This window comes from Schistocerca cancellata, chromosome 10 (assembly GCF_023864275.1).
Source record: "Schistocerca cancellata isolate TAMUIC-IGC-003103 chromosome 10, iqSchCanc2.1, whole genome shotgun sequence".
Classification (NCBI taxonomy): Eukaryota; Metazoa; Arthropoda; class Insecta; order Orthoptera; family Acrididae; genus Schistocerca; species Schistocerca cancellata.
The window spans coordinates 3,955,610-4,243,967 of NC_064635.1; the positions used below are offsets into that span (position 1 = coordinate 3,955,610).

The window sequence follows — 288,358 nt, forward strand, 5'->3', positions numbered from 1 at the left end:
GTGGGCTGTTTTTACAAGATACAGAGCAAATCTGCTGGTCCAGCTGAACCGATCATTGACTGAACTGTTATGTTCAGCTACTTGAAGACCATTACCAGCCATTCATTGACTTCATGTCAATTTTTGTGGATGACAATGCACCATGTTACCGGACCACAATTGTTCACAATTGATTTGAAGACCATTCTGGATAAGTCGAGTGAATGATTTGGCCACCTAGATTGTCTGGCACGAATCCCACTGAACATATGTGGGGCATAACTGAGAGGTCAGTCTGTGTAGAAAATCTCGCACCAGCAACACTTTCGCAATTGTGTATTGCTATAGAGGCAGCGTGGCTCAGTACTTCTGCAGAGGACTTCCGACGACTTGTGGAGTCTGTGCCACATCAGGGTGCTGCACTACTCGCATGCTGTGCTAAAGCTGGTCTGACACGATATTAGGAAGAGTCCCACAACTTATATCACCTTAGTGTATATCACTGTACAACAGACAGTTCAGGAGATACAGCATTGTAAACATCGAGGTGTGTGAGAAGTAACTTTTGCATAAAAAAGAGTGCATTTACGCAGACTGTAGTTGCCCAGTGTTTGATTATGAAAGCACTTAGTGACTTCCAAAAACTTTGAAACAATTTCAAACCTATTCTGAACTTTTTCTCATTTACATGCTTAATGTCATATATTTAACACACTAATCCATTTGTAAAATAATCAGAAGTTTGAAGCTGTTTTATATACGGGAGTCCGATTCTTTATAGGATCGGTGTTTTCTGGTACATACCTAAGATGACAAGCACCAAAGTTCTAAACACATATCCTTAGTGTTGTAAAATTCTCCAGTCTGTAACCTAAGCATGATGGTGTGACAAGATATGCTGCATCAGATGTTTGATATGATGATCTGTAGATCGCCAAAGCTAATCATATACGATGTACAAAAATATACAAAAATTAAAATTTTTTGCGACAGACTGAACTCGTTAATAAAAAGCACACCTGCCTTTATGTGATGTGATTTTAGTCTAAAAGTACAGCCACTTTCTTCAGAAAGTGGAACAGAACAACAGAAGCCCAAGAAGTTTACTAATGATTTTAGCTGTCTAGAGAAAGACATGCCACTTCTTTTTTTTAAACAGCTGTGGTTGCTTTATATTGAAAGTGAGTATTTGATACTCAGCACTAGGACTAGGAGAAAGGTGTACGAGAAGACAGGTTAAAATCAAATGGATTCCTAAAAAAACCCAAGTAAACTGCTCATACAACAGGATTAAAGAAAATTGTGTCAGCTTCATATCAGTGAATGTGGTCTTTGATTCTAGAGGAAAATAAAATGAAAAAAAAACAAGCCTTATGAAACTAAAAAAATGTTGCATGAAATAAATGTACTGTGAAATTGAAACCAAAACATTGGTATCTATATGTAATAGGAATGACACCTTCAGGTGCGTGTATAGGTTTTATTTTTTTTGCAGCCAATTTCAGTGTTACATTAGGCCACATTCTGGCCACCATGTGAATAGAATGTAATCACCATTATAGTCCTCGTAGATGGTACAAAAAAAAAAAAAAAGATCTTGAATAGATCATTTGTACCCACGATGAGATGTAGGATAATGATTATTTGACATCAACACGGTCATCTGGTATGGCAGAGGTGCCTGAAGGTAATGTAATGTAATGCCGAAATTGACTGCAATAAAAATGAGAGCTATAAATACACTTTAAGGTGTGATCCCTACAAGGCCACTATATATCGAAAAATGGACATACAGAGAAAATACAGGCAGTCTGTCTGAAAGTGCACACCTGTGAAGTAATAAACTGCAGCTGGGTACTGCTCAGTACTGGGCTCCTCCATCTCGTGCACAACAACACGACGGGCTACGGGCTGTCCACAAGGTGGCAGATATGTCACCGCTCGAACTTGTCACACTCTCCGAAGGTGGCCGTGCTGACGTAATGCAGCGTGCGAGGTGGGTTCGTACTGTGACGCATTGCTAGTTCCGACTGCTCCCGAGTGTCGTCAGCTGGTTTCGTGTGACCAGACACCCCAGTCCATTCTGTCTGGCTGATTCCTGCCTCCCGGAATAAGGAGTCTGCCACGTGCCAATGCATTATCGTCTGGAAAGATGGGCCCGTCAGCAAAATGTCAACTGTAGGGCCAGACAACAGATCGGAGGGTCCTGTCTCGATACTGCAAAGCCCTCGAATAGCGACAAGGGGGTGTACTGTATGTGATACTGGCCCAGACCGTGCATCACCGACCTCTGTACTGTATATGAGGGACTGCAGCATCTGAGATGAGCATTACTACCTTGCCACCTAACATTCTTCTGTGACAGTCGTCAGGTGCCAGGAAAATCCTGCAGTTGTTGGTGAAGGGAACCCAACGCCACTGATCCAGATTATGTTGCAGGTGTTCCCTTGTCCATCTATTCCCTCATCACAGCACTCGATGGCTTTTGCCATCGTTTCTAAAGGATCCCCGTAGAGCAAATTGGTCATGCGGAAACGGTCGCATAATGTCAGAGTTGACACAGCCCTTCCGGTTTCCTCCAAAAAAGAAAGCAGAGTCTAGTTCTGGTGTATTCTCCTGGGTGTACCTATTACAATACAATACAATGATAAGAAACAGAGTGAGTACGAGTCTAATGTTGAGTCTAATGTTAATCAATGCGCCACTGTTACGCTAAAGCTGTACCACCGCCCCCTCCCCCCCCCCCCTTCCTCTGATCCCCCCCCCCCTCCCTCCTTCCTGCTAAAGGTCCACAAATATGACGATCCTGAAAATGGCAATGCTGCAGTCACTTCATGCTCATTGACTCGTTCCCTTTCAAAATGTGCAGGAATAGATTGTCAGTAGAGGGGTTTGAGTTATGTCTACAATTCTGTTGTTGCCATATCGAAGTTTGCATCTTCTGCCAAACCTCAGGAAAATTTTCAAGGATTCCTCAGACTAACATGTAAATGCAGCTGTAATTGTGATTGGATCCTGAACCAGTGATTTATTACACAAACGACAGAAGAAATGATAGGTTAGACTCATTGTAAAGATCATCTCAGTGTAAAAATAAACATCTACTTTCTTCACTTACATTGTTCCTAACCCACAGCAATTACCATTTCAGGAGCTATCGATGACCCTTAAAAATCACATTACTCCACTGGAAAAAATCTGTATTTACAAGGATATTATGTTAGACAGTAGCTTCAAATATTAATTCATGCAGCTAGAAACGTCATTTTAAAGCAACTTCTGTGGTTGCGTATGGTGGAATGCTATGTGCAACATTAAACAAATGACACTGCTAAGGTATATCAATAACTCATGTGTGTCAATTTATGTGTTCTTTTTGTCATGGTAATTTGCATCTGCAGGCTAATAGCTAGTTGTGTAACATATTTATGTAATTTTTTGAAGGCTACTGTAATTTAGCAGCATACGTGAGCGTGTGTGCCCGCACACACGCGCACACACACACACACACACACACACACACACACACACACACTGGATGACTCATATCATGTAGCAATAATAAATGATATACACAAGTCTCCCTCATGAATGAGTGAATATATAAATGAAAACCATATCAAAATACTTCCATTAGTTCTTGAGATTAGCTTCCACGTACAGATAAAAAATTCCGGTAAAGGCTTTAATTTATAATACAGGTGGTACTGATGATCATCATGCCCAACCAATGTGTGTGTAGCTGCAGTTCTGTGAGTTCTCAGTTACAGTTGTGAACCTGTGTACTTGTTCTCTTTTCCATGCTGGTGTGGTACACTTATATCCCGACAACAGATTCAAGTGACGAGTTTTCAGTTAAATGGGCTGGAGAGTTTCAAAGTGAGTTTGCGGAGTTCATTTCTGATCTCAGGTACCTATGAGATATAATTTGTAGGTAATGGTCACGATTTGGTGTTGTTGGCACCATTAGCCGGCAGCTGATGACTACGAGGCTTACGTTCAGTGTTCAGCATCTCACTGTAGCGGTCTACATCTACATCTACATCTACATCCATACTCCGCAAGCCACCTGACGGTGTGTGGCGGAGGGTACCTTCAGTACCTCTATCGGTTCTCCCTTCTATTCCAGTCTCGTATTGTTCGTAGAAAGAAGGATTGTCGGTATGCCTCTGTGTGGGCTCTTATCTCTCTGATTTTATCCTCATGGTCTCTTCGCGAGATATACGTAGGAGGGAGCAATATACTGCTTGACTCTTCGGTGAAGGTATGTTCTCGAAACTTTGACAAAAGCCCGTACCGAGCTACTGAGCGTCTCTCCTGCAGAGTCTTCCACTGGAGTTTATCTATCATCTCCGTAACGCTTTCGCGATTACTAAATGATCCTGTAACGAAGCGCGCTGCTCTCCGTTGGATCTTCTCTATGTCTTGTATCAACCCTATCTGGTACGGATCCCACACTGCTGAGCAGTATTCAAGCAGTGGGCGAACAAGCGTACTGTAACCTACTTCCTTTGTTTTCGGATTGCATTTCCTTAGGATTCTTCCAATGAATCTCAGTCTGGCATCTGCTTTACCGACAATCAACATTATATGATCATTCCATTTTAAATCACTCCTAATGCGTACTCCCAGATAATTTATGGTATTAACTGCTTCCAGTTGCTGACCTGCTATTTTGTAGCTAAATGATAAAGGATCTATCTTTCTGTGTATTCGCAGCACATTATACTTGTCTACATTGAGATTCAGTTGCCATTCCCTGCACCATGCGTCAATTCGCTGCAGATCCTCCTGCATTTCAGTACAATTTTCCATTGTTACAACCTTTCGATACACCACAGCATCATCTGCAAAAAGCCTCAGTGAACCTCCCATGTCATCCACCAGGTCATTTATGTATATTGCGAACAGCAACGGTCCTATGACACTCCCCTGCGGCACACCTGAAATTACTCTTACTTCGGAAGACTTCTCTCCATTGAGAATAACATGCTGCGTCCTGTTACCTAGGAACTCCTCAATCCAATCACACAATTGGTCTGATAGTCCATATGCTCTTACTTTGTTCAATAAACGACTGTGGGGAACTGTATCGAACGCCTTGCGGAAGTCAAGAAACACGGCATCTACCTGTGAACCCGTGTCTATGGCCCTCTGAGTCTCGTGGACGAATAGCGCGAGCTGGGTTTCACATGACCGTCTTTTTCGAAACCCATGCTGATTCCTACAGAGTAGATTTCTAGTCTCCAAAAAAGTCATTATACTCGAACACAATACGTGTTCCAAAATTCTACAACTGATCGACGTTAGAGATATAGGTCTATAGTTCTGCACATCTGTTCGACGTCCCTTCTTGAAAACGGGGATGACCTGTGCCCTTTTCCAATCCTTTGGAACGCAACGCTCTTCTAGAGACCTACGGTACACCGCTGTACTCGAGCGATATTGCTGTGATGTACGCCAATTTATCGGACAACTACTCGTGCTGACAGCCCTTCTCGTCATAAGGTGGTGATGCGCACACGGTCTAGGCTCGAAATGAACTCTTGTTGTTCACTGGCAGATTGAACAGGTACAGAGGCTGCGATGTCATTGTGAGATTTGGAGACAGTGCCCTCTGCTCGATGCCACTGACAAGGAACCACTTACATGAGTGTGAGGGTGCAAGTTCAGTCTTTAGAAAGGCTCACTTGGAAGTGTTGTGTTAACATTTTGGGCAGGAAAAATATTAATTGCTAATTACTCACCATGTGCGTCAGAAGATCAGTGTCCAGAACACTACATGAAAAATGGCACCCCAAAGTGAACACCAAGGTATAATAACCATAAATAACTTTCAAGCTAATTTACCATCCAGATTAATAGTTTGTATATTTGTATACAAATGCGTTAAGGCATTGATGTTAGTTGATATTTAAACAGCTGTCTTGGTAAGTCTAATTTCCAGGGTTCCTTTCATATACATTTCCTCTTCAAATCCCGTTGATTGGAGTTGAAAACAGATTCCTTACTGAATGAAAGGGTAAGTTTGTTTATCTCATCTACAAACTTTCGGGGCGATTCCACAATTTGCTGTGCACCGCCAAGTTGCTGCTTTGTTTGAAATTTCATTGTCTTATGTCTTCCAGTTCAGTAGCACTGCTGGAAGTTATGCAACCATCCACTGCTTTCCTCGAAATCACTGTAATCTACATCACTCACAATTTGTTGTTCGTAATGTAGTTGGTCACTATCGAGCACATCCTGTAACTTGCATCGAGCATCCTCGAAACACGCAAATATCATTTTTTGTAACAAGTGCGCCCAGTCCTCTCTTGAATAGTTTTTCTGATGCACTGCACAGTCATATTGCTGCAGATTTATTCGAAATTTGTTCGTAGATGTTTTTTTACTATGCTGGGAATGATCTTCCATGTACCTCATTATACGTAGTACCTGCTTCTTGGACAACGATTGTCCTTTACCACATTTCACTGGAGATGAGGTTTGTGGCTACCTGCCTGACAAGGATGGTGAACTACATGGCTCAACACTTGTTTCAGTATCAGTCATTTGTTTAGCACATAATACCATCATTGTACAACTCATGTACACTGTCCACACAATCGAATGTATACAACACCACGCATTCCACTGACTCATCGTGCAGAAATGGAAGTATTTCATCTGACACTTCCTTCTCACTCTGTGAAATTCCTCAGGGTCCTTTGTGATGATATGTCAACTTCGGCAACTGTTGTTGTAGGTATAATGCAATGTTTGCTTTCAGAATGAGATTTTCACTCTGCAGCGGAGTGTGTACTGATATGAAACTTCCTGGCAGATTAAAACTGTACTGTCCGCCGCTCCTGGTCTCGCGGTAGCGTTCTCGCTTCCCGAGCACGGGGTCCCGGGTTCGATTCCCGGCGGGGTCAGGGATTTTCTCCTGCCTCGAGATGACTGGGTGTTTGTGTTGTCCTCATCATTTCATCATCATCCAGGAAAGTGGCGAAATTGGACTGAACAAAGGTTGGGAAATTGTACGGGCGCTGATAACCACGCAGTTGAGTGCCCCACAAACCAAACATCATCATCATCAGATTAAAACTGTGTGCCGGACTGAGACTCGAACTCGGGACCTTTGCCTTTTGCGGCAAGATATGAAGCAGTTATGAAGCCAGATTTTTAACGTAGACATTTTTCTCGCTGTATTCCGTCTTGTGTTTGAAATTTTATTGATAGATGAAAGCCACATGAGTTAACAGGAGATTAGTTTTGCGCAAATCTTACGACAAAAAGTGTATAGCTACATAGACCAGTTGCATTCCGAAACATCTTGGTATGTCGAGTTGTGCATTCTTCTGTCACTCGGTATTATACCGTATATCGCTCGATTGCAATGACAACAGAACTATTTATTTATAAATGGAATGTGTTATGTCGTCACAGAAACGTGTTCAGATATTATAACAACAGTGTTATCATTTTAACAGTTTCATAAAACCAGTAAACCCAACACAAGAAGCATTTCTAAAACTTCTGCGGCAAACTGAAGGATATTCAGTGAATTTAGCTGCGGTGGGTTCCCGTGCAAGACGCAAACTTCTATGTAGGATTTGGATAGTCTGTGACAGATATAAAGACTTCTCTTATCATCTCTGGTCAGTGAATGCTACATATTTGCTTCATCTCGGGTTGTCGACTTCAACGTAAATCGGGAACAAATGCGCTAAAGGTAAGGAAGTCTTAAGACATGGAGCGCCCCCCTCCCCCTCCCACAAAAAAAAAACCAGTATCTTCAAGAACGGGGCCTCCCGGCCAACAATGCCATACGTTAATTTCATTTTATCTTGGTAGATACAGCTGAATGTTTCCGTCATTATGTATTTAAAGACACAGATGTCTCCATTCACTATATTCCCACGGTTATTTGGTTACGCCGGGAATATAAAGAGTACCCTGTAATACCATTCTCATAACACACGCTTCACGAAGAGCTTCCCCCTCGTTGAATCTACATAAATAAAAATCATCTGCTGCACGCATGAGAAGATCTTCACTTGAAAATGACTCAACCGATCTGTACGATTCTTTTTTTGTTGTGTTTATAATTGTCAGGACATCTTTTGCATAGCAGATAAATTTTGGAAAATCCACCGAAAAGTCGGTAATTTGGATGGTATTTTTGTACGAAAATCTCAATGAAAGAAAAGTGACAGTCGGTTTGACAGTTCTGCTGTCACATGTTTTCATAACAACAAATTTCGCATTGGATATCGGTATTTTGCGAAAAAGGATACAATTCAAAGTGATATTTCAGTGTGTTATCGGTGGTGATCATATCTTTGGCGTTGCAAAGACTGAATTGATGTCAGTTCGTGGTAATTTGATGTGTTGCAAAAATTCAATTGATTTTAGTTCGTGGTTTATTTCTGTGTAAAAATGCCGCCAATGAGGCGTCGAAATATCGCTCGGCGTACGCGCAACGCAGGCCATCAACGTGATCGTAGAATCAGACTGACGAAGAGCGTAGACAGCGTTTGGAGGCAAATCGAACAAGAATTTCTCGAGCGCGATCCGTTATGACTCCCGAACAACGGACACAGCCGAAGTCTCTCGCTCAGCGTGAAATTACGACAAAACAACTTGGAACGTCGACAAAACAGACAGCCAAATGTGACAGTTCGAACTGAACGTCTGGTGTTCGGACACAGTCCAACAGTCGATTACGATATATTGATAAATTTCGGAACAGTTAAAAATATTTTTCAACATTGCAATGCTTTGAGATTTCGCCACGAACCACCAGCATTATGTAGTGCGAGCGGAAAGGCCAAATTACTACAATTGACACAACAACCAGAGTCCCTGGCACCATTGCTTTCTGGCCAAGAACCTCTATCGAATCGTTTCTTGCTGAATATGTGTCAGCACAACAGTTCCTTCCAAATGACATCATTTTGGGGGCAATGTTATCGAAGAACTAGGTTTTAAGGTAAGTTCTTTGTCGACTGCATCACACATCACATACACAAACACATCACACAAACAATGTGATTGAAGCAAAGATAGTCATAGGGAAGTTCAAAGGTTAGTATGTTCTGATTCCAACTACACCACTGATTGCAACTGACTTGCCTTTTCAATTTAAGCGTGTCCAGTTTCCGGTTCGCCTTGCATTCGTATTGACGGCTGATAAATCGCAAGGCCAGTCGTTGGAAGTGTGTGGAATAAACCCCGAGCTGCCGTGTTTTCACCGTGGGCAGTTGAACGTGGCGTGTCCTTGAGTCGGTAAACCATCACCGCTATTCATTTTATCTCTGGACTGGAAGATAGAAAATATCGTTCATCATCAAGTGTTGCGATGAACGCATTAACACACCGACAAATTATTGTCAAAACAATGAATTCCGATTTATTTCATTTCAATAAATTCATGATCTTACCGAAATTTTTTTTTGTTTTAATTCACACAGATTTAAGGACAGATTCGATTATATAATTCCCTTCTCTACCGACTAACTGACAGAGAAACAACACGCAGCCTAAACCACAGGAGATATAGACATTTTATACAATAAACAGTTTCTGTAAACCTGTCTGCGATAATGAACATGCTAAGCTGTCTCGTGAAATTGTGCGGATTTTTTTCCTTTCCGGAATCAGAAATCTGGAAAGTTGTGTTTATGGCTAACTTTATAGGCCTATCTGCTCATAGATTAAAACCGTGCGACATACTGTCGTTTAAGCTACTATCCTCATAGATCGAGTAGCTGGAACTTTCTCTCTCATACTCCATGTGCTAACGAGTCCAACTGATTTATCCATTTATTTTTTCTATTACCAATCAAGGTTTCGTTTGGTATAACAATAAATAAAGTCACGGAGGGGGAGCAGGAGGAGATGGACAGAGTAGGGTAGGAAATAGATATGACGAAGGGGAAGCAGGATATGGAGAGAGAGATGAGGGGAGGAGGAGATGTGTAGTGTGTGGGATAAGAGATGTACAGGGAGTAGGGGAAACGTTATGGACAGAGACAGGGGGAGAAGGAGGAGGAGGTGGACGGAGAGAGGGAGGAGGGGGAGGGGAATAGGGAGAGGGGGGGGAGAAGGATATTAGGACGTATATCGACTTCGCATCCATATTTTGCAGTTGCGAAGCACTAGTGGGTTCACTGGTTTTCACAGAAAAGGAGTGGTTTGAAAGTTCCGTCAACGATTCGACCCTGTTTCAGTATACGTAAGGTTCACGACTGAGACTTCCTTTAGGCAAAAACATGAGGCGCAATTGTAAGCCACTGTTGAGAAAACCGCATTCGAAGAGTGACAGTGTAGTTCTCGTCCACTTGGCACGTGCTTGTCACTCTGGACCAGTGGAGGCTCAATGGCAAGAGTCCTGTCACCTGCAGGCGAAGTCGAAGTTCTGAGCTCGCATAAACACATCTTTTTCTAGTATGCACGCATTTGAGCTAGTAAATGCATGTGTACGGTTTTACTTGATGTTTATAATTATTTGAACAGTGCAATAGTAAATAATAGCAGGAATCAAATTTTGTTAAGAGCCAACGGAGACGGCTAAGTGGGACACACCTGCCGGCTACACAACCGTCGGTTGGTTGTTTTGGGGGATGGGACCAAACAGCGAGGTCATTGGACCCATCGGATGAAAGAAGGATGGGGAGGGAACTCGGCAGTGACCTTTGAAAGGAACCATCCTGGTATTTACCTGAAGAGGAAAACCTAAATTAGGATGATCGGACGCAGGTTTTGAACCGTCGCCCTTCCGAATGCGAGTCCAGTGTGCTAAGGACTGCGCCACCTCACTCGGTACAAAACCGTGTCACAGCTGAATATCGATATGGGAGGCCCAAAGTACAAACAAACTATGAGCACATTTCTTCAGGCTATGCGAGAGCGAAGCGAAGAACTACAGATTCAGCACTTTGACAACAGTGGGGATACAGACATAACGTGCTACTTTGACGAGGTTAGGTGTAGTGACTTCATGTAGAGGTGCCATAAGAACACCTTATTACATGCAAACCTTACACAAAGGAACCCTGTGAAACCGTAAACACTAGAGCATCCGAGAGCACTGAGAGACTCAGAAAACGAGACGAGATTCGGTCACCAATGTGTGTATGTGTGTGTGTGGGGGATCACCTCATCACCTGCTGTAAAACCTACGCCATCCTCGAGCTCATTCTCAGAGTGAAGCCGTTCCATCTGCAACACGGATACCAATGGAGGACCAGCTCCGTTACGTTGCAGGATACTCTGGTGGATTCGACAAGCGTGTACAAGCTGCCGCCGACTTGTGGAGTCCACTGCTGCAAATGTACAGCCGTCTGGCCCTGGAACGGACTCTCGATCTGCAAACCGCATTCCTGCCGGTTACGACGGTGACTGACTGAGAATGGGGTTGGGGTCGATATTTCGTGGATGAAAAAAGCGATCTGTCCGCCCGCAAGCGGCCGTGCCCCCACTGCTGGGGCAGCGCAGGGACCTGAAAGCCCGTCTCATATAGTGCAAGATTCGCTGTGAGTTTCCCTGCTGGCTCGCGCGGCGGCTGCCTTGCGGGCTCCGTCGTCTGCTAGCGGGCTACCTTGCTGGGAACCTTGCAAGATTTCCAGGATGGGTCCGGTGCTATTTTTTTTGTAAGGTTCCATGCGTGCTACCTGCACTGGCCAATCATGAGACGTTTCGTTTGTGACGTCAGACGCGGAAAGCTTGGGCGGGAAGCCTTTTCCAGCGTTTCTCCTCTTAATTCACTTTTTCGTCCATTCTTTCTTTCTTCTTCTCTCAGTAGCATGCATTTCTGCATCGTTTAGCACCAAAACAGCTAATAACGCCAGTTTGCTCTGAACATCTGTACCTGAAGCAGCCAACTTCGTTCGACACAACATGCAGCCGATCACAACACAACTAGCTGCCCATCTTGCACCGTGGGAGAGCTTCGGCACGGACGATAGCCGGCTCCTTTCCGTGCAAGTCGGCAGGCATGCACGCCATCTCGCAAACTTGCGGCGAACCTTGCTCCGTGTGCTCTCCATGCTTCATAAAGAGTTGAGGCTAGTTCGCATAACACCTACTTTTGTTTGAAAGTATCACCATTTCATTAGTTTGACTTTATAAATATACCAATAATGACTGTTATACACGACTTTATTTTATTTTTGCTATAGCACTCCTTGCTCGTCGTATATGGTCGAACAAGACACACGGCACTTGCAACTCTTTTGAGAGCTTCTGCACGCAAGTGTTTATTATAATAGTTGCGCTTTTCACGACGTACAGACACTGTTCTTCCCTATAAGTACGTATCAGTGCTTCAATCGCTTCCTTGGACCACTGCGGTGCCATTATTTAATAATTATAAGAACTTCCTACCGCACGTCACAACAGCAGAAAAGCGACTATCAACAAAGGCTTCCCGCCCAAGCTTTCCGCGTCTGACGTCACAAACGAAACGTCTCACGATTGGCCAACGCAGGTAGCACGCAGGGAACCTTACAAGAAAAATAGCACCGGACCTACCCTGGAAATCTTGCAAGGTTCCCAGCAAGGTAGCCCGCTAGCAGACGACGGAGCCCGCAAGGTAGCCGCCGCGCGAGCCACCAGGGAAACTTGCAGCGAATCTTGCTCTATATGAGACGGGCTTTACCGGCTGTGTGATGGCACCGCCGACCCACGCATCGCCCTTTGCGCTGCTGCTGGGTTTTCAGCCCGCACACCAGCTGGTGAGACGGCAGCGGGAGCACGCAGCAGGTCTCTGGCGCCGAACCAAAGCGCAGCCTCACTCGTCGAGAGCGCTGGGCCCCTGACGGACGTCCGCAGCCGCGCCAGCTGTGGGGCCGCCCGGCCGCCGCGTCCTCCTGCGGCGGGGCTGCCGCACCGACCGTAGCCGGCGCAGCGCCTGTGCTCGGCAAGTTCATCGCCGGGCACTGGCGCGCCTCCTCGAGCTTTCGAGCAGTGCGGTCTTAGCACGGCCGCTGTCAGGCGACGTCGGGAAGCAGTTGGAGTGATCCGAAAACTCTCCCCAATAAATATTTTTTAATTCAGTGATGTTTCATTAGAGTCCCGACGCTCTCACTCAGCCGTGTTCTCCACTCGACCTCCTGATAACAACGTGACCCTGGCTTGGGTCGTAGCAAAATGTAAAACTTTTCTTTAATGGAATGGTTAATGTGGAAAATTATCTGTCTGTGGAACATATTCGTACAGTGACTCGTAGTACCTCTGTTTCATTTTCTCTGTGCGCGTGATCAGATTTTCTACGGCAGTGGGGACGAAGTCTGAACTCTCCCATCATCTAGGGATTGAAAAGTGAGCCGTGGGAAAAACTGCCGTTTTGAAGAGCGCGCCGCAGCGCGTCGTGTGAAGCAGTCGCTCTCCGTTTCTGGCGGTGGCGCCGCTGTGGCAATTGCAGCTTTGGTGTCTCCCTGTGGTGGGAAAGGGGAAAGGTATTTTTTTTTTCTTTCCTTTATTGAATTTCAATTCCCCCCGAAGGGGGCGGGCTGGCAGCAGCTTAGGACGCCGCTCTGCAGCCTACAGATTTTCTGACAAAGAGCAGGAGAATAAATAACAATAAAAAACAGGCGATAAAATCGGGGACTTAGTGAGTAACAAGGTGAAAAGAAAACGGGGAAATTAAAACAAGCAACAGAGGGATGATGAAGCGAATAAAAATACATACGGAGCAGACAGGGAAAACAATAGACAGTTAAAAAAAACACAGCGACAGTCTGGATTCTGTTCGCAAAGTATATAAAATTCAAACCCAGCGACAGCATGGTTTCTGTTCGCAACATGTGGAAGACAAACAACACTGAATAGTCACTAGAACACAGCACGAAAAAGTCGGCAAAGGTGACACCACAGTCGAGAGCAGGTGGGGGGAAACTGGACAGCAGATGGGAAAACAAAAAAGGGGGGAAAGGAGAGTAAAAGCGAAGGGGGGGGGGGGGAACTGGGAAAGGAGCTGATGGAGGATGAGGACCCATAAGAGGGGTGGGGGGCAGCCGCGACAGGGAGGGGGGGTAGGCAGAGGAGGGGAATACAAAAGGACTGGGGGGGAGAAGGGAGGTAGGGAGAGGTGTAGTGGGGAGGAAACAGGACGGAAGGGGGGGGGAGGAGGGAGCCCAGGGAAAGGACAGAGGAAAGGAGGGGGAGGGAGGATCAGAGTTGATAGGAAGGATAAATGGAGGGAGAGAGGGCATCATCCGGGAGGGGGAGTTGACGGAAGCCACCTTGGGAAAGGAGATGGAGGGTGTAGAGATGGAGGGTAGGGGGGACACAATGGTGAAGACGTGGCAGGGGGCGAGGATGGGAGAGGAGAGGAGCAACCAGGGGGTGAGGGGGTTCAAGACGGCGGGAGGTGTAGAGGATGCGGATATGTTTGAGGAAGAGGAGCAAATGGGGGAAAGGAATGAGATCATAGAGGATCCGCGTGGGGGACGGGAGGCGGATACGGAAGGCGAGGCGGAGTGCATGACGCTCAAGGATCTGGAGGGACTGATAGAATTTGGGGGGGGCAGATATCCAGGCAGGACTGGCATAACAGAGGATGGGACAGATTAAGGATTTGTAGGTGTGGAGGATAGTAGAGGGGTGCAACCCCCATGTCCGGCCAGAGAGGAGTTTGAGGAGGCGGAGGCGGTTGTGGGCTTTGGATTGGATGGATCGGAGATGAGGGATCCAGGTGAGGTGACGGTCAATGGTGAGGCCAAGGTAGGTGAGGGTGGGGGTGAGACGGACAGGACGTGCGCAGACAGTAAGGGAAAAATCCAGGAGCCGGAAGGAGCGAGTGGTACGACCTACGATGATTGCCTGGGTCTTGGAAGGATTGAGTTTCAGGAGCCATTGGTTACACCATGCAGCAAAAAGGTCAAGGTGATTCTGGAGAAGGTGTTGGGACCGTTGGAGGGTAGGAGCGAGGGTGAGGAATGCGGTGTCATCAGCATATTGCAAGAGGTGCACTGGAGGGGGGGGGTTGGAGCATATCTGCCGTGTACAGGAGGTAGAGGAGATGGGAGAGGACAGAGCCCTGGGGCACACCAGCAGAGGGGTAGAAGGTGTGGGAATTGGCATGATGGATGGTAACGTAGGAGGGGCGGCGGAAGGAGGCCACCAGACGGATTTAGTTGATAGGAAGGGCGTAGGTTTGGAGTTTAAACAGGAGACCGGGATGCCAGACACGGTCGTAGGCCTTTTCGAGGTCAAGTGAGACAAAAATGGCGGAGCGACGGGAGTTAAGCTGGAGGGAGAGGAGATGAGTGAGGCGGAGGAGTTGGTCATCAGCAGAGAAGGAAGGTCGAAAGCCACATTGGGTGTTTGGGAGGAGGTGGTTTTGGTGGAGGTGGAGATGGATGCGCCGGGAAAGGATGGATTCCAAGAGCTTGCTGAACACCGACGTGAGACAGATAGGACGATAGGAAGAGGCATCAGATGGAGGCTTATTGGGTTTGGAGAACATCAGGATACGGGAGGTTTTCCACAGGTCGGGATAGAAGCCAGTGGCAAGGATGACATTGTAGAGGGCGGCAAGGAGGGAAAGGAAGGAGGGAGGGCAGTGTTTGAGGTGGCGGTAGGTAACGCAGTCGTGGCCGGGAGCAGTGTTGCGTTTAGTGCGGAGTGTGAGGCTGATGTCCTGTGTAGTGATGGGAGTGTTAAGTGCAGATGGTGGGGTGTGGCCCAAGTACTGGAAGCTAGGAGCAAGGGGAGGAACAGAGGTATTCGTACGGTCCATGACATCAGGGAAGAGGGAATAATCAAAGTGGGGATCATCTGGGATGGAAAAAACATCAGAGAGGTGGGAGGCAAAGTGGTTGGCCTTACTGAGGTTGTCAGGAAAGGGACGGTCATTAAGGAGGAGAGGGTACTGGGGGGTGGGGCGGTTCCCAGTAACGTGGTGGAAAGCAGACCAATACTTGGAAGAGTTGATGGGGAGCGTGGTGTTGAGGTGTGTACATGTCTGGCGCCAGGCTCGGCGTTTCTTCGCAACCAGCAGGTTGCGGATGTGTCGCTGTAATTGCCGGTGGCGGGTAAGTGTATCCTGGTCACGAGTGCGGAGAAAAGAGCGGTAGAGGCGGCGGGACTCCCGAAGGAGAAGGACGGCCTGTGGAGGCAGGGCTGGGTGGTGAGGGTGGATGGCTTTGGTGGGGATATGGGTGGCGACGGCGTCAGACAAGGTCTGGTGCAGGAAGGCAGCAGTGCGAGAGATGTCATCAGGAGACTGGAGGGTAAGGTCGTGGCTGTCAACCTGGGTGTGAATGGAATCCCGGTAGGCATCCCAGTTGGCACGGGAGTAATCATGGACAAGTTTAGGAGGGACGTCAGGGCAAGGAGCGTGGCGGGGATGGCGACCGTTAGAGATAGTGAGGAGGACAGGAGCATGGTCACTGCCAATGAGGTCAAGGACATCCGCGGTGATGCGCCCAAGGAGGTTGGGAGAGGCAAGGACTACATCAGGAGTGGTGTTGGATTCGGGCCGGGTGTGCTGGGGCAGGGGAACCAGGTCTCCCTGGAGAGTGGTGAGAAACTGATGCCACCGCCGGAGGTCGGCAGGATCACGGCTGTGGATATTGAGGTCGGCGGCAATCACGTAGGTGGAGAAGGTGCGGTCAATGTGGGCCAGGAAATCGTACGGGATGGGGGTGCGAGGGCGGACATAAATGGTGGCACAGGTGATGGTAAGGGCGGGGAAGAAGAGGCTGAGGGGGAGATGCTTGGCAGGATTGTTAAGGAGAGGTTGGGGCCGGACAGGGAGGTGCTTGAGGTGGCCTATAGCAACTCCGCCATGTGCCAGAGGGTACGGGTTATCTGTGCGATGTAGGGTGTAAGGGGCAGTGGAGATGGAGATACGGGGCTGAAGGAAGGTTTCATTGAGGATGAAGGCATCCACGCGGTGCTGACGTAGGGTGTGGAGGAAGAGGAGTTTGTGGGTGGGCAGGGAGCGAATGTTGTGGTACAGGATACGGTACGGTTGTTGTACCATGGGAGTGGAGAGTTAGACGAGGGTGGTGAGGGGGGTGAAGGTGAAGTGGGCCTGGTTGTGGGAGTAAGTGGCATAGGTGGTAAGATGGAAGATGGAACGGGCAGTGAGGGCGATTTGGGAAAGAGTGTGGGAGCGCTGGAAGGGGTGGATGTTTTGGAGCACAATGGTGGTGAAACAGATGATGTCCTCAGCAGTAGGGGGAGGGCGGAGCGAGTTGTTGGGGTGGATGGGGTCATCAACAGGACGGACAGGGACGGTGAGCTCAGGGGTTACTGGTGGAGGTTTCGCTTTACACTTCGAGGAGTAGGTAGGATGGGGTTCATTACAAGTGTTGCAGGAGGGGGGAGAGGTGAGGTTGGGGCAATGCTTGAGGAAGTGGGAAGCTTTGCAGTGGGGACAAGTAGGGGGGTTCTTGCAGGCAGAGGTAACGTGGTCGTTGTAGGTGAGACAGCGTTGGCAGCGGTAGGATTGGACTGGGGAACGGGAGGGGTCTACCTTATGGCGCTGATTGTAGATGAGGGCTCCCTCGGTGAGGAGGCGGTCAATGGAGGAGGAGGATTCAGTGAATATCCGCATGAGAAAAGTCGGCCCGGCATCATTGAAGATGCGACGGGCCGAGCGGATTTCGATGTTGGGCCGGGAGTTGAGTTCCGCCAACACCTCAGCCTCCGTGATCACGGGGCTAAGCTTCGTGATCACAGCGGTGAAGGTCGGCGGACGTCGGGGAGGTTGAGGCTGACGGGGAGAGGACGGGGTGTGGTAGGGGGTGAGGGTTGCACGTTGGCCAAATTGGATACGAGGGATGCGGGAGAGGAGGTCGGTGTGGAAGGAAGCATTGGGGGATATTATGAGGACCGAGTCCTTGCGAGGAATCAGTTGGGAGATGGGAGCATTGGGGCAGTATTTCCGGATGGCGAGAGTGAGGGAGCGGGCATCAAGGAATTGAGGGTCAGGATTGGAGAGGACAAAGGTGTGGGTGGCAGGCGTGGCGGGGGCGGGGGTCGGGGCCGCGTCCATGGGAGTGGGTGGGTCACGGGGATTGGGAGTTTTTTTGGAGGAGACTTCGGGGGAAGGGTCAGCATTCGGGCGCTTGGAAGGTTTCGTGGACACCACTGGGTGGGGAGGGGGCAGGGGGACGGGTTGCAGGGGGAGATGGCGGGGGGCAGGACCACCCTGAGCAGCGGAAGACGCAGACGGTGGGGGCGTGGGTGTCACTCAAACTGTGGAACGTCGAGCAGAGATCCGTGCTGGCTTGGAGCCTGTCGGAGGCGGTGCGGGGAGCGGCGGAAAGTCTGTAGCTGTCGATGGGGCGACAGTGATAGGGGAAGAGGAGTCGGGGGTGGTTACAGCCGAAAGTGGCGCAGGGGTGGGGTGGACAGGGAGAGAAGGAAGGACGGGAAGTGGGGTGGAGGATGAGCTCCAGGTGATGGTGGTTGGAGCAGCGGAGGGAGAGGTGAAAATGATAGTGGTAGTGGGTTGGGACATGGTGGCGGCGCGCGAGAAGGGCGGCGGCGGCGGCGGCGACCAGACGGCGGCGGCGGTGACCAGACGGCGGCGGTGGCGGCGGCAGGCGGCGAGCACCGGCAGGCGGCGACCAGGCGGCGGCGACGGCGGCGAGCACCGGCAGGCGGCGAGCACCGGCAGGCGGCAGGCGGCGGCGGCGGCGGCGGCGGCGGCGGCGGCGAGCACCGGCAGGCGGCAGGCGGCAGGCGGCGGCGGCGGCGAGCACCGGCAGGCGGCAACCAAACGACGGCGGCGGCGGCGGCGGCGGCGGCGAGGACCGGCAGGCGGCAACCAAACGGCGGCGGCGGCGGCGAGCACCGGCAGGCGGCGACGGCGAGCAGTATTGACGACGAGCAGACGGCAAGGCAAGGGTGGGGATCTTCCACGTCGAGGGTGCACCCTGAGAGTAGCCCAGGCAGTGAAACTCTTCGACGAAGAAGTGAGGGAATCCAACCCTCGAATGGGGAAAGGTAGAGTGTTCACGTGCATTTAAGGGGCGCTATGAGCTCGCTAGGGGGCGAGTCTGGTCACTTGGTCAGCCGGGTCAGTGTGGGGCAGTCAGTGTCTGTCTGTCGTCCGGAGTGCTTGTACGTGTTAGGCGGCCAGTCCGCTCGAGTTTGTTCAGGCAATGGTCATTGCCGGTTGGATCGATCGGTTGGTCGGTTGCGCACTGGGACACCAGTTGACTTGTCCGTCTTGAACGTCGGCACATGTGAGGTCGCCACGTGAGTCCAGTGGGCCGCGACATATAGCGAGGGGTAGTGGCTTCGCGGCCGACACGAGAGCAACAGGAGCCAACCCACGACATCGGTCTGGCCGGTGTGAGCTGCGACGCCGTGAGACTGGAGAACGGCGAGCCTTCCTGCGTCCGTTGAAGCGGCTGGAAGCGGACGGTTCGGGAGAGCGATTTAGGGGTGCTGCGCCAGGTCCTCGCCAGACATCGCAGTTTATTAGAAGTTAAGTGATTCGTGATGTGTTGTTTCATTTACTTGTTAAATTTGGTTTTCTTGGTCAGTCTCTCGTCCCCAGCTTGCTCGTCTGTCTCCCGTCCGCATTTGTTGGGCAGTTAGTGTCTGTCTGTCTGCCTCTGTCATGTTTGTCGTATTCGGTGTTAACGAATTTATTGCTTGGAGTGTAACGGCCGAATTCCTGAAATATGTTTTTATCTTGCCTATCATCTTGAAAGGCGGTATATGTGTAATGTAGAGCATGTTTGGCCAACCTTGTATATTTTATGTAAGACTGCAAAAAAAAAAAAAAAAAAAAAAAAAAGTGTGTGAAATCTTATGCGACATAACTGCTAAGGTCATCAGTCCCTAAGGTTACACACAACTTAACCTAAATTATCCTAACGACAAACACACACACCCATGCCCAAGGGAGGACTCGAACCTCCGCCGGAATCAGCCGCACAGTCCATGACTGCAGCGCCCTAGACCGCTCGGCTAATCCCGCGCGGCTGTAAGACTGTATTTCATGGGTTTTTATTTAAATGGTTATTTTAGTATATAAAGTTGCCACCCTTCCACCGTAAGAGTTTTTTAAAAAAAATCAAGTTGCACCTTCGATGTTAGTGTTTGTACCATTTCCATCCCTCCTAATCGGTGCATAGTTTATGTGCTTGTGTGAGTTGTTAAAATTTTTAGTTCAAAGTAATCTGGTGTGTTGCAGATTTGCACCAGTGTAGTCTTTCAGAGGTTGTTGTGATCGGTCGTGACTACGACCGTGTCGAAAGGGAGCAGCAAGGTTCTCAGCCCGAAAGCTCGTGCAGTCAAAAATTTGTTCTTTCTGCCTCTGAATGATTCGTAACTTGATATTTAGAGGGTGCTTTCTGATTATAATTTTAAATCTGTTTCTAAAAAAAAAAAGAAGGCTTTTAGGAATAAAATTTCCATTTGTTGAGAGAAATTTGATTTGTTTCCATCAGTTACCCACTGGCAACTACTTCCACGCTCACATAGTGTGATTAAATGTGTTAATGTTCTTGACGAATCGTTAGTAAATAAAGTAAATTCTTAAGAAAAGGTTTTGAAAGTAAATTCACGGTTCAAAAAGTATATTTGAACTGATCGCTGAAAATTTCTCACACTGTCGTCTTGTGGAACTGAGTATACTACACGACATTTCGCCTTTGTAGCTCGGCCTCTTCGTCACTCGTCTCCTGAGACTGGTTGACAAGCTCACCTGGTCCCACACCTGTGCCTGGGCGGTGTCTGGTGTTCACTGTGCCGTTCCCGCCGTTTCTGGCGGCGGTGTTCGTCCCCTGGCGCTCCGTCCGACGTCGGCGCCCGCTGCGGCTGTCTTCCCCCGTGGCGTCCCCTATAAAGATCCGCCAGGCGCGCCCCGTCACTCTCGTAACGCTGAAGACGCTTCTGACGCTGTTCGCGACCGCTGAGGATTTCCGTCGTGGCCTCCTCGAGTTGGGTACGCGCCTGCGAGGTGCTCTTACTGCGTCGTCGGGCTGCTGTAGGAGTTGCATATCAAGTCCTCGCACGCCGCAGCGATCTCTCGTGGCGGTGGCAGCTGTCTGCAATTCTGTCCCACGTCTGCTCCCAGGTCCTCTGGTGCGTGAGGCTGCAGGCGCTCGATGTCGTTCCCTCTCTCCTCTGTGACTGCCGTGGCTGTCTCCCGAGGAGGTAGTTGCCATCTGGTGCTCCGTATGTGGTTTGAACCCGTGAATTACGTCCCTGGTCATCTGCATTTCATTACAGGCGAAAAGAAGTTTTTACCATTGTTTTTGTAGTAGTTCCAAACACGGATCCCTATCATGCTTCCCGGTTGATCAATTTCTCTGACGCCTACATTTCAACAGATTCAGTAATGACACAGTCCCAGAATCTGGGGGTCTGGGCCAGGAGCACGGTTTTGTCAAAATTCGTGGCGTGTTCAAGTTCGAGGCAACGGTCTGCTATTTACGATTTAGTGGCCTCTCGTAGTCTGATATGTGTCTGGTGTTCCTTACATTTCATGTCAATTGTTCTGGTGGTGTGACCGATGTAAGATATACCGCATTCGCATGGTATATGTTAAATACTAGGTTTTCTTAACCCCATACCATCCTTGACTGTTCCGAGGGCCTTGTTCGTCGGGCAGAACAGACTCTATATTTTGTGTTTATTCAGGATTCTGCTAATCGTAGCAGATGTAGGCACTGCAAACAGTAAAAAAAGCTACCTCCTTAAACTCTTCTTCTTACTCCTCTCTCGTTGTATCAGGTAACTGGGGGGATATAGCGATTTTAGAATGTCCGTGGTTGAGTATCCGTTGTCTGCGAACAGTTGCTGTAGATGTTTTAACTCTGCTGCCAAACTGTCTGGGTCGGAGAGTGTTTTGACTCAGTGTACAAGTGTTCTCAGCACCTCGTTCTTCTCTGTTGGATGATGGCAGCTGTCGGCCTTTAGTCTAAGTCACTGTGTGATGGTCTACTATGCAGATTATGGCCTAGGGTGTCGTCTGCCTGCCTTTTCACCAGGACAATCCAAGAATGGGAGTTGACTATCATTCTTCAATTCTTTGGTGAACTAAATGTTCGGTGTCTCGAGTTCAGATGGTCCAGGAACTCGTCGAAGCTTTTCCGGTCATGTGACCAGGTGACAAAGTGTCGTCAACATATCTGAAGAAACACGTCAGATGGTAGGCAGCAGCTGTAAGTGCCTCATCCTCGAATTTCTCCGTAAACAGATTTGCGACTACCGGAAATAATGGGCTACCCATCGCCACTCCTTGAGTCTGCTCACAGAGTTGGCCTCCACATATGAAGTAAGTCTATGTTAAAGATGCAGCAGAGCTTCGTCAAACCTGTCACTGAATAAATCGAGTGTGTCCTGAAGTGGTACCCTGGTGAAAACAGATACAAGATCAAAGCTGACCATAATGTCTGTGTTCAAGATTCGTAGGTTTTTGAGACGTTCCACGAAGTTCGAGGAGTTGCGGATGTGATGGAGGCCATTTTCCGCATATGGTGCTAACATCTTCTTAACGTGGATGCCTGTGGGGTAGGTGGCTGCACCGACATTGCTTACGATCAGACGAAGCGGTGCACCCTGTTTATTAACCTTGGGTAATCCATATAGTCTGGGTGGTATTGTTGCCTTAGCTTTCAGTTGCTTGACAATTTTCTCAGTCATGCCGTTTCCCAAAAATGTTCAATTGTGTATGAAATCTTATGGGACTTAACTGCTAAGGTCATCAGTCCCTAAGCTTACACACTACTTAACCTAAATTATCCTAAGGACAAACACACAGACCCATGCCCGAGGGAGGACTCGAACCTCCGCCGGGACCAGCCGCACAGTCCATGACTGCAGCGCCCTAGACCGCTCGGTTAATCCCGCGCGGCTGCCGTTTCATGGTCATTCTCTAGTGGACTGTAAACAGGATCCTCTAAAAGTTGACAGATCTTATGGTCAATGTCGGTGTCCAGCAGTGTGACAGCAGAGTTCCCCGTGTCCGCCAGTAACACCATTTAGCTTTCATCCACCCGCAAACTCTCGAGGGCCATTGGCTATTTTCTTGAAGTGTTCGTTTTTGGCGGCCTGGCTCTGGTTAGCACCTTGCACGTCTCTCTCAGAATCTCTCCTGTTCCGCAGGGCTCAGGACGCTGGAAACTGGTAGGTCTCTAGGAGTGGCTGCAAAGTTGAGGCCCCTTCCGAGTACTTTCAGTGGAGCACCTAAGTGGTAAATCTAAGGTCACCAGGAAGGTAGCTTTATTGCCGTATGCAGGGCCTATATCTGGTAAGATTACCAGAATCCTAAATAAACACAAAATCAGAAGTATGTTCTGCCCGACAAACGAGATCCTGGGAACAGTCAAGGATGAGATGATCTAGGGTTAAGAAAATGTGATATCTACTATATATCATGTGAATGCGGTGTATCTTACATCGGTCACACCACCGGAGCAATTGACATAATATTTAAAGAACACTAAAGACATACCAGACTCGACAATCTACAAAATCTGTAATAGCAGAACATTCCCTGGAACTATAGTAGAACACACCACGAATTATGACAAAATCAGGACCCTGGCTCAAATCACCATATTCTGGGATTATATCATTACCGAATCTACTGAAATTAAGGTGGCAGAGAATTTGATCAACCGGGAAGCATGATACCAGCTGAGTGCGGCGTGGAACCCGTCTTTGGAACTAGTACAAAACAATGGTAGAAACTTCATTTCGCCTGTAATGAACCTTAGATGACCAGGGGCGTAATTAACGGGGTTGAAAGACGTGAATCTACCTTGCACTTCTTTCATTTATTTACGATTTACGATGTTGTAGTCATATTAGTATCATTACTAATACGGCATCGCATGCCTCCTATTCTGCTGATTTTTCAGTATCGACAATATAATGAAACTGGAGAGAGGATTGGAGCAAGGTACTTTTTATTTTATTTTCCTATTCAGTGGTCTCCATCAGCTAGCCATGTTGGCTTTCCTTTTCCCGCGCAGACCTTTTAGCTTGGAAGCATGGGCCGGTAGTTTGAACGACTTGGAGAAGACAAAGTAGTTCTTCTTCTCATCCTTATAAGTATTAGTAACAACCTAAAAATCAGTTTCTCCTGCACATTCGGCCCTGTAAAGAGGCCTGCCTGACGACTCCCTGACTAAATTCCATCCAATCACTAGCCACTCCTCCAAATCAGGAATGTCTGCTTGAACGGCAGCTAGTTCGGTGGCAGATCCGTGCCCCCTGATTGGCCAGCGAAACATGCGCCAATTCCCACCCCTACAAGGCCCGGCTCCTCTGGGGAGTCGGCGGCGAGATCCAGAAGAAGGTGGCTGCAAGCTGGTAAGCATGCGTGCTCTTACTAGGTTCAGAAGTGGATTGAGTCGCGAATACATATTACAGTGGTAGGTGATCTTTATTTTCGGGAGGATTTGCGCCTCCTTGCATTTATTTCTTCCTCATTTTGCAGTTTTGTTCTTGGACTTGGCGTCAGAGCCTGGTCGGTTGCAGTAAGCAAAATATACGTGGGACTCTCAGTCACCACCTTCGGTATAATTCCACCCCTCTTGTAACCACTTCATCTTCAGCAAATGTCCAATACTCTGTGATATTAGTGAACATTTCATAACGGCCTTTTGCGTGTTAGGTTTCCACTTCTTTGTCGCCCCCGTGTGAACAAGTGGCGAACAGTACTGGACACGATATCTAAACCGAACCAGAAGTAGCATGGCCCGTATTTCTTGTTATCCGTATTCGTAAATCAAGGTGTTGCAGAATGAGTTATGAGTGTTATTAGTTTACAGACGGGAGGCCGCTTTAATAACGTGCATCCACAAATAGTTCGTAGTTTGCATTTTCAATATATTTACGTATTAGCTATTGGATGCCGTCTCTTACCTTTCACTAATTATTATAGTAAATTCTTTTCTGCAGGGTCAGCTCCCACCTTTCCTCGTCCATTTAGAACGGTAGTGTAGTGGGTGACTGCTGAATTTAGGCCATATCTCCCTACACCCTCCAGTCTTGTATTGACATCCACATGTAACAAAATATGCATACTCAATAATTATACTTCGCTTGTACAAGTGTAATTTTGATTTGTAATAAATTATTGTACTTTTAATCCGGCATTCAATGAAAATTGTTAACTCCATTTATAGAGGTATGAATGAAATACTAGCATTGGAAAGCCCACTGTTGAAAATGCTCTCCTTAAATTCAATGAGTAGGTTTTGTTTGATCGTGGTGGATATTTTTTATGCAGTCAGATAGACGATCCTTGCGCCAGGCCCTGATCTTTTCTGATGCGTTGACGACTCATGTATGAGGTTCACTGTACGTAATTCAACCCCAGTCCTACATTATAGCAGTTATGAGCAAAATCCACGTTATGTGGTGAAAGGGGACGTCCTGCCATTCCCGATCCCTTGTTAATAAGCAAGGCACCTCTTTTAGGGTCAAACTTCTTATGGAGAACCAGGCGGCAACTGCCTCCTCGGAAGACAGCCACAGCAGTCACTGAGGAGACGACATCTAGCATCTGCAGCCTCAGGTACGACATAACCTGGCAGCAGACACGGGACAGAACTCGAGATGGTGGCCACCGCCGCGAGAGATGGCTGCGGCGCGCTCGGACGCAGTATGCAACTCCTACAGCGGCTCGGTGTCGCGGGAAGCGCACCTCGCAGGCGCTTACCGCACTCGAAAGCGCAGGAGCTCGATGCGGCCACGAGGGAAAGTCGTAACGATCGCGGGCAGCGTAAGAAACGCCTACAGCATTACGAGAGTGATGGGATCGTGCCTGGCGGGCGCGGACCAAATACGGGAGGGCAGGGGTCGGCCGGCACCGGGGAAAACAGCCCCAATGGACGCCGACGTAAGACGGGACGCACGGAGACGGGTACCGCCGCCAGAAACGGCGAAAAGGGGCTGGGAAGACACAGCGGACACCTGACACCTGACAGGCGTAGATACGGGACGCGGTGAGGTTGTCGACCAGCGCATTGCTGTTACTGAAGGCTGCGCTACCGCCGTGCGCAAGTAGGGAGAGAGAGCGGACAGACGGTGCTGCGCGCCGGATTGCTGAGTTGTCTTGCTGCTATTCTCACGGCCGAGGGCGACTTGTCGCGTCTCCTGGAGCACAGCGTGACCGGGCAGGCGCCGGCTCAGTGCCGGAACACGGAAGCAGGCAGGACGCCGACGGTAACTCGGGCTGCCGAAAGCGTCGACGGGCAAGTGCGAGAACAACATTAGGAAGAAGACCGCGGTACGTCCTTCCCCCTATTATATCTCTTAAAAATGTATAACTATATATTTTTAGAGGAAACACTGTCCTAGTAAATTTGTTTGTCCTTTGATTTATCGTGATCTGTTACTGATTTTTAGTGAGGTTAGTTTTTACGTTTAGCTTTCAAAAAAATGCAAAAGAAATATAATAAGCAAAATAATGAATTTCGAGCGCCAGGCTCCCTACAAATTACTGTAAATGTAATAGCTTAGTATTACTCAGCTCCAGTTCACTGATATGAAATTATTACTATCACAGAAAATAGACAAGTTTTAATAAAATTTCACTGGATTCCTTCAATTAATCTCACTGAATATTTTTACATAATTTCTTTCTCTCCGGCTATCAGATATTGATTGTGCTGTGAAAAAATATTTTTAAATGTACCGCGTAATGGCGGCTAATTGTTAACAGTCAGAGATCACTGTTACTCGCTGCGCAGCAGCTGGAAACATGCTAAATAATTTTCATTAAATATTCTTTTCATAAGATAAATGTGACGTAGGTTCTTGAAATAACACACAGAGATCACTTTATACTAATATATTCCTACTAGGACACAGTTTACACCATTAAATATTTGCAATTACGTTACGACAGAAACAAATGCTAGCGCAGCACAATAGCTTGCGTACCTTCTTCCAGCTAAAACCGGAACGAACAGAACAAAACAGACTAGACAGGAGAATGAGCATTGCATTGTGTTTTATACTCTTACAAGGATAATAATACTTCTTTTAATTAGTTACACATTATAATCTCATACAATAAAAATAATGTCTTTTCTGCATCTATAGATCTATACTGTATATTTTTACAGTTAGTGTTATTACCTTTCGCAGATAAATCGATGTTTGCAGTTCATTTTGAGTCACATACACTAACTTTTATTTATGTTTCACCTCGATAATGATGATTATTGGAAAAGGGGCACTACACCCCCTGTACATCTAGTGCACGGGACATGAATGAGTAGATCTCTACGACCTGACATCAGAGCGCTGCAAGTCAAAAGCCGGTGGACTGCGACACCGTAATCGAGCTGCAAGCGGCTTACGTGGGCGCCCTCACTGCGGACAAGAGGGCGGCACCGCGACCCCGAAGTGTGGAGCCCGGCGATGCTCCCCCGAGGGGACTGCCCCGCGTCGTCAGCGAGTAGGACCGCGCCGAGCAGGACTCCACAGCGCAGCAGTCGAGCTGCACAACCGCACGGACGAGAAGAGGGCGCCGCCCTTCATCGTCGCTGTGCAAACGGCAAGTGGCGCAGACGACATCTTCGCAGTGCGGGAGCCTCTAGCCTTCCCATCCGAGCAATATCCAGCAGCCCAATGCTGCAGATGGCAGGAAGAAGGGCGCGTGGCAAAATGCTGCGAGATGCGTGAAGTGTGCGGCGCAGCAGGGCGGCCGCGCCTGCGCCTGCGCCGCGCCACCAGCAGAGGAAGACGGCCGGCCGGCCTCCGCCCTTGGCAGACTGGCGCGGCCGTCGGAACGTCGCACAGCGCGGCAACAGCGAAAGTCGCGGGCTCTATCTTCTTATCTCGTGTTTTCTACTGAAAATCTCGTGCTTGTACTCTTGTTAGCTTTACTATTACAGAGATCGCCCAAACTCTATTTTATTTTATCGGTCCTGTGCGCAACAAATAACTTACTTGGTCTTTCTGCTGCCACTGCTCGATCTGCTGCATTACATTATTTAACAAAAACACAAAAAAACCTGTTATTCGTGCCGAGTGCAGTGCATGTTCTGTACGGTGGCTCCTGCTGTTGCTGCGGCTGCTGCTGCTTACTACAACTAAATATAATTCAAGAGAAAGGGTTTGGTCAAATCTAAACTCGATAAATGATAACCCAAACACATAACTCTTTTTTTTCCAAAACTGTATTCTGAAAGCGATTCTTTGTCATTCAATTCAAAACGCTAGAAGCTCTTCGAACAATCGCTTCATTTGTAAATGTACCTCCAGTGGCATTAAAGCAATATTACAAATTAATCAAACTCTTGAGACAGACTGAAATACTTCTCAATTGAATATACAGTGAAACAATTCCCTGACAATTACAAAAGAAATCAATGACAAAAATCAATACTTAATCTAACAATGGTTTCCCCTTAAGAATTCAACTCCTATCATTATCAAAATTACCGTCTGCTGCTACGCACATACACAAACCCTTTCCTTTAAATTAATAAGCGCGCTGCAAATTATAAAAAATATCGACTCAATACCAAATCCTGTGTCGCTGCTGGCGGACACGGCAGTACGGCAGCTCGGCGACGACCCCTCGCCCAACACACCGGCGCACCACAGCAGGCGGGCTCCTACACTGGCCTCCAAACTGCCACTAGTTAATCCGTGCGCTGCGAGGCGCGACAACAATATCTTAGATTCCAGAGCTTGTGTATGCGCGCTGTAGCCAACCTTTACACCCTAAGAGAGTATTGCCAACTCTCAACAGAAGTGAGAAGACGAGGAGACCCGCTGGCGCCGCTCAACCGCGAAACGAAGCCGCGCCACGCAACCGACCAGCGTCCCCAGACAAGACGCGGCGACAGGGGGGCAGCGACAAACGCAGGAGTCTGTCAACCGGGAAGACAGAACGGTGGGCAGGAATATAACGGAGCGGACGATTCCAAACTTGGGGGTAGCGGGCCGACCACTAACGCAACTGGCTGGGGATTGGGAAGACGAAAGAGCGTGAGAAAGAAGGAACACACGAAGGAGATGGAAGGAAGCTACCGCAGCAGCGGCAGCCGCCAGGCCAAGTGCCGGCCCCGCCGCTCGGCGCCGTGCGGGTTGCAGACTCGCTACGCGGGACGGGGCCAGCGTAGACGCACCGAGACGTACACACGAAAAGATGGCATCATCAACAGTTCCAGGCAGGGTTTTAGTGGTTTTCCCTCGGCCGTAAGGAGAATGCCGGGACTGTCTCCAACATCCTCCTCTACCCACAGGTGGGAAAATCTAAACTCCTCCCCCCTCCCCTCCCCCCCCCCCGCCCCATGTACGGCCAAGAAGCCAAAAAGGAATTCATCATGTAATCCAAGATATATCAAGAAATATGAAGGAAATGGAACCAAATAGCAATCCCTAGCCCTGAATAGGATAACTGCAAGACATCGAAAACCTCGCTCGCGTCCTTAACAGTCGGGAATGAAACGGCGACAAAAAAGAAAAGAAAAAAAATTAAAAAAACCTTGTCGACTAGCCTCAGGAAACACCTGATGAAGATACCGAATTACGACGTCGAAATAATGTGTTGGGACAGACGTGGAACACCGGCAGCACACCCGATCCTACGAGATGAAAACGAATCTCTGGTATAGTCTAAGAAATTATGCAGCTCTCATAATGATAATGTAATACGTTCTATGAAAGGGTTGCATGGACAACACAAATTTTTACGTAATATTTATTTCTTAAATACTGGTTTCAACGGTAGAATGGCGAGCTCAAATTTTTAGATATGTACGCCATTAAAAACTGATTATTGGACACATAACTTATTTTCTTATACGTGTTGCAATTTTTTGCCCACGCGGATGAGTGCACATTATAAAACCATGCACAGATATGGGCTCGATCCCACGAAATCGTCTTATGAGTCCGCGCGTCTACGCCTGGACCACAAATTCCGTAATACAATCTGAATATATTATGTATTACGAACACCAATGTAAAATTTTTGAAGATGGTTTTCTCGAGATTATCAAGAAATTACATTTTATTCGCCTGCCTATATTATCTCTATGTGACGGACTTGACGTGTGCTTAAAAATGGATAGGTGAGGGAACTTTCATATCCTCTCCTGTAAGAAGAATATCATGTACCTTAGTATTAATGACTTTCAAACTTCTGCAGGAATATTTTATTTACACAATGCGAATTCTGTCCACGACCGCACATCCTGTATGCAGACGAAATATATCCCGCCAGCGGTACCGAGAAGTTCCTGCTGCGGCTTTTTCTCGTTGTTACTTTCAAGAGCAAAGGAAGAACTTTATTTGTATCGCAATTAATTGCAGTTTTTCGCCGAGATTTCAATATACTTCACACAACCTGCACATTCATCTACTATTCGGGGAGCTTATCGTTAAGTGCTTTTCGTAATACATACGTAAATGTTGTTGTTGTGGTCTTCAGTCCTGAGACTGGTTTGATGCAGCTCTCCATGCTACCCTAACCTGTGCAAGCTCCTTCATCTCCCAGTACCTACTGCAATCTACATCCTACTGAATCTGATTACTATATTCATCTCTTGGTCTCCCTCTACGATTTTTACCCTCCACGCTGCCCTCCAATGCTAAATTTGTGACCCCTTGATGCCTCAGAACATGTCCTACTAACCGGTCCCTTCTTTTTGTCAAGTTGTGCCACAAACTCCTCTTCTCCACAATTATATTCAATACTTCATCATTAGTAATGTGATCTACCCATCTAATCTTCAGCATTCTTCTGTAGCACCACATTTCGAAAGCTTCTTTTCTCTTCTTGTCCAAACTATTTATCGTCCATGTTTCACTTCCATACATGGCTATACTCCATACAAGTACTTTCAGAAACGACTTCCTGACACTTAAATCTATGCTCGATGTTAACAAATTTTCCTTCTTCAGAAACGCTTTCCTTGCCATTGCTAGTCTACATTTTATATCCTCTCTACTTCGACCATCATCAGTTATTTTGCTCCCCAAATAGCAAAACTCCTTTACTACCTTAAGCTTCTCATTTCCTAATCTAATACCCTCAGCTTCACCCGATTTAATACTACTACATTCCATTATCCTCGTTTTGCTTTTGTTGATGTTCATCTTATATCCTCCTTTCAACATACTGTCCATTCCGTTCAGCTGCTCTTCCAAGTCCTTTGCTGTCTCTGACAGAATTACAATGTCATCGGCGAACCTCGAAGTTTTTGTTTCTTCTCCATGGATTTTAATACCTACTCCGAATTTTTCTTTTGTTTCCTTTACTGCTTGCTCAATATACAGACGTAAATAAGGAGTATTAAGTTCACAGGCTGGCACTTTCAAACAAAGGAAAGGCAGCAGTAGATTCCGGAGTTGCAATAAATGTTTCAACCGAAGATACACTGCCGCAAGAAAAGTCGCAATATCAAAAAATACTTAATGTACAGTAATGAAATTTCGGGAATACATTTGTGTAGTTAACTTACGTAAGTGATTAACATTGCAAGATCACAGGTTAATGTAGGTGCGGGATAAGCCACCGCAAATGTGAAATGCTGGTACATTAATAACCGGTGTAACAGCCATGATGTTGAATGCAAGCGTTCAAACGTGTATGCACTGTGTTGTACAGGTGCCAGACGTCGGCCTGTTGCGCTTGGTAGGCCAACACAGGGAATAAAGCTGGAGTTGATGTGCTATATGTGCTCGATTGCAGACAGATCTTGTGATCGAGCAGACCAAGGCAACATATCGTCACTCTGTAGAACATGTTGGGTCACAATAGTGGATTGTGGGCGAGCATTATCCTGTTGGAAAAGACCCCATCAAATTGGGAATTCGTGAATGGCAGCACAACAGGTCGAATCGCCTGACAGACGTCGCACGAATTTGCAGTCATGATGCTGTCATACGAAATCGTATTTTACGAAAGGAAATGACGGAATATGCCTACTTTTTACTTGTACTTAAGAGTGATTTGAAAATAACACGAAATGCAGATGTCACAAATGTGCTTGACGTTGACGCTTAATCGAAATTAGCTAATCGCACGGTTAAATAAACATCGCATTGCAGCGTACTGTGGACTATATTTACGTTTATTAAGTGTCTTGGAAGCAAAGCTGGACTTGTTACGAGATAAGGACAAGTTCATCAACATCTGAAAGCAGCTAAGAGACTGCGGAGTGTCTTTAAAGGCCGGCAGTGTGGCCGAGCGGTTCTAGGCGCTTCAGTCTGGAACCGCGCGACCGCTACGGTCGCAGGTTCGAATCCTGCCTCGGGCTGGATGTGTGTGATGTCCTTAGGTTAGTTAGGTTGAAGTAGTTCTAAGGGGACTGATGACCTGAGATAAGTCCCATAGTGCTCAGAGCCATTTGAACCATTTTTTTGTCTTTAAAGGAAGTTGTCGAAACATCCAGGAAACGTGTTTCTTAGTGTCCACTTCTAATTGAGTGTCTTTCTGCGCATTTTTTTCAGGTGGGCATGAATATCTGTTTCTTCGTATATGGCCATAAAGTGTCCTTTTTTCGCTGTGTGAAGAATTACGAGGTTGTTTTCGATGGTCTGCACTGTGTGACTACCTTGAATGAGTTGAGCTCTGCAGGTAAATCTACTTCCTGTGTTTATGCTTTTTAATTGTGATTGTTGCCTGTACTGCGTTTTCAACTTCCTTCCCGTCTGCCCGATATAACCAGCCGTACAGTCTCAGCCGCAGAGTTGTACCTGTCACCATTTTCGGAGTAAGTCTTGCGTTGTGTAAATGTGGAATATTAAAAGGAAGTAGCAGTGAAGGTCGCGATTTATACGCGACGTGTACATTATGTTGTTTTATAAAGACTGCTGAGTTTATGTGTGACCTACCCGTAGAAACGAAGCGATACTGAGCCACGTGTCGGCTCTCAACATACATCGCGCTCTTAAGATTGTTCTGAGTCCTTCCATTCCATCGTTAATTGATTCTTTCATATTTATCGTTATGCTGCGTACAATTCTGTTGAGATTCCCCTCTGGTGGCGTGTCTGGTATTATCGGTCTTCGAGTCGTTGCTTCCTGTTAGCCTTGTGTAAAGGAATAAGATCTTTGGGGGGATGGCCGGTTGGTTGCCTAGCGGTGACGAGTCGGTCGGTCGGTTTTTAAGATCGGGAATTAGAGAATGTCGTACGAGGAGATCGCGTCGTGGTGTGGCGGTGGAGAGTTGTCTGTTGTTCCGACAAGCCGCGTGGTCTATGCTGGCGGTGCGAGACGTGTGGGACTAGTTGACGGGACAACTCTTGCTGTGAACACCCGGGGGCCACGGCTGTGGTTCCGAGTCACTACTCGGTGGGAGCGGCAACGGATGTCTTTAAATTGTCCGTCTGGAGGCGGGAATGATGGACCAGTAACTCACCTAACCTGAGGAGTGGTATTTCGCCGCCGTGGGTGCAGAGAAGACGAGGGCTCCGGCGACAGAGCGCGTGGCTGCGTGACTGTGCCCAGTTGGGTACGCTGGCGACGTGGACACGGTCGGGTGTGAGGAACCTTTGCATCGGAGTTCACCTGCTGTTTCTCTGATAAACTGGTTAAAGCTTTAGATGTTAATTGAAGAATTTTGGTTTGTGCAACCAGCGTCTTTTGTGCCTTGTGGCCTCCTGCGTTCGGGTTTCCTGTCCCTGTCGCCGGTGTATTTATAGACAGTGATCTTTTCCGCTTCTTACTAGTACTGCCCGCTAGGAAGTGTATTTTAGGGCAGGGATTATTGTTTTAGATTACATTTTTTTCTGCCTTGTGGCCTCCTGCGTTCGGGTTTCCTGTCCCTGTCGCCGGTGTAATTATAGACAGTGATCTTTTGACTTCTTATTAGTACTGCCTGGGAGGAAGTGTATATTTGGGCAGGGATTATGGTTCCTGATTTGATTCCTCCTCCTCCCCTGGCCTCGCGTGAGGTCGATGTGATTGCAGGATCTGAGGCGTTGTGGGTCTGTTAGTCTGCTTCTAGCCTGAGCATCCTTCGGGAGACAATTGTGGCCGCCCTTACACCCGGTCGGCTAATTATTTCTATCCCAGGACATTTTGGTGGCAGGACATGGTATTAAAGTTGTTAGTTATTGTAAAATGTTAAATGGTTGTATTTTACTCTGATTGTTTTTGACCACTGTTTAAAAAGGTTAAGTTTGCCTTTCATTAGTGTTTTTTTTTTTAAATTACGTGGCTTTAAAATTGTTAGTGATTGTAAAAGTTGAGTGACTCTATCTTTACTTTGATTGTTTTAATCTACTTGGCATCCTTTGAAAATGCTAGTTCTGCCTCCCTGTTAGCGAGCCCTTGTAATTCAATATATTATTGTGCCAAAATTTAAAAGAAGTGGCTCCCTACATGTTCGGTATCGAAATTGTATGCAAATTGGTGTTTTTGTTTCATTACTTGGAAAGTTTTAATTTTGTTATTAAATGCTTTATCAAAGTCTGTTTAAGGTAAAATGGCTTGGCTATTGACGGTGAAGTAAAGTTTTTAATTTCATTACTTGGAAAATTTTGATTTGTTATCAAACGTTTTATCAAAGCCGCTTTTAAGTAAAGTGACTGGGCCGTTAACTGTAAAATAAGTTGTTTTGAAAAGGCACTCATGCCTGCTAGCTTTTTTTGATCTGTTCCTGATAAAGTGGTAAAGGAATGACTTTTAATGGTTGAAGTAATCAATAAAGAAATTGTAAATTGCAACTCGACAGTAAGCAACTAATTTTGGCCCCGTTTCCCAACTGGGTGTTTTCCTTGATTAATCGTAACACCCGGCTCAGTGATAATGCAAAAAAAAAAAGTCACTAGATCGCATGCCGATCAAAGGATCGAACAGAACCCGAGATTTCGAACAGTTAGAATCGTTCAAACACAACCCGAATATCAACAACAATGTCAGATTTCCTAGACTGCTGTTGTCTTTCAAACAATTACTATGCCCATATTTTAAAATCTAATAAAGTTACGTTTGTTTGCGTGGCCATCTTCTGCAGGATTTCTTGGCATCTGTTACTATAGGTTGTCCGTCTTGAGCTGACTGCAGTTTAATTGAAAAGAATTACACCACATGCGTTTTGCTTTTATTCATGAAGCATCTTCCGTGGTTATTGGTGTTTCGTTACGTATTCTGCTCCCTCCCTCCTTGTTAGCAGCGGTTGGCGTCGAAACGAAGTGAACTTCGTGAAACGAAGTGAATAAAAACGAAAGGCGTCAGGTGTAACTCTTTTCAATTAAATTGCAGTCAGCTCAAGACGGATAACCAACAGTAAGAGATGTAATGAAGTTCTCTGCCATTTACGCAAATAACATTGAAACGGTACAGTAGTTTCCGCTCCATAAGCAGCAGGTTTCGCTGGTCGCTCGCACCGGGAAATACAAACAGAGGCGGCTCCGCCGACAGTTTTATTACACGACGCGGCCGGCCGCGGGTGCAACAGAACCCATGTGGACGGGTGGAAAGAAATGTCAGGCTTCATAATACGTATTTATATGTGTCGTGTATTATGCATTTCTTGTACGTGAATGTGAATCTGCACATGAACTTTCCTAATCCTCCTCACACCTTTCCGTAAAGCGAGGCCAAATCTTTGTTGGGAAGTAGTTCTGTAGTATAGTAATGCCAACCTTACTCCTGGCTAGGGGATCAGAGAGACAGCACAGGCAGGTAAAAGTCAAAGACTTTCCAGAGTCACAAGATTTGGGGTGGAGAGGTTGGCCACGGCCAAGTGGTTCGACCACCCCCTCCACCGGGGCCCAGGAAGACCTCCGGGTGCCCGCCATGTTCTAGGAGTGTTACAGAAGACGAGTAAGTGAGCAGACGTGCCCTCAGTGCGTCTGTCTCAATGTTCACGCATGGAAGAGAGGTATTTGAATATTTGTACTAATTCTTTTATTTCCAGCTTCGGATTGTGTAAGGAAATGAATGTGCTTGTTTAAATCCGGAAATTTGACCCCTGTGTTAATGTGTCTGGTCCCCAGTTTGCCCGTTATCCTCCTCACATAGTGAACATTCCATGTAAAATATTGGGAGACTTTGGTGGTATACATTTGGCCAACGCAATTCCGTCTTACCCGTAGAAATGTGCGTGCAGATTAGTATATAATACACCCGAGCTATAAGTTGTAAAATTGTAATATCTGTAAACTGAAACAATTGCTGCAATCGCTGTAAAGTCGAGTGATAATGTTTAAAATAAATAGGTAATCAATTGTCACCAATCTTTAGCATACTCTAAAAATCACAAAGAAGTCAAGTTAAAGGAATTTATTTAAAATAAAAGCTATAGAATGCAGGGTCCCACACATCAGCGTGTGAGCCCTCCAGCCCCTTGCCTAGTATCGTACAGAAAGGAGACGCTCTCTAGGTAGCGCTCTCAAGCTCCCCTGCCCAGTTATCCGTTGCGCAATTTTCATTCAGGGCTTGACGACATCAACTTTCATCTGGCGTCCCTAGGCAAGGAGGTTTGACGGTAATCTTTCAACATAAATACGGATATTGCGATATTTCATCATATTCACATCAAGAGTTACAGCATACAAAACAAACATCAGTAACGCAATTCAGAAGTATACTTCTGTATTTTACGAATTTACCGTTGTTTCCTGCAGGAAGCAGCACTTATTACACTCTACTTCATTTACTTCTACAAACGTGAAAGAGATTTCGCTGTTAGTGCAGATCTAGAGTAACTGCTTGAAGTCGGTGATTGTACAAAAAACGTATCTGTACGATCGGGAGGCCGTGACGCTACAAGATCGGCTGGGATTGCCCCTGCAGCCAGCGCCGCTCTCGCATGTAATAATGGCGCAGCCGCGGGTGCTATCTGCCGCTGTGTCTGATGTGCTGGTAATTATCGCGCAGCCGTACACACAGCTGCACCGCCTGCCCGCCTGGGAACAATTGGCGAGCAGCGTGGCTCCGCGCCTCATACTCCGTCCCGCCCTGCAGCGTCGGATGCGCTAACCTGGCGTGCCGCGGCGGCCGCGGGGCGAAGTCCCTCCCCTCTCTCCTCGTGTGGGGGCGGGACTGGTTCCCGCCTCTGGGCGGCTCCCTCTCCCACGTACGTACGTATATAAGCGGCCGTACACTGCTCGTCTCGTAAACCGAGCGACGCCGAAGCCCAGCGCTCCGCCTGGCCCGCATTTCAGCCCGAGACGTACTCACTAGCAGTAAAGCGTAAGTATTGGCTCGTTCCAGTCGCGCGGAACCGGTGCCCTGCAAACGGACTGTCGCCGGACACAGGTGCTACGCAGTACATTCAGTTCTGCCGCAGCATCTTCAGAGTGAGGAATACCGTTACAGGTGTCCCACAAGGAATGATGTCCGGCCTACTCTTATTGTTGGTCTTATACCGGGTGGTCCATTGATCGTGACCGGGGCAAATATCTCACGAAATAAGCGTCAAACGAAAAAACTACAAAGAACGAAACCTGTCTAGCTTGAAGGGGGGAACCAGATGGCGCTATGGTTGGGCCGCTAGATGGCGCTGCCATAGGTCAAACGGATAAATTCCGTTATTTTAATAGGAACCCCCATTTTTTACATATTCGTGTCCTACGTAAAGAAATACGAATGTTTTAGTTGGACCACTCTTTTTCGCTTTGTGATAGATGGCGCTGTAATAGTCACAAACATATGGCTCACAATTTTAGACGTACAGTTGGTAACAGGTAGGTTTTCTAAATTAAAATACGGAACGTAGGTACGTTTGAACATTTTATTTCGGTTGTTCCAATGTGATACATGTACCTTTGTGAACTTATCATTTCTGACAACGCATGCTGTTACAGCGTGATTACCTGTAAATACCACATTAATGCAAAAATGCTCAAAATGGTGTCCGTCAACCTCAATGCATTTGGCAATACGTGTAACGACATTCCTCTCAACAGGGAGTAGTTTGCCTTCCGTAATGTTCGAACATGCATTGACAGTGCACAGACACATGTTGTCAGGCGTTGTCGGTGGATCACGATAGCAAATATCCTTCAAATTTCCCCACAGAAATAAATCCGGGGACGTCAGATCCGGTGATCGTGCGGGCCATGGTATGGTGCTTCGACGACCAATCCACCTGTCATGAAATATGCTACTCAATACCGCTTCAACCGCACGCGAGCTATGTGCCGGACATCCATCATGTTGGAAGTGCATCGCCATTCTGTCATGCAGTGAAACATCTTGTAGTAACATCGGTAGAACATTACTTAGGAAATCAGCATACATTGCCCCATTTATGTTGCCATCGATAAAATGGGGGCCAATTATCCTTCCTCCCATAATGCCGCACCATACATTAACCCGCCAAGGTCGCTGATGTTCCACTTGTCGCAACCATCGTGGATTTTCCGTTTCCCAATAGTGCATATTATGCCGTTTTACGTTACCGCTGTTGGTGAATCACGCTTCGTCGCTAAATAGAACGCGTGCAAAGAATTGTCATCGTCCCGTAATTTCTCTTGCGCCCAGTGGCAGAACTGTACACGACGTTCAAAGTCGTCACCATGCAATTGCTGGTGGATAGACATATGGTACGGGTGCAATCGTTGTTGATGTAGCATTCTCAACACCGACGTTTTTGAGATTCCCTATTCGCGAAATTTGTCTGCTACTGATGTGCGGATTAGCCGCGACAGCAGCTAAAACACCTACTTGGGCATCATCATTTGTTGCAGGTCGTGGTTGACGTTTCACACGTGGCTGAACACTTCCTGTTTCCTTAAATAACATAAGTATCCGGCGAACGGTCCGGACACTTGGATGATGTCGTCCAGGATACCGAGCAGCATACGTAAGCACACGCCCGTTGGACATTTTGATCAAAATAGCCATACATCAACACGATACCGACCTTTTCCGCAGTTGGTAAACGGTTCATTTTAACACGGGTAATGTATCGCGAAGCAAATACCGTCCGCACTGGCGGAATGTTACGTGATACCACGTACTTATACGTTTGTGACTATTACAGCGCCATCTATCACAAAGCGAAAAAAGTGGTTCAACTAAAACATTCATATTTGTTTACGTACTACACGAATATGTAATTAAAAATGGGGGTTCCTATTTAAAAAAACGCGCAGTTGATATCCGATTGACCTATGGCAGCGCCATCTAGTCGGCCTACCACAGCGCCATCTGGTTTCCCCTTTCAAGCTGGACAAGTTTCGTTCTTTGTAGTTTTTACGTTGGATGCTTATTTCGTGAGATATTTGGCCCGGTCACTATCAATGGACCACCCTGTATACAGGGCGTCTCCCGTAAGAGTCAACAGACGCATTATCTGTGTTGTCTCGGCGTATGTTTTCAGTTTTGTTTTTACAGCGTGTATCTGCTGTCACATCAAACAAATTCCGCTCATCGAGTCCTCCACGTGGCGCTCAGCGTCTACGGAAAGCGTCAGTTCGTTTCCTGTTAGAAACTAAAAGATTTTTAAATTGGAATTTTACGTGCCCATTCGACAGAGCGGTCCCAGATTACTCTAGCGCGATGTTCATTTTCCAGTATGGGTTAACAGGGACGGTGTTCACTACTCGTCTCAGTACACGTTCGGTAAAACGAAAGTCGCACTAGAGTAACGTGGTAGCGCTCTGTCGAATGGGCACGCAAAATTCCGATTTAAAACTTTTTTGTTTGCGATGGGAAACGAACTGACACGTTCCGCCGACGCTGGGAACCGAATGAAAGACGTGATGAGCAGAACTTGTTTGAGCTGACACCACAAACACGCCGTAAAAGCTAAGTTGCAAATATCTGCTGAAACACCAGACAAAATGCACCTGACGACCCATAGAATAGACATCCTGTATATAAAGCACTAGTCCCCCCCCCCCCCCCCACCCTGAACCCCACAAAAGTTTAGAAAATGTTTGAAATTATGTTTTAAGTATGTTGGAAGTCGCTGAGGGCTCTCATTATCAAACATCAGATGAGTATAATGTGGGTAACTTGCACTCTGTTTTAAGAAAAGTAAACATATCACGCATCCCACTGTTTGTGAGGCGCTCCTCAACTGTGTCTCGCAAACTGATACACTAGTATATGTCGATACCGTCTACAAACTGTTTTGCGAACAGAGTCAGTATCAAAGAAGTGATACATTAAAAGAGCGCCGGCCACGACGTCCCAAACTCCCGCGTGCGTGTCGGCCGAGACCCCCCCCCCCCCCCCCCACTCAGCTCTGCTCTGCTCGCACCTCCTCGGAAGTAGCCGGAACGGCGCGACGCCTCACTTAGCGCTGCGGTGCGGCATTTTCCGGTCGGCACAGCCCTCAGAGTTCGGCAGATTCGTGGTGTCAGCGCTTTTTACCCTTCGCTGTTTGTTCGCGGTATGAAGGACGTTCGCAGAGTAAATTTCCTTTACTTCACGTCTATGGGCACAAATTTTTACGTCATCAGACTACCGGTTTCGCTCTCTATTGACCATCTTCAGATCTGTTTTATAGAAACATGTCCTAATATACTGGAGCCATAGTGGCATTGTAGAATGCTTAACACAAAATCAATGCCAGGTTTTAGCATTTGACGATGCCATTACGGCGCCATTATATTAGGACATGTTTCTATAAAACAGATCTGAAGATGGTCATTATAGGCCGAAACCGGTAGTCTGATGACATTAAAATTCTTGACCGTAGACGTGAAGTAAAGGAAATTTATTCTATTTTCGGGTAGCTGTTCAATTCGCGACCATGTCGCAGCTTGTGAACATTCACAGTGGCTGTTTGCGCAAAAGCAGTTAGTCTAGTTATCTGTCGTCACGATGCTTTAAAATGACAGAAGAGAGGGATCAGAATTCTCAGTTCGTATAAGCGACGGGTTGTCCTTTTTTGTTATGAAACGACATTACAATAACATGCAGAGAGAATTTAAACATTTAGATGACAATCCAGGAGCAAAAAAATTCAACGATCGACAGACGGGATTCATTGTTCTGTACATCGAGAAGCGCTCGTGCTAAATTTGCAGACATCGAGCAATTGGCAGCACGAACAGTAAAATTCCTGAATTCGCACCCATTATTTCATAGTCAGTTGCAACAGTTTTCATTGGAAATGAACGAAGAGTTAGGAGACTTCGTATATTACTGCAAAGTAAGTTGGTTAAGTCGAGGCGCAAGCCTGGAACGATTTTTCGACTTAAAACTCGCTGTTGTTCTATTTATGAAGGAAAAAGGAGTGCAGGAACGAAAATTAGAACATCGGGAATGCATTGCAGACTTCGAATTTTAAGTGGACTCCACCGCAGTGAAACACTCCAAGGTAACCTCTTTCTGATTTGATGAGGATGCATTTAAAAAGAAAATCGCGTTGTAGGAGGGACACATTGTGACAAAGACAGTCCAGCTCCCTAAGCTCACTGGCGTTAAGGGGCTGCTGGTGTGAAGAGTTCACTGTGGTCACGCCAGTCCAACACCCCTTTTCGAGCTGTTTTAGGGACCGTTTGCCATTTCAGTTGAAAGCGGCGTAATTGATTGACCTGGAAGCTAATTCCAGTTTCAGTGACAAATCTTTTTATGTTAAAACTGTCCAGGATGTATATACATTGCCTTCTTCAGGTAGATTTTCCAAGTCTCTATAATGAGCCTGCGAAACTGCTACAATACGAATTTCGATCGAAGTATTCGTATGAAAGACGTACAGAACGCAAGACGATGGCTGGCATCGCGTACACACGATCTCTGTCTAGATTTCTTGAAAATGAGCTTCCAGCAGTATTATAAGAGGTTCTTTTGACTACAAGAACGGCTGGCTTACTTTAGCAGTGAAGGCCCCTGCGTCATCTGAACCTGACATTCCGCGGAAAAAGGGACGGCACGAATGGCCACGTTCCTCGCCCCCCGAACCGCTGCCCCTTCAGTTCTTTTGCCTGTGGGGATGGTTGAAGGGGGAAGTCTATGAAGAAAAAGTAAACTCAGGACACCAATCGATTGTTCACATTGTGAACAGCGCTGGGCCCCCCCAAAGAACGGCAAGACGATCTCAGGAAGACCTTCTCGTGGTGTTGTCAAGAGATTTCTAAAGCGCACTGAACTCTTAGGTGGAATTTATGGCAGTCGACTTTGAGCTTAATCATTTACCTTTGCTTAACACCCTGTGTGTTTATTTCATTGGGTTACGTTGCAATAGCGGTATCCCTGTAAGTAATAAAAATTGAACACATCTTATATGGACTTATTAGTTAGTTCGTCAGAGGTTCCATAGACATTAAAACGAATATTTTATGGAAGTGATGTGGAACGAGTCAGTTTGCAGGATATGTTACACGTGATTAGTGTCGGCAACAGTGAATATATCATTACTTTTAGGGTTCCGGGGCTCAGTAGGTAAAATGGAAGCATTGCTTTGTTGTCCGTCCATTCTTCTGCCTGTCTGTACGACTGTTAAAGGCCCTTTTTCTCAGGAACGGCTATACGTAACAAGTTTATATTTACCTCACACACTGAGGTCTGTGGTCCCTTGGCGGTGTACAAAATTGAAGCTTATAAGTAAATGCAATCAAAAGATATGCCATTTATGTTCTTTTTTTAACACTCGTAAACTCACTGATGGCCGAGCGGTCCTAGGCGCTTCAGTCTGGAACCGCGCGACCGCTGCGGTCGCAGGTTCCAATCCTGCCTCGGGCGTGGATGAGTGTGATGTCCTTAGGTTAGTTAGGTTTAAGTAGTTCTAAGGTCTAGGGACTGATGACCTCAGAAGTTAAGTCCCATAGTGCTCAGAGCCATCTGAACCATTTTTGAATACCTATAAGGTACCTCCCGTTGGCCTCGAATAATGTACACTATTGAGCATTAAAATTGCTACACCAAGAAGAAATGCAGATGACAAATGGGTATTCATCGGACAAATATGTTATACTAGAACTGCCATGTGATTACATTTGCACACAATTTGGGTGCATAGATCCTGAGAAATCAGTACCCAGAACAACCACCTATGGCCGTAATAATGGCCTTGATACGCCTGGGCATTGAGTCAAACAGAGCTTGGTTGGCGTGTACAGGTACAGCTGCCCATGCAGCTTCAACACGATACCACAGTTCATCAAGAGTAGTGACTGGCGTATTGTGACGAGCCAGTTGCTCCGCCACCATTGACCAGACGTTTTCAATTGGTGAGACATCTGGAGAATGTGCTGGCCAGGGCAGCAGTCGAACATTTTCTGTATCCAGAAAGGCTCGTACAGGACCTGCAACATGCGGTCGTGCATTATCCTGCTGAAATGTAGGGTTTCACAGGGATCGAATGAAGGGGAGGGCCACGGGTCGTAACACATCTGAAATGTAACGTCCACTGTTCAAAGTGCCGTCAATGCGAACAAGAGGTGACCGAGACGTGTAACCAATGGCACCCCACACCATCACGCCGGGTGATACGCCAGTGTGCGTTTACCGCGATGTCACCAAACACGGATGCGACCATCATGATGCTGTAAACAGAACCTGGATTCATCAGAAAAAATGACGTTTTGCCATTCGTGCACACATGGTCGTCGTTGGGTACACCATCGCAGGCGCTCCTGTCTGTGATGCAGCGTCAAGGGTAACCGCAGCCATGGTCTCCGAGCTGATAGTCCATGCTGCTGCTAACGTCGTCGAACTGTTCGTGCAGATGGTTGTTGTCTTGCAAACGTCCCCATCTGTTGACTCAGGGATCGAGACGTGGCTGCACGATCCGTTACAGTAATGCGGATAAGATGCCTGTCATCTCGACTGCTAGTGATACGAGGCCGTTGGGATCCAGCACGTCGTTCCGTATTATCCTCCTGAACCCACCGATTCCATATTTTGCAAACAGTCATTGGACCTCGACCAACACGAGCAGCAATGTCGCGATACGATAAACAGCAGTCGCGGTGGGCTACAATCCGACCTTTATCAAAGTCGGAAACGTGATGGTACGCATTTCTCCTCCTTACACGAGGCATCAGAACAACGTTTCAGCAGGCAACGCCGGTCAACTGCTGTTTGTGTATGAGAAATCGGTTGGAAACTTTCCTCATGTCAGCACGTTATAGGTGTCGCCACCGGTGCCGACCTTGTGTGAATGCTGTGAAAAGCTAACCATTTGCGTATCACAGCATTTCTTCCTGTCGGTTAAATTTCGCGTCTGTAGCACATCATCTTTGTGGTGTAGCAAATTTAATGGCCACTAGTGTAATAGGCAAAAATGAAGGTTTCACAATAGAACCAAAGGAAAAATCTAAAAATTGCAAACTTTAATTATAACACACGAAAAACAATTATTTTTTCTTTTGTCATCCGACGTTAAAATTGAAATTGAAGCAGTCAGTAGTTCTGCATTCAGGCTGACTGGTCCGCAGAGGTAAAAGCCAAACATCAGGCAATGAATGATTTTTTATTGCTCATGTGATGAGTTTCGGAATTAATTCATCATCAGATATCCAGGAGCGATGACTGCACGTAGATATGGCAGTTAACAGACAACAGCCATGTCTACGTGCTGTAAGTGTGCGATTGTTTGTTTCACACACAACTTGAAACTCACCATCTACGTACCGTAATCGCTCCTGGATATCTGATGATGCGTAAATTCCGAACGCATCATATGAGCAACAAAGTCATTCCTTTCGTGATGTTTGACTTTTACCACTGCTACTGAGTCAGTCTGTAAGCACAACTGCTGACTCTTTTAATAACGGTCGCCTGCCTCCTCCATGACTGCGTTTCACATTTATATTATTGAAATTAAAACGTTCTCGACAATCGTGGAATCCCCAGGAACAATATCCTGCCAGTATCAACGTCGTTAACACGAAAAAGTCGCACAGATTCCCGATTCCCGGAATGCATGAACTGTCTGTGTGTACGTAGTTCAGTTCGTGTGGAACCCTGAGTGAGCCAGTATCACCAGTTGTTTTGGCCGCACTCGTGCAGCTGCACTCACAACTAGGTTTTTTTTTACAAGCTACAAACGTTTGAATAAAAATTCGTTCATGGAGATGAAGGAATTATCAAGGGGAAATCATTTTGGGTTACTAACTTCCTTACTTATCTGTCTTTATCCCAAAGAAAACAGGTGCTGACAGATGCGAAAATTACTGGACTGTCAGTTTAATAAGTCACAGCTGCAAAATACTAACGCGAATTCTTTACAGACGAATGGAAAAACTGGTAGAAGCCAATCTCGGGGAAGATCAGTTTGGATTCCGTAGAAATACTGAAACACGTGAGGCAATACTGACCGTACGACTTATCTTAGAAGCTATATTAAGGAAAGGCAAACCTGCGTTTCTAGCATTTGTAGACTTAGAGAAAGCTTTTGAAAATGTTGACTGGAATACTCTCTTTCAAATTCTGAAGGTGACAGGGGTAAAATACAGGGAGCGAAAGGCTATTTACAATTTGTACAGAAACCAGATGGCAGTTATAAGAGTCGAGGCGCATGAAAGGGGAGCAGTGGTTGGGAAGAGAGTGAGACAGGGTTGTAGGGTCTCCCCGATGTTATTCAATCTGTATATTGAGCAAGCAGTGAAGGAAACAAAAGAAAAATTCGGAGTAGGTATTAAAATCGATGGAGGTAATAAAAACTTTGAGGTTCGCCGATGACTTTGTAATTCTGTCAGAGACAGCAAAGGACTTGGAAGAGCAGTTGAATGGAATGGACAGTGTCTTGAAAGGAGGGTATAAGATGATCATCAACAAATGCAAAACGAGGATAATGGAATGTAGTCGAATTAAGTCGGGTGATGTTGCAGGAATTAGATTACGAAATGAGACACTTAAAGTAGTAAAGAAGTTTTGCTATTTGGAGAGCAAAGTAATTGATGATAGTCGAAGTAGAGAGAATATAAAATGTAGACTGGCAATGGCAAGGAAAGCGTTTCTGAAGAAGAGAAATTTGTTAACATCGAGTATAGATTTAAGTGTCAGGAAGTCGTTTGTGAAAGTATTTGTATGGAGTGTCGCCATGTATTGAAGTGAAACATGGACGATAAATGTGGTGCTACAGAAGAATGCTGAAGATTAGATGGGTAGATCACGTAACTAACGAGGAGGTATTGAATAGGATTGGGGAGAAGATAAGTTTGTGGCTCAACTTGACTAGAAGAAGGGATCGGTTGGTAAGACATGTTCTGGGGCATCAAGGGATCACAAATTTAGTAATGGGGGGCAGCGTGGAGCGTAAAAATCGTAGAGGGAGACCAAGAAATGAATACACTAAACAGATTCAGACGGATGTAGGTTGTAGTAGGTACTGGGAGATGAAGAAGCTTGCACAGGATAGAGTAGCATGGAGAGCTGCATCAAACCAGTCTCAGGACTGAAGACCACAACAACTGTCAGACATGTTATGTTACTGGGCAAACGATCAATACTTTCTTCTGCTGTGTATTGAATTGTTTTCTGAGCCCCTGACAGCTTTCATAATGGGTGATAAGTCGTTTCTCACTTCTATTGTTGTAGGTATTGTCTTCACTGTTTTCTTCATGTGACGTATTTCGTTAGCGAAAAATAATAAAAAAAAACTCATAAATGTGTAGCACATAGCCATATTCACAAATTAATTTGCAATGGAATGTAAAATGAGTCATTCCACATAGTTGCGGTTTATCGTGCAAAAAGATCCATGGGAAATGAAAATTACTAACTGTAGAGTTTTGTACTGTAGGAAGCAAGGGAGAGGATGTTGCTATGGGTGGCTGGTATACTTTTTCTGCAACACAAATGCACACGTGGATTAACACGGTTCTTTATTTACAAGGACTGGAAATTATACTTAACTGGAACAGAGTCCACCTGTTGCGATATCCTCACTACAAGTCCTGCTATGATCACTACCATAACCTGTGATGAACTACACCCACTCCGCGACTGAACTGAGAGACACCAGACATGCATTGTGAGGCAGAGAGGCCCTCTGGTCAGCGGCGGCGGCCTAGGTAGCTGGTGTCGGGAGGGTGCTGGCGGCGCATTGCTTGTCGGTGTGTCTCTGGCAACAACTGCACACCAACTATACAGCTGTGTTGTGATGGCACAGTTAAAATGTCTAGCGCCTTGAAGATTACACATGTACATGGCTATGGCTGGTGAACAGATATCATTCTTACTTTTCGCTTTTGTTCAATCAACACGTTCTTTCTCAGTGATGAGTTACCCCAGAAAACTATTCCATAACACATTACTGCGTAGAAAGATGCAAAAATACGAAGAGTGATAGTAGCTGAGCTTAACTGTTTGAGCAAGTCATTAATATTCTTCTTCCAGAGTTGCAGTTTTCATTTGCATTCTGTTTGTTATGTATGAGTCGAACCAATGCTGTGCCATAAATTACATAAAACTTAATCAAAAGCCTCGGAAAGGTCACAAAAAATACCGACTGACGATATTTTATAATTTAAGGCCTACAATATTTGTTTAGTGAATGTATACATAGCATTTCCAGTCGAGGAAACGTACTAGAATTCAAACTGCGATGTGCTAAGCAAATTGTTTCTACTTTAATGTGAGACTACTGTTGAACAAAACATCAGTAAGGAATCTAGATGAGAATTATTTAAATTTTACCAAAATTACCCTATCTAGAGAGTTTTGATACACTCTAAGAGAAAAAAGGGTGTACTGCGAAGGAATTATCCCATGTAAATAGAGGCAAATTATTACAATTTCAGAAATATTGTATGATTAATTCAAGAGAAAGAACTTCACAAATTGAACAAGTCAATAATGTGTTGGTCCACCTCTGTTCCTTATGAAAGCTGTTTTTCGATTTGGCATTGACTGGGAGAGTTCTCGCATATCCTCCTGAGGATACTGTGCCAAATTCTGTCCAATTGGCAAATTAAATCGCCAAAATCCCTATCTGGTTGGAGGGCACTGTCCATAATGCTCCAAACGGTCTCAATTGGGGAGAGGTCCGGCGACATTGTTAGCCAAGATAGGATTTGGGAAGCACTATGACAAGAAGTAGATACTTTCGCCGTGTGCGGCTGGGTGTTATCTTGCTGAAATGCAAGCCCAGAGTGGCTCGGCATGGAGAGCGACAAAACGGGGCGTAGGATATCGTCGACGTACCGCTTTGCAGTCAGTGTGACGCAGATAACAACCGAGAGGGACCTGCTGTGGACAGACCATCGCTGGTGGTTGTTGGACCGCATGGCGGGCGACACCCAAGCTGGTAGTCCGCCGCTCGTGGTCTCGCGGTGGCGTTCTCGCTTCCCGAGCACGGGGTCCCGGGTTCGATTCCCGGCGGGGTCAGGGATTTTCACCTGCCTCGAGATGACTGGGTGTTTGTGTTGTCCTCATCATTTCATCATCATCCAGGAAAGTGGCGAAATTGGACTGAGCAAAGATTGGATAATTGTACGGGCGCTGATAACCACGCAGTTGAGCGCCCCACAAACCAAACATCATCATCACCCAAGCTGGTACCCCGCCGCTGTCTGGGTCGTCTTCAGACACGTCTTCACTGTTCATCTGAGGTCGGTTCGAAGCGGGACTCATCACTAAAGACAATAGTACTCTGACCAATGAGAGCGCAGGCCAAAGACAGGTCTGGAGACGCCGCAGACGCTGGTGAGGTGTCAACTGGGCTCCCGCTCGCCCTAAGGCCCGACACCCAGCAGTGATACTGTGGTGGGCCAGTCCTATTGATGGCAGGACCACTTTCGTTGTTATCTGGGGCACCGTTACAGCACAGCTGTACGTCAACCATTTACTACTGCCCGTTTTGTAGCCCTTCATGACAAGCCATCACGTGTTTACATTTCAGCACGATAATGCCCGCTCGCACACGGCGAGAGTCTCTACTGGTTGCCCCGTTGCTTGCCAAACCCTGCCCTGGCCAGCAAGTCGGCCGGATCTCTCTGCAATTGAGAACCTTTGGAGCATTATGGGCAGGGCCCTCCAACCAGCTCGGGATTTTGACGATGTAACGCGCCGATTGGACAGAATTTGGGTACGATTTCCCTCAGATGGGCATCCGACAACTCTGTCAATCACTGTCAAGCCGAAGAAGTGCTTCAGCAAGGGCCAGAGGTGGGCCAACGCTGTTGGCTTTATTAGTTTGTGGTGCTCTTTCTCTCGAATAAATCACCCAGTTTTTCTGGATCTACCGATTTCGGCCCCATTCGTATGATTCCTTCGCGGAGCATCGTTTCTTTTTCGGTCTTATTACAGTGTATGTAGGAAGTGTTGGCGCCTCTACCTAACGCAACGTTGCTCTGCTGCTTGTGTGCAGTGAGAAGGCGCGATGTCGGTGAGTGGGGAGCGGCTGCGGCACCCGCTGGCGGAGCGCCTGAGTGCCGGGTTCGAGCACCGCTACGGGGACGGCTTCGTGGTGACGCGGCCCGGCGGCCTCGTCATGCCCGCCGAGTTCCTGCTGGACGCGCAGCGCGTCCACGACTTCCCCGTCAGGCAGGACGACGTCTGGCTCGTCACCTTCCCCAAGTCAGGTCAGTCTCCGAAACAAAAAGGTCCTCACAGGGCTGACGCGTTAGACTCGCGGGGAACGGGCAGTTCCCCCTCGCACGGCTTTTGTGACGTCACTTCCTACTGTTTCGCGTCGAGGAGACATTTAGAGCCTGAGAATCCTTTATCCTACAAGTTCCAGCTTTCTAAATAGTCCCGTTCTTGACAGGTTCGGCTTTCTGCAGCATACAAGGCTTCAGGGCAGATCGCCGATAATGTTTTCATTTTGTATTCATCCGTAAGTTCTTCTTGTCGCACACCCTCATAATGAGTTTGAGTGCTACATTCACCTTCTTTCTTCTTTGTCCCATAACACTTCTTTTCTGTTACACCAGTTTGTGCCCATTGTCCTAGGTTTTTAAAGCTCTCCACGTTCTACATTTTCCCTCCTTCTAATGTCACAAACGTAGGAGATTCTTGACGTTCGCCATATACTGTGCTTCCTCGATAGAGCGTTGTAAACCTGTTTATTTCTGTGTCGGATGGTTGGATTCCCCGTCTCTTCTAATGATAATGATAATCGCAACATCGTCTGCAAATAACAGTATATCTGTATTCCTCTTCTTGCATCCCAATCGTATTCCATCCACTTGTTTCATTTCTCGTCACCTTTACCTGATCACCTTTACGAGGACACAACGAAAGAGGTGACTCTGGTTTTGGGCTTAAATCACTCTGAAATTGACTTTCGATGTCGTATTACATAAGGACTGCTCAGTCAGTTCACTCGATTTTCTAACCAAAATCACTCGTGTGTATAAGAAGTGTACGAGCACGGACCTGCCAAGTTATAGACCAATATGCGTAACATGAGCTCGCACCCAAATTCTTTAACATATTGTCGGATCGAACGTAACAAATTTCCTTTAGATGGGAAAGCTTCTGTCCAGAAATCTTCACGGTTTTAGAAAGCATCGATCGAGTGAAACACAGCTTCGTCTTTTCTCACACGATAATGTGCTGACCACGGATGAACGGCAACGGAAGATTCTATATGCCTAGATCTACGGAAAGCGTTTGACACCGTGCTCCACTGCAGACTGTTAACGGAGGTAAGAACGTTACGTATGGGAAAGGTTCCCAGATATGCCAGTGGCTCGAAGACTTCTGACGTAACAGAATCCGGTAGATTGTCCTCGACAGCCAGTGTTCATCAGAGGCAAGGGTATCGTCAGGAGTGCCGCAGGGAAGTGTGACGGGAGCGCTGTCGTTGTCTGCATGCGTAAATGATGTGATAGCGCGAGCAGGAATCTGCGGCTGTTTGCTGATGACGCCGTGGTGCACGGGAGGTCATCGTCGTTGAGTGACTGTAGAACGACACAAGGCGAGTTGGGCGAAATTTCTGGCTGCTCTCATGAATGACAGCTGTCTCTAAATGTAGAAAAATGCAAGTTAGTGCGGATGAGTAGGAGAAACAAACGCGTAATTTCCGGATGCAGCATTACTGGTGTCCTGCTTGACACAGTCATGTCGTTTAAATATCTAGATACAACGCTGCAAAACGAAATGGAACGAGCACATAAGAATGGTTGTAGGAAAAGTGGATGGCCGACTTCGGTTTGTTGGCAGAATTTTAGGATGGTGTGGTTGCGATTCGCTTTTGAGTGCTGCTCGAGTGTCTGGGATGCCCTTCCGGTCGGACTGAAGGGAGACATCGAAGCAATTCAGAGGCGGCCTACTCGAACTGTTACCGGCAGGATCGATGAACAAGCAGGTGTTACGGAGACGCTTCAGGAACTCAGATGGGAAGGCGAACACTACTGAGAACATTTAGAGAACCGGCATTTGAAGCTGCCTTCAGGACGACTCTACTGCAACCAAAGTACGTTTCGCGTAAGGACCACGAATGTAGGGTAAGTCTGGGAAGGTCGGGCCAATTTTCTTCTTCAGCATAAACTTTGTGTGTTTCTCAACTTTTAGACTTCAGGCAGCATGTTCGTATACAGTGTCATATAAACTTAAGCACAACGCCTTATTGAGGCACTGCCGCTTAGAATACAAGAGGTATGGCGGAAGGAAAGCATGCGTGAGAGCTGCGTCTCATCCATAGGTGCAGCAGTCAGATGGACGTTCTTCCATTTGTTGGCACAGACATATCTTGCGGCAAATAAGCGTAGTCCGGGACTTCGGCCCTCTTCAGTGGGGTTGTTCCACATCCCTTGTAGCTAAATGTAGCTCTATTCCACCTCTCACACATTAAGGCAAATGGTCCATCTCTCTCAAATATGTACTGGTCTCCGACTGTCTGGGGGAGACAAACCAACCTCACTCATATTTGCAGATAGCGGAATCGTGTTACATGCATTTGTAAAGCTCGCATGTAGGAAAAAAAAACTGCATCAATATTGCGCAAACTAAGCCTTAATACTATACTTACATGGCTACACAATAAAGCTTTTCGGCTCACCAGAACTAAGATGAAAATGTCAGCAACACTTTTGCACCACGTTTGTTCTTGAAAGAGGTCCTCGCAGGTAGCTTGAGCTGCTCTCCAGCGGCGCATTTGTGAACTGCGCCACTGCTACGTCTCATCCTGGACTTACCCTAAGATAAGAGAGATTGGGGCTCGTACGGTGCCATAAGTACAGTTGTTTTTCCCTCGCTCTGTTGGTGAGTGGACCGTGCAAGGAAATCGCTTGTGATGGCTTGCTGAGTATGTACGTACACGTACGTAGGTGTAGCTCAGTGATCGGAGTGTCTGGCTGCCTTGCGGAGGACCCGATACTGGCCGGGTTTTGTCCTCGGCGGGAGGTGCCCTCTGTCTCGTGAGGTCAACTGGGGAAACTACTTGACTGAGAAGCAGAAGGTCTAACGTCACGAAAGCCGACAACGGCCGGGAGAGTGGTGTGCTGACCGCACGGCCCTCCACAGTGCGTCCGATGGACGCCGTTGTCAGAGGATGACACGGTGGTCGGTCGGTCCCCCTTGGTCCTCAGTACGCTGCAGATGTCAGTCGTGGTGAAAACACTACTCAGTGCCTTATGTCGGAGCAAAGTAAATTCCAGCGTGGCCAAATTGTTGGTGCTGGTATGCTGGATGCTTTCGTAATCGAGGTAGCCAAAGTGTTTGCTGTTTTCTCTGCGGCGCGCTGCGGTCATCTAGAACGTGTTTTATCGCCTTTTAATACAAGTGTGATTATTGTGTTCACGTGGTGTTATTGGCCATTTACCGGATCGGATGGTCAGCAACTGCAATGGCGAACGGACTCTACATCTACGTGATTACTCTGCAATTCACAATAAAGTGCCTGGCAGAATTCGTGCTTCTGACACAGCACAACCTGTATTTATTATTTCCGACAGCACTCGAAGTTTATTTGAATACCAACGGGTTTCCTAAACGGAATTAGGAATGGTGATACGTTTTTCGGTTTCCATATTTTTTGTAGTTTTTTATTCTAAGAGTGTGTTACTGCTATGCACTTCTTATGTGATCACCTCGAAACAGTTGCTGGAAAAAGTTTTAGTTTTTAATTCAGTCGTTTCATTCAGCAACTCTCTTTCGTTGTTGATGTTATTAGCGGCTACTTCTAGCTCCTGTATGCTGGGCATGGGCGAACTTTTGGGTAATGTATGAAGCAAATGATTTTTGAATCTGCGGCCTGTTTCTGGGACACGGGCAACTAGAGGATATTTATAAGTCTCACCTGCTCTGAAAGAGTCGAGATGTTCTCGGAATCGGAATTTTTAGTTTATTATATGATTTGCCCAATGCAGCATGTGTAAGTTCTCTTCGGTACGCCACATCTAACTCAAAACGTCTGTTGTCTTATCTATTCATAAATTGAAAATGAGGTGGTGAAAATCCGAATGAGTAACGACTCCGTTTTACTGATTAAGATTCAAAATGTTAAACTTTGAACGTTAACATATCTCGTCCCATCATGAGGCTAAACTCTGACAAAATGATATTGTTTTTTTTCCCTTTAGTAAACAGTTTCTTGTCATTCTCGACAAATTAAAAAAAATCATTACAACTGTAATTATAAGTTTAAACTTGCGCATTCCTCTTTGAACGAATTGTTATGACAGGTGCCAGCTAGAAATAATTTTCTTTTCTCGTCTGTCTACACTATATAAACAAATAGCCGTTTAACTCGCTTAAGAAGTGAATTAGACATTATTACTTCGGTGTTAATCGTATTCCTACAACAAACAACTAAGGTCGAGTTTTGACCATTGGCAATTGGCGCCTAATGTGTACCCGCTGATTACCGTTGGGCCGGAGCTGCATCTAGTATTGGCTGTATTAATTACAGCATCGTTCATTTGCTGTTATAACTTTTCAGACTTCAAAGTATTACCAACAGACAGTTTAAATTAGGCAAACTCAAACTTAAATGCATTGTATAGACACAGAAAAGTATTGTGATTCCAATAGACGTGTTAAAAGACAAATTCACACTTTTGTGTGTTGATACAGTAATGTATCTTCGACAAATGAGTTACACGTATAAGATAAATATGAGATTTTAGCATCGTTTAGGAGGCCCATAAGGGATAACTATTGTAACCTCCAAGTATGAGAAATCCCTTACTGTATGGGACGGTTGGCAACCCTGCCTTCTTTACACCTTAAGACGCCACCTGTCTGCTTTCATCTTGGTCTCATGGTACAAGCTACTGAAAATGCGGTCCAGCTTCCAATTAATTTGTTGTGGTTGTTATGAACGGACGTGAACGACGGTTCTAATTAAAAGTTACTCACATGATTAACGAACTCTAGCATTTATGAATGCAGCAAAACACAGCACAACATATTTACACATTTATACATATAATAAAACTGTAACTGGCCAATGTTTCTACATAGGAGACATTTAACTTATAACTGCAAAACAAGCCTAAACAACTAGTTTTAAAATTTTTGTTTATTTGTCTGTTTGTCTTCTGTCTGTTTTTGACCGTTAGTTTGTAGGAGCATCACGCAGGAACTACCACACGAAACTAGATGCGATTTTGACAGTCGTATTGTTGGAGGTGTAACTTAAAATCTGGTGCATGTTTCAGCTTGACATATTGCCAAGAAGCCGAGTCGTCTACACATACGGAGTGCTTTTTGTTAACTGGGTCTGTGGGGGGAAATCGGATCCATAGGAGATACAGTGAAACTGTCTTAGGAACCATTAGGTGCTTTTTTGTGAAAACAGTTTTTACATAGTAAAATTTTTGGTCACTCTAGAGTTATATATGAAAACGAGTAATACACAATATTTTTTAATGTGGATCGACTCAGTTTCGTGTAAGGACCTTTTCATTATATTGGAATAAAATTGGGGTAGCAGAAGTTTTACAACACTAAACTAAATAAACCAGGACAAAAATGATAGAATCCGTAAAAAGTAATATTTTGGAACGTTTTATCATCATAATAATGATGTTAGCAGTTTAATCCCTTTATGCATAGACATTCTGTATTTCATTCTTGAATCGGTGTATATATTATCGTTGATAAGTTCGTCGAGTTGGCACTACTATTATCATTGACAAGTTTGTCGAGTTGACACTAAAAATCTATTATCGGTCTTAAGTTTGTCGATTTAACACTAAAAATCAATTTCATACGTTTCTTCAGAGGTTTCCATCGTGTCATATCGATATAAATGAGTAATATACTTTTTGCGATTTCGTATTAGTGTCTTCGTTCGTTTAACTTCTTTCATTCGTCAACTCTTTCATCAACTGGTGTAACAATTATCGTTGATAAGATTGTCGAGTAGTAATAATGCCTTGCCAGAGATTTCATCCATGTGGATCTCGACCCCGCATGAATTTTGAAAAACCTTGGAGCTTATTATCGGTGAGAAAAACAGATATAAAAAAACTAAGGTTAAACTGTCGAAATGGCCAATGGTAAAGAATTGCAGTGTGTGTAAGCACAGATCCTATAATTTTCGTAATTTCTTTAAGTACAACACTAGGCTGTTCTGCTATCGAGGTCTACTGGTATTTCATACTTCAAATATCGGTATCTTTGCTTAAAAACACAGCAATTCTTCACCGTTTTGGACTCGAGATCCACACGGACGAAGTCGTGGGCCAAAGTTACTTTCTAGTAACACTTGTCCACTACCTCACTAAGCACCGTTGCTCCAGTCCACACTGACGCCATTAGTCCATTCCACACTGGTACGGAAGTTAACTGCGCAACACGACTTCAGCTGACTGGACACCACTGTTCTGATTCGACTCGACCCGATCTACCAGCCCCGCGCAAACAGTACGTAACGCTAAACTAAACACCACCAGAAGCCCCAACGGGACCGACCGGCCGCCGTGTCATCCTACGCCCACAGGCAGATACGGAGAAGCGTGCGGTCAGCACACCACTCTCCCGCCCTTTTGTCAGCTTATGAGACCGGAGCCGCTGCTTCTGAATCAAGTAGATCCTCAGTTTGCCTCACAAGGGCTCAGAGTACCTAACACTGCTGACCCACAATTCAGCTACGTCATTCGATGATTACTTTTACTCTTAGCTTCAGCCAGCAGATGTGCCGTAGGCTCAGAAACGATTGCATGTTGATAATTCTTCCGGGTTATATGGCCGTGGTCCACGGAATTATTCTATTCCTAACGTTTCGTCGAATACTACGTCGGACATCTTCAGAGGTATGGCTGGTCCTGCCGAGTCCTGCCTAGCGATGGCAGTCTAAAACATAAAGTGTTTCGGAAGAGCACACATACTGATAGATACTTACATAAGAACTCCAATCATCACCCACAACAAAAAAGAGGTGTAGTCAAAAGTTTAGTGGACAAGGCAAAACGGATTTGTACGCCGGGAGATCTGGATACGGAACTGAATCATCTGAAACAGGCCTTCGAATAGAATGGTTACTCAAACAAAGAAATTAATAGAGTTTTAAGACCTAATTACAGCAGGCTAAGGGAAAAGGATGGTACACAGCAATGGAAGAACACGGTGTCTTTACCTTTCATTAGTAAGGTTACAGATCGAATCGGCAAAATTTTGTTGAAACTTAGAGTGAAACCGGTAATCAAACTTACCAGAAAAATAGGACAAGTACTTCGTTCTGTTAAAGATAGAAAGCCACCATTATCATCTAGCGGTGTGTATAAAATTCCGTGTACTTGTGGCAAGGTCTATGTTGGTACTACGAAAAGAAGTGTGAATACGAGGGTAAAGGAGCATAAAAGTCTTTGCCGACTGGGAAAAATAGATAATCGGCCGTTGCGGAAAATGCACTTCAGTCAGGTAACCATGTAGTTAAGTTTTCTGAACCTACAGTTTTAAGTGCTACCACGAACTATTATCAACGACTGTATAGGGAGGCTATTGAAATTTATGAACATAAAGATAATTTCAATAGAAATGAACAGGCGCTCGAAATTAAGCGAGATACGGACAGTGGACCGTGGTCTAGGGGTAGCGTCTTTGATTCATAATCAAAACTTTTTGGTCCCGGGTTCGATTCCCGCCACTGCCTAAATTTTGATAAATAATCAGCATTGGCGGCCGAAGACTTCCGGCATAAGAAGTCAGCCTCATTCTGCCAACGGCCTTGTCAAAGAGCGGAGGAGCGGATAGAGGTTCACGGCACTCTCTTGTCCTAGGGGTGGGAAATTGCCCCTAAAGGCGGAAGAATCAGCAATGATCAACGACGTGAGGATGCAGAAGGCAATGGAAACCACTGCATTAAAGACACGTAACGTGTATCCACAGGACATGTGGCCTGTAATTGAAGAAGTGTCATGATGATCTCTCCATTGGCAAAAGATTCCGGAATAGTCCCCCATTCGGATCTCCAGGAGGGGACTGCCAAGGGGGAGGTTACCATGAGAAAAAGATTGAATAATCAACGAAACGATAACGTTCTACGAGTAGGGCGTGGAATGTCAGAAGCTTGAACGTGTAGGGAAACTAGAAAATCTGAAAAGGGAAATGCAAAGGCTCAATCTAGATATAGTAGGGGTCAGTGAAGTGAAGTGGAAGGAAGACAAGGATTTCTGGTCAGATGAGTATCGGGTAATATCAACAGCAGCAGAAAATGGTATAACAGGTGTAGGATTCCAGAATGAGGTGTAGGATTCGTTATGAATAGGAAGGTAGGGCAGAGGGTGTGTTACTGTGAACAGTTCAGTGACTGGGTTGTTCTAATCAGAATCGACAGCAGACCAACACCGACAACGATAGTTCAGGTATACATGCCGACGTCGCAAGCTGAAGGTGAACAGATAGAGAAAGTGTATGAGGATATTGAAAGGGTAATGCAGTATATAAAGGGGGACGAAAATCTAATAGTCATGGGCGACTGGAATGCAGTTGTAGGGGAAGGAGTAGAAGAAAAGGTTACAGGAGAATATGAGCTTGGGACAAGGAATGAAAGAGGAGAAAGACTAATTGAGTTCTGTAACAAGTTTCAGCTAGTAATAGCGAATACCCTATTCAAGAATCACAAGAAGAGGAGGTATACTTGGAAAAGGCCGGGAGATACGGGAAGATTTCAATTAGATTACATCATGGTCAGACAGAGATTCCGAAATTAGATACTGGATTGTAAGGCGTACCCAGGAGCAGATATAGACTCAGATCACAATATAGTAGTGATGAAGAGTAGGCTGAAGTTCAAGACATTAGTCAGGACGAATCAATACGCAAAGAAGTGGGATACGGAAGTACTAAGGAATGACGAGATACGTTTGAAGTTCTCTAACGCTATAGATACAGCAATAAGGAATAGCGCAGTAGGCAGTACAGTTGAAGAGGAATGGACATTTCTAAAAAGGGCCATCACAGAAGTTGGGAAGGAAAATATAGGTACAAAGAAGGTAACTGCGAAGAAACCATGGGTAACAGAAGAAATACTTCAGTTGACTGATGAAAGGAGGAGGTACAAACATGTTCCGGGAAAATCAGGAATACAGAAATAGAAGTCGCAGAGGAATGAAATAAATAGGAAGTGCAGGGAAGCTAAGACGAAATGGCTGCAGGAAAAATGTGGAGACATCGAAAAAGATATGATTGTCGGAAGGACAGACTCAGCATACAGGAAAGTCAAAACAACCTTTGGTGACATTAAAAGCAACGGTGGTAACATTAAGAGTGCAACGGGAATTCCACTGTTAAATGCAGAGGAGAGAGCAGATAGGTGGAAAGAATACATTGAAAGCCTCTATGAGGGGGAAGATTTGTCTGATGTGATAGAAGAAGAAATAGGAGTCGATTTAGAAGAGATAGGGCATCTAGTATTAGAATCGGAATTTAAGAGCTTTGGAGGACTTACGGTCAAATAAGGCAGAAGGGATAGATAAATTCCATCAGAATTTCTAAAATCATTGGGGGAAGTGGCAACAAAACGACTATTCACGTTGGTGTGTAGAATATATGAGTCTGGCGATATACCATCTGACTTTCGGAAAAGCATCATCCACATAATTCCGAAGACGGCAAGAGCTGACAAGTGCGAAAATTATCGCACAATCAGCTTAACAGCTCATGCATCGAAGCTGCTTACAAGAATAATATACAGAAGAATGGTAAAGAAAATTGAGAATGCGCTAGGTGACGATCAGTTTGGCTTTAGGAAAAGTAAAGGGACGAGAGACGCAATTCTGACGTTACGGCTAATAATGGAAGCAAGGCTAAAGAAAAATCAAGACACTTTCATAGGATTTGTCGACCTGGAAAAAGCGTTCGACAATATAAAATGGTGCAAGCTGTTCGAGATTCTGAAAAAAGTAGGGGTAAGCTATAGGGAGAGACGGGTCATATGCAATATGTACAACAACCAAGAGGGAAGCAAGAGTAATAGAAGGCAGATTTCAGACTACCTAACAGATCAAAACGAAAATTTCTGTTCCGACACTGACAATGTTGAGTGTTTATGGAAAAAGTTCAAGGCAACCGTTAAATGCGTTTTAGACAGGTACGTGCCGAGCAAAACTGTGAGGGACGGGAAAAACCCACCGTGGTACAACAACAAAGTTAGGAAACTACTGCGAAAGCAAAGAGAGCTTCACTCCAAGTTTAAACGCAGCCAAAACCTCTCAGACAAACAGAAGCTAAACGATGTCAAAGTTAGCGTAAGGAGGGCTATGCGTGAAGCGTTCAGTGAATTCGAAAGTAAAATACTAGGTACCGACTTGACAGAAAATCCTAGGAAGTTCTGGTCTTACGTTAAATCAGTAAGTGGCTCGAAACATCATGTCCAGACACTCTGGGATGATGATGGCATTGAAACAGAGGATGACAAGCGTAAAGCTGAAATACTAAACACCTTTTTCCAAAGCTGTTTCACAGAGGAAGACCGCACTGCAGTTCCTTCTCTAAATCCTCGCACCAACGAAAAAATGGCTGACATTGAAATAAGTGTCCAAGGAATAGAAAAGCAACTGGAATCACTCAACAGAGGAAAGTCCACTGGACCTGACGGGATACCAATTCGATTCTACACAGAGTACGCGAAAGAACTTGCCCCCCTTCTAACAGCCGTGTACCGCAAGTCTCTAGAGGAACAGAAGGTTCCAAATGATTGGAAAAGAGCACAGGTAGTCCCAGTCTTCAAGAAGGGTCGTCGAGCAGATGCGCAAAACTATAGACCTATCTCTCTGACGTCGATCTGTTGTAGAATTTTAGAACATGTCTTTTGCTCGAGTATCATGTCGTTTTTGGAAACTCAGAATCTACTATGTAGGAATCAACATGGATTCCGGAAACAGCGATCGTGTGAAACCCAACTCGCATTATTTGTTCATGAAACCCAGAAAATATTAGATACAGGCTCCCAGGTAGATGCCATTTTCCTTGACTTCCGGAAGGCGTTCGATACAGTTCCGCACTGTCGTCTGATAAACAAAGTAAGAGCCTACGGAATATCAGACCAGCTGTGTGGGTGGATTGAAGAGTTTTTAGCAAACAGAACACAGCATGTTGTTCTCAATGGAGAGACATCTACAGACGTTAAAGTAACCTCTGGCGTGCCACAGGGGAGTGTTATGGGACCATTGCTTTTCACAATGTATATAAATGACCTAGTAGATAGTGTCGGAAGTTCCATGCGGCTTTTCGCGGATGATGCTGTAGTATACAGAGAAGTTGCAGCATTAGAAAATTGTAGCGAAATGCAGGAAGATCTGCAGCGGATAGGCACTTGGTGCAGGGAGTGGCAACTGACCCTTAACATAGACAAATGTAATGTATTGCGAATACATAGAAAGAAGGATCCTTTATTGTATGATTATATGATAGCGGAACAAACACTGGTAGCAGTTACTTCTGTAAAATATCTGGGAGTATGCGTGCGGAACGATTTGAAGTGGAATGATCATATAAAATTAATTGTTGGTAAGGCGGGTACCAGGTTGAGATTCATTGGGAGAGTCCTTAGAAAATGTAGTCCATCAACAAAGGAGGTGGCTTACAAAACACTCGTTCGACCTATACTTGAGTATTGCTCATCAGTGTGGGATCCGTACCAGATCGGGTTGACGGAGGAGATAGAGAAGATCCAAAGAAGAGCGGCGCGTTTCGTCACAGGGTTATTTGGTAACCGTGATAGCGTTACGGAGATGTTTAACAAACTCAAGTGGCAGACTCTGCAAGAGAGGCGCTCTGCATCGCGGTGTAGCTTGCTCGCCAGGTTTCGAGAGGGTGCGTTTCTGGATGAGGTATCGAATATATTGCTTCCCCCTACTTATACCTCCCGAGGAGATCACGAATGTAAAATTAGAGAGATTAGAGCGCGCACAGAGGCTTTCAGACAGTCGTTCTTCCCGCGAACCATACGCGACTGGAACAGGAAAGGGAGATAATGACAGTGGCACGTAAAGTGCCCTCCGCCACACACCGTTGGGTGGCTTGCGGAGTATAAATGTAGATGTAGATGTAGAATAATAAGAATGGACGATCAAGAAAGAAGTGCTCGTATTAAGAAGGGTGTAAGACAAGGCTGTAGCCTTTCGCCCCTACTCTTCAATCTGTACATCGAGGAAGCAATGATGGAAATAAAAGAAAGGTTCAGGAGTGGAATTAAAATACAAGGTGAAAGGATATCAATGATACGATTCGTTGATGACATTGCTATCCTGAGTGAAAGTGAAGAAGAATTAAATGATCTGCTGAACGGAATGAACAGTCTAATGAGTACACAGTATGGTTTGAGAGTAAATCGGAGAAAGACGAAGGTAATGAGAAGTAGTAGAAATGAGAACAGCGAGAAACTTAACATCAGGATTGATGGTCACGAAGTCAATGAAGTTAAGGAATTCTGCTACCTCGGCAGTAAAATAACCAATGACGGACGGAGCAAGGAGGATATCAAAAGCAGACTCGCTATGGCAAAAAAGGCATTTCTGGCCAAGAGAAGTCCACTAATATCAAATACCGGCCTTAATTTGAGGAAGAAATTTCTGAGGATGTACGTCTGGAGTACAGCATAGTATGGTAGTGAAACATGTACTGTGGGAAAACCGGAACAGAAGTGAATCGAAGCATTTGAGATGTGGTGCTATAGACGAATGTTGAAAATTAGGTGGACTGATAAGGTAAGGAATGAGGAGGTTCTACGCAGAATCGGAAAGGAATATGTGGAAAACACTGATAAGGAGAAGGGACAGGATGATAGGACATCTGCTAAGACATGACGGAATGACTTCCATTGTACTAGAGGGAGCTGTAGAGAGCAAAAACTGTAGAGGAAGACAGAGACTGGAATACGTCTAGCAAATAATTGAGGACGTATGTTGCAAGTGCTACTCTGAGGTGAAGAGGTTAGCACAGGAAAGGAATTCGTGGCGGGCCGCATCAAACCAGTCAGTAGACAGATGACAAAAAAAAAAAAAAAAAAAAAAAAAGGGACAGTGGCGTTACAAAATCGATAAGTGATTTTATCTATGACGGACTATTATCGATAGTTGCATTTTATCCTTGACTAGTTTTCTCCATGCTACTGTGTGCAAGGTAGACCACGCCCACTTCCCTCGGCATTTAGGCCGCTCTCCGACGCCCGACTCGTCAGTCGGCAGGACTCAGCAGGACCAGCCATACCTCTGAGGATGTCCAACGTAGTAGTGGACGAAACGTTAGGAATAGAAGAATTCCATGGACCACGGCCATATACCCGGAAGAATTATCAACAACAGTACCATCCGGTCGTGAAAGCCTTCATTGTATGATTGCATCGATTACACCGCTCTCTAGATACGTAAATAATATTAAAATTTCCGTGAAACCTTGGCACGTGAGGAATCTTAAACCTCACAGTTTCCTCACCGATGTGGCAAATGGTTACTATTTGAGCACGTTAATTCGACAGGTACGACCTGGACGCAGGAGCTGGTGTGGCTTCTGATGAACGACCTGGACTTCGAGACCGCTAAGGAGACGTGCATCACCAAACGGTTCCCGTACCTCGAGTGAGTACCCGCAGAATGAAGTGTCGGAACGGCGGCTCCTCTGTAAGACTGCTGACCGCAGGCCCCGTGTTTACTGCTGCCGGCAGACACGTGAGCCTGGTGCCCGCGGCGGTCAGGCAGGGGGCGCCCGACTCCATCAGGCAGGCAGCGGACCAGCCGGCGCCCAGACTCGTCAAGAGCCACCTGCCGCCGGCGCTCCTCCCCAGGCAGCTGTGGACCGTCAAGCCCAAGGTAAAGGAGCCTCTGCTGCAGTAGAGTCGTGGTTTCCATCGGCATGTTTCAGGTGCCGAGTACAAAAATGTATAAACCGAGTCCCACCGCCAATTACACTGTAGTTGTTATTGTGGTCTTCAGTCCTGAGACTGGTCTGATGCAGCTCTCCATGCTGCTCTATCCTGTGCAAGCTTCTTCATCTCCCAGTACCTACTGGAGCCTACATCCTTCTAAATATGCTTAGTGTATTCATCTCTTGGTCTCCCTCTAAAACTTTTACCCTCCACGCTGCCCTCCAGTACGAAATTGGTGATACCTTGATGCCTCAGAACACGTCCTACCAACCGATCCCTTCTTCTAGTCAAGTTGTGCCACAAACTCCTCTTCTCCCCAATTCTATTCAATACCTCCTCATTAGTTATGTGATCTACCCATCTAATCTTCAGCATTCTTCTGTAGCACCACATTTCGAAAGCTTCTATTCTCTTCTTGTCCAAACTAGTTATCGTCCATGTTTCACTTCCATACATGGCTACACTCCATACAAACACTTTCAGAAGCGACTTCCTGATACTTAAATCAATACTCGATGTTAACAAATTTCTCTTCTTCAGAAACGCTTTCCTTGCCATTGCCAGTCTACATTTTGTATCCTCTCTACTTCGACCATCATCAGTTATTTTGCTTCCAGAATAGCAAAACTCCTTTACTACTTTAAGTGTCTCATTTCCTAATCTAATTCCCTCAGCATCACCCGACTTAATTCGACTACATTCCATTGTCCTAGTTTTGCTTTTGTTGATGTTCATCTTATATCCTCCTTTCAAGACACTGTCCATTCCGTTCAATTGCTCTTCCAAGTCCTTTGCTGTCTCTGACATAATTACAAATTCATCGGCGAACCTCAAAGTTTTTATTTCTTCTCCATGGATTTTAATACCTACTCCGAACTTTTCTTTTGTTTCCGTTACTGCTTGCTCAATATAGAGATTGAATAACATCGGGGAGAGGCTACAACCTTGTCTCACTCCCTGCCCAACCGCTGCTTCCCTTTCATGTCCCTCGACTCTTATAACTGCCATCTGGTTTCTGTACAAATTGTAAATAGCCTTTCGTTCCCTGTATTTGACCCCTGCCACCATTTGAATTTGAATCAGAGTACTCCAGTCAACACTGTCAAAAGCTTTCTCTAGGTCTACAAATGCTAGAAACGTAGGTTTGTCTTTCCTTAATCTTTCTTCTAAGATAAGTCGTAGGGTCAGTATTGACTCACGTGTTCCAACATTTCTACTGAATCCAAACTGATCTTCCCCGAGGTCGGCTTCTATCAGCTTTTCCATTCATCTGTAAAGAATTCGCGTTAGTATTTTGCAGCTGTGACTTATTAAACAGATAGTTCGGTAATTTTCACATCTATCAACACCTGCTTTGTTTGGCATTGGAATTATTATATTCTTCTTGAAGTCTGGGGGAATTTCGCCTGTCTCATACATCTTGCTCACCAGATTGTAGAGTTTTGTCAGGACTGGCTCTCCCAAGGCTGTCAGTAGTTCTAATGGAATGTTGTCTACTCCCGGGGCCTTGTTTCGACTTAAGTCTTTCAGTGCTCTATCAAACTCTTCACGCAGTATCATATCTCCCATTTCATCTTCATCTGCCTCCTCTACCATTTCCATAATACTGTCCTGCCCCTGTATAGATTCTCTATATACTCCTTCCACCTTTCTGCTTTCCCTTCTTTGGTTACAACTGGGTTTCCATCAAAGCTCTTGATATTCATGCAAGTGGTTCTCCTGTCTCCAAAGGTCTCTTTAATTTCCCTGTAGGCAGTATCTATCTTACCCTTAGTGAGATAAGCCTCTACATCCTTACATTTGTCCTCTAGCCATCCCTGCTTAGCCATTTTGCACTTCCTGTTGATCTCATTTTTGAGACGTTTGTATTGCTTTTTGCCTGCTTCATTTACTGCATTTTTGTATTTTCTCCTTTCATCAATTAAATTCAGTATCTCTTCTGTTACCCAAGGATTTCTACTAGCCCTCGTCTTTTTACCTACTTGATCCTCTGCTGCCTTTACTATTTCATTCCTCAAAGCTACCCATTCTTCTTCTACTGTTATTCTTTCCCCCATTCCTGTCAATTGTTCCCTTATGATCTCCCGCAAACTCTGTACAACCTCTGGTTCAGTCAGTTTATCCAGGTCCCATCTCCTTAAATTACCACCTTTTTGCAGTTTCTTCAGTTTTAATCTACAGTTCATAATCAATAGATTGTGGTCAGAAGCCACATCTGGCCGTGGAAATGTCTTACAATTTAAAACCTGGTTCCTAAATCTCTGTCTTACCATTATACACTCCTGGAAATGGAAAAAAGAACACATTGACACCGGTGTGTCAGACCCACCATACTTGCTCCGGACACTGCGAGAGGGCTGTACAAGCAATGATCACACGCACGGCACAGCGGACACACCAGGAACCGCGGTGTTGGCCGTCGAATGGCGCTAGCTGCGCAGCATTTGTGCACCGCCGCCGTCAGTGTCAGCCAGTTTGCCGTGGCATACGGAGCTCCATCGCAGTCTTTAACACTGGTAGCATGCCGCGACAGCGTGGACGTGAACCGTATGTGCAGTTGACGGACTTTGAGCGAGGGCGTATAGTGGGCATGCGGGAGGCCGGGTGGACGTACCGCCGAATTGCTCAACACGTGGGGCGTGAGGTCTCCACAGTACATCGATGTTGTCGCCAGTGGTCGTCGGAAGGTGCACGTGCCCGTCGACCTGGGACCGGACCGCAGCGACGCACGGATGCACGCCAAGACCGTAGGATCCTACGCAGTGCCGTAGGGGACCGCACCGCCACTTCCCAGCAAATTAGGGACACTGTTGCTCCTGGGGTATCGGCGAGGACCATTCGCAACCGTCTCCATGAAGCTGGGCTACGGTCCCGCACACCGTTAGGCCGTCTTCCGCTCACGCCCCAACATCGTGCAGCCCGCCTCCAGTGGTGTCGCGACAGGCGTGAATGGAGGGACGAATGGAGACGTGTCGTCTTCAGCGATGAGAGTCGCTTCTGCCTTGGTGCCAATGATGGTCGTATGCGTGTTTGGCGCCGTGCAGGTGAGCGCCACAATCAGGACTGCATACGACCGAGGCACACAGGGCCAACACCCGGCATCATGGTGTGGGGAGCGATCTCCTACACTGGCCGTACACCACTGGTGATCGTCGAGGGGACACTGAATAGTGCACGGTACATCCAAACCGTCATCGAACCCATCGTTCTACCATTCCTAGACCGGCAAGGGAACTTGCTGTTCCAACAGGACAATGCACGTCCGCATGTATCCCGTGCCACCCAACGTGCTCTAGAAGGTGTAAGTCAACTACCCTGGCCAGCAAGATCTCCGGATCTGTCCCCCATTGAGCATGTTTGGGACTGGATGAAGCGTCGTCTCACGCGGTCTGCACGTCCAGCACGAACGCTGGTCCAACTGAGGCGCCAGGTGGAAATGGCATGCCAAGCCGTTCCACAGGACTACATCCAGCATCTCTACGATCGTCTCCATGGGAGAATAGCAGCCTGCATTGCTGCGAAAGGTGGATATACACTGTACTAGTGCCGACATTGTGCATGCTCTGTTGCCTGTGTCTGTGCCTGTGGTTCTGTCAGTGTGATCATGTGATGTATCTGACCCCAGGAATGTGTCAATAAAGTTTCCCCTTCCTGGGACAATGAATTCACGGTGTTCTTATTTCAATTTCCAGGAGTGTATAATCTATCTGAAACCTTCTAGTATCTCCAGGGTTCTTCCATGTATACAACCTTCTTTCATGATTCTTGAACCAAGTGTTAGCTATTAGATGCGATATTCCGCTCACAGTGAACAGTACCTAACATGGTATCGTCATCTTTGTAGCTGTATTCATCGTAAACAGTGTTCCTCTACCGGCCAATTTCACTGACATAGGTTTGTTGTAGAATCGTGGAACATACTTTGTGTGCAGACATAAAGACCTTTCTAGACTCTGAGAAGCGCATCTGCAGAAACCAGCACGGTTTTAGGAAACAGCGCCCATGCGAGACACAGCTGGCCCTCTTTGTGCATGATATACAACAGGCTCTAGCTATCGGCTCCCAGGTTGATGCCACATTTCTCGACTTTCGAGAGGCGTTCGACTCACTGTCGCACTCTCGCTCGCTACGAAAAGTGCGCGCTTACGGTCTATGCGATGACATATGCGGTTGGATAGAAAGTTTTCTAACAGACAGGGAGCAGTATGTCGTCCTGAACGGGTTAACTTCAACAGAAACAAGAGTAACTTCAGGTGTGCCCCAGGGCAGTGTAATACACTCCTGGAAATTGAAATAAGAACACCGTGAATTCATTGTCCCAGGAAGGGGAAACTTTATTGACACATTTCTGGGGTCAGATACATCACATGATCACACTGACAGAACCACAGGCACATAGACACAGGCAACAGAGCATGCACAATGTCGGCACTAGTACAGTGTATATCCACCTTTCGCAGCAATGCAGGCTGCTATTCTCCCATGGAGACGATCGTAGAGATGCTGGATGTAGTCCTGTGGAACGGCTTGCCATGCCATTTCCACCTGGCGCCTCAGTTGGACCAGCGTTCGTGCTGGACGTGCAGACCGCGTGAGACGACGCTTCATCCAGTCCCAAACATGCTCAATGGGGGACAGATCCGGAGATCTTGCTGGCCAGGGTAGTTGACTTACACCTTCTAGAGCACGTTGGGTGGCACGGGATACATGCGGACGTGCATTTTCCTGTTGGAACAGCAAGTTCCCTTGCCGGTCTAGGAATGGTAGAACGATGGGTTCGATGATGGTTTGGATGTACCGTGCACTATTCAGTGTCCCCTCGACGATCACCAGTGGTGTACGGCCAGTGTAGGAGATCGCTCCCCACACCATGATGCCGGGTGTTGGCCCTGTGTGCCTCGGTCGTATGCAGTCCTGATTGTGGCGCTCACCTGCACGGCGCCAAACACGCATACGACCATCATTGGCACCAAGGCAGAAGCGACTCTCATCGCTGAAGACGACACGTCTCCATTCGTCCCTCCATTCACGCCTGTCGCGACACCACTGGAGGTGGGCTGCACGATGTTGGGGCGTGAGCGGAAGACGGCCTAACGGTATGCGGGACCGTAGCCCAGCTTCATGGAGACGGTTGCGAATGGTCCTCGCCGATACCCCAGGAGCAACAGTGTCCCTAATTTGCTGGGAAGTGGCGGTGCGGTCCCCTACGGCACTGCGTAGGATCCTACGGTCTTGGCGTGCATCCGTGCGTCGCTGCGGTCCGGTCCCAGGTCGACGGGCACGTGCACCTTCCGACGACCACTGGCGACAACATCGATGTACTGTGGAGACCTCACGCCCCACGTGTTGAGCAATTCGGCGGTACGTCCACCCGGCCTCCCGCATGCCCACTATACGCCCTCGCTCAAAGTCCGTCAACTGCACATACGGTTCACGTCCACGCTGTCGCGGCATGCTACCAGTGTTAAAGACTGCGATGGAGCTCCGTATGCCACGGCAAACTGGCTGACACTGACGGCGGCGGTGCACAAATGCTGCGCAGCTAGCGCCATTCGACGGCCAACACCGCGGTTCCTGGTGTGTCCGCTGTGCCGTGCGTGTGATCATTGCTTGTACAGCCCTCTCGCAGTGTCCGGAGCAAGTATGGTGGGTCTGACACACCGGTGTCAATGTGTTCTTTTTTCCATTTCCAGGAGTGTAGGTCCGCTACTTTTTACGATTTACATAAACGATCTGGTTGACGGTATTGACTGCAGCCTTAGACTGTTTGCCGGTGATGCTGTAGTCTACAGGGAAGTAGTATCACACGAAAGTTGTGAACAAATCAATCAGGATTTGCAGACAATAAATGCGTCGTGTAATGACTGGCAGTTATTTCTCAATATTAGTAAGTGCAACCTACTGCGTATAACAAGGCGAAAATCCCCATTAATGTAAGAGTACAAAATAAATGATCAGTCTTTGGAAGCGGTAACATCAGTTAAGTATCTGGGTGTGACTATTCGAAATGATCTCAAACGGAATGATCAGATTACACAAGCAACAGGTAAGGCCAACTCTAGATTGCGGTTTGAATTCTTGTGATAGTTCATTGAAAATGGATGCAGCTTAAAACTGAGCGCCTTGCGCAGAAGAGTTGTAACAGTTACTACGGCTTCTGACATCAAATGTAACAGCTGTGTTACTAAATGTGACACTTCTGTCACTCAATGTAACTGGGTTTTCTCTTTTGATGCTGTCAATTGTCAGGATGAGCATTCTCAAGCATTCTGTCAGGGTGAAAATATTAAATAAATAAACTTTTCTCTCTTACAAAATGTGGGCAGGGTGGGTTCTTCCTTGGCTCGGGTATGAGGTCGAATGAAACATCATTTTTACAAAAGATAACTTTTATTGAAAGTTTCGTACAGCTGTTATCTTACTGGACGTTCTGGTTCGGAGAGCGGCAGCCGTGTCGTTTGCGTAGCCTTCTGCTGCGGCAGCGGCGGCGGCGGCGGCGGCGGCGGCGTCTGATTACGCGTAGCGGTGTGTATCTCGTGTCGCCGTCTCGCCCAGCTGACCGGAGACGCGCAGCGCGAGGTGGCCTGTTTAATTATTGCGAGCGGCGTCGTGCATCGGATGGTGATACCTTGAATGTGGCGTCCCAGTGTTTCTCTTCTCTAAGCGGCCGCGTGTGTTGTGCGTCGACCAGCGGAGCGGCGCGGCGGGGGAAGGCCAGTGTCCCGGACTCGAACCACGGACTCCCGCTTGCCAGTCTTCGGCTGTCAGGTCTTCATCCCAGATCACAGGTGACTGCTGATGTGAGGCCGTCTCCTTCCCGTCCTCACGAGTCACCCGGGTATGTAAAATCAGACTTCAAAATACCTTTTAACTTCTTCTTCTGGCACTGAGGCTGCTGCTTGCTATTCTATTACAGCGGCGGACTCGGTGCGTCTGTGCATGATGTAATCTCTTCTTGCCTGACGATCTTCAGCACCGAAACTAACTTAAAACAACTGCTACGCTTCTTCTTCGTCTTCTTCGTCGCTCGTCTCCGTCTTCGTCTCCGTCTTCGCCTTCGTCTTCCTCTCGTCTTCATCTACATCTTCATCTACATCTCTCGGGCCCACTGCGTCTCGCGTATTTATTCACTTCAGTTTACTGGAGGTGAACGACTTCACGGCCATTGCCTCTTCTGTCACGTTGAAAAGATTCTCGAAGATTCTTCTTAACGTCGGTCATTGGCTCTTGGAATGTAGGCGAGGGCCTTTGCTCACATACGACAACTGAGAAACACGTGAGCCGGTCATTGCCTCTTCTGTCACGTTGAAAAGCTTCTCGAAGAATCTTCTTAACGTCGGTCATTGGCTCTTGGGATGTAGGTGAGGGCCTTTTGCTCACATGCGACCACTGAGAAACACGTGAGCCGGTCGGGCGATGCCCTGACGGCTGAATCGACAGCGCCCGCTTATGTGGAACTTGCTGACTTCACGGTCATTGTCTCTGCTGTTCGGCCCGCTGTGAGCCAGTATGTAACTCTCCAAACTAAACCAAGTTTTCCATTTATATTCTAATTTCTAGTTCACTTTGATTTCACTAATTTATTTACTTAAGTACCACTCAACAGAGTGAAAGACGTGCGGTAAAAATGCACATTGGATTTCTGCTTAATATTAACTGAGTGAAAGCTTTTAATTCTTAGGAATAAGCTGATACTGTTAACAAGAAACGATATACAGGGTGACTCACTAACTATTGCCACATAGAATAACTCCGAAAGTATGACGGTAGCTGAAAAGTTTGTAGGATAAATGCAGCATGGGACAACTAGGGCCTAATACCGTGTAGGTCCCCCGCGTACAGGCAGAAGTGCCACAACACGACGTGGCGTGCACTCGACTAATGTCTGAAGTACTTCTGGAGGGAACTGACACCATGAATGCTGCAGGCCTGCCCATAAATCCGTAAGAATACGAGGGGGTGCAGATCTCTTTTTGCAAGGCATCCCAAATATACTCAATAATATTCATGTCTGGGAAATTTTGTGGCCAGTGGAAGTGTTTAAAGTCAGAAGAGTGTTCCTCGAGCCACTCTGTAGCAATTCTGTACGTGTGGGGGTGTCCTGCTGGAATTGCCCGTCGGAATGCACAATGGACATGAATGGATGCAGGTGGTCAAACAGTATGCTTACGTACGTGTCACCTGTCAGAGTCGTATCTAGACGTATCAGGGGTCCCATATCACTCCAACTGGATACGCTCAACACCATTAGAGGCCTTTCACCAGCTTGAACAGTCCTCTCCCGACATGCAGGGTCCATAGATTCTTAAAGTTGTCACCATACCCGTACACGTCCATCCGTCCGATGCAAACTGAAACGAGACTCGTCCGACCAGGCAACATGTTTCCAGGCATCAACAGTCCAATGTCGGTGTTAACGGGCCCAGGCAAGGCGTAAGGCTTTGTGTCGTGTAGTCTTGAAGGGTACTCGAGTGGGCCTTCGGCTCCGAAAGCCCATATCGATGGTGTTTCGTTAAATGGTTCGGACGCTGACACTTGTTGATGGCCCAGCACTGAAATCTGCGGTAATTTGTGGAAGCGTTGTCTTGTCAACTTAGTGTCACAATTTCTCCCCATACGATTTCCGTGCTTTTGGAGCCCTGAGAAAAGACAATCGTGGCCGTGTAATTGCTTCGGACGAAGAGGTGTACGCCTCGGTACAATCGTGCTTCCGTAGACAACCGCAAACATTTCTCTAAAAAGCCATTGACCGTCTTGTCTGAGAGTGGGATAGATGTACTAACAGTTATTACGATTACTTTTGAAATAGTAAACAGCCTACTTACTTTTTTCCATGTGTCTCGTTTCGTTTGACTGCCACTTATAGAGAGTCGCAGCACGAGTGCTATATACGCCACTGCCAGGCGCCAGAGTGAAGTTTGTGATGACCTCAACCCACAGGAAAAATAATTATCAAAATCTGAACTGTGAAGTAATCCAAAATTCTAGTTGGAAAACCACACTCTTTGTTACACTTCTCAATTGGTTACGATCACACTTTGTTTATGAACTGAAAATTCTAATATTCACGAGAAATTGCTCTGAAATTAACCTGAACCGACAAAATTGTGTATATATTCTCTGAAACTTCAAAAACATCTAAGACAATATCTGAAAGGATTTAGAAAAAGTGACAAAATTTCGTGAATCACACACAATACTGTTAATAATCGCATGAACACTGGGGGGTTTCACCATACATCTACCCACTTTTGAGTATAACCAGTGTCTCTTAATACTACGACTCGTAGCGATACAACATCAAAAACTTTTATTACTGGGTAAACAGTCCCTACGTGATTTGACAGTTGACATTCATAATTCACGCTCATGTCAGGAAATGCACCAATACCGGAATAGCAGCTTTTACGTTATTGATCAGTACGCGAGCAATTATGGCGGTCGCCGTAATTTTCGCGCGAAGCCATATTTCGCGACAAAATACTCTTATTAGTCACTGTCATATATCTAGTTTCATAACAATACATAAAACTGCATAAAATAACTACAATAATTTTGACATGCAAGGAGAATTAGTTCTAATGAGAGGAAGAAGTTTATATTTACTGGTGTTTCAACAATGACTACCACGCAAATTTTAATTCACTGACTGTAATTTTAGTTTCGTTAGCAGAAAGCAAACATAAACTAAATAAAGAATTTATTTGAATAGAGTCTGTAATTCTTATACTTTTAATAGAGAAAGAAAGTTTCTAGGTCAGGGGATAGCGTTCGGCGAAATCTCTTTAACTTTTTGTTGCATACGAAGCGTTGCGTTGGGCAGCACGAAGTCGGCGGGTTACGATGATGAGAGCAGGATATAGGCAGTTCCGCTGGTTAATCTTCTCCGGCGAAACGCAAATAAAGTTCCGGCACAGCTGTATCATTAACCCCGTGGTGATTAACAGACCACAAGACGCCAGTATACGACCGTTGTTGACATATCCTCTCTTTCAAAGTACATTACGTAGACATCGCTCATTTTTACACTTTATGCACTGTCCGTGACGCTATCGTCCATAATCACACAGTTCGTCACATTCAAATAGTCTTAGCCACAAATACACAGTTCATAGAATTGTTCTTGTGTGTGAAGCACAACGTAAACAATGTCCACTCTGTTCTCGCATTTCAGACTTCGACGACGTGACTGAAAGTCATTTATATTGCACAGTTAATTAAAGTCTTCACTTTCACGGCTTGATAGAATGTGATAGACAACAGTTTCACCACCCAAAACCAATACCGGCAAAGTTCATTCGCATAAAAGCACTGTTCGTGTCGGCCACAACAAAGTATTGTTAGCGCCACTTTCACAGTCCGGTTTATTTGCTCTTAAAGTTCGCTGGCGATGGCATTACATACCGCAGTGGTAAAGAGAATTAACAATCTGATAGTTCGGTATCACTGTCCATACAATTACGTATGCTTTTCATAAAACACAGTACTATTTTTCCGCGCACGCTTCGCAGACACACGATCCACCATCCCATCTACTACACAACAACCTTTCGACTATCGATATCACTATCGCTATCCCCTGTCTATAGATGTTATATCGTTATCGTAAATTACATAAATCTTTATAAATGTTATTGACTGCATTTTTCACATTTAATAATATTCCAAAAGAGAACTTTACAAACTTTACGACAGGTACAAAACAAGAAATATATTTATCCGTTGGCAAACGAAATAATCGCAATTACATCTTTACATTTAAAAACCACAGTAGAATGTTACATAATCACAATTAGAAATGCCCATATGAACAAAAGAAAAAGAATAGAAATCTAAAGAAATTCACAAAAAAATTGTATGCGTAATTAGCAATGCCTTCACAAGTGGCGGTCTCGTCTGTTTTGCAGATCATATACGTCGCCAGAAGTCCGAAAGACGCGGCCACCTCGTTCTACTACCACAACTGCCTCATCCACGGACTCAAACTCTCGCTGGACGAGTTCCTCGAGTGTTTCCTCGCTGACTGTGGTGAGTGAAGTGGAATCCCCGACATGCCCTGTTAAACAGCAGCCATGAAATTAAGTGCTGTGCAGGGTGATTCAAATAGTATGGTTCAAAAAGAGAGTGTTCCTGTGACTGCAGTAATGGCTTTATATCGGGAATACCCAGATACACTGCAAGGTAAGCTCTTACAGCTTAGGTTGGCAACAATGAGGCAATGGAAAGTCGCCGTTGTTGTTCATCGCTGGCGTTGGTATTCAAAATGGTGGCATCCGCCATAGAACAGGAGTACGATGTCATAGAATACGCAAAAAATATCATCAGTAATCCTTGTTGAAATATATTTTCGGGCCGATAAAGTGGCACCACACCGTCAAGATGCGTACGCAAGAAGACTAACCGTAGGATGGCCACCAGTCGAGAATGAAGTGGTGGAAAACATTCGTACGATCTGAGAAAGAAACTCCAGAAAGCTCACGAGTCGTGCCACGGGGGAAGTGGACGTGTCGCAGTCGACATGTGGGGTGTGTTGCGCAAGCTTCTGCAGTTCGAGGCTTAACAGAACTCAAATGGCGCAGCCGCTAAAAGCAGCCGATAAACTGAAACGGAGAAAACTATGCACAGACTTTCAAGCACGTTTGGAGGCGGACGGTTTCGCACACAGACTTGTGTTTCCTGCCGAAGCCACATTTCACTGAAGTGACAAAGTGAGAGAGCATAATTTGTAACGCCGCATCCCTCTCTGGAAGCTGAACGCGAGTCTCCGAAGCTTAATGTTTTCTACGCGCTAACAAACCACAGAGTCTTTGGTTCTTCCTCCTTCGCCGAACCTACCGTTAGAAGCGTAGCCTTTCTCGGTATGCTTTCTGTCTCGTCGATGCTTCAGCTGACAGAAGAGGTACTTAGTTTTGCAGTAGGACGGACCCTCGTCACGTTGGCATAACCTCGTACATTACACCAGCGTTTCTTTTGTTTTGAGAATGTGTCTAGCATATGGTTTCCGTACCCCCATTTCCCCCCGCAGGACTGAACAACAGTTAAAGCACCGTACAGTCGGCGGGGTTTAGTCCGTTGATCGGACTACGTTCAAACGGACCTGGTAGGAAATGCAGCGCCAGACAGACATCTGCCGTGCCACAAATGGAGCACATACCGAGCATCTGTGAATGTCGATAGCAGCAGTCACAGTTAATCTTTCAGTCTGTCTACATGTATATTTCTGAAATAAACTCATTACTTCTGTCACAGGAATTCTTTATTTCTGTCACGTTCATTTTCCATTACTCTGTATCATATTTCAAATCGTTGTTAGTTAGTTACGTGTTCTAGTGATCAACAGCACGGAAAACCGTTATGACGTGGAACGTGTCAAATGCACAAGAAATGCGCACAGGAAACAAGGTATTTTTTTTCCCCTCCAGATTTATTTACTCATATTCAAGAATTCATCTATGGTATAGAAAGAGTTGTCGAGGAGGTATGATTTCAATTTGTTTTTGAAACTATTACTGCCGTCTGTCCGACATTTTATTTCATCTGGTAATTTATCAAAAAGTTTTATAGCATCATATTTTACCCCTTTCTTTGCCAAAGATAGGTTAAGTAAAGGATAGTGTAGGTATTTCTTTTTTCTAGTATTGCAATCATGAATATTGCTGTTGATTTTAAACCGGTCCATGTTGTTGAGAAAAAATTTCATTACTGAGTAAATGTTCTGTGCAGCAGTTGTAAGAATTCCTAACCTTTTAAACAGATGCATACAAGATGAGCGACTATGAACCTCACACATTATTCTAACTACTTTCTTTTTAGCAGTGAACACCTTTTGCCTAAGTGTTGAGTTGCCTCAGAATATTATTCCGTATGACATCAAAGAGTGGAAGCATGCAAAGTATGTTAGCTTAGTAATTTCTACATCCTCAAAATTGGCAATTATTCTGATTGCAAAAGTTGCTGAACCTAGTCGCTTTAGGAGATCCAAAATATGAATTTTCCAATTAAGAATCTCATCTATATGTACACCCAAAACCTTAGTATGCTCTACCCTGGCTACTGACTTCTTTTGATGTGTCATGTTTGTTGAAGGAATTACACTTTTTGCAGCACTTGTTGTGATCTTTAGTCCGAAGACCGGTTTGGTGCTGCTGTCCACACCACTCTATCCTGTGCAAGCCTCTTCACCTCTGAGTAGCTACGCATCCCACATTCACTTGACCCCCCTGCCTATACAGGGTGTTTCCGTGACAGAGTGCAATGTCAGGCAGGCAACGTGCCAGCTTCGAGGGATAATAGGAATAAAATCGCATTACTGTGTGCTTTCTTATTTACATTAGTTACAGTTAACTTCAAATACCATCATTGGCACAATGAATGTACCATTTGTACTGCATCTTACAAAATGTGCCGAAACTGACGACCATCAACCTCAATGCAAGCACGACATCTGCGAATGAGGTTCTGACGCACCCTGACAAATATCCCTGGTCTGTTTGCAATTACATCAGACGCAGCTACAATTCTGGCAACTAATTCCATCTCCGTATCCACAGGGGTCCCATACACGAGTGACTTTAGATATCCCCATAGGAAGTAATGGCGGGGGTTCAGGTCAGGAGTCCTCGCAAGCAGTGGAATAGCACCTCCTTTCCAATCCAGCGACCAGGAAATACAGCAATGAGATGGTTGCGGACATCCGCACTGAAATGAGGCGGTGCTCCGTCATGCTACATCCACATCGTCTCACGAACGGCCAAGGGTTCGCTCTCCAACAATTGAGGTAGAGCTCTTTGCACGAACCTCAAGTACATGCTGCCATTAGGACGGCCAGGCAGAAGATATGGCCCAGTGAGACTGTCACGTACAGTGCCGGCCGAGATATTAACAGCAAAACGTAAAAAAAAATGTTCAGATGTGTGTGAAATCTTATGGGACTTAACTGCTAAGGTCATCAGTCCCTAAGCTTACACACTACTTAGCCTAAATTATCCTAAGCACAAACACACACACCCATGGCCGAGGGAGGACTCGAACCTCCGCCGGGACCGGCCGCACAGTCCGTGGCTGCAGCGCCGAGACCGCTCGGCTAACCCCGCGCGGCGCAAAACGTACCTGATGGCGTGACTCTGCTAGAGCGTGAGGGTTTTCCTCATCCCACGCATTGCTATTCGTGCTGTTCGAAATACCACTACGATCAAATGAGGCCTCGTCAGTAAACAGCACGGTTTGGAGGAAATCTCTTCGGTGAGCCCGTTGTTGCAGTAACCTGACACAACGCCGTCCTTGGTGCAAAGTCAGTCACAGTCACTGCATGGACTCGTTGTGGGTGATACGGGTGTAACTGTTGTTCGTGGAGTACTCGGCATGCCCTAGTACGTGCAGCGCCCATTTTACCTGCAATACGACGAGACCTTGTAGCGGGGTCCGCTACAACATGTTCCGGCACCTCCTCTTCAAGATCGGGTGAGCGAGTGTTGTTCATGTTGCCAGCTACCTCGTTTCTTCTTTCGAATCACCAACTTCCTCCCCCAAATGCGAAAATATTTTGTTGACACCGACTTACATAGGGAAGAACGATCATCACGATAAAATAAGGGAAATTAGTGTGTAACGTCCCCTTACAAAAATTAATGAATTACTGTGCTGATAAACCTCTCACATTATTTGATTCTCAAACAGCTGAGCAGAACTGAACGTACTCAGACATTTCGCTCTTTACCTATTCTGATCAACACTAAACTGACACACAATATTTTTAGCGCAACGAAATCTGACTTTCAGAAATCCCTACGAAAGAATGGCCCTGAGTAACATTAACCTATACGTTTCACAAATCACTTACCTCACAAAAATCTTCGTTACTCGAGCTACTGCAATACAGCGAGCGCCACTACAGCCAGCTAAATAAAAGATTCAAACTACTGAAGGCACTAACTACTGATAGGCATAGTTAGCAAATGAAAGGGTTTCATAGAGAACAAGCAAGTATTTACCTTAATAGTGTTCAAAAGTCATAATATATATATCAATCCATGATATCCAATATTACAAATTTTCTCTTTCTGATGGACACACGTCCAGATCGTCCGCTCATCTTAATATCTCAAAATTCTGCCATCTCTCTCCCCACATCCACCACTGCTGGCGGCTCACCTCCAACTGCCCAACGCTACGCGCTGTTAACATCTAACTGTCAAACACTACAATAGCCAACAAGAATGCAAAGCAGCCACAGACTGCACACAGCACAGCCAGTGATTTTCATATAGAGCGCTACGTGGCGTTACCAATAAAAAACCTATACAGCCTACTTACAAGAGCTCGTAATGAAAGATATAGGTGTTCATTCTTTCCGCGCGCTATACGACATTGGAATAATAGAGAATTGTGAAGGTGGTTAGATGAACCCTCTGTCAGGCACTTAAATGTGATTTGCAGAGTATCGATGTAGATGTAGATGTAGAACCAGTCTGCCGCATTCGTGAATCGAGAGAAATAAACACTCGTCGTGACGGATGATGCCTGCTAGGAAATCGTTCCCTGTACAGCCTTTCAGCAGCGAGGGCATTGCAACGTACCTCCCCACACACAAGGAGCATGTCAGTGAGTGCTGCGAGACAGTACCGGTACTGCTCCATCGTGTTGTGCTGTACGTATCTGAATCCCACAGAGTAATGAAAGGGTCTGTCGTTGATTTGTAGCACGTTCCGACATGTTTGTCGTTGTTTGTAGTGGTCTTCAGTCCAGAGACTGGTTTGATGCAGCTCTCCATGCTACTCTATCCTGTGCAAGCTTCTTCATATCCAAATACCTACTGCAACCTACATCCTTCTGAATCTGCTTAGTGTACTCATCTCTTTGTCTCCCTCTACGATTTTTACCCTCCACACTGCCCTCCAATACTAAATTAGTGATCCTTTGATGTGTCAGAACATGTCCTACCAACCGATCCCTTTTTCTAGTCAAGTTGTGTCACAAATTTCTTTTCTTCCCAATTCTATTCAATACCTCCTCATTAGCTATGTGATGTACCCATCTAATCTTCAGCATTCTTCTGTAGCACCACATTTCTGACATGGAACAATGTAAATACGATTCAACAGAGCCATCCTATGGGGAAGTAAAGTAAACAACACCTGCATCATGACTTCCTAGTAATAGGGCACGTCTCCTTGTTTCGTGGCAGGAGATAAAAAAAAATACATGTAAATAAACAGCGCAGTACATGTAAACCTGTGCGCATGTTAGTTGTAAGTAAGGTGTACAGTACCAACGTTAGACAAAGCGGTAGACAAGTTTACATACGTATCTCCTCTAGCTGGTTTCTCCGACTCCAGGTTGGCTGCCTCAAACTGTCCAGTGGAGAATTCTGTACGTCCTCTTACATTTTTGCACGCTCTGACGAAAACACCCCGCACACCCAACCTTGGACTCTGCCTACACTTTCTAACCGCCTCATTTCCTTCCATTACCAAAATGGTAATGGAAAGGAACAAGACTTCTGGTCAGGTGACTACAGGGTTATAAACACAAAGTCAGATAGGGGTAATGCAGGAGTAGGTTTAATAATGAATAGGAAAATAGGAATGCGGGTAAGCTACTACAAGCAGCATAGGGAACGCATTATTGTGGCCAAGATAGATACGAAGCCCACACCTACTACAGTAGTGCAAGTTTATATGCCAACTAGCTCTGCAGATGACGAAGAAATTGAAGAAATGTATGATGAAATAAAAGAAATTATTGAAATAGTGAAGGGAGACGAAAATTTGATAGTCATGGGTGACTGGAATTCAAGTGTAGGAAAAGGGAGAGAAGTAAACGTAGTAGGTGAATATGGATTTGGGCTAAGAAATGAAAGAGGAAGCCGCCTGGTAGAATTTTGCACAGAGCACAACTTAATCATAGCTAACACTTGGTTTAAGAATCATGATAGAAGGTTGTATACATGGAAGAACCCTGGAGATACTAAAAGGTATCAGATAGATTATATAATGGTAAGACAGAGATTTAGGAACCAGGTTTTAAATTGTAAGACATTTCCAGGGGCAGATGTGGACTCTGACCACAATCTATTGGTTATGACCTGTAGATTAAAACTGAAGAAATTGCAAAAAGGTGGGAATTTAAGGAGATGGGACCTGGATAAACTGAAAGAACCAGAGGTTGTACAGAGTTTCAGGAAGAGCATAAGGGAACAATTGACAGGAATGGGGGAAAGAAATACAGTAGAAGAAGAATGGGTAGCTTTGAGGGATGAAGTAGTGAAGGCAGCAGAGGATCAGGTAGGTAAAAAGACGAGGGCTAGTAGAAATCCTTGGGTAACAGAAGAAATATTGAATTTAATTGATGAAAGGAGAAAATATAAAAATGCAGTAAATGAAGCAGGCAAAAAGGAATACAAACGTCTCAAAAATGAGATTGACAGGAAGTGCAAAATGGCTAAGCAGGGATGGCTAGAGGACAAATGTAAGGATGTAGAGGCTTATCTCACTAGGGGTAAGATAGATACTGCCTACAGGAAAATTAAAGAGACCTTTGGAGATAAGAGAACCACTTGTATGAACATCAAGAGCTCAGATGGAAACCCAGTTCTAAGCAAAGAAGGGAAGGCAGAAAGGTGGAAGGAGTATATAGAGGGTCTATACAAGGGCGATGAACTTGAGGACAATATTATGGAAATGGAAGAGGATGTAGATGAAGATGAAATGGGAGATACGATACTGCGTCAAGAGTTTGACAGAGCACTGAAAGACCTGAGTCGAAACAAGGCCCCCGGAGTAGACAACATTCCATTGGAACTACTGACGGCCATGGGAGAGCCAGTCCTGACAAAACTCTACCATCTGGTGAGCAAGATGTATGAAACAGGCGAAATACCCTCAGACTTCAAGAAGAATATAATAATTCCAATCCCAAAGAAAGCAGGTGTTGACAGATGTGAAAATTACCGAACAATCAGTTTAATAAGCCACAGCTGCAAAATACTAACACGAATTCTTTACAGACGAATGGAAAAACTAGTAGAAGCCGACCTCGGGGAAGATCAGTTTGGATTCCGTAGAAATACTGGAACACGTCAGGCAATACTGACCTTACGACTTATCTTAGAAGAAAGATTAAGGAAAGGCAAACCTACGTTTCTAGCATTTGTAGACTTAGAGAAAGCTTTTGACAATGTTGACTGGAATATTCTCTTTCAAATTCTAAAGGTGGCAGGGGTAAAATACAGGGAGCGAAAGGCTATTTACAATTTGTACAGAAACCAGATGGCAGTTATAAGAGTCGAGGGACATGAAAGGGAAGCAGTGGTTGGGAAGGGAGTAAGACAGGGTTGTAGCCTCTCCCCGATGTTATTCAATCTGTATATTGAGCAAGCAGTAAAGGAAACAAAAGAAAAATTCGGAGTAGGTATTAAAATCCATGGAGAAGAAATAAAAACTTTGAGGTTCGCCGATGACATTGTAATTCTGTCAGAGACAGCAAAGGACTTGGAAGAGCAGTTGAACGGAATGGACAGTGTCTTGAAAGGAGGATATAAGATGAACATCAACAAAAGCAAAACGAGGATAATGGAATGTAGTCGAATTAAGTCGGGTGATGTTGAGGGTATTAGATTAGGAAATGAGACACTTAAAGTAGTAAAGGAGTTTTGCTATTTGGGGAGCAAAATAACTGATGATGGTCGAAGATGAGGGGATATAAAATGTAGACTGGCAATGGCAAGGAAAGCGTTTCTGAAGAAGAGAAATTTGTTAACATCGAGTATAGATTTAAGTGTCAGGAAGTCATTTCTGAAAGTATTTGTATGGAGTGTAGCCATGTATGGAAGCGAAACATGGACGGTAAATAGTTTGGACAAGAAGAGAATAGAAGCTTTCGAAATGTGGTGCTACAGAAGAATGCTGAAGATTAGATGGGTAGATCACGTAACTAATGAGGAAGTATTGAATAGGATTGGGGATAAGAGAAGTTTGTGGCACAACGTGACCAGAAGAAGGGATCGGTTGGTAGGACATGTTCTGAGGCATCAAGGGATCACCAATTTAGTATTGGAGGGCAGCGTGGAGGGTAAAAATCGTAGGGGGAGACCAAGAGATGAATACACTAAGCAGATTCAGAAGGATGTAGGTTGCAGTAAGTACTGGGAGATGAAGAAGCTTGCACAGGATAGAGTAGCACGGAGAGCTGCATCAAACCAGTCTCAGGACTGAAGACCACAACAACAACAACAACAACAACACCAAAATGAAAATTTCTTGCTCTATCTGTTCATTTAGTCGAGTTCTGCCACAAATTTCGTTTCTTCCCGATTCGATCCAATACCTGTTCGTTCGTAATCCGATCCACCCGCTTAACATTCTGCATTCGTCTGTAGCAGCAGATACCAAAAGCTTCTGTCCTCTTCTTGCCTTGTCGTCCACGTGTCAGTTCTGTAAAACGCTACATCTCAGAAAAGAGTTTCTAACACTAAAATTTGTAATAAATCGTGATGTATTTCCTTTTTTCAGAAAAGCTTTTTTCATTGTTGTCAGTCTTCCCAAAACAGAAATTAGTACGTTGTAAGGTCACCCCATATTTGTCATCGAGGCCCAAATGCGGACGGTGCACAAATGCAGTGTTTTACAGATTCACGGCTTTGACGGGTGGTAGAATAAGCACATTCCTGTATTTTAACGTTAGTTTGCTTCAGTTCTAGTTCTACGAGCTGGGCTGCTTCCCGTGTAAGGAGTGCGACAGTGTAGTAGGACTGCATTCTGGCTAAGAAGTAGAGCAGTGTAGTAGGACTGCATGGCTTCTTAGACGTAGGGCACAAATGAGTGATGTCTAAGAAGCAGCACAGTAAAACTGCACGTACTTTTTGGATGACGGACGACACATGTGATTTAAAATGGCGATTTTCTGCGTGAGTAAATTTATGAGATGAGTGATGACGTTTATTATACAATAAAATGTGTCAAAAATTAAAAAAAAGCCTGGTTGCATATTTGTACATAAATAAACTACATGGTATCTAACAAGTAGCCCACTACGGTAGTTCAACATAGTGTCTAGCTGCTGAGCTCCGTAGTGGGACTGGATCGTCCCTAAGAAGTGGCAGTGAATGCCATTGGACAGCAACGCAGCGGTACCACTGTGCAACTCAAGGCAAGTAGCTGATGACGTTTGCTAACAGCGGCGTTTTGCATGTTAAAAGGAGTGACGTCGGATGAGGTATAGAGAGAAAGAGATGGTAATGTCAAATTCAGTTTATTTCATAGCAAATTCGTGGCAGTATTTGAGAGTTCCTTTCCTAAAAAGTTATCCAGAAGTACATCGTGAATAACTAAGGGAACCGAAATCTCATGTAAGAGGAAGAGTGTAATTATAGATGCCAGAATAAATCTAGATCTGACGTTACTTTCATGGTGCAAAAAATAGTGTAGTATTTTAAGGGAAGTCATTAAGATGTCTAGAAGTGTGCACGTCGTGACAGAAATAAATTATGCGGATAGTAAGATTACAGCTATGTGGGATATTGTCAAACAGGAGATAGGACAGCCAGCCAGTGTACAAGATTCCATAACAATTAAACTAAATGACAATGTTCCGACTGATAATCAGCAACTTGCGAATGCCTTTAACAATCACTTTCTAAATGTAGCACCAAAAATACTATTCATTGGTTCAGTTGAAGAAGCAAGAGTATTAAAAATGTCATTCCATCCACATAACTTTAAGCCACTAGAAGCAGCACGAATGCCGTTCACTGAATTTAATGGAGTGGTAAAAGTTTTGAAAAACCAAACCTCATTAGATGTTGGTGGAGCATCAAACAGAATTCTGAAATGTTATCCCAAATTAATAAGTAACGTCCCTTAGCATCACGCATCACCGGCACAGGGAGTTTTTCCAGACAGGTTAAAATATGCAACTGTTAAACCTGTTCACGATAAAGGTGACAAGACAAACATAAACAGTTACCATCATGTTTTCCTACTGACATCTTTCTGCACAATATTCGGAAGAGTTATGTACTCAAGAGTCGCGTAACACTTAAGTAGAAATAGTTTATTTAGCACTTGACAGTTTGAATTCCGGAAGGTTAAATTGACTGAGAATGCTATTTATATTTTCACTCATAAAATACTACAATCCTTAAATAATAAAATATCGTCAGTGGGTATTTTTGTGATCTTTCCAGGGCGTTTGAATATGTAAATCATGTTACTCTCTTAGAAAAATTCAAGTTGTTATGGAACTAATGGCTTTATGCACAGCTGGTTACTTAAGAGACAGAATACAAAAGGCTGTGATGAATAATTCAAACAACGTCGGATAGGTAGAAATTTTACTGACTGGGGAGAAATCACAAATGGAGTCCCGCAGGGTCGAATTTTGGTTACACACTTATTCCTTATACATATCAATGACACTGCTTTTAACATTCAACAAGTATAATTGATACTGATGTTCATTGATGGGTGTCATGTAGGTACCTCTACAAGGAGCTAGGAATTTTAACTGCCCAATCACAGTGCTTATTTTCTCTAATGAAATTCATGATAAACGACCCATCATAGTTTGAGAAGATCAGTGATGTACATACCTACAACACTAGAGGGAAAGATGACTTGTTATCAAAGCTGTCAATGGCTCATAAAGGAGTTCGATATGCAGCAACACAATTTTTTGTCCATTTGCTCGATAATATCTGACAGGTAGCAAAGCAAGTTTTAAATCTAAGTTAAAATAATTTCTCCTGGGTGAAAACTGGTTCAAATGGCTCTGAGCACTATGGGACTTAACATCTGAGGTCATCAGTCGCCTAGAACTTAGAACTAATTAAATCTAACTAACCTAAGGACATCACACACATCCATGCCCGAGGCAGGATTCGAACCTGTGACCGTAGCAATCGCGTGGTTCCGGACTGGAGCGCCTAGAACCGCAAGGCAACCGCGGCCGGCGCCTGGGTAAAAGAAATGTTCAAATAGTTTATGGAACATGTAACAAACTAATTATGTCCTCTGCTTCGGCGTAGGGATGGTGGTTATCCCTGAAGCAACTGCTTTTCGGTTATATTGGTTTTTTTCCCACGCCAATTCAACCTCACTTTCAAAATCGCTCGAAATAAGCTGTTTCTGAAATAAACGATTTGGTTTTTTTATTCCTACTATTTCCTGTAAAAATGTTAGAAATCGAAATAAGACAGAAATAAAGTTGACTCTCACAGTTTAAAGAGACATAAATGAACATATTAAATTAAATAGGCAAATGAAAGAAACATTAATCCACCTACCGTTCACTGCTCTCCTCTAAAAGTGATAAGTGGTTGAACACTACAACAAAATCATCAGTAGCCTCCTATTGATTATAATTTTTGAAAATCTGCTCGAAAATCGTGTTCTAATCGGGTATCATACCACTGTTTGAGCAATACGAATAGTCAGTGCCATGGGAGAGAATCCAGATTAAAGAAGTCTGTGTTTCGTGTTAATTTGTTCGCTTTCAAGGGCTTCATGGAGATAGAGGCATGTTATGCAGACAGTCAGCAAATGAGCTACTGTTTCTTCTAAATATTATAAATGAGTTATTGTTAAATTTTTTATTTATTACTGTTGCCATAGCTTCCTTCCTCTTTTATTATATCATGGAAATGGCTGACAAACCTTTAGTTTTTTAAAGCAAATGAAACTTTGCACCTCACTGCTTCGTCACTTCGGAAAAATATTTCCAGACTAAGGTTGGTGCCACTCAGCAATACAACGGGTATAAGGACGTAGTCTTCCGCGGCCGGTGTCATAGTGATCAAAATTCTTCTGGGTATTGTGCTGCGTCATCGCTAAAACCTAACAACAATAATAAACTAAAACCGACGTTTCGGCCGAATTGCAACGGCCTTCCTCGTGCCCTGAGGAAGGCCGTTGCAATTCGGCCGAAACGTCGGTTTTAGTTTATTATTGTTGTTAGGTTTTAGCGATGACGCAGCACAATACCCAGAAGAATTTTAATCACGAATGCAACGGGTGTCCGACGAACTGCCGTATAGACCGGGTGGGGGGAAAGTCCTGAACACTGCACGCACGCGCTTACCTTAAGCCGCGACGCACGGCAACGGCTACGTTATTGTCTGAGCTATGCAATACCGATCACGTTATGTATTTATTGCTAGTTTCTGTCGCCATTGCTATTCAAATAGCACTGGTCGCTTTTCCCATTTTCCATAAGAACGCAATATATCAAACCAATTCAAATTTGACGAATAAAAATTACTCCTTTTGTCAAAAAGTTTATGAAAAACGAAAACTTTTAGCACTGCTCCTATGGCTAATCCATATTGAGCTGCTTATAACCAACAGGAAACAAGTAGGGAAGAGTGTCGGTTATTGAGAACTGAAACACCGCTGTCGGTTTTAAGCGGTCCGTTTTTCCCCACTTCTACTGCGGCGCCGCGTTACGTGGGAACACGGGAAGTCACCAAGTCGCTTTGCTGGCCGTTAAGCACGTGCCTTGCGATACGGGGAAGCGAGCGGTCATGGTCCACCTTCTCACTAGCGGCGCTGGCCAGGGGACAAACAGTGTGTGACCAGCTGAATGCTGTGTTCAGAACTAAATTGCCTCTGTGGCTTAGGTAGAAAGTCTACAGCCAGTGCATACTGCCAGTACCGACCTACGGATATGAAACACGGAGTTTACATGCAGAAAAAGTCCAAAACCTGAATGTCGCCAACTAAAAATGGAAAGGTGTAGGAAGGGCATCTATGCTAGATAACGGTGCTGGTACAGGGTGAACAGTTGACCCTCGACTAGCAGGGGAGGTGCATCAGTAGAGCTACCTATTTTTTCATTACACTTAACAGGGGGTCATCAATTCTTGGTGCAGTAAACTTTATTACAACAGCAACTGATATGAGATCAGAAAGTATAACTGTAGACCACACACCTCTGTTTGTTTGGCCTGTTGCCATTACAGCCCTTCTCCTTCTTCCTTCACTTGTCGTTTTAGCAGACAAACTAACTGATCAGAGAAGACAGGAGGAGACGTGACGCGACAGTGACTGAAACCGCAGCGGTCTTGTTCACGTCAAGTTGCAGTGGGCACCGCCACGTACCGTGTCACGCTGCTGCCGCTGTTGTAACGTCGTTGTTCGTTAAAACAGGTGGTTCCACATGAGGTAACGGAGCCGAGCGCCACACTCGCTGCCGGTCGTCCACTCAGGCACACACTGGCACGCCGTATGTGGCTTTCGTCATCTGGCACCAGGTTCACTCATCCGTTTAACACACGCCTCTCTCCTCACTGCAGAACTACTGATGGCTTCATTTATGTCTTCCAAATCCTTTCTGTTTGTCGTTTAGACAAACAAAAATCATTAAGTTTATGGTAAAACGTATTGCCTTTCTTGCAGTTCAGTTCACTCCCTACTGGACAAGCGTCCTGGAATTTTGGAAACTGCGAAATGAGCCGAATATCCTGTGGAACACCTATGAAGAAATGAAACAGGTGAGTTCTGTGTAGCAATAATAGTTATATAATATGCATATATATAATGCTACATAATATAGCAATATTTATTAGCCCCATTGAATGAAACTATTAAGCCAGCTCCTTCAACAAGTATTGAAGCAGTAGACATAAAATGTAACTGTGGCCGAGTACCAGACTCTTGCTAAAGTGTAGGAATACGCTGTCTGACGACGAGTATTCGCAGACCCCTGTGTAAAGCGGAGCTGACCACCAGCTGTCAGCAGGGGTGGGCCCGCCAGTATAAAAGGACGCGGGGGACGCCGCAGAGGAGCAGCGGCAGCGGAAGCGGCCAGCGGTCAGCAGGGCCCACTGGCTGGCCACAGGACTAGTCAATGGGTGTCACCTGAGTGACGAACCCACCACTGACACGTCAATCGCTCTGCAGCTGTCCACACCTGCTCTTAGTGATGCGATTCTGGAGTCTCTTCGCGAAGCAACGGCGACAGTTAAACCAAAGCAGGCGGACCTCAGATGCTCGCAGACAACGACGTTGGACCATTGCGGTGGGTGGTTGTAAATAATCGCCTGAAATCACCACAGGGAATAGCTCGTGTGTTCCAGATTTCTACAAGTAGTCTAGCTGGCACAGTCACAATCTGAGCCCAACGGAACACCTTTAGGGGTGAATTAGAAAGTCGGCTTGGTTCCACATCCCAGCATCCAATATCACTTCCTGCTCTGGTTCCGGCTCTTGAGGAAGAATGGCCAGTCAGTGTCCCCAGCAGAGGTGAAGCCGTCGTAGAGCGGAAGGATGGTATACGCTATGTTACAGTCCTCTATCATCTAATTGGTATTCAGAGACTTTTAATCGCATGGTGGATAGTTATTCCTGTCAGTGACGCTGAGCAAAGGCAGAAATCTCTAAACGTGAGCAAGGCTTCCGGCCCGGTGGAATACCTGAGAGGAGGTATTGAACTCCTACAAAAAAGGGAAGCACGAATGGTCACCGGTTTGTCTGACCCCGGAGAGAACTTCAATTGGCAGACGCTTCGAGAAGACGCCAGCTGTCCGCCAAAATCGTATTTACATAGTTTACACATACTAAATCGTACTAAATGCCTTCGCCGAAAATTATTTTGAACAATTAGTTCAGGACCCCATTCGAAGTGTAGATGGTTGTGGAAACATACTTGGCCTCTTGGCAACAAGTAATCCTCAGCAAATAGAGAGCATCACGAGGGATACAAGGATTACTGACCACAAGGTCTTGTAACGAAACTGGTTACCACAACATCTAAATCCACTGACTATAAACGCAAAATTCATCATTCGGCAGAGATGGGACACATCACCATCTATACTAGTTTACAGAGCAGACAAGCCTCCGACCCGACCTTCTGTGCAGAGTCGTGGACGTCCAAACATTCGGCGCCTGGTGGTAGTTTCAATGTCGTCCTACCTCTTTCCTTAGATGCTCACAACAGTAGCACGTGAACATCCGACCAGCTCCGCCATTTTCGAGATACTCGTTTACAGGCTCTGCGTAGCAATAATAAACGCTTCGTGAACATCGCTTATCTGAATGGATTTTACCGTTTGAAGCGCATATCTTGGCTAGGGTGATCCCCCGTCCGTGTCTGCTCCGGTTACGTACTTTTGTTAGCGCCTCACGTGCCGGCAACGCCACCAGGAGATGCTGACGTCACGGTGAGCGGTGGTCGTAATGTTTCGGCTGATGAGTGCACGTAGCCTGTTGCATTGTAGCGGATAGCGTATGTACACGTGTGCAGCAGTGAAAGGGACAACGGCCCTGTGTCTGGTACTCCGACCAGCATGGGTGGAGTTTTTAGGTGGTTTTTCAAATTTGTTGCAAATGCTGGGACAGTCTCTAATTACCATGTCAGAGTAGGCGATACAGAAACATTTCACATACGTCAACACGTGGAACAAAGCTTATACGATCCACAGACAAACGACGCACGCGACTTCTGTCGTACAAGTTCTCTGCCGACTGCGGGCACCGGAAGACCATGCGGGGAAAAAAGAAAAAGAAAAATTGGCCAGGTGCTTGTAGGACTCGCGCATTGGGGGTTCCGAGCAAACTTTATTATCCGTATATACAGACACTTCACTCATTCCGAGAATGGATAGTGATGATTTTTCCCTGTTCACATTGATACTAGCAAGATACGGATTCCAAGACTTTTGACAGCGTTTTAATTTCAAGTTTCAAGCTTGATAAGAAATGACAAAACAAATATAATGGTTTCGAACAGTTTTTGAATGGTTTCGATACTTGTTCACCTAAGTTTCAGAATATATTAAGGACATAATTTCCAACCTTTCATTTCGTGTGAAAAACTTTCTCCCGGAACGCAGATCAGTGACTTTAATTGCAGCCTGGTTCACGTCGAAGTACAGCAGGTTTTGCTCGGCTTCCCTAATGATGATCTGCTGAGACAATGTTCACAGGTAGGTGCAGGTTCGTCGTAAAGCGACGGAAGGAACCGCGCCGCCGCAGTGTCTACACGGAATGGAGTACCACTTGCAGTCACGTAATACGGCGTGAAAACACTGGTCGCAACCGGCACTTTGGTAGGTTAAACGACGCAGAAAGCTGACAGTGGCTGACAGGTGTGGGGGGGGGGGGGGGGGCTGTGTAGTGTGATCCGACCAGTCGAAGGTTCGCCTGTTTTCTTCAAACGATGTGACGTGTCGAGTGCACAGGCGGCTGACTGAGATGCTTAACCCGCAGTGAGGTCGCAAGCGCCAGCCGTGGTGGCCGAGCGGTTCTAGGCGCTTAGCTCAGGAACCGCGCGACCGCTACGGTCGCAGGTTCGAATCCTGCCTCGGGCATGGTTGTGTGTGATGTCCTTAGGTTAGTTAGGTTTTAGTAGTTCTAAATGGCTCTGAGCACTATGCGACTTAACTTCTAAGGTCATCAGTCGCCTAGAACTTAGAACTAAATAAACCTAACCAACCTAAGGACATCACACACATCCATGCCCGAGGCAGGATTCGAACCTGCGACCGTAGCGGTCGCTCGGTTCCAGACTGTAGCGCCCAGAACCGCACGGCAACTCCGGCCGGCTTTAGTAGTTCTAAGTCTAGGGGACTGATGACCTCTGATGTTAAGTCCCATAGTGCTCAGAGCCATTTGAACCATTTTCTTAGGCCGCAATCGCGTATCACACGTTTGGGGGGGCGGGTTGAGGGTCAGTTCCGCACTACGGCTCGGGGTCAGCTCGGCCAGGTTACTGCCTACAGAGACCAGGGTGTTAGTTTCAACGTCCTCGGTGACAAAGTGTTGCCCTTTGTAGGCTCACGGTGTGTGTGTGTGTGTGTGTGTGTGTGTGTGTGTGTGTGTGTGTTACGTTCCTGCCTCGATTAACACACGAGTACGCTGTCGCGACTGCACTGGCCCGCGAAGTTGGCTTCTCTTAACTTCATAGAAAATGTCTGGGACTATAAGGAATGGCGGAAGAGGTGTAGCAGTAATCGTACCCGCAGTTTGGTAGCTCTGCAGGAACCAGCCATCAGTCAGTGGCTCCAGCCGGGTGCGGTGTACCTGAACAGACATTTGGACTCCCTGCCCCGCCGTATACATGCGGTGTTATGCGGTATCCGCGTGTTATTGCACAGCCCACATTACGAAGTGACAGCTTCTGAGGTACCCCTTCTGTTCGAGCCACATTTTATTTCTTTATTTTCCAGTATTACCATTTTGTTTCGCGTCTGCAGGTATCATGCAGCAGTCAGAACGCAGAATGCACACAATCGGGAGTAAGATTTCAGTGTCCACTCCGGCTGAAGGAGCCGGTGGGCCGGATGGCGTTGCCGGTGAACGGCGGTGGTGTGAGGCGCTGTGGCTGGACACGACAACAGCCTTTACGAGAGTAAGGAGAGCACAGTGGTTCTGGAGCGAAGCAAGAAAGGCTTCATAAATATTTGCTAATGTAAATGTCGTGTGACTAGGGCCTCCCGTCAGGTAGACCGTTCGCCAGGTGCAAGTCTTTCGATTTTACGCCACTTCGGCGACTTGCGCGTCGATGGGGATGAAATGATGATGATTAGGACAAGACAACACGACACCCAGTGCCTGAGCGGAGAAAAATCTCCGAACCAGCCGGGAATCGCACCCGGGTCCTTAGGGTTGACACACTGTCGCGCTGACCACTCAGCTACCGGGTGCGGACCATTTGCTAATAAAAGTAGATTCTTCCAAGGTATTGGGAGACGGTTACGGATAGTAAGTATTTTCTTACAACAGTATTACTACGCCAGAGATCGATCATCTTAATAAAGAAATGAATAATGTTGAAGCTAACGAAAATGTACGGACGGCTACGAAATACCACGAGTGTGTGTACGAGGTACAGGCTGCGCTCCACAGCCGCTGCTCCCGATCTACATAGCTCTGTCGTAAGACCGTGCTCTCAGCAAATCATTAATTTTCAGTTAAATCACAATCAGCTGGTGTTTGGTAAATAAGTACATCATAATCGTATCCCTTTTGAACGTTATTCCGATTAATATAGCTGCCCACTTCATCACTTAGATTCACAGGAATTAGAATTGCACTATACTGAGAACCCCACAGCGCTGATACTGCTTTTGCGACCGACATAAACTTTAATAGCTTCTCGGCAAAACAGGCAGAAAGGATCCTACCAGTACAAGACGGCGGTCTGAGATACTCCAAGGACGGATTGCCCCAGTCTCCACAAAACACAGATGGAAAAGTCATACTTTACATCTCTTACACCATCCTCTACGGACTCACTGGCTAAACTCAGACATTTCTGCGGGTTTGTTACAAGTGTATGTCTCATGAACCATGGACCTTGCCGTTGGTGGGGAGGCTTGCGTGCCTCAGCGATACAGATGGCCGTACCGTAGGTGCAACCACAACGGAGGGGTGTCTATTGAGAGGCCAGACAAACGTGTGGGTCCTGAAGAGGGGCAGCAGCCTTTTCAGTAGTTGCAGGGGCAACAATCTGCATGATTGACTGATCTGGCCTTGTAACACTAACCAAAACGGCCTTGCTGTGCTGCTACTGCGAACGGCTGAAAGCAAGGGGAAACTACAGCCGTAACTTTTCCCGAGGGTATGCAGCTTTACTGTATGGTTAAATGATGATGGCGTCCTCTTTTCCGGAGGTAAAATAGTACCCCATTCGGATTTCCGAGCGGGAACTACTCCGGAGGACGTTGTTATCAGGAGAAAGAAAACTGGTGTTCTACGGATCGGAGCGTGAAATGTCAGATCCCTTAATCGGGCAGGTAGGTTAGAAAATTTAAAAAGGGAAATGGATAGGTTAAAGTTAGATATAGTGGGAATTAGTGAAGTTCGGTGGCAGGAGGAACAAGACTTCTGGTCAGGTAAATACAGGGTTATAAATACAAAATCAAATAGGGGTAATGCATGACTAGGTTTATTAATGAATAAAAAATAGGAGTGCGGGTTAGCTACTACAAATAGCATAGTGAACGCATTATTGTGGGCAAGACAGACACGAAGCCCACGTCTACTACAGTAGTGCAAGTTTATATGCCAACTAGCTCTGCAGATGATGAAGAAATTGATGAAACGTGTGATGAGATAAAAGAAATTATTCAGGTAGTGAAGGGAGACGAAAATTTAATAGTCATGGGTGACTGGAATTCGAGAGTAGGAAAAGGGAGAGAAGGAAACATAGTAGGTGAATATGGATTGGGGGTAAGAAATGAAAGGGGAAGCCGTCTGGTAGAATTTTGCACAGGGCATTATTTAATGGTAGCTAACACTTGGTTCAAGAATCATAAAAGAAGATTGTATACATGGAAGAATCCTGGAGATACTAAAAGGTATCAGATAGATTATATAATGGTAAGACAGAGATTTAGGAACCAGGTTTTAAATTGTAAGACACTCCCAGGGGCAGATATGGACTCGTTGTGAACTGTAGATTACAACTGCAGAAACTCCAAAAAGGTGGGAATTTAAGGAGATGGGACCTGGATAAACTGAAAGAACCAGAGGTTGTAAAGAGTTTCAGGGAGAGCATAAGGGTACAATTGACAGGAATGGCGGAAAGAAATACAGTAGAAGAAGAATGGGTAGCTCTGAAGGGTGAAGTAGTGAGGCAGTGGAGGATCAAGTAGGTAACAAGACGAGGGCTAGTAGAAATCCTCGGGTAACAGAAGAAATATTGAATTTAATTGATGAAAGGAGAAAATATAAAAATGCAGTAAATGAAGCAAGCAAAAAGGAATACAAACGTCTCAAAAATGAGATCGACAGGACGTGCAAAATGGCTAAGCAGGGATAAATGTAAGGATGTAGAGGCTTATCTCGCTAGGGGCAAGATAGATACTGCCTACAGGAAAATTAAAGAGACCTTTGGAGATAAGAGAACCACATGTATGAACATCAAGAGCTCAGATGGAAACCCAGTTCTAAGCAAAGAAGGGAAAGCAGAAAGGTGGAAGGAGTATATAGAGGGTCTATACAAGGGCGATGTACTTGAGGACAATATTATGGAAATGGAAGAGGATGTAGATGAAGATGAAATGGGAGATAGGATACTGCGTGAAAGAGTTTGACAGAGCACTAAAAGACTTAAGTCGAAACAAGGCCCCGGGAGTAGACAACATTGTATTAGAACTACTGACAGCCTTGGGAGAGTCAGTCCTGACAAAACTCTACTATCTGGTGACCAGGATGTATGAGATAGGCGAAATACCATCAGACATCAAGAATATAATAATTCCAATCCCAAAGAAAGCAGGTGTTGACAGATGTGAATATTACCGAACTATCAGCTTAACAAATCACGGCTGCAAAATACTAACGCCAATTCCTTACAGACGAATGTAAAAACTGGTAGAAGCCGACCTCGGGGAAGATCAGTTTGGATACCTTAGAAATATTGGAACACGTGAGGCAATACTGACCCTACGACTTATCTTAGAAGAAAGATTAAGGAAAGGCAAACCTACGTTTCTAGCATTTGTAGACTTAGAGAAAGCTTTTGACAATGTTGACTGGAATAGTCTCTTTCTAATTCTGTAGGTGGCAGGGGTAAAATACAGCGAGGGAAAGGTTATTTACAATTTGTACAGAAACCAGATTGCAGTTATATGAGTCGAGGGGCATGAAAGGGAAGCAGTGGTTGGGAAGGGAGTGAGACAGGGTTGTAGCCTCTCCCCGACGTTATTCAATCTGTATATTGAGCAAGCAGTAAAGGGAACAAAAGAAGAATTCGGAGTAGGAATTAAAATCCAGGGAAAAGAAATAAAAACCTTGAGGTTTGCCGATGACATTGTAATCCTGTCAGAAACAGCAAAGGACTTGGAAGAGCAATTGAACGGAATGGACAGTGTCTTGAAAGGAGGATATAAGATGAACATCAACAAAAGCAAAACGAGGATATTGGAATGTAGTCGAATTAAATCGGGTAATGCTGAGGGAATTAGATTAGGAAATGAGACACTTAAAGTAGTAAATGAGTTTTGCTATTTGGGGTTAGAAAAATAACTGATGATGGTCGAAGTAGAGAGGATATAAAATGTAGACTGGCAATGGCAAGGAAAGCGTTTCTGAAAAAGAGAAATTTGTTAACATCGAGTGTCAGGAAGTCGTTTGTGAAAGTATTTGTATGGAGTGTAGCCATGTGTGGAAGTGAAACATGGACGATAAATAGTTTGGACAAGAAGATAATAGAAGCTTTCGAAATGTAGTGCTACAGAAGAATGCTGAAGATTAGATGGGTAGATCATACGAGTAGAACTAATGAGGAGGTATTCAATAGAATTAGGGAGAATAGGAGTTTGTGGCACAACTTGACAAGAAGAAGGCCCCAGTTAATAGGACATGTTCTGAGGCATTGCAGCGTGGAGGGTAAAAATTGTAGAGGGAGACCAAGAGATGAATACACTAAGCAGATTCAGAAGGATGTAGGTTGCAGTAGGTATTGGGATATGAAGAAGCTTGCACAGGATAGAGTAGCATGGAGAGCTGCATCAAACCAGTCTGAGGACTGAAGACCACAACAACAACAATGTCTGTGTATGTCTGTGTGTGTGGGGGGGGGGGGGGGGGTTCTTGCAAGCTTCATAATGACAGCTTCAGCGTTAATGTAAGGACCTTCATTGGGCCACAGGCCGGGCAGCAGCGCGTGTCTGTGAGTTCTGTTGCCTCCTTTTGAACGTGGCGTCACAGTAAACGTCTTTCCCACGTGTTGTTTACACTTCTACATCGATATGCACAGCTTTTGAACACGGACACACCTGAATGACACCGTCCCTGATAAGACCCGCGCTCATTACGCGATATCGCTGTGCAGTGCTGGCCGCCATATTGCTTGTTTATCCGGCTGCAACGGCCATTAGGCAGCCATCGCGGATTAACGTGAGAACTGCTTCGCTATCTCTAAACCTTCCCCACGTAAACTTCCCGATACCAAAGCGTCAGATTTCTTTTCCTGATACGATAAATTACGCAAAAAGAATATTTCGAAGTAATAAAAGTAAATGTGATTAATTTATGACAGTGAAAGCGTATGAGCTGACTGACGATAAAGTATAAATATCTCGTTGGCTGAGGCCGTGGTCTGTCGTCTTGTAAATTGTTCGCGAAGTTAGCACACGGCACCTGCTGTGACGAAACGACTGTATGTTTCTGCGCCGCGCAATAAAGTGAGAACTAAGATTATTATTGTCTTCTTAATTAATCAGTCCCTCCACCAACACATCCTGCAACCAAAGCTAAGTATTTCAGATTTATTTTAAACATTCCCGCCTCGAACACGGCCAGGTGGTAGTAAATGCTGTTCTTTTTCATTGCGAATCTCAGCTTTCTGTTCTCATTTTCATAAACGCATGGTCCCATTATTGGAACTTTTCTTTCTCTCATGACCCATGCGGTATCGTGGCTTCCTGCATCCTTTTCTAGAGAAACAATATTAATAGACCCACTTCTTCTGTGCACCGCCGGAAAGGGACTGTTAGTGAGCTGCTGGCAAAAGGATGCAAAATGTGGTGGCCACGAAGAGACAAAGGAAGAAATGGTGTTGCAGTAATAGTAATCAAAGAACTGGCGAACGAAGTAATGAATGTGGAAAATGTGACAGAATAATTAAACTGAAGATAATAATGGGAGGAAATATTCTTGATGTAGTCCAGGTCTGTGCTCCTCAAATAGAAAGCGAAACATGCGAGAATAAGAGTTTATCACTAAAGTGGAAGATGCTGTGACATCTAACAAGACTGTGTTGTACGTGACTTCAGTGGTAGAGCTGCGAATGATTGAAGAGGATATCAAACGTAGGAAGCCACGGAGAAAATCGCGGAAATGAGGAAGGTGAGGAATTACTATAATGAGGTATAAATGAATAATTAGTAACTGATGGTATAAGAAAAGAGACAGTCACAAGTTAACCAGATACATTTGGAATTTCGAACAGAAATCCACAATAGATATATAATCAGAAATGAAGGAATCAGAAGATGCCTGACAGGAGTGAAACTGATACCAAGCATTAATCTCGATGGAGACCACAGTCTATTTGTTGGGATAATGAAGACATTCAGAAAAGTTACATAGGGACAAAAAGACAGGCAAAAATCAAGTGATGGAAACGTAGAGAAACCCAAGAGTTATATAGGGACAAGATTAAGAGAAGAGAGAGGATTTAGAGGAAGAATGGAAGAAGTAAATCATCAAAATTCAGACACAGAATTACTCCATGGTGGAATGAGAGAATTGCAGAAGCTGTCAAGAAAAAGAATAACACATGCAAAGAATGGTTCAAAATCAGAACGGAGCGTAACAGAGAGAAATGGATACGACTAAGCAGAGCAGCAAGGGATGGCTAAGTAGATGTCTTGCCAAAACTCACAAAAGAAATAGAAGAGAATTTTAAGGATGTCAAGAATCTCTGCCTCGTGATGACTGGGTGTTGTGTGATGTCCTTAGGTTAGTTAGGTTTAAGTAGTTCTAAGTTGCAGGGGACTGATGACCATAGATGTTAAGTCTCATAGTGCTCAGAGCCATTTGAATCATTTTTGATGTCAAGAAGATATTGTACCGCCTTTTAGGTAACAGAAGGGAGCAAAAAGAAAATATTTCACAAGTCATAAACATCGAAGGAAAACCGTGTGGCAGGAGGAAGAATTGTTGGCAGTATGGGAATCGTACCTTCAAAAACTGTATGAAGGACAGGAGAAACAAGTACATATGATGAAATAGAGGGAAACGAAAGAAATAACACCAGCTGCGAATATGAACAGTGATACAATACTGTCAAATGTTTTTTATTCCAGTATTTGATCACAATATCAATTCCTTTGACGGTGACCGGTTTCCGTCAGTAATGACCATCTTCAGATCTACAATATAAAAATATATACACCTAGTGGGCAGTACAGCATTACGTATCACAATATACTATCATACAACCAGGGAGATGTACAGATAAAATACGGTAAAGCGTACGTGTTCTACACCATGTCCTAATGCGATAAAGCCGTAATGGCGTCGTCAAAACATAGAAATATACTCAGCACAGCATTGTCACATAGATCTAAAATAAGGTGTACAATAGGCCACATCGTCCACACTGTCATTTTTCCAATTGGCTACCAGAAATCTGTTTGCCTACATTCTACATAGATGTAGCTACTGTGGGATTAGATGTAGTCATCATTTACGTAAGAAACATAATCTGATAAAAACACATTAGGTAAAATACATGTAGCAGACTTTGAAATAAGAACACCGTGAATTCATTGTCCCAGGAAGGGGAAACTTTATTGACACATTCCTGGGGTGAGATACATCACATGATCACACTGACAGAACCACAGGCACATAGACACAGGCAACAGAGCATGCACAATGTCGGCACTAGTACAGTGTATATCCACCTTTCGCAGCAATGCAGGCTGCTATTCTCCCATGGAGACGATCGTAGAGATGCTGGATGTAGTCCTGTGGAACGGCTTGGCATGCCATTTCCACCTGGCGCCTCAGTTGGACCAGCGTTCGTGCTGGACGTGCAGACCGCGTGAGACGACGCTTCATCCACTCCCAAACATGCTCAATGGGGGACAGATCCGGAGATCTTGCTGGCCAGGGTAGTTGACTTACACCTTCTAGAGCACGTTGGGTGGCACGGGATACATGCGGACGTGCATTGTCCTGTTGGAACAGCAAGTTCCCTTGCCGGTCTAGGAATGGTAGAACGATGGATTCGATGACGGTTTGGATGTACCGTGCACTATTCAGTGTCCCCTCGACGATCACCAGTGGTGTACGGCCAGTGTAGGAGATCGCTCCCAACACCATGATGCCGGGTGTTGGCCCTGTGTGCCTCGGTCGTATGCAGTCCTGATTGTGGCGCTCACCTGCACGGCGCCAAACACGCATACGACCATCATTGGCACCAAGGCAGAAGCGACTCTCATCGCTGAAGACGACACGTCTCCATTCGTCCCTCCATTCACGCCTGTCGCGACACCACTGGAGGCGGGCTGCACGATGTTGGGGCGTGAGCGGAAGACGGCCTAACGGTGTGCGGGACCGTAGCCCAGCTTCTTGGAGACGGTTGCGAATGGTCCTCGCCGATACCCCAGGAGCAACAGTGTCCCTAATTTGCTGGGAAGTGGCGGTGCGGTCCCCTACGGCACTGCGTAGGATCCTACGGTCTTGGCGTGCATCCGTGCGTCGCTGTGGTCCGGTCCCAGGTCGACGGGCACGTGCACCTTCCGACGACCACTGGCGACAACATCGATGTACTGTGGAGACCTCACGCCCCACGTGTTGAGCAATTCGGCGGTACGTCCACCCGGCCTCCCGCATGCCCACTATACGCCCTCGCTCAAAGTCCGTCAACTGCACATACGGTTCACGTCCACGCTGTCGCGACATGCTACCAGTGTTAAAGACTGCGATGGAGCTCCGTATGCCACGGCAAACTGGCTGACACTGACGGCGGCGGTGCACAAATGCTGCGCAGCTAGCGCCATTCGACGGCCAACACCGCGGGTCCTGGTGTGTCCGCTGTGCCGTGCGTGTGATCATTGCTTGTACAGCCCTCTCGCAGTGTCCGGAGCAAGTATGGTGGGTCTGACACACCGGTGTCAATGTGTTCTTTTTTCCATTTCCAGGAGTGTATGAAGATAACAGGTCTAACACTTTTATGGTGAATTTACGGTCAAAAATAAATATTCATAATACATTGTCTGTAGCAACCTATAAATTATCTAAGAAAGATAAAATGACTATATGACAACTGAAGACAAGACAGATCAATTATCAGCGCCCTCTGTTGGGTCGGCCGCCAGGATGTTACGTAGGCGCGCAGCGATCGTAAGAACTTAACCACTAGAGGGCTTTTCATACATCGTGATATGTTTTCCACAGAAACGTTTATACAACATATATAAAAGTGTCAGACTTGTTATCTGCAACTGAGAATCAGAAACATGTACAGAAAATGCCTGAATTGCGTTATAATAGACTGCAGAAAATCCGAATGATCTATGGCGGAGAGAGGGGTTCGGAATGGAAGTGTGCTCTCACCAGCGCATCTTAATATAGTCGTTGACAACTTCATAATGAAAGTTCAGCAAGAGTCAAAAGCAGACGATATGAAAATCATAGCCTGTGCAGATCATGTGATGATCTGGGAAGAAAATGGGCAGAAATTGGAAGAACAACAAATAAATACCTAACAGAGAGTAATTGAAGAAGCAGGCATCGATATAAGCTTAACAAAAAGTGAAATAATGAAAACGAAAAGTAAAAATGAAGGATCAATTTACTATGGAGAAATTATTAAAGAAGTAAATTATCTAAGAAAGGAAACATAGGGGACGAAACTTCTGAGTAAACAGAAAACTCTTCCATATTTTGTTATTGTGTCTCGGACGTAATTAGAAATTGTAAAATACAAGATCACGATTTACAAGTCATATTATTTTTTAATTTTGATCTATGGGTCAGAATGTTGGATTTGGACAAAGAAAGGCCTGAGCGGAATACGCGGAACAGAGATACGCTGTCTGCAAGGCATCCTGGGTAATACGAGAAGGGACGGGATAAGGAACGAAACACCCTGCACTTGGAGATGGAGCCCCATAAAACGAACTGTTGAGAGTAACAGGTTTAAGTGGTTGGCCACACTGAAGTAAGACTTCCGAAGAGAGCCCTAGAATGGATAGAATCTGGCCGAAGACTAATTGGAAGACTGCGAACAAGATGGAGAGGTGGGAACCGAAGAGGACTGTAATGGCGGGAGATGATAAGTGCTAGATCGTGGGAGAAAAGAGGAGCCTGGAAGAGGCCCTGTGAAAGACCTGCACAAGCAGAAACGTCTTGGGGAGAGGAAATTTGTAAATTTATCTTATGTAAACAAATATCTGATACTCTCGTACCATTGTCTATTACTAATAACGCTTGTATCGACGAAAAGTAATTTTAAAGGAAACTGAAATCCTTATAACAGCATCCATGAGGGCAAATATTCACTCATACGCATCCCGCATTCTCTAAAAGACAGCCTTTAGAACGAAAAATGCGCATGTACCAGGAACGTCATCACTAATTCTCTGTCTCACGAAAATGTGAGATTTTGGGTCCGCCTTGATGCAAAACACTTTCTTTTATTTATTTATTCACAAACTTGTTTCAGCGACAATACGCCGTCATCAGTGGATTCTTTAATTTTGAAACAAGCAAAAATAGCACACTTGTAAACACTGTAAAACATTAGTACACGTGTACTGTTTGATTCCAAATTATTGTGTTTCTGTGAGTAGTTTCTAGTCTCTACAAGAGCGTTTGTCTGGCAGGTACATTTCGTGGTAAAAAATACATAAGATTAGAACATACTGATTGAATAGCAGCAGTAGCATTGAAAAGATAGCAAAGAGTGCCCCAACAGTCAAGGAAGAGTATAAATACAAATCCAGGAGATATTATTCAGTAAGTTAAGAACAAGAGGTTCGCAGATAGTAGAAAGTAAGAAATAATGATGTACAAAGCATTCTAGGATTTGTTGCCGCGTGCGTTCAGGATGAATCCTCGAGCTTTCGTCTTTTACCTCCATCGTCAGGAACAACTGACTGTGGTGGCCTTATATGGCCGGTAGACGGGATGTAATTGGTCGGTAACGCCGTCACAGATGTGTCAACTTGTGCGCTGCTGGCTCCACCGCCCCCGTCATAGCGTGAACACTGCGGCGAATATCTTTGCGCCTTCTCTGCATCGAGAGCTCGCTTCCATGTACTGCTGAGATTGTGTCCGCCGTCACAGTTGAAGTTCTTCTCACACATTCTTCTTTCTACAGAGGCTCGAACGGAGACACCTGTGCGTGAAGTCAGCACAGCTGTTGGGAACCTGTGAAGTGTCGACGTCAAAAGTGGGACATGATTAAGAGCTCGGTTATTTATTCACAGTGCCTAGAAGCCTCGGCTGTCGCTAGTCCATGTGCGTGTTGTCGTCTAGCTCAGCGTCTGCACGCCCTGGACGTGGTGACGTCGGCGACCCCGGAGGCGCGGCGGCTGCCCCGACTCAAGTGGTTCTCGCGCCGGCTGTGGAGTGTACTCGCTCACACTCGGGATTCTCCGATGACCCTCGATGACCCATCTGCGATGTACCGGGTGTCGGTAGTCGTGCCGTCGGTTGACCCCCTCCCTGCCACTGGTAGGTCTCAGCACCCGAAGGCGCCTAAGCGTAGAACGGGCATCTGGACCCCAAGAGCCCCCGTCGCTGGCTACTCCGGTACTGGTAGCACCCTGCGGTGTGATGTTGTCGGAAGACAGTTCCTCCATCAGCAGAGGGTAGGCGGCGATGAGCGAAGGGCGTCATTTCGAGTACATAATCGGCCAGTTCGCAGACTGTGCTGGAGCACCTAGGACATAGATTCACTACAGTGTCATAATCGCAGAATTGAGTGCTGTTACTGTCAGTGCCTTCGATACCAGTGATCAACCCACGACGAGAGCTGGGGTATTTAAAGGGAGCCGGCGTGTGGCTCTGACGCAATGTATCCTTACTCTCCTACATTCACTTAACAGGCTGTTAACTGCTGTACCGGTCCCTAGCTGTGTGCTGTTATGAAATAGATACAGTTTCTGCCCTGTTTTCAGCTAAATATTTATTCCTCATTGGGCAGACAGTGTCGTCGACCTGATCCATTTCGCACACAATAGCTCGGTTCCTGCTTCTGCCTCCGCCTCTCGCATGACTCGTATTTGTCTGCTGCAAGATGAGCGAGTTCTAATAAAAAGTTTTCCTAATTTCTAGCCCTTACTATTCTGTGCCGTGACAAGCCTCTTTAATTACAGAATCTCAGTACGTAGGAGGCTGGAACAAAACTTTTATTCCGTCAGACAGTATTTTGTGTTTCTTTGTGATGCTCTGCTAAGAAACTGCAGATTTCTCCAGTTCTCTTTAGTATGCCGCTGATGTTCTGCACAGCGGTCGGCAACGGTGCGGATGGAGTGACCGATGTAACTGCTTCCGCACTCGCAAGGGATGTTGTAAATCCCACGAATCCTGAGGTCGAGACTGTCCTTAATAGGGCGTGGCATCGCCTTTATCTTCTTAGGAGGCCGGAAAGTACGTCTTATACCTCGTGTCTAAGGCGTTCAGCCTGACCGGGTTGCTTCCAAACACGTCTCCGACGATTGTCTGGTTGGAGGCATATGCGACACTCATCGGTGAAGAGAACGTGATGCCAAACCTGAGCGCTCCATTAGACATGTTGTTGGACCCATCTGTACCGCGAATGCATGGTGTCGTCGTTGCGAAGACGGACCTCGCCATGGACGTCTGGAGTGAAGTTGCGCGTCATGCAGCCTACTGCGCACAGTTTAAGTCGTAACACGACGTCCTGCGGCTGCACGAAAAGCGTTATTCAACATGGTGGCGTAGCTGTCAGGGTTCGTCCGAGCCATAATCCGTGGGTAGCGGTCATCCACTGCAGTAGTAGCCCTCGGGCGACCTGAGCGAGGCGTGTCATCGACAGTTCCTCTCTCTGTATCTCCTCCATGTCAAAAAAACATCGCTTTGTTTCACTCCGCGACGCTTGGACACTTCGCTTGTTGAGAGCCCTTCCTGGCGCAAAATGCGGACGCGATCGAACCGCGGTATTGACCGTCTAGCCATGGTTGAACTACAGACAACCCGAGCCGTGTACCTCCTTCCTGGTGAAATGACTGGAACTAATCGGCTGTCGGACCCCTCCGTCTAAAAGGGGGTTCTCTTGTATGGTTATTTACATCTTTGGGCGAGTTTAGTGACATCTCTGAACAATCAAAGGGACTGTGTGTGTGTGATACAATATCCACAGTCAAAGTCTATCTTCAGGAGTTCAAATGCAGTCAGTAGTACAGAATATACGAAGACATCAACGATTCAGGTGGTGGAACTCGGTATAAAGGCTTTCAGTTCTGTGCTACGTTAGTGTGTGCGTATGTGTCTTTACTGCAGTTGGTAAACAGACACCGTTATTGGCAGAGCGAGTTGCATGCACGAGCCATGATTCTGGTACAGGCTCAGGGGAAACAGTTCTCGTGTGATAAAATAGGAAAAATCGGCACATACAAGGAAATGGGCTTCTCTAATTGTCAAATTGCCAAGAAGTTGAACTGTTGAAATACACTGATTGATAATTTCGTTAGATTCGGAGTACAATATGGAGAGAACACAAAATATCGACAAAGTAGAAAGTTATCTGAAGCATACAAAGGGTTACTTTGCGCGGAGGGACGGCCACAAACCATTATTCTTCTCAACTTGTTGCTGGTTTGCAGTTGCCAGTAACTGCCAGACGTCCACTACAAATTTCGTCAAATGACAAACGTCTTACATTCAAGAAGTGACAGCAGAAACTGCTCTAACAACCAGACATAAACAGGCTAGACTGGATTTTGCTGAATCGCATAAAGTGATCTTCAGTAATGAGAAGAAATTTAATGTAGATGTGCAGGATGGATTTCAATATTACTGACATCGACTGAGAACAGAGCAGCAGATAAAAACGAGCACAAATTTTGATGGTGGCGGTGTTACGATTTGGGTAGATTTCTTGCTTTAAAGCTACATCACACACTGCTTGGCTGAACGCTGGAATGAACTCTAACATGTACACCGAGTCCTAGAGACACTACTGATCAGAATATTTGTGGACCTAGGGGACAAAAGGCTAATGTTTCGACAAGATAATGCTTCTGTGTATGTTTCTGCTGCAATCAAAAAGTGGTCTGAAGATATCGAAGTCTTGCCATGGCCTGCACATAGCCCGAATTTGAACCCCATGAGGTCGTTAGTGCGTTGACAAGAGCGAAACGAAAAGAGTGGGAGACAGTTTCGTTGCAAGAAGTACAAAACTTTTACAAAATCAATGCCGAAGATTTCTGAGGTAATTAGGAAGTACTAGCAATGCAATAGCATCTACATCTACATACATACTCCGCAATCCACCATACGGTGCGTGGCGGAGTGTACCTCGTACCACAACTAGCATCTACTCTTCCTGTTCCACTCCCAAACAGAACGAGGGAAAAATGGACTGCCTATATGCTTCTGTACGAGCCCTAATCTCCCTTATCTTATCTCTGTGGTCTTTCCGCAAATATAAATTGGCGGCAGTAAAATTGTACTGCAGTCAGCCTCAAATGCTGGTTCTCTAAATTTACTCAGTAGCGATTCACTAAAAGAACGCCTCCTTTCCTCCAGAGACTCCCACCCGAGTTTCTGAAGCATTTCCGTAACACTTGCGTGATGATCAAACCTACCAGTAAGAAATCTAGCAGCCCGCCTCTGAATTACTTCTATGTCCTCCCTGAATCCGACCTGATAGGGATCCCAAACGCTCGAGCAGTACTCAAGAATAGGTCGTATTATTGTTTTATAAGCGGTCACCTTTACAGATGAACCACGTCTTCCGAAAATTCTACCAATGAACCGAAGACGACTATCCCCCTTCCCTACTAATGCCATTACATACTTGTCCCACTTCATATCGCTCTGCAATGTTACGCCCAAATATTTAATCTACGTCACTGTGTCAAGCGCTACACTACTAATGGAGTATTCAAACATAACGGGATTCTTTTTCCTATTCATCTGCATTAATTTACATTTATCTATATTTAGAGTTAGCTGCCATTCATTACACCAATCACAAATCCTGTCCAAGTCATCTTGTATCCTCTTACAGTCACTCAACGACGACACCTTCCCGTACACCAAAGCATCATTGCTATCCACCCTATCCAAAAGATCATTTATGTAGATAGAAAACAACAGCGGACATACCACACTTCCCTGGGGCACTTCAGACGATAACCTCACCTCCTATGAACACTCACCATCGAGGACAACGTACTGGGCACATCAGAACAGTCAGTTCTCTTATACCAATTTCCATCCAGAAAATGCAAAGGTTTAATTTTGTTACTTGTGCTATGAAAGTAACTATGTAATTCCGTCTCGATTGTTTACGTCTTTTATGTATCTACTAATTTCATAATAAGTTCGATACATCCATGTTTCAGATATTGTACTAATACTTTCGTGGAAGCCTGTCTTTATACTGATTTCCTCTAGTGGAAATGGACCTACAATGGAGCCTTGAGGTACACACGATGAAGCTAGAGTCAGCAGCAGCAGTTGTTGTCTGTCTGCGCAGGACCTGGGCGCCGTGATCCGGAAGACGGCCGCCTTCCTGGACAAGGAGGTGACGGAGGAGCAGGTGCGCCAGCTGGAGCAGCACCTGAGCTTCAGCAGCATGAGGGACAACCCGGCCACCAACTACGGCGGCGTCGTCGAGGCGTCGCGGCAGCGGCTGCGCCTGCCGCCGGCGCCGGGCGGCCTCAGCTTCATGCGCGAGGGGCAGGTGGGCGCCTCCAGGAGGCGCATGTCGCCCGAGATGGACCGCCGCTTCGACCAGTGGATCCGCGACCACGTGCGCGGCACCGACTACTCGGGGCCCCTCTGAGGCCCACCTGGGGGAGGAAAGCTGCCGCCACACTGGTCCTCCAGTGGGGCTCTGAGTCCCACCTGGTGGCACGGCACCGCAGCCAGTGGGGGCAATGCGTGTGAAATATCCTCGGTATTATTGGTGCATCGGATTACGTTAAGAACTCAATCTTTAGCTAGTAACCTACTCAGTCCCAGTATGGAACAAACGACAGTCACCACGCTGACAGATGTGGTGTCGATGTGTGGAATGCTGGTGGTCCCCTGATAGAACGTAAACAACTCGGTCAACTTTCGAATGTCCATTATAATTGTCCGGGCTGTTATGCCGTGGTCGGTTGATGAATTCTGTGTCAATTCCCAACTTTCGAATGTCGAGACACCGCTTGTGTGCACCACCGAGTCTCTGGTCACAGTGGCTTCCACGTGGGGGGCATTTTCAAATAATGACGCCAATACACGTGCAGTCTCGGTGCAACCGATCTCAGTGGCAAAATGTAAAGACTTCGGACGACGATCAGCAGAATTCAGATAAGTTTAGTTTCTTCGGTCGAATCAGGCGACGTTCACGCATGGAAAATATGGATTGTGAGAAATTTATTTAGTACTTGAAAGAAGGAATTTGTGGAGTACGATAAATATAATAACCGGTATATATCCCGGAATTTATTGTCTGAAACCAACAGTTTTGACCAAGTTAAAAATATAATAATAATTACTGGAATGTTACCTTTTATTACATTATACATTTTCTGTGTTTCACAAGGCGTTTCACCCTCATGTCCACATTTTATGCAGCGTGTCATCTGCAACACAGGCAAACTTGTACCAGTAATTTTAGGCCTAGTTTATCACCTCAAATAAATTATGTGGTTAACAAAGGAAGGTGGCATATGCCAATTTTGCCGTTTACAGTTAATGTACCTGATTTTTTTCGGCTGTGGTATGTGGGAATTAGCTTGTAACTTAACCACTTCTTAGCTTCTCTCTATCTGAGTGAATCTTCCTGAATCCGTCAACCAAAGCTTCCCAAAACTGATTACCGGACAAACTAATTCCTAACTTAAACTGTACTGTGCAAACCTCGGACTACACTGAGTCATACTAAGGACCAATGTGATTTGTTCAACACTGTCTACAAACTAAAGCTGGCTGTTTCTATACAAATGCAGTGCTACCTTGAATGTAACCTAATTTCCGAAATAAATGTGCGACTGAAATTACAAAGAAATTCGTGGCCCTAAACTGTATTTTCACGTACCTTGTGTCTTGACAAACATTTTTGCAGATTTCTGAAAGCAGCGCACAGCATGCAGCAGCAAAGCAACATTAAAAAAAACCAACTGAAAATTACGTACTACGAAATGAATTGTGCACACGTACATAATAAACTGAATGAAGGATGGAAATTTTAACTGGTATGAAATGAATTCTGACAAAATTCGTATTCAAAAGTTCATATTAAAAAATCATGCTTCAAAAATCAATTGAATGTTCAGAATAATATTTACATAAAATGACTTTAAGTAAGGGGAATCCCGTCGCCCTATCAGAGCAGTTCTTATAACAATCCTGCTATCTGAGCTTCGTTACTCCAGTCTCAATAACACAAAACAGTGACACACGCTTGCATACTTACATTAATCTCTCAACATTCCAGAAAAACACAAAAATAATCTATGAAAATATTCGTACGCCAATTCCATCAATCTTATATCACACTTATAAAGAAAATTTCCTGGCCATTCTTGAAAACACGTCTGCTGCTCAACACGGCTCAGAGCGCGTGCAGCTTCTCTAGCGCTCTCAGGCGGAGGCGGTGTAGCAACACAGAGATATTGTAGCAATAGTCAAAGATTACTCAGTTACGTGGTTTACCTCTGTGTGATCTATGCACATCGATATCTACGTAAGAAACAGAATTTACCAAAATAACATGCACACCTCACAAGCTGTCTAGGTATTATTATTGCTGTGACTACGTAGGCTTTCCCGGCGTATTAAGTCTTGAAAGTCTCTTCGGGTTTGCTATCGGATCCTAAAATCAGCTTGACTCGATATTTCGGCCAGTTGGATCCCCGAAATATCGAGTCAAGTATTATTATTGCTGCTTAGTGGTGTTCTTAGGCCAGCAGGATGGTGATTCTGCTATAAGAGGTGGTTTGCAAATGTGACGTGTGTGTTGCGACAGTTCAATGGCTTAGGTGTTCAGAGTATATTATTCTACAGACCTTTCTTCCTGTACAGCAACTCCTCGCATAGTTTAAATAAAGGGTTACGAGTTTCTTCATTGGTTGTATGTGTACACTATCTAAAAATACTTGTTTTCTTTTACTTACCTGAATTCTGTGATTTATGCATGTAGTGACTCCGTTCAGCTGAAATGAACATTCTCAGCCTAACGAACTAAATAAATAAATAAATTGTCACTTCCCATAAACGTGTGCATATTCTTATTTATGTCTATGGATGTGTAACCCATGATGTCCTCGTGCAAAACATAAAATATTATGGAATAGAAGACACAGTAGATTCCTGGATTTTATCTTATTTGCAAGGCACGGAGCAGAATCTGTCATTTCCACATCGACCACATAGCAGTAGACACGTAGAACCTGAAACAACCACACGTGGTACTCTAATTTGGGTCCTCTGTTGTATATACACTGAAGCGCTAAAGAAGCTGTTATAGCCATGGGTATTCAAATACAGACATACGTAAACAGGCAGATACAACAAGTGTCAGAGGCAGTTGGTAGATCGGTTACTACTGCTACGATGGAAGGTTATCAAGACTTAAGTGAGTTTGGACGTGGTCTTATAGTCGGCGCATGACCGTTGGGACACAGCGTATCCAAGGCAGTGATGAGGTGGGGATTTTCCCGTACGCCCATTTCTAGTGCACCGACAATATCAGCAATAAAACATCAAATCTCCGACCACACTGGCACCAGAAAAAGATCCTGCAGGAATAGGACCAACGACGACTGAAGAGAATCGTTCAGCGTGACAGAAGTGTAACCATTCCGCAAATTGCTGCAACTTTCAGTGCTGGGCCATCAACGAGTGTCAGCGTGTGAACGATTCAACGGAACATCAACGATATGGGCTTTTGGAGCCGAAGGCCCAGCCGTGAACCCTTGATGACTGGACGACACAAAGCTTTACGCCTCGCTTGGGCCCGTCAACACCGACATTGGGCTGTTGACAGGAAACATGTTGCCTTGTCGGTGAGTCTTGTTTCAAATTGTATCGAGCGGATCGACGAGTGCGGGTATGGAGACAACCTCATAAATCCATGAATCCTGCATGTCAGCAGGGAACTGTTCAAGCTGGTGGAGGCTCTGTAATGGTGTGGGGCGTGTGCAGTCGGAGTGATATGGGACCCCTGATACGTCTAGATAGGACTCTGACAGCTGACACGTACGTAAGCGTCTTGTCCGATCACTTACATCCACTCATTCATGTCGATTGTGCATTCCGACGGACTTGGGCAATCCCAGCCGGACAATGCGACACCCGACGCGCCCAGAATTGCTACACAGTGGCTCCAGGAACACTCTTCTGAGTTTAAAAACTTCCGCTGGCCACCATGAACATTATTGAGCATATCTCGGATGCCTCCCAACGTGCTGTTCAGAATAGATCGCCACCCCCTCGTACTCTTACGGATTTATGGACAGCCCTGCAGGATTCATTGTGTGTATTCCCTCCAGCACTACTTCAGACATTGGTCGAGTCCATGCCACGTCGTGTTGCGGCACTTCTGCTTGCTCGCGGGGAACCTACACGATATTAGGCAGATGTACCAGTTTCTTTGGCTCTTCAGTGTATATATTAGGACAATTGTCAGAAGATAAAAATTGTGTTCTTTTCGCTAATGATGCAAGAACAGGAACAAAATGTAGTGCCAGTCTTTCTTCTGAGAAGACAGCTAATGAAATATATGAAAACGTCATAAGATGCTTCAAGGCAAATGGATTATTGTTGAAGTACTTCTAGTAGGACTCTACGGATCATAAAATTAATATTCTTAAACAATGAAGTAGATAGTTTTACGTTTTTGGTACTACAGATGGATGGCTACCTTAACTTGAAAACGCATACCCGGGGATAAATGGAGTACTTTAGTTCTGCTATATTTATAGTACGCATGATTGCTGCTATGAAGATGGAAAAAGAAACTAGTTTTTTTTTCCTACAAACAAGGTCTGTTCGAAAAATTCCGGAACATTCGTAATTACGAGCCGAAAAGCGGTTGGCACCCCAGTACACGCCAGTGTTTAATGTATAACTGACGGAAGTTCCATTGCTGTATGTCTGTTAGTTACTGTTCTGTGGTGTATTAATTACATAAGTCAGTCATAACAGTGCAACGACACTTCAGGACGAAGTTCAACAAAGATCCACCAACTGTTAACTCCATTCGGCGATGGTATGCGCAGATTAGAGCTTCTGGATGCCTCTGTAAGGGGAAATCAATGGGTCGGCCTGCAGTGAGCGAAGAAACGGTTGAACGCGTGCGGGCATGTTTCACGCGTAGCCCGCGGAAGTCGACGAATAAAGCAAGCAGGGAGCTAAACGTACCGACGGTTTGAAAGATCTTATGGAAAAGGCTAAAGCAGAAGCCTTACCGTTTACAATTGCTACAAGCCCTGACACCCGATGACAAAGTCAAACGCTTTGAATTTTCGGCCCGGGTGCAACATCTCGTGGAAGAGGATGCGTTCAGTGCGAAACTTGTTTTCAGTGATAAAGCAACATTTTTTCTTAATGGTGAAGTGAACAGACACAATGTGCGAATATGGGCGGTAGAGAATCCTCACGCATTCGTGCAGCAAATTCGCAATTCACCAAAAGTTAACGTGTTTTGTGCAATCTCACAGTTTAAAGTTTACGGCCCCTTTTTCTTCTGCGAAAAAAACGTTACAGGACACTTGTATCTGGACATGCTGGAAAATTGGCTCATGCCACAACTGGAGACCGACAGCGCCGACTTCATATTTCAACAGGATGGTGCTCCACCGCACTTCCATCATGATGTTCGGCATTTCTTAAACAGGAGATTGGGAAACCGATGGATCGGTCATGGTGGAGATCACGGTCATCAATTCATGTCATGGCCTCCACGCTCTCCCGACTTAACCCCGTGCGATTTCTTTCTGTGGGGTTATGTGAAAGATTCAGTGTTTAAACCTCCTCTACCAAGGAACGTGCCAGAACTGCAAGCTCGCATCAATGATGCTTTCGAACTCATTGATGGGGACATGCTGCGCCGAATGTGGGAGGAACTTTATTATCGGCTTGATGTCTGCCGAATCACTAAAGGGGCACATATCGAACATTTGTGAATGCCTAAAAAAACAGTTTTTGTATGTGTGTGCAAAGCATTGTGAAAAATCTCAAATAATAAAGTTATTGTAGAGCTGTGAAATAGCTTCAATAATTTGTAATAACCCTGTATTATCCAACACCTGCTTCTTGTCCGCAGTGGATGGGGTTTACCTACCAGATCGACTGTCGCCTTGTGAAGAATCGCGACCAGAACAGGAGTTCACAAAATCGCAACATTGTCTGGAAATAACAGTATTTCTGAATTTTATCCATAGTGGATGCTGTCGAACTCCGTGACTGTTCCTTTATGGGGTTGTAGAAAAATGTCCGCTACCAGTCACAATAAAAGGTTGTTTATTCGTCACACGACCGGTTTCTTTGATCGCAGCCCACATGTTTGTATGTAAACATAGTGTATTTCACGAGTGTACATCACAATAGTGTAATATGGAGCTATACTTGGTAAAACTGATATATGGACGTGAAAATGACCATAAGTGTGTAACTAAGTGGCGAAAATATCACCACAGGATAACTGTAATAATGGTGCTTCATCTTTTTTGATCTCCAACCGTACAAACATGTACATGAATTTATAAACAGCTGAAGATGGGCGCAAGCCCGAAACCGGTCGTGTGACGAATAAACAACCTTTTATTGTGACTGGTAGCGGATATTTTTCTACAACCCCAACAGTATTTCTGTATTCCTCTTCTTGCATCCCAATCGTATTCCGTCCACTTGATTCATTTCTCGTCACCTTTACCTGATCAACTTTACGAGGACACAACGAAAGAGGTGACTCTGGTTTTGGTCTTGAATCACTCTGCAATTGACTTTCGATGTCGTATTACATAAGGGCTGCTCAGTTCACTCGATTTTCTAACCAAAATCACTCGTGTATATAAGAAGTGTACGAGCACGGACCTGCCAAGTTATAGACCAATATCCTTAACATGAGCTCGCACCCAAATTCTTTAACATATTGTCGGATCGAACGTAACAAATTTCCTTTAGATGGGAAAGCTTCTGTCCAGAAATCTTCACGGTTTTAGAAAGCATCGACCGAGTGAAACACTGCTTCGTCTTTTCTCACACGATAATGTGCTGACCACGGATGAACGGCAACGGAAGATTCTATATGCCTAGATCTACGGAAAGCGTTTGACACCGTGCTCCACTGCAGACTGTTAACGGAGGTAAGAACGTTACGTACGGGAAAGGTTCCCAGATATGCCAGTGGCTCGAAGACTTCTGACGTAACAGAATCCGGTAGATTGTCCTCGACAGCCAGTGTTCATCAGAGGCAAGGGTATCGTCAGGAGTGCCGCAGGGAAGTGTGACGGGAGCGCTGTTGTTGTCTGCATGCGTAAATGATGTGATAGCGCGAGCAGGAATCTGCGGCTGTTTGCTGATGACGCCGTGGTGCACGGGAGGTCATCGTCGTTGAGTGACTGTAGAACGACACAAGGCGAGTTGGGCGAAATTTCCGGCTGCTGTCATGAATGACAGCTGTCTCTAACTGTAGAAAAATGTAAGTTAGTGCGGATGAGTAGGAGAAACAAACGCGTAATTTGCGGATACAGCATTACTGGTGTCCTGCTTGACACAGTCATGTCGTTTAAATATCTAGATACAACGTTGCAAAACGAAATGGAACGAGCACATAAGAATGGTTGTAGGAAAAGTGGATGGCCGACTTCGGTTTGTTGGCAGAATTTTAGGATGGTGTGGTTGCGATTCGCTTTTGAGTGCTGCTCGAGTGTCTGGGATGCCCTTCCGGTCGGACTGAAGGGAGACATCGAAGCAATTCAGAGGCGGGCCACTCGAACTGTTACCGGCAGGATCGATGAACAAGCAGGTGTTACGGAGACGCTTCAGGAACTCAGATGGGAAGGCGAACACTACTGAGAACATTTAGAGAACCGGCATTCGAAGCTGCCTTCAGGACGACTCTACTGCAACCAAAGTACGTTTCGCGTAAGGACCACGAATGTAGGGTAAGTCTGGGAAAGTCGGGCCAATTTTCTTCTTCAGCATAAACTTTGTGTGTTTCTCAACTTTTAGACTTCAGGCAGCATGTTCGTATACAGTGTCATATAAACTTAAGCACAACGCCTTATTGAGGCACTGCCGCTTAGAATACAAGAGGTATGGCAGAAGGAAAGCATGCGTGAGAGCTGCGTCTCACCCATAGGTGCAGCAGTCAGATGGACCAGAGTACTCTGGGAGATGGACCGTAAGAAAAGGCTACACATGAAGAAAAGAGTCAACAATATTCATGTGGCCTCCGTAAACAGGAAATGCACTGAATCCAATCGTCAATTTTATTAGTTTCGTAATAGATTTCGCCACACACAACAGATTCATCTTCACCCCATTCATCAAAGTTATTTTCGTAATCTCCTACAATATCTACATCTGGTGAATACGATCAGCTATTAACACTATTTTTCTGTTTTAGCTTCTTCAGTCTGTTTTTCTCTTCACTAGTATTTCTCCTTGGTTAGCTTTTTGTGCCTTTTTTATGTTTCCTTTCTGCTGTTATCCGCCTATTTCTTTACCGTTTCAATATTTTCAGCATAGTTTAGCCCTTTGGGTGCAGTGACTGCCTTCTTCTTAAAATTCATGGTTTTATTAATGCATGGAACAGATGATATTTCTTCCAAAAGTTTTCTCTGTGTTGGTTTAGGAGTAGCCAGTTTTGAGGTGGTAAACTTAGATGTTTTACGTTTAGCAGGAGTGGAGTCCGCAGTTGTGTAAGTGAAAGAAATTGCCTCGTATAGATAACACTTCTGACGAGCTTTGGATCAGCAGGTCTTTTGATGACCTTTGAAGTGGTTCGTTGGCCTGTGTGTGAGATTCTGTTCTTCCATTTGTTGGCACAGACATATCTTGCGGCAAATAAGCGTAGTCCGGGACTTCGGCCCTCTTCAGTGGGGTTGTTCCACATCCCTTGTAGCTAAATGTAGCTGTATTCCACCTCTCACACATTAAGGCAAGTGGTCCATCTCTCTCAAATATGTACTGGTCTCCGACTGTCTGGGGGAGACGAACCACCCTCACTCATATTTGCAGATAGCGGAATCGTGTTACATGCATTTGTAAAGCTCGCATGTAGGAAAAAAAAACTGCATCAATATTGCGCAAACTAAGCCTTAATACTATACTTACATGGCTACACAATAAAGCTTTTAGGCTCACCAGAACTAAGATGAAAATGTCAGCAACACTTTTGCACCACGTTTGTTCTTGAAAGAGGTCCTCGCAGGTAGCTTGAGCTGCTCTCCAGCGACGCATTTGTGAACTACACCACTGCTACGTCTCATCCTGGACTTACCCTAAGATAAGAGAGATTGGGGCTCGTACGGTGCCATAAGTACAGTTGTTTTTCCCTCGCTCTGTTGGTGAGTGGACCGTGCAAGGAAATCGCTAGTGATGGCTTGCTGAGTATGTACGTACACGTACGTAGGTGTAACTCAGTTATCAGAGTGTCTGGCTGCCTTGCGGAGGACCCGACACTGGTCGGGTTTTGTCCTCGGCGGGAGGACTGGAGCAGGGCGCCCTCTGTCTCGTGAGGTCAACTGGGGAAACTACTTGACTGAGAAGCAGAGGGTCTAACGTCACGAAAGCCGACAACGGCCGAGAGAGTGGTGTGCTGACCACACGGCCCTCCACAGTGCGTCCGATGGACGCCGTTGTCAGGGGATGACACGGTGGTCGGTCGGTCCCCCTTGGTCCTCAATACGCTGCAGATGTCAGTCGTGGTGAAAACACTACTCAGTGCCTTATGTCGGAGCAAAGTAAATTCCAGTGACCGAGGTAGCCAAAGTGTTTGCTGTTTTCTCTGCGGGCGCTGCGGTCATCTAGAACATGTTTTATCGCTTTTTAATACAAGTATGATTTTTGTGTTCACCTGGTGTTATTGGCCATTTACCGGATCGGATGGTCAGCAACTGCAATGGCGAACGGACTCTACATCTACGTGATTACTCTGCAATTCACAATAAAGTGACTGGCAGAATTCGTGCTTCTGACACAGCACAACCTGTATTTATTATTTCCGACAGCACTCGAAGTTTGTTTGAATACCAACGGGTTTCCTAAACGGAATTAGGAATGGTGATACGTTTTTCGTGTTTCCATATTTTTGTAGTTTTTTATTCTAAGAGTGTCTTACTGCTATGCACTTATTACGTGAACACCTCGAAACAGTTGCTGGAAAAAGTTTTAGTTTTTAATTCAGTCGTTTCACTCAGCAACTCTCTTTCGTTATTGATGTTATTAGCGGCTACTTCTAGCTCCTGTATGTTGGGCATGGGCGAACTTTTGGGTAATGTATGAAGAAAATGATTTTTGAATCTGCGGCCTGTTTCTGGGACACGGGCAACTAGAGGATATTTATAAGTCTCACCTGCTCTGAAAGAGTCGAGATGTTCTTGGAATCGGAATTTTTAGTTTATTATATGTTTTGTCCAATGCAGCATGTGTAAGTTCTCTTCGGTACGCCACATCTGACTCAAAACGTCTGTTGTCTTATCTGTTCATAAGCTGAAAATGAGGTGGTGAAAATCCGAATGAGTAACGACTCCGTTTTACTGATTAAGATTCAAAATGTTAAACTTTGAACGTTAACATATCTCGTCCCATCATGAGGCTAAACTCTGACAAAATGGTATTAATTGTTTGTTTTTTTCCTTTAGTGAACAGTTTCTTGTCATTCTCGACAAATTAAAAAAATCATTACAACTGTAATTATAAGTTTAAACTTGCGCATTCCTCTTTGAACGAATTGTTATGACAGGTGCCAGCTAGAAATAGTTTTCTTTTCTCGTCTTTCTACACTATATAAACACATAGCCGTTTAACTCGCTTAAGAAGTGAATTAGACATCATTACTTCGGTGTTAACCGTACTCCTACAACAAACAACTAAGGTCGAGTTTTGACCATTGGCAGTTGGCGCCTAATGCGTACCCGCTGATTACCGTTGGGCCGGAGCTGCATCTAGTATTGGCTGTATTAATTACAGCATCGTTCATTTGCTGTTACAACTTTTCAGGCTTCACAGTATTAGCAACAGACAGTTTAAATTAGGCAAACTCAAACTTAAATGCATTGTCTAGTCACAGAAAAGTATTGATTCCAATAGACGTGTTAAAAGACAAACTCACACTTTTGTGTGTTGATTAGCGACGTACAGTAATGTATCTTCGACAAATGAGTTACACGTATAAGATAAATATGAGATTTTAGCATCGTTTAGGAGGCCCATAAGGGATAACTATTGTAACCTCCAAGTACGAGAAATCCCTTACTGTATGGGACGGTTGGCAACCCTGCCTTCTTTACACCTTAAGACGCCACCTGTCTGCTTTCATCTTGGTCTCATGGTACAAGCTACTGAAAATGCGGTCCAGCTTCCAATTGATTTGTTGTGGTTATTATGAACGGACGTGAACGACGGTTCTAATTAAAAGTTACTCACAGGATTAACGAACTCTAGCATTTATGAATACTTGGGTTAGCAGCAAAACACAGCACAACATATTTACACATCTATACATATAATAAAACTGTAACTGGCCAATGTTTCTACATAGGAGACATTCAACTTATAACTGCAAAACAAGCCTAAACAACTAGTTTTAAAATTTTTGTTTATTTGTCTGTTTGTCTTCTGTCTGTTTTTGACCGTTAGTTTGCAGGAGCATCACGCAGAAACTACTACACGAAACTAGATGCGATTTTCACAGTCGTATTGTTGGAGGTGTAACTTAAAATCTGGTGCATGTTTCATCTTGACATATTGCCAAGAAGTCGAGTCGTCTACACATACGGAGTGCTTTTTGTTAACTGGGTCTGTGGGGGGAAATCGGATCCATAGGAGATACAGTGAAACTGTCTTAGGAACCATTAGGCGCTTTTTTGTGAAAACAGTTTTTACATAGTAAAATTTTTGGTCACTCTTGAGTTATATATGAAAACGAGTAATTCACGATATTTTTTAATGTGGATCGACTCAGTTTCGTGTAAGGACCTTTTCATTATATTGGAATAAAATTGGTGTAGCAGAAGTTTTATAGCACTAAACTAAATAAACCAGGACAAAAATGATAGAATCCGTAAAAAGTAATATTTTGGAACGTTTTATCATCATAATAATGATGTTAGCAGTTTAATCGCTTTATACATAGACATTCTGTAATTCATTCTTGAATCGGTGTATATATTATCGTTGATAAGTTCGTCGAGTTGGCGCTACTATTATCATTGACAAGTTTGTCGAGTTGACACTAAAAATCTATTATCGGTCTTAAGTTTGTCGATTTAACACTAAAAATAAATTTCATACGTTTCTTCAGAGGTTTCCATCGTGTCTTATCGATATAAGTGAGTAATACACTTTTTGTGATTTCGTATTAGTGTCTTCGTTCGTTTAACTTCTTTCATTCGTCAACTCTTTCATCAACTGGTGTAACAATTATCGTTGATAAGATTGTCGAGTAGTAATAATGCCTTGCCAGAGATTTCGTCCATGTGGACCTCGACCTCGCATGAATTTTGAAAAACCTTGGAGCTTATTATCGGTGAGAAAAACAGATATAAAAAAAACTAAGGTCAAACTGTCGAAATGGCCAATGGTAAAGAATTGCAGTGTGTGTAAGCACAGATCCTATAATTTTCGTAATTTCTTTAAGTACAACACTAGGCTGTTCTGCTATCGAGGTCTACTGGTATTTCATACCTCAAATATCGGTATCTTTGCTTACAAACACAGCAATTCTTCACCGTTTTGGACTCGAGATGCACACGGACGAAGTCGTGGGCCAAAGTTACTTTCTAGTAACACTCGTCCACTATCTCACTAACCACCGTTGCTCCAGTCCACACTGACGCCATTACTCCATTCCATACTGGTACGGAAGTTAACTGCGCAACACGACTTCAGCTGACTGGACACCACTGTACTGATTCGACTCGACCCGATCTACCAGCCCCGCGCAAACAGTACGTAACACTAAACTAAACACCACCCGAAGCCCCAACGGGACCGACCGGCCGCCGTGTCATCCTACGCCCACAGGCAGATACGGAGGAGCGTGCGGTCAGCACACCGCTCTCCCGCCCTTTTGTCAGCTTACGAGACCGGAGCCGCTGCTTCTGAATCAAGTAGATCCTCAGTTTGCCTCACAAGGGCTCAGAGTACCTAACACTGCTGACCCACAATTCAGCTACGTCATTCGATGATTACTTTTACTCTTAGCTTCAGCCAGCAGATGTGCCGTAGGCTCAGAAACGATTGCATCGATTGTTGTTGATAATTCTTCCGGGTTATATGGCCGTCGTCCACGGAATTCTTCTATTCCTAACGTTTCGTCGAATACTACGTCGGACATCTTCACAGGTATGGCTGGTCCTGCCGAGTCCTGCCTAGCGATGGCAGTCTAAAACATAAAGTGTTTCGGAAGAGCACACATACTGATAGATGCTTACATAAGAACTCCAATCATCACCCACAACAAAAAAGAGGTGTAATCAAAAGTTTAGTGGACAGGGCAAAACGGATTTGTACGCCGGAAGATCTGGATACGGAACTGAATCATCTGAAACAGTCCTTCGAAAAGGATGGTTACTCAAACAAAGAAATTAATAGAGTTTTAAGACCTAATTACAGCAGGCTAAAGGAAAAGGATGGTACACAGCAATGGAAGAACACGGTGTCTTTACCTTTCATTAGTAAGGTTACAGATCGAATCGGCAAAATTTTGTTGAAACTTAGAGTGAAACCGGTAATCAAACTTACCAGAAAAATAGGACAAGTACTTCGTTCTGTTAAAGATAGAAGGCCACCATTATCATCTAGCGGTGTGTATAAAATTCCGTGTACTTGTGGCAAGGTCTATGTTGGTACTAGGAAAAGAAGTGTGAATACGAGGGTAAAGGAGCATAAAAGTCTTTGCCGACTGCGAAAAATAGATAAATCGGCCGTTGCACTTCAGTCCGGTGACCATGTAGTTAAGTTTTCTGAAACTACAGTTTTAAGTGCTATCACGAACCATTATCCACGACTGTATGGGGAGGCTATTGAAATTTATAAACATGATGATAATTTCAATAGAAAAGAACAGGCCTTGAAATTAAGCGAGATATGGACAGTGGACCGTGGTCTCGGGGTAGCGTCTTTGATTCATAATCAAAACGTCTTCGGTCGCGGGTTCGATCCACGCCACTGCCTAAATTTTGATAAATAATAAGCACTGGCAGCCGAAGACTTCCGGCATAAGCCTCATTCTGCCAATGGCCTTGTCAAAGAGGGCGGAGGAGCGGATAGAGGTTCACGGCACTCTCTTGTCCTAGGGGTGGGAAATTGCCCCAAAAGGCGGAAGAATCAGCAATGATCAACGACATGAGGATGCAGAAGGCAAAGGAAACCACTGCATTAAAGACACGTAACGTGTATCCACAGGACATGTGGCCTGTAATTGAAGAAGTGTCATGATGATCTCTCCATTGGCAAAAGATTCCGGAATAGTCCCCCATTCGGATCTCCAGGAGGGGACTGCCAAGGGGGAGGTTACCATGAGAAAAAGATTGAATAATCAACGAAACGATAACGTTCTACGAGTAGGGCGTGGAATGTCAGAAGCTTGAACGTGCAGGGAAACTAGAAAATCTGAAAAGGGAAATGCAAAGGCTCAATCTAGATATAGTACGGGTCAGTGAAGTGAAGTGGAAGGAAGACAAGGATTTCTGGTCAGATGAGTATCGGGTAATATCAACAGCAGCAGAAAATGGTATAACAGGTGTAGGATTCCAGAATGAGGTGTAGGATTCGTTATGAATAGGAAGGTAGGGCAGAGGGTGTGTTACTGTGAACAGTTCAGTGACTGGGTTGTTCTAATCAGAATCGACAGCAGACCAACACCGACAACGATAGTTCAGGTATACATGCCGACGTCGCAAGCTGAAGGTGAACAGATAGAGAAAGTGTATGAGGATATTGAAAGGGTAATGCAGTATATAAAGGGGGACGAAAATCTAATAGTCATGGGCGACTGGAATGCAGTTGTAGGGGAAGGAGTAGAAGAAAACGTTACAGGAGAATATGAGCTTGGGACAAGGAATGAAAGAGGAGAAAGACTAATTGAGTTCTGTAACAAGTTTCAGCTAGTAATAGCGAATACCCTATTCAAGAATCACAAGAAGAGGAGGTATACTTGGAAAAGGCCGGGAGATACGGGAAGATTTCAATTAGATTACATCATGGTCAGACAGAGATTCCGAAATTAGATACTGGATTGTAAGGCGTACCCAGGAGCAGATATAGACTCAGATCACAATATAGTAGTGATGAAGAGTAGGCTGAAGTTCAAGACATTAGTCAGGACGAATCAATACGCAAAGAAGTGGGATACGGAAGTACTAAGGAATGACGAGATACGTTTGAAGTTCTCTAACGCTATAGATACAGCAATAAGGAATAGCGCAGTAGGCAGTACAGTTGAAGAGGAATGGACATTTCTAAAAAGGGCCATCACAGAAGTTGGGAAGGAAAATATAGGTACAAAGAAGGTAACTGCGAAGAAACCATGGGTAACAGAAGAAATACTTCAGTTGACTGATGAAAGGAGGAAGTACAAACATGTTCCGGGAAAATCAGGAATACAGAAATAGAAGTCGCAGAGGAATGAAATAAATAGGAAGTGCAGGGAAGCTAAGACGAAATGGCTGCAGGAAAAATGTGGAGACATCGAAAAAGATATGATTGTCGGAAGGACAGACTCAGCATACAGGAAAGTCAAAACAACCTTTGGTGACATTAAAAGCAACGGTGGTAACATTAAGAGTGCAACGGGAATTCCACTGTTAAATGCAGAGGAGAGAGCAGATAGGTGGAAAGAATACATTGAAAGCCTCTATGAGGGTGAAGATTTGTCTGATGTGATAGAAGAAGAAATAGGAGTCGATTTAGAAGAGATAGGGCATCCAGTATTAGAATCGGAATTTAAGAGCTTTGGAGGACTTACGGTCAAATAAGGCAGAAGGGATAGATAAATTCCATCAGAATTTCTAAAATCATTGGGGGAAGTGGCAACAAAACGACTATTCACGTTGGTGTGTAGAATATATGAGTCTGGTGATATACCATCTGACTTTCGGAAAAGCATCATCCACATAATTCCGAAGACGGCAAGAGCTGACAAGTGCGAAAATTATCGCACAATCAGCTTAACAGCTCATGCATCGAAGCTGCTTACAAGAATAATATACAGAAGAATGGTAAAGAAAATTGAGAATGCGCTAGGTGACGATCAGTTTGGCTTTAGGAAAAGTAAAGGGACGAGAGAGGCAATTCTGACGTTACGGCTAATAATGGAAGCAATGATAAAGAAAAATCAAGACACTTTCATAGGATTTGTCGACCTGGAAAAAGCGTTCGACAATATAAAATGGTGCAAGCTGTTCGAGATTCTGAAAAAAGTAGGGGTAAGCTATAGGGAGAGACGGATCATATGCAATATGTACAACAACCAAGAGGGAATAATAAGAATGGACGATCAAGAACGAAGTGCTCGTATTAAGAAGGGTGTAAGACAAGGCTGTAGCCTTTCGCCCCTACTCTTCAATCTGTACATCGAGGAAGCAATGATGGAAATAAAAGAAAGGTTCAGGAGTGGAATTAAAATACAAGTTGAAAGGATATCAATGATACGATTCGTTGATGACATTGCTATCCTGAGTGAAAGTGAAGAAGAATTAAATGATCTGCTGAACGGAATGAACAGTCTAATGAGTACACAGTATGGTTTGAGAGTAAATCGGAGAAAGACGAAGGTAATGAGAAGTAGTAGAAATGAGAACAGCGAGAAACTTAACATCAGGATTGATGGTCACGAAGTCAATGAAGTTAAGGAATTCTGCTACCTAGGCAGTAAAATAACCAATGACGGACGGAGCAAGGTGGACATCAAAAGCAGACTCACTATGGCAAAAAAGGCATTTCTGGCCAAGAGAAGTCTACTAATATCAAATACCGGCCTTAATTTGAGGAAGAAATTTCTGAGGATGTACGTCTGGAGTACAGCATAGTATGGTAGTGAAACATGTACTGTGGGAAAACCGGAACAGAAGTGAATCGAAGCATTTGAGATGTGGTGCTATAGACGAATGTTGAAAATTAGGTGGACTGATAAGGTAAGGAATGAGGAGGTTCTACGCAGAATCGGAAAGGAATATGTGGAAAACACTGACAAGGAGAAGGGACAGGATGATAGGACATCTGCTAAGACATGACGGAATGACTTCCATTGTACTAGAGGGAGCTGTAGAGGGCAAAAACGGTAGAGGAAGACAGAGACTGGAATACGTCTAGCAAATAATTGAGGACGTATGTTGCAAGTGCTACTCTGAGGTGAAGAGGTTAGCACAGGAAAGGAATTCGTGGCGGGCCGCATCAAACCAGTCAGTAGACAGATGACAAAAAAAAAAAAAAAAAAAAAAAAAAAAAAAAAAAAGGGACAGTGGCGTTACAAAATCGATAAGTGATTTTATCTTTGACGGACTATTATCGATAGTTACATTTTATCCTTGACTAGTTTTCTCTCTGCTAGACCACGCCCACTGTCCTCGGTATTTAGGCCGCTCTCCGACGCCCGACTCGTCAGTCGGCAGGACTCAGCAGGACCAGCCATACCTCTGAAGATGTCCAACGTAGTATTGGACGAAACGTTAGGAATAGAAGAATTCCATGGACCACGGCCATATACCCGGAAGAATTATCAACAACAGTACCATCCGGTCGTGAAAGCCTTCATTGTATGATTGCATCGATTACACCGCTCTGTAGATACGTAAATAATATTAAAATTTCCGTGAAAACTTGGCACGTGAGGAATCTTAAACCTCACAGTTTCCTCACCGATGTGGCAAATGGTTACTATTTGAGCACGTTCATTCGACAGGTACGACCTGGACGCAGGAGCTGGTGTGGCTTCTGATGAACGACCTGGACTTCGAGACCGCTAAGGAGACGTGCATCACCAAACGGTTCCCGTACCTCGAGTGAGTACCCGCAGAATGAAGTGTCGCAACGGCGGCTCCTCTGTAAGACTGCTGACCGCAGGCCCCGTGTTTACTGCTGCCGGCAGACACGTGAGCCTGGTGCCCGCGGCGGTCAGGCAGGGGGCGCCCGACTCCATCAGGCAGGCAGCGGACCAGCCGCCGCCCAGACTCGTCAAGAGCCACCTGCCGCCGGCGCTCCTCCCCAGGCAGCTGTGGACCGTCAAGCCCAAGGTAAAGGAGCCTCTGCTGCAGTAGAGTCGTGGTTTCCATCAGCATGTTTCAGGTGCCGAGTACAAAAATGTATAAACCAAGTCCCACCGCCAATTACACTGTAGTTGTTATTGTGGTCTTCAGTCCTGAGACTGGTTTGATGCAGCTCTCCATGCTACTCTATCCTGTGCAAGCTTCTGCATCTCCCAGTACCTACTGGAGCCTACATCCTTCTAAATATGCTTAGTGTATTCATCTCTTGGTCTCCCTCTAAAACTTTTACCCTCCACGCTGCCCTCCAATACTAAATTGGTGATACCTTGATGCCTCAGAACATGTCCTACCAACCGATCCCTGCTTCTAGTCAAGTTGTGCCACAAACTCCTCTTCTCCCCAATTCTATTCAATACCTCCTTATTAGTTATGTGATCTACCCATCTAATCTTCAGCATTCTTCGGTAGCACCACATTTCGAAAGCTTCTATTCTCTTCTTGTCCAAACTAGTTATCGTCCATGTTTCACTTCCATACATGGCTACACTCCATAGAAACACTTTCAGAAGCGACTTCCTGATACTTAAATCAATACTCGATGTTAACAAATTTCTCTTCTTCAGAAACGCTTTCCTTGCCATTGCCAGTCTACATTTTATATCCTCTCTACTTCGACCATCATCAGTTATTTTGCTCCCCAAATAGCAAAACTCCTTTACTACTTTAAGTGTCTCATTTCCTAATCTAATTCCCTCAGCATCACCCGACTTAATTCGACTACGTTCCATTATCCTCGTTTTGCTTTTGTTGATGTTCATCTTATATCCTCCTTTCAAGATGCTATCCATTCCATTCAACTGCTCTTCCAAGTCCTTTGCTGTCTCTGACATAATTACAAATTCATCGGCGAACCTCAAAGTTTTTATTTCTTCTCCATGGATTTTAATACCTACTCCGAACTTTTCTTTTGTTTCCGTTACTGCTTGCTCAATATACAGATTGAATAACATCGGGGAGAGGCTACAACCTTGTCTCACTCCCTTCCCAACCGCTGCTTCCCTTTCATGTCCCTCGACTCTTATAACTGCCATCTGGTTTCTGTACAAATTGTAAATAGCCTTTCGTTCCCAGTATTTTACCCCTGCCACATTTAGAATTTGAAAGAGAGTACTCCAGTCAACACTGTCAAAAGCTTTCTCTAAGTCTACAAATGCTAGAAACGTAGGTTTGCCTTTCCTTAATCTTTCTTCTAAGATGTCGTAGGGTCAGTATTGCCTCACGTGTTCCAGCATTTCTACGGAATCCAAACTGATCTTCCCCGAGGTCGGCTTCTATCAGCTTTTCCATTCATCTGTAAAGAATTCGCGTTAGTATTTTGCAGCTGTGACTTATAAAACTGATAGTTCGGTAATTTTCACGTCTATCAACACCTGCTTTGTATGGCATTGGAATTATTACATTCTTCTTGAATTTCGCCTGTGTCATACATCTTGCTCACCAAATGGTAGAGTTTTGTCAGGGCTGGCTCTCCCAAGGCCGTCAGTAGTTCTAATGGAATGTTGTCTACTCCCGGGGCCTTGTTTCGACTCAGGTATTTCAGTGCTCTGTCAAACTCTTCACGCAGTATCATATCTCCCATTTCACCTTCATCTGCCTCCTCTTCCATTTCCATAATACTGTCCTCAAGACCATCGCCCCTCTATAGATTCTCTATATACTCCTTCCACCTTTCTGCCTTCCCTTCTTTGCTTAGAACTGGGTTGCCATCTGAGCTCTTGATATTCATACAAGTGGTTCTCTTCTCTCCAAAGGTCTCTTTAATTTTCCTGTAGGCAGTATCTGTCTTACCCCTAGTGAGATAAGCCTCTACATCCTTACATTTGTCCTCTAGCCATCCATGCTTAGCCATTTTGCACTTCCGGTTGATCTCATTTCTGAGACGTTTGTATTGCTTTTTGCCTGCTTCATTTACTGCATTTTTGTATTTTCTCCTTTCATCAATTAAATTCAGTATCTCTTCTGTTACCCAAGGATTTCTACTAGCCCTCGTCTTTTTACCTACTTGATCCTCTGCTGCCTTTACTATTTCATTCCTCAAAGCTACCCATTCTTCTTCTACTGTTATTCTTTCCCCCATTCCTGTCAATTGTTCCCTTATGATCTCCCGGAAACTCTGTACAACCTCTGGTTCAGTCAGTTTATCCAGGTCCCATCTCCTTAAATTCCCACTTTTTTGCAGTTTCTTCAGTTTTAATCTACAGTTCATAATCAATAGATTGTGGTCAGAGGCCACATCTGGCCGTGGAAATGTCTTAAAATTTAAAACCTGGTTCCTAAATCTCTGTCTTACCATTATATAATCTATCTGAAACCTTCTAGTATCTCCAGGGTTCTTCCATGTATACAACCTTCTTTCATGATTCTTGAACCAAGTGTTAGCTATTAGATGCGATATTCCGCTCACAGTGAACAGAACCTAACATGGTATCGTCACCTTTGTAGCTGTATTCATCGTAAACAGTGTTCCTCTACCGGCCAGTTTCACTGACATAGGTTTGTTGTAGAATCGTGGAACATACTTTGTGTACAGACATAAAGACCTTTCTAGACTCTGAGAAGCGCATCTGCAGAAACCAGCACGGTTTTAGGAAACAGCGCCCATGCGAGACACAGCTGGCCCTCTTTGTGCATGATATACAACAGGCTCTAGCTATCGGCTCCCAGGTTGATGCCACATTTCTCGACTTTCGAGAGGCGTTCGACTCACTGCCGCACTGTCGCTCGCTACGAAAAGTGCGCGCTTACGGTCTATGCGATGACATATGCGGTTGGATAGAAAGTTTTCTAACAGACAGGGAGCAGTATGTCGTCCTGAACGGGTTAACTTCAACAGAAACAAGAGTAACTTCAGGTGTGCCCCAGGGCAGTGTAATACACTCCTGGAAATTGAAATAAGAACACCGTGAATTCATTGTCCCAGGAAGGGGAAACTTTATTGACACATTCCTGGGGTCAGATACATCACATGATCACACTGACAGAACCACAGGCACATAGACACAGGCAACAGAGCATGCACAATGTCGGCACTAGTACAGTGTATATCCACCTTTCGCAGCAATGCAGGCTGCTATTCTCCCATGGAGACGATCGTAGAGATGCTGGATGTAGTCCTGTGGAACGGCTTGCCATGCCATTTCCACCTGGCGCCTCAGTTGGACCAGCGTTCGTGCTGGACGTGCAGACCGCGTGAGACGACGCTTCATCCAGTCCCAAACATGCTCAATGGGGGACAGATCCGGAGATCTTGCTGGCCAGGGTAGTTGACTTACACCTTCTAGAGCACGTTGGGTGGCACGGGATACATGCGGACGTGCATTGTCCTGTTGGAACAGCAAGTTCCCTTGCCGGTCTAGGAATGGTAGAACGATGGGTTCGATGACGGTTTGGATGTACCGTGCACTATTCAGTGTCCCCTCGACGATCACCAGTGGTGTACGGCCAGTGTAGGAGATCGCTCCCCACACCATGATGCCGGGTGTTGGCCCTGTGTGCTTCGGTCGTATGCAGTCCTGATTGTGGTGCTCACCTGCACGGCGCCAAACACGCATACGACCATCATTGGCACCAAGGCAGAAGCGACTCTCATCGCTGAAGACGACACGTCTCCATTCGTCCCTCCATTCACGCCTGTCGCGACACCACTGGAGGCGGGCTGCACGATGTTAGGGCGTGAGCGGAAGACGGCCTAACGGTATGCGGGACCGTAGCCCAGCTTCATGGAGACGGTTGCGAATGGTCCTCGCCGATACCCCAGGAGCAACAGTGTCCCTAATTTGCTGGGAAGTGGCGGTGCGGTCCCCTACGGCACTGCGTAGGATCCTACGGTCTTGGCGTGCATCCGTGCGTCGCTGCGGTCCGGTCCCAGGTCGACGGGCACGTGCACCTTCCGCCGACCACTGGCGACAACATCGATGTACTGTGGAGACCTCACGCCCCACGTGTTGAGCAATTCGGCGGTACGTCCACCCGGCCTCCCGCATGCCCACTATACGCCCTCGCTCAAAGTCCGTCAACTGCACATACGGTTCACGTCCACGCTGTCGCGGCATGCTACCTGTGTTAAAGACTGCGATGGAGCTCCGTATGCCACGGCAAACTGGCTGACACTGACGGCGGCGGTGCACAAATGCTGCGCAGCTAGCGCTATTCGACGGCCAACACCGCGGTTCCTGGTGTGTCCGCTGTGCCGTGCGTGTGATCATTGCTTGTACAGCCCTCTCGCAGTGTCCGGAGCAAGTATGGTGGGTCTGACACACCGGTGTCAATGTGTTCTTTTTTCCATTTCCAGGAGTGTAGGTCCGCTACTTTTTACGATTTACATAAACGATCTGGTTGACGGTATTGACTGCAGCCTTAGACTGTTTGCCGATGATGCTGTAGTCCACAGGGAAGTAGTATCACACGAAAGTTGTGAACAAATCAATCAGGATTTGTAGACAATAAATGCGTCGTGTAATGACTGGCAGTTATTTCTCAATATTAGTAAGTGCAACCTACTGCGTATAACAAGGCGAAAATCCCCATTAATGTAAGAGTACAAAATAAATGATCAGTCTTTGGAAGCGGTAACATCAGTTAAGTATCTGGGTGTGACTATTCGAAATGATCTCAAACGGAATGATCAGATTACACAAGCAACAGGTAAGGCGAACTCTAGATTGCGGTTTGAATTCTTGTGATAGTTCATTGAAAATGGATGCAGCTTAAAACTGAGCGCCTTGCGCAGAAGAGTGAAAGACGTGCGGTAAAAATGCACATTGGATTTCTGCTTAATATTAACTGAGTGAAAGCTTTTAATTCTTAGGAATAAGCTGATACTGTTAACAAGAAACGATATACAGGGTGACTCACTAACTATTGCCACATAGAATAACTCCGAAAGTATGACAGTAGCTGAAAGGTTTGTAGGATAAATGCAGCATGGGGGAACTGGGGCCTAATACCGTGTAGGTCCCCCGCGTACAGGCAGAAGTGCCGCAACACGACGTGGCGTGCACTCGACCAATGTCTGAAGTAGTTCTGGAGGGAAATGACACCATGAATGCTGCAGGCCTGCCCATAAATCCGTAAGAATACGAGGGGGTGCAGATCTCTTTTTGCAAGGCATCCCAAATATACTCAATAATATTCATGTCTGGGAAATTTTGTGGCCAGTGGAAGTGTTTAAAGTTAGAAGAGTGTTCCTCGAGCCATTCTGTAGCAATTCTGTACGTGTGGGGGTGTCCCGCTGGAATTGCCCGTCGGAATGCACATGGACATGAATGGATGCAGGTGATCAGACAGAATGCTTACGTACGTGTCACCTGTCAGAGTCGTATCTAGACGTATCAGGGGTCCCATATCACTCCAACTGGATACGCTCAACACCATTAGAGGCCTTTCACCAGCTTGAACAGTCCTCTCCCGACATGCAGGGTCCATAGATTCCTAAAGTTGTCACCATACCCGTACACGTCCATCCGTCCGATGCAAACTGAAACGAGACTCGTCCGACCAGGCAACATGTTTCCAGGCATCAACAGTCCAAAGTCGGTGTTAACGGGCCCAGGCAAGGCGTAAGGCTTTGTGTCGTGTAGTCATGAAGGGTACTCGAGTGGGCCTTCGGCTCCGAAAGCCCATATCGATGGTGTTTCGTTAAATGGTTCGGACGCTGACACTTGTTGATGGCCCAGCACTGAAATCTGCAGTAATTTGTGGAAGCGTTGTCTTGTCAACTTAGTGTCACAATTTCTCCCCATACGATTTCCGTGCTTTTGGAGCCCTGAGAAAAGACATTCGTGGCCGTGTAATTGCTTCGGACGAAGAGGTGTACGCCTCGGTACAATCGTGCTTCCGTAGACAACCGCAAACATTTATCTAAAAAGCCACTGACCGTCTTGTCTGAGAGTGGGATAGATGTACTAACAGTTATTACGATTACTTTTGAAATAGTAAACAGCCTACTTACTTTTTTCCATGTGTCTCGTTTCGTTTGACTGCCACTTATAGAGAGTCGCAGCACGAGTGCTATATACGCCACTACCAGGCGCCAGAGTGAAGTTTGTGATGACCTCAACCCACAGGAAAAATAATTATCAAAATCTGAACTGTGAAGTAATCCAAAATTCTAGTTGGAAAACCACACTCTTTGTTACACTTCTCAATTGGTTACGATCACACTTTGTTTATGAACTGAAAATTCTAATATTCACGAGAAATTGCTCTGAAATTAACCTGAACCGACAAAATTGTGTATATATTCTCTGAAACTTCAAAAACATCTAAGACAATATCTGAAAGAATTTAGAAAAAGTGACAAAATTTCGTGAATCACACACAATACTGTTAATAATCGCATGAACACTGGGGGGTTTCACCATACATCTACCCACTTTTGAGTATAACCAGTGTCTCTTAATACTACGACTCGTAGCGATACAACATCAAAAACTTTTATTACTGGGTAAACAGTCCCTACGTGATTTGACAGTTGACATTCATAATTCACGCTCATGTCAGGAAATGCACCAATACCGGAATAGCAGCTTTTACGTTATTGGTCAGAACGCGAGCAATTATGGCGGTCGCCGTAATTTTCGCGCGAAGCCATATTTCGCGACAAAATACTCTTATTAGTCACTGTCATATATCTAGTTTCATAACAATACATAAAACTGCATAAAATAACTACAATAATTTTGACATGCAAGGAGAATTAGTTCTAATGAGAGGAAGAAATTTATATTTACTGGTGTTTCAACAATGACTACCACGCAAATTTTAATTCACTGACTGTAATTTTAGTTTCGTTAGCAGAAAGCAAACATAAACTAAATAAAGAATTTATTTGTATAGAGTCTGTAATTCTTATACTTTTAATAGAGAAAGAAAGTTTCTAGGTCAGGGGATAGCGTTCGGCGAAATCTCTTTAACTTTTTGTTGCATACGAAGCGTTGCGTTGGGCAGCACGAAGTCGGCGGGTTACGATGATGAGAGCAGGACACAGGCAGTTCCGCTGGCTAATCTTCTCCGGCGAAACGCAAATAAAGTTCCGGCACAGCCGTATCATTAACCCCGTGGTGATTAACAAACCACAAGACGCCAGTATACGACCGTTGTTGACATATCCTCTCTTTCAAAGTACATTACGTAGACATCGCTCATTTTTACACTTTATGCACTGTCCGTGACGCTATCGTCCATAATCACACAGTTCGTCACATTCAAATAGTCTTAGCCACAAATACACAGTTCATAGAATTGTTCTTGTGTGTGAAGCACAACGTAAACAATGTCCACTCTGTTCTCGCATTTCAGACTTCGACGACGTGACTGAAAGTCATTTATATTGCACAGTTAATTAAAGTCTTCACTTTCACGGCTTGATAGAATGTGATAGACAACAGTTTCACCACCCAAAACCTATACCGGCAAAGTTCATTCGCATAAAAGCACTGTTCGTGTCGGCCACAACAAAGTATTGTTAGCGCCACTTTCACAGTCCGGTTTATTTGCTCTTAAAGTTCGCTGGCGATGGCATTACATACCGCAGTGGTAAAGAGAATTAACAATCTGATAGTTCGGTATCACTGTCCATACAATTACGTATGCTTTTCATAAAACACAGTACTATTTTTCCGCGCACGCTTCGCAGACACACGATCCACCATCCCATCTACTACACAACAACCTTTCGACTATCGATATCACTATCGCTGTCCCCTGTCTATAGATGTTATATCGTTATCGTAAATTACATAAATCTTTATAAATGTTATTGACTGCATTTTTCACATTTAATAATATTCCAAAAGAGAACTTTACAAACTTTACGACAGGTACAAAACAAGAAATATATTTATCCGTTGGCAAACGAAATAATCGCAATTACATCTTTACATTTAAAAACCACAGTAGAATGTTACATAATCACAATTAGAAATGCCCTTATGAACAAAAGAAAAAGAATAGAAATCTAAAGAAATTCACAAAAAAATTATATGCGTAATTAGCAATGCCTTCACAAGTGGCGGTCTCGTCTGTTTTGCAGATCATATACGTCGCCAGAAGTCCGAAAGACGCCGCCACCTCGTTCTACTACCACAACTGCCTCATCCACGGACTCAAACTCTCGCTGGACGAGTTCCTCGAGTGTTTCCTCGCTGACTGTGGTGAGTGAAGTGGAATCCCCGACATGCCTTGTTAAACAGCAGCCATGAAATTAAGTACTGTGCAGGGTGATTCAAATAGTATGGGACAAAAAGAGAGTGTTCCTGTGACTGCAGTAATGGCTTTATATCGGGAATACCCAGATACACTGCAAGGTAAGCTCTTACAGCTTAGGTTGGCAACAATGAGGCAATGGAAAGTCGCCGTTGTTGTTCATCGCTGGCGTTGGTATTCAAAATGGTGGCATCCGCCATAGAACAGGAGTACGATGTCATAGAATACGCAAAAATATCATCAGTAATCCTTGTTGAAATATATTTTCGGGCCGATAAAGTGGCACCACACCGTCAAGATGCGTACGCAAGAAGACTAACCGTAGGATGGCCACCAGTCGAGAATGAAGTGGTGGAAAACATTCGTACGATCTGAGAAAGAAACTCCAGAAAGCTCACGAGTCGTGCCAGGGGGGAAGTGGACGTGTCGCAGTCGACATTGTGGGGTGTGTTGCGCAAGCTTCTGCAGTTCGAGGCTTAACAGAACTCAAATGGCGCAGCCGCTAAAAGCAGCCGATAAACTGAAACGGAGAAAACTATGCACAGACTTTCAAGCACGTTTGGAGGCGGACGGTTTCGCAACAGACTTGTGTTTCCTGCCGAAGCCACATTTCACTGAAGTGACAAAGTGACAGAGCATAATTTGTAACGCCGCATCCCTCTCTGGAAGCTGAACGTGAGTCTCTGAAGCTTAATGTTTTCTACGCGCTAACAAACCACAGAGTCTTTGGTTCTTCCTCCTTCGCCGAACCTACCGTTAGAAGCGTAGCCTTTCTCGGTATGCTTTCTGTCTCGTCGATGCTTCAGCTGACAGAAGAGGTACTTAGTTTTGCAGTAGGACGGACCCTCGTCACGTTGGCATAACCTCGTACATTACACCAGCGTTTCTTTTGTTTTGAGAATGTGTCTAGCATATGGTTTCCGTACCCCCATTTCCGCAGGACTGAACAACAGTTAAAGCACCGTACAGTCGGCGGGGTTTAGTCCGTTGATCGGACTACGTTCAAACGGACCTGGTAGGAAATGCAGCGCCAGACAGACATCTGCCGTGCCACAAATGGAGCACATACCGAGCATCTGTGAATGTCGATAGCAGCAGTCACAGTTAACCTTTCAGTCTGTCTACATGTATATTTCTGAAATAAACTCATTACTTCTGTCACAGGAATTCTTTATTTCTGTCACGTTCATTTTCCATTACTCTGTATCATATTTCAAATCGTTGTTAGTTAGTTACGTGTTCTAGTGATCAACAGCATGGAAAACCGTTATGACGTGGAACGTGTCAAATGCACAAGAAATGCGCACAGGAAACAAGGTATTTTTTTTCCCCTCCAGATTTATTTACTCATATTCAAGAATTCATCTATGGTATAGAAAGAGTTGTCGAGGAGGTATGATTTCAATTTGTTTTTGAAACTATTACTGCCGTCTGTCCGACATTTTATTTCATCTGGTAATTTATCAAAAAGTTTTATAGCATCATATTTTACCCCTTTCTTTGCCAAAGATAGGTTAAGTAAAGGATAGTGTAGGTATTTCTTTTTTCTAGTATTGCAATCATGAATATTGCTGTTGATTTTAAACCGGTCCATGTTGTTGAGAAAAAATTTCATTACTGAGTAAATGTTCTGTGCAGCAGTTGTAAGAATTCCTAACCTTTTAAACAGATGCATACAAGATGAGCGACTATGAACCTCACACATTATTCTAACTACTTTCTTTTTAGCAGTGAACACCTTTTGCCTAAGTGTTGAGTTGCCTCAGAATATTATTCCGTATGACATCAAAGAGTGGAAGCATGCAAAGTATGTTAGCTTAGTAATTTCTACATCCTCAAAATTGGCAATTATTCTGATTGCAAAAGTTGCTGAACCTAGTCGCTTTAGGAGATCCAAAATATGAATTTTCCAATTAAGATTCTCATCTATATGTACACCCAAACCCTTAGTATGCTCTACCCTGGCTACTGACTTCTTTTGATGTCTCATGTTTGTTGAAGGAATTACACTTTTTGCAGCACTTGTTGTGATCTTTAGTCCGAAGACGGTTTGGTGCTGCTGTCCACACCACCCTATCCTGTGCAAGCCTCTTCACCTCTGAGTAGCTACGCATCCCACATTCACTTGACCCCCCTGCCTATACAGGGTGTTTCCGTGACAGAGTGCAATGTCAGGCAGGCAACGTGCCAGCTTCGAGGGATAATAGGAATAAAATCGCATTACTGTGTGCTTTCTTATTTACATTAGTTACAGTTAACTTCAAATACCATCATTGGCACAATGAATGTACCATTTGTACTGCATCTTACAAAATGTGCCGAAACTGACGACCATCAACCTCAATGCAAGCACGACATCTGCGAATGAGGTTCTGACGCACCCTGACAAATATCCCTGGTCTGTTTCCAATTACATCAGACGCAGCTACAATTCTGGCAACTAATTCCATCTCCGTATCCACAGGGGTCCCATACACGAGTGACTTTAGATATCCCCATAGGAAGTAATGGCGGGGGTTCAGGTCAGGAGTCCTCGCAAGCAGTGGAATAGCACCTCCTTTCCAATCCAGCGACCAGGAAATACAGCAATGAGATGGTTGTGGACGTCCGCACTGAAATGAGGCGGTGCTCCGTCATGTTATATCCACATCGTCTCACGAACGGCCAAGGGTTCGCTCTCCAACAATTGAGGTAGAGCTCTTTGCACGAACCTCAAGTACATGCTGCCATTAGGACGGCCAGGCAGAAGATATGACCCAGTGAGACTGTCACGTACAGTGCCGGCCGAGATATTAACAGCAAAACGTAAAAAAAAATGTTCAGATGTGTGTGAAATCTTATGGGACTTAACTGCTAAGGTCATCAGTCCCTAAGCTTACACACTACTTAGCCTAAATTATCCTAAGCACAAACACACACACCCATGGCCGAGGGAGGACTCGAACCTCCGCCGGGACCGGCCGCACAGTCCGTGGCTGCAGCGCCGAGACCGCTCGGCTAACCCCGCGCGGCGCAAAACGTACCTGATGGTGTGACTCTGCTAGAGCGTGAGGGTTTTCCTCATCCCACGCATTGCTATTCGTGCTGTTCGAAATACCATTACGATCAAATGAGGCCTCGTCAGTAAACAGCACGGTTTGGAGGAAATCTCTTCGGTGAGCCCGTTGTTGCAGTAACCTGACGCAACGCCGTCCTTGGTGCAAAGTCAGTCACAGTCACTGCATGGACTCGTTGTGGGTGATACGGGTGTAACTGTTGTTCGTGGAGTACTCGGCATGCCCTAGTACGTGCAGCGCCCATTTTACCTGCAATACGACGAGACCTTGTAGCGGGGTCCGCTACAACATGTTCCGGCACCTCCTCTTCAAGATCGGGTGAGCGAGTGTTGTTCATGTTGCCAGCTACCTCGTTTCTTCTTTCGAATCACCACCTTCCTCCCCCAAATGCGAAAATATTTTGTTGACACCGACTTACATAGGGAAGAACGATCATCACGATAAAATAAGGGAAATTAGTGTGTAACGTCCCCTTACAAAAATTAATGAATTACTGTGCTGATAAACCTCTCACATTATTTGATTCTCAAACAGCTGAGCAGAACTGAACGTACTCAGACATTTCGCTCTTTACCTATTCTGATCAACACTAAACTGACACACAATATTTTTAGCGCAACGCAATCTGACTTTCAGAAATCCCTACGAAAGAATGGCCCTGACTAACATTAACCTATACGTTTCACAAATCACTTACCTCACAAAAATCTTCGTTACTCGAGCTACTGCAATACAGCGAGCGCCACTACAGCCAGCTAAATAAAAGATTCAAACTACTGAAGGCACTAACTACTGATAGGCATAGTTAGCAAATGAAAGGGTTTCATAGAGAACAAGCAAGTATTTACCTTAATAGTGTTCAAAAGTCATAATATATATATCAATCCATGATATCCAATATTACAAATTTTCTCTTTCTGATGGACACACGTCCAGATCGTCCGCTCATCTTAATATCTCAAAATTCTGCCATCTCTCTCCCCAAATCCACCACTGCTGGCGGCTCACCTCCAACTGCCCAACGCTACGCGCTGTTAACATCTAACTGTCAAACACTACAATAGCCAACAAGAATGCAAAGCAGCCACAGACTGCACACAGCACAGCCAGTGATTTTCATATAGAGCGCTACGTGGCGTTACCAATAAAAAACCTATACAGCCTACTTACAAGAGCTCGTACGGAAAGATATAGGTGTTCATTCTTTCCGCGCGCTACACGACATTGGAATAATAGAGAATTGTGAAGGTGGTTAGATGAACCCTCTGTCAGGCACTTAAATGTGATTTGCAGAGTATCGATGTAGATGTAGATGTAGAACCAGTCTGCCGCATTCGTGAATCGAGAGAAATAAACACTCGTCGTGACGGATGATGCCTGCTAGGAAATCGTTCCCTGTACAGCCTTTCAGCAGCGAGGGCATTGCAACGTACCTCCCCACACACAAGGAGCATGTCAGTGAGTGCTGCGAGACAGTACCGGTACTGCTCCATCGTGTTGTGCTGTACGTATCTGAATCCCACAGAGTAATGAAAGGGTCTGTCGTTGATTTGTAGCACGTTCCGACATGTTTGTCGTTGTTTGTAGTGGTCTTCAGTCCAGAGACTGGTTTGATGCAGCTCTCCATGCTACTCTATCCTGTGCAAGCTTCTTCATATCCAAATACCTACTGCAACCTACATCCTTCTGAATCTGCTTAGTGTACTCATCTCTTTGTCTCCCTCTACGATTTTTACCCTCCACACTGCCCTCCAATACTAAATTAGTGATCCTTTGATGTGTCAGAACATGTCCTACCAACCGATCGCTTTTTCTAGTCAAGTTGTGTCACAAATTTCTTTTCTTCCCAATTCTATTCAATACCTCCTCATTAGCTATGTGATCTACCCATCTAATCTTCAGCATTCTTCTGTAGCACCACATTTCTGACATGGAACAATGTAAGTACGATTCAACAGACCCATCCTATGGGGAAGTAAAGTAAACAACACCTGCATCATGACTTCCTAGTAATAGGGCACGTCTCCTTGTTTCGTGGCAGGAGATAAAAAAAAATACATGTAAATAAACAGCGCAGTACATGTAAACCTGTGCGCATGTTAGTTGTAAGTAAGGTGTACAGTACCAACGTTAGACAAAGCGGTAGACAAGTTTACATACGTACCTCCTCTAGCTGGTTTCTCCGACTCCAGGTTGGCTGCCTCAAACTGTCCAGTGGAGAATTCTGTACGTCCTCTTACATTTTTGCACGCTCTGACGAAAACACCCTGCACACCCAACCTTGGACTCTGCCTGCACTTTCTAACCGCCTCATTTCCTTCCATTACCAAAATGGTAATGGAAAGGAACAAGACTTCTGGTCAGGTGACTACAGGGTTATAAACACAAAGTCAGATAGGGGTAATGCAGGAGTAGGTTTAATAATGAATAGGAAAATAGGAATGCGGGTAAGCTACTACAAACAGCATAGGGAACGCATTATTGTGGCCAAGATAGATACGAAGCCCACACCTACTACAGTAATACAAGTTTATATGCCAACTAGCTCTGCAGATGACGAAGAAATTGAAGAAATGTATGATGAAATAAAAGAAATTATTGAAATAGTGAAGGGAGACGAAAATTTAATAGTCATGGGTGACTGGAATTCAAGTGTAGGAAAAGGGAGAGAAGTAAACGTAGTAGGTGAATATGGATTTGGGCTAAGAAATGAAAGAGGAAGCCGCCTGGTAGAATTTTGCACAGAGCACAACTTAATCATAGCTAACACTTGGTTTAAGAATCATGATAGAAGGTTGTATACATGGAAGAACCCTGGAGATACTAAAAGGTATCAGATAGATTATATAATGGTAAGACAGAGATTTAGGAACCAGGTTTTAAATTGTAAGACATTTCCAGGGGCAGATGTGGACTCTGACCACAATCTATTGGTTATGACCTGTAGATTAAAACTGAAGAAACTGCAAAAAGGTGGGAATTTAAGGAGATGGGACCTGGATAAACTGAAAGAACCAGAGGTTGTACAGAGTTTCAGGAAGAGCATAAGGGAACAATTGACAGGAATGGGGGAAAGAAGTAAAGTAGAAGAAGAATGGGTAGCTTTGAGGGATGAAGTAGTGAAGGCAGCAGAGGATCAGGTAGGTAAAAAGACGAGGGCTAGTAGAAATCCTTGGGTAACAGAAGAAATATTGAATTTAATTGATGAAAGGAGAAAATATAAAAATGCAGTAAATGAAGCAGGCAAAAAGGAATACAAACGTCTCAAAAATGAGATCGACAGGAAGTGCAAAATGGCTAAACAGGGATGGCTAGAGGACAAATGTAAGGATGTAGAGGCTTATCTCACTAGAGGTAAGATAGATACTGCCTACAGGAAAATTAAAGAGACTTTTGGAGATAAGAGAACCACTTGTATGAACATCAAGAGCTCAGATGGAAACCCAGTTCTAAGCAAAGAAGGGAAGGCAGAAAGGTGGAAGGAGTATATAGAGGGTCTATACAAGGGCGATGAACTTGAGGACAATATTATGGAAATGGAAGAGGATGTAGATGAAGATGAAATGGGAGATACGATACTGCGTCAAGAGTTTGACAGAGCACTGAAAGACCTGAGTCGAAACAAGGCCCCCGGAGTAGACAACATTCCATTGGAACTACTGACGGCCTTGGGAGAGCCAGCCCTGACAAAACTCTACCATCTGGTGAGCAAGATGTATGAAACAGGCGAAATACCCTCAGACTTCAAGAAGAATATAATAATTCCAATCCCAAAGAAAGCAGGTGTTGACAGATGTGAAAATTACCGAACAATCAGTTTAATAAGCCACAGCTGCAAAATACTAACACGAATTCTTTACAGACGAATGGAAAAACTAGTAGAAGCCGACCTCGGGGAAGATCAGTTTGGATTCCGTAGAAATACTGGAACACGTGAGGCAATACTGACTTTACGACTTATCTTAGAAGAAAGATTAAGGAAAGGCAAACCTACGTTTCTAGCATTTGTAGACTTAGAGAAAGCTTTTGTCAATGTTGACTGGAATATTCTCTTTCAAATTCTAAAGGTGGCAGGGGTAAAATACAGGGAGCGAAAGGCTATTTACAATTTGTACAGAAACCAGATGGCAGTTATAAGAGTCGAGGGACATGAAAGGGAAGCAGTGGTTGGGAAGGGAGTAAGACAGGGTTGTAGCCTCTCCCCGATGTTATTCAATCTGTATATTGAGCAAGCAGTAAAGGAAACAAAAGAAAAATTCGGAGTAGGTATTAAAATCCATGGAGAAGAAATAAAAACTTTGAGGTTCGCCGATGACATTGTAATTCTGTCAGAGACAGCAAAGGACTTGGAAGAGCAGTTGAACGGAATGGACAGTGTCTTGAAAGGAGGATATAAGATGAACATCAACAAAAGCAAAACGAGGATAATGGAATGTAGTCGAATTAAGTCGGGTGATGTTGAGGGTATTAGATTAGGAAATGAGACACTTAAAGTAGTAAAGGAGTTTTGCTATTTGGGGAGCAAAATAACTGATGATGGTCGAAGTAGAGAGGATATAAAATGTAGACTGGCAATAGCAAGGAAAGCGTTTCTGAAGAAGAGAAATTTGTTAACATCGAGTATAGATTTAAGTGTCAGGAAGTCATTTCTGAAAGTATTTGTATGGAGTGTAGCCATGTATGGAAGCGAAACATGGACGGTAAATAGTTTGGACAAGAAGAGAATAGAAGCTTTCGAAATGTGGTGCTACAGAAGAATGCTGAAGATTAGATGGGTAGATCACGTAACTAATGAGGAAGTATTGAATAGGATTGGGGAGAAGAGAAGTTTGTGGCACAACGTGACCAGAAGAAGGGATCGGTTGGTAGGACATGTTCTGAGGCATCAAGGGATCACCAATTTAGTATTGGAGGGCAGCGTGGAGGGTAAAAATCGTAGGGGGAGACCAAGAGATGAATACACTAAGCAGATTCAGAAGGATGTAGGTTGCAGTAAGTACTGGGAGATGAAGAAGCTTGCACAGGATAGAGTAGCACGGAGAGCTGCATCAAACCAGTCTCAGGACTGAAGACCACAAGAACAACAACAACAACAATACCAAAATGAAAATTTCTTGCTCTATCTGTTCATTTAGTCGAGTTCTGCCACAAATTTCGTTTCTTCCCGATTCGATCCAATACCTGTTCGTTCGTAATCCGATCCACCCGCTTAACATTCTGCGTTCGTCTGTAGCAGCAGATACCAAAAGCTTCTGTCCTCTTCTTGCCTAGTCGCCCACGTGTCAGTTCTGTAAAACGCTACATCTCAGAAAAGAGTTTCTAATACTAAAATTTGTAATAAATCGTGATGTATTTCCTTTTTTCAGAAAAGCTTTTTTCATTGTTGTCAGTCTTCCCAAAACAGAAATTAGTACGTTGTAAGGTCACCCCATATTTGTCATCGAGGCCCAAATACGGACGGTGCACAAATGCAATGTTTTACAGATACACGGCTTTGACGGGTGGTAGAATAAGCACATTCCTGTATTTTAACGTTAGTTTGCTTCAGTTCTAGCTCTACGAGCTGGGGTGCTTCCCGTGTAAGGAGTGCGACAGTGTAGCAGGACTGCATTCTGGCTAAGAAATAGAGCAGAGTAGTAGGACTCCATGGCTTCTTAGACGTAGGGCACAAATGTAGGACTGCATGATGTCTAAGAAGCAGGACAGTAAAACTGCACGTATTTTTTGGATGACGGACGACACACGTGATTTAAAATGGAGATTTTCTGCGTGAGTAAATTTATGAGATGATCGATGACGTTTATTATAGAATAAAAAGTGTCAAAAATTTAAAAAACGACTGGTTGCATATGTATACATAAATAAACGAGACTACATGGTATCTAGCAAGTAGCCCACTACGGTAGTTCACCATAGTGTCTAGCTGCTGAGCTCCGTAGTGGGACTGGATCGTCCCTAAGAAGTGGAGCACTCATGTGGCAGTGTGTGCCGTGGGACAGCAACGCAGCGGTACCACTGTGCAACTCAAGGCAAGTAGCTGATGACGTTTGCTAACAGCGGCGTTTTGCATGTTAAAAGGAGTGACGTCGGATGAGGTATAGAGAGAAGGAGATGGTAATGTCAAATTCAGTTTATTTCATAGCAAATTCGTGGCAGTATTTGAGAGTTCCTTTCCTAAAAAGTTATCCAGAAGTACATCGTGAATAACTAAGGGAACCGAAATCTCATGTAAGAGGAAGAGTGTAATTATAGATGCCAGAATAAATATAGATCTGACGTTACTTTCGTAGTGCAAAAAATAGTGTAGTATTTTAAGGGAAGTCATTAAGATGTCTAGAAGTGTGCACGTCGTGACAGAAATAAATTATGCGGATAGTAAGATTACAGCTATGTGGGATATTGTCAAACAGGAGATAGGACAGCCAGCCAGTGTACAAGATTCCATAACAATTAGACTAAATGACAATGTTCCGACTGATAATCAGCAACTTGCGAATACCTTTAACAATCACTTTCTAAATGTAGCACCAAAAATACTATTCATTGGTTCAGTTGAAGAAGCAAGAGTATTAAAAATGTCATTCCATCCACAAAACTTTAAGCCTCTAGAAGTAGCACGAATGCCGTTCAGTGAATTTAATGGAGTGGTAAAAGTTTTAAAAAACCAAACCTCATTAGATGTTGGTGGAGCATCAAACAGAATTCTGAAATGTTATCCCAAGTTAATAAGTAACGTCCCTTAGCATCACGCATCACCGGCACAGGGAGTTTTTCCAGACAGGTTAAAATATGAAACTGTTAAATCTGTTCACGATAAAGGTGACAAGACAAACATAAACACTTATCATCAAGTTTTCCTACTGACATCTTTCTACACAATATTCGGAAAAGTTATGTACTCAAGAGTCGCGTAACACTTAAGTAGAAATAGTTTATTTAGCACTTGACAGTTTGAATTCCGGAAGGTTAACTTGACTGAGAATGCTATTTATATTTTCACTCATAAAATACTACAATCCTTAAATAATAAAATATCGTCAGTGGGTATTTTTGTGATCTTTCCTGGGCGTTTGAATGTGTAAATCATGTTACTCTCTTAGAAAAATTCAAGTTTTTATGGAACTAATGGCTTTATGCACAGCTGGTTACTTAAGAGACAGAATACAAAAGGCTGTGATGAATAATTCAAACAACGTCGGATAGGTAGAAATTTTACTGACTGGGGAGAAATCACAAATGGAGTCCCACAGGGTCGAATTTCGGTTACACACTTATTCCTTATACATATCAATGACACTGCTTTTAACATTCAACAAGTATAATTGATACTGTTCGGAGAAGATACTAGTGTTATAATAAATGCCATTAGAGAGGAAACAACAGAAGAGATGGTAAATAATATGTTCCAAAGAATTATAAATTGGTTCTTAGAAAATGGACTCTTTCTAAATTTAGAGAAAAGACGCTGTATTCAGTTCCATAGAACTGGAGTAAGTCATTACTTATGAAGATAGCACTGATTGCATAAAACCGAGCAGTAAGAATAATGTATGATGTTCACTGATGGGTGTCATGTAGGTACCTCTACAAGGAGCTAGGAATTTTAACTGCCCCATCACAGTACACATTTTCTCTAATGAAATTCATGATAAACGACCCATCATAGTTTGAGAAGATCAGTGATGTACATACCTACAACACTGGAGGGAAAGATGACTTGTTATCAAAGCTGTCAATGGCTCAGAAAGGAGTTCGATATGCAGCAACAAAATTTTTTATCCATTTGCCACATAATATCTGACAGGTAGCAAAGCAAGTTTTAAATCTAAGTTAAAATAATTTCTTCTGGGTAAAAAATGGTTCAAATGGCTCTGAGCACTATGGGACTTAACATCTGAGGTCATCAGTCCCCTAGAACTTAGAACTACTTAAACCTAACTAACCTAAGGACATCACACACATCCATGCTCGAGACAGGATTCGAACCTGCGACGGTAGCAGTCGCGTGGTTCCGGACTGGAGCGCCTAGAACCGCAAGGCAACCGCGGCCAGCCCCTGGGTAAAAGAAATGTTCAAATAGTTTATAGAACATGTAACAAACTAATTATGTCCTCTGCTTCGGCGTAGAGATGGTGGTTATCCCTGAAGCAACTGCTTTTCTGTTATATTGGCTTTTTTCCCACGCCAATTCAACCTCACTTTCAAAATCGCTCGAAATAAGCTGTTTCTGAAATAAAGGATTTGGTTTTTTATTCCTATTATTTCCTGTAAAAATGTTAGAAATCGAAATAAGACAGAAATAAAGTTGACTTCCACAGTTTAAAGAGACATAAATGAACATATTAAATTAAATAGGCAAATGAAAGAAAAATTACTCCACTTACCGTTCACTGCTCTCCTCTAAAAGTGATAAGTGGTTGAACACTACAACAAAATCATCAGTAATCTCCTATTGATTATAATTTTTGAAAATCTGCTCGAAAATCATGTTCTAATCGGGTATCATACCACTGTTTGAGCAATACGAATAGTCAGTGCCATGGGCGAGAACCCAGATTAAAGAAGTCTGTGTTTCGTGTTAATTTGTTCGCTTTCAGGGGCTTCATGGAGATAGAGGCATGTTATGCAGACAGTCAGCAAAAGAGCTACTGTTTCTACTAAATATTATAAATGAATTATTGTTAAATTTTTTATTTATTACTGTTGCCATAGCTTCCTTCCTCTTTTATTATATCGTGGAAATGGCTGACGAACCTTTAGTTTTTTAAAGCAAATGAAACTTTGCACCTCACTGCTTCGTCACTTCGGAAAAATATTTCCAGACTAAGGTTGGTGCCACTCAGCAATACAACGGGTATAAGAACGTAGTCTTCCGCGGCCGGTGTCACAGTGATCAAAATTCTTCTGGGTATTGTGCTGCGTCATCGCTAAAACCTAACAACAATAATAAACTAAAACCGACGTTTCGGCCGAATTGCAACGGCCTTCCTCGTGCCCTGAGGAAGGCCGTTGCAATTCGGCCGAAACGTCGGTTTTAGTTTATTATTGTTGTTAGGTTTTAGCGATGACGCAGCACAATACCCAGAAGAATTTTAATCACGAATACAACGGGTGTCCGACGAACTGCCGTATAGACCAGGTGGGGGAAATCCCTGAACACTACACGCACGCGCTTACCTTAAGCCGCGACGCACGGCAACGGCTACGTTATTGTCTGAGCTATGCAATGCCGATCACGTTGTGTGTTTGTTGCTGGTTTCTGTCGCCATTGCTATTCAAATAGCACTGGTCGCTTTTCCCATTTTCCATAAGAACGCAATATATCAAACCAATTCAAATTTGACGAATAAAAATTACTCCTTTTGTCAAAAAGTTTATGAAAAACGAAAACTTTTAGCACTGCTCCTATGGCTAATCCATATTGAGCTGCTTATAGCCAACAGGAAACAAGTAGGGAAGAGTGTCGGTTATTGAGAACTGAAACACCGCTCTCGGTTTTAAGCGGTCCGTTTTTCCCACTTCTACTGCGGCGCTGCATTACGTGGGAACACGGGAAGTCACCAAGTCGCTTTGCTGGCCGTTAAGCACGTGCCTTGCGATACGGGGAAGCGAGCGGTCGTGGTCCACCTTCTCACTAGCGGCGCTGGCCAGGGGACAAACAAACAGTGTGTGACCAGCTGAATGCTGTGTTCAGAACTAAATTGCCTCTGTGGCTTAGTTGGAAAGTCTACAGCCAGTGCATACTGCCAGTACCGACCTACGGATATGAAACACGGAGTTTACATGCAGAAAAAGTCCAAAACCTGAATGTCGCCAACTAAAAATGGAAAGGTGTAGGAAGGGCATCTATGCTAGATAACGGTGCCGGTACAGGGTGAACAGTTGACCCTCGACTAGCAGGAGCTATCGCAGATGGAGGTGCATCAGTAGAGCTACCTATTTTTTCATTACACTTAACAGGGGGTCATCAATTCTTGGTGCAGTAAACTTTATTACAACAGCAACTGATATGAGATCAGAAAGTATAACTGTAGACCACACACCTCTGTTTGTTTGGCCTGTTGCCATTACAGCCCTTCTCCTTCTTCCTTCACTTCTCGTTTTATCAGACAAACTAACTGATCAGAGAAGACAGGAGGAGACGTGACGCGACAGTGACTGAAACCGCAGCGGTCTTGTTCACGTCAAGTTGCAGCGGGCACCGCCACGTACTGTGTCACGCTGCTGCCGCTGTTGTAACGTCGTTGTTCGTTAAAACAGGTGGTTCCGCATGAGGTAACGGAGCCGAGCGCCACACTCGCTGCCGGTCGTCCACTCAGGCACACACTGGCACGCCGTATGTGGCTTTCGTCATCTGGCACCAGGTTCACTGATCCGTTTAACACACGCCTCTCTCCTCACTGCAGAACTACTGATGGCTTCATTTATGTCTTCCAAATCCTTTCTGTTTGTCGTTTAGACAAACAAAAATCATTAAGTTTATGGTAAAACGTATTGCCTTTCTTGCAGTTCAGTTCACTCCCTACTGGACAAGCGTCCTGGAATTTTGGAAACTGCGAAATGAGCCGAATATCCTGTGGAACACCTATGAAGAAATGAAACAGGTGAGTTCCGTGTAGCAATACTAGTTATATAATATACATATATATAATGCTACATAATATAGCAATATCTATTAGCCCCATTGAATGAAACTATTAAGCCAGCTCCTTCAACAAGTGTTGAAGCAGTAGACATAAAATGTAACTGTGGCCGAGTACCAGACTCTTGCTAAAGTGTAGGAATACGCTGTCTGACGACGAGTATTCGCAGACCCCTGTGAAAACGGAGCTGACCACCAGCTGTCAGCAGGGGTGGGCCCGCCAGTATAAAAGGACGCGGGGGACGCCGCAGAGCAGCAGCGGCAGCGGAAGCGGCCAGCGGTCAGCAGGGCTCACTGGCAGGCCACAGGACACAGGACACAGGACACAGGACTAGTCAGTGGGCGTCACCTGAGTGACGAACCCACCAGTGACACGTCAATCGCTCTGCAGCTGTCCACATCTGCTCTTAGTGATGCGATTCTGGAGTCTCTTCGCGAAGCAACGGCGACAGTTAAACCAAAGCAGGCGGACCTCAGATGCTCGCAGACAAGGACGTTGGAGCATTGCGGTGGGTGGTTGTAAATAATCGCCTGAAATCACCACAGGGAACAGCTCGTGTGTTCCAGAGTTCTACAAGTAGTCTAGCTGGCACAGTCACCATCTGAACCCAACGGAACACCTTTAGGGGTGAATTAGAAAGTCGACTTGGTTCCACATCCCAGCATCCAATATCACTTCCTGCTGTGGTTCCGGCTCTTGAGGAAGAATGGCCAGTCAGTGTCCCCAGCAGAGGTGAAGCCGTCGTAGAGCGGAAGGATGGCTAAAGTCCTCTGTCATCTAATTGGTATCCAGAGACTCTTAATCGCATGGTGTATAGTTATTCCTGTCAGTGACGCTGAGCAAAGGCAGAAATCGCTAAACGTGAGCAAGGCTTCGGGCCCGGTGGAATACCTGAGAGGAGGTATTGAACTCCTACAAAAAAGGGAAGCACGAATGGTCACCGGCTTGTTTGACCCCAGAGAGAACTTCAATTGGCAGACGCTTCGAGAAGACGCCAGCTGTCCGGCAAAATCGTATTTACATCGTTTGGACATAACGCGTCATCCGAAATCGTACTAAATGCCTTCGCCGAAAATTATTTTGAACAATTAGTTCAGGACCCCATTCGAAGTGTAGATGATTGCGGAAACATACTTGGCCTCTTGGCAAGGAGTAATCCTCAGCAAATAGAGAGCATCACGAGGGATACAAGGATTACTGACCACAAGGTCTTGGAACGACACTGGTTACCGCAACACCTAAGTCCACTGACTGTAAACGCAAAATACATCATTCGACAGAGATGCCACAGATCACCGTCTATCCTACTTCACAGAGCAGACGAGCCTCCGAACCCGACCTTCTGTGCAGAGTCGTGGACGTACAAACATTCAGCACCTAGAGGTAGTTCGTCCTACCTCTTTCCTTAGATGCGCACGACAGTAGCACGTGAACATCCGGCCAGGTCCGCCATTTTCGAGATACTCGTTCGCAGGCTCTGCGTAATAATAATACGTGCTTCGTGAACGTCGCTTATCTGAATGGATTTTGCCATCTGAAGCACATATCTTGGCTAGGGTGATCCCCCGTCCGTGTCTGCTCCGGTTACGTACTTTTGTTAGCGCCTCACGTGTCGGCCAACGCCACCAGGAGATGCCGACGTCGCGGTGAGCAGTGAGCGGTGGTCGTAATGTTTTGGCTGATGAGTGCATGTAGCCTGTTGCATTGTAGCGGATAGCGTATGTACACGTGTGCAGCAGTGAAAGGGACAACGGCCCTGTGTCTGGTACTCCGATCACCCTGGGTGCAGTTTTTAGGTGGTTTTCCATATTTATTGCAAATTCTGGGATAGTCTCTAATTACCATCTCAGAGTAGGCGATACAGAAACAGTTCATATACGTCAACAAAGTTTACACGATCCACAGACGAACGACGCACCCTTCTTCTGTCGCACAAGTTTTCTACCGGCTGCGGCGACCGGAAAACCATGCGGGGAAGAAAGAAAAATTGGCCACGTGCGAGTAGGACTGGCGCATTGAGGGTTCCGAGCAAACTTTATTATCTGTATATACAGACACTTCACTCCTTCCGAGAATGGATAGTGATGATTGTTGCGTGCTCACATTGATACTAGCAAGATACGGATTCCAAGACTTTTGAGAGCGTTTTAATTTCAAGTCTGATAAGAAATGACAAAACAAATATAATGGTTTCGACAGTCGGTTAGACACACAGATACACACACACACACACACACACACACACACACACACACACACACACACATATAAACATACAGAGAGAGAGAGACACAGAGAGAGAGACACACACACAGAGAGAGAGAGAGAGAGAGAGAGAGAGAGAGAGAGAGAGAGAGAGAGAACAAAGCGATCCTATAATCGTTTCGTTTTTAGTGACTAAGGCACAGGAGCGTAATGAAACAAATTTAACAAATCGTGAGAAACAGCTCATCATATAGGACGAGATAAACGCTAGGGAAGAGAGATGTGAATAATATCAAATGGTCCCAGGTGATATAGTCATAGTTCTGATAATTCCTGCCACTAGTAATACCCGATAACTGGACAGCTCCTACCACCGATAATACCTTACAGCAGTGTGTAGTTCCTATAATCGGAAACGCCTTGTAAAAGGATAGCTCCTGTCACTAATAATACACCATAACAGGGTAGTTCTGCGTCCAAAAAATCTTGTAATGGAATAGTTCCTATCAAGAAACACCCCTAATCGAGTGGTTCAATTCGTTGGAAACAGCTTGTAATAGGATGGTTCGTGTAAACACGTTGTAATAGAACGGTTCGTACCGTGAAAAGCGCCCGGCAACAGTCACACAGACCCACTGACGGCGCCTGGTGCTCCTGCACCGTCCTACGCACTACGCACAACGCAACGCCGACAACTCGGCTGCCTGTAGACTAATCGCTGCTCAGAGCCACGTGTACAGTAGAGTACGTCCGAGAGAGATAGAGAGAGAGAGAGAGAGAATGTACAGCAGTGAACCAACCGTGTTCACAGTTCACCGAACCAACCCACACAGTATTTGTTTCCGCGATGTTTACCTCGTCTGTCACCGAGGCGGACACGTTCGCAACCAGACTTCAGCCACTGTGCGCAAGTCTACAGATCTCTGAAAGTATGCGTTTCTGGACCCATGTTTATTGGAATATGTTTCTTTTTTCATCACCTCGCAAAATATTCGACGCTTTTTTTTAACACCCAGCACAGTCATCTGGGAAAATCGGGTTTCCTGCCGGTAATCCGCGTCGCACCTACACGATATTTCAATCTCGTAACTCGCAATCTTCGTGCTCCCCGAGGCTGACTCCAGCGGTTTTTTTCTGGAGGGAGGCGAGCTGTTTCAGTGTTTCACTACGCTAGTCACACACTGCTTGTAACTAATTTGTTCTGTTGCGACTCTGTTTATTTCACTGTTTCGTTAGCAAGTGGGAAAAAGACGGGTGATATGTCTCCCTGTTCAGAATTTGTTTGTACTACATTTGGGGGGGACAGCTCCGGTAATTCGCCATAACGACCAAGCCACAGCTGCGTGGAACGGGTCCTGTGCATATTTATGTTTATGGTGGGGGCCGGCTGTCGCGTTATTTTCTGGCTGCCGACATTGTCTGCCGTTCGTTCTCGAAATGACGCTCCTCAGATACTTGATTTGCTCCCATGGAGTACAACCGTCTTCGTGCCCTTTGCTGGTTCTGCCGGGTCATTTACTCTGCCACCATTTCCAAAGTTATTTGCCATTGGGTGTTGCCTCCATTGGATCTTCAGGAGACGGAGAGGTGGATTTCAGGCGGATCTAAGCTGAGATCCCGTGTATCGGATGATGAGATTCTGTGTGCCCTTTATTTCGATGGATTTTTTTAATAACGTTATCTTGACATCATCCTAATTCATCAAATGTTCGGGACCAGCCGCACAGTCCATGACTGCAGCGCCTAAGACCGCTCGGCTAATCCCGCGCGGCCTAATTCATCGAATGAATTAGTTCCAATCGGTGTTCCGCTATAGTTGACTGGGAAGCCTGTTTGGGCCTGGTGTGCCGTTGGTGCTACATACAGCTGTTGTCAGCAGTGCTACAGTACCCACCACGCAAGCGTAAGTACGGAACCCGCTCCACTCTGGATTCAGCCTCAGGGAGCAGCTGATGGAGACTCCGAGCTTCCCGATAGAAATATCGTGCAAGTACGACGCGGATTAGCGACAGAAAACCCGGTTTTCCAAGATGACAACGCCTTGCCTCGGAAACCTGAAGATGTACCCCGTGTATTCTTTGGACGTGTCCGTGACGACACTGTAGATCAAGTTGCCTGATTTCTTTGAGTATTAACGAGGACTGTCCAGCGTGTCTACACGGAATGCTGTACCACTTGCAGTCACGTAACACGGCGTAGAAACACTCGTCGCAAAAAGAAATACTGCGACTGCATTTCTCACAGCGGCATACAAAACTGCACTTTAGTGGGCTAAACGACACAGAAAGCTGAGAGTATCTGACAGGTGGGGGGAGGGGGAGGGGGAGGAGTCGCTGTGTAGTGTGGTCCGACCAATCGAGCGCTCGCCTCTTTCCTTCAAACGATGTGACGTGTCGAGTGCACGGGTGCCTGAGGCCACAAGAGCTTATCACACGTTTGGGGAGGAGGGAAGGGTGGGGGGGGTTGAGGGTCAGTTCCGCTCTACGACTCGGGGTCTGCTCGGCCAGGTTACTGCCTACAGAGACCAGGGTGTTAGTTTCAACATCCTCGGTGACCAAGTGTTGCCCTTTCTTCGTAGGCTCACGGTGTGTGTGTGTGATGTGTGTGTGTGTGTGTGTGTGTGTGTGTGTGTGTGTGTGTGTGTGTGTCTGTTTCCACTGTCGACACCCAGTCCAGCCGTCCATCGTGGCTACAGTGGCATTCACAGGGCGGCACGCATGCGTTCCTGTCTCGATCAACACATGAGTACGCTGTCGCAACTGCACTCGCCCGCGAAGTTAGCTTCTCTCAATTTCATAGAAAATGTCTGGGACTATAAGGAATGGCGGAAGAGGTGTAGCACTAACCGTACCCGCAGTTTGGTAGGTCTGCAGGAACCAGCCATCAGTCAGTGGCTTCAGCCGGGTGCGGTGTACCTGAACAGACATTTGGACTCCCTGCCCCGCCGTATACATGCGGTGTTATGCGGTATCAGCGTGTTATTGCCTTCCACAGCCCACATTACGAAGTCAGAGTTCTGAGGTACCCCTTCTGTTCGAGCCACATTTGATTTCTTTATTTTCCAGTATTACGTTTCGCGTCTGCAGGTACCATCCAGCAGTCTGAACGCAGACCGCACACACTCGGGAGTAAGATTTCAGTGCCCACGCCGGCTGAAGGAGCCCGTGGAACGGATGGCGTTGCGGGTGAACGGCGGTGGTGTGAGGCGCTGTGGCTGGACACGAGAACAGCCTTTACGAGAGTAAGGAGAGCACAGTGGTTCTGGAGCGAAGCAAGAAAGGCTTCATAAATATTTGCTAATAACAGTAGATTCCTCCAAGGTATTGGGAGACGGTTACGGATAGTAAGTATTTTATTACAACAGTATTACTACGCCAGAGATCGATCATCTTAATAAATAAATGAATAATGTTGAAGCTAACGAAAATGTACGGACGGCTGCGAAGTATCACGAGTGTGTGTACGAGGTACAGGCTGCGCTCCACAGCCGCCGCTCCCGATCTACATAGCTCTGTTCTAAGACCATGCTCTCAGGAAATTATTAATTTTCAGTTAAATCACAATCAGCTTGTGTTTACTAAATAAGTACATCATAATAGTAACCAATTTTAACGTTATCCCGAATAATATAGCTTCCCACTGTAATGTCTCTTTCTGCTATAAATTATATGAGGATTCTATTAATTTCGTAAAGCTATCTTTCATAAAACCTCACAACAAACGATTACAAATAAGCAATATTATATTTGTTAGTTGCTAAATTAAACTTTAAATTCTGATTGAAAATGAGCGCCAGGCTCCCTACAAATAATATCAGATGCGTTAGTGTAGTAAAATTTATGCAGAGAGGCACCTGACCTATAATAAATTGTATCACTGAAAATAGTCACTTTATGATAAAATAAATCTTGTGATTTGATGCTAATTAATTTTGATAGTATTTTAAATAAGTTCTTCTGCTCCGGCTTCGTCGTATTTCCTGTGGAAATAACAAGTTTAAGTGCGCCGCGTAATGGCGGCCAACTTCCTCAGTGAAAGATGACCGCAGCTAGCTCCGCAGCAGGTGCAAAAAATGCTACACAAACTCTGGCGTTGTAACAAATCTGGCGTGGGTTCCTTAAATGATTCCTCTGCACTCCAGATTAGCTTATTATATTTTCGTAACTCTTTTACACATAAATTATGTTCTAGTAATTAAACGAGAGCAAGACAAAAGCTGTCGCAATACAATCGTACCTTCTGTACTCAAACAATAGCTAAGACACAAGAAAACATCACGAAACGACTAAGTTCATTGTCTTCCAGTCCTTTTATAATATAACAAAGATAACAGTGCTCAGTTCTTTAGTTTACACATATGATCTTATATCACAGAGAATAATGTCTGTTTTTCTATTATCAGAATCGATAAATTGTCTTTAAAGTTATTTCGTCACTTTGTCCGTATCACAATTAGGCATTAAAGTTCACACAACATAACGCATGTATAGTTCTTTTGTCGTTATTTATATTGTTCATGTCAAATATATGGAAAGGGACACTATACAACTTTATCACAGAATCACAGAAATTAGAATTGCACTTTACTGAGAAGCCGATGGCGCTGATACTGCTTTTGCGACTGACATAAACTTTGAGAGCTTCTCGGCAAAACAGGCAGAAAGAATCCTAGGAGTACAAGACGGCGCTCTAAGATAGTCCAAGGACGGATTGCCTCAGTCTCCGCAAAACGTGTATGGAAAAGCACGGTCAGTCATACTTAACATCTCTTACACTATCCTCTACGTACTCACTGGCTAAACTGCGGGTTTGTTACAACTTTGTGTGTGTGTGTGTGTGGGGGGGGGGGGGGGGTGGAGTGTGTGGGGGTGGTTCTTCCAAGCTTCATAATAACAGTTTCAGCGTTAATGTAAGGACCTTCGTTGGGCCACCGGCAGGGCAGAAACGCGTGTCTGAGAGTTCTGTTGCCTCCTTTTGTACGTGGCGTCACTATAAACATCTCTCCCACGTGTTGTTTACACTTCTACATCGATATGTACAGCTTTTAAACACGGACACACCTTAATGACACCGTTCCAGATAAGACCCGCGTTCATTACGCGATATCGCTGTGCAGTGCAGGCCGCCATATCGCTTGTTTATCCGACTGCAACGGCCATTAGGCAGCCATCGCGGATTAGCGTGAGAACTGCTTCGCTATCTCTAAACTTTTCCCACGTAAACTTCCCGATACCAAAGCGTCAGATTTTTTTTTTTTGCTGATACGATAAATTACGCAAAAAGAATATTTCGAAGTAATAAAAGCAAATGTGATTAATTTTATGAGAGTGAAAGCATGTGAGCTAACTGAACAGAAAGTATAAATATCTCGTTGGCTGAGGCCGTGGTCTGTCGTCTTGTAAATTGTTGCGAAGTTAGCACACGGCACCTGCTGTGACGAAACGACTGTATGTTTCTGCGCCGCGCAATAAAGTGAGAACTAAGATTATTATTGTCTTCTTAATTAATCAGTCCCTCCACCAACACATCCTGCAACCAAAGCTAAGTATTTCAGATTTATTTTAAACATTCCCGCCTCGAACACGGCCAGGTGGTAGTAAATGCTGTTCTTTTTCATTGCGAATCTCAGCTCTCTGTTCTCATTTTCATAAACGCATGGTCCCATTATTGGAACATTTCTTTCTCTCATGATCCATGCGATATCGTGGCTTCCTGCATCCTTTTCTAAGGAAACAATATCAATAGTCCCACTTCTTCTGTGCATCGCCGGAAAGGGACTGTTAGTGAGCTGCTGGCAAAAGGATGCAAAATGCGGTGGCCACGAAGAGACAGAGGAAGAAATGGTGTTGCAGTAATAGTAATCAAAGAACTTGCGAACGAAGTAATGAATGTGGAAAATGTGACAGGATAATTAAACTGAAGATAATAATGGGAGGAAATATTCTTGATGTAGTCCAGGTCTATGCTCCTCAAATAGAATGTGAAACATGCGAAAGAAGAGTTTATCACTAAACTGGAAGATGCTGTGACATCTAACAAGACTGTATTATAGGTGACTTCAGTGGTACAGCTGCGAATGATTGCAGAGGATATCAAACGTAGGAAGCCACGGAGAAGATCGCGGAAATGAGGAAGGTGAGTTATTACGATAATGAGGTATAAATGAATAATTAGTAACTGATGGTATAAGAAAAGAGACAATCACAAGTTTACCAGATACATTTATCCATAATAGATATATAATCATAAATGAAGGAATCAGAAGATGCCTCACAGGAGTGAAACTGATACCAAGAATTAATCTCAATGGAGACCATAGCCTATTGGTAGGGATAATGAAGGCATTCAGAAGAGTTACACAGGGACAAAAAGACAGGCAAAAATAAAGTGCTGGAAACGGGAAAGGTAGAGAAACCCAAGAGTTATATAGGGACAAGATTAAGAGAAGAGAAAGGATTTAGAGGAAGAATGGAAGAAGTAAATCAACAAAATTCAGACACAGACTTACTTCATGGTGGAATGAGAGAATTGCAGAAGCTGTCAAGAAGAAGAAGAGTAACACATGCAAAGAATGGTTCAAAAACAGAACGGAGCGTAACAGAGAGAAATGGATACGACTAAGCAGAGCAGCAAGGGATGGCTAAGTAGATGTCTTGCCAAAACTCACAAAAGAAATAGAATAGAATTTTAAGGATGTCAAGAAGATATTGTACCGCCTTTTAGTTAACAGAAGAAAGCAAAAGGAAATATTTCAAAGTCATAAACATCGAAGGAAAACCGTGTGGGAGGAGGAAGAATTCTTGGAAGTATGGGAATCATACTTTCAAAAACTGTATGAAGGGCAGGATGATACAAGTACACATGATAAAATAGAGGGGAACGAAAGAAATAACACCAGCTGCGAATATGAACAGTGATCCAATACTGTCAAATGTTTTTTATTCCAGTCTTTGATCACAATATCAATTCCTTTGACGATTACCGGTTTCAGTCAGTAATGACCATCTTCAGATCTACAATATAAAAATATATACACGTAGTGGGCAGTGCGTCTTTCAACACAATACACCATTACGTATCACAGTATACTATAATACAAACAGGGAAATGCACAGATATAATACGGTAAATCGTACCTGTTCTACACCATGTCCTAATGTGATAAGGCCGTAATGGCGTCGTCAAAACATATACATATAATCAGCACAGCATCGTCACATAGATCTAAAATAAGGTGCAGAATAGGCCACATCGTCCACACAGTCATTTTTGCAACTGGGTTTTGAAGTACAGTAGCTACCAGAAATATGTTTGCCTACATCCTACATAGGATGTCGCTACTGTGGGCTTAGATGTAGTGATCATTTACGTAAGAAACATAATCTGATAAAAACACATCAGGTAAAATACATGTAGCAGACTTTTAAACATTGATAACTATTATAGAAATCAATTGTGATACAGTAAAAGACAAATACAGTTACCCATATAAAATTATTAAAAGGAAATATATAAAGATAACAGGTCTGACACTTTTATGTTGAATTTGTGGTCAATCTATAAATTACCTATGAAAGATAAAATGACTATATGACAACTGAAGAAAAGACAGAGCAATTATCAGTGGCCTCTGTTGGGTCGGCCGCCAGGATGTTACGTAGGAGCGCAGCGATCGTAAGAACTTAATCACTAGAGGGCTTTACATGCATCGTGATATGTCTTCCACAGAAACGTTTATACAACGTATATAAAAGTGTCAGACCTGTTATCTGCAGCTGATAATCAGAAGCATGTACAGAAAATGCCTGAACTGCGTTATAATAGACTGCAGAAAATCCGAATGATCTATGGCGGACAGAGGGGTTCGGAATGGAAGTGTGTAAGTAGGCTGGGTATGAAAATCACTGGCTGTGCTGTGTGCAGTCTGTGGCTGGTTTGCATTGTTGTTTGGTATTGTAGTGTTGGGCAGCTGGATGTGAACAGCGCGTAGCGTTGTGCAGTTGGAGGTGAGCCGCCAGCAGTGGTGGATGTGGGGAGAGAGATGGCGGAGTTTTGAGAGCGGATGATCTGGACGTGTGTCCATCAGAGACAGTAAATTTGTAAGACTGGATGTCATGAACTGCTATATATTATGACCTTTGAACACTATTAAGGTAAATACATTGTTTGTTCTCTATCAAAACCTTTCATTTGCTAACTATGCCTATCAGTAGTTAGTGCCTTCAGTAGTTTGAATCTTTTATTTAGCTGGCAGTAGTGGCGCTCGCTGTATTGCAGTATTTAGAGTAACGAAGATTTTTGTGAGGTAAGTGATTTGTGAAAGGTATAGTTTAATGTTAGTCAGGGCCAGTCTTTTGTAGGGATTATTCAAAGTCAGATTGCGTTGCGCTAAAAATATTTTGTGTCAATTTAGTGATCATCAGAATAAGTAAAGAGAGAAATGTCTGAGTACGTTCAGTTCTGCTCAGCTGTTTGAAAAGCAAATAACGTAAGGGGTTTACCAGCATAGTAATTCACTAATTTTTCTAAGGGGACGTTTCACCTGTCGACCCTTGGCCGAGGATACCTCACTGGAATCTTCTGATTTTTTCTTGTAGTTTGTGTAATTAGTGTAGCTTTTGTTTATTGCTAGCGCGTAATTGTAGAGAGAATCTCCTTTGTAGCTGCAGTCTTTCATTGTTGTACAGTTAAACAGTTGTGGCATGCATGTAGATTTGCACCAAGTATTTCGCAGCTGCGCTTGCGATTAACTAGATATTATTTGCAGTAGTATGTTAATGTGTTTTCTTAGTTTTGCTCTTCAAATTGTGCTTCTCTGTGTTATCGTGTGAAATATTGTGACAATAATGGCGTGTGAAAAACGTAATACTAGGCTCCAAAGTAAACTGAGAAATGACAGTGAAGACGGAAGCAGTGTGTTAGCGACACCGTGTAATGAATTAATTAATGTTCAACAAAGTAATTTGGTAATTGTGCATAGGGAAATGGAGCGGGCGGCAAATAATGGTGTAGACAGTGAAACAATTAGTGAACAGGGAAGCATTATCGATCGATCGGTCGGCAACAGCTCGCCTCAGGAATCGGGAATGACAGGACACAATTTTGCAAATACTGCACATTCAGGTTTTGGGTCCTCACCGTTTTCTCAAATAACTCAATACACATTTTCTGCTTGTCAAAATGTGAATGTTGCCGGTGAAAATGCACTGCCAAAAAGCATAGAGAAACAGATGCCAGACAGTAATACATTATTATTGCAATTAATGCAGCAAATGAAACTAAATCAGAGACAAACACAGCAAAAGTTAGACACAATGGAACAAAATCAGAGACAAACACAGCAACAGCTTCAAAAGTTAGACTCAATGGAACAAACACTTGAACAAACACGTGGAGGTTTAACTTCCGAGTTACTTAAAATCGAATCGAAATGTCAAAAAGTCTGTAATGACGTAAGAACACAAATTTGTGAGCATTTCCAACCTATTTTTTCGCGTCATGAAAATGCATTACAGAATCACGAAGCAGCCATAAAAGAACTGCAAACTATTGTTCATGAAAATCACGACACCTTGCAAGCCAAAATTGAGTCAGTTGCATCTACCGATTCGGTTACGCAACTTGCAAAAACTCAGTAAAACTTAAAAGGACACAGTAGATACGATTTCAACACAAATGGACACTCTGAAACTTGGTTCAGAAAAACACACTGAAATCAGTTCACTATCGGAGAAAGTAGCCGAACCTTCGGATCAGTTCACTAACTTATCTACAAAGGTAGATGATGATCTGAATGACACAAGACCCGTAGCCTTCACTGACACAGAAGCGTGTGAACAAATTAGAAAATTCAAACAAAATCAAAATCAAAGCAATACACAGTACAAAAGAGAAATCCGGGAAGTACAAGATCAGTTGACGCAGGTAATACAAGAATTACATATTTCAGAGGAGACTCGCGCTCCAACACGGGAAGAGGGACATAGAAATACGGAACAGCCACAGACTGCACACTGAAACGTCCCCTTTGAACATTTATACAAGACTGACACACAATATTTTTAGCGCAACGCAATCTGACTATCAGAAATCCCTACAAAGGAATGGCCCTGACTAAAATTAAGCTGCACCTTTCACAAATCACTTACCTCACCAAAAATCTTCGTTACTCGAACTACTGCAATACAGCGAACGCCCCTACTGCCAGCTAAATAAAAGATTCAAACTACTGAAGGCACTAACTACTGATAGGCATAGTTAGCAAATGAAAGATTTTAATAGAGAACAAACAATGTATTTACCTTAATAATCATAATATATATGCCATCCAGTCTTACAAATTTCAAATCTCAGCCATTTCTCTCCCCACATCCACCACTGCTGGCGGCTCACCTCCAACTGCGCAACGCTACGCGCTGTTCACATCCAGCTGCCGCTGCCCAACACTACAATGGCAGACAACAATGCAAACTAGCCACAGACTGCACACAGCACAGCCAGTGATTTTCATACCGAGCGCTACGTAACGTTGCCGATAAGAAAACATAAACAGCCTACTTGCAACACAACACAGCCAGTGATTTTCATACCGAGCGCTACGTGGCGTTACCAATATAAAAACCTAAACAGCCTACTTACAAGTGTGCTCTCACGAGCGCATCTTAATATAGTCGTGGACAACTTCATAATGAAAGTTCAGCAAGGGTCAAAAGCAGATGATATGAAAATCGTAGCCTGTGCAGATCATGTCATGATTTGGGAAGAAAATGGGCAGAAATTGGAAGAACAAATAAATACCTAACAGAGAGTAATTGAGGAAGCAGGCATCGATATAAGCTTAACAAAAAGTGAAATAATGAAAATGAAAAGTAAAAATAAGGATCAATTTTCTATGGAAAATTATTAAAGAAGTAAATGGTTTCAGGTATGTAGGAAGTAAATTAACTAAGAAAGGAAACATCAGGGACGAAACTTCTGAGTAAACAGAAAACTCTTCCATATTTTGTTATTGTGTCTCGGACGTAATTAGAAATTGTAAAATACAAGATCACGATTTACAAGTCATATTATTTGTTAATTTTGATCTGTGGGTCAGAATGTTGGATTTGGACAAAGAAAGGCCTGAGCGGAATACGGGGAACACAGATACACTGTCTGCAAGGCATCCTGGGTAATACGAGAAGGGACAGGATAAGGACGAAACACCCTGCACATGGAGATGGAGCCCCTAAAATGAACTGTGGAGAGTAACAGGTTTAAGTGGTTGGTCACACTGAACTAAGACTTCCGAAGAGAGCCCTAGAATGGATAGAATCTGGCCGAAGACTAATTGGAAGACTGCGAACAAGATGGAAGGACCAGATGATGGATGGTGGGAACCGAAGAGGACTGTAATGGCGGGAGATGATAAGTGCTAGATCGTGGGAGAAAAGAGGAGCCTGGAAGAGGCCCTGTGAAAGACCTGCACAAGCAGAAACGTCTTGAGAGAGAGGAAATTTGTAAATTTATCTTATGTAAACAAATAAGTATCTGATACTTCCGTACTATTGTCTGATATTAATAACTCTTGTTGTTGTTGTTGTTGTGGTCTTCAGTCCTGAGACTGGTTTGATGCAGCTCTCCATGCTACATACAGTAGAGCTGCATGTCCTCGGGAAAAATTACGGCTGTAGATAACTCTTGTATCGACAAAAAGCAATTTTAAAGGAAACTGAAAGCCTTATAACAACGTCGATGAGGGCAAATATTCACTCAGGCACATCCCGCACTCTCTAAAAGACAAGCTTTAGAACGAAAAATGCGCATGTACCAGGAACATCATCACTAATCCTCTGTATCACAAAAATGTGAGATTGTGGTTGCGCCTTGATGCAAAACACTTTTTTTATTTATTTATTTCCAAACTTGTTTCAGTGACAATACGCCGTCGTCAGTGGATTCTTTAATTTTGAAACAAGCAGAAATAGCACACTTATAAACATTGTAAAAATTAGTACATGTGTACTGTTTGATTCCAAATTATTGTGTTTCTGTGAATAGTTTCTAGTCATTTGTTTGGCAGGTACTTTTCGTGGTAAAAAGTACATAAAATTAGAAGACACTGATTGAGTAGGAGCAGTAGCACTGAAAAGATAGCAAAGAATGCCCAAATAGTCAAGGAAGAGTATAAATACAAATCCAGGAGTTATTATTCAGTAAGCTGAGAAAAAGAGGTTCGCTGATAGTAGAAAGTAAGAAATAATAATGTACAAAGCATTCTAGGATTTGTTGCCGCGTCCGCTCAGGGTGAATCCTCGAGCTTTGGTCGTTTACCTCCATCGTCTTCGTCAGTATCAACTGACTGAGGTGGCCACATATGGCCGGTAGACGGTATGTAACTGGTCGGTTACCTCATCACAGATGTGTCAACGGCGCCCGTCATAGCGTAAACACTGCGGCGAATGTCTTTGCGCCTTCTCTGCATCGAGAGCTCGCTTCCACGTACTGCTGAGATTGTGTCCGCTGTCACAGTTGAAGTTCTTCTCACACGTTTTTCTTTCTACAGAGGCTCGAACGGAGACACCTGTGCGTGAAGTCAGCACAGCTGTTGGGAAACCTGTGAAGTGTCGACGTCACCAGTGAGACATGATTAAGAGCTCAGTTATTTATTCACAGTGTCTAGAAGCCGTCGTTCCTCTGCTGCAGTCTCGGCTGTCGCTAGTCCAGGTGCGTGTTGTCGTCCAGCTCAGCGTCTGCACGCCCTGGAGGTGATGACGTCAGCGACCTCGGAGGCGCGGCGGCTGTCCCGGCTGAAGTGGTTCCCGCGCCGGCTGTGGAGTGTACCCGGTCACACTCGGGATTCTACGATGACCTCTATGACCCATCTGCGATGTACCGGGTGTCGGTAGTCGTGCGGTCGGTTGATCTTCTCCCTGCCACTGGTAGGTTTCAGCACCCGATGGCGCCTAAGTGTAGAACGGGCATCTGGACCCGAAGAGCCCCTGTCGCTGGCTTCTGAGTTCAAGTCCGGTATTGGTAGCACTCTGAGTTGTGATCGGCGTAGATCCCTCAGAGTTTTTGGTGGGTCACGTCGTCCATAAACAGCTCTTTTCGTTTTATCCGAGGCATGTTCGATAGCGTTCATATCTGAAGAACATGCTGACCAGTGTAGTCGAGCGCTGTCGTTATCCTGTAGGAAGTCATTCACAAGATGTGCACGATGGGGGCGCGAATTTTCGTCCGTGAAGACGAATGCCTCGTCAATATGCTGCCGGTATGGTTGCACTATCGGTCAGTGGATGACATTCACGTATCGTACAGCCGTTACGGCGCCTTCCATGACCACCAGCGGCGTACGTCGGCCCCACATAATGCCAGCCCAAAACAGCAGGGTACCTCCACCTTGCTGCACTCGCTGAACAGTGTGCCTAAGGCGTTGAGCCTGACCAGGTTGCTTCCAAACACGTCTCCGACGATTATCTGGTTCAAGGCATATGCGACACGTTCTCTTCACCAGTGGGAACGTGATTATAGTCCTGAGCGCTCCATTCGGCATGTTGTTGGACCCATCTGTACCCCGATGCATGGTGTCGTCGTTGCGAAGATGGACCTCGCCATGGACGTCTGGAGTGAAGTTGCGCATCATTAAGCCTATTGTGCACAGTTTGAATCGTAACACGACGTCCTGTGGCTGCACGAAAAGCGTTATTCAACATGGTGGCGTTGCTGTCAGGGTTCCTCCGAGCCATAATTCGTAGGTAGCGGTCATTCTTGCAGTAGTAGCCCTTAGGCGGCCTGAGCGAGCCATGTCATCCACAGTTCCTGTCTCTCTGTATCTCCTCCATGTCAAAAAAACATCGCTTTGGTTCACTCAGTGACGCCTGGACACTTCCCTTGTTGAGAGCCCTTCCTGGCACAAAGTTACAATGCGGACGCGATCGAACCGCGGTATTGACCGTCTAACCATGGTTGAACTACAGACAACACGAGCCGTGTACCTCCTACCTGGTGGAATGACTGGAACTGATCGGCTGTCGGACCCCCTCCGTCTAATTGGTGCTGCTCGTGCATGGTAATTTACATCTTTGGGCGGGTTTAGTGACACCTCTGAACAGTCAAAGGGGCTGTGTCTGTGATACAGTCAACGTCTATCTTCAGGAGTTCAAATGCAGTCAGTAGTACAGAATATAGGAAGATATCAACGATTCAGGTGGCTGAGGATGGAACTCGGTATAAAGGCATTCAGTTGTGTGCTATGTTACTATGAGGGTACGTGTCTTTACTGCAGCTGGCAAACAGACACCGTTAGTGACAGAGCGTGTTGCATGCATAAGCCGTGATTCTGGAACAGGCACAAGGGGAACAGTTCTCGTGTGATAAAATAGGAAAAATCGGCTCATACAAGGAAATGAGCCTCTCTAATTGTCAAATTGCCAAGAAGTTGATTGAAATACAGTGATTGATAATTTCGTTAGATTCGTAGTACAATATGGACAGAACACAAAATATGGGCAAAGTAGAAAATTATCTGAGGCACAGAAAGGGTTACTCTGGGCAGAGGGACGGCCGCAAACCGTTATTCTTCTCAACTTGTTGCTGATTTGCAGTTGCCATTAACTGCCAGACGTGCACTGAAAATTTTGTCAAATAACAAACGTCTTATATTCCAGAAGTGACTGCAGAAACTGCTCTTACAACCAGACATAAACAGGCTAGACTGGATTTTGCTGAATCGCATAAAGTGATCTTCAGTGATGAGAAGAAGCTTACTGTAGATGCGCAGGATGGATTTCAGTATTACTGACATCGACTGAGAACAGAGCAGCAGGTAAGAACGAGCAGAAATTTTGATGGTGTAGGTGTGATGATTCGGACAGATTTCTGCGTTGGAGCTAAATCACGCACTGCTTGGCTGAACGCTAGAACGAACTCCAACATGTACACCGAGGTGCTAGAGACACTACTGATCAGAATATTTGTGGACCTAGGGGACAAAAGTCTAATGTTTCAACAAGATAGTGCCTCTGTGTATGTTTCTGCTGCAATCAAAAAGTGGTCTGAAGATAAAGATATCGATGTCTTGCCGTGGCCTGCACATAGCTCGAATTTGAACCCCATGAAGCAGTTAGTGAGTTGATGAGAGCGATACGAGAAGAGTGGGAGACAATTTCGTTGCAAGAAGTACAAAACTCCTACAAAATCAACGCCGAAGATTTCTGAGGTAATTAGGAAGTACTAGCAATGCAAGAGCATCTACATCTACATACATACTCCGCAATCCACCATACGGTGCGTGGCGGAGGGTACCTCGTACCACAACTAGCATCTACTCTCCCTGTTCCACTCCCAAACGGAACGAGGGGAAAATGACTGCCTATATGCCTTTGTACGAGCCCTAATCTCCCTTATCTTATCTTTGTGGTCTTTCCGCAAAATGTAAGAAGGCGGCAGTAAAATTGTGCTGCACTCAAGCTCAAATGCTGGTTCTCTAAATTTCCTCAGTAGCGATTCACTAAAAGAACGCCTCCTTTCCTCCAGAGACTCCCACCCGAGTTCCTGAAGCATTTCCGTAACACTCACGTCATGATCAAACCTACCAGTAACAAATCTAGCAGCCCGCCTCTGAATTCCTTTTATGTCCTCCCTCAATCCGACCTGATAGGGATCCCAAACGCTCGAGCTGTACTCAAGATTAGGTCGTATTAGTGTTTTATAAGCGGTCTCCTTAGCAGATGAACCACATCTTCCCAAAATTCTACCAATGAACCGAAGACGACTATCCGCCTTCCCCACAACTGCCATGCTTGTTCCACTTCATATCGATCTGCAATGTTACGCCCCAATATTTAATCGACGTGCCTGTGTCAAGTGCTACACTACTAGTGGAGTATTCAAACATAACGGGATTCTTTTTCCTACGCATCTGCATTAATTTACATTTATCTATATTTGGAGTTAGCTACCATTCTTTACACCAATCACAAATCCTGTCCAAGTCATCTTACAATCACTCAACGACGACACCTTCCCGTACACCACAGCATCATTGCTATCCACCCTATCCAAAAGATCATTTATGTAGATAGAAAACAACAGCGGACCTACCACACTTCCCAGGGGCACTCCAGATGATACCCTCACCTCCGATGAACACTCACCATCGAGGACAACGCACTGGGCACATCAGAACAGTGAGTTCTCTTATACCAATTTCCATCCAGAAAATGCAAAGGTTTTATTTTGTTACTTGTGCTATGAAAGTAACTATGTAATTCCGTCTCGATTGTTTATCTCTTATATGTATTTACCAATTTCACAATAAGTTCGATACATACATGTTTCAGATATTGTACTATTACTTTCGTGGAATCCTGTCTTTATAATGATTTCCACTACTGGAAATGGACCTACAATGGAGCCTTGAGGTACACACGGTGAAGCTAGAGTCAACAGCAGTTGTTGTCTGTCTGCGCAGGACCTGGGCGCCGTGATCCGGAAGACGGCCGCCTTCTTGGACAAGGAGGTGACGGAGGAGCAGGTGCGGCAGCTGGAGCATCACCTGAGCTTCAGCAGCATGAGGGACAACCCGGCCACCAACTACGGCGGCGTCGTCGAGGCGTCGCGGCAGCGGCTGCGCCTGCCGCCGGCGCCGGGCGGCCTCAGCTTCATGCGCGAGGGGCAGGTGGGCGCCTCCAGGAGGCGCATGTCGCCCGAGATGGACCGCCGCTTCGACCAGTGGATCCGCGAGCACGTGCGCGGCACCGACTACTCGGGGCCCCTCTGAGGCCCACCTGGGGGAGGGAAGCTGCCGCCACACTGGTCCTCCAGTGGGGCTCTGAGTCCCACCTGGTGGCACGGCACCGCAGCCACTGGGGGAGGGAAGCTACCGCCACACTGGTCCTCCAGTGGGGCCAATGCGTGTGAAATATCCTCGCTATTCTTGGTGCATCGGATTACGTTAAGAACTCAGTCTTTAGCTAGTAACCCACTCAGTCCCAGTATGGAACAAACGACAGTCACCACGCTGACAGATGTGGTGTCGATGTGTGGAATGTTGGTGGTCCCCTGACGGAACATAAACAACTCGGTCAACTTTCGAATGTCCATTATAATTATCCGTGTGTGGTTTGAGGTTTTCGGGCGCTAAACAGCGTAGTCATCAGCGCCCATATAATTATCCGGGCTCTTATGCCGTGGTCGGTTGATGAATTCTGTGCCAATTCCCAACTTTCGAATGTCGAGACACCGCTTGTGTGCACCACCGAGTCTCTGGCTACCACGTGGGGGACATTTTCAAATCGTGATGCCAATACAGGTGCAGTCTCGGTGCAACCGATGTCAGTGGCCAAATGTAAAGACTTCGGACGACGGTCAGCAGAATTCAGATAAGTTTAGTTTCTTCGGTCGAATCAGGCGACGTTTACGTATGCAAAATATGGATTGTGAGAAATTTATTTAGTACTTGAAAGAAGGAATTTGTGGAGTACGATAAATATAATAACAGGGATATATCCCGGAATTTATTGTCTGAAACCAACAGTTTTGAGCAAGTTAAAAATGTAATAATAATTACTTGAACGTTACCTTACATTACGTTATGCATTTTCTGAGTTTCACAAGGCGTTTCACCCTCATGTCTACACTTTATGCAGCGTGTCATCTGCAACACAGCCAAACTTGTACCGGTAATTTTACGCTTAGTTTATCACCTCAAATAAATTATGTGGTTAACAAAGGAAGGTGGCATATGTTAATTTTGCCGTTTAAAGTTAATGTACCTGATTTTTTTCGGCTGTGGTATGTGGGAATTAGCTTGTAACTTAAGGGGCTCCGGAACGCCGTATACTTGCAATGTTAAAATAACGCTTATAAATTACATCTTTCTTCACAAAGTATTTGAGGTAGGAAGTTGAACTTTTTACAGATTATTTATTGGAATATGGGCTACAACTTAACACAGGGATTTTACAAAATTTTAGTTCACATATTAAAGATGATTTTTTGTTCAATTGTAATGAAAATTCACAACATTTTTTGCAATTTTTTATTTATATATTCAAAAGTATACAGTTTTTTGGAAAAAGGCTGTGTTAAATTATGCAGAAGGTACTGTATAACATTTACTGAAAGTTTGAAACAAATATGTTTGGAAGGTCCTTAGAAAACATATAATTAGTATGAGAAAATAAAAGTTTTGGGAATCGAGCGACAAAGATTGGATTAACTTTTTAGTGCATTCCAGGTCCATAGGATGGATTATCTTCATCCTCTGCAAACTCCTCCTCCAGCTTCCTCTTGTTCCTCCTCCTGTTTACTCTTGCTTGTATTTCTAGACTCTTTACAGCCCTGTCTGCAGCCCGAAGGAGTTCCTTGTCTAAAGCAAGCATCGCTCGTACCATGTTAGAACCTATCTTCATTCCCATATTTCTAAATACCTTGCACCTTACAATGTTGCCATCATTGAAAGTCGCAACAGCATCATACACACCAAAGTGAAGTGTTTCTATTCCAACAAATACAGTCTTGCGGATTCTCGACCATATAACACTATTTACACTTTCATTGGGGTTTTGAGTTTTTCCGTGAATACACTTTTTCAACAGTTCAGGTGCTGCTAAGTTTCTGAAAATAGGTTTTATCACCTCCATTATTGTACGAGCCAGACTATGCTTATGAGTGTACACTTCACCAATTAGCAATCCTTTGTTATATTTACACCAACTGTCTTCTTCTTTGGGACACATGCTATGTTGGGGATTTTCATCGGTTGAAGAAGTATGAAAAAAAAGAGCCCAAAGAGCCTTCTTCATTTCGTCGACACTTTGTGTATTTTGCCTAATAGCCTTTACTTTTACTCATTATTATACTTCAACAAAACAGAGACTCAAGAAACTGAATTAATTACGAATATTTTCGAGATAACGACAGAGTAAATAAACATGAAACAATCGACAATCACACCAGCGATATATATTGAACCATCACAGGTTAGCCACAACACATACTTTATCTCACATCACTAAAATGTACTTGATGAACACGGACGTTAAAAATAACACCATTTGACAGCAGTTTAACAGCGCCACAGTGGGTCACGCCCATGTAGAACACATTTCAAAAAAAATTTAAAAATAGTTGTAGTCTTCGGAATTGAATAAATTATATATCTATTAAAAGGTAATAGTCTGCAGATTCATAAAACGCAAAAAAGTAAAAATTGAACTTTTCATGATTTTGAGCCTTTCCGGAGCCCCTTAACCACTTCTTAGCTTCTCTCTATCTGAGTGAATCTTCCTGAATCCGTCAACCAAAGCTTCCCAAAACTGATTACCGGACAAACTAATTCCTAACTTAAACTGTACTGTGCAAACCTGGGACTACACTGAGTCATACTAAGGACCAATGTGATTTGTTCAACACTGTCTACAAACTAAAGCTGGCTGTTTCTATACAAATGCAGTGCTACCCTGAATGTAACCTAATTTCCGAAATAAATGTGCGACTGAAATTACAAAGAAATTCGTGGCCCTAAACTGTATTTTCACGTACCTTGTGTCTTGACAAACATTTTTGCAGATTTCTGAAAGCAGCGCACAGCATGCAGCAGCAAAGCAACATTAAAATACTACAGCTGAAAATTACGTACTACGAAATGAATTGTGCACACGTACATAATAAACTGAATGAAGGATGGAAATTGTAACTGGTATGAAATGATTTCTGACAAAATTCGCATTCAAAAGTTCGTATTCAAAAATCATGCTTCAAAAATCAAGTGAATGTTCAGAATAATATTTACATAAAATGACTTTAAGTAAGGGGAATCCCGCCGCCCTATCAGAGCAGTTCTTATAACATTCCTGCTATCTGAGCTTCGTTACTCCAGTCTCAATAACACAAAAGAGTGACACACGCTTGCATACTTACATTAATCTCTCAACATTCCAGAAAAACACAAAAATAATCTATGAAAATATTCGTACGCCAATTCCGTCAATCTTATGTCACACTTATAAAGAAAATTTCCTGGACATTCTTGAAAACACATCTGCTGCTCAACACGGCTCAGAGCGCGTGCAGCTTCTCTAGCGCTCTCAGAGCAACACAGAGATATTGTAGCAATAGTCAAAGATTACTCAGTTACGTGGTTTACCTCTGTGTGATCTATGCACATCGATATCTACGTAAGAAACAGAATTTACCAAAATAACATGCACACCTCACAAGCTGTATAGGTATTATTATTGCATTGACTACGTAGGCTTTCCCGGCGTATTGAAAGTCTCTTCGGGTTTGCTATTGGATCCTAAAATCATCTTGACTCGATATTTCGGCCAGTTGGATCCCCGAAATATCGAGTCAAGTATTATTATTGCTGCTTACTGGTGTTCTTAGGCCAGCAAGTTGGCGATTCTGCTATAAGACGTGGTTTTCAAATGTGGCGTGTGTGTTGCGACAGTTCAATGGCTTAGGTGTTCAGAGTATATTATTATACAGACCTTTCTTCCTGTACAGCAACTCCTCGCATAGTTTAAATAAAAGTTTTCGAGTTTCTTCATTGGTTGTATGTGTACACTATCTAAAAATACTTGTTTTCTTTTAGTTACCTGAATTCTGTGATTTATGCATGTAGTGACTCCGTTCAGCTGAAATGAACATCCTCAGCCTAACTAAATAAATAAATAAATTGTCACTTCCCATAAACGCGCGCTTATTCTATGGATGTGTAACCCATGATGTCCTCGTGCAAAACCTAAAACATTATGGAATAGAAGACACAGTAGATTCCTGGATTTTATCTTATTTGCAAGGCACGGAGCAGAATCTGTCATTTCCACATCGACCACATAGCAGTAGACACGTAGAATCTGAAACAACCACACGTGGCACTCTAATTTGGGTCCTCTGTTGTATATACACTGAAGCGCTAAAGAAGCTGTTATAGCCATGGGTATTCAAATACAGACATACGTAAACAGGCAGATACAACAAGTGTCAGAGGCAGTTGGTAGATCGGTTACTACTGCTACGATGGCAGGTTATCAAGACTTACGTGAGTTTGGACGTGGTCTTATAGTCGGCGCATGACCGTTGGGACACAGCGTATCCAAGGCAGTGATGAGGTGGGGATTTTCCCGTACGCCCATTTCTAGAGTGTACCGTCAATATCAGCTATCCGATAAAGCATCAAATCTCCGACAACACTGGCACCAGAAAAAGGTCCTGCAAGAATAGGACCAACGACGACTTAACAGAACCGTTCAGCGTGATAGAAGTGTAACCATTCCGCAAATTGCTGCAACTTTCAGTGCTGGGCCATCAACGAGTGTCAGCGTGTGAAAGATTCAACGGAGCCGAAGGCCCAGCCGTGTACCCTTGATGACTGGACGACACAAAGCTTTACGCCTCGCTTGGGCCCGTCAACACCGACATTGGGCTGTTGACAGGAAACATGTTGCCTTGTCGGTGAGTCTCGTTTCAAATTGTATCGAGCGGATCGACGTGTGCGGGTATGGAGACAACCTCATGAATCCATGAATCCTGCATGTCAGCAGGGAACTGTTCAAGCTGGTGGATGCTCTGTAATGGTGTGGGGCGTGTGCAGTCGGAGTGATATGTGACCCCTGATACGTCTAGATAGGACTCTGACAGCTGGCACGTACGTAAGCGTCTTGTCTGATCACCTACATCCACTCATTCATGTCGATTGTGCATTCCGACGGACTTGAGCAATCCCAGCAGGACAATGCGACACCCGACGCGCCCAGAATTGCTACACAGTGGCTCCAGGAACACTCTTCTGAGTTTAAAAACTTCCGCTGGCCACCATGAACATTATTGAGCATATCTCGGATGCCTCCCAACGTGCTGTTCAGAATAGATCGCCACCCCCTCGTACTCTTACGGATTTATGGACAGCCCTGCAGGATTCATTGTGTGTATTCCCTCCAGCACTACTTCAGACATTGGTCGAGTCCATGCCACGTCGTGTTGCGGCACTTCTGCTTGCTCGCGGGGAACCTACACGATATTAGGCAGATGTACCAGTTTCTTTGGCTCTTCAGTGTATATATTAGGACAATTGTCAGAAGATAAAAATTGTGTTCTTTTCGCTAATGATGCAAGAACAGGAACAAAATGTAGTGCCAGTCTTTCTTCTGAGAAGACAGCTAATGAAATATATGAAAACGTCATAAGATGCTTCAAGGCAAATGGATTATTGTTGAAGTACTTCTAGTAGGACTCTACGGACCATAAAATTAATATTCTTAAACAATGAAGTAGATAGTTTTACGTTTTTGGTACTACAGATGGATGGCTACCTTAACTTGAAAACGCATACCCGGGGATAAATGGAGTACTTTAGTTCTGCTATATTTATGGTACGCGTGATTGCTGCTATGAAGATGGAAAAAGCAACTAGTTGTTTTTTTTCGTACAAACAAGGTCTGTTCGAAAAATTCCGGAACATTCGTAATTACGGGCCGAAAAGCGCTTGGCACCCCAGTACACGCCAGTGTTTAATGTATAACTGACGGAAGTTCCATTGCTGTATGTCTGTTAGTTACTGTTCTGCGGCGTATTAAGTAGAACGCTGTGTCACTCAATTCGAGAATTGGCAGAGTTAGAGGAGCAACGCGTCTGCACCAAATTTTAGGAGAAACTCAAAGGTAACTTCTGCAGAGAAACACCAAATGATGCAGGAAGCCTACGGTGATGAGTGCTTAAGGCGTACCCGATGGTACGAGTGGTTCACACGGTTTAAAAATGGCCGAACAGAAGTTGAAGGTGGCCCTCGTTCAGCACGCCCTTCGACGTCTTCGGACGTCGCTCGTGTCACGAACGCCGTCGAAAGTGTGCGTGCCAATGGAAGACTGACTGTCCGAGAGAATGCAGAAGAACGTAACATTTCAGCTCTACATGTCATGAAATTCGTACACAACATCTTCGAATGCATCGTGTTGCCGCCATGTTCGTCCTATACCTCATGAGTCGAGACCAGGAAGACTTTCGCCTCGCAGTATGTGAAGAGCTTTTGGATCGCTCCAATGGGAACGAGATGTTCCTTAAGAGGATCACAGCTGGTGACGAGACGTGGGTCTACGGCTATGATTTTTCAGACCAAGTGTCGGTAGAGGGTCATTGCGAATTCGTGCCACAGGGACAATCTGTTAATCCACGGTACTATCGGGACGTGTTGCGACGCCTGCGAGGAAATGTCAGAAGGAAACGGCCTGCAATGTGGCGAGACAATTCGTGGCTCTTGCAGCATGATAACGCTCCAGCACATTCATCCCTGTTGGTGCGTGACTGCTGCACAAAAAACGAAATCACTGTGCTGCCCCGTCCTCCGTACTCTGCAGACCACGCCCCTGGGGATTTTATTATTTCCATAGTTTAAAATGCTGCTGAAAGGACGAAATTTGCAACAACAGACGAGATACAAGAAAATTTGCAGATGGCGCTTCGCGCGATCCAGCAAGAGGCGTAGCAAGACTGGTTCCGGAAGTGGAAACGGCGTTAGGAGCTGTGTATAAGTTGTGGAGGAGAGTGTTTCGAAGGAGCCATGCACAATAAGCAAAAGGTACAAGTAGAAAAATTTTGTGGACAAAGTTCCGGAATTTTTGGAACAGACCTCGCATTTTCATTCACTAATGAGCTACGGAATCAATTTTTGGAGAAACTCAACGTACGGGGATACCAATTTTAGAATAAAGAAGCGTGTTAAGACAGTTATACCTGTTGTTAATTCTAGAGCGTCCTGCCGAGATCTCTTCAAAACACGTGATATTTTGACGCCTATTTCACAACGCGTGTTTTCATCTACGTCCACTGTCATTGTGAAACGTCCCCTTTGAAAAATTGTACAAGACTGTGCTTAAACTGACACACAATATTTTTAGCGCAATGCAATCTGACTTTCAAAAATCCCTACAAAAGAATGGCCTTGATTAACATGAACCTCTCAGTGCATTTCTTCAAATTCATCGCAACTCATTCTCTTATAGGCTACCCCCTCTTAAGCTAACTTAAATCTACTGAGCTCAGATGCTAAACTAAGGGACGAGGCAATGCAGCAGCACAAAACAGTTAACACAAACAGCAATGAAAAAAATGGAAATTGTCAAAGTAAGCAACAATATTACAACTAATATGCAATAAGCAGCAAACAAGAAAAATAAATCAGTAATAAACTGGCTTAGCAGAGTAACACAAAGTCAAAAGTGTTGGGCAGCGGCAGCTGGATGTGAACAGCGCGTAGCGTTGCGCAGTTGGAGGTGAGCCGCCAGCAGTGGTGCATGTGGGGAGAGAGATGGCGGAGTTTTGAAATTTGTAAGACTGGATGTCAATTATGAATATTAAGGTAAATACATTGTTTGTTCTCTATTAAAATCTTTCATTTGCTAACTATGCCTATCAGTAGTTAGTGCCTTCCGTAGTTTGAATCTTTTATTTAGCTGGCAGTAGTGGCGCTCGCTGTATTGCGGTAGTTCGAGTAACGAAGATTTTTGGTGAGGTAAGTGATTTGTGAAAGGTACAGGTTAATGTTAGTCAGGGCCATTCCTTTGTAGGGATTTCTGAAAGTCAGACTGCGTTGCGCTAAAAAATATTGTGTGTCAGTTTAAGGACAGTCATGTATAATTGTTCAAAGGGGACGTTTCAATTGGTTTTCTTAAAGTGCAAAGTATGAAAAGAACACGAAGAACGAAAATGGCTTCTGAAAATTTGGCCACGTTTCGCCTATGGCGGCCAACTCACATTCGTCGCAGACTACCCAGTTCTCCACAAAAGCGTTTAGTATAAATGCAGCAGGATTTCATATGCAAAATGATGTACAGACTCACGTAATTTTTAAAGTTTCGCAAATTCGAGTTCATTTCCAATAAGAACATAAACAAATTGAAAGTCACAGTGCACAATAAATTAATTTCAGAACCTGACCGAGTTTCTTATGATCTTGAAGATGGTTGAATTAACCACGATTAATTGCGTGAATTATCTTTAGAGCACTGTTAAAGTTCCACAGTACGACAAACTATAAATTCCACAATGGCTTCGCACTGAGACCTTCTAAGTGCGGCTCGTATCACACGCAACCCGAAAAATAACGAGTCCATAAAATGCCGAAAAATTTCGATGGTCGAAAGTAGGAACTCTTGGATAATTCACACACGCTATCAGCTATTTCACCGCTCATGAGATAAAACTCTGTCGAAACACAAACTAACACAGCCTGACCGCCTCTAACAGTGTCCGAACTGTTACACTTTTGCTACTAAATGTAACTGGGTTTTCTCTTTTGATGCTAGTCAGTTGTCAGAATGAGCATTACTGCAATGGGCATTTAATTCTAAAGCATTATGTCATGGTGAAAATACTAAATAAATTAATTTTTCTCTCTTAACAACATGTGGGCAGGGTGGGCTCTTCTTTGGCTCGGGTATGAGGTAGAATGAAACAGCATTTTTACATAAGATAACTTTTATTGAAAGTTTTGTACAACTGTTTCCTTACTGGATGTTCTGGCTCGCAGAGCGGCAGCTGTGTCGTTTGCGAAGCCTTCTGCTGCGGCAGCGGCGGCGTCTGATTACGTGTGGCGGTGTGTATCTCGTGTCACCGTCTCGCCCAGTTGACTGGAGACGCGCAGCGCGAGGTGGCCCGTTTAATTATTGAGACCGAAGTCGTGCATCGGATGGGGGTACCTTGGATGTGGCGTCCAGTGTTTCTCTTTCTATGCGGCAGCGTGTGTCGTGCGTCGGCCAGCGGAGCGGCGCGGCGGGGGAAGGCCAGTGTCCCGGACTCGAACAACGGACTCCCGCTTGCCAGTCTTCAGCTGTCAGGTCTTCATCCCAGCTCACAGGTGACTGCCGATGTGAGGCTGTCTCCTTCCTGTCCTCACGAGTCACCCGGGCACGTAAAAATCAGACTTCAAATACCTTTTAACTTCTGTCTTCTGGCGCCGAGGCTGCTGCTTGCTATTCCATTACAGCGGCGGACTTGGTGCGTCTCTGTATGATGTAGTCTCTTCTTGCATCACGGTCTTCAGCATCGAAACTGACTGAAAACTACTGCTACTCTTGTCGGGCCCACTGCGTCTCGCGTATTTTTCACTTCAGTTCACTGGAGGTGAACGACTTCACGGTCATTGCCTCTTCTGTCACGTTGAAAAGCTTCTCGAAGAATCATCTTAACTTCGGTCATCGGCTCTTGGAATGTAGGCGAGGGCCTTTGATCACATGTGAGAATTGAGAAACACATGAGCCGGTCGGGCGATGCCCTGATGGCTGAATCGACAGCAGCGCCCGCTTATGTGGGGAGGGCGATGGCTTCTCCTGAACGTGCTGACTTCACGGTCATTGCCTCGGCTGCTCTGCCCGCTGTTTGCCAGTGTGTAATTCTTCTAAACTAAACTAAGTTTTTCATTTATTTTCTAATTTCTACTTCACTTCAGATTGATTTCACTAATTTATTTACCTATCTTAACTACCACTCAACAGAAGATAGACACCCCCACCAAAATGCCACTGTTCACTCACGAAACCTCTGTGAAGCACCAATCAACTCGTTTAGACTACTGAACATGAAAGTTGCTGAAATTCTTAATTTTAACCATTTACACACATTGAAATTTTCCGAGAAATATAACGCTGTTCTCAGTTTTCTTTTATCTGCCATAGTTTATTTATAAATAATATTTTCTACGGTTTTCCTCCGTTTGTGCATTTGTAAGGGTACATATTAACAAACAATTTAAATTATACCTTAAATGATTTACTATACATGTAAAAATTACAGTGCTGCCGTTGCTTTTAATGTTTCTCTGTTTATTTGGTAAGAAAGCTGTTTTTAATTGCACTCGATCGATTTTGCAGCCTCTCATATAAATATGTGAATAATTTCCGTAAATCTACTATAAGAGTCCGTTACAGTTCTACGAAACGAATCCGTAGACACCTTGTTTGTTGCAATCGCATAATGCATCGCCTAGGTATTCACTTTTACAGTTCAGGAATTATTCATAACATTTAACTTAGAGACTTATGAACTAACGCGGACATCGAAGGCGCGCCTTCACACGCTCAATGAGACTACTGGCTCTTCAGCGACACTTGTTGTTCAGTGTTTATTAATTTTGGGGTAAACTATAATTTTTCACTGGACACGAGAAGCGGCCATGTGAAACGAGGAGCCATTGTGCTGCCCAACGGGCGGGTTTTGCCGGTCACGTGGTCACCTTAGCGGCCGGTGGAAGTCCGGAGACAACGCCATCTGCGGAGCGGGGTGTGAAACTGGCCGTCCCCGTGCTCCTGTCAAGCTGGTTTCAACTGTCAACTCGAATATGTCCCGGCCTTACAGTAGCCGCCGCCTGTGCGTCCGCGGTCGCGTGATTGTGACTGAACAGAGTGCCTCTTGCCCTTACGGTAGACTGCCCTGCCGTGTTACAAAACGCAGAGGCGTGAACAGTCCAGCGGAACCGACGCGAGCAGCGTAAACGGAGGCAGCAGGCAGCGCCTCGCTCAGCCGTCGCCTCCTCTCTCATTGAGAAACCTCTGCCAGCGGTATGTTCCATTGAGGACTCCGGGCTCTTGCGTAACGCACTTTTGTCGCGTCCACTGCCTCGTGAGTGCCGGTGTAAATCTGGATTGCCGCCTCCGTAAACACGCGCGACGTACACGGCGGTGAGAACAATGGCAAACACTGGGGGACCACGCGGAACGTCGCCTCTCTGTCTGCAAGGTCGAGCACTGTCTCCCTGTAGCGACCTGCCCGCCAGGTCAGACCGAGACGTGAACCTGGTGCTCTCTGGGTTCTGCATCTACAGCTGCATTCTGAAACGTGGACGTATTCCCGTTTTCTCAATCATGTACCGTTTACGAAAAACTGACAGCCTCTTCAGAAGATATATCTTTTGTAAAAGTCATGATAACCGGTTTTAGCAAGTTAACACGTCTCTCCTTGACATCCCACATGTGTCCGTGTATGTGAAAGCCACCCAGATGGAGCGCTTACCCTGCGCGAACGTCGGAGGATTTTCAAACAGTGCGATACAGCAGTTTCTTGTTTACCCCCTAATCTACTAGTCTCCTGCTTGTAGCTTGAGAGGAAGCGGTTCTCTACGAGTGTACTACCAATTTTGAGGGAGACCAGAGCGTTGCCAAGGATGGTTACTACTGTGTACGTTTCAGAAAGGTAATTTTCCTCACCTGTGGCTTAAGATATCTGACCTGTCTTTCTACAGTTAGGAAGTAAATACTCCAGAATGCCAGCCGATAACAGCTGCCAACATTTGTAATTCAAAAGTATACTAAAAAAAATGGTTCAAATGGCTCTGAGCACTATGGGACTTAACATCTATAGTCATCAGTCCGCTAGAACCTAGAACTACTTGAACCTAACTAACCTAAGGACATCACACAACACCCAGTCATCACGACTATATATATATATATATATATATATATATATATATATATATATATATATATATATATATATAAAGACGCGCCGCGAAGGGATTATCCAAATGGGACGGAAATAGGTTGATGTGATGCACATTAACACACAAACGAACTATTGTAATTTCAGAAAAATTGAATGATTTATTCAAGAAAAAAGCTTCACAACTTCAGCAACGCAATAAGAGTTGATCCACCACTGGCCCTTGTGCAAGCAGTTATTTGGGTTGCCATTGATTGCCAAAGTTATTAGATGTCATTTTGGGACATATCATCCCAAATTCTGTCCAGTTGGCCTGTTAGCTTGCCGAAATCACGAGTTGGCCCTGCCCATAATGCTGCAAACATTCTCAATTCGGGATGGATCTCGGAACCTCGCTGGCCAAGGTAGGGTTCAGCAAGCACGATGACGAATAGTAGAAACTGTCGCCTTGTGAGGGCAGGCGTTATCGTCCTGAAATGTGAGCCCAGGATAGCATGGCACGAAGAGCAACAAAGCGGACAGTAGAGTACCGTCGACGTACCGCTGTTCTACAAGGGTGCCGCGGATGACAAACCAAAGGAGTCCTGCTATGAAATGAAGTGGCACCCCAAACCATCGCTCCTGGCTGTTGGCCCTTATGGTGGACAACAGTCACGTTCGTATCCCACAGCTGTCTGGGACGCCTCACTGGTCATCGCACCTAACCTCGAAGTGGGACCAATCGCTGAGGCAACTGTACTCCAGTCAATGAGATCCCATGCCGAAGTACATATCATCCAATTTTTTTGGATTGTAACCATTTGTTTGTCTGTACATGTACATCACATCTACCGACTTACGTTCAATTTGGGTAACTCCTTCGTGGTTGTCTTTTATCTGTGTTAGAGTGCAGATATCCACGATGTAGCATTCATCTTCATTCAATTAATACATGCAAGTCTTCGTACCCAGACTGTATACCAATTCGGTCAGTTTCAGAATATGCTGATACAATAGCCCCATACTTACCATTCATATACAACCTTTCGCTCGACTAAGAGTCACAGCTCAAGACAGAAATGTGTGAGTCACACCGATACCCAAGAAAGGAAATAGGAGTACTCAGCTGAATTACAGACCCGTATCACTGAGGTCGATTTGCAGCAGTATTTTGCAACAGGTACTGTGTTCGAGCATTATGAATTTCCTCGAAGGTAACGGTCAGCACGGACATATCGTTCTTGTGAAACACAACTAGTTCTTTATACTCATGACGTTAAGAGTGCTATCGGCAGGGGATGTCAAATTGATTCCATATTTTTAGATTTCCAGACGGCTTTTGCCACCGTTCCTCAAGAGCAATCTCTCATTAAACTGCGTGCCGATGGAGTATCGCCTCAGCTGTACGATTCGTGACTTCCTGTCGGAAATGTCACAGTTCGTACCAAGTGATGGAAAGTCATCGAGTGAAACAGAAATGATACCTGGCGTCTCCCAAGGAACCGTTAGAATATCTCTGCTGTTTCTAATTCACATAAAGGATTTAGGAAACATTCTGAGCAGCCATCTTAGATTGTTTGCAGATGATGCTGTAATTGACCGTTTAGTAAAACTATCAGAAGATCAAAACAAAATCACAAAATGATTTAGAAAAGATATATGTAAGGTGGAAAAAGTAGCTATTCAATCTAATTAGTCAAAACTGTGAGATCATTCACATGAGCCCATTTACGTTAAGACGCTTACAGCGCTATGCGCTGCTAAAATTTTCGTTAATTTTTTTGTGTACGCGACGTTACCTCCTGCATCGATAATACGCTGTTCAAATGTGACGTCATTGTGAGCAGTGGTCCTCTTTCTGCAGGGTCTTGCTACTGGAACATTACTTATGGGCACCCTGTACGTAAAGAGCGGCAGCGTCTCTCCATCGCTGTTTGATGACATCAATGAATGGTATTTAACGAATGTTACCTTCTAATTATTAGAAAATCTGGAAACTTTCCAAGTTTGCGGTTCCAGTACGGTGCTAAAAGAAATTTTGAAACTTTGCTTTAATGTAAGTACAAATAAAGGATTTTATGTAGGATCACACATTTAATTACCAAAAGTAATCGGAAATAAAAATGCCGCCATATTGCTTGAAGTGACCAGTTGTATGCTGTTCGTACCCAGAAATTGATGGTGCGTGCTACATCTGTAATGATCTTCCTTATGCAAAGGGATTAAACTTTTCTAGCCTTTCACTTCCTGGCAATGTGAAGCATGTGGAAATATTTCAGAAAAAGAACGAAAACGTACCTGTTAATCCGTACGGATTCGCTAGGAAAGTGCCCGAGTATGGCAGTAGGTCGGTGTTATTTGTAGTGTTACACTTGTGTCGCTTTTTTACTGTCGCGCCTCGTCCTTCCTTTCCCCACCTAATATGTGAACCTTATCTGCCACTCAGATCGACACACATCATCATTAATAGAAACAATAGCTATCCAGACGGTGTTTTTCACTCGATGCCGCCGATGAGTGCTAGGGAGGAGAACGATGACTGGGGACGACACAGTAGTGGCAGAAGACTATGCAGCGTGGCGGAAGTGAGGTGGTTCAAATGGTTCTGAGCACTATGGGACTCAACTTCTGAGGTCATTAGTCCCCTAGAACTTAGAACTAGTTAAACGTAACTAACCTAAGGACATCACACACATCCATACCCGAGGCAGGATTCGAACCTGCGACCGTAGCGGTCTCGCGGTTCCAGACTGCAGCGCCTAGAACCGCACGGCCACTTCGGCCGGCGGAAGTGAGGTGTCGGAATTAAACACGCAAAGGTGAATGAAAGCTATCTTCGATAAACAGAAGAGCGCTGTCGGTATCGGGAACACAGCAATGTACGGAAATGAGACGTGGAGCGCCGGGAATGCAGAGAAGAAGGAAGGAAGGAAGATAAAGGTTTAACGTCCCGTCGGCAGCGTGGTCATTAGAGACGGGACGGACCAAGAGCTCTGGTTCCGAAAGGATGAAGAAAGAAATCGGCCGTTCTCTTTGCAAAGGAACTATCCCGGCATTTTCCCGTAGCGATTTAGGGAAATCACGGAAAACCTAAATGTGATGGTCGAACGTGGGTTTGAACCACTGTCCTCCGAATGCGAGTCCAATGTGCTGACCACTGCCCCAGCCACCTCGCCCCGTAGCTGCAAACGAGTGGAGATGTGGCAGTGACGAAGAATTTTATAAGCAACTGGACGGATTACAAACTGAAGAACTTTACAAATTGAGTGTAGAGACAGAACACGACATAAAGAACTTTGTAAAGGAAGGGGGCAGACAGCATACGAAATAAAGAAGATTAAAAAATTAAGCTAACAGACGGAACACTAAACGCTATAACGCTGGAAATTAAGTGGAGGGGTACAGTACGAAATGAAGAACTTTCAGAATTAAGGGGACAGATAGAGCATGAAATGAAGGAGCACCACAAGTCATAGCAAATAATTTTATCGGAGACAGGATAGCGTATCACGTGGTACGGAATTCAGCATCAGTTGATCTGCAGCTGGAAGCAGCAGTAGAGGGGGAAAATATGGTAACGGCAGTGAAGCACTGGAATATGGAGAACAGGTAATAGAGCACGTTAGCAGTAGAAGTCAGTGAGACACGAAACGATAGCACAAGACAGAAACAGAAGGAGGACTGTATTAGACCGTTAGAACGTCTGATGACTTAAAAAAAAAGTCTGAACAGGTGGGACTGGTAGCCAGAAAGGATGTATGGTTATCGCTGAGTCGTTTCGGTAGTTGGAAGTGGGACTTTGTCATTGACCCGAATGGATCAAACTGTCCTTGGCGAACACCGTTGCACCGAACTGAGCTGGAACGATCGTGAGGTCTCAGCCGCAGATAAGGCGAGTGGCAGACTTTGATTCGTTGGGAGAGGAAACGCAATCGGTCTACTACGGAGACTGCGTACAAAACACTGGTGCGACGCTCAAGGTTGTGGGGCCAGTGTCATATAGGACTTACAGGGTATACAGAGAAGGGCAGCACGAACGGTGACAGGTTTGTTTGGGTGCCAGCCGGGCTGGGTGCTGACTGGCGGAAACCGGCAGACTCATGGAGACAGACGCCACCGACTGTCCCTACCTACGAAGTTGCGAACAGTACAGTTTTGGCGTGGAGCCTAGTGGTACACTTGAGGCCTGTTCCCGTCGCTCCCGTGGCGACCACGAAGACAGAACAGGATTGGCTGTCATCTCGGTACGCACACACGACGCCATTAACGCAGTAATTATTCACGCGGTCCACACGCGAACCGAACGGAAGCAAACCATATGATGTGGTACAGCAGAAGTGCCCTCTGCAACGCACTTCACAGTAGGTTGCAGGAAACTTGTGAAAACGAAGTTTGTGACCTAATCAAGCGTAATGCAGAATATGAAATTTGCAGTACAGGTAGGTGGCTATCGATAAACTTCGTATAGTTTGTCAACTTCCATTTTGATGGACACAAATTTAATATTATGTAGTTAAATTAAAAAAATAGTCAATACGCCAAAGTTATAAAGTCCTTTGCATAATTATTTGCCAAAAAATTATAAAATTTCCATATCAGTTTATGTACGGTCTTTTAAACACTTTTGTTGGCTATCTCTCTAAATGGTTAAACACTTTGGTCTACATGTAGTACCTAGATTATTATGTGTACTGTTCTTCCCCTCTTTAGGTGAGAAGAGACATGGCAGCCACGTGTTAGTTGTTGTGAGACGAAGCTATGTTTCAGTTGTGGGAGAAGGACATGTTTGAGTTGTTGGAAGTGAAATAGATGGAGTCTTGGATGGCAGTCGAAATGAAGAGATAGGGGTGACAAATATTCAACTTGTCAACAGTCTGCGTCAGATCGTTCAAACTGCAGGGCATGATGGCAGTTAGTCCACACACGCATGGTTTGCTTTATCGACGAAGACCACTCGGATGCGTTCGTCAATAAGTAAAATTGTCACATCTGGGGGACTGAGAATCTCTTCAGCCTCAACAGGTGACTGTGTGGTGTGCTGTGTCCAGTCACGGAATAAGCGGTGCGATATTCTTTGATGCCACGGCGACTACCGAACGGTACGTGAAGGTTTTGGAAGATGATTTCCTCCCCATTGTGCAAAATGACCCTGATTTCGACAAAAAGTGGTTCATGCAAGACAGAGGTCGACCCCATCGAAGCAGAAGAGTGTTTGGTGTCCTGGAGGAGAACTTAGAGGACCGCATTCTGGCTCTGGGATACCAGGAGGTCACTGGCCGCCATGTTCTTTAGATCTGAACACATGCGACTCATTTTTGTTGGGTATGGCCGGCCGCGGTGGCCGTGCGGTTCTAGGCGCTTCAGTCCGGAACCGCGAGACTGCGACGGTTCGAATCCTGCCTCTGGCATGGATATGTGTGATGTCCTTAGGTTAGTTAGGTTTAAGTAGTTCTAAGTTATAGGGGACTGATGACCTCAGATGTTAAGTCCCATAGTGCTGAGAGCCATTTGAACCATTTTGTTGGGTATGTTAAAGACAATGTGTACACCAATAACCTCAAAACCATCGCTCAGCTCAAAACAGCCGTTCAGGAGGTCATCCACAGGATCGATATGCCGACACTTCAGCGGGTCATGCAGAATTTCGTCACATCATCGTCAATGATGGCAGGCATATCGAACGTGTCATAAGCTAAATCCAAATAACATTTACATGTTGAATAAAGTGTATGCAGCCCGTAGTTTGTAACTAGTCAACGTTTTCTTTCATGTAGTTCAGTGATTGTCGCCCTGTATGATTAGATGTGGCTGTAAAACAATGTTTTGGAAGTACACGGGAGTTATCAGTTCGTACTTAGAGTCTCTCTGTGGAAATAGTAAATTCTATCGTACAGGTAAAAACTCATGAAGAAAAAGACGCAAGGAGGCCAGCAAAAGAATGAGCTAATTCACAATTTCTCAAAGTGGACACGCGTTTCAGTTCTGCTCAAACACCCGTGCAGTGGGTACTTTGTAACAGATAGAATTCATTAATGAAAGTGCATGTTACAGGAACATAGGTAGGGAAAAAACTGAAAAATGTCCTTTTCCTTACGTTATGCTAGGTTTTGCGTGATTTATACTGTCTTTTCCAAGTTAATTCGAACTACAATCATTGTTTACTAAGGAGATGTGTACAAGGTGCACGTAAGTAATGTAATACCGTAAGTCTGGTTCCTTTCATTCACTGACATGCGACAAGTCTGTGAACGTTGCCACTCTTGTTGCGGGGGGAGACTGTTAAAACGGGTTGCATAAAGAAAAGCATCCTTCTAAAGTTCCCGGTGGAAAGCCGTACTGTGACGTCACTTTCCCAAGGTCTGATAAGCGAAGCAGTTACACGTGCTGAACAATCGTGAATTAACTTCGCGCTTGTATCTGGGGGCGCTATCACGGCGAGCGGAAAGGTACCAACTCATTAACTGCCGGGGACCGAGCTTTTGAGTTGAGTGTCTGGGAGTCAAGGCATGATTACTGTGTAAACAGAGCTCGGCGTAAACACAGCTCATGCCTCGTGTTCGTGTGTGTGTGTGTGTGTGTGTGTGTGTGCTGTTCTTTTCTCAGGAAACCTTTGTACTGCGCAGCTGTGAGACAACACCACTTTTTGCACGGCGTATCATTGGAACAAGTAGACCTTTGTGCCACAGTTTTCCTGTTGTCATCTGCCTCTGTATCTACATGGTGTTTCAGTATTTCTGTGGGGGCACTTTTTTCCGGAAACGGTGCGTCTGACCTCTTTGGGGTATATTGCGTTTTAAGCAAACTGATGAGGGCGGATAGAAAGTTTAACGTTGCATCGCCCGTGAGGTGCTGCGAAATGGAGGAACTGACTTCCAAACAGAGACATGCAGAAACATTAGTAAATTTGAAAACAGCCCTCAGAACTGAACATTTTGGTGGAAAAAGCTGTTTTCCTGTAATTTGCACTGCTTCGACGATACCATCAGAAAAGGAAACGTGGGTGTGCATGGAGATCGGCACCACGCTGGCAGAGTCTTCGAGGGCGATCCGACATGCGGGACACTGCCGCCTTGGGTAGAGCAGCCGAGAACAGAGAACAGCTCACGACGGTCGCCAGCGGCGCACAAGAGACAAAGGCGACGTGCAGTCGGTCACTCCATTGCGCGCGATCGTCAGCAAGTGGCCGGAAGTGACTCACACGCAGAGCGACGTGTTCACATCTCACTACAGCCAGACGTCTCACTTCACTCGACGGCCGGAGACACCATATGCTTTGCAACCAACAGGCAAACTGTACAACACGCACTCCTCACAAAGCACACGCAGTCTGCCCAAGGCGCCGGTTCCTCTCCCGTATTGCAGTACAAGACGGACACTCTTCTACGACGCGATCATCCGCCACTCTGCCCCACGACTCATACGCGGCACAACCTGCTGTGACTGCGGCGAATACCACTAATTTCATGTTTACTGGTTCACTATTCGTTCAGCACATTAGGGTCCTAGAAGGCCTGCCTTACGCTGAACCAGGAGCAACACGTACCAAAAATATTACAAAACTATCGTCAATTTCTGTGCGGAATTCTGACTCAGTCATGTTTATCTGACAAAATGTTCTTAGAGAAATTTCAATTGCCAACACAAAAGTAATAGTGAGTAATAATAATTGGCATTAATAATAATAATAATAATAATAATAATAATAATAAAGGGCATTAAGAATAAAAATATTATTGTATGTAAATAAGTTATGCAGAACTGCAACCAGTCACTTTTTTGAATAATTATGTTTTATTCCATGAACCAGTTTTCGAACCTTTTCAGGTTCAGATGCTATCAAGAAGTTACATCATTATTGCTAGCATAATGCTGGGTGCTGGCTCTAGGACAAAAAGATGGAACACACTTTAATGTATCGCCATGACTACAACTTATCTGTCGATATGGGTGTACACTTAGTTTTTTACTTGCTGCGACAGTATAGGCGGCTTTTTTCCATTTTGATATCCAGTTGTTATGTCACTACACACACTTCCACAAAAACTGTATTAATTTACACTCTGACAGCGAGACTTTTCCTGCATCCAGCATGCGCTTTACAACTGTTGCTTGTAACAAAGATCTTGACAGAAAGATATGGTATTATCCTTTTGCGCAGAGATGTAATTTGTTGTTCTTTACACGTATTAAAGTCGATATAAGAGGAAATATTTTGATCAGACTGGCGACAACATTAAAGCGCAAAATAAAACAAATAAATTACTACAAGAACAAACTTCAGGTGATCTCATATCTTATTTCTATTTGTATATTACGTATATTACAGGCAGTTTATAGTAAATTTTTATCATAATTAGAAAAAATATGAATACCCAGGAATCAATGAAGATTTGTTATTAATGTAAATGTAAAGGTCCTAGTCATACAGACAGCTGTATCTCACTGCAGATACAATAACTCTGTATCACTGATTCCTGTGTATTCATATTAATGCCAATCATTGCTATAAACTGCCTGTAATATACGTAATATACAAATAGAAATTAGATATCAGATCACCTGAAGTTTGTTCTTGTAGTAATTTATTTATTTGTTTTATTTAGTGCTCTAATGTTATCGCCAGTCTGATTAAAATATTTGCTCTTGTATCGACTTTAATACATGTAAAGAACAACAAATTACATCTCTCTACAAAATAGGCCTATGCCATGTCATTCTGTCAAGATCTTTGTTACAAGCAACAGTTGTAAAGCGCATGATGGATACTGGAAAAGTCTCGCTGTCAGAGTGTAAATTAATACAGTTTTTGTGGAAGTGTGTGTAGTGACGTAACAACTAGACATCAAAATGGACACTAATCGAAAAAAACCGCCTATACTGTCGCAGTAAGTAAAAAACTAAATTTACATCCATATCGACAGATAAGCTATAGTCAAGGCGATACATTAAAGTGTGTTCCATCTTTTTGTCATAGAGCCAGCACCCAGCATTATGCTAGAAATAATGATGTAACTTCCTGAAACCATAATCTAAAATATCCGTAATGGATAAGCATAAAAATAATATTTATTAGTCTAGCAAATTTGTAGCCTAGTTTACTATCGTGGGATAGTGAAAGACGAGAAGACTGGAGACACAGTGACAAGAGCTGTTAAAAGAGAACAGAGTGTGAGTAGAGGACTCTGAGACAAAATTTCAGAGGGATTTAATGTCTCTAATATTTTGACGAAAATTATCCCAGATTGGGGGAGGAGGGGGGGGGGGAGGTCCTGATCGAGGATTTTACTTTCACGAATATTTCTGCTGCACTGTTCAGATGGTAGTGTAATAACTGAAGATAAATAAGAGGGCTTGCAGTGGTTAGTAAGAGGGTAGAGCAGACGCAACGTATGACAGACTTCTCGCCCATCAACACACAACTGTTCGTCTGCAGGAGTGATGCGGTGGAGGCCGCCGGCACCGTAAATGTATCGCACACATGAGCTGTCACACGAAAGTCCTTGGAGAACAGGATCACCCTAATCCATTGAGGAGAGTGTTAGTGACTCTAAGAGGGTATTTTTAAGCTTTAGGGAGTACTTTTTTTTTATATTTCTGTAGTGAATGAAGTCACGCTGACCCCTTTTTACAGTTGTGTTTTCAGATCGGCTTAAGTGATGGTCGACAATTACGCCCAAGTTCTTCGGAAGAGAGGTAAAGTTTATTTTGTGCCATTTAAGATTAATGCTGCCAATACCATTCCAGAGTAGGGATATTCTCAACACTTATTTAAATAACAAGTTTGTTTGTGTGGCCATCCTCCGTAGCGAGCATATAAATACTTCTTTTGCAAATCAAACTGCCTTTTCCTGCTGCTACTTGTTTTATTAATCCCATACGCGTTTCGCCTTCTCCTTTTCTAAGGCATCGTCAGTGGTATCTATAACGGTACAGTTTTGTTAGTTATAGATTATCAAACAGTTCACTTCGCGATTTTTTGTAAAAATGTAATTACTTACGAGTTGCTGATCTGCGTTTCCTCACATCTGGTCTGGAGGTCGCACTACCACTTTCATCACTGTTCTATATTCACATCTTTGTGTTTTCGCCATCCACACAGTGTTCACCATATTTCTCACTCTTTTTGTGGTGCACTACTTCTTCTGTCACTCGATACAACCATTTCGTCGTACACTTTTTTTCACAGCGTAAATATTGCGACTCCATTACGTGTTTCATCGTCTTTGGTATGTTTACCTATGTGTTGCCACCCTAACGAAGTATATGTTCGTTACCAACTTCTGTTTGTGAGTGCGTATGAGTGAGAGAGAGAGGGGGGACACAGCCGATTTTTTTGTGGGGGGTAGGGGGTGAGGGGGGGGGGCGGTGTGGCGGTTACACTAGCTGTTAGCGAGTGGCTGAAAACTTTGGTGACAGCTGTCTTGACTTTTCGTTTCAATATTCTGGGGAGGGCTCATGGATGAGTGAGTGTAAAGATTTTGGGTTCTATTATTATTACATTGAACAGTATTATTATATTTATCCTTTTTGCGAACATTATTCTATTATTTTATCTCTTAATTTAAATAATGACTTGCTTGGCATGTGTCCTTGGTCATTCAACAGGATTTTCCCCTCTGCTTTGGTTTTACGTATGTGGTAATTTTCTTGCGTGGTCAGAAGGTGCTTTTTATTGTTGATTATAATTATTCTCATGTCATCTTCTCTAGTGGTTGGTCTGTGGTCATTTTCTCTTAGGTGTTCTACAAATGTGGAGTGGTTTGTCCCATATTTCCATGCTCTCATGTGTTCCTTGTATCTGACATCAAATGTTCTCCCTGTTTGCCCTATGTATGTGCCTTGTTTGCAAAACAAGCACTTATTTAAATGCCAAGACTGTATGAGGAGTATGCCAGGAGTGTATGAGGGCTTTCTGCAGCAAAATGGACGGCATAATTTTTAATACCAGGGAACCACTGTAGTGCACTGAAACTATTGTCCTCTTTGAACTGAATTAAATTTTCTAAAATGAAATGAAAGCATCAGTATGAATGAAATCAGAACTTGGGTACTGCTTCAACATCATAACATCTTGATTTATATCACTGCACGGATACTATTTAAGTCATAGCTCTTTCACTCCCACTGATACAGTTGTGGATTCCTAGTAGTAACTTCATGCATAAATCCCTCAGAGTATGTCAGTCAGAGAGTGTTATTCTGTCCCAGTACAGAGCGAGGTGGGGCAGTGGTTAGCACACTCGACTAGAATTCGGGAGAAGTTTCAAACCCGCGTCCAGCCAGCCTGATTCAGGTTTTCCTCAAGCAAGTGCCGGGATGGTTCCTTTGAAAGGGCACAGCCGACTTCCTTCGCCATGATGATGACGATGAGGTCCCATACTCCGAGGAGCGTAGGAGACGATGCGGGAGACCCGCACCGCTGTACTAGACAAGGACCTAGCGGAGGTGGTTTGCCATTTCCTTCCTCCGACCGTAATGGGATGAACGATGACGATGAAGACGACTCAACAACACCCAGTCATCTCGAGGCAGGAAAAATCCCTGACCCCGCCGGGAATTGAACCCGGGACCCGGTGTGCGGGAAGCGAGAACCTTACCGCAAGACCACGAGCTGCGGACCTTCGCCATGACCTCCTCAAATCAACCACTCTGCGCCAGTGCTGTGAATTTATAGTAAACTGAGACGAATGGTATGCAGTCTCACTTGATGGGAAGTAATTTACAGTTACGATTCATTTATTTCACTTTACTTTCGAATTAGTAGCAGCCTGTTAACTCGTGTCGAGCTTGGCTGTGTTGCTCGCAGCCCCTGGCCTCCAGTCGGAAGTGCGAGGTCGGCCGGGCCGCCTTCGGACGCGGTGCGCGCCCACAAAAAGTGGCGCAGCCGGTCTGGTGGGAGGTGAGGCTCGCTTCCCCAGTCCACTGTAAGGAAATGTCCACGCCGGAAGACTGTCAGACGTACACACGTGACGTCTCCTGAGAAAGCTGCCCCCCTCGCCCTTCCACGTTTAGCCTGTGAAAAAGGTTCCAGAATCCGCGGAGTTTTTCCACTTTAAATGCAGGCTTCTCATTCGTTAACGGCAACAATCTGTCTTATAGTGAGCCATGGAGAGAGAGAGAGAGAGAGAGAGAGAGAGAGAGAGAGAGTGAGAGACGGAAAACTGTTGTAACCAAGAAGACTGGTGGTTGGGAGGAAAGTAAGTGTTAGAAGTTGAAATCAACCCCACCACTGGCTGGAGAAAGCGAAATAGGATTCGAGAGGACATTATCACTTCCTGAAAAAATACTAGAGGTTGACCACAGTAAACAAAAGTACAGCAATGAGACATTTATCAAAGTCACAAAAAGTGCACCCCACCTAACTTGAGAGAGAGAGACAGCTCGCCCCCATAAACCGAACTGGAAAGCTGAATTTCACAACTTGAAGAAAGGACACTCTTGTTTCTAACTACGAGAAGGAAGGTCGCAGTTCGTAGTAATAGACGGCAAATCATCGAGTAAAACTGAAGTGATATCAGGTGTTCCCCAAGGAAGCGTCCTGGGACCTCTGCTGTTCCTGATCTATATAAATGACCTGGGGGACAATCTGAGCAGTTCTCTTAGGTTGTTAGCAGATGATGCTGTAATGTACCGTCTAGTAAGGTCATCCGAAGACGAGTATCAGTTGCCAAGCGATTTAGAAAAGATTGCTGTATGGTGTGGCAGGTGGCAGTTGACGCTAAATAACGAAAAGTGTGAGATGATCAACACGAGTTCCAGAAGAAATCCGTTGGAATTCGATTACTCGATAAATAGTACAATTCTCAAGGCTGTCAATTCAACTAAGTACCTGGGTGTTAAAATTACGAACAACTTCAGTTGGAAAGACCACATAGATAATATTGTGGGGAAGGCGAGCCAAAGGTTGCGTTTCATTGGCAGGACACTTGGAAGATGCAACAAGTCCACTAAAGAGACAGCTTACACTACACTCGTTCGTCCTCTGTTAGAATATTGCTGCGCGGTGTGGGATCCTTACCAGGTGGGAGTGACGGAGGACATCGAAAGGGTGCAAAAAAAAAGGGCAGCTCGTTTTGTATTATCACGTAATAGGGGAGAGAGTGTGGCAGATATGATACGCGAGTTGGGATGGAAGTCATTAAAGCAAAGACGTTTTTCGTCGCGGCGAGATCTACTTACGAAATTCCAGTCACCAACTTTCTCTTCCGAATGCGAAAAAATTTTGTTGAGCCCAACCTACATAGGTAGGAGTGATCATCAAAATAAAATAAGAGAAATCAGAGCTCGAACAGAAAGGTTTAGGTGTTCGTTTCTCCCGCGCGCTGTTCGGGAGTGGAATGGTAGAGAGATAGTATGATTGTGGTTCGATGAACCCTTTGCCAAGCACTTAAATGTGAATTGCAGAGTAATCATGTAGATGCAGATGTAGATGTAGACGAGAAAGACAGCGGTTGCTGACGCCGTCCGAGAGGCGCCTGGTGCAGAGCTGCCTGCCGCCGTGATCCCCAGCGCAGTCCTCGAGAGATTGGAAGCTCACACCAGGGGGCCTAATGCTCGACAACTCGCGGCCATGTCAAGCTTCGGCATCTCAGCAGACGACACGACGAGACCGAGCCGGCAGCAGTTAGCGTGTGGGGCGTCCCACTGGACGGGCAGTGCTCACTAAGCTTCACTTATCCCAGTTTAGAATCCAGATTCAGACTTACATTTGCTAATGACCTGATTTCGACCTCAATTTGTTCGATGCATTTTCATCAGATTCGTGTCTGAGTTGCGCAACAGATTCAGTTACTCGCTCTCCACTGCCTACACAGCCAGTCACAGGTGCCCATTTAACTTTATAGTAAGATGGCGTTTGTGAGCTGTCGATTTACTTTCAAGTCAGACTGCACTTCGAGAATTTTTACCTTTCCAATACTAAACTGCATATCAGGAGCCACTAACTCTAATTTAGATTGCGTATTAGGCCCTCCGACCCTTATTCCGCTCCATCTGAGAACTTAGTAACATTTTATGCAATTATGTTCTTGAATGCATTTAATGAATAAATTATTTTATACAGTCAGTTCGACAAGGAAGTGTACGCCATAACGTTAAATAAAAGTCCGCAGCGACATCCATTGTAGCGGCCTCGAATCTGCAGTCAATGCGCTTTTACACAGTGTATAAATGAACGGTGTGAGAGTTTTGTTTTCTCGGTTGCAGCTTTGGCTATTTGCACGTATTTGCAGCCAATTTGAACGCTGAATAAATGTGCCGTATTTTCGTTCAAGAGCTATTTGGTTCGAACGAGTCAAACTGGGTGCTTCCAGAGGATAATGATCCGACACATCGCAGCTGTCTCTGTACTGCGTCGAACAAGACAGTAGGGTGGCCACGATGGACTGGCCTCCAATGTCCTCCGAATTCCATCGTAAATGTATGGTCGTATATTAACGCGAAGCTTAAAGGAAAGCCAATATATTCTTTGAAGCATCTGTCATATAAAATCAGGACGATATTGAGATCGTTACCGAGAAAATAGTAGAAAATCTCGTGAAAAGCATGCCAAAAATGTGCCAAGCTATAATCGATAATGACGGCGACTGGATTAACTATTAGGTAACGGTGCAATTAGTAATAACATGTATTTTCATGTAAACATATATTTATAATAGTGTCTTTCATTTCATACAGAAAACGACGTACACTCTACTGTGGAACTGATTGTATACCAATTTAAAACCATTACCTCTGTTCATTTCATATCGCTTTGCTGCGTGACGCCCAGATAGTTAACCGACGTGACTGTAAATGTGGCACATCACTCAAACTGTATTTGAACATTACACCTTCATTTTTCCCACTCATCTTCATTAACTAACATTATTCTACACCCGGAGCAAACTGCCATTCGTCACTTCGAATAGAAATTCCGTCTAAGTCATCCCGTATTCTGCTGCAGTAACTCAACGACGACATTTTCCGACGGATTACAGCACCATCAGCAAACGGCAGAGATGAAAAGTGGTCCAGTCGCACTCTCGACAACACCCTTGCCCCTGATGGATACTCTTCGTCGACAATCGCGCACTGCGTTCTTTTGCTTAACACAGGGGTCTCCAAACTTTTTAGTCCGCGGGCCACATTGACTCCTCCACGAAGTCATAGGGGCCACGATCTACCTAGCGGGATTAAAGCACCCTAGCACTCCATGATCGCCGTAATGTAAGGCCAAAGGAAAGATGAAATCGCAAAAATCTAAAGTTGTGGGAATAGCTAGCACTGAAACGAACTACGATTTTTATTTAATTACATGATCTTCATTGGTGGACGTACCTGACCGAAATTCTGGCGTATTTTATTCTGGCGAATTTCACCGACAAAAAAGTATGTCACTGCACATTCTTCACGAAAAAAGCGTCCTACAAAGTTAACGAAATCTCAAAATCATTGTTACAAACTCTATTACTGCAAGACGTAACAGAGGTAGAGTACGTGATGCACTGTTATTTCGAGCGGCTCAACAATAAGTTTAGTTATGTAGTCTTGTAGCGAGTAGCAGAGCCAGAGCATATATTTGATAGTTCTGTTGCGCGATTGTGTCTATGATGCGAGTGTCTCACGAGTTTTTTAGTGTTTTATGCGCTGTACTAGTAGGTGAGACGACGAAGTGTGGGACAATTCAAAGTTTGAATTCGAAGAGACAAGGAAAATCTGAAAACCGAAATACGTATAGCAAGACTTGAGTATTTTTTCACTGTATTTTTTAGTGGAACTACAGTGTAATTGTGAGTATTTAATTTAGTAATTAAAGTACCTTATAGATAAATCCATTGCATTTTGTTTAGGCACACTACTCCCTAGTTTCATTAGTATCAAATACACAATTTTATTCCCAGGGTACAATCTTTTGTGAAGTTCTGTACAAATATGGAAAAGAAGCGAAAGGTTCACAGTGAATGTAGAATTTTTAAAGAGCAGTAGGGATGTCAATATTTCGTGGTGGAGTCAAGCAACAAGCTAATGTGTATTATTTGCAATGAAGCAATATAAGTCTTCAAAGAATACAATATAAAACGTCATTATGAGACTAAGCACTCAGAATTACTCCAAGTTTACAGGATGCGAACGATTAGAAATGTATGAGTCTCTGAAACGCCAGCTAAAACTCCAGCAGTCGCTGTTTAAGAAAGTAAATGCTGAACAATATGCAGCAACTTGTGCTAGTTTTCGTGTGGCTCATTTAGTAGCGAAACAGTGTAAGCCTTTTACCGACGGTGAATTAATTATGAACTGCATTACTGCAACAGTAGAAGAAATGTGTCCAGAAGAAGTTAATTTATTTAAAAACATAAGTTTGTCGGCAAACACCGTGGCCCGAAGAATAGATGACATTGCACAAAACATATCGGCACAATTGCGTGACAAAAATCAAGACTTAGACTGGTTCTCTTTGGCCGTGGATGAGTCAATAGATGTATCAGATGTTGCTCAAGTACTACTTTCTATTCGAGGGATTGACAAAAATTATGAACTGTATGAATAGCTCCTTGATGTTCACAGTATTCACGGGACGACGACTGGCGAAGATATTTTTAAAGGAGTTGAAAGGGCAGTTCAGAAAAACAATCTTCAGTGGAAGAAATTAAAAAGTATTACAACTGATGGTGGCAAAAACATGTGTGGGAAAATTAAAGGTGTTGTTGCTCTCCTTTCTAGACCCGTAGAAAATGACGGTGGCTCAAAACCATTAGTAGTGTATTGTATTATTCACCAACAGCCTTTGTGTGGAAAACATTTAGATATCTCAGAAGTTTTAAAGCCAGTTATTTAAGTTGTTAACTATAACAGATCTCATGCACTCAGTCATCGCCAGTTCCGCGAGTTTCTTGAAGATATTGAGGAAAGCGACTTGCCATATTACACTCCTGGAAATGGAAAAAAGAACACATTGACACCGGTGTGTCAGACCCACCATACTTGCTCCGGACACTGCGAGAGGGCTGTACAAGCAATGATCACACGCACGGCACAGCGGACACACCAAGAACCGCGGTGTTGGCCGTCGAATGGCGCTAGCTGCGCAGCATTTGTGCACCGCCGCCGTCAGTGTCAGCCAGTTTGCCGTGGCATGCGGAGCTCCATCGCAGTCTTTAACACTGGTAGCATGCCGCGACAGCGTGGACGTGAACCGTATGTGCAGTTGACGGACTTTGAGCGAGGGCGTATAGTGGGCATGCGGGAGGCCGGGTGGACGTACCGCCGAATTGCTCAACACGTGGGGCGTGAGGTCTCCACAGTACATCGATGTTGTCGCCAGTAGTCGGCGGAAGGTGCACGTGCCCGTCGACCTGGGACCGGACCGCAGCGACGCACGGATGCACGCCAAGACCGTAGGATCCTACGCAGTGCCGTAGGGGACCGCACCGCCACTTCCCAGCAAATTAGGGACACTGTTGCTCCTGGGGTATCGGCGAGGACCATTCGCAACCGTCTCCATGAAGCTGGGCTACGGTCCCGCACACCGTTAGGCCGTCTTCCGCTCACGCCCCAATATCGTGCAGCCCGCCTCCAGTGGTGTCGCGACAGGCGTGAATGGAGGGACAAATGCAGACGTGTCGTCTTCAGCGATGAGAGTCGCTTCTGCCTTGGTGCCAATGATGGTCGTATGCGTGTTTGGCGCCGTGCAGGTGAGCGCCACAATCAGGACTGCATACGACCGAGGCACACAGGGCCAACACCCGGCATCATGGTGTGGGGAGCGATCTCCTACACTGGCCGTACACCACTGGTGATCGTCGAGGGGACACTGAATAGTGCACGGTACATCCAAACCGTCATCGAACCCATCGTTCTACCATTCCTAGACCGGCAAGGGAACTTGCTGTTCCAACAGGACAATGCACGTCCGCATGTATCCCGTGCCACCCAACGTGCTCTAGAAGGTGTAAGTCAACTACCCTGGCCAGCAAGATCTCCGGATCTGTCCCCCATTGAGCATGTTTGGGACTGGATGAAGCGTCGTCTCACGCGGTCTGCACGTCCAGCACGAACGCTGATCCAACTGAGGCGCCAGGTGGAAATGGCATGGCAAGCCGTTCCACAGGACTACATCCAGCATCTCTACGATCGTCTCCATGGGAGAATAGCAGCCTGCATTGCTGCGAAAGGTGGATATACACTGTACTAGTGCCGACATTGTGCATGCTCTGTTGCCTGTGTCTATGTGCCTGTGGTTCTGTCAGTGTGATCATGTGATGTATCTGACCCCAGGAATGTGTCAATAAAGTTTCCCCTTCCTGGGACAATGAATACACGGTGTTCTTATTTCAATTTCCAGGAGTGTATAATGCAGTGCGCTGGTTTAGCTGTGGTAAAGTTCTGACCCGTTTTTTCAGCTCCGAACAGTAATTGAAATTTTTTTGAACGAAAGGAATCGCCCTCTGGCTGAGTTACGGAACGGTGAGTGGTTATGGAAGCTAGAGATTTAACGAAACATATGAATGGCTTTAATTTAAAATTGCAAGGTGAAAACCAGCTTCTGCCTGATTTATACACGCATGTTAAGTCCTTTCGACAAAAGCTTGCTTTGTTTCAATCTCAGTTGAACTAAGTATGCTTCACGCATTTTAATACATGCCAAACATTCAGTCAGCAAACTGAGAGATTCCATTTCCTGTAACTTTCGCAATTGAAGCTTTGGGCGCTTTAAAAATTAATTTTGAATCACGTTTTTCAGATATCGATGCAAATTCAAACGGTGTCAAGATATTTCAAAATTCCTTTGACGTCGATATAGAAGCGTTACCCGCAGAACTTCAGTTTGAAATTATTGATTTGCAATGTAGCGACTTTTTTAAAGAAAAACATTCACAGTCAACATTACTGGAATTTTATAAGTGTCTTCCATCCACACAGTTTCCAAATTTACATAAATTTGCCCGTGGCTTTTTTTCCGCTTTTGGCATTACATGTTTGTGTGAAAAAACTTTCTCCAAAATGGAACACGCAAAAAGTATTTACAGATCAAAATTAAGTGATGAGCATTTGAAGTAGCTGATGATTATCTCTACCAGTAAACTTGATCCACAACTGGAGGTAATTATGAAAGGAAAGTTACAGCTGCATAAAAGTCACTAATTATCATTAAGATGTTGAATCTCTTTACGTGAATACTCTAACACTGTGAGTTTTCAAGATATAAATTAATTACACTTATTTTTATACATTAGTTACAACTAAAATATCCAATATCATTGTGTACACCAGATATTGTATTTTCTTTAAATTGCCTTTAAATAAAAATATTTTATACGATTTACTTGCTATGTGTATTTTACAACGTAATCAAAAGAAAGTGAAACCTCGCTTAAGAAGCATATTCCATAATGATTGATTACCAAGGCTAGTCGCCGAAGTGGCGTCCATTTGAAAGACTTGCACCAAACTCGTGAGTAGAATAAAATGCAAAGAATTTTTTTACTTAAAATGTTTTCGCCACACTAGTCTGTAAACCGTTCTTTTTTTTCACTATCGCACGGAGAATGGTCTGTCTGTTTGTTGTGGATAGCCACAAGCTTACCCACGACCTTCCGCTTTGTAAAGATGGAGCACCGGCAATGTCGTGGTGTATTGGTCGCGATAGGCCTCGAAACTCAGTTGTTGGCAGTGTAGGTACCACCTAGAATATGTGGCGGGCCGGATACCGGGGATGTGCGGCCAGCTAACGCGGGCCGTAGTTTGGAGACCCCTGGCTTAACACGTATTCGAGCCACTCTCATATCTGGGAACCTATTCTGAACCCACACTTAAAATTACGGTTTGTACTCCCATTTACAACTGAGGACAGTCACCAGAGAACCTGATATCAGAATTCAACCCGAGTACAACCTAATTTCTAAAATACGATAAGAGGTACAACACATTTTAAATAAAAACTCTAAATGCTGTGAGCAAAATACGAGAGTAAAAATAGTTGCAATGATGAAATAACAAGAAATTATTGTCAGTGTCGAAAACTGAAGCTGTAATGGAAGAGATTCTCGCAGTTGCATATTAGTCCCACATTAGTTTGTCGAATTTCTTCGAGGAAACTGTCACAAAAGTTAACTTTCACAAAAGCCATAAAAGTACCCCAGCACAAAGCCAATGATTTTATAAAACCTCTTTTGGAAACGACATTTCACAGAGATATCTAGCAGTGCGGTAGAGTCCTTGGCGTGCTTCTTTTGCGAGCATCCCAGCAGAGGGCGTTGCCGAAGGCCGTTGTTTTCCGCGGCTGGGGAACCCAGTGTTCTGGTAGGCGGCAACAGCGGCTCTCTGTGTAAACATCGCGGTGGTGTGTCGGTACGTGCCAATAACTTGTTTTACTCAAAGAAAAGGGGAAAAAAAAAGGCTAGGCATCTGAAAATGCTTTTGTTCAGTGAACAGTTTGTCCGGCTGATTCTATTGACGCGCGAAAATTTCGACGTCCTCTGCTGGATTACGGAAACGACTGTATGGGACTGTATGTATTTTCTCTTATCCCTCGCACGGGTCCAGTACGTACCAAAGGCAGTTGTACTATTTCTGCCTGCGTGATCCTTGCATCGAGAATGGGAATTCCACGCAGTCCGTGCGTTGTACAAGTTACCGTATGCTCTGCACATTTTATCTTACACACCGGTGCTCCTGGTCTAGTGAACTCCCTCCGTAGTCTGCTTTTGATAGCACCTTTGTGCATAAAATACCTTGGCCGACAGCCTTAGCTAAACATGTAGCCACCTTTTTCTGATAAGTATCCTCTAATTGTAAGCTGTGTGTACGGTATTGTATTGGGACATCGCTGCATCTTACTTTTAATACTTTTACGTATTTCGGTTAAGTCATGGACTGTAAAGCCATTTGCCACGAACATTACCTTCAGGATCTGACGCTTTCGGAGCTCGATTAAGGGCAATTTTGAAAATACAATCAATCTTGCTGATAAGGTGGTTGTGGCAGGAATTCTTGGTCATGTTTTCCGAACACGCCGGTTTTCTGTGTTTTATTCATGTCATGCACTATTTTGTAAATGTTTAGTGCAACCCTCCCTCTCTGCATTTTTCGTTTATTTCGTTTATATTTGTACTCAGTGTGTGTCAAAGTACTCGTCGGAGACATGTCGATTATCTGATGTACGTTTCCTCAGCTTACCTTTTTATTACTTTTTAAATGCAGTTTGAACACACTGCGAACATAAAGCTTAGGCTACGCTACGGTAAACCTGTGTGTGTGTGTGTGTGTGTGTGTGTGTGTGTGTGTGTGTGTGTGTGTATTTTACATGACTCTACCTGTTGTATGCGAGTTATTAGCGAAGAATTGGATTTTATCTGTGACAAGAATTGAAGGTAAGAACTGTGAAACAGTTTCCCACCACTTCTGTTCTCAAAATCTGTGACGTAGCTGAGCTACGGTGTTTGTTTTGGAGTGGAAATGAAATTTTGTATGCGGAGCAGTACATGAGGATTGCTGTGCCCTGGTGGTTCGTGTGTTTGTGAGGTGTTACTGTCATTTAGTGTGCTACACACGTCTTGTTGCGGAGTGTACGAAATTACATGGTGGAACAAAGGAATATATTGTGGAGACTATAGTCATGTAAAATAGAATACGTAGTAAAATTTAAGCTGTTCTCTTAGTTGACTTCGTAGCCACTGAGTAAATGGATGAGTGTTTAATTAAAATTGCGGTAGAAGGTAGATGGATCAATGTTTGATGTATCGATGTCTTATTAACATCGATCCGCATAACTCCATGATTTAATTCGAAAAATGATCCACTTCCGATGTTTATCGAAAACTCTGTATTTTCTCGTGGGTTCCGCAGTCTTGTGCTATCAGACTCATTTAGGATGGTAGCTTCCCATCGTTCGCTATGCACACAGTTACCAACTGAGAAACGGAACAGAAGAGCAGCCGGCACCGTCAGCGCACTTTTTTGTGGGGTCTATGGTTGAGCTGTACAGGTTAACTGGCGTTGAGAATACAATGACCGCATGGTGTTTTTGGTATGGTTTTGACGTATTTCGGCGCTTTCGGATGTTTCAGTGTATTGCGCTTTGAACGGTGTTTTTTTAGTGTGTTCCAGCAAAAGACCCTCTTTTCCCGAGGTTATCCCACTAATTTCATCCGGTTTAGTCAGTGTATTGGTTCGCGTGATATTTGTGTTTTCGCGGGTATTGTGATAGATATTTGTTGTTTGATACGTTCTAAATAGGGGTTTTCAGCATGGTGATGTCATTGGTCAAAGCAGACGGGTGGTATCCCAGGGTCCAGTAATCCCAAAACGTGTGACTGTACGCAAAAACTTAGTTCTAACAATTTAATGTCCTAGTCAAAGAGTGACCGGTTTGTTTTGAGATTTTGCTTTGACATCCAGTGTTTCTTTAATGGGTATATTACTATAGACTTAAAACTTCCAAATGTGAAATTATAATGGAGTCCTTCACTTCAGTAGAAAATTGAATGTTTGTGTACGTATTCTGAAACGTGTCCGCTTGTATCACTCGCTTCGTGTACATTGCCAATTACCTGCAAAATTTTGAACATTTTTTTGAGCTCTTGCTGTGTCATAAAGTTTATATTTATAAAGCATCTCCTATCGGTTTCGGTAAATATTGTATCTCGTGCAGTTTGTCAAGTTTTGGAACCTTCTACGCACTCAGCACACACACAAGTAGTGCCTTGCTGTGCAGCTGAAACTGCTATGGAGCACACTTTCACGTTCGATGCCAAAAGTGGAGTTGTGGCCCAACCACAACCAAGCTGTTGTGATGCAGTGGCACTGGTAAGAGCCTAGAGTGAGAAATGAGGATCTGCGGGTTTTATTTTGCTGTTAATTGGATCGAAAAACTTAAGACCCACGTTTTGCAAAATTGTCATTTAATGTAACGTCTTCCTCGAAATACTTGCTTTATGCTGTACAGAGGCACGGATTTTTGTACGAAAGCCATTGTATATTCACAAAGTCAACTTAGGAAGCGAAGTTTTGTTGTGGTTTCGATTAAATCTCACTGTAACAAAGAGGAAGCAGTTGAACTTCAGCAGCATAGTGGACGGTGTCACGAGACCTCTTCAGCAGTGGAAACAACGCTTTGAGCTCAGAGTGTGACTCTTGAGGGGGGTGGCAGCAACACGCGCTGTTTAGTGGACTGGACACGTTGGTTTTGCACCTGCCGATCAGCATTTGCTGGAAGTGCTTCTCTTCTTTCATCTCAATAACTCTACTGTGGAAAGCCGTCGTTTGCAAGTGGCAGCGTACGCAGAAAGTGCTATATAGGAAACAATGTGCAGAGATTGGTTTCGATTATGGAGTGGCTCAATGCGTCGTGGTCGTATTAGTGTGTCAAGAGTTGCTGCAGATGGTGAATGTTGAACGCTACTAACTACAATTACTCAATTTGACTAGCGCATTTAGACATTGTGGACAATGCCAAACCACATGGCGCAAAGCGACTGGAGGAAACCATGAAGGGACTAGGATACTATGTCTTTGCCCACGATCGCCCCCTTCCGAATAACGTTTGTTTCGGCCACGCACCATGGCCTCTCCGAAACTTGGTCTAAGAGAGGATAAGTTCAAAAGAATCTGATTTTTATCGCGGGGTTCATTTGCTAACCGAAAAGGGGGAAACGTTGTAGCTGTCGAAAAACACAATTACCTTATACCATTTTACTAAAATAATCTGGTTTTCTGTCCAACAGCGGGAGTTAATTAAAATAAGTTGCGTTCTTCTCTAAAGAGGGTACTGAAAGCATTCTTTGTTATCGTTGTGATGCTAATCCCCCTCCCGCGCCCCATCTTCCAGTAGTAACAACATAGCTAATCGGAAGAAACGTAATTGTTAGCATGAAACCACTTGGTTTCTGTAGGACAGCTAAGCCGCAATGACATGCCAGGTACGGATGTTCAACTGACTAGGAGCTTAGGACTGATTCTTTTTTTAGTACAGTGTCTGGTTGAGCAACTGCAAATTGAGATAGCAAGGTTAGTTCTGTTTCTGGATTTTGAGCACAATACTGATCAGAATACGTAGACTGTTTTGACACTTCCCTTAATGCTGTGGTGGTATATATTTAAAAAAAATTATTTGGTGGTGGGTGATAATAATAAGTAAAATCGTAATTTATTTCTGTTGCAGTACTTGATTTAAAGAGAAATGGTCATCAGTAGCATTGGGTTCTGATTGTGACTGGCACGAGACTTAAGCAAACTCAATACCACCACAAGCATTTGCGTACACCCTGGATTTTCCGCGGTGCGTACGTAACAGTTTTTGAAACACAGCACGCGACTCGATGCCTTCTACGGTTAGGTTTGCGTGGGTGGCTAAAATATAACATATAAGTACAAATAAAATATAAATAAAAATCTGCGTATATTACGTGGAATGTTGTAATAAAAATTAGTTCTCAGATGGCCTGATGGCAACTGGTTTAATTATGTACCAATTTTAAAACTAATACCTGAGATTTCAATTTTCATTAAAAGTAATAAATTGATTTGATTACTTTTCATTACAAAGGCAAAGCTGAGATTCTCATCTGCCGTTAACGGACAATAGAAAATTTACTTCAACCAATGCAACGAAAGTAATGATTGAAGCTTTAATTTAATTTTATTGGCTTTAGAATACTGAATGAGAAAAACAGAACTGTCCTGCATTTACATTTAATAAACGATTTAATAAGAATCGTTTTGCCGGCGTAATGGCCGACCCATGCTGCAAGAGAATTGGTCACCCCTCTGAGCACACGCTAAAACAATAAATTTACACAAAATATTAATTCACTCGTACGAGAGGTGCGAGCCGTACAAAAAGTAAATGTAAGTGGAAATATTATTTATATTCTGAGTAGTTTTACGGAACTTACACACAATTATATACAGCGTACAATGGCGCCTATCATCCATGTAAGACTGGAAGACAAGAGTGAGCCATATGATACAATGTCTCTGGTTTCTTTTCATTGACCGACGCAGATGAAGGTTTGATATCATTACACTTAGTTCTCAGAATTTTTTTCTTCCAAATGTTAATGTCCGTTGCACGAAATACATCGCACTTTAACACTTCTAGCATCGCATGACGAATTAATCAGAATACAAAAACTCAATTTGTTTTTAATAAATGTGGCTTTCCGCCACATCACCAGTAAAATCACAAACTTTAAATAGTCGAACTCCTATGTACAACAGCGAGTTAATGTGTTAAATGTATGGCATATGAGCATGTAAGCTGTACTGATATCGTAGTCATAGGACACTACGATTTTTAATTTGAGATGTGCACTGCTTTAAATTTCTGAACATATAAAGCAAACTGCCAATCACTATATTATTTTGAAAACTTATCCAGATTCGACTGAATGTTTGTAGTCTCTTTGTAAACAGCTCATTGTAGATAAATGCGTCCACGAAATGTCTGAGCTTATTAATGTACAACCCGAACAGCAAGGCTGCCAACACCCATCACCGTGGCCACACCCACACTTCCTCTTGATCTGACAAGGACCCCCGCCGGATATGCTGTGACACGCCGCGCCCTCCATACCATCAATCCGCAGTCCAGTCAGAAATTCTGCGTGATACCCAAAACGATCGTACTTCTGACAGCTTGCTTATACGGACTAAAATGCTTTCCTATAAGAATGAAATGGTGCATCTCCGATTGTCCTGGTCCTTGAATATCGGGATGTCATGTGTAATGAAAGCGCTGGTTGCGTTTCCGGAAAATATGCTGCCGGGCAACGAGGTCATTCTGTTGCAGATATCTCGTTACGCTTGAGCTGAGAATAAGTTAAAATTCTGCAGAGGATGGAGATTAAAGATACGGGAGGGTAGTTTTGTGGATCACTTGCTCCACCCTTCTTGTAGACGAATGTGACCTGTACTTTCATCCAGCTATTGGGGACAGTTTTTTGTTAGAAAGATCTTAGGTATAGAATCTGATAGGGATATCATCAGGTTCTGGAACTCTGTTTTTAGCAATTTCAGCTGTTTTTCAACAATAGCGACACTAAATTTCCTTTAGTTCACGTCTGCGGTCACAGTTTTGTTATCAGAGTATCGGTTTCGGTCTATAGTGACTATCTTCAGATGTCTTTCATAAAAACATGTCCTAAAACAAATCTTAAGACGGTCATTGTAGACCGAAACCGGTAGTTTGATGACACAAAATTTGTGACAGACGTCAACTAAAGGAAACTTATTCTATATTCGGGTGACTGTTGAATTCGCGACCATGTCATTCGTCTTAGCAATAGCGCGACGATTAAATAGCGCAATACACCTGGATTTTCAGTTGTAAAGCAACATTTGACAGAGGAGTTCAATTTCCGTTTTCGCTTTGCTACGCTCACCATCTCGTACATAAGTATATGGACACTCGATTGGCCACACTAACGGCCTTTACATATGAACTGAAATCGTCTCGATTTTGAGAGAGATCTGTCGATAATATTCTGCTACGCTAGTCTTTGAAGGCGTCAAGCAGTGCCTTCTTGACAGCCAAGCGAGTTTCATTGAGCGTCTCGATCTACAGGGACGTTCCTTTCACGCCTATTATGTCACTGTTTGCTTAGAACTTTCTCTACAGTGACCCCACCGTGATCTGTTCTGATATACATACCTACTAACGTGATTGATCATTTCTCTAAACATTACTCACTATTCCATATTCTCCTCTCCATAGCTAAATGTTTCCAGTTTGTTACTGCCTCATCTAGTCTTTGGCGAACATACAAATCATCCTACTTGTTTCAGTTAGCGTTTGTACTTTGATAGTTGTTCCTACAATTACTTCATGTCGCAGGTATTTTGCGTGGGCATCCTCAGAGAGAACAGGTCGGTTTATTGCATTCATAAGTGGGCTTCCAAACAGTCTGGCCTAGGTAGTTCTCACAGAACGCACTTAGTAGTCTTTTGCAGGACGCATTGTCGCCCCCACTACTTGAACTGTAATTTTCCTAACGGATTGTATGGAGGAATATGTCTTCAGTGATAACACTATGACTGAAGTACTTAGGTACTGGAGATCTTGGGTTTCTCTGACATTTTGTTACATTTGGACGTGGGTCTTGGTGGTCGTGAGGTTCAGTTCACAGCTCATGCCCACTCTTGACACAGTCTTGTCAAAACAATCTCGCATGCAGCTTTAATTTCTGTGTTGGTGGAACAGCGTTTCCCGTCTACTGAAAAAAATTCTCCCTTCATATCCCGTTTTCCATTCCCGTTAAATCTTCCCGAAAAATGTTGTCAATTTCCGGTTTTAACCTGCTTTCTGTACAATGTGGGTTCCACTGAGTTTGAGTAGTACTTCAAACTCGACCACTTTGTTGCGAATGCTGCGGCAGTTGACGACTACCTAGGAGTTCACAAGGGGCGATTAACCGCCTGACATCGCCGCTGCAGCGTGTGCGCAAAGTAGCGCGGTTCCGGCGCGGGTATACAAGCACCGACGTGTAGGCGAGGGGACAGTGTGGCGTCCGTGTCGCTCTGACGTCCGTTAGGGAAATGCAGGAACGGGATTAACAAATGCGTCCAAACTTGGTCAACTTGCTGTTACTCTTTTCCTGGCTGCTGAACGACAAACACTGCAGAAGAAGGAACGTGTGTGAGGCAGTATGTATGTCGAAAACCTCCTTTGTGGAATGGTGCGTGAACTCCTGTTCTGGTCGCGATTCTTCACAAGACGACAGTCGATCTGGTAGGTAAACCCCATCCACTGCGGACAAGAAGCAGGTGTTGGATAATACAGGGTTATTACAAATGATTGAAGCGATTTCACAGCTCTACAATAACTTTATTATTTTAGATATTTTCACAATGCTTTGCACACGCATATAAAAACTCAAAAAGTTGTTTTAGGCATTCACAAATGTTCGATATGTGCCCCTTTAGTGATTCGGCAGACATCAAGCCGATAATAAAGTTCCTCCCACGCTCGGCGCAGCATGTCCCCATCAATGAGTTCGAAAGCATTGTTGATGCGAGCACGCAGTTCTGGCACGTTTCTTGGTAGAGGAGGTTTAAACACTGAATGTTTCACATAACCCCACAGAAAGAAATCGCATGGGGTTAAGTCGGGAGAGCGTGGAGGCCATGACATGAATTGCTGATCATGATCTCCACCACGACCGATCCATCGGTTTTCCAATCTCCTGTTTAAGAAATGCCGAACATCATGATGGAAGTGCGGTGGAGCACCATCCTGTTGAAAGATGAAGACGGCGCTGTCGGTCTCCAGTTGGGGCATGAGCTAATTTTCCAGCATGTCCAGATACGTGTGCTGTAACGTTTTTTTCGCAGAAGAAAAAGGGGTCGTAAACTTTAAACCGTGAGACTGCACAAAACACGTTAACTTTTGGTGAATTGTGAATTTGCTGCACAAATGCGTGAGGATTCTCTACCGCCCAGATTCGCCCATTGTGTCTCTTCACTTCACCATTAAGAAAAAATGTTGCTTCATCACTGAAAACAAGTTTCGCACTGAACGCATCCTCTTCCATGAGCTGTTGCAACCGCGCCGAAAATTCAAAGCGTTTGACTTTGTCATCGGGTATCAGGGCTTGTAGCAATTGTAAACGGTAAGGCTTCTGCTTTAGCCTTTTCCGTAAGATTTTCCAAACCGTCGGCTGTGGTACGTTTAGCTCCCTGCTTGCTTTATTCGTAGACTTCCGCGGGCTACGCGTGAAACTTGCCCGCACGCGTTCATCCGTTTCTTCGCTCACTGCAGGCCGACCCGTTGATTTCCCCTTACAGAGGCATCCAGAAGCTTTAAACTGCGCATACCATCGCGAAATGGAATTAGCAGTTGGTGCATCTTTGTTGAACATCGTCCTGAAGTGTCGTTGCACTGTTATGACTGACTGATGTGAGTGCATTTCAAGCACGACACGCTTTCTCGGCTCCTGTCGCCATTTTGTCTCACTGCGCTCTCGAGCGCTCTGGCGGCAGACACCTGAAGTGCGGCTTCAGCCGAACAAAACTTTGAGTTTATCTACGTATCTGTAGTATGTCGTGACCATACGTCAATGAATGGAGCTACAGTGAATTTATGAAATCGCTTCAATCATTTGTAATAGCCCTGTATTAGGGCGGACTGTCACGTAGTCATTCGTTTGCTAGCAGAGGATCTCGACATAAGCTGGGCTAACGTGCAACATTTTCGGCGGGAGTCAAGTATCGTGAGGTCTGCAGCCGATGGATACAAAAAGGAAACCCGATGGCTGCGTGAAGTGTCCCTGATAAGTTTCAGCCTTGCAGGGAACACGTCCCTTGAGCGCACTGCCACAGGCGACGCAACTACCACGCCTTCAGGCCCTTAAAGCCCACGGAGGGTCGACGATTCGTACGTCTAGTTCACCGGGGACGCACTTACGCAATGCTTCACGTAGCAGTCCGCCGTCTCTTACGAAACGGACATCGCCAACCTGGTGCAGCGGTGGGGTAATTGTCTCAATGTCCACGGCGGTTTTTGCCTCATTGGCATACCGGTTCTGGAGCGTACGCGTACATACTTTGAACGGAAACGTTTTAATGGCCTCTTACAGTATTCTCATTTGTGGGGTGCGCTTATTTGCGTCTTTCGTTGGGACCTCTAGCGCTACTGCTACCTAGGCGGGATGGATGGTTACCCTACGTACGACGCGCTTACGTCCATCCCCACACAGTCGGCTACCTGGGAAGCAGCCTCTGAGGTTTAGTGGATACCTGACTCATTTAAGGGGACCCTACTGTTCCCAGTCCTATGACGTAAGCCTACGAAGTCGCAGCCTAGTTTGTCACAGAACCTACCAAGTCTCCGATCCCTACACTCGATTCAGAACCGATGGCGGTCGCTCAGTTCTGGGAACAATGCTGCCGGTGAGTTTTGTATAAGCTGCTGACTTTGTAGAAAGCAGATTTGCGTCCCTTATTCCAGGTGGGACTGTTGAGTAATTTTGTGCAGGAACTCTTCAGATCAGTCCATACAACACTTTAGAACTGTTTTTAAACAATACTATACCAGCTTGACTTCAAATCCTGCTTCGTTGTGAAAGAGATGGGCGGGGGTTTAAACGTCGTGAATCCACTGTAGCAGATGCGTGAGAGCACCATTTACGAACAAACACAGCTAGAGAAACAAATATATTGTGACTGCGTGACCTAATTCGCTAAATTGTCGAGTGAGTTGTCACAAACAGCTTTGACCGCCTCGCCGCAGTAAAACGTCAACGCATACACCTCGTATTAGCGGCCTGCACTGCTTGCGCCGGTCCCGCGCCCTGTAACTTAGCAGACCTGGCCACTGCATCACCCAGGGACACCCGTAACAGAGTGTTAAGCCGATGGGACTCAGAGTAGTCTCACATACGATGTGTGTGGCTCAGATTTATAATGTACGGTCAAACTTGACTTGTCTTTTAATTGCACCAATTTAAGAATATTCAGTCATTTCTTAACAGCAGCGTATGTGTCTTAAGTGCATCTATATTCTATACTTTTTTGTCCATGCTGCGACTAGACAAACCTTGACTGCATTTATAGGTAGTGAGAAATGTGCGCTGGTATTCTGAAGATACGCAGAAAGACATCTATAAATCCCGTGCAGAATGAGGTTAGTAGCGTGATATGACTCGAAATAGTCACACAGCACTCACTTGTATATATTCAGTGCACTGGAAAGATCTGAGGTCCTACGTATCCTAATATTGCATGTACTTTATGAACGAACTGGTAAATAAAATTAAAGCAATAACTGAATTCGGTTCAAAAAAAGTATTTTGACCTAGGTTTCAGCACTCCGAAAAATTTTTCTTAAAGTGTAAGTACTGACTGACAATACAAGAAAGAAACAGTACTTACATGTCACGTATAAAATAAATATCAAGCGATAAGACTTTAGTCGTGAAATTTTTGAAATAGAATACATGGGAGGCAAGCCACTGAGGGCTGCCCACACATGTTGAGCTACGGGTAGCACATCAGATTGAGGCGCTCGCGTTAGCAATTGCCTAAAATAAGTTTTTTGTATTTCTTTCTTGGAGCCCATCTCCTATCAGATTCAACGCATCTTCGTAATAAAAATAACTGTAATGTCGCCTTTTCAACAAATAATAGTTCGAAAAAGTTTTTATTCACAATTTAAAATCTACCCGTTCCCTTTCGCAAAGCCCTGGTGTCTATAATACTTTTTGCCACACCCGTTCTTCTTACTACGTAGGACAAACAGAACGTGCCTTTAATCACATGCAAAGAACATCTTTTAAGAAAAAATGGCACTACCACTCAAAACTGGTCTTCTGCCGACCACTTTCTGATTACAGGTCACACTCCTAAAGTTCTCCGCGATATCAACATTTTGCACACTCAGAAGAAAGGGCGTAGATTAGATGTTCTCGATGAACTAGGAAGTTTTAAACGTCATTCTCATAAAGATGGCCTCATTTTTAATGAGTAGCTACAATTACGTAATAAAAGCCGTTACTTTATGTGTGACAGGCTTTCCTTCGTGCAGTTGCCGAAATATTTTTTCTATCTAAGTCTACTGATAGTTTTTCGTTTATTAAATGGTTTATTTTGGCTGCATTTCATGGTATACCGTTTCCTACTCGCTGAATTATTTAGCTCTCTTCTTAATTCTATAATGTCGTATTCAGCCTTTAAACTGTACTTCTAAGCTCTTACGTATACAAAATGTTACCATGTCTGTTGCTGTCAGATAAAATATTCCCTTTTACTTAATGTACTAAATAATGTTCATAATATTCATCTGCCTATATTTTGAATGTTAAGCAGCATGTTTGTATTTGCGGGCACTAGACGGCCCTCTCGGTATAACGTCCAGCTGCCCGCAGTCGCTAAACGCGGTCGCCTCAGTCCTGAGCTACCTGTTGCTCGACGTGTGAGCAGCCATCAGTGGCTTGCCTTCCATGTATTCTATTTCAAAAATTTCGCGACTAAAGCTTCGTCGCTTAGTATTTATTTTATACGTGACATGTAAGTACTGTTTTTCTTGTACTGTTAGTCGGTACTTAAACTCTAAAAAAATTTTTTCTTCGTATAATTCTGTACTAATGTTATAGGCCAGTTTGAGTGTGTCACTTCTGATGAAGGCACACACAGTAGTGCCGAAACCTAGGTCAAAAGACTTATTTTTTCAATCGAGGACTGATATTGCTTTAATTTTACTTTGTAAACTGTCTCTGATCATTCAGCCATGTTCAAAACTTTAAGAACTGGTAAATAATATTGAGTGCTTTGAACAAATTTTAGCTTTCCTTTTGCAGCTTCCAGCAATGTAACTGGGCAGTGTCCCTATCTCTGTGCACATAGACTGCAACATAGAAAATTGTTAACTAACAGAATGATTGTTTAACATAACTCCAGCTTTCAGTCGAACATTTCACCGTAATGATTCAGTGTGGCAGGGTCTTAAAACAGCTGTCGCCAGCACAGCATATGTAACCATATCATCAGTTTGTGTAAACAAATGGTTCAAATGGCTCTGAGCACTATGGGACTTGACTTCTGAGGTCAGTCCCCTAGAACTTAGAACTACTTACACCTAACTAACCTTACGACATCACACACATCCATGCCCGAGGCAGGATTCGAACCTGCGACCGTAGCGGTCGCGCGGTGCCAGACTGGAGCGCCTAGAGCGGCTCGGCCACCACTGCCGGTCTTCCTGTATACAGCATAGTGTTTGTTTACGACTCTCGCTCCTCAGCCATGGCTCGGCAGCCGTAGATTGTCATGACAGTGAGTATGACCGCAGCAGCTCCTGTACGTGAGACGAAACAAGATGGGTGCCAGCCAGCATGATATACACAAATGGATTCTGTACCAAGAATTATGTGAATTTAGATAAAATAATCGTGAGAACTGACATCAAAGAGCGCCATATTCTCAAAAGCATACTGGAAACAAACTTTACAGGTCTATAAGGACACTTCAGTCAAAGATTCCAAGTAATAGGTCCACAAGCAGCCGCAACATTATTCTTGAAATGAAGAACTAGAAGACTGATAAAATTTATCAGTGTACTTCAAGAGAGGTAGCAAGTTGAATTTACCATACCGAAAGCGAATAAAATGTGTGATGCTGTAGCCGGTTTGGAAGCACCACCGACTTACCAACCTACCTGCAATACGCGACCGCCATCAGTAGACATTGCCGGCTAACCTAACACTCAGAACCAAACTTCGTCACTTAATGTAAATGGGAGTGCTGTTACTGGATTCCTTGCACGTGGTAATGTCTGCTGAACAGCATAGATCTCAACCAATAGCAGATTCCTTCTCCACACTGCATAGCCTCGAATGTAACTCTCCAACGGGGAATAGGAACTAAAGCACACTATCATGGAAGTGGCAGTAGTAATGGCTGACTTTCTTCCAACAAGGAAGAGACGAGGCTTACAACCGACGGACAATTGCTACTCGACAAGAGGGTCACAACCTAGCAGTGCCAATACAGACTCATTGTAATAACCTATGCTTCACGACTGCAGGTAAAATGTAATATTGGAACTCATGGACGTCCATCAGACACAGGCTTCCTTTTCTCAGAAAACAGTTCCACCAAGAAGAGTCCAACCCACCTGTAAGGGTACACAGGTTCGAACGTAAAGTGATAATGGTGAATATTCTTTCAAACCAGAGGGGCTGGAACCAGTGAACGATTGCCATTGGTCGAAAGCAAAATTGACTCAACGGAGACGTACATTTGAGTCAGTAAAAAGACAAACAGGGTGTTACAGTGAAACTAATAGTAATAGACAGGCGTAAAGTTGAGCAAAAATAAATCTCTATCTTCTAGAAAAACACGATGAGATGAAACGAAAGTGCCGACTGAACGCCCGCGTCTTTTGCCACGATATTCACTCGTGCACACATAGACAAAGCTATGCAAACCATACATCGAACGAAGAACTCAAATTACGGGGAGGTAGCCAGTACTTGAAATCTCAAAGCCACACTCCAGTATTGCCAATAGACGGATTAAAGTAGAAAGTGTTCACTGCTTCCAAACCTACTAGTCCTCGAGGGAGGGAGGGCAGAGACACCTCATAGCTACTGGGTCCCTGTCACATCTAAAACCCATTCCTGTTTCCTATCTGATGAAGATACAAACTGTTAGGAAAGCTAGGGATGTTTTTGTTGCTTTACTGTGCCCATTATGCTTTCATTTTAAGTTTTCTGAAGTGAATAACCCCTTAAATAGTTCTTAACATTCGTGTTTTCTGATCAAAAATGTTAGGAGTCACTGATAATGACCTACAAGTATCTGCATTATTTCGCTGACAGAATTTCATGCTTGCTTTACACTCCACTTTGGAAGACTACCGCAACGCCAGCTCCCGCTCCCCTCCCCTACCCCCCCCCCCCCAGTTCCTTTTAAACCTAAAACCCTTCTTGACTGTAGCCTCAAAGTGACAGACACCATGCTTCAAGGTATTCGTTGCGTAGTTAAGGTTGGGACCAGCTTTCATGTTCTGCTATGCTTCTCCTCGTCTGACTCATGTTCATTCACAAAATGATAGTAAATGTATCCAGAAAGAGATTTTCACTCTGCAGTGGAGTGTGCGTTGGTATGAAACTTCCTGGCAGATTAAAACTGTGTGCCGGACCGAGACTCGAACTCGGGACCTTCGCCTTTCGTGGCCAAGTGCTCTACCAACTGAGCCACCCAAGCACAACTCACGCACCGTCCACACAGCTTTACTTCTTCCGTTTGAGCCGTTTGAGCCGTTTGAGCCGTTTGAGCCGTTTGAGCCGTTTGAGCCGTTTGAGCCGTTTGAGCCGTTTGAGCCGTTTGAGCCGTTTGAGCCGTTTGAGCCGTTTGAGCCGTTTGAGCCGTTTGAGCCGTTTGAGCCGTTTGAGCCGTTTGAGCCGTTTGAGCCGTTTGAGCCGTTTGAGCCGTTTGAGCCGTTTGAGCCGTTTGAGCCGTTTGAGCCGTTTGAGCCGTTTGAGCCGTTTGAGCCGTTTGAGCCGTTTGAGCCGTTTGAGCCGTTTGAGCCGTTTGAGCCGTTTGAGCCGTTTGAGCCGTTTGAGCCGTTTGAGCCGTTTGAGCCGTTTGAGCCGTTTGAGCCGTTTGAGCCGTTTGAGCCGTTTGAGCCGTTTGAGCCGTTTGAGCCGTTTGAGCCGTTTGAGCCGTTTGAGCCGTTTGAGCCGTTTGAGCCGTTTGAGCCGTTTGAGCCGTTTGAGCCGTTTGAGCCGTTTGAGCCGTTTGAGCCGTTTGAGCCGTTTGAGCCGTTTGAGCCGTTTGAGCCGTTTGAGCCGTTTGAGCCGTTTGAGCCCCTGGTGTTTCCTCACAACCACTGTGACCTGTCACCAGCCACGGCAAGTCAGACTGCTCTGCCTCGTATGGCTATGCCAAAGTGACCTGAGAGGTCATTGTCCCTGTTACTGCCTGCCCTACCTGTGGACGTCTGTACACCCACAAGGAAGTGTGCACAAATCACTTCTCCACTTTGTAACTGTCTACTCACCTCTGCTGTGGCCTCGTTATAGAAATAAGACTTAAGCAGAGCACAGCTGGCATCAAAGCTTTTCCCCCAGCTTGAAAGCAGAGATATCAATAGAACAAGGATGTTTTCCCCCATTTTTACAAAGTTATGAGAGTTCTGGGATCGTTTTGGGCACCCCGAAAGAGACGTAGAGATTTGCACGGAATAAACAATCGTGGAAACTAGTCTTGAGACTAAAGAGCTAAACAGCCTAGTTTTAATGTGAAATCGCTTGAACTTCACATACATACCTTAGATAGACATACCGGGTGATCAAAAAGTCAGTATAAATTTGAAAACTTAATAAACTACGGAATAATGTAGAGAGGTAAAAATTGACACACATGCTTGGAATGACGTGGGGTTTTATTATACCCAAAAAAAGTTCTCAATGTCCGACAGGCTGGACAGCAAAACGTCAGTGGCTGTGCATGACAATCGTGTATAAAAGGAGCTGTAATGAGAGAGAGAAACAGGTGCGCCAGCAGTCGCAGCACTTTGACGTTACCTGAAAAGATGCTTTTAGTGAAGCTGTATTATCAGAATGGGGAGTGTGCTAGTTCAGCGTTACGATCCTATCGCCATAGGAAGGGGATTCGAACGGGTAAAGGTCCGTTGACAAATGCAGCTGTGGCGAGAATGATTCCGAAGTTCGAAGCCACAGTAGTGGCCGACCGAGCACAAGGCGTAATGCTGCTGAGACAGTTCAGGAAGGAATGGAGACTGTAGCGGGTTCGTCTATGCACGGGGAAGTCAGCGCTCGTGCAGTCACACGTCGCACCGGCATTCCATACACTGTTTGGTTGGCACTTTGGCGCACCCTCCGATACTATCCGTTAAACCCCCCTGCGGGCCCCCCCTGCGGGTCCGGGGATTAGAATAGGCCCGAGGTATTCCTGCCTGTCGTAAGAGGCGACTCCTTGCCTTCTCATTGCCTTTTTCTCCTTGCCTTCTCATTGCCTTTTTCTCCTTGCCTTCTCATTGCCTTTTTCTCCTTGCCTTCTCATTGCCTTTTTCTCCTTGCCTTCTCATTGCCTTTTTCTCCTTGCCTTCTCATTGCCTTTTTCTCCTTGCCTTCTCATTGCCTTTTTCTCCTTGCCTTCTCATTGCCTTTTTCTCCTTGCCTTCTCATTGCCTTTTTCTCCTTGCCTTCTCATTGCCTTTTTCTCCTTGCCTTCTCATTGCCTTTTTCTCCTTGCCTTCTCATTGCCTTTTTCTCCTTGCCTTCTCATTGCCTTTTTCTCCTTGCCTTCTCATTGCCTTTTTCTCCTTGCCTTCTCATTGCCTTTTTCTCCTTGCCTTCTCATTGCCTTTTTCTCCTTGCCTTCTCATTGCCTTTTTCTCCTTGCCTTCTCATTGCCTTTTTCTCCTTGCCTTCTCATTGCCTTTTTCTCCTTGCCTTCTCATTGCCTTTTTCTCCTTGCCTTCTCATTGCCTTCTCATTGCCTTTTTCCCCTTGCCTTCTCATTGCCTTTTTCCCCTTGCCTTCTCATTGCCTTTTTCTCCTTGCCTTCTCATTGCCTTCTTCTCCTTGCCTTCTCTGGTCTCCGCCTTGGCGTTCGAGACAATCTGTCCTCTTTCTCCCTCCCTCTCTCTCTTCTTTTTCCTCTTCTTCCTTCCTCCCTGTGCGTGCCTGAAGGCCGACCCACGCGTTCGCACGCGTAGCCGGTGACGGGGTAACGCGTAAGTCCCCACCCTGGGTAGACATGTAAGGCATGCGCGTACCCGCTGGTAAAGGCCAGGCCCGGGGAGGGGTGATTGCCTGAGCTGATACCTTCTGACCATGCCGATTGGTCCCTCCGTCTGTTTCTCGGGAGGTGTGACCTGAGGTGTAAACATTCACCTAAGGCGGGAGTGCCCTCTGAGAGGGTCCCCACAAGGAAGGAGCGCGCCATCGGAGACGCTGGCAATCATGAGGGATTCCTCCGCAATGGATTCTACTCCATCTCTCTCGACTTCGACCCAAAAACGGAAACTTGACGAGCCAACAGTGACAAAAGTACTACCGCCTGCCCCACAGTTCCTCGTAGTTTCTCGATCTGAGGACGGAAAGGATTTTTCCTCTGTCAACCCTTTCGTTATCCAGAAGGGCGTAGATGCCATAGCCGGATCTGTCAAATCTTGTACCAGGTTGCGTAACGGTACCTTATTACTAGAAACTGAGAGTGCCTTTCAGGCACAAAAACTGCTTCGGGCCACACTCCTGTACACGTTCCCTGTCCGGGTGGAGGCCCACCGAACTTTGAATTCGTCTCGTGGTGTAGTCTATACTAGCTCCCTCGACGGATTGACTGACGAGGAGCTTCAATCTTTCCTCGCTGAGCAGGGCGTGACGGCTGTTCATCGGGTCATGAAGAAGGTCAACAATGACCTTGTACGGACCTGGACACTTTTCTTGACCTTCGATAGTGTTAAGCTGCCATTGCGCATCAAGGCGGGCTACGAGGTTATTTCTGTTCGCCCCTATGTCCCGACACCTACGCGCTGCTACCAGTGTCAGCGTTTCAATCACACTCGACAGTCTTGTTCCAATGCGGCTAAATGTGTCACTTGTGGCAGGGATGCCCATGAGGGTGACTGTCCACCTCCGTCTCCTCGTTGTGTGAACTGTCAGGGTGACCATGCCGCATCCTCCCGCGACTGTCCTGTCTATAAGGAAGAACGCTGTATCCAAGAAATTCGGGTCAAAGAGAAAGTGTCCACCTCGGCTGCTCGCAAGCTATTGGCTAGTAGGAAGCCCACGCTGCTCCCAGCGGGGAAATACAGTACTGTCCTCGCCTCTCCTCGGACTACCCGGGAGGTAGCAACCCAGACATGCGATCTGACCTTCAGCACCACGGTCGTCCGTTCGGCCAGTGCTAAGATCGCGCGGTCGACGTCTCCTCTTCCTCCCATCACCCCACAGACACCAGCCCCTTCCTCAGCTACTGCTAAGTCGAAGACCCCGAAGTCAGATGCACGGGCCTTCAAGAAGGAACCATCCCGTGCAGACTTCCTCCGTCCCTCGACCTCCCAGCCTTCGACCGGTACTTCCACCAAACGTCCTTCCAAAAAGGCGCATAGGAAGCACAGTTCTCCTTCTCCGCCACGGCGCCTTTCTTCTCCTGCACCACCCAGCGGTTGCCGCCCCAGGCCGTCATCCGTTTCGCCTGGCCGCATCGCTGGTAGCCGTACATCTGGCCGTTCACCGGCGGAGGAAGCTCCCCCTCCCGGCCATCCTCCCGAGATGGCCGATGACCCTATAGACCCCATGGACGATGACTGTCCGCCTACTGATAGCGGCGGCAGTGCTCGCTCGAAGCCAGGCCCTAAGCGGCCTTCGAGGTGACCCCTTCTCTCATCTTCCTTTTCTTACGATGGCACTTATTCACTGGAATATTCGCAGCATTCGCTCCAACCGAGAGGACTTGAAGTTGCTGCTCCGCTTGCATCGTCCGCTCGTCGTAGCCCTCCAGGAAACGAAGCTACGCCCATGCGATCAAATTGCCTTGGCACACTACACCTCTGTGCGTTTTGACCTACCCCCTGTGGTAGGTATCCCAGCTCATGGAGGGGTTATCCCCCCTGCGGGTTCGGGGGTTAGAACAGGCCCGCGGTATTCCTGCCTGTCGTAAGAGGCGACTAAAAGGAGTCTCACATGTTTCGGCCTTATGTGATGGTCCCCTCTCGGGTTTGACCTCCATCTTTCTAAATTATTCCGAAGAGCGAGCCAATTGGGGAAGGGCGCCTTACATGGTGCACTGTATCCGTCGTGCAATTAGACCTTTAGCCGGCTTTCACGTCGTTGCAATGGTGTCCCGCTCGTTTTCGATCTTTAGGGCGGGGATACGTCCCTGGGTGCGATTACCACGCTGCCCTCTGCAGTGTTTCTTTTAACTGCGACGACGACCTTGGACAGTTTTGCACCTAAGATCCAGCACGGTAGCCAGTCCGTTGTGGTGGGGCCGCCATGTACCCTCTTGGTTGTAGCCCCCTGACAACACAGGGATCGCTCTACTGATGCCTGCGCCGTTAACTCCCCACGTATGCCAAGGAGTAGATGCCTATCCTCCTGGGGTATCAGGACTCCCGGCAACGGCCATCCTGCCAGGTGGCCTTTGCTGTGGCTGGGTGGCGCCCGTGGGGAGGGCCCTTGGTCGGAGTAGGTGGCATCAGGGCGGATGACCCGCAATGAAGCGTGGTACATCATCTCTCGCTGGCGGCCAGCCGCCAGCAGTCTCTAAGCGTTCTCGGGCTCAATTTAATGCTCAGAAGTACGATCCGAAAACGTTCCCCTCCCTGGCCACGCCGTGGGAAGAGCGTAAGTCCCAGGATGGAGGTAACAGTTATTCGCCCCGATTCTTAGTATGCACGAGAGCTGATGGGGAGTCTTTTCTCTCCACAAAGCCTCAGTTCTTCGTCGAGCATTTAGAGGACAAGTTTGGGGAGGTGGAGGGCTTGTCTAAAATGCGCTCTGGCTCAGTACTGATACAAACGGCATCCTCCGCCCAGTCACGCAGGTTACTTGCTTGTGACAAGTTGGGGGATGTTAACGTTACTATTACTCCACATAAGAGTTTAAATATGGTCCAGGGTGTTGTTTTCCATAGGGACCTCCTTTTGCAGTCTGATGACGAGCTGCGCGCCAACTTAGAACGTAGAGGTGTTCATTTCGTCCGGCGCGTTCATCGGGGTCCGAGGGACAATGAGGTTGCTACCGGTGCCTTCATCTTGGCCTTCGAGGGTGATACGTTACCGGAAAAGGTCAAGGTGATGGTCTACCGATGTGACGTCAAGCCCTATATCCCTCCCCCGATGCGGTGCTTAAAGTGCTGGAAGTTCGGCCATATGTCTTCCCGCTGCACTTCCAGCCTCACATGTCGAGATTGCGGACGCCCATCTCATCCCGATACTCCATGTGCCCCGCCTCCCATCTGCGTCAACTGCGGGGAGCACCATTCACCTTGCTCGCCAGACTGCAGAATATTCCAGAAAGAGCGCAAAATCATGGAATATAAGACCCTGGACCGACTGACTTATACTGAGGCCAAACGGAAATACGACCGATTACATCCAGTGCGAATGACAACTTCCTACGCCGCTGCTACAACACCTGTGCTAGCCCCATCAGTTTCTCGCCTTCTGGCCGGATAGACGAGTGGTACACCTCCTCCTGCCCCCTTGCCAGTGGGGGGCTCTACCCACCGGGTTGCTCCTGTGCCACCTACCTCAGGAGCAACACCATCCCCCCCATCGGGGTCGTCGGTCCCCACTTCTAAGCCGGAGAAGTGTCCAACTTCTTCGGCTTCTCACGCTCGCAAGGGGTCCCTTGGGTCCCTCCCTTCCCAGGTTTCCACCGGCGGGAAGGCTGACGATCGACAGTGGCGTAAGTGCCCACAATCTGCAGGTCGAAGGGCTTCCCGATCCTCCTCAGTCCCGGAGACTGAATTGGTGAAGCCCTCCCAGCCAGTTAAACCCAAGGAGCAGCGTGAGAAATCAAAGAAGAGCAGCTCTAAGCCCAAGGAACGCGCGGTGGTAGCCACCCCATCGCTACCTTCTAGCTTTGCGTCTGAGGACGAGGTGGAGATTCTGGCGTCCGCTGAGGACCTCGATCTCGCCGGTCCCTCAGACGCCGTGAATAGCAATAGCACTAGCACAGGTGCTCAATCGGAGGCAGCAGGTGACCCAGCGGCGTAATCTGCCGTCCCAGTCCCGGCACGCCTTTCTCAGCCATGGACAAAACCATCCTCCAGTGGAACTGCAGCGGTTTCTTCCACCATCTAGCTGAGCTCCGCCAACTTATCAGCCTTCACCCTTTCCTCTGCATTGCTCTGCAGGAAACTTGGTTTCCAGCAATGCGCACCCCCGCCCTCCGTGGCTATCGGGGTTATTATAAGAACCGAGCAGCTTATGAAAGGGTGTCTGGTGGCGTCTGCATCTATGTCCTTAACTCTCTTCACAGCGAGTCTGTCCCTCTACAAACAGCTTTAGAGGCTGTCGCTGTTAGGGTGTGGACGCCGCAGGCTCTTACCGTCTGCAGTCTTTACCTTCCACCGGAGGGTGATGTCGCGCAGCATGTCCTGGCTGCGCTGATAGCCCAATTGCCGCCACCTTTCTTATTACTGGGCGACTTTAACGCCCATAACCCTCTGTGGGGTGGGTCAGTGGCAACAGGTCGAGGCGCCACCGTTGAGCATTTATTGTCGCAGCTCGATCTCTCGATTTTGAACGATGGTGCCTCCACACACTTCAGTGTGGCACATGGCATCTACTCCGCCATTGACCTTTCAATCTGTAGCCCTAGCCTCTTACCATCTGTCCACTGGAGTGTGCATGACGACCTGTGTGGTAGTGACCACTTTCCGATTTTTCTGTCACTACCACAGCGTCACTCTTCTGGGCGCCCTAGCAGATGGGCTATGAATAAGGCTGACTGGGACTTGTTCTCCTCCACTGCCGCTATTGAGCCTCTCTCAACTGATGCCATTGATGCGGTGGTTACATCGGTCACCGCCGGCATCGTCACTGCCGCCGAGTCTGCCATTCCCCGTTCTTCTGGGTCCCCTCGGCGGAGGGCTGTGCCTTGGTGGTCGCCTGAGATCGCTGAAGCGATTAAAGATCGCCGGCGGGCGCTCCAGCGTCACAAGCGACATCCCTCCATGGACCACCTTATCGCCTTCAAACGGCTGCGTGCGCGGGCCCGCCTCCTTATCCGCCAAGGCAAGGAGGAGTGCTGGGAGCGGTATGTGTCCACCATTGGACTCCATGTCACTCCATCGCAGGTCTGGGCCAAGATTCGACGGGTCTTCGGCTATCGGACCCCTGCCAGCGTCCCTGCGCTCTCACTGAATGGAGCAGTTTGTACTGACTCCGACGTCATTGCAAACCGCTTAGCAGAGCATTTTGCTATGAGTTCCGCTTCTGCGAATTACCCCCAGGCCTTCCGCTCCATTAAAGAGCGGATGGAACGTCGGAGCCTTTCTTTTCGCACCAACGCTTCTGAACCCTACAACGCTCCATTCAGTGAGTGGGAATTTCAGAGTGCCCTTGCCACTTGCCCTGATACCGCTCCCAGGCCAGATCGCATCCACTGTCAGATGCTGAAACACCTTTCAGTGGAATGCAAGCGACGCCTCCTCGACCTTTACAACCGTCTCTGGGTCGAGGGTGAGTTTCCGTCGCAATGGCGGGAAAGTATTGTCATCCCCATTTTGAAACCTGGAAAGAACCCTCTGGAGGTGGACAGCTACCGTCCCATTAGTCTCACCAACGTTCTTTGCAAGTTGCTTGAACGGATGGTGAGCTGGCGCTTAAATTGGGTGCTGGAGTCTCGGGGCCTTCTGGCTCCGTCTCAGGGTGGGTTCCGTAAAGGCCGCTCCGCCACCGACAATCTGGTGAGCCTTGAGTCGGCCATCCGTACAGCCTTTGCCCGCCGTCAGCACCTGGTCGCTGTCTTTTTCGACATGCGGAAGGCGTACGATACGACATGGCGTCATCACATCCTTTCTACGCTTCATGGATGGGGTCTTCGGGGCCCTCTGCCGATCTTTATCAGAAATTTTCTGTCGTATCGTACCTTCCGCGTGCAAGTCGCGGCCTCGTATAGTTCCTCCCTCGTCCAGGAGAACGGGGTACCCCAGGGCTCTGTCCTCAGTGTCTGCCTGTTTTTAATTGCAATAAACGGTCTCGCTGCGGCAGTAGGAAATTCTGTCTCCGCTTCCCTGTATGCTGACGACTTCTGTCTTTACTATAGTTCTATTAGCATTGCAGCAGCTGAACGTCAGCTACAGGGCGCAATCCGCAAGGCGCAGTCTTGGGCTGCATTTCTGCCGGCGCCGAACGGTCCATCCTGAGCCGCGGCTTTATCTTGCCGACGAACTCCTTGCTGTGGTGGAGACCCACAGGTTTTTGGGTGTCCTTTTTGATGCCCGGTTGACTTGGCTGCCTCATATCCGGCAGCTTAAACAAGCGTGTTGGCGGCATCTCAACGCCCTGCGTTGTTTGAGCCACACCCGCTGGGGCGCCGACCGATCTACCCTGTTGCGGCTCTACCAGGCGTTAATCCAGTCTCGCCTGGATTATGGGTGCCTAGCTTATGGCTCAGCATCCCCATCTGCGTTGCAGGTGCTGGACCCAATTCTCCACAGCGGGATACGCCTTGCCACTGGTGCTTTCCGCACCAGCCCTGTGGACAGCGTCCTAGTGGAGGCAGGTGTACCTCCACTGCGGTTCCGACGCCAACGTTTGCTGGCCGCTTATGCTGCCCATGTTTTTAGCTTGCCCGGGCATCCAAATTATCGTGTCCTGTTCCCGCAGTCAGTCGTCCATCTGCCAGACCGTCGGCCCCGGTCGGGTTGTCCGATCGCCGTACGCATCAAGGAGCTTCTCTGCGGGCTTGGGTTTTTCCCAGTTCCACCTCCTTTCCGGGCGCCTCTGCGTACACCCCCGTGGTGTGTTCCTCGCCCTTGCCTTCGGCTCGACTTGGCACAGGGCTCGAAGGACTCGGTCCCTCCAGAGGCCTTCCGCCGCCGCTTTAATTCCATCCTGGCCACGTATCAGGGCTCTGGAATTGTTTACACCGACGGTTCGATGGTTGCTGGTCGTGTCGGGTATGCGCTAACTCTAGGGGACCATTCCGAACAACGGTCCTTGGCGGCTGGCTGCAGCGTTTACACTGCTGAGCTAGTCGCCATCTTTCGTGCCCTAGAGTATATCCGCTCCTGCTCAGGTGAGTCCTTCGTTATCTGTAGCGATTCCCTGAGCGGTTTACGAGCTCTCGACCAGTGTTTTCCTCGTTCTCGTCTGGTGATGGCTATCCATGAGTCCCTGCATACTCTTGCGCGTTGCGGCCGCTCTGTGGTCTTTGTGTGGACCCCCGGCCATGTCGGTATCCCGGGCAATGAACAAGTTGACCGCCTGGCGAAAGAGGCCACGAGTAAACAGTCTCTGGACGTTGGCCTCCCAGAGACTGATTTGCGGGCAGTCCTCCGCCGAAAAGTTTTTGCGCTTTGGGACGCTGAATGGCGCAATCGGATCATGCCCAATAAACTCCGTGCCATCAAGGAGACGACGACTGTGTGGCGGTCATCCCTGCGAGCCAACCGCAGGGACTCTGTCGTCCTTTGTCGGCTCCGCATTGGCCACTCCCACCTGACACACAGTTATTTACTGCGCCGGGAGGACCCTCCTGCATGTCGCTGCGGGGCGGCTTTGACAGTGGCCCACATTTTGTTGGCCTGCCCCCTTTTAGCTGTGGTCAGGCAGACATTTGCGCTGCCTGATACGCTCCCTGCCGTTTTATCTGATGACCCTGGTATGGCTGACTTAGTTTTCCGTTTTATTCGGGCAGGGGGTTTTTATTATTTACTCTGAGTGTTTGTTCTGTTCTTTTGTGTTGATTCTGGCCATTGGCCTACGATTTTACGCTGAGTTTTTAATGTGTTCTCGGTGGTTGGCTTTTCCTTTTTATCTCTATGGTCGGCCAACCACTGTCACACTCTGTGTGATTTTAATTTGTTTCGTCTGATCTCTGTAGGAGTATTTCTTGTCCTGTGTCGTCTGACGTCTTTCCTGTTGTTCGTTTTTTATTCTCTTTGGGTGGTTTTACTTTCTTTGGAAAAAAACCGATGACCATCGCAGTCTGGTCCCTTTAATCCCCCCCAAACCAACCAACCAACCAACCATGGAGGGGTTATGTTGCTGGTCCGGGATGATATTTACTACGATCCCATCACGTTGCACACCGGCCTGCAGGCAGTTGCCATCCGCATTACTCTCCCCACTTCTACGTTTTCCTTTTGTACCGTTTACACTCCATCGTCATCTGCCGTTACCAGGGCAGACATGATGCAACTTATTGCTCAGCTACCTGCACCATTTTTGTTAACTGGAGACTTCAATGCCCACCATCCCCTTTGGGGCTCTCCAGCATCCTGCCCGAGGGGCTCCTTGTTAGCAGACCTTTTCAACCAGCTCAATCTTGTCTGCCTCAATACTGGCGCCCCTACTTTTCTTTTGGACACATCTCACACCTATTCCCATTTAGACCTCTCTATATGTACTCCCCAACTTGCACGCCGGTTTGAGTGGTATGCACTTGCTGATACATATTCGAGCGACCACTTCCCGTGTGTTATCCATCTCCTGCAGCATACTCCCTCTCCGTGCTCCTCTAGTTGGACCATCTCCAAGGCAGACTGGGGGCTCTTCTCTTCCAGGGCGACCTTTCAGGATCAAACCTTCACAAGCTGCGATCGTCAGGTCGCACACCTCACGGAAGTCATTCTCGCTGCTGCTGAATATTCCATCCCTCACCCTACTTCTTCTCCACGTCGCGTACCGGTCCCCTGGTGGACCGCAGCATGTAGAGACGCTTTACGTGCTCGTCGACGTGCTTTACGCACCTTTAAACGCCACCCTACAGTGGCGAATTGTATTAATTATAAACGATTACGTGCTCAGTGTCGTCGTATTATTAAAGAAAGCAAGAAAGCCAGCTGGGCTGCTTTCACAAGCACCTTCAACAGTTTTACTCCTTCTGTTGTCTGGGGTAGCCTGCGCCGGCTATCTGGCACTAAGGTCCACTCCCCAGTTTCTGGCTTGAAGATCGTGAATGAAGTCCTTGTGGCCCCTGAGGCTGTCTCCAATGCCTTCGGCCGCTTTTTCGCAGAGGTTTCGAGCTCCGCTCATTACCATCCTGCCTTCCTCCCCCGCAAACAGGCAGAGGAGGCTAGGCCACCTGACTTCCGCTCCTCGAATTGTGAAAGTTATAATGCCCCATTCACCATGCGGGAACTCGAAACCGCACTTGGCCGATCACGGTCCTCCGCTCCAGGGCCTGATTCTATTCATATTCAGATGCTGAAGAACCTTTCTCCTGCGGGTAAAGGTTTTCTTCTTCGTACATACAATCGCATCTGGATTGAGGGACATGTTCCCGCATGCTGGCGCGAGTCTATTGTTGTCCCGATTCCTAAACCGGGGAAGGACAAGCACTTGCCTTCTAGTTATCGACCTATCTCGCTTACCAGCTGTGTCTGTAAAGTGATGGAGCGAATGGTTAACTCTCGATTGGTTTGGCTGCTCGAGTCTCGACGCCTACTTACCAATGTACAATGTGGATTTCGTAGGCGCCGCTCTGCTGTTGACCATCTGGTTACCTTGTCGACCTTCATTATGAATAACTTCTTGCGGAAGCGCCCGACCGCGGCTGTGTTCTTTGATTTGGAGAAGGCTTACGACACCTGTTGGAGGGCCGGCATTCTCCGCACCATGCATACATGGGGCCTTCGCGGTCGCCTCCCTCTTTTTATTCGTTCCTTTTTATTGGATCGACAGTTCAGGGTACGTGTGGGTTCTGTCCTGTCCGACACCATTTCGCCAGGAGAATGGGGTGCCACAGGGCTCAGTTTTGAGCGTCGCTCTCTTCGCCATCGCGATCAATCCAATAATGGATTGCCTCCCAGCTGATGTATCAGGCTCCCTTTTTGTGGACGATTTTACCATCTATTGCAGCGCGCAGTGTACACGTGTCCTGGAGCGCTGTCTTCAGCGTTCTCTTGACCGTCTTTACTCCTGGAGTGTCGCCAATGGCTTCCGTTTTTCTGCCGAGAAGACGGTCTGTATTAACTTCTGGCGCTACAAAGAGTTTCTCCCACCGTCCTTACGACTCGGTCCCGTTGCTCTCCCAATCGTGGAGACAACCAAATTTTTAGGCCTTACATTTGACAGGAAACTTAGCTGGTCTCCACATGTCATATTTGGCCGCCCGTTGTACCCGTTCTTTAAATGTCCTCCGTGTTCTCAGTGGTATGTCGTGGGGAGCGGATCGAACCGTCCTACTTCGTCTATATCGGTCGATCGTCCGCTCCAAGCTGGATTATGGGAGCTTCGTATACTCCTCTGCACGGCCATCCATCTTACGCCGCCTCAACTCCATACAACATCGGGGTTTACGACTTGCGATCGGAGCATTTTATACCAGTCCCGTAGAGAGTCTTCATGCTGACGCTGGCGAATTGCCGCTCACTTACCGGCGCGATATACTGCTTTGTCGGTATGCCTGTCGGCTACTGTCAATGCCCGACCATCCGTCTTATCGTTCCTTTTTTGACGACTCTCTTGATCCGTCGTTGTATGTCTCTGCCCTGCTACCCCCTGGAATTCGCTTTCGTCGCCTCCTTCAACACCTTCATTTTTCACTCCCTGCAACCTTTCGAGTGGGCGAGAGCCGCACGCCACCTTGGCTCCAGGCTCAGGTCCGCGTTCACCTTGACCTCAGCTCGCTCCCAAAAGAGGTCACCCCCGGTTCGGTCTACGACTCCAGTTTTTTGGAACTTCGTTCGAAGTTCATCAACATGACTTTCATTTATACAGATGGCTGTAAGACCAATGACGGGGTCGGGTGTTCCTTTATTGTCGGGGCACAAAGTTTCAAATACCGGCTCCATGACCATTGTTTGGTCTTCACAGCTGAGCTCTTTGCCCTCTACCAGGCTGTTCTTTACATCTGCCGCCACCGACATTCTGCTTATGTCATCTGCTCAGATTCCCTGAGCGCCATCCAGAGCCTCGGTGATCCGTATCCGGTTCACCCTTTCGTACACCGGATCCAACGCTCTCTTCAGCAGCTGGTGGATGTCGGTTCTCCGGTTAGCTTTATGTGGGTTCCTGGCCATGTCGGCATCCCTGGGAACGAAGCTGCAGATGCCGCGGCCAAGGCTGCGGTCCTCCTGCCTCGGACAGCTTCTTGTTGTCCCTTCGTCCGATTTTAGCAGGGTCATTTGTCGGCGCATCTTATCGCTGTGGCATGCCGATTGGGCTGCACTTACCGACAACAAGCTTCGGGCCTTAAAACCTCTTCCCGTGGCTTGGACGTCCTCCTCACGCCCTTCTCGGCGGGAGGAGGTCGTTTTAGCCCGGTTAAGAATTGGACACTGCCGGTTCAGCCATCGCCATCTGCTGACGGCTGCGCCGGCGCCGTTCTACCCATGTGGGCACTTGCTGACGGTTAGACACATTTTACTGTCCTGTCCAGATCTTAACCAACTGCGCCTCGATCTTAACCTGCCTAATACTTTCGATGCCATTTTAGCGGATGACCCACGAGCAGCTGCTCGTGTTCTTTGTTTTATCAATTTGACAAACCTCGCTAAGGACATTTGATGATGTTGTTTTTTAATCCTATGCCTGTCAGTCTGTCTTTTATCGTGTTTTCCCTTTTAGTTGTTGTTGTCAACTTGTGCCTCGCGGTGCATTCTTAGAGTAGTCAGGGCGCTAATGACCATTGAAGTTGTGCGCCCTAAAACCACAAAAAAAAACTATCCGTTAAAAATCCATCGGTATCATGAACTGTTACCTGGCGATTTAGTGAAGCGCAGGGGATTTGCGGAGTGGGCGTTTCAAAAGATGGCGGAAGATGACGATTGGTTGAGTAACGTGTTGTGGACCGACGCTCATTTCACGTTCCGAGGGTCAGTCAACGCCCACAACTGCAGAATTTGGGCTACCGAAAATCCAAGGACTGTCGTGGAAACTCAATTGCACGACGAGAAACTTACAGTATGGTTTGGATTTACCACGTCTACCGTTATCGGGCCTTTTTTCTTCGAGGAAATGCATTATTCTGGTTTTGTAACTGCTACCGTGATGGGTGAGAGGTACGCCAATATGTTACAGAATCGCATCATCCCCAGCCTGGCTGATAAACACCTGCTGGAACGTACGATGTTTATGCAGGATGGCGCTCCACCCCCTATTGCTAGAAGCGTGAAAGATCTCTTGGGCGCGTCGTTTGGTGGTGATCGTGTGCTCAGCCGCCACTTTCGTCATGCTTGGCCTCCCAGACCTCAGTCCGCGCCATTATTGGCTTTGGGGTTACCTGAAGTCGCAAGTGTATCGTGATAAACCGACATCTCTAGGGATGCTGAAAGACAACATCCGGCGCCAATGCCTCACCATAACTCCGGACATGCTTTACAGTGCTGTTCACAACATTATTCCTAGACTACAGCTATTGTTGAGGAATGATGATGGACATATTGAGCATTTCGTGTAAAGAACATCATCTTTGCTTTGTCTTACATTGTTATGCTAATTATTGCTATTCTGATCAGATGAAGCGCCATCTGTCCGACATAGTTTGAACTTTTGTATTTTTTTGGTTCTAATAAAACCCCATGTCATTCCAAGCATGTGTGTCAATTTGTACCTCTCTATCCGTGATTTATTCAGTTTTCAAATTTATACTGACTTTTTGATCACCTGGTACTTAAAATATGTATCGAAGCTTGGTGTGACTAGTAAATTTACTTATGTTTGCAGAAATCTCTCATCGTTGGCCGGGATGGACAACTTACCAAACGAGATACTGGTCTCCATCTTTTCCTACCTGCCAGTCCCAGACTTGGCACAGAGCGCCGCAGTGTGCAGGCAGTGGCACGGGATTGTGACCGGGTTCACACACCTGTGGAAGGGCAAGAGGTACGTCAGCAGCAGAACACCGGCCCAGTGTGCTGCCACACGCGCCGTCCTGTGCACCCTGCCACCGTTGCAGGTAATGACGGTAGAGTTGGCTGGGAGGTGCGAAGTGGACATCTCCTACCCACACCTGATGCTGTCTGTGACCGACGTAGGAGCCATGCGGCTGTATCCGAGACTGACGTGCGAGTACCTGTTGACTGGAGTGGACATCATGAGGTACGTCCTGTCCTTCCGGTCGACTGTAGACTTGACAGCACTCCGGAGGCTGCGCATGCTCAGGGCGCCGAGGCTCAACATCTGGACCGATCCGTTCCACACTGGACACCACGTCGTCATGGCCACCCTGCGGCGGTGTGCAAACCTCACGCAGCTATGTATCTACACGGAGTTTCTGTCAGCGGAATACCTTGAAGCAATGGAGGAAATTGGGCAGCTGACGACGCTTGAAATTGTGTGTCCTAGACTGCAGAAACTGGGATTCTTGCGTCACTTCTCAGATTCGCTGGAGGTACTGCGTCTATGTAAGTAGAGTACGTACGTACGTGTGTGTGTGTGTGTGTGTGTGTGTGTGTGTGTGTGTGTGTGTGTGTGTGTGTGTCAAGGAAAGGAATGTGCCTGCATGTGTAAAGTATCGTAAGTGTTACAGGAATAAATAATTACATAAGTAACAGATTACTTTTTATATGTAAAGTTTCTGCTTATAGCACACAGCTGTACTATGGGTCCGTCTCCCTGCTTGTGTAATTTCAAAATGCAGACAAAAGTTAACTAGCTGAAAGATTTAGTAATCCACAATCGCCACAAAAGGGGCTCAGCCTCACACTGTGACGACATGTGCCCAAAGCGCAAAAACCGAAAACAGCGCATAGGAGGTGGGACGTAAGGTCGCACATCGCACCGGTAGCACATCACCTTTACCTTCTCCGGGAGAACGTCCCCTTCAAAGGCGAGGATAAAGGCCCCGGTGTCGATGCGACGGTCTTTGGGGCCGCGCTGGACTCGCCGGACGAAATGCACGCCTCAGCGCTCCAGGTTGGCCCTGAGCTCCTCATCGGATTGCAGCTGTGTGACTCAGTAGCATTGCAGAATGGTACTTGGGTAATCACTATATCACTTATCTTTCAAACACATGCTAACACACCTAATCCACATGGCAACCGGATTTTTGCAGTTTATCAACCCACCCAAGCAGCTCGCTGCAAACCTTATATCATCATCATGCCAGCGTCCATCAGAAAATAATACATAGCTTTACTTTTCTTCCTGAAAGCTAACAGGCGTGCATAGCTTCTGATTTATGGTTCTGATCGCCTACTCTACAGTTGTCTGTGAGTAGCATACTCGACCTGCGTAGCATGAAACGAGAATGGCTCACTGGTCTGGTGCATATAAAAGAAACAAGTACAGGGTAATATGCTGCTGGAAAATCAGCTGGTAACATTTGGTTTCAGTGATCCAATCGATCCAATGGATACAATAACCAGCTTCCAAGCATTTACGAATTGGTAACCTTCTCGGACGTATTTCGCTGCACAGAGGCACCTGACTCAAATATTTCTGTGCGGAGTGACACTAGTAAACGAAGTCAGCTTACAGCAAACGGAAAACTTTTTTTTAACACTGGATATAAATTGTATCAGACTTAAGATTCCTTGTGCTAGTAATGTCTGCTCATCAACATGGCTCTCCATCAGAGAATAGACTACATCGGAAAGGTATGATCTTGAAAAGTACCTCTTCAACTTATAACCTCTTTCTTGTTTTATGTTTCTCGTTCAGTTAGATTATCTACCTCATTTAAATACACGAGTAAAATTAATCAAGTATATGCTAACTGGAAAATCATTCTTACGAAAAATGCATGTCTTTTTTTAAATATCACGAATGTATTCAGTTTATAAATACTTAATTACAAATATTTTATTAAAGATGGTTTAAATTAAGAAAAACCGAACAATTATAAGAATCTGTATTAACATTTTCTATAAAATATCGATGGTTGAAAATTTGCAGTGAACCAACACATGATCAGAAAGAACAGGACATGCATATGATAAAAAGATTAGGTGTGTTAGCATATGTTTGAAAGATAAGTGATATAGTGATTACCCAAGTACCATTCTGCAATGCTACTGAGTCACACAGCTGCAATCCGATGAGGAGCTCAGGGCCAACCTGGAGCGCTGAGGCGTGCATTTCGTCCGGCGAGTCCAGCGCGGCCCCAAAGACCGTCGCATCGACACCGGGGCCTTTATCCTCGCCTTTGAAGGGGACGTTCTCCCGGAGAAGGTAAAGGTGATGTGCTACCGGTGCGATGTGCGACCTTACGTCCCACCTCCTATGCGCTGTTTTCGGTTTTTGCGCTTTGGGCACATGTCGTCACAGTGTGAGGCTGAGCCCCTTTGTGGCGATTGTGGACATCCTCTTCGTGAGGAAAATACATGCACCCCACAACCTCGGTGTGTTAATTGTCCTGGCATCCACTCGCCTCGATCTTTAGACTGCCCTGCGTATCAGGAGGAGAAGAAGATGGAAGAATTAAACTTTGGATCGTCTCTCTTATTCTGAGGCCAGGAAGAAGTATGACCGCCTCCCGTGCCGTTAACCACTTTGTTTGCCTCAGTCGTGTCCACTCCTTCTGCGGTATCCTCACCCCTATCCTGTCCCCCCTCCACCTCCTCCCACCATCCGGGGTCTTTGCCTCCGCCTCCCAAATCCCTCCCTTCCAAATCCTCCTCCCCCGTGGCCCCCGCCCCCTCTGCCCCAGGGGCCACCCTTCCTACTCCTCCCCCCCCCCCCCCCCGCAGCCCGAGAAGCGATCCTCTTCTCAGGCGTCCATCGGGGAAGCGTTCCGGACCCCGGCTTCCGAGGTCCGGCGTTCCAAAACGGACCCTGCACGTGAGGACCTTCTTTGGCTCCAGCCCACCATCCCTGTGCCTCCTTGGACTTCCAAGAAGGCCTCCAAGAAAAAGTCTCTATCCCCCTCTCCACCCCGGCCCGTTTCGTCTGACGCTCCATCTGTGAGTCGCTGCTCCCGGCCGTCCTCAGTTTCGCCGGGACGCTCTGCTGCCAGGTGCTCAGCTGGCCTCTCGTCGGCAAATGATGCTGCCCCTCCTACACAACCCGGGACAGTGGCCGCAGCTGGCGGAGACTCGATGGAACAGGATCCGCCTCCCGCCGCTTGTAGCGTTGCTCCCTCGAAGCCTGGCCCTCCGCGGCCGTCGAGGTGACCAACTCTTCCCCCATCTCGTTCCCCCTCCTTTTTGACTAGCGATGGCCTTGTTACATTGGAACATAAGAGGTATTCGATCTAATCGGGAGGAATTAAAACTGCTCCTCCACCTGCACTGTCCGCTCGTCCTTGGCCTCCAGGAAACGAAGTTGCGCCCGACTGACCGTATTGCCTTTACCCACTATACCTCGGAGCGGTATGACCTCACCCCTGTGGATGGTGTCCCAGCTCATGGTGGGGTCATGTTGCTCGTTCGGGACGATGTCTATCACCATCCCATCCCATTGACCACCCCACTCCAAGCAATAGCTGTCTGTATTACTCTTTCTGCTTGTACTTTTTCAGTTTGTACCATCTACACTCCATCGTCATCCGCAGTTAGTTGGGCTGACATGATGCACCTGATTGTTCAGCTTCCCCCGCCGTTTTTATTGTTTGGCGACTTCAATGCCCATCATCCCCTTTGGGGCTCTCCTGCATCCTGTCAAAGAGGCTCCCTCCTGGCAGATGTCTTCAACCATCTCAATTTTGTCTGTCTCAATACTGGCGCCCCGACTTTCCTCTCGGACTCTACTCATACCTACTCCCACTTGGACCTCTCGATCTGTTCTACCACTCTTCCCAGTCGGTTCGAGTGGTATGTTCTTTCTGACATCTATTCGAGATACCACTTCCCCTGTGTCGTTCGTCTCCTGCACCACACCCCATCCCCACGTCCTTCGAGCTGGAACATACTGAAAGCTGACTGGGGACTTTACTCATCCCTGGCGACCTTTCCGGACCACGATTTTCCCAGTTGTGACAGTCAGGTCGAATACCTCACGGCTGTTATCATCAATGCTGCCGAACGTTCCATTCCTCGTACTACTTCTTCACGTCGCGTTTCCGTCCCCTGGTGGAACGAGGCTTTTAGGGACACTATCCGTGCTCGACGACGTGCTTTACGCACCTTTCGCCGCCATCCTACGTTGGCGAATTGTATTGAATACAAACGACTCCGAGCGCAATGCCGTAGAGTCATCAAAGACAGCAAAAAAGCTTGTTGGGCCTCTTTCACCAGCTCCTTTAACAGTTTTACTCCCTCTTCCGTCGTTTGGGGTAGCCTGCGCCGGCTGTCGGGCATTAAGGCCCACTCCTCGATACCTGGCCTGACCTCAGGTAATGCGGTCCTTGTTGATCCTGTGGCTGTCTCCAACGCCTTTGGCCGCTTTTTCGCGGAGGTTTCAAGCTACGCCCATTACCATCCTGCCTTCCTTCCCAGGAAAGAGGAAGAAGAGGCTCGGCGACCTTCCTTCCACTCGCTGAATCTGGAAACTTATAATGCCCCCTTTACTATGCGGGAACTCGAACGTGCGCTTGCACTGTCCCGGTCCTCTGCTCCGGGGCCAGATGCCATTCACTTTCAGATGCTGGCACACCTTTCTCCGGCGGGCAAAAGCTTCCTTCTTCGTACCTACAATCGCGTTTGGACCGAAGGTCAAGCCCCCATGCGTTGGCGTGACGCCGTTGTTGTTCCTATACCCAAACCCGGGAAGGATAGACACCTTCCTTCTAGTTACCACCCCATTTCTCTTACAAGCTGTGTGTGTAAGGTGATGGAGCGCATGGTTAATGCTCGGTTAGTCTGGATTCTTGAATCTCGACGGCTACTTACTAATGTCCAATGCGGCTTTCGTCGCCGCCGCTCCGCTGTTGACCACCTTGTGCCCTTGTCGACATTCATCATGAACAACTTTTTGCGAAGGCGCCAAACGGTAGCCGTGTTCTTCGACTTCGAGAAGGCTTATGATACCTGTTGGAGAGGAGGTATCCTCCGCACTATGCACAGGTGGGGCCTACGCGGTCGCCTGCCCCTTTTTATTGATTCCTTTTTAACGGATCGAAAGTTTAGGGTACGTGTGGGTTCCGTATTGTCCGACGTCTTCCTCCAGGAGAACGGAGTGCCTCAGGGCTCCGTCTTGAGCGTAGCCCTTTTTGCCATCGCGATCAATCCAATTATGGACTACATTCCACCTAATGTCTCAGGCTCTCTCTTTGTCGATGACTTCGCGATCTACTGCAGTGCCCAGAGAACATGCCTCCTGGAGCGCTGCCTTCAGCGTTGTCTAGACAGCCTCTACTCCTGGAGCGTGGCAAATGGCTTCCGGTTCTCTGAAGAAAAGACGGTTTGTATCAACTTTTGGCGATATAAAGCGTTCCTTCCGCCATCCTTACATCTCGGTCCCATTGTTCTCCCATTCGTGGACACAACTAAGTTTCTAGGGCTCACGTTGGACAGGAAACTGTGTTGGTCTCCACATGTCTCTTATTTGGCGGCCCGTTGTACACGTTCCCTTAGTGTCCTCAGAGTTCTTAGCGGTTCATCTTGGGGCGCGGATCGCACTGTCCTGCTTCGCTTGTATCGGTCCATAGTCCGATCGAAGCTGGATTATGGGAGCTTCGTCTACCCGTCCGCTCGGCCGTCCCTCTTACGCCGGCTCAACTCCATCCACCATCGGGGGATACGTCTTGCGACCGGAGCCTTCTACACTAGTCCTGTTGAGAGTCTTTATGCTGAAGCTGCCGAGTTACCGTTGACCTACCGGCGACCTACCGGCGCGACGTACTGCTGTGTCGGTATGCCTGCCGGCTGTCGTCTATGCCCGACCACCCCTCTTACAAGTCCTTCTTCGCCGATTCTCTCGACCATCAGTATGGGTTGTATGTGTCTGCCCTGCTGCCCCCCCGGAGTCCGCTTCCGTCGCCTGCTTCGGCAATTGGATTTTGCCCTCGCTACCACCTTCAGAGAGGGTGAGAGCCCGACACCACCTTGGCTCCCGGCTCCGGTTCATGTTTATCTCGACCTCAGCTCGCTCCCGAAGGAGGGTACTCCGGCTGCAGTGTATTGCTCACGGTTTGTCGAACTTCGTGCGCGACTTGCCAGTCACACCTTTATTTACACCGATGGCTCCAAAACTGACGATGGTGTCGGCTGTGCCTTTGTCGTCGGGGCCGCCACCTTTAAATACCGGCTCCTCGACCAATGTTCCAGCTTTATAGCCGAGCTTTTTGCTCTCCATCAGGCCGTTCAGTATGCCCGCCGCCACCGCCATTCATCATATGTACTCTGCTCTGACTCAGTCAGTGCTCTTCAGAGCCTTGGAGCTCCCTATCCGGTCCATCCCTTGATTCAACGGATACAGCAGTCCCTCCATTCTTTCGGTGATAATGGTGGTTCTGTCAGCTTTCTGTGGGTTCCCGGACATGTAGGAGTGCCTGGGAATGAGGCTGCGGCTGCTGCAGCCAAGGCTGCAGTCCTGCCTCGGCCAGCCTCCCATTGTGTCCCGTCATCTGACGTTCGTGGGGATGTATGTAAGAGGCTTGTGTCGTTGTGGTGGGATGCTTGGTCATCCCTCCAAGAAAACAAGCTCCGGGCAGTAAAACCGCTCCCAACTGCTTGGACAACATCCTCCCGACCATCTCGGCGCGAGGAGGTCCTTCTGACCAGGTTGCGGATTGGGCATTGCCGGTTTAGCCACCGCTACCTGCTCTCCGGTGACCCAGCCCCGCAGTGCCCTTGTGGTCAGGCATTAACAGTGCGCCATGTTTTATTGTCGTGTCCCCATTTTAGTCAATTTCGTGTTGTCCTGTCCCTGCCATCTACTTTACCGGATGTTTTAGCTGATGACGCTCGAGCAGCTGCTCGTATTCTGCGTTTTATAACTTTAACTGGCTTGTCCAAAGACATTTAATCTTTTTACTTATTTTATCTGCATCTTTGTCTGGTCATTCTGGTGTCCCCTCGATCCCCTTGAGTTTTACCAGATTCCATGTGCTCTAACAACAGTGACTGGGCGCTAATGACCTCAGCAGTTGAGCGCCCTTAAACCCAACCAAAAAAAAAAAAAATCATGAAGGGTATACGAGTGGGTCCTCTACTCCGAAAGTCTATATCGATGACGCGTCGTTGAATGAATGGTTCGCGCGCTGACACTTGTTGATGTTCCAGCACTCAAATCTGCGGCAATTTGCAGAAGGGTTGCACTTCCGTCACGTCGGACATTTCTCTTCAGTCGTCATGGGTTCCGTTCTTACGGTATCTCTGTCGGGCCGCAGCGAAGTCGGAGATTTGATGTTTTAGCGGGTTCCTGATATTCACGGTACGCTCGTGAAATGATCGTATGGGGAAAAATTCCCACTTCATCACTACCTCGGAGATGCCGGGTCCCATCGCTCGTGCGCAGACTGTACCACCACGTTGAGACTAAGTTAAATGTGGATAACCTGCCGTTTTAGCAGCACTAACCGGTTCAACCACTGCGCCACACACTTGATGTCTTATACAGGCGTTGCCCCCCCCTGCGGGTCCGGGGATTAGAATAGGCCCGAGGTATTCCTGCCTGTCGTAAGAGGCGACTAAAAGGAGTCCATCCCCCACACGGGGGTAGTTAGCGCCTGCGTCCGGAGACGGACGATCTTCACGACCTATAATCGTGGTCCTTTTGGTTTTAAACTTCTCGTTTCTTCCTTCCTTTTGTTGGTCCCTTTCTTTGCTCTTCTCCACCTCACTGTCTTCCTTACTCTTTCCCTTGACTTCTCCTTGCCTTCTCATTGCCTTTTTCTCCTTGCCTTCTCATTGCCTTTTTCTCCTTGCCTTCTCATTGCCTTTTTCTCCTTGCCTTCTCATTGCCTTTTTCTCCTTGCCTTCTCATTGCCTTTTTCTCCTTGCCTTCTCATTGCCTTTTTCTCATTGCCTTTTTCTCATTGCCTTTTTCTCCTTGCCTTCTTCTCATTGCCTTTTTCTCCTTGCCTTCTTCTCCTTGCCTTCTCTGGTCTCCGCCTCGGCGTTTGAGACAGTCTGTCCTCTTTCTCCCTCTCTCTCTTCTTTTTCCTCTTCTTCCTTCCTCCCTGTGCGTGTCTGAAGGCCGACCCACGCGTTCGCACGCGTAGCCGGTGACGGGGTAACGCGTAAGTCCCCGCCCTGGGTAGACATGTAAGGCACGCGCGTACCCCCTGGTAAAGGCCAGGCCCGGGGAGGGGTGACTGCCTGAGCTGATACCTTCTGACCATGCCGATTGGTCCCTCCGTCTGTTTCTCGGGAGGTGTGACCTGAGGTGTAAACATTCACCTAAGGCGGGAGTGCCCTCTGAGAGGGTCCCCACAAGGAAGGAGCGCGCCATCGGAGACGCTGGCAATCATGGGGGATTCCTCCGCAATGGATTCTACTCCATCGCTTTCGACTTCGACCCAAAAACGGAAACGTGACCAGCCAACAGTGACAAAAGTACTACCGCCTGCCCCACAGTTCCTCGTAGTTTCTCGCACTGAGGACGGAAAGGATTTTTCCTCTGTCAACCCTTTTGTTATTCAGAAGGGCGTTGATGCCATAGCCGGATCTGTCAAATCTTGTACCAGGTTGCGTAACGGCACCTTATTACTAGAAACTGAGAATGCCTTTCAGGCACAAAAACTGCTTCGGGCCACCCTCCTGTACACGTTCCCTGTCCGGGTGGAGGCCCACCGAACTTTGAATTCGTCTCGTGGTGTAGTGTATACTAGCTCCCTCGACGGATTGACTGACGAGGAGCTTCAATCTTTCCTCGCTGAGCAGGGCGTGACGGCTGTCCATCGGGTCATGAAAAAGGTCAACAACGACCTTGTACCGACCCGGACACTCTTCTTGACCTTCGATAGTGTTAAGCTGCCATCGCGCATCAAGGCGGGCTACGAGGTTATTTCTGTTCGCCCCTATGTCCCGACACCTACGCGCTGCTACCAGTGTCAGCGTTTCAATCACACTCGACAGTCTTGTTCCAATGCGGCTAAATGTGTCACTTGTGGCAGGGATGCCCATGAGGGTGACTGTCCACCTCCGTCTCCTCGTTGTGTGAACTGTCAGGGTGACCATGCCGCATCCTCCCGCGACTGTCCTGTCTATAAGGACGAACGTTGCATCCAAGAAATTCGTGTCAAAGAGAAAGTGTCAACCTCGGCTGCTCGCAAGCTATTGGCTAGTAGGAAGCCCACGCTGCTCCCAGCGGGGAAATATAGTACTGTCCTCGCCTCTCCTCGGACTACCCGGGAGGTCGCAACCCAGACATGCGATCTGACCTTCAGCACCACGGTCGTCCGTTCGGCCAGTGCTAAGATCGCGCGGTCGACGTCTCCTCTTCCTCCCATCACACCACAGACACCAGCCACTTCCTCAGCTTCTGCTAAGTCGAAGACACCGAAGTCAGATGCACGGTCCTTCAAGAAGGAACCATCCCGTGCAGACTTCCTCCGTCCCTCGACCTCCCAGCCTTCGACCGATACTTCCACCAAACGTCCTTCCAAAAAGGCGCATAGGAAGCACAGTTCTCCTTCCCCGCCACGGCGCATCTCTTCTCCTGCGCCACCCAGCGGTTGCCGCCCCAGGCCGTCATCCGTTTCGCCTGGCCGCACCGCCGGTAGCCGTACATCTGGCCGTTCACCGGCGGAGGAAGCTCCCCCTCCCGGCCATCCTCCCGAGATGGCCGATGACCCTATAGACCCCATGGACGATGACTGTCCGCCTACTGATAGCGGCGGCAGTGCTCGCTCGAAGCCAGGCCCTAAGCGGCCTTCGAGGTGACCCCTTCTCTCATCTTCCTTTTCTTACGATGGCACTTATTCACTGGAATATTCGCAGCATTCGCTCCAACCGAGAGGACTTGAAGTTGCTGCTCCGCTTGCATCGTCCGCTCGTCGTAGCCCTCCAGGAAACGAAGCTACGCCCATGCGATCACATTGCCTTGGCACACTACACCTCTGTGCGTTTTGACCTACCCCCTATGGTAGGTATCCCAGCTCACGGAGGGGTTATGTTGCTGGTCCGGGATGATATTTACTACGATCCCATCACGTTGCACACCGGCCTGCAGGCAGTTGCCATCCGCATTACTCTCCCCACCTTTACGTTTTCCTTTTGTACCGTTTACACTCCATCGTCATCTGCCGTTACCAGGGCAGACATGATGCAACTTATTGCTCAGCTACCTGCACCGTTTTTGTTAACTGGAGACTTCAATGCCCACCATCCCCTTTGGGGTTCTCCAGCCTCCTGCCCGAGGGGCTCCTTGTTAGCAGACCTTTTCAACCAGCTCAATCTTGTCTGCCTTAATACTGGCGCCCCTACTTTTCTTTCGGACACATCTCATACCTATTCCCATTTAGACCTCTCTATATGTACTCCCCAACTTGCACGCCGGTTTGAGTGGTATGCACTTGCTGATACATATTCGAGCGACCACTTCCCGTGTGTTATCCATCTCCTGCAGCATACTCCCTCTCCGTGCTCCTCTAGTTGGACCATCTCCAAGGCAGACTGGGGGCTCTTTTCTTCCAGGGCGACCTTTCAGGATCAAACCTTCACAAGCTGCGATCGTCAGGTCGCACACCTCACGGAAGTCATTCTCGCTGCTGCTGAATATTCCATCCCTCACCCTACTTCTTCTCCACGTCGCGTACCGGTCCCCTGGTGGACTGCAGCATGTAGAGACGCTTTACGTGCTCGTCGACGTGCTTTACGCACCTTTAAACGCCACCCTACAGTGGCGAATTGTATTAATTATAAACGATTACGTGCTCAGTGTCGTCGTATTATTAACGAAAGCAAGAAAGCCAGCTGGGCTGCTTTCACAAGCACCTTCAACAGTTTTACTCCTTCTTCTGTTGTCTGGGGTAGCCTGCGCCGGCTATCTGGCACTAAGGTCCACTCCCCAGTTTCTGGCTTGAAGGTCGCGAATGAAGTCCTTGTGGCCCCTGAGGCTGTCTCCAATGCCTTCGGCCGCTTTTTCGCCGAGGTTTCGAGCTCCGCTCATTACCACCCTGCCTTCCTCCCCCGCAAACAGGCAGAGGAGGCTAGGCCACCTGACTTTTGCTCCTCGAATTGTGAAAGTTATAATGCCCCATTCACCATGCGGGAACTCGAAACCGCACTTGGCCGATCACGGTCCTCCGCTCCAGGGCCTGATTCTATTCATATTCAGATGCTGAAGAACCTTTCTCCTGCGGGTAAAGGTTTTCTTCTTCGTACATACAATCGCATCTGGATTGAGGGACATGTTCCCGCATGCTGGCGCGAGTCTATTGTTGTCCCGATTCCTAAGCCGGGGAAGGACAAGCACTTGCCTTCCAGTTATCGACCTATCTCACTTACCAGCTGTGTCTGTAAAGTGATGGAGCGAATGGTTAACTCTCGATTGGTTTGGCTGCTTGAGTCTCGACGCCTACTTACAAATGTACAATGTGGATTTCGTAGGCGCCGCTCTGCTGTTGACCGTCTGGTTACCTTGTCGACCTTCATTATGAATAACTTCTTGCGGAAGCGCCCGACCGCGGCTGTGTTCTTTGATTTGGAGAAGGCTTACGACACCTGTTGGAGGGCGGGCATTCTCCGCACCATGCATACATGGGGCCTTCGCGGTCGCCTCCCTCTTTTTATTCGTTCCTTTTTAATGGATCGACAGTTCAGGGTACGTGTGGGTTCTGTCCTGTCCGACACCTTTCGCCAGGAGAATGGGGTGCCACAGGGCTCAGTTTTGAGCGTCGCTCTGTTCGCCATCGCGATCAATCCAATAATGGATTGCCTCCCAGCTGATGTATCAGGCTCCCTTTTTGTGGACGATTTTACCATCTATTGCAGCGCGCAGCGTACACTTGTCCTGGAGCGCTGTCTTCAGCGTTCTCTTGACCGTCTTTACTCCTGGAGTGTCGCCAATGGCTTCCGTTTTTCTGCCGAGAAGACGGTCTGTATTAACTTCTGGCGCTACAAAGAGTTTCTCCCACCGTCCTTACGACTTGGTCCCGTTGCTCTCCCAATCGTGGAGACAACCAAATTTTTAGGCCTTACCTTTGACAGGAAACTTAGCTGGTCTCCACATGTGTCATATTTGGCCGCCCGTTGTACCCGTTCTTTAAATGTCCTCCGTGTTCTCAGTGGTATGTCGTGGGGAGCGGATCGAACCGTCCTACTTCGTCTATATCGGTCGATCGTCCGCTCCAAGCTGGATTATGGGAGCTTTGTATACTCCTCTGCACGGCCATCCATCTTACGCCGCCTCAACTCCATACAACATCGGGGTTTACGACTTGCGATCGGAGCATTTTATACCAGTCCCATAGAGAGTCTTCATGCTGACGCTGGCGAATTGCCGCTCACTTACCGGCGCGATATACTGCTTTGTCGGTATGCCTGTCGGCTACTGTCAATGCCCGACCATCCGTCTTATCGTTCCTTTTTTGACGACTCTCTCGACCGTCAATACGGGTTGTATGTCTCTGCCCTGCTACCCCCTGGAGTTCGCTTTCGTCGCCTCCTTCAACACCTTCATTTTTCACTCCCTGCAACCTTTCGAGTGGGCGAGAGCCACACGCCACCTTGGCTCCAGGCTCAGGTCCGCGTTCACCTTGACCTCAGCTCGCTCCCAAAAGAGGTCACCCCCAGTTCGGTCTACCACTCCCGTTTTTTGGAACTTCGTTCGAAGTTCATCACCATGACTTTCATTTATACAGATGGCTCTAAGACCAATGACGGGGTTGGGTGTTCCTTTATAGTCGGGGCACAAAGTTTCCAATACCGGCTCCATGACCATTGTTCGGTCTTCACAGCTGAGCTCTTTGCCCTCTACCAGGCTGTTCTTTACATCTGCCGCCACCGACATTCTGCTTATGTCATCTGCTCAGATTCCCTGAGCGCCATCCAGAGCCTCAGTGATCCGTACCCGGTTCACCCTTTCGTACACCGGATCCAACGCTCTCTTCAGCGGCTGGTGGACGTCGGTCCGCCGGTTAGCTTTATGTGGGTTCCTGGCCATGTCGGTATCCCTGGGAACGAAGCTGCAGATGCCGCGGCCAAGGCTGCGGTCCTCCAGCCTCGGACAGCTTCTTGTTGTGTCCCTTCGTCCGATCTTAGCAGGGTCATTTGTCGGCGCGTTGTGTCGCTGTGGCATGCCGATTGGGCTGCACTTACCGACAACAAGCTTCGGGCCTTAAAACCTCTTCCCGTGGCTTGGACGTCCTCCTCACGCCCTTCTCGGCGGGAGGAGGTCGTTTTAGCAAGGTTAAGGATTGGACACTGCCGGTTCAGCCATCGCCATCTGCTGACGGCTGCGCCGGCGCCGTTCTGCCCATGTGGGCACTTGCTGACGGTTAGACACATTTTAATGTCCTGTCCCGATCTTAACCAACTGCGCCTCGATCTTAACCTGCCTATTACTTTCGATGCCGTTTTAGCGGATGACCCACGAGCAGCTGCTCGTGTTCTTTGTTTTATCAATTTGACACACCTTGCTAAGGACATTTGACGAAGTTTTTTAATCCTATGCCTGTCAGTCTGTCTTTTATTGTGTTTTTCCTTTTAGTTGTTGTTGTCAACTTGTGGCTCGCGGTGCATTTTTAGAGTAGTCAGGGCGCTAATGACCATTGAAGTTGTGCGCCCTAAAACCACAAAAAAAAAAAAAAAAAAAAAAAAAACAGGCGTTGCCGACCTCAGCCCCGTATTCTGAATGTTTGCATATCTCCGTATTTGAATACGCATGCGTATAGCAGTTTCCTTGGCACTTCAGTGTATTTTAACAAATACAGCTCGAGCTGTAGATAGCTTTGTATTAATATGACAGGAAGTTTGATCTTTCCTAGCTATCCCTGTGCTACAGACGATTGGGCTCAGTTATAGACTTCAGCTTAATCTAGTAATTGACCGTTTAAAGTTATGACACGAGTAGTTATTTGTCAGATGTTTCGCGACCTTAAGCGACAAAAACAACAAAGGTAAAATGTACTGTGACGAGGTGTGGTGACTAATAGTAACCTTCAACGGGCAGGTTGCGCCACCCTGCCGCCGGAAGAGTACGCGCAGCTGCAGCAGCTGGGGAGGCTCCGGAAGCTGTGGCTGCAGGACTGCCAGGCGCTGGGGCCCGAGCGGCGGGCGGCGCTGGCGGCCCGCAGCTGGCTCCAGTGGCTGGAGCTGGACCGCTCCGGTCTGGTGCCGGACCCGTCCTCGCTGGCGGCGCAGGACCCCTGGCTGCGGATCGGCCGCCACCTGGACGTCTCGCTCAAGGGTGAGGTCCTGACGCTCCAGCTGCGCACCGTCGACATCGACGCGTACGTCGACGGGCTGTCCGACGCGCGGCCGCTGCTCGAGGACCTGGGCGTCGACGGCGGCCTGCTGGGCAAGCTGGCCGGCCTGCGCCGCTGTCCGGAGCTGCGAGAGCTCTGCGTGGAGTTCCAGAAAGGGTCCGGGGAGGACGACGACAAGTCGACCGTGCGGGTCCACATAAAGTTGACAAGCTCTGAGTAAAGATGACTGACGAAATAACGAACATTTGAAGCTGACGCTCGCTACTTGAGAAAAGTCCTGATTTTACAGCGCGAACGAAAAAATGGCTGACATCGAAATAAGTGTCAGAGGAATAGAAAAGCAACTGAAATCACTCAACAGAGGAAAGTCCACTGGAGTTGACGGGATACCAATTCGGTTCTACACAGAGTAGGCGAAAGAACTTGCCCCCTTCTAACAGCCGTGTACTGCAAGTCTCTAGAGGAACGGAAGGTTCCCTATGATTGGAAAAGAGCACAGGTAGTTCCAGCTTTTAAGAAGGGTCGTCGAGCAGATGACCAAAACTACAGGCCTGTATCTCTCACATCGATCTGTTGTAGAATTTCAGAAAATGTTTTTTGCACGCGTATCGTGTCATTTCTGGAAACCCAGAATCTACTCTGTAGGAATCAACATGGATTGCGGAAACAGCGATCGTGTGAGACCCAACTCACTTTATTTGTTCATGAGACCCAGAAAATATTAGATGCAGGCTCCCAGGTAGCTGCCATTTTCCTTGACTTCCGGAAGGCGTTCGATACAGTTCCGCACTGTCGCCTGATAAAGAGCCTACAGAATATCAGACCAGCTATGTGGCTGGATTCAAGAGTTTTTAGCAAACAGAACACAGCATGTTGTTCTTAATGGAGAGACGTCTACAGACGATAAAGTAACCTCTGGCGAGCCACAGGGGAGTGTTACGGGACCATTGCTTTTCACTATATAAAGACCTAGTAGATAGTGTCGGAAGTTCCATGCAGCTTTCCGCGGATGATGCTGTAGTATACAGAGAAGTTGCAGCATTAGAAAATTGCAGCGAAATGTAGGAAGATGTGCAGCGGATAGACACTTGGTGCAGGGAGTGGTAACTGACCCTTACCATAGACAAATGTAATGTATTGCGAATACATAAAGAAGGATCCTTCATTGTATGATTATATGATAGTGGAACAAACACTGGTAGCAGTTACTTCTGTAAAATATCTGGGATTATGCGTACGGAACGATTTCAAGTGGAATCAGCATATAAAATTGTTGGTAAGGCAGGTGACACATTGAGATTCATTGGGAGAGTCCTTAGAAAATGTAGTCCATCAACAAAGCACGTGGCTTACAAAACACTCGTTCGACCTATACTTCAGTATTGCTCACCAGTGTGGAATCCGTAGCAGGTCGGGTTGACAGGAGATAGAGAAGATCCAAAGAAGAGCGGCGTGTTTCGTCACAGGGTTATTTGGTAAGCGTGATAGCGTTACGAAGATGTTTAGCAAACTCAAGTGGCAGACTCTGCAAGAGAGGCGCTCTGCATCGCGGCGTAGCTTGCTGTCCAGGTTTCGAGAGGTTGCGTTTCTGGATGAGGTATCGAATATTTTGCTTCAACCTACTTATACCTCCCGAGGAGATCACGAATGTAAAATTATATTCGAGCGCGCACGGAGGCTTTCCGGCACTCTTCCTTCTCGCGAACCATACGCGACTGGAACAGGAAAGGGAGGTAATGACAATGGCACGTAAAGTGCCCTTCGCCACACACCGTTGCGTGGCTTGCGAAGTATAAATGTAGATGTAGGTTAGTTGAGTTTGAGCTGTTTGCACTAGTAACTACGGAAGCTGGTCATAGAGGTTTAATTAACACATAAAGAAAAAATAATTAGGTAAATACTTCTCATCTGTTTACAGGTGGAAGCCTGGCACCCTGGTATAAAACAGAAACCCTCGCCCCACAGTACCGTAGCACGGTAGCCAAAGCAGAACGGCAGAGTCCAGTTACAAATCGGGGATATGCTGCGCCATTTGAAACGTCCCCTAAGAAAAATTATAAATGACTGTGCTTAGTGACACAATATTTTTAGCGCAACGCAATCTGATTTTCAATAATCCCTACAAAAGAATGGCCCAGACTAACAATAACCTATACCTTTCATGAATCACTTACCTCACAAAAATCTTCGTTACTCAAACTACTGCAATACAGTGTGCGCCAATACTGCCAGCTGAATAAAAGATTAAAACTACTGAAGGCACTAACTAGTGACAGGCATAGTTAGCAAATGAAAGATTCTCATAGAGAACAAGCAATGTATTTACCTTAATAGTGTTAAAAAGTCTATATATATAGCAGTTCATGACATAGTCTTACAAATTTTCTGTCTCTGATGGACACACGTCCAGATCATCTGCTCTCAAAACTCCATCTCTCTCCCCACAGCCACCACTGCTGGTGGCTCACCTCCAACTACGCAACGCTACGCTCTGTTAACAGCCACTGCCCAACACTACAATAGCGACTATTTCAACAATGCCACCCAGCCACCGACTGCACACAGCACAGTCAGTGATTTTCATACAGAGCACTACATGGCGTTACCAATATAAAAACCTAAACAACCTATTTACACAGCCCCCATGCTCCCCACAAAAAATTTTACAAATTGTTTTGGGCAGTGGCCAATAAAGATTTGAAATTGTTTTCCTAATTACAATAATAAAGATACCAAATGTACACACTTATTGATACAATGTTGGTCAGAAACTAAAATTTTCTCACAGTCCATAAAGACAGTCCTGATCATTCATCACAGTAAAATTGCAATTTTTTTCTCAGTCTGAACAGTAAAAAAAATGAACACAGAAGTAGTGGATTTCCATGCAGTCTTGAAGTAGTTGTCCATCCAACAGAAAGACAATGCTGACTCTTGAAATTTAGACAGGTAATGTGTCATAACAGAGGAAACCCACAGCAGAGTCAGTCGAAGTTGAATATTGGTAGGTAGATCATGACAGAGCAGACCTACTGTAGTCCTGGTAGAGATTATGGTATTTGTGGGCCATCAAAGATGCAGACCCACTGTAGTCCTTGTAGAGACGACGAGGAGCCATTGATGCGACTGTGCAGGTGCACAATCACCATCGAAGAGACTTGTTTACAATATAGCACGTCCATAAACCACCACTTGTGCACTCACAAAGTTTTTGTAATTGTCCTTAGAACCAGCAGTGCTGTTAACCAGTCCTTTGCTGAATTATAACACACATGCAAACACTAACAGTCCCAACTTGTCACATATTGTGCATATACTACGACCAACAGAAATCTGCGCAGTGAAATGAATGCTTACAAGTTACTTAATTTGATGAACTGGTGTCCATTACAATTTTATAACATGAGAATACAATTACAGAGATACAGAAAACATTAAAACATAATAATACAGATAACACTTGTAGTAATACAGGCTTTACAAAAGAATGAAAGTAGACATATACATCAGTGTTACAGGAATTATGACATAAGTATATAAAATAATGAGAAACATTAATTTCACACATGAGCATTAAAACAGAATAAATGTGTAAACATCTTTACAAAGGAAATAAGACATTATTAAAAAAATTCTACAACATAACTCTTATCAACTAAACACATAAAGAAAGGAAAAACAAATACACAAGAGTACACAAACACATAGCGGAATAACACAAAAGGAAAGGACAGGGTTTGTTTTCAGTATAACATTTGGTACTGCAGTCCTACCCAAAACTTCATTCCCTAGATCTTTCCTCTTATTTCAACATTTGTTTCCACCAAAAAATTCCTATGCAAGCATGCTTTCTGTATTCTATTAATATCCTCTTTCAAAAATAGTTTTTCTCCACTGTACACTACTTTTTTGGCCAAACCATTTTCTTATAGCTTCTCAATGCATTTCTTCCAATTCATCACAACTCTTTCTCTTATATAGCCTAGCCCATCTTACGGTAACTTAAATTTACTGAGCTCAGATGCATAAACGAAGGTATGAGGCAAATGACAAAAAATGCAAATTGGCAAAGCAGACAGCAGTAAATCTAAATTAGCAGAGCAAATGCAACATTACAACTAATATGAGCCAATGTGCAGCAACAAGAAAAATAAATCAGCAGTAAAACCAGCTTAACAGAGTAATACAAAGTCAAATTCAGTAACACTATGCCTGGCAAACAGCAGCAGCAAATGCTATAACTTATACCTAAACATGACAAAGCTCAAGCAGAAAAAATATCACAGTAAAGATGGGAAATGTTTAGTAACTGCCACATCTTAACACTAGAGTAATGCATCACCTTGACTTAAACTACGAAACAAGTTACCCAGTCATTGACGAAAATTATGTATGCAATTCCTGTAAAGCGAAATGTCTTTGCGCTCCCTCGTTTTTTTTTTTTGGAAGAACATCATAAAATTATTATTTACTGGATCTGTGGGCATAAAATATCCAACTTACCTTTCTTACCGAAATTTACAACAGAAGTTTCCGCTACAGTGAAATTCTGATATCAAAAAATTTCACAGGTCGAGAATTTGCGATACAAATTTGTAGAAACAATCTTATAAATGTGTCCAGGAGATTTTCGCCGGCATTGTGATATATTCACGCATTTACATACTTCATAACTCTGAAAGTACGAATCTTGGTTTCCAACATGCTTTTTCTCAAATCAGTCCCTAACCACTACTCATTATTCCTTACCTTATTAAACATCTACATATTCGTCGACACTTCTGCAATATTTCATCATAATAAATACATAGAATAATCAAATTCCTCATATTGCATCAGCTTATTGATCATAAACATACCTCAACAGCATAATACACATTGTCGTCGTAATAAGATCATAAAACCTCAGCTAAATCTAAAAAAAATTGTAGCTTTCTGCAATAATTTCAAAACCTAAAGAAAATTCTCTGCTCATTTCAGTAGTGTCATCTACCTCAAACGTACTTTAAAAATCATGATCTCATACCAAATACATCATTCAAAGCTCTCATAGTATCACAATGGTTCCAAAAAAAAAATAATATGAACAGTTCACAAAGTACAGACAAAATACCATTTCATAAGTGTGAAGTTATCCAACTGTGTAATTACGTAAACATCTGTCACTGGCAGTAGTAAAAAAGTTTTTCTCTGTTAATCAGATAGCTGTGTAATTCTGTGTTAGTGAAATATGGTAGCGAAGTGTAAAGTTGTATAAGCAAATACCATATTAGATAGGGCTCCTTGTGCTTGCCACACACATGGTACACAAAGTAAGCGTGTACCCCCAGAGGATTAATGTAATAATACCCTCAGGTTTTACCGACTACAGCAATGGAATGAAATGTATCACGTAAAACCTTTGTATCTTTGTATTTCAAAAATCTTTAAAAATAAATGTTTTAAGTACAAAATAAATCACTCAAGTATGTGTCCTTTAGCGCTAAATGTGCGTATTGCTGTAATATAATTCTGTGGCAGTGTCGTAGTTCTCGTCCTCCGAAAGCTAAGTTCTGCAGAAGTCAATGTACTTACTTCATCATAAAGAAAAGTAGAATGCTTTGCGTATAGATATCGTAGTTATTACGCTTATTGCCGTGATGAAGAAAGTACTATACTGCAACGTATTATTGTGCTACGGAAAAGGCTCTCTCATCGTAGCTATACCACAAAGGTTACTACTAAAACATGTTTTACTTTCCAGAAGAGTTCAGAAAAACTGTGCAGATATAAAACAGATACACCGCAAAAGCAACAATGTAAATTGTGACAGTAGCGTCGTGATATAATCGTGTAGCTGTCAAAGAAACCAAATACTAAGTCATCTTTAATCTCACAGAAAGTACTTCAAATAAAGAATGTCTTTTCAAGTAAACCAAAATGTTGCATTAAAATCTCATTAGCAGTATATATTCTAAGTATGTAAACCTTATAGTCGTTACGTAATCGTGCAACTAACAAGCAAGAGTGTACACACACACAATAACACCGTGTCATCTGTTCACTATAACAATGCATTTTAATTACTAAGTTCCCTAGGTGTTTGACTGGATAATTAACTTTAAAACATAGGTGCATGTTAACAGTTTCTAAGTGTGACAAAGAGTACTAGTAACGTGAAGTGAAAAATGTTATAGCAAAGACTAAGTTAAAAAAAAAGATTCTCTCAATAAACGATTTTACATGTGAAATGTGGTGCAATCCTTTACTCTTCCTAGTATGTAGAGTTTAAACTTCAACGCAATTATCCTGTGGTATACGTCGGATTCTGTAAGGTCCATTGTAAATCAGAAAGAATTGTCACTAAAGTGTTTCTTCTTCGTGACAATGAATGACCTTTAATGAGAACTTTCTGACGAATATATAATTTCTTTGTATTTGCTTTACCGTGTAGTTTTCTCCTTTTTATATTTTTAATAGCCAAATCAATTGTCTTTGTGTCGATGTTTACATATATTCGGAAAAGGTACAAGCTCTCTGATTCTGTTCGGTGGTTCTTCATTCTTCAGTACAAGAATAGGTGGTAAAGCAGTGGAGTCATGAGGCATTTCATTCAGCACGTTTTGAAATGAGTGTAAATCTGTCCCAATGCTGATGCTTTCTGTGAGTGTCTGCAAAGCTTAGATTTCTTTCATAATCTGTTCAGGCGGGCTACAATATGGGGAGTACAATGAAATAAAAACAGGTTTGATTTTATGATTACGAAGCATGCGTGACCAAACAGAAGATCTGAATTGCGGTCCGTTATCTGAAATGACCCCCCCTGCGGGTCCGGGGTAAGAATAGGCCCGAGGTATTCCTGCCTGTCGTACGAGGCGACTAAAAGGAGTTTCAACTGTTTCGGCCTTCCATGTGATGGTCCCCCTTGGGGTTTGACCTCCATTTTTCTAAATTTCTACAGAAGTACGAGCCTTTTGGGGAAGGACACCTTACGTGGTGTACCACTGGTCCTAAGTGCACTCAGACCTTGGCACTCGGCATTGCACCGGCGTTGTAACCATACCCACTATTACTCAAATTGGGCCTAAACGCCTTTTGGGTTGTCCCAGTTACGCCCATAGTGCGTCTCCATCTGCACCAGCGATCATGATGGACTTTCCATGGCACCAGAAATCCAGCACGGTAGCCAGCCCGTTGTGGTGGGGTCGTCATGTACCCTCCAGGTTGTAGCCCCCTGACAACACAGGGATCGTACTGCCGATACCTGAGCTGCACCCTCCCCACGTCGGCCAAGGAGTAGATGCCCGTCTCCTTGGGGCATCAGGACTCCCGGCAATGGTCATCCTGCCAGGTGGCCCTTGCTGCGGCTGGGTGGCGCCCGTGGGGAGAGCCCCTGGTCGGAGTGGGTGGTATCGGGGCGGACGTTTCGCAGATGAAACGTCACCACGTATCGGGTCGCTCTGCGGCCGAGTCTTTTAAAAGAAAAAGTACCGTTTCTGGTTCTGGTTCTCCTGCCCCTTCCCCCTTGGCCACTCCATGGGAGGAGGGACAGGCCCGCCGGCTTGGAGCGAAGTACTTCCCCCGCTATTTGGTCTGTTCTCGAACCGATGGGGGGACATTCGCCACCTCCAAGCCCATGTTCTTTGTTCAGCACATTGAGGACATCTTCGGGGAAATCGAGGCTCTCAGCAAGATGCGTTCAGGGTCCGTACTTATCAAGACCACGTCCGCCACACAGTCGGCGGCGCTCCAGGCGTGCGACCGCCTAGGGGACATTCCAGTCTCCATTGTCCCACATCTGGCACTCAATAGGACGCAGGGGGTTATTTTTCATCGTGACCTCCTGCTACAATCTGATGAGGAGCTCAGGGCCAACCTGGAGCGCCGAGGCGTGCATTTCGTCCGGCGAGTCCAGCGCGGCCCCAAAGACCGTCGCATCGACACTGGGGCCTTTATCCTCGCCTTCGAGGGGGACGTTCTCCCGGAGAAGGTAAAGGTAATGTGCTACCGGTGTGACGTGCGACCCTACGTTCCGCCTCCTATGCGCTGTTTTAGGTGTTTGCGCTTTGGGCACATGTCGTCACGGTGTGAGGCTGAGCCCCTCTGTGGCGATTGTGGCCGTCCTCTTCGTGAGGAACATACATGCACCCCACCACCTCGGTGCGTTAATTGTCCTGGCGTCCACTCGCCTAGGTCCTCAGACTGCCCCGCATATCAGAAGGAGAAGAAGATACAAGAAATCAAAACTTTGGATCGGCTGTCTTATTCTGAGGCCAGGAAGAAGTACGACCGCCTCCATCCCGTGCCATTGACCACTTCATTTGCCTCAGTTGTGACCACTCCTTCCGCGGTATCCTCACCCCTCTCCTGTCCCCCCTCCGCCTCCTCCGCCCATCAGGGGGCTCTGCCTCCGCCTCCCAAATCCCTCCCTTCCAAATCCTCCTCCCCCGTGGCCCCCACCCCCTCTGCCCCAGGGGCCAACCTTCCTCCTCCTTCTCCCCACACGCCACCTGAGAAGCGATCCTCTTCTCAGGCATCCATCGGGGACACGTTCCGGACCCCGGCTTCCGAGGTCCGGCGTTCCAAAACGGACCCCGCGCGTGAGGACCTTCTTCGGGTCCAGCCCACCATCCCTGTGCCTCCTCGGCCTTCCAAGAAGGCCTCCAAGAAGAAATCTCTATCCCCCTCTCCACCCCGGCGCGTTTCGACTGACGCTCCATCCGTGAGTCGCCGCTCCCGGCCGTCCTCAGTTTCGCCGGGACGCTCTGCTGCCAGGCGCTCAGCTGGCCTTTTGTCGGCAAATGATGCTGCCCCTCCTACACAACCAGGGACAGCGGCCGCAGCTGGCGACCAGTCGATGGAACCGGATCCGCCTCCCGTCGGTTGTAGCGTTGTTCCCTCGCAACCTGGCCCTCCGCGGCCGTCGAGGTGACCAGCTCTTCCCCCGTCTCGTTCCCCCAACTTTTTGACTAGCGATGGCGTTGTTTCATTGGAACGTAAGAGGTATTCGATCTCACCGGGAGGAATTACAACTGCTCCTCCACCTGCACTGTCCGCTCGTCCTTGGACTGCAGGAAACCAAGTTGCGCCCGACTGACCGTATTACCTTTACCCACTATACCTCGGAGCGGTATGACCTTACCCCTGTGGACGGTGTCCCAGCTCATGGTGGGGTCATGTTGCTCATTTGGGACGACGTCTATTACCATCCCATCCCATTGACCACCCCACTCCAAGCAATAGCTGTCCGCATTACTCTTTCTGCTTTTACTTTTTCAGTTTGTACCATCTACACTCCACCGTCGTCTGCCGTTAGTCGGGCTGACATGATGCACCTGATCGTTCAGCTTCCCCCGCCGTTTTTATTGTTTGGCGACTTCAATGCCCATCATCCCCTTTGGGGCTCTCCTGCATCCTGTCCAAGAGGCTCACTCTTGGCAGATGTCTTCAACCATCTCAATCTTGTCTGCCTCAATACCGGCACCCCGACTTTCCTCTCGGACTCCACTCATACCTTCTCCCACTTGGACCTCTAGATATGTTCTACCTCTCTTGCCCGTCGGTTCGAGTGGTATGTCCTTTCTGACACCTATTTGAGCGACCACTTCCCCTGTGTCGTTCGTCTCCTGCACCACACCCCATCCCCACGGCCTTCGAGCTGGAACATACTGAAAGCTGACTGGGGACTTTACTCATCCCTGGCGACCTTTCCAGACCACGATTTTCCCAGTTGTGACAGTCAGGTCGAATACCTCACGGCTGTTATCATCCATGCTGCCGAACGTTCCATTCCTCGTACTACTTCTTCACGTCGCGTTTCCGTCCCCTGGTGGAACGAGGCTTGTAGGGACGCTATCCGTGCTCGACGACGTGCTTTACGCATCTTTCGCTGCCATCCTACGTTGGCGAATTGTATTGAATACAAACGACTCCGAGCGCAATGCCGTAGAGTCATCAAAGACAGCAAAAAAGCTTGTTGGGCCTCTTTCACCAGCTCCTTTAATAGTTTTACTCCATCTTCCGTCGTTTGGGGTAGCCTGCGCCGGCTGTCGGGTATTAAGGCCCACTCCTCGGTACCTGGCCTGACCTCAGGTAATGCGGTCCTTGTTGACCCGGTGGCTGTCGCCAACGCCTTTGGACGCTTTTTCGAGGTGGTTTCAAGCTCCGCCCATTACCATCCTGCCTTCCTTCCCAGGAAAGAGGCAGAAGAGGCTCGGCGACCTTCCTTCCACTCGCTGAATCTGGAAACCTATAATGCCCCCTTTACTATGCGGGAACTCGAACGTGCGCTTGCACTGTCCCGGTCCTCTGCTCCGGGGCCGGATGCCATTCACGTTCAGATGCTGGCACACCTTTCTCCGGCGGGCAAAAGCTTCCTTCTCCGTACCTACAATCGCGTCTGGACCGAAGGTCAAGTCCCCATGCGCTGGCGTGACGCCGTTGTTGTTCCTATACCCAAACCCGGGAAGGATAGACACCTTCCTTCTAGTTACCGCCCCATTTCTCTTACAAGCTGTGTCTGTAAGGTGATGGAGCGCATGGTTAATGCTCGGTTAGTCTGGATTCTTGAATCTCGACGGCTACTTACTAATGTCCAATGCGGCTTTCGTCGCCGCCGCTCCGCTGTTGACCACCTCGTGACCTTGTCGACATTCATCATGAACAACTTTTTGCGAAAGCGCCAAACGGTAGCCGTGTTCTTCGACTTGGAGAAGGCTTATGACACCTGTTGGAGAGGAGGTATCCTCCGCACTATGCACAGGTGGGGCCTACGCGGTCGCCTGCCCCTTTTTATTGATTCCTTTTTAACGGATCGAAAGTTTAGGGTACGTGTGGGCTCCGTATTGTCCGACGTCTTCCTCCAGGAGAACGGAGTGCCTCAGGGCTCCGTCTTGAGCGTAGCCCTTTTTGCCATCGCGATCAATCCCATTATGGATTGCATTCCACCTAACGTCTCAGGCTCTCTCTTTGTCGATGACTTCGCGATCTACTGCAGTGCCCAGAGAACATGCCTCCTGGAGCGCTGCCTTCAGCGTTGTCTAGACAGCCTCTACTCATGGAGCGTGGCAAATGGCTTCCGGTTCTCTGAAGAAAAGACGGTTTGTATCAACTTTTGGCGATATAAAGCGTTCCTTCCGCCATCCTTACATCTCGGTCCCATTGTTCTCCCATTCGTGGACACAACTAAGTTTCTAGGGCTCACGTTGGACAGGAAACTGTGTTGGTCTCCACACGTCTCTTATTTGGTGGCCCGTTGTACACGTTCCCTTAATGTCCTCAGAGTTCTTAGCGGTTCATCTTGGGGAGCGGATCGCACTGTCCTGCTTCGCTTGTATCGGTCCATAGTCCGATCGAAGCTGGATTATGGGAGCTTCGTCTACTCGTCCGCTCGGCCGTCCCTCTTACGCCGGCTCAACTCCATCCACCATCGGGGGTTACGTCTTGCGACCGGAGCCTTCTACACTAGTCCTGTCGAGAGTCTTTATGCTGAAGCTGCCGAGTTACCGTTGACCTACCGCCGCGACGTACTGCTGTGTCGGTATGCCTGCCGGCTGTCGTCTATGCCCGACCACCCCTCTTACAAGTCCTTCTTCGCCGATTCTCTCGACCGTCAGTACGGGTTGTATGTGTCTGCCCTGCTGCCCCCCGGAGTCCGCTTCCGTCGCCTGCTTCGACAATTGGATTTTGCCCTCCCTACCACCTTCAGAGAGGGTGAGAGCCCGACACCACCTTGGCTCCAGGCTCCGGTTCATATTTATCTCGACCTCAGCTCCCTCCCGAAGGATGGTACTCCGGCTGCAATGTATTGCTCACGGTTTGCCGAACTTCGTGCTCGACTTGCCGGTCACACCTTTATTTACACCGATGGCTCCAAAACTGACGATGGTGTCGGCTGTGCCTTTGTCGTCGGGGCCGCCACATTTAAATACAGGCTCCTCGACCAATGTTCCAGCTTTATGGCCGAGCTTTTTGCTCTCCATCAGGCCGTTCAGTATGCCCGCCGCCACCACCATTCATCATATGTACTCTGCTCTGACTCACTCAGTGCTCTTCAGAGCCTTGGAGCTCCCTATCCGGTCCATCCCTTGATACAACGGATACAGCAGTCCCTCCATTCTTTGGCTGATAACGGTGGTTCCGTCAGCTTTCTGTGGGTTCCCGGACATGTGGGAGTGCCTGGGAATGAGGCTGCGGATGCTGCAGCCAAGGCTGCAGTCCTCCTGCCTCGGCCAGCCTCCCATTGTGTCCCGTCATCCGACGTTCGTGGGGATGTCTGTAAGAGGCTTGTGTCGTTGTGGTGGGATGCTTGGTCATCCCTCCAAGGAAACAAGCTCCGGGCAGTAAAACCGCTACCAACTGCTTGGACAACATCCTCCCGACCATCTCGGCGCGAGGAGGTCCTTCTGACCAGGTTGCGGATTGGGCATTGCCGGTTTAGCCACCGCTACCTGCTCTCCGGTGACCCAGCCCCGCAGTGCCCTTGTGGTCAGGCATTAACAGTGCGCCATGTTTTATTGTCGTGTCCCCGTTTTAGTCAATTTCGTGTTGTCCTGTCCCTGCCATCTACTTTACCGGATATTTTAGCTGATGACGCTCGAGCAGCTGCTCGTATTCTGCGTTTTATAACTTTAACTGGCTTGTCCCAGGACATTTAATCTTTTTACTTATTTTGTCTGCATCTTTGTCGGGTCCTTCTGGTGTCCCCTCCATCCCCTTGAGTTTTACCAGATTCCATGTGCTCAAACAACAGTGACTGGGCGCTAATGACCTCAGCAGTTGAGCGCCCTTAAACCCAACCCAAAAAAAAAAAAAAAAAATCTGAAATGACTTTAGCAACGTGTCCATCTTCATGTAAGAAATTAACAAAGGCGTTGGATACAGACAGCTCAGTGGCTTTACGTAACGGAGTGAAAGAAACAAATTTCGAAGTAAGTTCAACAGCTACTAGAACGTACGAAAATCCATTCGATGTTCTGACAAGGGGTCCCAAGAGATCAACAGCAGCAAATTCTTTTAATTTAGGAGGAATGATAGGAAACAACGGAGCACGATGTGAAATGGTATAGTTTTTTTGACAGAGTTTACAAATAGACAAGACTCTTCGAATTCTCTTTTCCATATTGTTAAAATAAGTCGTCCGAAGAATAACATTTTCTTGGACCAAAATGTGCGTAGCTGAAATGAATGTACCAAACGAGCTTATTACCAAAATCGTCAGGAATGCAAAGTACCCATAGCTTGTCATCAACAGTGCAACGTTTGAAGAGTATGTTGTTTCTAACCAGATAATGCCGAATCTGTGTGGTGCCGGCCGCGGTGGTCTAGCGGTTCTAGGCGCTCAGTCCGAAGCCGCGCGACTGCTACGGTCGCAGGTTCGAATCCTGCCTCGGCCATGGATGTGTGTGATGTCCTTAGGTTAGTTAGGTTTAAGTAGTTCTAAGTTCTAGGGGACTGATGACCATAGATGTTAAGTCCCATAGTGCTCAGAGCCATTTGAACCATTTGAAAGATGTGGTGATGAAGTTTTCAACGGCGACTTTCTAAATGTAAAGAATACTGAAATTTTTCTCGAGGTTGCCTTCTGTGTTACTTTTCTCAAGTCCAGCCGGTGCGCTTGACAGTGCGTCCGCAACAATGTTCTCCATGCCGGGAATGTAGTGTTGTGAAGTGGAATTCTTGCAGAAACAATGCCTAACGTTTTAACCTGTCACGATTTAATTTTGAAGACATAAGAAATTGTAATGAACGATGATCACTGCATACTTTTACGTGCTTACCAGAAAGAAAGAAACGGAATTTGTTAAATGCCCAAACGATAGCTAAAGCTTATAATTCAGTAACGGAATAATTTTCAGATTTTGTTAGCACTCGGCTAGCAAAAGCAATGGTTTTCTGAACAGTGTCATTTTCTACGGCTTCTTGAAATAAATGGGCACCAAGACCATCTTTAGAAGAATCCGTGCTAAGGCAGAAATCTTGTGGCAATCTGGATGAGCTAGTATTGGCGCGTTAAGTAGCGTTTCTTTCAAAGAACTGAATTCCAGCTGTGCCTGTTCGTCCCAGTTCCAAATAATATTTCTTCCAGTGAGAGAACAAAGTTTTGGTGTAACTAGAATTTGCATATTCAGAAAAGGACGGTAAATATCATCCCTTTCAGTACTTGCAGAGTGATTGTTAGTGTCAAGTTCCGTCGAAAATTCCGAACTGTTGTCTAACAGGAGGTAATGCCGATTAATTTCCTCGTCATAGTTTGAGAGCCAATCTTCAAATTTCAATGCTATTGACTTACCTTCTTTCTCTAAACTTATTTCAGCATCGTGAAAGTTTAAGATTGCTTTGTAATCATTCAAAAAGTCTACTCCCAATATAATTTCTGTTGACAATAATGGAACGATAAGGAAGTTCATAGAGAAGCTGTGGCTTTGACAAAAGAATTCTAAGTTGGTTTGTTGGCGTACTTCTACACTTTTTCCAACGATTGCACTTACGCAACGGAAGTGTGAGGCAATCGTTCGATTTGTTGCATTTGCTAAAGGCTGTTTCACTAATTACTGAAATTGAACTGCCAGAGTCAAGTACTGCCGTAAATTTTACGTCATTTACTGTAATGTGAATTATGGGATATGCAAAGTTATGTCATGTTCCTGGAGTAAGACGTCCCTAGTGTCTTCAATTTTTACGTAATTACTAGCCACGGCAGCTACGTCGTCAGTTTCGTAAGTACGTTTTGTGGCTGCCAGCGGTGTGAGTCATTGCCTATTGTCTCTTTGTTGGCGTGCGTCGTTATTGGGATTTGGAGATCTAACCCCGACAAATTCACCTTGTCGAGAGGAGCCTGCCCTGTTTGAATCCCGCCAGTTCTGATGAAAATCAGGTCTGTATTTTTGTCGGTAGTTTCCATAGTTTCTTTTTTGTCGGTCATGTGGTGAATTTCTCCAGGAATCGTAACTGCGCGATGGACTGTTGCGTCTGAAGTTATTCTGTCTCCCTTGATGATAATTCTTTTGGTTCCCATATTGTCCGTTTCTCTGATTCTCTGTGATAGTCATTACCACGGAGAGGTGATCTTTCCCTGTAATTCTTACTACTCTGCCAACGGTTGTCATACGGGTGGTGTCTGTTTTGATCACGATTTACGTTATAAGAATAGCCTTGTCGTGTCCAGTTATTATTTCTGTCATCGCGGAATTGTGACGGATGTGACCTGTAATTATTGTGCTCCTGTTTTCGCGTTCCGCGATTGTCAGTGTCAATTTCCAATTCTTGTAACAGTCCCTGAAAAGCTTTCAATGTCGTCTTTGCAACGTCCTGCCAAAATAATACGTCGTAAATGTTCAGGCAATTTGATTAAGCAAATGCGGATGAGTTCTGAGGGGTTGTATGGGTTTGAAAGATACTGATTCTTATGTAACATGTCTTCGAAATATTTGACAAGACTGGAAAATTCAGATTGTTCGAAATGTTTCATCATTATGATATGTTTTACTCCGTCTTGTGTAGCTTGAGACCAATATGCTGAGAGGAACGCATGGTAAAATTCTCCTTCACTGTGACAATCGTGAATGACCGATCGCATTCTTACAGCTGGTTCATTCTCCAAGTAGCCACACATAAATTCTAACCTGTGCTCCAATGACCAGTTGGGAGGGAAACAATGAGAGAATTGATGGAGCCACGCTTGTGGATGAATGTCGTTGCCAGAATTCTTAAATGTTTTGAATTTACGTGTAGTAATGAACAGCTTATAGTCAAAATCGTCACGTCGGCGAGTCGCATATCGGTCATTGTTACTTCGTTTCGGCGGTTCCATCTCAAAATTCAGTGCGCCTTGCCAATTTCTTTCATAATTTCCGAAGTGCCCTGTGTTACTTTGTGGCTGTTCCGTATTTCTATGTCCCTCTTCCCGCATTGGAGCGCGAGTGTCCTCTGAAATATGTAATTCTTGTGTTACCTGCGTCAACTGATCTTGTACTTCCCGGATTTCTCTTTTGTACTATGCATTGATTTGATTTTGATTGAATTTTCTAATTTGTTCATTCTCTTCTGAATCTACCTTTGTAGATAAGTTAGTGAACTGATCCGAAAGTTGGGCTACTTGCTCCGATAATGAACTTTTCCTCAGTGTGTTTTTCTGAACCAAGTTTTAGTGTGTCCATTTGTGTTGAAATCGTATCTACTGTGTCCTTTAAGTTTTCCTGAGTTTTTGCAAGTTGCGTAGCCGAATCGGTAGATGCGACTGAGCCAATTTTAGCTTGCAAGGTGTCGTGATTTTCATGAACAATGGTTTGCAGTTCCTTTATGGCTGCTTCGTGATTCTGTAATGCATTTTCATGACGCAAAAAAATAGGTTCGAAATGCTCACAAATTTGTGTTTTTACGTCATTACAGACTTTGACATTTCGATTCGATTTTAAGTAACTCAGCAGTTAAACCTTCACGTGTTTGTTCAAGCATGGCGTCTAACTTCTGAAGCTGTTGCTGTGACTGTTTTTGATTTTGTTCCATTGTGTCTAACTGTTGCTGTGTTTGTCTCTGATGTTGTTCCATTATTTCTAACTTTTGTAGCCTTTGTCCCATTTGTTGCATTAACTGTAATAACAATGCACTGGTGTCTGAAACATGTTCCTCAGTGCTATTCGGTAGTGCATTTGAACCGGCAATATTCGCATTTTGAAAAGCAGAAAATGTGTTTTGACTTATTTGAGAAAACCTGAATCTACAGTATTTGCAAGATTGTGTCTTGTCATTTCGGATTCCTGAGGGAAGCTGCTGTCGACCGATCCATCGATAATGCTTCCCTGTTCACTAATTGTTTCACTGTCTACACCATTATTTGCCGCCCGCTCCATTTCCCTATGCACAGTTACCAAATTACTTTGTTGAACATTAATTAATTCATTACACGGTGTCGCTAACACATTGCTTCCGTCTTCACTGTCATTTCTCAGTTTACTTTGGAGCCTAGTGTCACGTTTTTCACACGCCATTGTCACAATATTTCACACGATAACACAGAAAAGCACAATTTGAAGAGCAAATTAAAAAAAAAACACATTAACATAGCATTGAAAATAATATCTCGTTAATTGCAAGCGCAGCTGCGAAATACTTGGTGCAAATCTTAATGCATGCCACAACTGTTTTACTGTACAAGAATGAAAAACTACAACTACAAAGGAAATTCTCTCTACAATTACGCTCTAGCAATAAACAATAGCTACACTAATTGCAGAAACTACAAGAAAAAATCAGAAGATTCCAGTGAGGTATCCTCGGCTAAGGGTCGACACATGAAACGTTCCCTTAGAAAAATTATAAATGACTGTGCTTAAAGTGACACACAATATTTTTAGCGCAACGCAATCTGACTTTCAATAATCCCTACAAAAGAATGGCCCTGACTAACAATAACCTACACCTTTCATGAATCACTTACCTCACAAAAATCTTCGTTACTCGAACTACTGCAATACAGCGAGCGCCAATACTGCCAGCTGAATAAAAGATTCTAACAACTGAAGGCACTAACTGCTGATAGGCATAGTTAGCAAATGAAAGATTTTGATAGAGAACAAACAATGTATTTACCTTAATAGTGTTCAAAAGTCATAATATATATATATCAGTTCATGACATCCAGTCTTACAAATTTACTGTCTCTAATGGACACACGTCCAGATCATCCACTCTCAAAACTCCGGCATCTCACTCCCCACATCCACCACTGCTGGCGGCTCACCTCCAACTACGCAACGCTACGCTCCGTTAACAGTCAACTGCCCAACACTAAAATAGCTACTATTTCAATAATGCCACCCAGCCACAGACTGCACACAGCACAGTCAGTGATTTTCATACAGAGCGCTACATGGTGTTACCAATATAAAAATCTAAACAGCCTAGTTACACATTATGGTCTGCCTCAACTAGTGGCGTGCAATGGCAGTGTGGTGCAGGGAATTCCTGTGTGGGCAAGGCGGGCAAATTTCTACCTCTAAACAAACAAAAAATTACTGTGTGGCTTTGAGTACCACTAAGTAATTGAAGTAGCATAAAAATACTGTATTGGAAGAGAAACCAAACAGAAAACATGGGTCACTGTTATAGATTTGTGTGCGCGCGCTTACTAGCGAGACGAATTACAGTAAATTATAGCTGAAGATGCATAAACGGGGTTTCAGACTCTTGGGAACAATCTTCTAGGGGCGATACGTGTCGTCATGGGAGCGATTTCCGCCGAAGTCAGTGTGTTTACTGTTGCTCCCCAGCGACGCTAAGTCTCCTGTCGTACCCCTGAGAGGCAGCAGTGCGTGTTGCCTATTATCCAGTTATCTACTATCGGTGAAAGGTGGCCGGCAAGGCAAAACTCAGCTTCTTGATTCGATCCTGAAATAGCTTTCAACTGCTTACATACACGAGATCTTGTGTGTTTTGTTGTTGATTGCCATTAAAAATTTTCTGGTGTAGGTATTATGCTGCACACGACTACCAGCCCCCTCCTAGTTTGGTGAAATCCCGCCGTCCCAGGGCAGGCGGCGTAGTGCCGGTGGGAAGTCGAGGCGAACATGTCGCCTGCGACAGAAGCTGTTCTGTTGCCCACGGCGGGATCAGTCACCCTTAGATGCCTGTGCGAAGTTTTTTTCGTGTATTCACCTAAATGTGTCTGTCCTCGGTCAGTTGGTTTGTGGCAATTGCAGAATATAAAATATAGCAAGAAGTACCTGGGACGCTTTCCCGTTATAAACGGGATGAAAATCGCATGGACTTGTTGGAAGGCACAGAGTTCGCGTTTCGATGAAGTAAGGAAACGACAGGTTCGCTACCTTCTTGTTGCAACAGAGCTGCAGTCAAATTTGTCCACTAGGCCTGCATCTGCGGACATACTCTGCAAGCCACTGTGTGACGCGCACTACTAGTAATTCCTCTTCCTGTCCCACTGGCAAATGGAGGAGGGAAAAACGACTGTCTACACACCACCTTCTTTTCGTGATCTTCATGTGAAATGTAAATTAGCGGAAGCAGAATCCTTCTGCAGTCAGACTGACATACTCCTTGTCTAAATGTTCTCAATAGCATCTCCTTCACTCAAGGGATTTCCGTTTGAGTATGAAGCATCTCCATAATCCTCACACGTTGTTCTAACGTACGAGTAACAAATCTAGGAGCCCAACTCTGGATTGCTTGGATGTCTAACTGTAACATGACCTGGTGGTACCCATACAGTCGAGCAGCACTCAAGAGTGGGTCGCACTAACCTTCCACACGCCGTCTCCTTTACAAATGGACAATTTGCTAAAACTTTGTCAATAAAACGAAGTCGACTATTTTCCTTCCCTGCTACCGCCATTCTGGGCTCTTCCCATTTCTTACCGCCTTGAAACGTGTCGCCTAGGTTTGTAATCGACGTGACTCGCAAGCAGCGCGCTACTAATACTGTTTTTTCCTACTCAGCAGCTTTAGTTTACATTTTCCACGTTTAGAGCAACCCACCACTTACCACACTAATTACAAATTTTACCTAAGTCATCCTGCATCCTCAGACAGCCACTTTCGTGTACGCCGCTGCATCATCATAGAGCCGTAACTTGCTGCTCACCCTGTAAGCCAGATCATTTACGTGGTGTACACAGAGCACAACAGCGGTCCTATAACACTGCCCTTGGACACTCCTTGCGATAACCTTGTCTCTGAACACTCGCCGTCGACGACAACTTACTGGCTTCTGTAACTCAAGTATTCGAGCCGTTCTCGTATATTCATTAACAATCGCCATTGGGGCACCGTGTCAAATGCGTTTGGGAAATCCAGAAATATGCAATCCGCCTGTTGCCCTCCATCCGTGGTTTTCAGGCTATCGTGTGAGAGAATGGCAATCTGAGCTTCAAATGAGCGATTTTACTACTTTGCTATCTCAGCTGGTCAGGTGGTGGGAAACAAAGACAAAAGTGAACAACTACAAGGCAGCCAAACCTGGAGTGGATAACGTGACGAGCTGCTCCGTGAAGACCAGCCACGCCGGCTAATCACGCAGTGTATGAGCAAGTACAGCTCTCTCTCTCTTTCGGAAGAACTATTGAGGAAAAGCAGATGTTTAATAGTTCCACAGTGACAACTTTCTTCCGGCGCCCTACTGAACTAGAAGAATGAACAAATAAATGATCTGTGGAACATGCAGGTTTCATGAAATCTGCAATTATAAAAAGAAAAAAAAATCAGTCGTCCAGCACGCGATACGTTAATGAGACTGGAACAAATCCTAGTAAGTGGTACAACACAGAAACAAATTTTTACGAAGGTTGACGTAGTTGTAGTTGTAGGTTGGTTGTTTTCGGGGAAGGAGACCAGACAGCGAGGTCATCGGTCTCATCGGATTAGGGAAGAACGGGGAAGGAAGTCGGCCGTGCCCTTTGAAAGGAACCATCCCGGCATTTGCCTGGAGCGATTTACGGAAATCACGGAAAACCTGAATCAGGATGGCCGCACGCGGGATTGAACCGTCGTCCTCCCGAATGCGACTCCAGTGTCTAACCACTGCGCCACCTCGCTCGGTAGGTGTAGGTAGCGGAGGATTTTGAGGAAGAGTTAATTCACATCCGCAGGGTAAGAAGGAACGCACCACAACTTCTGACACAAAGTTGCTTTATTTGTTGAATTTTTTTCCCAATATTCCCGTTAGTTTCAGTAGTAGAGGGTAACATGTAAAGGAAGTGGTTCACGGGTCTGATGTTAGACGGTTGTTCTCCTAACACCAAAAGGTAATGATTTCTTTACGAATTTATCAAATACAGAAGTAAAACACTACAACCAAAAGGTTATAATTTCTTTACGAATTTATTAAATAGAGAAGTGAAACAGTACATCTAAAAAGACAGTCTGAAGCATGGGGGATATTCGCCATAGAAATTAACTTCATCAGAATGTGTAGGTGAACTAAGGCTGAATAGCCTTGAGAAATCTTAAGTACGCACATAAATCAGATGTTCGAATTTTTTGTTTGCCTCTGGATTATGATTGTTAGAAAATGGCATTGTTGGATCATTTCTTGGAAATTTCCTGTCCATCTAGTGGGCGCTCTAATTCAGTTCTTAGATTATTCTAATAGTTATTGTCAATGAATGTAACTACATTATGTGATCAAAAGTATCTGGACACCTGCCTGAAAACGACAAAAGTTCGTGGCGCCCTCCATCGGTAATGCTGGAATTCAATATGGTGTTGGCCCACCATCAGCCTTGATGACGGCTTCCACTCTCGCGGGCGTACGTTCAATCAGGTGCTGGAAGCTGCACTGAGGAGAGGTATCGATGTGGGTCGGTAAGGCCTGACACGAAGTTCCAAAACATCCCAAAGCTGTTCTATGGGATCCAGGTCATGACTCTGTGCAGGCCAGTCCATTACAGGGATGTTATTGTCGTGTAAGCACTCCGCTACAGGCCGTGCATTATGAACAGATGCTCGATCGTGTTGAAAGATGCAATCGCCATCCCCACTGTTTAAAACACCAGTGTAGGCCTGTGCTGTGATAGTGCCACGCAGAACAACAAGGGGTGCAAGCCCCCCTCAATGAAAACACGACCACACCGTAACACCACCGCCTTCGAATTTTACAGTCTGTACCACACACACTGGCAGATTACGTTCACCGGGCATCCGCTATACCCACACCCTGCCATCTGATCGCCACATTGTGTACCGTGATTCGTCACTCCACACAACGTTTTTCAGGTGTCCAATAGTCCAATGTTAATGCTCCTTACACCAAGCGGGGCGACGTTTGGCGTTTACAGGCGTGATATGTGGCTTACGAGCAGCCGCTCGACCGTGAAATCAGTTTTCTCGCTTCCCGCCTAACTGTCATAGTACTTGCAGTGGATCCTTATGCAGTTTGGGATTCCTATGTGATGGTCTGGACAGATGTCTGCCTATTACACATTACGAGCCTCTTCAACTGTCGGTGGTCTCTGCCGGTCAATAGACGAGGTGGGCCTGTAGGCTTTTGTGCTGTACGTGTCCCTTCACGTTTTCACTTTACTTAACTATCACATCGGAAACAGTGGACCTACGGTTGTTTAGGAGTGTGTAAATCTCACAAACAGACGTATGACACAAGTGACACCCAGTCACTTGACCACGTTCGAAATCCGTGAGCTCTGCAGATCGCCCCGTTGTGCTCTCTCACGATGTCTAATGACTACTGAGGTCGCTGATATGGAGTACCTGGCAGTAGGTGGCAGCACAACACACCTAATATCAAAAACGTATGTTTTTGGGAGTGTCCGGATACTTTTGATCGTAGTGTATATCATAGGTATATTCAGGTGACTATACTGCCTTTATTCAGCGCACATTTTCATTTAGAATGGGATGAGAGAAATAATTTAAACTGTTTAAACTACCCTCAGTAAAATTTGTCTTTATGCTACCCAGTTCGGTGCTACCACGTATAGATGGCCTTTCTCTTAAGAGATGTGATTTATTTACAAAAGTTTTTCGCGTTTAGGCCCTACTGAACCACGTCATTCACAACAAAGTGTATTTTCAGACTTTTGCGACAGCTTTCGTTTGTGCCCAATTACTTGAACGGGCTGTTTTCCGCAATTGAATCCTATATGTTGTGCTCTCGAGTTTTTCTGCCAGCAAAGAACTCCAGTCGCATATTTTGTGGATGTAAATTTATCTATGGTATATCGAGTTGGTATTATTTCTTCTACATTCAGGTCTGTCTATGTATTCAGATCGCTTATATTGTTCCTGTTTTAGCTACACAGTATCTTTGGTACAAGTCCACACTCGGGCTGATTGATCGGTTTGATACGTCCTTATAATTACAGCCTGTGTTTTCTGCTATGTGAGTGTTGGCTTAGTTATCAATTTTTTTTATTTGTTCTTAGTCTATACGTTAGTTCATTGTAACTAGGACCTAACACTTTTCTGATTACTTTTCGTTCTCGGTTTTAAACTTCTCCAAGCCTGAAAGCTTTTTCTCCTTTTTGTGGCAACCAATGTCGTAAAAAGTTTCCAGGCCCGTCTCCTCAATGATCTCGCGTCAATACTTCAGCTGAGAAACTATCTCGATTTTTCCGTCGTCAGCTGCTGGAATTTCCGGAATAAGGTTGTTGATAGGTATGTATTTAGTTTTATTGCATTTTTCATCCTGTTATCATCATTGTTGTGATTTTTACAAGCCTGGTTTAAAGCTATTATACCATATGTCCAGAAAGAGAATGTATCAGTCACCTCGGATGAAATTTAGTTGTGCTATCTACGAAACTTGTCGAGAACACCGCAGACGTCAGCTGTTCATTGAAATAATGTTTCGATTTCACCATCTAAGGTGGTGGCTGTTGGTAGATTTCCACGTACTCCAGCAGTTCACTGACGACATGGGGCGTGGCTGTCGCCCATTCTCCGTGATGATCAAACTTGGTGCTCCACATGTCTGATTCTTCTTCCGCTGGCGGAACTGAGAGATCGGATGATGCTTACTCTTGTCTTCGGTCCCAGCTTAAGAAGTGAGCCTGTAGGCTGTAGGAGTTGGTGATCGGCCAGGTGGAGATGAAAGCTGTGCAGACTTGAAGACCCACTGCTGCGCACGTGAGAGGGAGGGAGTACACTGCGCACCTCCTCTGACGGGACCTGTGCCGAACCCTGCTAAACATTTTGAACGTTCGTTGTAAACTGTCTTAAACTACCTGTCACAGGTCAGTGTGTGTACGACGAATCCTGCCCCACAGGATACGTCTACTCAGCACTAGAGGAACACGGCGTCACACTTCACGCGAAGGCAGTCACGTCAGTGCCAGGACCTGGCTTGAGGAAGGCATCCGGTACAGCTCCCACTGTCGTTCACTGAACAAAGTACGAGCTTTGAGCACTGGACCAGATGCGTCACTGCATACTCCTTGCGGACAGAACTCCACACTATTTTCTTACAGACACGCAAAGATTATGAACACTTTTGATTATACACAGCTAAACCACATTCCAAATGCCATCACATGTTACCGATCACGTTCGTACTGGAGATTGAGGTAACGGACCGCGGCGCGAATGACCATTTTGAGAGCTCGTTAGCAGAACGGCGTGACTGCGCCGGCCGGCCGAGCACTGCTTCGACTCGACTCCCCACACTGCCCCACCGCAGATGCTACGCTCGGACGTGTGTCCGGTGAGAACAGTTAGCGTCCCCTGAAAAGCGTCCTCTACTACCGTAGGTAGCAGTGATACATTCTCTAGGGTGTGGTGCATCAATAACTTCGCCATTTAAACTAATAACTGATGTCAGATATCTCACCGTGTGATGGTACCATAGCCTCACACATACCCGCGTCTCAATAAACAAATTTAACTGGAAATTTAAGTTTCATTGTGAAATTGATCACTTGAGAATGGCCCCATGAAATAGGAAAGAACCACAATACATAATTACACTACTGGCCATTAAAATTGTTACACCAAGAAGAAATGCAGATGATAAGCGGGTATTCATTGGACAAATATATTATACTAGAACTGACATGTGATTACATTTTCACGCAATTTCGGTGCATAGATCCTGAGAAATCAGTACCCAGACCAACCACCTGTGGCCGTAATGACGACCTTGATACGCCTGAGAATTTATTCAAACAGAGCTTGGATTGCGTGTACAGGTACAGCTGCCCATGCAGCTTCAACACGATACCACAGTTCATCAAGAGTAGTGACTGCCGTATTGTGACGAGCCAGTTGCTCGGCCACCATTGACCAGACGTTTTCAGTTGGTGAGAGATCTGGAGAATGTGCTGGCCAGGGCAGCAGTCGAACATTTTCTGTATCCAGAAAGGCCCGTTCAGGACCTGCAACATACGGTTGTGCATTATCCTGCTGAAATGTAGGGTTTCGCAGGGATCGAATGGAGGGTAGAGCCACGGGTCGTAACACATCTGAAATGCAACGTCCACTGTTCAAAGCGCCGTTAATGCGAACAAGAGGTGACCGAGACGAGTAACCAATGGCACCCCATACCATCACGCCGGGTGATACGCCAGTATGGCGATGACGAATACACGCTTCCAATGTGCGTTCACCGCGATGTCGCCAAACGCGGATGCGACCATCATGATGCTGTAAACAGAACCTGGATTCATCCGAAAAAATGACGTTTTGGCGTTCGTGCACCCAGGTTCGTCGTTGAGTACACCATCGCAGGCGCTCCTGTCTGTGTTGCAGCGCCAAGGGTAACCGCAGCCGTGGTCTCCGAGCTGATAGTCCATGCTGCTGCAAACGTCGTCGAACTGTTCGTGCAGATGGTTGTCGTCTTGCAAACGTCCCCATCTGTTGACTCAGGGATCGAGACGTGGCTGCACGATCCGTTACAGCCATGCGGATAAGATGCCTGTCATCTCGACTGCTGGTGATACGAGGCCGTTGGGATGCAGAACGGTGTTCCGTATTGCCCTCCTGAACCCACCGATTCCATATTCTGCTAACAGTCATTGGATCTCGACCAACGCGAGCAGCTATGTCGCGTTGCGATAAACCGCAATCGCGATAGGCTGCAATCCGACCTTTATCAAAGTCGGAAACGTGATGGTACGCATTTCTCCTCCTTACACGAGGCATCAGAACAACGTTTCAGCAGGCAACACCGGTCAACTGCTGTTTGTGTATGAGAATTCGGTTGGAAACTTTCCTCATTACGTCGTAGGTGTCGCCATCGGCGCCAACCCTGTGTGAATACTCTGAAAAGCTAATCATGTGCATATCACAGCATCTTCTTCCTGTCGGTTAAACTTCGTATCTGTAGCAAGTCATCTTCGTGGTGTAGCAATTTTAATGGCCAGTAGTGTATAAAAACGGAAACTTTGAATTCATTACACAAACGTCTTATCAGAAACCAAGTATGTGTATGAAACTATTGAGGAATACTCATTCGAGGTCAATGACAAGATTAGTAAAGAAAAGGTATAATATTCTGAAACGTCATTTTCCATGACATACAATATTAACGTGACTTTCAATGGTATCTAAATGCACATCACTGGATCACAATCTCTAACAGTAATTACATTTAAAAAACGTCAGTTGCATTCTGCATCAAAATACTTAATAAAATAACAAGGTTTGGAATTTCGTTATGAACACTGTGTCCCAAGTCTCATGAAGAAACTTTTACATTCGTATTACCAAGTAAGCAAACATGAAACTCTAGCGTACTACTATTAAAAAATGAGCGAAATCAATCAGATAATAATCACACAAAAGAGAAATAATTTACGTCAAACATATTAAAATTAAGCAGCGACAGATGTAAAGAGAAAAAAGAAAGACAGAAGGGCTGAAGGTGCAATTCAGTGGCATGGAGGGCACAGGTCATGTTTCGCGTGTACAGAAACGTTTGTTTACATTATAAATACGAGTGTTAATGAGTTTAAGTTAGTGTAAAATACTCAGTATTTTACACTAACTAATACTGAGTCGAACGCATTTCGAAAGTCGAGAAATGTGTCATGAACCTGGGAACCGGTATCTAAAGCCTGTTGTATATCATGCACAAAGAGGACCAGCGGTGTCTCGCATGGCTGGTGTTTCCTAAAACCGTGCTGGTTTCTGCAGATGAGCTTCTCAGAGTCTACAAAGGTCTTTATGTCTGCAGACAAAATATGTTCCATGATTCTACAACAAATCAATGTCAGTGGAATTGGCCGGTAATTAAGTGCATCCGATTTTCTACCCTTTTTATAGATTATGACCTGGGCCTTCTTCCAGTCCCGTGGAACTTTCCGCTGTTCCAATGATCTCTGATAGATCACGGATAAGAATGGTGCTATATTTGTAGCATAGTCGACATATAATCTTACAGGGATACCGTCTGAGCCAGATGCCTTCCTAGTATCTAAGGATCTTAACTGTTTCACAATCCGAGATACACTGAACACTATGTCAGCCACTCTTGCGTTTGTTCGATAATTTAAAGGGGGAATGGTGCTGCAGTCCTCTACCGTACACGAGTTTTTGAAAGCTAGGTTTAGAATTTCGGCCTTCTGTTTATCATCATCCGTTACGTTACCCGTATTGTCAGCAAGAGAAGGTATTGAATTATTTGTAGAGTTCATAGATTTTACATACGACCAAAGAGAAAGATAAAGGACGCAGAGTTTATCTTTTACGTAACACATTTATTTCATTACTGAATTTGATGCACATCTTATGAATACACTAAAAACCAGGCGATATTTCGTAGGCACGCAGTTTGGTGCTTGTGTGGAACGGTGTCTAAAGCCTTCTAGAAATCTAAAAATATGGAATCAATTTGACATCCCTTGTCGATAGCACTCCTCACTTCGCGAGTATACAGAGCTGGGTTCAGACTCTGCCAGGGTTGTCCGCTCACTCAGTATGGAGGTCGCAGAGTTCACCTCTACCCAGTCAGCTGCTTTATACTCGTATCTCGTGTGTCTGCAGCACTGTCAAACATCATGCGTTACGCACCGAAGACGTACACACAGGTTGAAAAAGTTCACGAACCCGGACTTCACAGCGCGATTTCTTCCATGCTAAAGACAAAAAAATGTCTGCACCATACTTTTCTCCAAAGCATATTTATGCGAAAATGGGCTCGACAGGCTCGTGACTAAAATAAAAAAAGCTATCGCCCCCTGAGTAGATTCTTTGACAGAAAAATAGGGCAACATACAATTTAAACTGATTTTCGAGGGAGCTAAGAGCCCCAATAGGTGACAACTTGAAATGTGTTATCCAATCATAAATGGGAAACCATTTTGATGAAGTAGCGAAAATTGGCCCGCAGGTAGGTAGGTGACCCGCTGAACACTGAGCATTAGCGGAGCAGAGGGCAGTGCGGAAACATTTATGGTCCCAGATGGGAAACCCGCGTTGACAAAGGGGCAGAATGTTGAGACCCAGCTAACGCAGCGAGCGTCTCTGAAACGGCGAAAATGGGTGCGGTAAGAATGTGGTTAAAGAATGGTGAGCGTATGCTGACGGATCATCTGCTCTTCCTCGTTACAACATGCCAGCGGTTGTGTCCGCATACGCCGTCACGGCACGGCAGCGTGAGAAGTGAACTGTAGCGTGGATGCGTTCCAGAGGGGTCAGTCTTATGCTGTGGGTGACATTCGCCTGTAACCCCGCGCTACCTGATGCAGTAATCAAAGACACCGTGACGGATGTCGGCCACGTGAAATTATTGCGCGCCGTTTAATGATTACAGAATTTGGATTGAGAGTAAATCGAAGAAAGACGAAAGTAATGAGAAGTGACAGAAATGATAACAGCGAGAAGCTTAACATCAGAACTGGGGATCACGAAGCTGACTAAGTTAAGGGATTCTGATACCCAGACATCGCAGATACCCACGACGGACATAGGAAGGGGAGGGGGGCGTGAAAAGCAGAGCGGCGCTGGCAAAAAGGGCATTCCTAGTCAGGAGAAGGCGACCAGTACCAAGCGTGACTTGAGAAAAACCGAAGCACGAGAGAAATGATGCGCTGGCGATTTCGTGGTGCAGAAAAATATCGAATATTAGGTGGACTGATAAGGTAAGGAATGAGGAGGTTGTCTGGTGAACCGGACAAGGAAAGAAAGTACGAAAAATAGTGTCAAGAAGAAGGGACACGGTGAAGTACATCTGTTAAGACATCAGGGAGTAACCTCCATGGTAACAGAAGGAACTGCTGAAGGTGAAACGTGTACGTTATGAAGACACTACCAGTTCTGAGTGGCAACTTTTCGTTCCGTCCCATTCATACATCTTTGCTGGAACAGTTATTTTTTGTCCTATAGTATGAAGTGTGACTAGGTGTTAATGTTATGTTATGATCTGAATTTCTTATTATAGTGTTTACTGCAGTTTTTTAAGTAAACAATAATTTTAATTTTATGACAATCTTTGTAATAACAGCGATGAATGTAATGGGTCAAAGAATACTGCTATATGAACAGCCGCCGGCCGGAGCGGCCGTGCGGTTCTGGGCGCTACAGTCTGGAACCGAGCGACCGCTACAGTCGCAGGTTCGAATCCTGCCTCGGGCATGGATGTGTGTGATGTCCTCAGGTTAGTTAGGTTTAATTAGTTCTAAGTTCTAGGCGACTGATGACCTTAGAAGTTAAGTCGCATAGTGCTCAGAGCCATATATGAACAGCCAGAGAGAGAGAGAGAGAGAGAGAGAGAGAGAGAGAGAGAGAGAGGGGGGGGGGGGGGAGCTATATCGATAGTCAAACAGACAATAGGAGTGAGGATTTCACCCAGGTATGCAGCTAACAACGTGTCGGTGTTGCTTCGGGAAAAACGTACGCAAAGAACTGTCGAACTCTTGCGTTCCGAATACAGCATGAACTTATCACTGATGGGGGCGTTGTGGAAAGAAGGTGTCCGACTGTTCTGAGTAATGCAAGCTTGGTGGACTGCTGCAGACGGAAATGACAACTCGCTGTGAGTGGACGGTCATCGTTATCTACACTCTCGAAACCACAGTGAAGTGCATGGCGGGGGGTACGTTCCACTGTACCAGTTATTAGGGTTTCTTCCCGTTCAATTCACGGATGGTGTGCGGGAAGGGTAATTGTTTCAATTTGTCTGTGCCTGCTGTAATATTAATCTAATCTTGTCCTCAATATCCCTACGTTAGCGATACGTAGGGGTTTGTAGTATACAGCTAGAGTCATTATTTGAGACTGGTAGAGTATTTCAAACTTTGCAAGCAGACTTTCTTGGAATAGTTTACGACTATCTTCAACAGTCTGCCAGTTAGGTTCCCTCAGCATGCGCGGCATGTCTGTTATAGTCTCTCCCGGCTCGAACAAACGTCTGACCATTCGTGCTGCCCTTCTCTGGTCGGATTACGAGCAACAAAGAGCTGAGGACGTAGGGTGCAAGGGCTACTCCGAGATGAAGAGGCGGGCTCAGGAGTCAGAAGACTGATGAACCACGCTCAAAAAGAAGAAAAATGTGGGGTGGTTTCGTTAGAAAAATGTTTCCTTTCTTCCAGAGATCCCCATGTAAGCTCCTCGAGCATCTCCGTTACGCAGGAATTAATCTACACTCAGCAGGAGGGTGTGCGCTGTTCTGAAACTTCTTGGCAGATTAAAACTGTGTGTCGGAACGCTACTCGAACACTGGATTTTTGTCTTTGCTTTGGAAGGTGGGAGACGAGCTACCGGCGGAAGTGGAGCTGTGAGAGCGGGCCCCGGGCCGTGCTCCGCAGCTCAGTCGGCAGAGCGCTGGCCAGCGCCGGGCCGAGGTCCCGGGTTCGAGTGCCGGTCCGGTACAGAGTGTTAATCCCGCTGGAAGTCTCGTATCAGCGCACACTTTCGTGTGGGCTTTACCGGCCCCGGCTGCGCGTCTTTCATTTCGTTCCGCGTCTGGTGTCACGCCTACTCGATAAGGGCAGCACACACTGCAACGGCACCCCATAGTAGGCCGCCCTGTCACGTTGTGTGCCGTCTCCTTTAGAGGTGCACCACTCTTCCCGAAAACAAACCTGTCTTCCGTTCACCTTAAAAAACCTGAGTTGCGATTACGGTCCGACACGCAGATTTGATCACAGCGTTAACTACGGAAAGCGGACCTTTGAGATCCTCTGGCCATCTTGTTTGTCTGCGAGAGTCGCGAAGCGACATATTCAGCAGCTCGCCCAGCTCGCAACAGTTGGGAGCACTGCGTTCGTTTCTAAGTTGTCACGAGCTCATAGGATCAAGCAGGGACTTACAGTTCTACTTAGTACGTGGATTTCAGTTTAAAGCACACAATGAAGATAAATCAGCCGATCCAGACAGCATACCAGAAAGCTTCTTTTTTTGAGTAAACTGGTACAACAGCCCCATACATAATAATCTTATACAACCGCTCGCTTGATGAGAGGTCGGTATCCAGTTGCACACCTCACATCGATCCTCAAGAAAGGAAATATGAGCGATCTGCTGAATTCCAGATGGGGAGCTGCATCAAACCAGTCTCAGGACTGAAGACAACAACAACATCACTAACGTAAATTTGCAGTACGATTTTGGAACATATATTGTGCTCGAAAATTATGAATTACCTCGAAGGTAAGACACGGTCACCACGGATGCAGAAAATATCTTTCTTGTGAAACACATCTAGCTCTTTATTCGCGCGAAGTAATGAATGATATTGAGAGGGAATCTCAAAGTTATTCCACATTTCTTGATTTTCAGAAGACTTTTGACACGATCTCTCACAAGAGACGTCTAAAGACATTGCTTGCCTGTGGAGTATCTCCTAGCTGCGCGACTCAGTCAGAGATTTCCTCTCAGATAGGTCACAGTACGTATTTGTTACTGTTGTGGTCTTCATTCCAGAGACTGGTCTGATGCAGGTCTCCATGCTGCTCTATCCTGTGCAAGCTTCATCATCTCCCAGTAGCTACTGCAACCTACAGCCTTCTGAATCTGCTTAGTGTATTCATCTCTTGGACTACCTCTGCGATTTTTACCCTACGCGCTGCACTCCAATACCAAATTGGTGATCCCTTGATGCCTCAGAATATGTCCAACCAACCGATCCCTTTCTAACGCCGGAAATGCATATCCTTCAATTTCCATCTATTGCACTGCAATTTTTTTTCCTTATTTTGTTACCTGAAGATGTAACATATCTGTGTCTTTGTATATTGTAATTGTTTTACTATTTGTATATGTTTATGCATTTATGTCGATGTATAATTGGTTTGTTTGGTAAATATTATTTGTATTTTTACGCTGGGTCTGGCCTAGGGAAAACTATGCTATCGAACGAATACATCGATAGGTCGTGTGGAGAACGAAAGTGTTTAGGATCTTTGGTAGTGTTAACTCTGCCGCGTGGAGCGCGGACAGAGGGGAGTCTGGCTGGAGTAGCGAGTGGAGCAGGTGTGTTGTGTGACGCTCCCGCGAGTTGCTGCGCTTTCGGGGTTTGGCAGCATGTAATTGCGCTCGACTTGCTATGATCTTTTCTTTCACGGTGTCGCGGACGGGAAGCATTAGCTGGTGCACATCAAGAGCCCGTTTCGCCTGGTGACCGTGTCGAGAAGAAGGCGCGCCAACATCCAGCTTTTGCAACAGCGACGGCCGACAATGAATGACTGTCGCCACCTACTCGATCGACGGCTTCAAACCTTCAATCAACCTACAAGGAAGACTGAAAGCACGTAGTAATGTTTTAGAATTGTATGGTAGACCTCAGCTTTTCAAACTTTTAAAATTGTTTCATCACAAAATTACAGCAACTTAGCATGAACCTTTGTTGCTCATTGTCCCAATTACATTGCCAAGCAGGGTCCCTTCCTTTTCCGAAATGAACCCGAGTGTCATTGAAATTCAAACGCCAGCATTAAAGTAAAATAATTCTATTTCACTGCTTTAATTTCAAAGTTCAGTTAAGGCATTCCTAATTGGCTACAATATTTAGATTACACAAACACAAATTAAGAGTGCGAGTTTTGTTAGCATATTTTAGCTTACCTGCGACTGCAGCTCAGCTTGGTACGTACTAAATTTTAGTATTGTTAATTGTTCAGAATCATTTAATTCAAGTTCAAAGTTAAATCTCTTATTTTTAAATTGTGTAGATTCAAGTAGCTTTTGAAATGATTGTTGAGGTAGCCCAAGACTAACCGTATTTTACGGAATTTCGATATGCTTCAGAAACAAAGCTCACTATTAATTTCAGTCACTAAATTAACTTTCAATTTTCCGGTTTTATTAATTGTTTTACTAAATTAAGTCAGAGTGTAGCGAAATTTATTACTTCTGACAAACTTTCAGTTTTCACACTACACGTGTCAACCTTCAGTTGCCACGCTACTAGTGCTAATTATACGTGTAATAACCTTTCTTTTTCAGTTACTATAGTAATTGTCCTTAGGACTGGGGACCGTAATTTCTCCCAAATCTCAAATATCTAATTACCGCTAGTTGATTGTTAACGTAATGGCCGCACATTTACTTTCTTTATTAACTTTATCCTTTTTCAAAATTAAATTCCACCAGTTTCATTTGCATTTTTTCTTTCATTTAGATGCAACCCTTTCCTCCCTCTTTAACGACAAATTAACTTCGGTGACGATTGCTTTTTCCCAAATTTCCATTAGGTACACGCGGTTTAATTTTTCACTGTCATTAAGGTCGATAAGTGAGGGGGAGGTTACACCTTCTTCTAGTCAAGTTGTGCCACAAATTTCTCTTCTCTCCAATTCTATTCAATACCTCCTCATTAGTTATGTGATCTACCCATCTAATCTTCAGCATTCTTCTGTAGCACCACATTTAAAAAGCTTCTATTCTCTTCTTCTCCAAACTATTTATCGTCCATGTTTCACTTCCATACATGGCTACACTCCATACAAATACTTTCAGAAACGACTTCCTGACACTTAAAGCAATACTCGATGTTAACAAATTTCTCTTCTTCAGAAACGCTTTCCTAGCCATTACCAGTCTACATTTTGTATCCTCTCTACTTCGACCATCATGAGTTATTTTGCTCCCCAAATAGCAAAACTCATTTACTACTTTAAGTGTTTCATTTCGATATCTAATACCCTCAGCATCACCTGATTTAATTCGACTACATTCCATTATCCTCGTTTTGCTTTTGTTGATGTTCATCTTATACCTCCTTTCAAGTCCTTTGCTGTCTCTGAAAGAATTACAATGTCATCGGCGAACCTCAAAGTTTTTATTTCTTATCATGTATTTTAATTCCTACTCCGAATTTTTCTTTTCTTTTCTTTCCTTTACTGCTTGTTCAATATATAGATTGAATAACATCAGGGATAGGTTACAACCCTGTCTCACTCCCTTCCCAACCACTGCTTCCTTTTCATGCCCATCGACTCTTACAACTGCCATCTGGTTTCTGTACAAATTGTTAATAGCCTTTCGCTCCCAGTATTCTACCCCTGCCATCTTCAGAATTTGAAACAGAGTATTCCAGTAAACATTGTGAAAAGCTTTCTCTAAGTCTAAAAAATGCTAGAAAAGTAGGTTTGCCTTTCCTTAATCTTATTTCTAAGATAAGTCATAGGGTCAGTATTGCCTCACGTGTTCCAACATTTCTCCGGAATCCAAACTGATCTTCCCCGAGGTCGGCTTCTACTAGTTTTTCCATTCATCTGTAAAGAATTCGGTTAGTATTCTGCAGCCGTGGCTTAGTAAACTAATAGTCCGGTAATTTTCACATCTGCCAACACCTTCTTTCTTAGGGATTGGAATTATTATATTATTCTTGAAGTCTGAGAGTATTTCGCCTGCCTCATTCATCTTGCTCACCAGATGGTAGAGTTTTGTCAGGGCTGGCTCTCCCAAGGCTGTCAGTAGTTCTAATGGAATGTTGTCTACTCCCGGGGCCATATTTCGACTTAGGTCTTTTAGTGCTCTGTCAAACTCTTAATGCAGTATCATATCTCCCATTTCATCTTCATCCACATCCTCTTCCGTTTCCATAATATTGTTCTCAAGTACATCCCCCCTGTATAGACCGTCTATATACTCCTTCCACCTTTCCGCTTTCCCTTCTTTGCTTAGAACTGGGTTTCCATCTGAGCTCTTGATATTCGTACAAGTGGTTCTCTTTTCCCCAAAGGTCTCTTTAATTTTCCTGTAGGCAGTATCTATCTCACCCCTAGTGATATATGCCTCTACCTCCTTATATTTGTCGTCTAGCCATCCCTGCTTAGCCATTTTACACTTCCTGTCGATTTCATTTTTGAGACGTTTGTATTCCTTTGTGCCTGCTTCATTTACTGCATTTTTGTATTTTGTCCTTTCATCAATTAAATTCAGTATCTCTTCTGTTACCCAAGGATTTCTATTAGCCCTCGTCTTTTTACCTACTTGATCCTCTGATACCTTTCACTGTTTCATCCCTCAAAGCTACCCATTCTCCTTCTACTGTATTTCTTTACCCCATTCTTGTCAATCGTTCCCTAATGCTCTCCCTGAAACTGTGTACAACCTCTGGTTCTTTCAATTTATCCAGGTCCCATCTCCTTAAATTCCCAACTTTTGCAGTTTCTTTAGCTTTAATCTACAGTTCGTAACCAATAGATTGTGGTCAGAGTCGACATCGGCCCCTGGAAATTTTTTAAATTTAAAACCTGGTTCCTAAATCTCTCTCTTACCATTATATAATCTATCTGAAACCTGTCGGTATCTCCAGGCTTCTTCCATGTATACAGCCTTCTTTTATGATTCTTGAACCAAGCAGAAGTGATACGCTGCGTTCCTCAAGGAAGTGTTACAGGCGCTCTGATGTTACCAGTCTACGTAAACGATTTAGGAGACACTCTGATCAGCCCTCTTACATTTTTTACATATAATGCTACACGAGTAACTTACAGTTAGCGAAGTCATCAGATGACAAAACCAATTGCAAAATGACTTCAACACGATATCTGAATGGGCGAAAAGTGAAAGTAGTGTCTCAGTAAGGAAATGGGTCAAAATGGTTCAAATGGCTCTGAGCACTATGGGACTCAACATCTTAGGTCATAAGTCCCCTAGAACTTAGAACTACTTAAACCTAACTAACCTAAGGACATCACACACATCCATACCCGAGGCAGGATTCGTACCTGCGACCGTAGCAGTCCCGCGGTTCCGGACTGCAGCGCCAGAACCGCTAGACCACCGCGGCCGGCCGTAAGGAAATGTGTAAGAGAGAGAGAGAGATGTGTACAAGAAGAAACGGTTAAATTTCGATTACACGATAAATCAAATAAAAATAACGGCTGTCAATTCGACCAAGTTCCTAGGAATTACAATTACCAACAACTTAAGTTGGAACGAACTCGTAGACAATGCTGTGGGAAAGGTAATCTAAAGCCTACATTTTGCTGGCGGAACAGTTGCAAGATGTGACGGCTCTACTAGAGAGACTGCCCTCACTACGGTTGTTCGTCCTCTGCTAGACTGTTGCTCTGCAGTAACGGATGCTCAACAGGTAGGAGTGAGGGAGACCATCCAAAAAGTTCAAAGACGGACAGCTCGTTTTCTATTACCGCGAAATAGGGGAGAGAGTGTTACGGATATCATCAGTGAGTTGGGATGGCAAACATTAAAACAAAGACTTTTTCGTTGCTGCGATAACTCCTCACCAAATCTGAGTCAACATCATTCTGAATTGTCGCCGCCTACATAGGGAGACATGATCATAATAAAATAAGAGAAATCGGAACTTGCACAAAAAAATTAAGTGTACATTTTTCCCACAGAGAGCTGAATTAAGGAGTTGAAGAATAGAGAAATAGTCCGAAGCTGGTATTTTAAATCATCCGGTTGACTTCGATGCTGATGATAATTGCCTATTTTTTCACAGATTATATACGTCGCCCGGGATCCAAAAGATGCTGCCATCTACCTCTATTACCACATTCGGCTGATGTAAAGTCTGAAACTTCCGCTGGAAGAATATTACGACGCGTTTCTTGCCAGTGTTCTTAGGCATTTCAGTAAGGAAAAAAAAGTCCGGTTCTCCGTTCTCTCTGAGTCGTAACTTTAATGAATGAACTGAATGAATATTTCGGAAGAGGGATAAAAGTGCAAAGCGTAGACGACAAGGACTTTCCAACTGCATAAAAGGATGCCTTAGAAGATTTCTTGAAAGAAATGGGGAACGTACTTCATACGGGATATTGCTTAAGGATACAGAAGGTGTAGACGAAAGTGATGAGGAGCAGTTGAAAATAAAGTAGCACGTTGTTTAATATCAAAAATGTGAGCGACACAGTAGTAAAAGATTTTTTAAAAGAAATTTCCGTCATTTGAGTGCTCCTTATTCATTTATTTTACACAATCACGATTTCGACCTTTGGTGCCATTACCAACTGAATGTTGAAATGCTAAAATATGTCTATCTGTGACATGCCCTCCTCGAAGAAACATATTTCTAGTCTTCTAGAGCGGTCGTCGCCGTACAGAATACGAGTACATATGGAATGTACATAATATGGCTGACTTTGTGCACAATGAGAAACCATTAACATACAGTGTGGAGTATTTAACATTCCTGTGACCAGCGTTTATCACTTCTGTTCACCACGTTTTTTCTACGATGAAATGTCACACAGACAGTCAGACTTATTTCAACATTTCAACATGCTCTTGATAATGGCTTCAAGGGCCGAAATCGTGACTGTGTAAAACAAATGAAGATTAACAATCATATGACGGAAATTTCTTTTAAAAAACTCTATATGACTGTGGTCCCTCACGAAGGCAAGACCATAGTAGTAAAAGAAGTGAGAGGAATTATCTGAAAACAGATCTTGGTGCGAAAATGAGGAACAAGTCCCTGAAAATGTAAGTTTGGAGCAGAGCATTGTGTGGAAGTGAAACGCGCACCGTCGGAAATAAATTGAAGAAGAATGTGGAATCACTTAGGTGTGGCGACAAGGAAGAATGTTGTAAGTTAAGTCTACACATTAAGTACGAAAGTGAGAAGTAGCAAAGAGAATAGCGACGAAATGCGCTGATCGAAGTCTGTCGCCAGAAGAAGCGAAGGTGAGTGCCAGATGTGGAATATTTTTAACCTCGCGCTGGGAGCAGCAAGATAGTTTAGGGGGCAGACAGGGAGTGGAGTATGAGGAACGGGCTGTGGAGGGTGTTGTGCGTAGAGGTGGGAAGATTAGCACAAGGCAATGACAGAAGGATGAGAGCATCATTAATCGACCGCGTCATGACTTGAAATAATAACTAACTTGTTCTTATGGCACTGAGAGCCGTCCTGATGTGACGTGTATACAAGTGGAAGTAAAGAAGAGTTTCCCCATGAGGATACTATCAATGGTTTACACTTAAATTTGATGGCAAAACAATCTTATTTTTATAATTTTTCATTAATTTATCCTCCATCTTACATACTTTTCTGCATCAGAAGTAATAAGAAACGATACACGAAGATAACAGACCCGTACTGCAGTAAACATAGTTGGGCGTTTCTTAAAACAGGTTTTAATTCCAAAGGGAATGTCTTTTATGTTTTTAAATGGTAGGTTTCAACTGTCTGAGACGGTCATCTCGAGGTCGGAACACAACGTAACCGACAATGCGTTGTCCACCTGCAAAATACACGACGGCTAGTAAACGAAGTTTTTGGTACCACATCGAAATCACACAGTTGCGCGATTTTATTTTATTTTATTTATTTATTTATGTTTTGTGCAGCCGTAGCACACACTGAAACCCCCGCCACTAGGGGACCCAAAACAAAATACGGGGATTGTGTGGACTGGCACTTCTCAAGTGTTCGCCAGCACGTGGAGTCATTTTGACGTCACATACAGTATAGAAGGCAGAAGAAATTTTTATTGACTTTTGTGTTCGTTCGATACGAGACTCTCTCGCTCGTGAAAATGACTTCCTGCTGTGCTTCTGTATCGCTTGTTTCGTGTCGATTCGTTGTTTCCTTATTTAGTCGTCATTTAATTTGAGAACGTAACGAAAGACCAGGGGACCTGTGCGAAACTTTAGCAGTTTTAAATTTGTAAATAATGACAATAGGTGTAGCCGTTGGGGCAAGGATAGTCGTGGGAATGAAGATACAACGTCTTTAAAAATGAACCGTACAAAGTAATTAATCATGAATTTATGATACATTCTTGTACATACATTACCACACACTTTTTAAGAAAAGCATTACAGTTCGTCGGTGTAAACGATATTTGACGTAAGAATATAATCCTAGTGTACTTTTTGTTCTCTATTGTCTTTCATGGATACAGGAATGTTAGTTGATTTAGATAAGCTTGAAAAGGTAACATACAATTGTCGGTGAGTAGGGACGGGATTTGGTAAACACAATCCTGCTCTTTGATGTGTTTATCCCTGCGACCTGTTCATAGCGATAGCAAATGCAGTTTCAATAGAGAACCGTATTCGTCTCACTTGAAAATGTATGCGTCGATCAGGTGGTGCTGAGTCTATCTGTGTGTTACAAGAGTTTTCCCGGCACCAGTCAGCCGAGCATCGGTTGTAAACAGGGGACACGAGGCAAACTTCCGCACTTTTATATTTTTAAATAATGGCACTAGGTGGAATAGGTGTAGTACTTGGGGTAAGGGTGGCTGTGGGATCCTGTAAAAATGAACCGAACGATGTGAAATAATAATCGTGAGTTTGTGGTACTCCTTATATGTATATCCCCATGCACAGAATTTTGAACAAAGTGCAGTTACAGCAAGCATTTTAAGGCAAAGTAGCAACAGGTGAATTATAATTCAAGGCGACAATGACGTTTGTCGTTCCAGAAAGTATATTCGTTTAGAAACTGCTCGAAAGTAACGTACTCCTAAAATAGGGTGAACATCTCGGATTTATTTTATAGGCATAAGATGGTGTCATAGGAGCAACGACGTACATGACATAATCTACTACTAAAAATTATCCATAAAATACTTAAAAATTGCCTGAGGTGTAAATTTTGCAATCGTACAGGAAATAAAGAGAACGGCAGCTGAAGGCTTCAAGAAATCTTTCAAAACATTCATCGCAGCTGCGGACCCTATCGCATTGAAAGTTGTAAGTTACGTGTATCAGTTTTTTCTGTGCTTTGTATTCTGAGCGGTAGTTTGTTTTACAAGTCGATGAACGCGTCACCAATACTTATTCACATTTGTGTGTTTCATGCTTAATTCGTCAATTAATCACAATGACGACTCACTCCTCATAAAATGAACACACCAACGAATGCTACAGAACATACTTCTATTAAACTAATGAGGAAGCACCAAAATAGTTTAGAAATGTGAAGGCGGAAAAAAAGGGAAACAGCAGGCCGTGAAGCAGCTGAAGTAACTGCACGCTTACATCTGCCGCACCACAGAGGACTTGCGGAATCTTAGTCTTCATGCCGTAACTCAGATTTAGTGAAACTTTTGACAGCCAATGTGTCATTATGTGACGTTTAAATACAATGAGCTGAAAAAAAGTCATGAGATAGCAATATGCTCAGATACAGAGGGCGGTAGTATCGCGTACGAAAGTTATTACAGGGCAGTACTTTGGAGGAGATGTCATTTACACCCACGTGATTCATGTGAAAAGGCTTCTGACATGATTGTAATTGCACGATGGAAATTAACAAACTTTGAACGGGGAATAGTAATTGGAGATAGGCGCATGGGACATTCAATTTCGAAAATCGTTTGGGAATTCAATATTCTGAGATCCATGGTGTCAAGAGTGTGTCGACAACACCAAATTTCGGATATTACCTCTCACCATGAACAAAATGGTGGCCGACGGCCTTCACTTGACGATGGAGAGCAGCAGCGTCTGCGTGGAGCTGCCAGTGCTAGCAGACATCAACTCGGCGTGACATAACCGCAGAAATCAATGTGGGACGTACGAGGAACGTATCCGACAGGACAGTCAGACGAGATGTGGTGATGACGGGCTATGGCAGCAGACGACCGAAGTGAGTGCCTTTGCTAAGAGCAAGACACCGCCTGCAGCGCCTCTCCTGGGCCCCTGACCACATCGGTTGGAGCCCAGACGACCGGAAAACCGCGGCCTGACCAGATGAGCCCAGTTTCAGTTGGTAAGAGCTGATGGTGGGTTTCGACAGTGGTGCAAATCCCACGGAGCCATGGGGACCCAAGTTGTCAACAATGCTCTGTGCAAGCTGGTGGTGGTGGCTTCACAACGGCGAGGCCCGTCTTCACGCAAAATGACCTGGGCCATCTGGTCCAACTGAACCGATCACTGGCTACAAGTGGTGACATCCCAAATGTGGTGTTCTCGGCACGCTCTTGACACTCTGGATCTTGTAATATTAAATTCCCAAACGATTTCGGAAATTTAATCTCCCATGCGTCTACCTCCAATTACTATTCCCCGTTCAAAGTTAGTGGTTAGGTTAAGCTACATTGAGACTATCTGCAGTCATCCTTCACTTCACGTTCCGCCACAATTGTTCGCGACTGGTCTGAAGTACATTCTGGACAACTCGAACCAAAGATTTGGCCACCCAGATCGCCTGACATAAACCCCATCGAACGTTTGTGGGACGTAATCGAGAGGTAGGTTTGTGCACAAAATCCTGCACAAAGAACACTTCCGCAATCACAGGTAGCAGTAGAGGCAGCTTAGCTGAATGTTTCTGCAGAGGACTTTCAAAAACTTGCTGAATCCGTGCCACACCCAGCTGGTTCACTACGCCGTGCAAAAGGTGGTCCGACGCGACATTGGCGGGTACATCGTTACCTCTGTCATCTCACTGTATAAACTCACTCTCCGTGCCTTTTCATGAACCACTCATTTAAAAGTCTCGACTATCTCGCCAGCTGACGTACTACGTGTCTCACCAGCCACCAGCGGGAACTCGATGCGAAGGGGCGTGGACTCCGAGAGATGAACGAACGCTCGCATCATTCACATCAGCTATCCACTGCAAAACTCTGCCTTATCACCCCGCACAAAGTAATTATGTACATGTCTGTTGCGATTTATAAGAGGGCACTTACCGAAAACACTATCTCTCGTTTTTAATTTTTGCTCTACCCGTGCTTAGAGAACGTGGAATGAAGAGCTGCACGTGTCATCAAGGGATCGTTTAGTAAGCGTGACAGCGTTGAGGATATGGTCAGCGAAATGCAGTGCAGGCTCTACAAGAGAGGCGTTCTGCGTCACGGAGAAAATGACCGTAGAAATTCTGAGCGTGCACATTCCGTCAACTGAACACCATTCTCTCCTACAAGCATCCCACAAAACAACCCTTGTCGAAAAATACGACGAGTTCTGGAGCTCAAATGGGAATTACCAACAGTTGGGTTATCCACGCACTGTGAAGCAAAAAAGGAAAAAACGATAGTACGATAGTGTTACCACTTGTCTTTGTCACACACTGTGAAGTGGCCCGCGTCTACAGAAGTGCGTGTAAGCCCCACCATAAAAGAAGGAAACGTCCTGTCTGGCAAGGAAACTGAAGCGCCCAGAAGATATGGTCAGGAGTCAGTGTAGTTTCACACACGTATCCATCATCAGCAGATATGTAAAAGATTAGAGTTTCAATTCTGCGTGACCGGTAGAACAGCCAGCAGATTGCATTAGTGTTCATGTTGTTGTTGTTGTGGCCTTCAGTCCTGAGACTGGTTTGATGCAGCTCTCTATGCTACTCTATCCTGTGAAATCTCCCAGTACCTACTGCATCCTACATCCTTCTGAATCTGCTTAGTGTATTCATCTCTACGAGTTTTACCCTCCACGCTGCCCTCCAGTACTAAATTGGTGATCCCTTGATGCCTCAGAACATGTCCTACCAACCGATCCCTTCTTCTAGTCCAGTTGTGCCACAAGGTCCTTCTCTCCCCAATTCTATTCAATAACTCCTCATTAGTTATGTGATCTACCCATCTAATCTTCAGCATTCTTCTGTAGCACCACATTTCGAAAGCTTCTATTCTCTTCTTGTCCAAACTATTTATCGTCGATGTTTCACTTCCGTACATGGCTACACTCCATACAAATATTTTCAGGAACGACTTACTGACACTTAAATCTATACTCGATGTTAACAAATTTCTCTTCTTCAGAAACGCTTTCCTTTCCATTGCCAGTCTACATTTAATATCCTCTCTACTTCGACCATCATGAGTTATTTTGCTCCCCAAATAGCAAAACTCCTTTACTTCTTTAAGTGTCTCATTTCCTAATCTCATTTCCTCAGCGTCACCTGACTTAATTCGACTACATTCCATTATCATCGTTTTGATTTTATTGATGTTCATCTTATACCCTCCTTTCAAGACACTGTCCATTCCGTTCATGTGTAGTGCTGTTACCGGACCTTCCGTGGTACTCACTGTGTGCGAGCAGCCTCAGACGTCTGTTCACAGTGAAGATAACGCGTACTCATTTGAGACAGCGTTATCAGTACCTGACGGAGTTTGCAACAGGCCTCATTATGAGCTTTCATTTGTCTGGCCGGTAGGATCGAGCAATATCGAGACTTGTGGGGCATTCAGATGCGATAGTGGTTCGATGTTAGACTGCAAGGGAACCGACACCCTTCGTCAAGGTTGTGGTAGACCACGTGTGACCACCACAGGGGAGGACCGCCGTACTGCGCATCAGGCACGGCGTCGCCTCCTCACACCTGGGCCAGCCCTCTCGCAGTGAGTAATGGCCGCCCTGCCACATACTGTGCCACCGCGCGCCGCTGGCCAGAGACCATCAGCAGCCGGGCTCAACAGTGCGTCACAAACATTCATCGTGTGACAGTGTGTTGGAGACATTTTTCGACAGGATGGTGCTCGCCCACATGAGGCATGTGCCTCTATGAACCATCTGCTGAATACTGAGGTACTACCGTCGGCAGGAGGAGAGCCGGATCCGTCAGTAGCCAGCATAACAAGGATCGGCTGCAACGGTAGTGGACCAGACAAGTGGCTCTCTGACACCTTTCCCAACCGAAACAGCACGTGCATCCAGACGAGAGGGGTCTCATGCAGCAAATGCCTTTGTAAATTTGACTGTGTTTGGCAATCAATTGCCGGCCAGAGTGGCTGAGCGGTTCTAGGCCCTACAGTCTGGAACCGCGCGACCGCTACGGTCGCAGGTTCGAATCCTGCCTCGGGAATGGATGTGTGTTAGTTAGGTTAGTTAGGTTTAAGTAGTTCTAAGTTCTAGGGGACTGATGACCTCAGATGTTAAGTCCCATAGTGCTCAGAGCCACTTGAACCATTTTTTTTAACATCTCATACCCTCTCCACCCTTAAGTTTCCCTTTCTTTTGCAGTTTACTACACACCATATTGGACTAGCAGTAGTGATTGGAATAGCTGTGAAGTGCCCACACCTCTGACGAACTGCACACTTGCCGACTTTCGACCTACAGCAGTTTTGGTACCATTCATCATCAAACCTCTCAAAGAAAGCTTGCAGTCTTCACACATGATATCCTCGGCACAAGGGATGGAGGAAAACGCTTTCGAAAACGATTTTAATTCAGAACCACCTCGCATTCGGGAGGACGACGGTTCAATCCCGCGTCCGGCCATCCTGATTTAGGTTTTCCGTGATTTCCCTAAATCACTCCAGGCAAATGCCGCGATGGTTCCTCTGAAAGGGCACGGCCGACTTCCTTCCCAATCCTTCCCTAATCCAATGAGACCGATGACCTCGCTGTCTGGTCTCCTTCCCCAAACCAACCAACCAACCAGAACCACCTGATTGTGTCATTCAGAATTTTCTTTTGAAAAGTAAAATTTTTATCGAATACGTAGTTAAGCAAGTGCCTGGGTTACTTTTTGTTTAGGAAACACAACGCAGTATGTTACCCTAGTCCACAACATTTTCACTGCGAAAAATTACAACGGAGGTCCAGAGATTTTCATCATTGGCCCAATACTGTTCGTGCTTTATGTTCTAAGTTACCACGCTATTTGAATCTGGACGCAGAATTAGTTCTGTTTGCAGAAGATACACTCATTTTTTGAATCCGAGCAAAGAGGCATCAGCAGAGTAAATAGTAAGCGATGGTAATGTGGAAGTTACTAAATGGCTTTGAGCAAATGGGCAAGTTTTAAATTTTGAAAGAATTCAGCTGATACAGTTTTGTCCCATCACAATTACGCCATACCCCATTTACTTACTATACGTACGAGAGATAATGAACAAGGTAGAAAGCTCTGAGTTGTTGGTTGTGTATATCAGCGAAAATGGGAAATGTTGGCCTGCTGAAACACTTCAGTTACTGACAAACTGCCTATTGGCTTCTGTCTCGGGTTCTTCGGCCGACGTTCATCTAATGATTTTTCTGACGTTTCGCCAGCACGAGTGGCTGGCATTGTCAAAGCTACACCCTCCATTGCTGGTGGTGAACTGGAGGCGAGCTCGCGGCCGCAGACTATATGTACCTGGCGCGCCAACGTCCGAGGGCTTCTCCGCGGTCATTTCCGGTGCGGTTCTCCTCTTGCTACCTGCGACGCTCGTTCGCTGCAGTACGGGAAGCCAGGATCCGTTTACCTTAAGGTTTTCCTCTTTCTTGTTGAAACTGTTCGCGTGTTTTTGGATTTCTACAGCTTCTCTGAACAAGCGCGTGTGATAGTGCTTCTCTACAGCCAGAACTTCCGTGTCGGCGAATTTTATTACGTGGTCGGTCTCATTCAGTGCGTGCTCTGCCACGGCCGATTTCTCCACCTACCCCAACCTGCAATGTCGCTTATGCTCTTTGATCCTGGTGTTAATGGATCGTCCAGTCATTCCGACATAAACTTTTCCGCATGTGCAAGGTATACGGTATATTCCCGACATTGCATGTGGGTCTCTTTTCTCCTTCGCCGATCTCAGACACTCTTTGATCTTCCTTGTCGGTTTGAAAATCGTCTTTACGCCGTGTTTGCGCAATATACGGCCGATTCTGTCCGTCACTCTGGGAATGTATGGCAGAAGGGCCGTACCCGACATTTCTTTTTCTGGTTCCTTACTTCGCCGAGTGTTTGGCTCTGTTACACTTCTAATGTAATTTGTGGAGTACCCATTGATCCTCAGAACAGTTTCCAGGTGTTGCATTTCTCGTTTGAGGTGTTGAGGCTCACATATTCGTCCTGCTCTCGTTACGAGCGTACTAATCATGCCTCTTTTCTGGCTCGGGTAGTGGTTTGACAGTTTGTGCAGGTATCGGTCCGTGTGTGTCGGTTTTCGATACACGCTGTGTCCCAGGTTTTCGCCGTCCCTTGTGACCAGCACATCTAGAAATGGCAGTTTCTTGTCCTTTTCTACTTCCATGATAAATGGAAGCGACGCTCTGGAGCACATCGGTTCCATGTTCCCGCAAGACATCGAAAAGCTCTTCCATGCATGTCTCACCACGAGCTATTTCACGTGGAATGGCGATTTCCACGAACAGCTGGAAGGCGTCGCCATGGGTAGTTCTCTCAGTCCAGTGGTGGCCAACTTCTTCATGGAACAATTCGAAGCACAGGCACTGGACTCGGCGACTTGCAAACCTAAGGTGTGGTACAGGTACGTCGATGATACTTTCGTGGTGTGGAGCCATGGTGAAGAACAGCTCGGTGACTTCCTAAGACACTTGAACAGCCTCCATGCCAACATAACATTTACCATGGAAGTAGAAAAGGACAAGAAACTGCCATTTCTAGATGTGCTGGTCACAAGGGACGGCGAAAACCTGGGACACAGCGTGTATCGAAAACCGACACACACGGACCGATACCTGCACAAACTGTCAAACCACCACCCGAGCCAGAAAAGAGGCATGATTAGTACGCTCGTAACGAGAGCAGGACGAATATGTGAGCCTCAACACCTCAAACGAGAAATGCAACACCTGGAAACTGTTCTGAGGAGCAATGGGTACTCCACAAATTACATTAGAAGTGTAACAGAGCCAAACACTCGGCGAAGTAAGGAACCAGAAAAAGAAATGTCGGGTACGGCCTTTCTGCCATACATTCCCAGAGTGACGGACAGAATCGGCCGTATATTGCGCAAACACGGCGTAAAGACGATTTTCAAACTGACAAGGAAGATCAAAGAGTGTCTTAGATCGGCGAAGGAGAAAAGAGACCCACTTGCAATGTCGGGAATATACCGTATACCTTGCACATGCGGAAAAGTTTATGTCGGAATGACTGGACGATCCATTAACACCAGGATCAAAGAGCATAAGCGACATTTCAGGTCGGGTTAGGTGGAGAAATCGGCCGTGGCAGAGCACGCACTGAATGAGACCGACCACGTAATAAAATTCGCCGACACGGAAGTTCTGGCTGTAGAGAAGCACTATCACACGCGCTTGTTCAGAGAAGCTGTAGAAATCCAAAAACACGCGAACAGTTTCAACAAGAAAGAGGAAAACCTTAAGGTAAACGGATCCTGGCTTCCCGTACTACAGCGAACGACCGTCGCAGGTAACAAGAGGAGAACCGCACCGGAAATGCCCGCGGAGAAGCCCTCGGACGTTGGCGCGCCAGGTACATATAGCCTGCGGCCGCGAGCTCGCCTCCAGTTCACCACCGGCAATGGAGGGTGTAGCTTTGACAATGCCAGCCACTCGTGCTGGCGAAACGTCAGAAAAATCATTAGATGAACGTCGGCCGAAGAACCCGAGACAGAAACCAATAGGCAGTTTTTCAACAAGTGGCCACGAAAGCCTTAACAATTTTGTACTTCAGTTACTTTTGCCATCAGTATAATGGTCAACATTTCGAATATAGATGACACTGGGTTGACATATTCAGCAAATTTTCCTACATCGATGGCTTCTGGAGTATATCCTCACTTAGGCAAAAACTATTCATCGCACAACAGAAAATAATTAGAATTATGCTTGAGGTTCACACACACACACACACACACACTCACACCTTGCATGCATCCTTTCAAGCATCTAGCTATATGTACCATAGCTTAACTGTACATTTATTCAGCTGATAAATTTTTTTATCAACAATTCATCTGTGTTTGACAGTAAGAGAGAGTTCATGAATCTAACCTCAGCACAGAAAGTCGTGAAATACAGAGCTATAATACTATTTTAGAATTTACTCACCTAAAGAAAATATCTGACATTTAGCAGAAATA

The 288,358-nt window shown here is 45.4% G+C and overlaps 2 protein-coding genes across 7 annotated transcripts; both read left to right on the forward strand.

Annotated features, from left to right (window-relative positions):
• Positions 1-36,997: 36,997 nt before the first annotated feature.
• LOC126106509 (luciferin sulfotransferase-like) lies at positions 36,998-165,033 on the forward strand. 6 transcript variants are annotated; one of them, XM_049912833.1, is made up of 8 exons: positions 36,998-37,062; positions 49,085-49,298; positions 62,588-62,687; positions 62,774-62,918; positions 73,882-74,002; positions 87,364-87,458; positions 106,106-106,153; positions 164,669-165,033. In XM_049912833.1, the coding sequence occupies exons 2-8, from the start codon at positions 49,097-49,099 to the stop codon at positions 164,927-164,929; spliced, it is 972 nt and encodes a 323-aa protein (XP_049768790.1). In that variant the 5' UTR covers positions 36,998-37,062; positions 49,085-49,096; the 3' UTR covers positions 164,930-165,033. The 6 variants fall into 6 exon arrangements, with proteins under 6 accessions (XP_049768790.1, XP_049768787.1, XP_049768791.1 ...); XM_049912830.1 differs by lacking the exon at positions 106,106-106,153 and having other exon boundaries at positions 164,621-165,033; XM_049912834.1 differs by lacking the exons at positions 87,364-87,458; positions 106,106-106,153 and adding an exon at positions 145,829-145,923 and having other exon boundaries at positions 164,621-165,033.
• Positions 165,034-196,834: 31,801 nt separating this feature from the next.
• On the forward strand, positions 196,835-241,050 carry LOC126106696 (uncharacterized). Its single transcript, XM_049913076.1, has 4 exons — positions 196,835-196,893; positions 226,361-226,592; positions 226,672-227,040; positions 240,575-241,050. Exons 3-4 carry the CDS (start codon positions 226,677-226,679, stop codon positions 241,048-241,050), a joined length of 840 nt encoding a protein of 279 aa, XP_049769033.1. The 5' UTR covers positions 196,835-196,893; positions 226,361-226,592; positions 226,672-226,676.
• Positions 241,051-288,358: the final 47,308 nt, after the last annotated feature.

Coding starts and splice junctions, on each gene's coding strand:
- LOC126106509 (XM_049912833.1), top strand. CDS start 49,097: ATGTCGGTGAGTGGGGAGCGGCTGCGGCACCCGCTGGCGGAGCGCCTG. Junction 62,919..73,881: donor TGTGGACCGTCAAGCCCAAG/GTAAAGGAGCCT, acceptor TCTGTTTTGCAG/ATCATATACGTCGCCAGAAG. Junction 87,459..106,105: donor CCTATGAAGAAATGAAACAG/GTGAGTTCTGTG, acceptor CTGTCTGCGCAG/GACCTGGGCGCCGTGATCCG.
- LOC126106696 (XM_049913076.1), top strand. CDS start 226,677: ATGCGGCTGTATCCGAGACTGACGTGCGAGTACCTGTTGACTGGAGTG. Junction 227,041..240,574: donor GCTGGAGGTACTGCGTCTAT/GTAAGTAGAGTA, acceptor TTCAACGGGCAG/GTTGCGCCACCCTGCCGCCG.